Below are 288358 nucleotides of genomic sequence, written 5' to 3' on the forward strand. Positions count from 1 at the left end.
CACTTTTTCTTTCTACATGGTCTTCGGTCTCTTTCACGAATCTACTTTCTAGCTCTTTTCTTCAACCCTCCCTCTCCTATCGCCTGGTGTTACTCTCCCCCGTCCCCACCTTTCAAATCTACTCCTCAGCTTTTTCTCTCCAGTTCTGCCGAAGCATTTCAGCCCAAAACATCAGCTGTACTTCTTTCCATAGATGCTGTCTGGCCTGCTGAGTTGCTCCAGCATTCTGTGTGTGTTAACCAGAAACGGCTCCCTTTACTCCCACTATTTGCCTCCTGCCAAACATCGAATGCCCTATCTATGCTAGTCTCTTTCCTACTGTGTCACGCACTCTTAGTTTTTTAAGTAGCCTCGTGTGGCACCTTGTCAAACGTCTTCTAAAATCCCAAGTACACAACATCCACTGATTCTCCTTTGCATATCCTGCTTGTTATTTCAAAAAGATTTGTCAGGTGAGATTTTTCTTACGGAAACCATGTTGATTTTGTCTTATTTTATCATTTGCCTCCAAGTACCCTGAAACCATGTCCTTTACAATTGACTCCAACATCTTCCCAACCACTGAGGCCAGACTAAATGGCTTATAATTACTTTTCTTCTGCCTCTCTCCATTTTTGAAGAGTGGTGAGAGATTTGCAAATTTCCAGTTCTCCTGAACCATGACAGAATCAATTGATTCTGCAATAACATCAATACTGCTTCACAAAATCTCTTCAGCCACAACTTCAATAACTCTGGGGTGTAGCCCATCAATTTCCAGTGATTTATCTAACTTCAGACTTTTCAGTTTCCCAAGCACCTAGTACTGGCAACTTCACTCACTTCCACCCACTAACTCTCTCAAACTTCTGACATGCTTTTGGTGTCTTCCACAGTGAAAACTGATGCAAATTCTTATTCAGTTCATCCACCATTTTTTGTTCCCCGTTGCCACATCTCCAGCTTCATTTTCCAGCTGACCAATATTTATTCTCAGCTCTCTTTTTCTCTTTATATATCTGAAGACACTTATGGTATCCTTTTTGATATTATTGGCTAGCTTACCTTCCTATTCCATCTTTTCCTTTATGATTTTTAATTGCCCTCTGCTGCTTTTAAAAAGCTTCCCAATCCTCTAACTGCCCACTATTTTTTGCTTGGATATATGCCCACTATTTGGTTTTGATATTGACTTCCCTCGTCAGCCACGGTGATCATCCTGCCTTCAGAATACTACTTCTTTTGCCTGTATCTATCCTGCCCCTTCCATATTGCTCCTAGAAACTCCAGCCATTGCTGCTATACCATCATCCCTGTTAGTGTCCTGTTCCAATTAACTATAGTCATCTCCTTTCTCATGCCTCTGAAATTCCTCTTACCGCACTGTAATACTGACATAGCTGACTTTAGCTTCTTGTTCTCAAATTGCAGGGTGAATTCTAGAATACAGTATTATGATCACTGGACCTCTAAGGATTCCTATACCTTAAGCTCTCTAATCATTTCCAGTTCATTGCACAACACCCAATCCAGAATAGTCGATTCCCTCGTGGCCTCAACCATGAGCTGCTCTAAAAAGCCATCTTAAAGGCATTCTATAAATTCTGTCCCTTAGGACCAAGTACAGACCTAATTTTCCCAATCTACCAGTGTTTTGAAATCCCCCATGACTATTGTTATATTGCCCTTTTGACATGCATTTTCTATTTCCCATTTTAATTTGTAGTCCACATCTTTCTACTGTTTGGAGGTCTGTATATAACTCCCACTCGGATCTTTTTACACTTGTAGTTTCTTAGCTCTACCCACAATGATTCTACATATTCCAATCCTATGTCATCTCTTTTTAAGGATTTGATTTTACCAACAGAGGCTCCCCACCCCTCTTTCTTCCTGCCTGTCCTTTCAATATAACATGTATCCTTGGAATGTGAAGCTCCCACCTATAAACTTTATTTCAGCCGTGGCTCAGTGATGCCCACAACATCACACATACCAATCTCTAACTGCGCCACAAATTTATCTGCCTTATTCTGTATTCTGTGTGTATTGAGATATAAAACTTTCAGTACTGTATTGATCACCCTCATTGATGTAGTCCTCCTTTTACATTGCAACTCATCCTGTTGATGGAATTGTTTCCTATCATCAGCCTGTCCTAGCAAGCAGGCTCATAATACACTGCTTCTGTTTGTAAAGAACACATTCGCAGCCCTGTCACTCCAGTCACCGTCCCACTGCCAAATTAGTGTAAACCTTCCCCAACAACTCTAGCGGACCTGCCCGCAAGGATATTAGTACCTGTCAGGCTCAGGTGTAACCCTTCCCATTTGAACGGGTTGTATCTTCCACAGGAGAGATCGTGATGATCCAGAAATCTGAGCTGCTGCTCCCCGCACCAGTTCCTCAGCCATGTATTTATCTGTCAGACCATTCTATTCTCACCATCACTGGTGTATGGCACAGATGACAATCCAGAGATCCTAGAGGTTCTGCTTTTCAACTTTCTACCTACCTCCTTAAAATGTTCCTTCAGGACTTCCTCACCTTTCCTACCTAAACCACTGGGACCAATATGTACCAAGACTTCTGGCTGCTCAGCCCCCCGCTTTAGAATGCCTTGGACTGGATCGGAGACATCCCTGCCCTTGGCATCTGGTAGGCAACATGCCATCTGAGTGTCTCTAGCGCATCCAAAGAATAGAGTCATTGAGTCATACAGCAGAGAAACAGACCCTTAGGCCCATCTAGTCCATGCCAAAATTATTTAAACTGTCTCTGCCATTGAAATTAAAATCCATTTAAATAGAGCATAACATCTCTATTTCTCTAACGATGGAATCTCCCATCACTGCTGCAGTCCTCTTCTCTAATGGCGCTAGATTCAGTACCAATGACCCAGTCACTGGAGAACCCCCAGTAGGTTATGCCCCTCAACAGCATCCAGAATGGTATACTTATTATTGAGGGGTACTCTGCTTATTTCCTTTTTCTTCTCCAGACAGTCACCCAGTTACCTGCTTCCTGCATCCCCAGTAGCTCCTATTTATCACCTCTTGGGAATCCTGTATGAGCCAAATGTCAAAAAACTGTGGATCCAGTTCCTTATACTTGCTCTGAGGATCTGCGGCTCGGTGCCCCTGGTGCAGATGTGGTTATACACGAAGCTGTAAGTCTCCCAGAATTTCCACATCTCAAAAGGCAGTCCCTGGAGCCCATCTTACTGCACTATGTCCTTACAGACAAGGAATGAAGAAAGAAGAAGGAAAAGAAACTTGCCAGATATTTACCTCACCCTCGCTGAACTTGCCTCAGCCTGACGAGCCAAAGGCAAAGCTTTCCCACTCTAACACTAGGCCTCTTTAATAATGGCCACTTTGCTTGTCCTGAATTTTTTTATTTGCCCTTTCAAATGAATCCCTTTTACCGACAGGATGCAGTTCAAACTACAGAAACTGCTGTTTTTTTCATCTTCGATTGCAGTCCTCTATGAAGTCACCACTTCTTCTCAGGCTTCAGTTCACTGATTGGTTGCAGTCCAAGTGTAGTCAGGTCACTCGTCTGAGTGCTACTTGTACCATGTAACCCATGTATCTGGATCTTACATCAAGACACTCAAATAAACATTTTCCTAAACTGCTGCAGCAGGCTGAAGACCTGTGGCTGAAATTCATAGAAAATATGTCTCTACAGTCCAGGACAAATGTGACACATCTTGCTATAATTCTGCTTGCATTTGACGTTATCAGCTTCTGTGCCAACATCCTTCTGTTTTTCCCAAACTTCAAGATGAAGTACATCGAAAAGAATATTTCTCCTGCTGTATGGTATCTCAGAGGAGTCATTGACTCTAGAATGCTGGTGAGTATACCTTCCTCGTACTGGTGAAAACTGCAATAAGGAAATATATTTTCCTTATTCTTTGGAAAGACTTGATTATGTATCTACAATTTGCCTATTGCCACTATAGGTCTATGGTAGACACAATTTCAATGGCTCTTCACATGGCCTTAGACCACCTGGACCACACAAACACCTATATCAGGATCCTGTTCATGGACTATAGCTCAGCATTTAACACCATCATTCCCACAATCTTGATTGTTAAGTTACAGAAGCTGGGCCTCTGTACCTCCCTCTGAAATTGGATCCTCAACTTTCTAACTAGAAGAGCACAATCTGTGCGGATTGTTGATAATATCTCCTCCTCACTGACGATCAACACTGGCACACCTCAGAGCTGTGGGAGTGTAGCACCCACTGCTCTACTCTCTCTATACCCATGACTGTGTGACTAGGTATAACTGAAATACCATCTATAAATTTGCTGATGATACAACCAGTGTTGGTAGAATCTCAGTTGGAAGTGGGAGGGCGTACAGGAGTGAGATATACCAACTAGTGAAGTGGTGTCACAGCAACAAACTGGCACTCAACATCATTAAGCTGATTGTGGACTTCAGGAAAGGTGAGACGAAGGAACACATACCAATCCTCATAGAGGGATCAAAAGTGGAGAGAGTGAGCAGTTTCAAATTCTTGGGTGTCAAGATCTCTGAAGACCTAACCTAGTCCAAACACATCAGTGCAGATATAAAGAAGCCAAGACAGTGACTATACTTCTTCATTGGGAGTTTGAAGAGATTTGGTATGTCAACAAATACACTCAAAAACTTCTATAGATGTACCATGGAGAGCATTCTGACAGGCTGCATCACTGTCTGGTATGGTGGGGAGTGGGAGGGGCTACTGTACAGGACCAAAAGAAGGTGCAGAAAGTCATAAATTTAGTCAGTTCCATCTTGAGAACAAGCCTAGAAGCACCCAGGACATCTTCAAGGAGCGGTGTCTGAGAAAGGCAGAATCCATTATTAAGGGCCTCCAGCACCCAGGGCATGCCCATTTCTCACTGTTACCATCAGGTAAGAGGTACAGAAACCTGAAGCCACACACTCAGCGATTCAGGAACAGCTTCTTCCCCTCTAACATCCGATTCCTAAATGGACATTGAACCCATGAACACTACCTCACTTTTTTAATATACAGTATTTCTGTTTTTGCATGATTTTAATCTATTCAATATACATATACTGAAATTGATTTACTTATTTTTTATTCTATATTATGTATTGCATTGAACTGCCACTGCTGTTTTTCACAACACAAGCCAGTGATAATAAACCTGATCCCTTGTTGCTGGATCTGATTTTTCTGTCTGTTCATACACCTTAAAATGTAATTCATGTGTAAGAAGTTTCTGCCAAACTTAGGTACTGTGTCAAAGAACATGTCACTCAAAGATTTCACTTACGTCTTGGTTTGGGATATTACGTCTTGGTACTGACTGTTTAATTCTTAGATTAGACTGCTGAATTGTTATTTTCTTTTTGCAGTTTAACAAATAATTATCTGCTGGCATAGTAAGTACCTCTTATAGGCATATAACAGTTTAATAGGCCTCTGGTACAAGGTATAATTCTAGAAAACTCTGGAAACGTATTTCTGCATTTTTTCAAGAAGTGCTTTTTGATTGATTAATTTCTTCCTTATTGTTTAACTCTTATCTATGAATTTGAATGGAATCTTTTCTTAATTCTATGGGTATAAAATGGCTAAGCAAAAAGCAATAATCTTCTTAGCATCTTAGTCACTTTGTCTTAAAGCTTTCAAAATGTGTTGCTTCACAGTTCTTTTATTGAGTGTTGATAGAACAAAAGAAACAGGTTAATAAAACTTAATAAAACTTCTGTGAAGCAACAAATTTTGTGTCAAGTCCTGACTTCCGAATGAACTCGAAATAAATATATATGAATTCAATGCAGTACTCCTGTTTGAGTACTGTTGGGGGGGGACAGCTTACCCGGGGGAAGCGACAGTGGCCGTGCCTCTGGCACAGAGTCTGGCCCTGCAGCTCAGAAGGGTAGGGCAAGGAAGAGGAGGGCAGTTGTGATAGGGGACTCGATAGTAAGAGGGTCAGATATGCGATTCTGTGGACACAGTCCAGAGACCCGGATGGTAGTTTGCCTCCCTGGTGCCAGGGTCTGGGATATTTCTGATCGTGTCCAAGATATCCTGAAGTGGGAGGGTGAGGAGCCAGAGGTCGTGGTACATATAGGTACCAATGACATAGGTAGGAAAAGGGATGAGGTCCTGAAAGGAGAATATAGGGAGCTAGGAAGGGAGTTGAGAAAAAGGACCGCAAAGGTAGTAATCTCGGGATTACTGCCTGTGCCACACGACAGGGAGAGTAGGAATGCGATGAGGTGGAGGATAAATGCGTGGCTGAGGGATTGGAGCAGGGGGCAGGGATTCAAGTTTTTGGATCATTGGGACCTCTTTTGGCGCAGGGGTGACCTGTACAAAAAGGACGGGTTACACTTGAATCCTAGGGGGACCAATATCCTGGCAGGGAGATTAGCGGGGGCTACTGAGGTGACTTTAAACTAGAATGGTTGGGGGGTGGGAATCAAATTAAAGAGGCTAGGCGAGAGGAGGTTAGTTCACAACAGGGGGATGGGAACCAGTGCAGAGAGACAGAGGGGTGTAAAGTGAGGGTAGAAGCAAAAAGTACTAAGGAGAAAAGTAAAAGTGGCAGGCCGACAAATCCAGGGCAAGCATTAAAAAGGGCCACTTTTCAGCATAATTGTATAAGGGCTAAGAGAGTTGTAAAAGAGCGCCTGAAGGCTTTGTGTGTCAATGCAAGGAGCATTCGTAATAAGGTGGATGAATTGAAAGTGCAGATTGTTATTAATGATTATGATATAGTTGGGATCACAGAGACATGGCTCCAGGGTGACCAGGGATGGGAGCTCAACGTTCAGGGATATTCAATATTCAGGAGGGATAGACATGAAGGAAGGGGAGGTGGGGTGGCGTTGATGGTTAAAGAAGAGATTAACACAATAGAAAGGAAGGACATAAACCGGGAAGCTGTGGAATCGATATGGGTAGAGCTGCGTAACACTAAGGGGCAGAAGACGCTGGTGGGAGTTGTGTGCAGGCCACCTAACAGTAGTAGTGAGGTCGGAGATGGTATTAAACAGGAAATTAGAAATGTGTGCAATAAAGGAACTGCAGTTATAATGGGTGACTTCAATCTACATGTAGATTGGATGAACCAAATTGGTAAAAGTGCTGAGGAAGAGGATTTCTTGGAATGTATGCGGGATGGTTTTTTGAACCAACATGTCGAGGAACCAACTAGAGAGCAGGCTATTCTGGACTGGGTTCTGAGCAATGAGGAAGGGTTAATTAGCAATCTTGTCGTGAGAGGCCCCTTGGGTAAGAGTGACCATAATATGGTGGAATTCTTCATTAAGATGGAGAGTGACATAGTTAATTCAGAAACAAAGGTTCTGAACTTAAAGAGGGGTAACTTTGAAGGTATGAGACGTGAATTAGCTAAGATAGACTGGCAAATGACACTTAAAGGATTGACGGTGGATATGCAATGGCAAGCATTTAAAGGTTGCATGGATGAACTACAACAATTGTTCATCCCAGTTTGGCAAAAGAATAAATCAAGGAAGGTAGTGCACCCGTGGCTGACAAGAGAAATTAGGGATAGTATCAATTCCAAAGAAGCAGCATACAAATTAGCCAGAGAAAGTGGCTCACCTGAGGACTGGGAGAAATTCAGAGTTCAGCAGAGGAGGACAAAGGGCTTAATTAGGAAGGGGAAAAAAGATTGAGAGAAAACTGGCAGGGAACATAAAAACAGACTGTAAAAGCTTTTATAGATATGTAAAAAGGAAAAGACTGGTAAAGACAAATGTTAGGTCCCCTGCAGACAGAAACAGGTGAATTGATTATGGGGAGCAAGGACATGGCAGACCAATTGAATAATTACTTTGGTTCTGTCTTCACTAAGGAGGACATAAATAATATTCCAGAAATAGTAGGGGACAGAGGGTCCAGTGAGATGGAGGAACTGAGCAAAATACATGTTAGTAGGGAAGTGGTGTTAGGTAAATTGAAGGGATTGAAGGCAGATAAATCCCCAGGGCTAGATGGTCTGCATCCTAGAGTGCTTAAGGAAGTAGCCCAAGAAATAGTGGATTCATTAGTGATAATTTTTCAAAACTCGTTAGATTCTGGACTAGTTCCTGAGGATTGGAGGGTGGCTAATGTAACCCCACTTTTTAAAAAAGGAGGGAGAGAGAAACCGGGGAATTATAGACCGGTTAGCCTAACGTCGGTGGTGGGGAAACTGCTGGAGTCAGTTATCAAGGATGTGATAACAGCACATTTGGAAAGCGGTGAAATGATCGGACAAAGTCAGCATGGATTTGTGAAAGGAAAATCATGTCTGACGAATCTCATAGAATTTTTTTGAGGATGTAACTAGTAGAGTGGATAGGGGAGAACCAGTGGATGTGGTATATTTGGATTTTCAAAAGGCTTTTGACAAGGTCCCACACAGGAGATTAGTGTGCAAACTTAAAGCACACGGTATTGGGGGTAAGGTATTGGTGTGGGTGGAGAATTGGTTAGCAGACAGGAAGCAAAGAGTGGGAATAAACGGGACCTTTTCAGAATGGCAGGCGGTGACTAGTGGGGTACCGCAAGGCTCAGTGCTGGGACCCCAGTTGTTTACAATATATATTAATGACTTGGATGAGGGAATTAAATGCAGCATCTCCAAGTTTGCGGATGACACGAAGCTGGGTGGTGGTGTTGGCTGTGAGAAGTTCATTGATTCAATGTCCATTCAGAAATTGGATGGAATAGGGAAAGAAGCTGTCCCTGAGTCGTTAAGTGCGTGCATTCAGACTTCTGTAAAATACTTCCTGATAGTAAGAAGAATAGAGCAAGTCCTGGGTGGTGAGGGTCCTTAACGATAGATGTCGCCCTTCTGAGGCATCGCTCCTTGAAGATATCCTGGACACTAGAGGCTGGTACCCATGATGGAGCACTACAGAAAAAAAAATTTCGAAGTGACATTTGTGGCATCACATTCAAATACTTACAACTTGTTTTCAAAGGCTTTTATCAAACATAACATCAACTGTTTGGCTGGATCCCTTTAACCTGGTGTTGAAGTCATCTGCAAAAATACTTCAGTTTGGAGTTCAATTCTGACACCGTCTATTAGGAGTTTGTACATTGTCCCCATGGGTTTCCTCCCACAGTCCAAAGCCATACCAGTTCATGGTAAATTGGGCATTGTAAATTGTTCTGTAATTAGGCTGGGGTTAAAACGGGGGTTGCTGGGCAGTGTGGCAGGAAGGACTGTAAGGGTCTGTTCCCCACTGTATCTGAAAGTAAATAAATTACTTTGTTTCAATAATATACTAAATAAAATGTTTATTGCAAAGTAGTAAATATTCCCAACATAGAGTATTTTCTGCAACTATCACTGAATATCAAATGTCCACAACCAAAGGACAGAAAAATCAATATAATCAGAGGGGTCCTCCTCCAGCTGACCCCATCGTTCTCCACCCCAACAGTAACACTCTCACCAGGTCCATCAGAGTTTCAAAGCAGACCACCCAACATCACGTGTTCTCTCAGCCGTCGAGCTGGCACCAAACCAGTGTGAGGTGTCTCCTGTGAAAACCTCTCACTGCTCTCTGGTTGTAAAACATCATTTGCCAGTAAAATAATCAGCTTCACTTGGCAGTAAAACAAGCTTTATGGATCTTTTTGATTACAGCCAGGCTTTAAAGAATCGAGGGGCCACACTGCATGCCACATCTGCCATGCCTGTGGTAAGACTTTATTCCATGTCGGATGATGCTGAGGATGTTCTACCAGTCTGTGGTGGCCAGTGCTATCATGTTTGCTGTTGTGTGCTGGGGCAGCAGGCTGAGGGTAACAGACACCAACAGAATCAACAAACTCATTCGTAAGGCCAGTGATGCTGTGGGGATGGAACTGGACTCTCTGATGGTGGTGTCTGAAAAGAGGATGCTGTCCAAGTTGCATGCCATCTTGGACAATGTCTCCCATCCACTACATAATGTACTGGGTGGGCACAGGAGTACATTCAGCCAGAGACTCATTCCACCGAGATGCAACACAGAGCGTCATAGGAAGTCATTGCTACCAGTGGCCATCAAACTTTACAACTCCTCCCTTGGAGGGTCAGACACCCTGAGCTAATAGGCTGGTCCTGGACTTATTTCCTGGCATAATTTACATATCACTATTTAAATATTTATGGTTTTATTACTATTTAATTATTTATGGTGCAACTGTAACAAAAACCAATTTCCCCCGGGATCAATAAAGTATGACTATGACCAGATGAGAATGAGGGGAAATCTTATCGAGGCATACAAAACTATAAGCAGAGTGGATCTGTGGACATGAACGATACACCCAGATGGGATGTGGACTCCCAGGTGCCTGGGCCAGGGATGTCTTGTTTTGGCTCCCTGGCATACTACAGGAGGAGAGTGAGCAGCCTTGGTACATATTGCTACCAACAACGGAAGTAGGAAACGGGAGGAGGTGCTGAAGAGAGCTAGGTAGAAAGGTGAGAAACAGGACCTCCGGGGTAGTAATTTCTTGATTGCTGCCTGTGCCACATACCAAGTGAGGGTAAGAATAGGATGATGTGGCAGAAGAATACATGGCTGAAGAATTGGTGCAGGGAGCAAAGCTTCAGAATTCTGAATCATTGTGATCTCCTCTGGGGAAGGTTTGATCTGTACAAAAGGGATGCATTGCACCTGAACTCAAGGAAGAACCAGTATCCTTGCGAACTGGTTTGTTAGAGCTGATGGGGAAGGTTTAAACTAACTTGGCAGAGGAATGGGAACCAAAGTTTTGCGGTTGAAGATGCCATAAATCAGCCATGATGGAATGGTGGAGCAGACTTGATGGGCGGAATGGCGGAATTCTGCTCCTATGTCTGATGGTCTTGCCTTATATTTGCATTAATGAACAGCTGTACAGGTGTCCCTAATAAAATGGTCACTGGGTGCACATGTTGAAAGATTTGCTTTATTTCTCACAAATTAAAACCAATCTTATGTAATGTCAAACTTAGAATCAGGTGATGAGCAGCAAATTTGCAGGTAATTACATACTAAGACCACTAGAGGGCAGGAAAACACAATTAACCCACTGCCCATCACACAATTTCCCGCTGCTGGTCACCTTGATGTTGAAAGATCAGAAGATTCAATCAAACCTTATCAAGAATGACCATTCACACATTTTCTTAAACTCACCGGGACAGTAACCAACCCAGGAATTACAGGGACTTGAGGACCTGAGTTAAAGGGAACTGAGCGAAATACATGTTAGTAGGGAAGTGGTGTTAGGTAAATTGAAGGGATTGAAGGCAGATAAATCCCCAGGGCCAGATGGTCTGCATCCCAGGGTGCTTAAGGAAGTAGCCCAAGAAATAGTGGATGCATTAGTGATAATTTTTCAAAACTCATTAGATTCTGGACTAGTTCCTGAGGATTGGAGGGTGGCTAATGTAACTCCACTTTTTAAAAAAGGAGGGAGAGAGAAACCGGGGAATTATAGACCGGTTAGCCTAACGTCGGTGGTGGGGAAACTGCTGGAGTCAGCTATCAAGGATGTGATAACAGCACATTTGGAAAGCGGTGAAATCATTGGACAAAGTCAGCATGGATTTGTGAAAGGAAAATCATGTCTGACGAATCTCATAGTATTTTTTGAGGATGTAACTAGTAGAGTGGATAGGGGAGAACCAGTGGATGTGGTATATTTGGATTTTCAGAAGGCTTTTGACAAGGTCCCACACAGGAGATTAGTGTGCAAACTTAAAGCACACGGTATTGAGGGTAAGGTATTGGTGTGGGTGGAGAGTTGGTTAGCAGACAGGAAGCAAAGAGTGAGAATAAACGGGACCTTTTCAGAATGGCAGGCGGTGACTAGTGGGGTACCGCAAGGCTCAGTGCGGGGACCCCAGTTGTTTACAATATATATTAATGACTTGGATGAGGGAATTAAATGCAGCATCTCCAAGTTTGCAGATGACACGAAGCTGGGTGGCAGTGTTAGCTGTGAGGAGGATGCTAAGAGGATGCAGGGTGACTTGGATAGGTTGGGTGAGTGGGCAAATTCATGGCAGATGCAATTTAATGTGGATAAATGTGAAGTTATCCACTTTGGTGGCAAAAATAGGAAAACAGATTATTATCTGAATGGTGGCCGATTAGGAAAAGGGGAGGTGCAACATGACCTGGGTGTCATTATACACCAGTCATTGAAAGTGGGCATGCAGGTACAGCAGGTGGTGAAAAAGGCAAATGGTATGCTGGCATTTATAGTGAGAGGATTTGAGTACAGGAGCAGGGAGGTACTACTGCAGTTGTACAAGGCCTTGGTGAGACCACACCTGGAGTATTGTGTGCAGTTTTGGTCCCCTAATCTGAGGAAAGACATCCTTGCCATAGAGGGAGTACAGAGAAGGTTCACCAGATTGATTCCTGGGATGGCAGGACTTTCATATGAAGAAAGAATGGATGAACTGGGCTTGTACTCGTTAGAATTTAGAAGATTGAGGGGGGATCTGATTGAAACGTATAAGATCCTAAAGGGATTGGACAGGCTAGATGCAGGAAGATTGTTCCCGATGTTGGGGAAGTCCAGAACGAGGGGTCACAGTTTGAGGATAGAGGGGAAGCCTTTTAGGACAGAGATTAGGAAAAACTTCTTCACACAGAGAGTGGTGAATCTGTGGAATTCTCTGCCACAGGAAACAGTTGAGGCCAGTTCATTGGCTATATTTAAGAGGGAGTTAGATATGGCCCTTGTGGCTACGGGGGTCAGGGGGTATGGAGGGAAGGCTGGGGCGGGGTTCTGAGTTGGATGATCAGCCATGATCATAATAAATGGCGGTGCAGGCTCGAAGGGCCGAATGGCCTACTCCTGCACCTATTTTCTATGTTTCCTGTTGCAGGTTCCTTCGCACCATTCGTATAAATGTGAGTATAATCACTATACTTTTCCATCACATGACAGTTAAATGCATTTACCAAATCTGTTTTATATCTTTCTTTCCTTTTTACTTCTAACAAATGCCAGTCTATGTCAGGCCATACAAGCTTCCATGGAGCTACAACCGGATAAACTACTGAAGGACTTATCCTCAGATCAAATACTCCACATTCTTTCGCGATATCATTCCCTACCCAACTAAAGGTATCCCTCTGAAACCTCCCATTTTCCCAGCACTCCCGCAACACTCCTTTAGTAGGGTGAGAATCATTGTGCCCCTGCAAGTTAGCCCAGTAGTTTGCCATCAGTTGCATCCTTCTTAGTTCCAAAGGCATTATTTCCATTTCTACCTGTAGGGCTGACACTGGTGACGTTTTAAAAGCCCCACTGCACACTCTCAAGGCCTGAGCCTGAATCACATCCAGTTTCCTTATAAGAGACCTAGCTGCTGATCCATATACTATATTTCCATAATCCAATACAGATCTTACTAAAGCCACATACATTCTCTTCAAAGCTGAACAACTTGCTCCCCATTCCCGACCAGTCAAACATATCACATTTATTACTTTTTTACATTTCTCCTCAACTTTCCTGATATGGTCTGCCCATGTTAATCGTGAATCAAATATAACTCCCAGAAATTTAAATGATGCAACCCTTTCTAATTCAACCCCATACATCCTTAACTTCTTCCCTACCTCAACCCTCTTCCTGGTAAAAAATACAGATTGAGTTTTGTCTACTGAAAATCTACATCCCCAATCATAACCCCACTCCACCACTTCATCAATTGCTTCTTGTAGTTTCCTGATTATATGGTCCATGTTCCTGCCTCTTTTCCACAAGGCCCCATCATCCGCAAACAGTGACCTACCTATATCCACTGGTACCTTTGTGAAGACATCATTGATCATAATCATGAAAAGTAATGGGCTAATCACACTACCTTGAGGTGTGCCATTTTCCACTATGTACTGTTTTGATAATTCTGATCCAATCCAAACTTGAATTTTTCTACCAAACAAAAAATCTTTAATCCAATTAAAAACTCTCCCACCAACCCCCATCTTGTGCAGTTTAATTAATAATCCTTCCTTCCACATCATATCATAGGCTTTTTCAATGTCAAAGAACACTGCCACTACTGACTCTCTATTTGCCTGGGCCTTCCTTATTTCAGCCTCTAACATAATCACTGAGTCCATGGAATTCCTTCCCTTTCTAAAACCACTCTGATAACTTGCCAGCATTCCTCTTTTCTCAAGCTCATATGATAACCTTTCTGTTATCATCCTTTCCATTATCTTACATATACTTGATGTTAATGCAATTGGTCTGTAGCTAGTGGGTTTTGACAGATCCTTGCCAGGCTTCCTTATTGGAATTACTACTGCTTCTTTCCATGCACTTGGTAATCTTCCCTCCTCCCACACTGTTATAAAAATGCAGCAACTTCAAGAGCACTCCTTCTCCTAGATTTTTTAGCATCACAGAGCATATCAGATCTTTCCCTGGGGAGGTTGGTCTCGATCTCTTTATTGCTCTCACCATTTCTGCTAATGTAAATGGATCAATTATATCATCTGTTCCTTCCCTCCTGCTTAACACACCTGGGTGTTGGCTCATTATTCTTTCCCTTCTTCAGACAAATTTTCTGAACTGTGTATCAGTACAAATGACTTAGCCATGACCTCAGCCTTATCCCTACTGGAAACTGCAGTTTCCTCCTCAGATATCATTACTGGATATTCCCATTCCCTTCTATCTCCTCCCATCCTCTTAATCATTCCCCATGTCTCTCCCACAGGTGTTGTTCTTCCTACCTTGTCACAAAAACTCCTCCAACTTGCCCTTTTAGCTTGACGTATAGTTCTTCTCACCACTGCCTGTGCTTTCTTATATTGAACCAAATGCTGCATATTATGGGTTTTTTTTTAAACTAGCCTGAATGCTCAATTTCTGTTTTTTTACAGCCTGACAACATTCCTCTGTCCACCATGGTACCAGTTTTCTATTCATCCTATTTTTACTCCTAGGTATAGATCCTTCTGCTGCCATGATAATTGCTGAAGTCACCTGACTGTTTAATTCATCTACATTTCCAGAAATATCAATCTTTGTCAACCCTTCTTCACTCAACTTCTGGAACTTACCCCAATCAGCTTTTTCAAACACCCACTTTGGGGTTCCGCCACCTGGTCTTACTTCAACTCTTTCACCCACTGAACACAAAACTGGGCAGTGATCACTACCCACTGTTGAAGCAGTCCAAACTCCCCAGTTACTAATGCCAGCCAAGCTATTAGACACTAACGTAATATCTAACACTGACTCAGTTCCTGTTGTTATATCTATCCTTGTGCCGCTACTATCATTCATACACACCAAATCCCTTTCTTCCATCAAATCTTCAATTACCTTTCCATTTGGATCTGTAATCTGATCCCCCCATATTGTGCTATGAGCATTGAAATCTGCACACCACACTACTTTGTCTGTTTTGTCCTTGTATCTTTAATAGGCTGTCCAAATCCAACCTTTTACATGGATTGTAATAGATAATTATAACCACTCCCTCCCCTCTCTCCCACACTTCCACCACTATGTATTCCTGATCATCTCCTTTTTCCAGTACCCTATATGGTATACCTTGCTTGATTAACATAGCACAACCCCCTCCTCCCCCTAGATTTCTATCTTTCCTTATCATTGTATACCCATATACCACAAAGTCTAAAGTTGGTTTCAACCAAGTTTCCTGAATACACACTACATCCGGTTTTACAACCATTTCTTTAATAAAGTGCTTGAATTCCTCTGGTCCTAAGTCTCTATCCCTCTCCTTCTCCACTTTCTTTCCCTCAATCCCGCCTCTTATCTTGTCCGCCATTACCGGACCCACACGACCCCCTCCCAGCAATTTCTGTTCCTTCCCCACTCTCTTTCCCTCAACAGGTTCCAAAGCACACTCACACATCAAGCAAAACACAGCCAGCTTCCAGTCAAGCCAACTCCCAACTCCGGCACCGTTAGAGTGAAGCCAACTGGCCGTTTTTCCTCCGCATCAGCAATCCCCTCCCCCACCTTGCCTTTTATCTCAGCAATTGGGCCTCAATCACCTCATTTAGTTTCCAATCATTCCCAGGTTCCACTAACTATACACACCTGCTTCCCATCAGAAACTGCAGGATAAAGACCCTGTGATCACAACAGGGAGCTGCCAGTTCATTGGTCGACTCGTGCATGAGTAACCTCGTTCCATGGATCTTAGTACTATCAGTTCTAAGTCTAGCATCGTTCCTGAATTCTCTACTAAAACCAAGACTCCAGGTAAAGACTCTCTTGAACACCAATTCCACGCTCGCTATGACCGTAATGCCTGCCGACTCGGCCTCCACGTCCGTGTTCAGTACAAGGGTTCGTTCCACCGCCACATCCTTGAAACACTCTCATCAGGACTAGGATTCCCACAGCCCGCACTTCTCGTTTCTACCTCCTACCAACCTGCCGATAAGGGGGGGGGGGGGGGTGCTGTTGTAGTCTGGCGTACTGACCTCTACCCTGCTGGGGCACAGCGACAACTCACGGATACCTCCTCTTATTTACCCCTCGATCATGACTGCACTAAGAATCACCAGGCCATTGTCTCCCACACCATCACCGACTTTATCAGCTCGGGATCTCCCATCCACTGCTGCCAACCTTATAGTTCCCACACCTCGCACTTCCCGTTTCTACCTCCTACCCTAGTCCTGATGAAGGGTCTCGGCCCGAAACGTCGACTGTACCTCTTCCTATAGATGCTGCCTGGCCTGCTGCATTCACCAGCATTTTTTGTGTGTGTTGCTTGAATTTCCAGCATCTGCAGATTTCCTCGTGTTTGCGTTTTTAAATACAGACAACAATACACATTTACACATTCCTCTTACAAAAGAAATGAAATATTCCACTGTGTATGGCGGGAAAGGCAACATAAAGCGAATCCATTGAAGTGCGCACAATCAGCGCAATGACAGCAGAATGATAAGGTAATGTTTGTGTGTGTGTGAGTGCATATGTGTGTGATTGTGTGTGCTGTGCATGTGTACGGAGTGCGTTTACTGAGCGCTCTTCGACGCGCGCGCGCGCGCACACTCTTACATGCAACAGCTCCTTGCCCGCCCCCCCCATGGTAAAACTTCATCTTACAACGTGCAGTCTAAGTTGAAGTGCAGTAATAAAGCACTAGAGGGCGCCAGAAACCTTCAGAGAATTTATTTTATTACAAAGTGGAGCGAACATGAGAACTTTTTAAACAAAATAACTTTATTACGAATTCAGTACTACAATATATACAGACCAGTGACTAACACAATTACTACACTACTAATAGACAAACGACATTAAACTAAAATGCTTCCAACTCTGTCAATGATGGCACTAACCCCTCCGCGGAGCCCAACGTTCGCGGAACTCCTGGGAACAGGAGTCGGCATCTGGCCTGTAGACCCTGTTCCACAATTCAATGAGATGATGGCTGATCTGACAATGGACTCAGCTTCACTTACCTGTCTTTTCTGCTGCTTTGCAAAAAAAATCTAACCCTGCCTTAAATATATTTAATGAAGTAGCCTCTAGTGCTTCCCAGGGTAGAGAATTCCACAGATTCGCTGCTCTCTGGTCAAAGAGTTTCTCCTCATCACCATCCAAAATTTACTCTCCTGAAGCTTGAGACGACCACTCCGAGTTCTAGTCTGACCCACCAGTGGAAACAACTTCTCTGCCACTGAATACAGATCCCTTTCATGATTTTCATTTTTGCTTTAAAAGTTTTGTATTACCTTTATTTATCATATGTACATCAATAAATACACTGAAAGGAATTGTTTCTGTCAAAAATCAAATCAATTCAGCAATGTTTGTGCTGGGTAGCCCACAATATTACTATGCTTCAAGTGACAACATATCATACCCACTACGCACTAACCCTAACCTGTACACCTTTGGAATGTGGGTGGAAACTGGAGGAGAGCCACAGGATCATGGAGAGAAAGTACAAACTACTTACAGACAGCAGTGAGAATCGAACCCTGATCAGTGATTGCTGGAGCTGGGAGGCGTTGTACTAACTGCTATGCTCATTTAATGTTTCTGTATAGGTGCCCCTCATTCTTCTGAATTTCGGTGAGTGTAATCTCAGAGTCCATTGGGTCCACTAACTGGATGCCAGCTGACAAATAAAGTCTGTCCCTTGAACGGAAGATCCTACCAAAAGTGATGGATACGGCCCAGTCCATCACGGGTAAAGCCCTCCCCACCATTGAGCACATCTACGCAGAGCGGCGTCACAAGAAAGCAGCGTCCATCATCCAGGACCCCTGCTAGCCAGGCCATGCTCTTTTCTTGCTGCTGCCGTCAGGAGGAGGGTACAGGAGCCTCGGGACCAGGTTCAGGACTGGGCCACCATCTTGGAGTTAAGTAGTAGTGCAATTACTCGAGTATGACGTTCTCCCTTACTCGAAAATGCCTGTGAGTGACTTTGTTTGACGTGGCGATGCTAAGCACAGGCCGCAACCACGTGTTGCTAGACAGACCGGGGTCAGGGTCCAGTGGCATGGAGTGCAGGATGACTGGGGACCCTTCTGTGCTGCAGCCTTCCTCCGCCTTCACTGCCGCGGCGGTGTGTCGTCACCTCCCGCCAGCTCCGCCATTGAGGCTTTGGTCGGATCCCTCCACACCACGTCAAGATGACGATCCTCAGAGAAACAACTCAAGTGACAGCCCAGGCACATCCACCCTCAGGAGCCCCCCGGAACAATACGAGAGCCCCCACGTTAGTTCACGTCAGTGAGATTGTCAGCTGTCCACTTGAAGTTGCCCTGTACGTGGCAAGAGACGGAGATTAGACCAATCACAGTGAAATACTGCAGGATTTATAGGGAGTTTTAATGTGATATCAAATCCTAATTCGACAAGAATACATCATAGAACATAGAGCATAACACCACATCATGGAGTTAAGAAGTAAAACGATCACTATCAGCCCTCAATACTGTGCCTAGTCTAAGATCAATATAACTCTTTCCTCCCACACAACCCTCCGTTTTTTTCTCACAGTCATGTACCTATCTATGAGTTTCTTGTGTCCCTAATGTATCTGCCTGTAACGCCACCCCTAGCAGCACGTTCCATGCACCCACCACTCTAGCTAAAAAATCCTATCTCTGACGTCTCCCCTGTACTTTCCTACCATGACTTTAAAATTATATCCCCCTGTATTAGCCACTTCCACCCTGGAAAAAAGGTCACTGGCCCTCCGCTCGGTCTATGCCTCATTATCTTGTACGACAGCATCTATCAAGTCACCTCTCATTACCCTTCATCTCCAAAGGGAAAAGCCCTAGCCTGCTCCCTCTTCCCTCACAAGACATGCTCCCTAATCCAGGCAGCATTCCAGCAAATCTCTTCCGCACCCTCTCTAAAAGCTTTTGCAACCTTCCTGTAATGAGTCGACCGGAACTGAATATAGTACTCCAAGTGCGGTCTAACCAGAGTTTTATAGCGTTGCAACATTACCTCAAGGCTCTGGAACGCAGTCAGAAAAGTCGGGAATTTAAGAGGAATTGTAAGAGTGCACTTGGATCCCTCAGCAGGCAAAAAGTAAGTGGAATGCTGGTCTCTGTGTTACTCAGTATGCTGGGAGGACACAGACTTGTCTCCCATATACCAGGGAATCATTAACATTAGGGTTAGGGCTGCTGTGGAGTTTGCTGACGTCTAAGGACAATAGATTTGAAGAATAGGATCACAGCCGGACTTACACATACAGGTTTGGCAATGGGATACCAATTGAATATCATTGTGATTCAGAGGTGAGAATAAGACCCAACATTGCAGGATCTGGATGCTCACCTCTCAGATTGGACTTTGGCCTCGTGAGAGGATGTGAAAGGTGTGATATTACTCTGTCAGTAAAAGCAGAGGAGGTTTCTCAGAGTCCGGTATTCCTGGCAGATACTTCTCATTAAACCACCATCACTAAGCTTTGTGTTCTGGTTCATATCACTCCATTGTGTGTGGGGCTCCACAGGGTACCGGCTGTGGTGTAGTTACACCAGACATGACATACTGGTCTGTAACCCACACTGAAACAGGTGGTGCTCGCGATGTTAAGCCACATAAAGAATGGCTTTATTTGTCATGTGTACATCAAAGTATACATTGTTTTACATCGTCAAATCAGTAAGGATTGTGCTGGAGAAAGCCCACAAGTGTCGAGTGTGGATGTGGAGGGGATGCTTCCTTTACTGGGTGAGACGAGAACCAGAGGGCACAGCCTCAGAATAGAGAGATGCCCCTTTAGAACAGAGATGAAGAGGAATTTCTTTACCCAGAGAATGGTGAATCTGTGGAATTCATTACTACAAACGGCTACAGAGGCCAGTCATTGGGTATATTAAATGCAGATATTGATAGGTTCTTGATTAGTCAGAACAACAAAAGTTACAGGAGGAAGGCAGCAGAATAGACAATAGACAATAGGTGCAGGCGTAGGCCATTCGGCCCTTCGAATAGGGTTGAGAGGCATAATAAATCAGCCATGATGGAATGGAGGAACCGACTCGATGGGCCGACTGGTTTAACTGTGCTCCTGTGTCTTATGGTCTTACACTTCTTTGTCTTGTTCAATGTTTCCAGGTTGTGAAAGGGGTTATTTAGCTAGAGTTAATTTCTTACAGTTCAAACCAGCAACAGCAAAATATATTAGGCACAGACTATACTTCCAGTTAGCAACCTTTTTTTTATATATAACTACAAACAATTTCAAAGAGGAAAACATGCCCAGACTCACTTAAATCCCCACTGGTAGAATGGGAAAGTTGCTTCTGGCCCCTCCTGTAGCCCTGATTGGTTGGTTGAAATTTCAGACCAGAACTTCTCAGAGTTTTTGCTGGATGCAGCCTCACTTTCTTTGAACAGACCACTGAAAGATCTGTACTCCAGCAGTGAGCAGAAAGAAAGTGTTTTTTTCCCTGGAAATACATGAGCGGACGTTGAACTGTGGAAGCTCCTTGTTTATCTGAGTGATCTTACAAAGAGGCTGTGAGAAGAGAAAATCCAAGCTGTTTAATCGCTACTAACCTGGTCAAGTGGTTGAAGACGGGATGAGTTCTGTGTGCCTGCATGTCATGGGTTTCATTTGCAGCACGCTGGGTTGGATTAGCCTCCTGATCGCCACCGGCAGCAAAGAGTGGGTTCAAACTTGCTCGATGCAAGCAAGTGCTTGCCAACAATTCCAAAGCATTAAACTACGGGGACTGTGGACAGAGTGCTATCGATCAGCTGAAGCCTACCACTGCAAGACATTATCCGATATCCTCAGAATCCCAGGTAACGTTGACTCCTGAGTGTCTTGTTAACCCTCTGTTCCTTTCATTAGCACAGTCAGATATTTACATACGTATTCTGTCTTTATCCAACACTAAACTTCAACAGTCAACTATTTTTTACACTTTTTTTATATTTCTTGTGACTTACAGTAATTTTGTTACGTATTGCACAGTACTGCTGCCGCAAAGGAACAATACTCATGACAACCACTCAGCGGTCACTTTATTAGCTGCCTCCTATACCTAATAAAGAGGCCAGCAAGTGTATGTTTGTGCTTTTCTGCTGTGTAGCCCATCGACTTCAAGGTGCGATGTGTTGTGCGTTCAGAGATGCTCTTCTGCGTGCCACTGTTGTAATGTATGGTTATTTGAGTTACCGTCAGCTTGAACCAGTCTGGCCATTCTCCTCTGGCCTCTCTCATTAACAGGACACTTTTGCCCACAGAACCACTGCTCACTGGATATTTTCTTTTTGCTTTTCGCACCATTCTCTGTGAACATTCAAGACTATTGTGCATGAAAATCCCAGGAGATCAGCAGCTTCTGAGATACTCAAACCACCCCATCTGGCACCAACAATCATTCCATGGACAAAGTCACTTAGATCACATTTCTTCCCCATTCTGATCTTTGGTCTGAACAATAACTGAACCTCTTGACCATGCCTTCATGCTTTTGTGAATTGATTTGCTGCCACATGATTGGCTGATTAGATATTTGCATTAACGAGCAGGTGTAAAGGTGAATCTGATAGAGACCACAGGGCATAGGCTGTGAAATGTGTTGTTTTGCAGTAGCAGAGCAGTGCAATATATAAAAACATACCATAAGTTATATTAAAATATATAAAAAATAAACAATTTGTGCAAAAAAGAGAGCAAAATTTTGAGGTAGTGTACGTGGACTGTTCAGAAATCCGGCGGTGGGGTTTGGGGGTGAGGGAGGAAGAAGACGTTGCTAAAATTTTGAGTGTGCAGCTTCAGTGAGAGTCCCTCGCATTGCTGAGGCTGGGGATTGTGGCTTCCTGACCCACTGCAGAGATCTGTGCTCTGAACCAGATGACCCTTCCCGCTGAGTGAGTGTTACACCACAAGAGCTTCTGTTTTCCTACTGCCTGTCAGGCTGAGAATTTCCACGGTTTGAGTCAAAGCAGGTGAATTTTCCCCATGACCTGGGTCAATCCCGATCCCACAGTCAGGTCATTGACTGTCTCTCTCACTCCAGTTTGCGGGAGGTCCCCGGATACAACTGGCTACTGTACATTCCAGCAGTCAGTACACTGACAATGTACTCTATTGTTTGTAGGTAGTAAAAGTTGCTGCTTAAATCCGAATTCCTTGTTTCTCCTCTTATCTGCTGAGCTAGGATTCCTGCTTAATTCCGTCATATGTAGGATTTCCTAAGGTTATTATAGCCGGAGGTGGTAATGGGGATAAGCTCCCATTATCTATTAAAAGCTCCCAATCATGTACGTCTCAAATAGCCTCTGACAACCAAGTCCAGCTCCTGGCTTTCGCGTGTGGTTTAAATACTAAGCCTGGCAGAACCATTTCTACTGACAGGAGAAGGGGCAAAGGTGAGTTACTGGCACCTTAAAACCAGTTGCTTCAGCAAATGAGGCTCGTCAGGCATGGTTGGCAGCTCATCGAGGAGAAGGAAAACTCTGATCTCAAACCTATGCTGCCTTATGGTATTATTGAATGATGGGGAAGTCTTTGGGAGTAAACCCAGGGAAAAATCCAGAGCTGGAGTCCCTGAGGAAGTCTTGCATTGAGTTCAATGCCAATTGGCAACTCCTGCGATGCTGCTGGTGCCAAACTGTATCGGTCTCTGCAGTTCCCTTGAACTCATCAGCTGAATGGAGAGTGGGAACCTGCTACATGGGCACAGCTCGCTCTCTATATCATACTACCCTGGCACACAGACTATAAGGCTATAAGATAGGAGCAGAAGTAGGCCATTCAGCCCATCGAGTGTGCTCCACCGTTCAATCATGAGCTGATCCAATTCTTCCAGTCATCCCCACTGCCCTGTCTTCTCCCCATACCCTTTAATACCCTGTCTAATCAAGAACCTATCTATCTCCCGTTAACTGCACCCAATGACTTTGCCTCCACAGCCGCTCGTGGCAACAAATTCCGCAGATTTACCACCCTCTGACTAAAGTAATTTCTCTGCCTCTCTGTTCCAAATGGACGTCCTTCAATCCTGAAATTGTGCCCTCTTGTCCTAGAATCCCCTACCATGGGAAAAAACTTTGCCATATCTAATCTGTTCAGACCTTTTAACATTCAGAATGTCTCTATGAGATCCCCCCCTTCATCCCCCCTCATTCTCCATAGCTAGCACGCAACATCCATGATTGACCAATGGAAGTCTCATTTCACCTGGGGTTTCTGCCAATGCAGGCAAAAAGGTATCCCAAATGGAAAGAAGTAATAGTGTGATCACTTGAGTTGAGGGGGATGTTTCCCTAAGGGGTTGCCTGTTGCTGGGTCTGTGGTGGCTGTAGAGGCTGATCCGGGATCCACATATTCTGGTGCCATGTGGGCAGGTGTAAGTGGTGGATGTGGTTAGTGGTTGAGTTTTTTGGTTGCTTAATGTCTCTTTCCGCAGATGCCGTGTGTTCCGTGCAGCACAGCGGAGGATATTCTCACGTGGTACAGCTCCCTCTTGAACAGATTTCCTCCGACTGTATCCATTGAGTGCAATCTCTTCCCAGTTCTTAGCTGTAACCTTGAATGTCTTCAGGCTGATTTTGTTGTTATCTTTGAAACATTTCCTTTGCCCTCCAAGGGTTAGAAAATAGAACAGTACAACACAAAACAGGCCCTTCAGCCAACCTTTTAAACTACTCAGATCAATCCAACCTTCCATTTTTCTATCAGCCATGTGCTTATTTATGACTCTCTTAAGTATTCCTATCTATCTGCCTCTACCACCATTCCTGTCACGGCTTGCCACGCACTCTCCACTCTCTGACATCTCCCCCTATACTTTCCTCCAATCACCTTAAAATTATGCTCCCTCATGTTAGTCTCTGGCTGTCCACTCAATTTATGCCCCTTATCATCCTGTACACATCAATCTCAAACCTCCACTGCCTCTCATCAAGGCAGCATCCTGGTAAATCACCACTGCAACCTCTCTAAGGCTTCTATAATGAGATGACCAAAAATGAATACAATATTCCAAATGTAACCTGATCAGGGTTTTATAGAACTACAATATTACATAGAGGCAAAGAAAACCTACAGCACAATCCAGGCCCGTCAGCCCACAATGCTGTGCCAAACATGCACTTACCTTAGAAATTACCTCGGGCTACCCAAAGCCCTCTATTTTCCTAAGCTCCATGTATCTGTCCAGCAGTCTCTTTAAAGAACCTACTGTATCTGCCTCCACCAGCATCGCCAGCAGCCCATTCCATGCACTCACCACTCTCTGCATTTATATATAAAAAAACAACTTACCCTTGACATCTCCTCTGTACCTACTTCCAAGCACCTTAAAACTGTGCCCTCTCATGTTAGTCATTTCAGCCCTAGGAAAAAGCCTCTGACTATCCACATAAGCAATACCTCTCATCATCTTATACACCTCTTTCAGGTCACCTCTCATCCTCCATTGGTCCAAGGAGAAAAGGCCGAGTTCACTCAACCTATTCTCATAAGGCATGCTCCCCAATCCAGGCAACATCCTTGTAAATCTCCTCTGCACCCTTTCAATAGTTTTCACATCCTTCCTGTAGTGAGGCGACCAGAACTGAGCACAGTACTCCAAGTGGGGTCTGACCAGGGTCCTTGCAGCTCTTTAACTCAATCTCCCCCAACTAATGAAGACCAAAATGTCATATGCCTTCATAAACACCCTACCAACTTGCAATTGATGGTCAGAACCAGAATCAGGTTTAATATCATTGGCTTATGTTGTCAAATTTGTTGTTTTGAGCAGTACAGTTCAATAAACATACCCCCCCCCACCCCATGCTTTCCTTGGCTGTGTAATAGACTTAGGGAACACCCACTCCAGTCCTACCAAACCCGTGAGATTGAGTAATTGAATAAGTCGTGCAAAATGTGAGCAGAAAGACGGTGAGGTGGTGTACATGGGTTGGTTCATTGTCTGTTGGTGGAGGGGAAGGAAGCTTTTCCTAAATCACCGAGTGTGTGTCTTCAGGCTCCTGTACCTCCAACATGGTGCCATCAGTGAGAAGGGGGTGTGTCCGGGTGAAGTGGGTCCTTAATGACGGATGCCACCTTTTTGAGGCATCGCCTTTCGAAGAGGTCCGTGATGCAGAGGAGGCTAGTGACCCTGACAGAGCTGGCTGAGTTTACAGCTTTCCGCCGCTTTTCCCGAGGCTGTGTAGTGGCTGCTCCGTACCAGGCAGTGATCCAACCTGTTAGAATGCTCCCATGATGATGATGAGGCAAAAACGATGATCTACCTTTTGTATTTCTGCTTCTGGGCGCTAATATATTCATCAGGAATATATCTGACTTTTCTCAATAGCAAACACCTTAAACACTTGAACCCCTTTCATCCTTTCCCAGTTCATCTCTAATGAGTGAAAGACAAGTTTTTGAGTTTTGATCATATTGGCTCAGAAAGTTATGGGCCAGGTGATGGAAGGTGAGATTCAAATGTATGGACACCCCTAGGCTTGCATAGATATAGTGGGCGGAATAGCCTGTTTTCCTGTACTCTGTGAGTACAGGAAACCGCTCTGAGATTTCTGATCACTCATTTTAATCTAAATCACTTCATTAAGATTTTCTCTTCCCCCACCCACACCCCAATCGGCAGAAGATACAAAAGCCTGAAAACACATACTGTTTCCATCTTCATACCTGTTCATCTTCTATCCTACTGTTATGGGTCTATTGAACAGTCCCGTTGTATGATCAGATGGACTATTGACCTCACGATCGACATCGTTGTGACCCCTGCACCTTATTGTTTGCCTGCACTGTGCTTGCTCTAGAGCTTACACTTTATGCCACATTCTGATAATGCTTTGCAGTGTTCTACCTCAGTGCACTGTGTCATGATCTGATCTGCATGAGAAGTATGCAAGACAAGCTTTTCACTGCCTCTTAATACACATGACAATAAACACATTTTCAAGATTCTGGCTTCTTCTCTCTTCATTTTCAGCCTGAAACATCAACTGTTTAATCACTTCCATAGATGCTGCCTGACCTGCTGAGTTCCGCCAGCGTTTTGTCTGTGTTACTCTGGACTTTCAGCATCTGCAGAATCTGTTGTGCTCAGCAGATTCCTTTCTTTTAGACCAAAGGTTCCCAATGGAAAATGAACCCACATCCACTAATTCAGATGGCACACTCATAACGTCCTCTCAGGGAAGCAATCCTATTCCTCTTAAACTTTTCACCTTTCACCCATAACCCATGACCTTTGGTTATAGTCTCACCCAACCTCAGTGGGGAAAGCCTGCTTGGAGGTCCTCCGTTGGTCATCAGCTGCATCCTAGCTATCTACATGATAAGCAAGCTGGTACAATATTGAGAGCATGCTGTTGCCGAGGCAGCAGGCTCCCCCTCTCCGCACAGCTGATTAATCCAAATGAACGGCAAGGACCAGTACAACTTGGCACCGGCAGCATCACAGGAGTTAGCGTTGAACTCATTGCAGGGCTGCCTTAGGGACTCCAGCTCTGGATTATTCCTCGGGGTTTACTCCGGGAGCCTTCACCATGAGTGGCTCTAGCCACAAGGAAGCAGAGGTTTGAAATCAGAGTTTTCCTTCTCCTAGAAGAGCTGCCAGCCACGGCTGATGAGCCCCTTTTGTCCAAATCAACAGGTTTGAAGGCGCCAGTGACCCACCTTTTCCCCTTCTCCTGTCAGGAGAGTTCCGCTGGGCTTAGTAGCTAAGCCACACGTGAAGGCCTAGAGCAGGATTGGGTTGTCAGAGGCTATTTGAGACTCACGCCTTTGGGAGCATTTAACAGGCAGCGGGAGCTTGTCCCTACTACCACCCCCAGCTATATATAGTGGTAAATAAATTTAACAGGTCCTACAACCTTTGCTGTCTAATAGTTTTCCAGATGTAGACAAACATCAAACAGGTTCTCAAGCAGAGTAACACACATAAAATGCTGAAGAACTCAGAAAGTCAGGCAGCATCAATGGAGGGGAATGAACAGTCAACACTTCAGGACGAGGCACTTCATTAGGACTCAGGTTCTCATCAGGATCTCGAGCAGAACCAGGTGAACGACGGGAGATTTGATAGAGGTATACAAAATTATCAGGGGTATAAATGAAAGCAGGCTTTTTCCATTGAGGTTGGGTGAGACTGGAACTCAAAATCATGGGTTAAGGGTGAAAGTTGAAAAGTTTAAGGGAAACATGAGAGCACAGCCTCAGAATAGAGGGACATCCATTTAGAAAAGAGACGATGAGGAATTTCTTCAGACAGAGGGTGGTGAATCTGTGGAATTCATTGCGAAGTCATCGGGTAGATTTAAAGTGGAAGTTGATAGGTTTTTGATTAGTCAGAGCATCAAATGATGCAGAAAGAAAGCAGGAAAATGGGGTTGAGAGGGATAATAAATCAGCCATGATGGAATGGCAGAGCAGACTCAATGGGCTGAATAGCCTAATTCTGCTCTTATGTCTTATGGTCTTATGAGGGGGAACTTCATCATTCAAAGGGTGGTGGGATTCTGGAATGAGCTGCCAGTGCAAATGATGGATGTGGATTTGATTTCAACATTGAAGAGAAGTTTGGATATGTGCGTGGATGGGTGGAGGATGGGACTAGGCAGAATAACAGTTCAGCAGAGACTAAATGGACTGAATGGCCTGTGTCTATACTGTAGTTCTCTATGAATCTATGGCTATGACTTGCCTCCCAATATGGCCTAATGACCTTTGGATGTGCTAAACTTCCAAATACAGTAAACAGAGTGGTCAATTTGTGCACTAACTAGCCAGGAGATAAGGGCTGGATGATTTGTTTGAGTGAAGGATAAATATTGGCCAGTGTACAGAGAAAATTATCCCTGCTTTTCCTCAAAATTTTGCCTTGGGATATTTTGCATGAACTATTGCTCTGTTCATGGACTGTTTGTCCCACTCTCATCAGGGAGGAGACAACGTAGCATCCACGCCAGGACCACCAGACTCAGAGTTACTTTCCCCCAAGCAGTAAGGCTGATCAACACCTTCACCCACCAGACCACTCTTCTTCATCCCCAACCACCACTTCTTTATTATTTCCTGCCATTTGAATATTGAAAGCTCTGGATACAGCAGAGGTTCCCAAACTTCTTTATGCTATGGACCCTTGCTATTAACCTAGGGGTCCATAGACCCCAGGCTGCGAACCCTTGGGATAGAGTGAATGTTGGGAGTCTAGGACCAGAAGGCATAGCCTCAGATTGAGGGACATCCATTTGAAACAGAAATGAGGAGCAATTTCTTTAGCTAGAATTCATTTCCACAGATAGCTGTGGAGGCCAAGTCGCTGGGCATATTTAAAGCAAAGGTTGATAGGTTCTTCATTAGGCAGGGCATCAAATGTTACAGGGAGAAGTCAGGGGAATTAGGTAGAGAGGAATAATAAAACAGCCATGATGGAATGGTGGAGCTGAATCGAAGGGCCAAATGGCCTAATTCTGCTCCTACGACTTATGATCTTATGTACAGGAACTCCTGTGCCTGGCATCATTTTATGGGCTTACGATAAGTCTATGTATATAAACTACCTTATGGATTTATATTTATTGTGCTTTATTGTTATTGTGTTCTTTATATTATTGTGTTTTTTTTAATGCTGCATCGGATCCCGAGTAACAGTTATTTCATTCTCCCTTACACTTATGTACTGGAAATGACGTTAAACTATCTTGAGTCTGATTTCTTCCTGGCCTCACTTCAGCACTGACACTGTGATGGTCCCTCCGTCGAGTTGGTCTCTGTGTTGTGGGGATTGGAAGGCTCGGTGCAAGAGAGAATTACACCTGTTCTGCATCTCTCCCCTTCTCATCGGATTTCCAATAAAACTCACCAGTCAACACATGACACGCGATGTGACCCTTCACTACTTTTGCAAAGCTGAAAGTAAACTCATTATCAAAGTACATACATACCACCCAGAGATTCCTTTTCTTACGAGCATTCATAATATATGGGAAGAAACACGACAGTATCAATGAAAAAAGCGCACACAACAGATGGACCAACAAAATGTGCAACTACGAAAATAAAAAGAAAATGAAAATAATTATAATAATAAATAAATAAAACAGTAATGCACAAAAATTCTCAGCACCCTAGGTTTTTTATATGGTTTCAGAAGGCATAGGCTCAACAGTGCTCTGATCTCAACATCACTAAGGCTGTCTGGGATGACCCAGAAGCAAGTGAGACAGCCAAAGTCTACAGAAGATCTAGACAAATAGGAAGAACCAGCAAAAAAAAAGTAGCAGATGGAATACAATGTTGGGAAATGTATGATAATGGATTTTGGTAAAAGGAACAATCGTGCGGTCTATTATCTAAATAGGGAGAAGGTTCGAACATCAGAGGTGCAGAAGGACTTAGGAGTCCACGTGCAAGACTCCCAGAAGTTTAATTCACAGGTTAAGTCTGTGGTAAAGAAGGCAAATGCAATGTTAGCATTTATTTCAAGGGGAATAGAATATAAAAACAAGGAGATAATGCTGAGCCTTTATAAGACACTAGTCAGGCCGCACTTGGAGTATTGTCAACAGTTTTGGGCCCCATATCTCAGAAAGGATGTGTTATCATTGGAGAGAGTCCAGAGGAGGATCATGAGGATGATTCTGGTAATGAAGGAGTTAACAAATGAGCGTTTGGCAGCTCTGGGCCTGAATTCACTGTAATTTAAATTGTAGGGAGATCTCACTGAAACCTACCGAATGCTGAAAGGACTATATCGGGTGGATGTAGAGAGGATGTTTCCTCTAGCGGGGGTGTCCAGACCTAGGGGGCCTCAAAATTGAGGGGCCATCTTTTAGAACAGAGGTAAGGAGGATTTTTTTTTGGCCAGGGAGTAGTGAATCTGTGGAATGCTCTGCCATGAGTGCGGTGGAGGCCAAGTCAGTGGGTATATTTAAAGCAAAAGTTGATAGTTTCCTGATTGGTCAGGGTTTCAAAGAATATGGCGTGAAGTCAGGTGTGCGGGTTGAGTGGGATCCGGGATCAGCCATGATGGAATGGTGGAGCAGACTCAATAGGCAGAATGGTCTAATTCTGCTCCTATGTCTTATGGTCTAAGAACTGTTGCAAGTTCTCCAAGATGCTTCCACAACCGATCAGCTGATTTTCTGATAAAACTACACAACTGCAAAACCTGAGAACTGATGCAGTTTTAAAGACAAAGGGTGCTCACGCCAAATATTGGTTTGAGCAACACACACAAAATGCTGGTGAATGCAGCAGACCAGGCAGCATCTATAGGAAGAGGTGCAGTCGACGTTTCGGACCGAGACCCTTCGTCAGGACTAACTGAAAAAAGAGCTAGTAAGAGATTTGAAATATTGATTTGATGTAGTTTTTTTTACTGTTTACTGCTCTTTATAGTAAAATCTTTGATATTTAGAAACTTTTCATTTCATTATTTTTGAAAAAATCTTCACTTTACAGAGATTTTTACGTGCCTAAAATTTTTGCACTATACTGTCCATAGATATAGATAGATAAGTAGGCTGATAGATAGATAGGCAGATAGATAGACAGGTAGATAGATAGATAGACAGGTAGACAGACATAGAGAGACAGATACAATAGATAGATAAATAGATAGATAGACAGACAGACAGATAGACAGGTGGACAGATTTAACCAATTTCCCCCGGGATCAATAAAGTATGACTATGACTATGAGACAAAGAGAGACAGATACAGTAGATACATAAATAGACAGACAAACAAGCAATAAATATTGAGAGCATGTGTTGTCGCCTGAGTCCGTGGGTTGTGAAATCAGCACGGTGTTGTGGTGAGTGAAGTTATCCCCTCAAGTTCAAGAGCCTGATGGTTTCGGGGTAATAACTGTTCTTGAACCTCGGGGTGTGGGACTTGAGGCTCCTGTACCTCCTTCCTGATGGCAGCAGTGAGAAAGGAGCGCACCTAAAACCCCGAAGTTTATTGTTTCACGCAACAATGCGGCTGAAAGTCCTTTTCGATTCGTCACCGTTCTCAGTTGGTAATTGCAGGGCCTCTGTCTGTGCATCGGGGCAATGGGAGCGCTGTGCGTGTGAGCGCGGCGAGACTGGCGGTGTTTTCGCAGCTGTGAGCTGCCTAACCCGTGAAAGATCGGCAGCAGCTGTGGGCTGCGTTGTATAAACACAGGAAAGCCGACAACCTGGAGCAGCTGAAAGGTGCCAGGCACGGGGGAACAAAAGCAACCCCTTTTCCTATCGCTGCTTTGTTTCCTTGCAAGTAAACAACTAAATATTATAACACTACGTGGCCGATGTGAGGCAAAACTATACCTCTCCAACAGGAAACACATTCAAAAGAATATTTTACCCCTTTACGTCAACATCATTCAGCCAGACAAACAATTGTTGTTTCATTGTCCCTGGTCTCTGTATTCACAGGCGGTGGATCACATCTGTTCCTATCTGTCAGTATCACTCACGTAATTTTACAGCCCACTTTCTGTCACAACGTATCCAGAACCCTCTCGCTGTCTACTCCCTGGTGCATTCCCTCTCCCCTTCCTCCCGGCCCCTTCCCCCTCCCTCCATTCCTCCCCTCTCCCTTTATCATCTCTCCCTCCCCATCCCCTCTCCTTTCCTTCCCTCCCCCTTCCCTTCAACCTCTCCCCTCTCTTCCCCTCCGCGTCCCTTCATCCCTCTTCACCCCCTCTCCCTTCATCCATCTCTCTCTCCATCCCTGTACCTCCTTCCCCTCTCCCTAAATCCCCTCCTCCTCACTCTCTCTCTCCCTTCTCTCTGTATCTCACTTTCCCTTCCCCTTCCCCCTCGTTCGCTCTTTCTCCATTCCTCCCTACATCAGTCCCCTTCCCCCCTCTCCCTCCCTTTCTCTGCCTATCTCTGCCTGTCTTTTACCCCCTCTCTCCTTCTCCCTTCTCTCCTCTTTCCCTCCCTATCTCCCTTCCTCCCCTCCCTCTCTGACTTTCTCCATCTCTCTCAATGTCTTCCTCTCTCTCTCCTATCTAGCTCACTCTGCCTTCCGTCCATCCCTCTCTCTCCTCTCCTTCCCTTGACTGTGTTCTTCTCTCTTGTCTATGTCCCTCTCTCTCTTCGATTCATGGTGTAGTGTTACCATCAGACTGGCCCTGTGTTCATTCAGTAATCCTCACCATCCCGATTAAGACAAGCATTAATCAGGCTGTGATTAATCAGTGAGTGTGCGACTGATAGCCGAGTGTGAGTGTGTGACTGATGGAGTGTGAGTGTGTGACTGATGACCGAGTGTGAGTGTGTGACTGATGGCCAGCGTGAGTGTGTGACTGATGGCCAGTGTGGGTGTGTGACTGATGGCCGAGTGTGAGTGTGTGACTGATGGCTGAGTGTGTGACTGATGGAGTGTGTGAGTGTGACTGATGGAGTGTGAGTGTGTGATTGATGGCTGAGTGTGAGTGTGTGATTGATGGCTGAGTGTGAGTGTGTGACTGATGGCCTGTGTGAGTGTGTGACGGATGGCCGAGTGTGAGTGTGTGACGGATGGCCAGTGTGAGTGTGTGACTGATGGCCAGTGTGAGTGTGTGACTGATGGAGTGTGAGTGTGTGACTGATGGCGGAGTGTTAGTGTGTGACTGATAGCTGAGTGTGAGTGTGACTGATGGCCAGTGTGAGTGCATGACTGATGGCTGAGTGTGAGTGTGTGACTGATGGAGTGTCAGTGTGTGACTGATGGCCAGTGTGAGTGTGTGACTGATGGCCGAGTGTGAGTGTGTGACTGATGGCCGAGTGTGAGTGTGTGACTGATGGAGTGTGTGAGTGTGACTGATGGAGTGTGAGTGTGTGATTGATGGCTGAGTGTGAGTGTGTGATTGATGGCTGAGTGTGAGTGTGTGACTGATGGCCTGTGTGAGTGTGTGACGGATGGCCGAGTGTGAGTGTGTGACGGATGGCCGAGTGTGAGTGTGTGACTGATGGCGAGTGTGTGACTGATGGCCAGTGTGAGTGTGTGACTGATGGAGTGTGAGTGTGTGACTGATAGCTGAGTGTGAGTGTGACTGATGGCCAGTGTGAGTGTATGACTGATGGCTGAGTGTGAGTGTGTGACTGATGGAGTGTTAGTGTGTGACTGATAGCTGAGTGTGAGTGTGACTGATGGCCAGTGTGAGTGTATGACTGATGGAGTGTCAGTGTGTGACTGATGGCTGGGTGTGAGTGTGACTGATGGCCTGTGTGAGTGTGTGACTGATGGCTGAGTGTGAGTGTGTGACTGATGGAGTGTGAGTGTGTGACTGATGGAGTGTGAGTGTGTGACTGATGGAGTGTGAGTGTGTGACATGGCCGAGCATGAGTGTGTGACATGGCCGAGCATGAGTGTGTGACTGATGGAGTGTGAGTGTGTGATTGATGGCCGAGTGTGAGTGTGTGACTGATGGCCGAGTGTGAGTGTGTGACTGATGGAGTGTGAGCGTGTGACTGATGGCAGAGTGTGAGCGTGTGACTGATGGCGGAGTGTTAGTGTGTGACTGATGGCTGAGTGTGAGTGTGACTGATAGCTGAGTGTGACTGATGGCCAGTGTGAGTGTGTGACTGATGGCTGAGTGTGAGTGTGTGACTGATGGAGTGTCAGTGTGTGACTGATGGAGTGTGAGTGTGTGACTGATGGAGTGTGAGTGTGTGACTGATGGAGTGTGAGTGTGTGATTGATGGCCGAGTGTGAGTGTGTGACTGATGGCCGAGTGTGAGTGTGTGACTGATGGAGTGTCAGTGTGTGACTGATGGCCGAGCGTGAGTGTGTGACTGATGGCCGAGCGTGAGAGTGTGACTGATGGAGTGTCAGTGTGTGACTGATGGAGTGTGAGCGTGTGACTGATGGAGTGTCAGTGTGTGACTGATGGAGCGTCAGTGTGTGACTGATGGAGTGTGAGTGTGTGACTGATGGAGTGTGAGCGTGTGACTGATGGAGTGTCAGTGTGTGACTGATGGAGTGTCAGTGTGTGACTGATGGAGCGTGAGTGTGCGACTGATGGAGTGTGAGTGTGTGACTGATGGAGTGTGAGGGTGTGACTGATGGAGTGTCAGTGTGTGACTGATGGCTGAGTGTGAGTGTGTGACTGATGGCCGAGTGTGAGTGTGTGACTGATGGAGTGTCAGTGTGTGACTGATGGCCGAGCGTGAGAGTGTGACTGATGGAGTGTCAGTGTGTGACTGATGGAGTGTGAGCGTGTGACTGATGGAGTGTCAGTGTGTGACTGATGGAGTGTCAGTGTGTGACTGATGGAGCGTGAGTGTGTGACTGATGGAGTGTGAGTGTGTGACTGATGGAGTGTGAGGGTGTGACTGATGGAGTGTCAGTGTGTGACTGATGGCTGAGTGTGAGTGTGTGACTGATGGAGTGTGACTGATGGCCGAGAGTGAAGTGCCACACAGTGTCACAGTGAGAAGAGACACTGTCTCACAGCACTAGACATCCACACTATAGGCAGATTGTGATTAACCTGAGTGGGTGCAGAGAAGATTCACGACAATGTTGACACAAGGGACTGTGGATGCTGCAGTCTTGAGCAACACACAGCCTGCTGAGGAAGTCACGTTCAATTTTAATTGTCATCATCCATACATGAATGCCCATGAAAACAGACAAACGAAATAGCGTTACCTCGGGGCTGAGGTGTGAAACACAGTACCAACAGACAAGCATAAGATAGCAGCAAGCATAGGGTCACACACAAAATATATAACATAGTCCGAATCGGAGTGTCATGTCTGTGGATTGATGGTGCTTGGAGAGTGTTGGCGAGAGCAGTCCGCAGACAAACCCAGCCCAAATTGTCTTCCATCAGGTGAACACCGGAGCTCAGCACTGACGGGCCCCCAAACCAGCACAGACTCCGCACCACACCGCCTCAGGCATCGCCTCTCCCGAGAGACTGCAACAGGCAGCACCACCGCATGAAGGGCTGGTCCACACTACATCTGACGCCATGCAACTCCCCAGCTGTCAGTCTCATCAATGAACCGGACCTGTAGTATTCTCCATATCCAATATCGAACCGGGTCTTGCCATCACAAGAAAAATGAGTTGACCAGCATCCAGGTCATATTCTCTTCTCAATGCTGCCATCAGGAGGAAGGTAAAGGAGCCTCAGGACCAACACCACCAGATTCAGGACGAGTTACCACCACTCAACGATCCGGCTCTTGAACCAAAGGGGATAACTTCATATAAATAATGCAAATATAAATAACGAGAGCATGAAATAACACGATAAAGAATCCTTAATGTGAAACCATTGGTTATGGAACTCCAGAAATAGAATGAATGTAGTTATCCCCTTTTGTTCAAGAGCCTGATGGTCAAGTGGTCACAACTGTTCTTGAATCTGGTGGTGTGAGTCCTGAGGCAATTGTAACCTCTGCCTGACGACAGCAGTGAGAAGAGAGCAGGGCCTGGGTGGTGAGGATCTTTGATGATGGATGAACTTTTCAATGACAGTGTTTCACGTAGATGTGCTCAATGGCTGGGAGGATTATACCTGTGATGTAGTGGGCTGAGTCCACCACCTTTCGTAGGATTTTTCACTCAAAGGCATTGGTGTTCCCATACTAACCATACTGCAGCCAGTCAGCACACTTTTCACCACACATCTATAGAAGTTTGCCAAGGTTTTGGATGACACGCCAGATCTCCACAGACTCCTGAGGAAGTAGGGGTGCTGTTGTGCTTTCTTTTATAGGCCTTGTGAACCTGAATGAATTCTTTGAGGATGTAACAAAACACATTGATGAAGGTAGAGCAGTGGATGTAGTGTATATGGATTTGGTAAGGTATTTAATAAGGTTTCCCATGCGAGGCTCATTCAGGAAGTAATGAGGTACGGGATCCAAGGCGACCTTGCTTTGTGGATCCAGAATTGGCTTGTCTACAGGGGGCAAAGGGTGGCTGTAGATGGCTTATATCCTGCATGGAGGACGGTGACCATTGGTTTTCCGCAGGAATCTGATCTGGGACCCCTCCTCTTTGCGATTTTTATAAATAACCTGGATGAGGAAGTAGAAGGGTGGGTTAGTAAGTTTGCTGATGACACAAAAGTTGGGAGTGTTGTGGATAGCCTGGAGTGTTGTCAGAGGTAATATGGGACATCGATAGGATGCAGAGCCTGGGTGAGAAGAGGCAAATGGATTTCAACCCAGATCAGTGTGAAGTGGTTCCTTTCAGTCGGTCAAATTTGAATACAGAATATAAAATTAATAGTAAGACTCTTGGCAGTGTGGAGGATCAACAAGATCTTGGGGTCCATGTCCATAGGACACTCAAAGCTGCTGTGCAGGTTGCCAGTGTTGTTAAGAATGAATTCAAGAGCCATGAGGTAATGTTACAGCTATATAAGACCTTAGTTAGACCCCACTTGGAGTACTGTGTTCATGTCTGGTCACCTCACTACAGGAAGGATGTGGATACTCTTGAGAGAGTGCAGAGCAGATTCACAAGGATGTTGCCTGGATTGGAGTGCATGCCTTTTGAGAACAGGTTGAGTGGATTGGACCTTTTCTCCTTGGAGCGATGGAGGATGAGGCGACCTGATAGAGATGTATAAGATGATGAGAGGCATTGATCGTGTGGATAGCCAGAGGATTTTTCCCAGGGCTGAAGTGGCTAAGATGAGAGGGCATAGTCTTAAGGTGCTTAGAAGTAAATACAAGGAGGATGTCGGAGGTAAGTTTTTCATGCAGTGTGTGGTGAGTGTGTGGAATGCACTGCCCGCGAAGGTGGTAGAGGCAGATACAATAGGATTTTTTAAGAAACTTAAATACGTATATGGAGCTCAGGAAAATAGAGGGCTATATTTCTCTGGACAATGGTGCACCCACAAAACATATCCGTGTACAAATTACAGAGGAGGAGATGTTTGCTACCCTGATGCAAATCAGGGTGGATAAATCCTCAGGGCCTAACAAGGTGTACCCTCAGACTCTATGGGGTGCAAGTGCAGAAATTACCGAGGCCCCAACAGAGATATTTAAAACATCCTTAGGCCAGAAGAGGTGCCAGAGGATTGGAGGATAGCCTAAGTTGTTCCACTGTTTTAAAAAAGGCTCTAAACAGAAACCAGGAAATTATAGGCTGGTGATTCTGACATCAGTTGTAGGAAAGTTATTGGAAGGTATTCTAAGGGACTGGATATACAAGTATTTGATTGACTTGGACTGATTAAGGATAGTCATCATGGCTTCATGCATGGTAGGCCATGTCCAGCCAATCTTATAGAGTTTTTTGAGGAATTTGCTAAGGAAGTCGATGAAGGCAAGGCAGTGGATGTTGTCTACATAGATTTTAGTAAGGCATTTGAAAGGTCCCACATGGGAGGCTGGTCAAGAATGTTCAATCACCCAGCATTCAGGCTGAGGGAGTAAATTGGATTAGACATTGGCTTTGTGGAAGAAGCCACAGAGTGGTAGTAGATGGTTGCCTCTCTGACTGGAGGCCTATGACTAGTGGTGTGCCACAGGGATCAGTGCTGGGTCCTTTATTGCTTATCATCGTATCATTGATCTGGAAGATCATGGGTTAATTGGATCAGCAAATTTGTGGATGGCACCAAGATTGGGTGTGTAGTGGACATTGAGGAAGGTTATCATTGCTTGCAGAGGGATCTGGATCAGTTGGAAAAATAGGTTGAAAAATGGCAGATGGAATTTAACGTAGACAAGTGCAAGTTTTGCACTTTGGTAGGACCAACCAGGGTAGGTCTCACACAGTGAACGATAGGGCACTGAGGAGTGTGGTAGAACAAAGGGATCTGGGAATACAGGTACGTGCTGTAGGTGGTGTCACAGGTAGATAGGGTTGTAAAGAAAGCTTCTACACCTTGGCCTTCAGAAATCAATGTATTGACTGCAGAAGATGGGATGTTATATTGAAGTTGTATAAGATGTTGATGACGCCTAATTTGGAATATTGTGTGCAGTTTTGGTTACCTATCTACTGGAAAGATGTAAATAAAGTTGAAAGAAAACAGGGAAAATTTGCAAGTAAGTTGTCAGGTGTGGAAGACCTGAGTTATAACGAAAGGTTGAACAGATTAGGACTTTATTCCTTTGAATGTAGAAGATTTAAAAAAGATTTGATAAAGATATACAAAATTATAAGGGGCATGGATATGAAAGAAATACAGCCAGACTATTCACTAGGAGGCTTAATTATGAGACAAAAGCTCATATATTTTGGCTACATCATGAGAAGACAGGATTCCTTGGTTAAGTAAAAAACAGAAAGTAAAAGAAGGAGAGGACAACAGAGGCTACGATGGATAGATAGTATTACTCAGACAATGTGTATGTCCTTGGGGGATCTTAGAGAGGCAGTTTCCAACAAGAAGGCTTGGTGTACAGGGGTCCGTGAGGTCACAAAGAGTCGGACTCAACTTAACGACTGAACAATATAAATATGGTAAATGCAAGCAGCCTTTTTCCACTGAGGTTGGGTGGGACCACAACCAGAGGTCATGGGTTAAGGGTGAAAGGTGAGAGGTTGAAGGGGAAATTTCTCCACAGTTGGTCGTGAGAGTCAGCACAAGTGCGCACGCCAGCTCGATTCCAATGCTTAAGAGCAGTTTGGATAGGTACATGGATAGGAGGGATACGGAGGGCTCTGGTCCTGGTGAAAGTTGTTGTGAACAGGCAGTTTAAATGGTGTCAGCTTGGACTAGATGGGCCAATATGCATGTCTCTGTGCTACACTTCTCTATGACTATGACTCTATCACATACAACATGTAAAGCAAAATATTATACTATAAATAAGATAATAAAATATCATTCAAAATGTATGTAGTAAGGTACAGTACGGGTAAACAATAAACAGTAAACATCTCGCTGACCCAGTGACGAGACCTCGGTGGTGGCAGGGTATTCATTAGTCTCACAACCTGAGGGAAGAAGCTGTTCCCCAGTCTGGAAGTCTGAGTCCTGATTCTCCTGTACCTCCTTCCTGACGGTAGTGATTGTGGATGGGTGGTGTAAATCCTCAACACTGCTTTGAACCCTTCATCTGCAACACTCCAGTAAACGTCACAAATAGGGGGAGGAAGACCCCCAATGATCCTTGGTGATTTTTACTGTCCTCTGTAGGGTCTTGCGGTCTGATACCTTGCAATTTCCGTACCACACAATGATGCAATCAGGCAGGACACTCTCAACGGTGCTCCTGTAGAAAGTTGGTAGAAAAAGGGCACAGAGCCTTGCACACCTCAGTCTCCTCAGAAAGTGTAAACACTGCTGTGCCTTCATGACTAGTTAGGAGGTGTTGAGGGTCCGTTATCTGTAGACCAAGGAACTTTGATCTCTTCACTCTATCCAAGGCAGAGGTATCGATGTGCAATGGAGCGTGGTCAACCTGTGCCTTCCTGAAGTCCACAATCATCTCCTTTGTCCACATTGAGACTCGTGTTGTTGTTCTCACACCATTTGACCAAGCTCCCTGTATGCTTGCTCATCATTGTTACTGATGAAGCCAACCACTGTTGTATTATCACCGAATTTGATGATGCAGTTTGAGCCGGATCAGGCAGTGCAGTTGTGAGTCAGCAGTGGACTGAGCACACAGCCCTGGGGGTGGGGGTGGGGGATGGGGTGTGGGAGCACCAATGCTCAGCATGATGGAGCTTGAGATGTTGCTGCCAACTCAGACTGACTGGGGTCTTTCCATCATGAAGTCCAAGATCCAGTTTGAGAGAGGGGTGTTGAGTCCCAACGAGGACAGCTTACCACCAGAATCTCTGGGATGATCGTGGTAAACACTGACTGAAGTCGATGAACAACATCCTGGTGTACAGAACATCATTTTCGAGGTGGGATAGGATGGAGAGGCTATAACATCATCAGTGAATCAAGCTGATCTTTAAGCAAGCTGGAAAGGATCCTATGTTGGATTTTATATGATTCGATAAAAACCGCACGTAGCACTTTAGCAAGTTGTGAATCTGGGGAATTCATTACCACAGATGGATGTGGAGGCTGAGTCATTGGGTATATTTAAAAAAGAGGTTGATAGGTTCCGATTAGTGAGGGTGTCAAATGAAACTGGGAGAAGGCAAGAGAATTGGGTTGAAAAGAATAATAAACCAAACATGATGAAATTGTGGAGCAGACCTGATGGGCCAAATGGCCTAACTTTGCTCCTATATTTTATAGAGTCATAGAATCATTGAAAAATACAGCACAAAACAGGCCCTTTAGGCCACCCAGTCCAGGGCAGTTTCTTATTTCTCAGTTCCACTCATAACGCTTCTCTAGTCAAGATCTGCAGTCCGTCCTGACGGAACGGTGTGTGACAATTTCCCTGCCTACTAACGCCACCCCTCCTTCCTTAATCCCTCCTGCTCTGTCACACCTAAAACAACAGAACCCCTGAATACTAGGCTGCCAGCCCTGCCCCTCCTGTAACCAAGCCTCAATGACGGCTACAATGTCGTAATTCCAGGCTTTCCTACAATACCGTACTTCTTGCATTGAAATATATACAACTCAGGGCACTAGTCACACCATGCTCAACCTTTTGATTCCTAACTTTGTCTGAGGTCTTACCAAAAATCTGTCTCCACAAGCTCTCCACTAACTGTTCTGGCACTCTGGTTCCCATCGCCTGCAACTCTAGTTTAAACCCAACCATGCAGCATAGCAAATCTTCCTGCTAGAATATTAGCCCCTTCCTGCTAGAATATTAGCCCCTTCCAGTTCAGCTACAAACCGTCCCTTCTGTACAGATCCCACCTTCCCCAGAAGAGAGCCCAATGATACAAAAAATAGGCCGTCCCACCTACGCCAACTCCCTAGCCATGTGTTATCCTGTATAATCTTCCTACTTCTGGTCTCATTGGCACGTGGCACAGGTAACCTGGGGGTCCTGCCCTTTAGCTTTTCACCCAGCTCCCTGAGCTCCCTTTGCAGCACCTCGTCACTCATCCTACCCGTGTCATTGGAACCTGCATGGACAACGGCCTCTGCCTGTTCACCTTCCCACTTAAGAATGCTGAGAACTCAATCCGAGACATCCCGGACACTGGCACCTGGGAGGCAACATACAATCCGGGAATCTCATTCTCATCCACAGAGCCTCCCGTCTGTTCCCCTAACTAACGAATCCCCTATCACCACAATGTGCCTCTTCTCCCCCCTTTCCCCTGTGAGTCACAGACCCAGAGTCTGTGCCAGAGACCCGACGCTGTGACTTTTCTCTGTTTGGCCATCTCCGCCAACAGTATCCAAAGTGAAGTACCTGTTCTTGAGAGGAATGGTGACGGGATACTCTGCACTGGCTCTTTAACCCATTTCCCCTTCCCGACTTACACCTTGGGTGTAACCACCTTTCTATATGTCCAATCTGTCACCCCGTCAGCCTCCAGAATGATCCGGAGTTCATCCAGTTCCAGCTCCAACTCTTGAATGCAAGCTTTAGAAGCTGCAGCTGGATGCACTTCTCACAGGTGTATGGCTATATGGGGATCATGATCTCCTACTAAAATTCTGTTTTCTCTTCCCTGGTGCAGCCTACCTGCAGGCCAGCCGTGCCCTGATGATCACTGCCTCCATCCTGGGACTGCCCGCCATTCTCCTCATACTCGTGGCGTTACCGTGCATGCGTCTCGGAGCCGAAAACCATTCTTCCAAGCACAAGCGATCCATGATGGGTGCTTTTCTCCTCATTCTGCTGGGTAAGCGAGCTACTGTCTGACCCGCGTGACAGGGAACTCAAATCCCATGGACTCTGAATGAGTTAGATCCTACTGTACTCCCTATTGGACTGAAACACAGTTGAACTTGAAGGCAGAATACAGGGTTAAGGACAGGAATCTTAGCAGTGTGGAGGAGCAGAGGGATCTTGGGGTCGACGTCCATGGTTCCCTCGAAGTTGCCTCACAGTTTAGTCGGATTGTTAACAAGTGCATTGGTCTTCATTAGTCGGGGGATTGAGCTCAAGAGCCGCGAGGTATTCTTGCATCTCTGTGAAAACCAGGTTAGACCACAATGGAAGTATTGTGTTTAGATTGGGACACCTCATTAGAGGAAGGAGGTGGAAGGTAACATGCCCGAATGACTGGCGTCCTGTCGCACTCACCTCAATAATAAGCAAATGCTTTGAGAGGCTGGTCAAGGATTACATCTGCAGCTTGCCATCACCCAAACTGGACACCCTACAATTCACCTACTGACACAATCGATTGACAGATGATGTAATAGCCACTGCTCTACACACTGTCCTTACACATCTGGAGAAAGAGGATTCTTATGTGAGAATGCTGTTCTTGGATTAAAGTTCAGCATTCAGCACCATAGTTCCATCCAGACTCGACAAGAAGCTCAGAGACCTCGGCCTTGACCCTGCCTTGTGCAGCTGGATCCTGGACTTCTTGTCAGATGGCCAGCATGTTGTAAGAGTGGGCTCCCTCACCTCCAACCCTCTGACTCTCAATACAGGAGCCCCTCAGGGCTGCGTACTGAGTCCCCTCCTTTACTCTCTGTATACCTATGACTGTATTGCCACCCACAGCTCCAATCTGCTAATTAAATTTGTCGACGACACTACATTGATTGGCCAAATCTCAAACAATAACAAGGTGGCCTATAGGGAAGAAGTCATCTCTCTGACACAGTGGTGTCAAGAAAGCAACCTCTCCCTCAATGTCGCAAAAACAAAGGAACTGTTGGTTGTAGATTACAGGAGGAATGGAGACAGGCTAACCCCTATTGACATCGATGGATCTGGGGTTGAGAGGGTGAACAGCCTCAAGTTCCTCGGCATCCACATCACCGAGGACCTCACGTGCTTATGGGTCCACAAATCCTAAGAACTTTCTACAGGGTCACAATTGAGAGCATCCTGACTGGCTGCATCACTGCCTAGTAGAGGAACGGTATCTCCCTTAATCACAGGACTCTGCAGAGAGTGGTGCAGACAGCCCAATGCATCTGCAGTTGTGAACTTTCCATGATTCAGGACATTTACAAAGACAGGTGTGTAAAAAGGGCCCATAGGATTATTGGGGACCCAAGCCATTCCAACCACAATCTATTCCAGCTGCTACCATCCGGGAAGCGGTACCGCAGCATAAAAGCCAGGACCAACAGGCTCCGGGACAGCTTCTTTCACCAGGCCATCGGACTGATGAATTCATGCTGAGTTGAGTATAGTTAATATCACATTGACTGTTCTATTTATTATAAATTATTATAAATTACTATGATTGCACATTGCATATTTAGATGGAGACATAACGTAAAGATTTTTACTGCTCATGTATGTGAAGGATGTAAGAAATAGTCAATTCACTCATTCGTTCATACCAGAATTCTGCCAGTATTAGAGAGCATGTCTTATGAGCATACACTGAGCAAACAAGGACTTTTCTCTTCAGAACAAAAGCAGATGAGAGGTGACTTGATGGCAGTGTATATGATGTTTAGAGGCATGGATCTAGTGAATGGCCAATATTTTTACCCTGGGTGAGAGTGGCTAATTCAGGGATGTAGCAGGTGGCATAACACTTTTAGCATGCCAGCAAGCCTGGTTCACATTCTGCAAAGAGCTTGTACATTCTCCTTGCGATCATGTGGGTTTCCTCCGGGTTTCTCCCACATTCCAAAGAAATACAGTCTGTGTTAGTGAGTTGTTGGCATGCTACATTAGCGTGGAAGTTTGGTAATATTTTCAGAGTTCCCAGCATAATCCTCGTTGATTTGATTTGATGCAAACTGGGCTTTTCATGATGTTTCAATGTACATGTGACAAATGAAGCTAATCTTTAAATATTGTAATTTTATGGTGGCACTCTCTTTGAGACTGGTAACTGTACTTCCAAACCACACAAGGGTTTCTGCAGATACTGGAAATCCAGAATAACACACACACAAGATACTGGAGGAACTCAGTAGGACAAGCAACATCCATTAAGAGGAATAAACAGTTGACATTTTGGACCAAGATCCTTCATCAGGTCCTGATGAAGAGTTTCAGCCTGAAGCTTTGACTGTTTATTTGTTTCCATAGGAGCTGCCTAACCTGCTGAGCTCATCCAGCATTTTGTGTGTGTGTGTCTATGTATGTCAACCGTGCATCCTGTATCTCTATGGTAAAAAGAGCACTTCATTTCAATGGGATTTCATTGCAGTGGCACATCTGGACTAGGTTTTTCTTTGATAATTCTTCTAAAGTAAGAGTGAGGAGGGCACAGTGTAGAAACATTCACAATCATAAAGGGCAGAGATAAGGTGCACAGTAACAGTCTTTCCCCAGAAAGATGTGGGTAAACTGAAAAGTGTCCAGTACAGATTTATTAGGATGTTGCCAGGACTTGAGAATAGAATAGAACTTTATTGTTATTGCACAAGTGGACAAAATTGCGGTGCTGCTCCATAACCCCCAAAGGCCATTGGCAAGTGGGGTGTAGCATTATTCAGCTGCACAACAGCCCACGGGAAGAACCTGTTTTTCCATCTTACTGTCTTGGTTAAGATGTTCCTGTATCTCCTACCATATGGCAGGAGACTGAACGACAGTGTCCAGGATAGAATGGATCTTTAATGATGTTACGAGCACAAATGAAGCATTGGGAGTTGTAGATTGACTCCAGGTCCTGTAGTTGAGTCCCAGTGATGTGCTGAGCTGTCCTAATCACCTTCTGGAGTGCCTCATGATCTGTCTTGCTGCAGCTGGAGTATCACACTGTCATTCCATATGTCAGTATGCTCTCTATTGCGCATTGATAAAATCGGCTGGCAATTTTGGGGACAGACTAGCTGTCCTTAGAAAGTATAGTCACTGCCTTCCTTACTATTGAGGTTGGGCAAAGAGAACTCCTTGGTGATGTTCATCACCAAAATCTTGAAACTGGAGATCATCTCCACTACCTCACCATTTATAACTAATGGGGCTTGTTTGGTAGCTCTTGCCTTCCTGAAGTTAATGAGAGGGCCCAAGTCACAGGGAGAGCTTGGCCAGGCTTAGTCTTTAATCCTTACTGTAGGGGAATGAGGAGAAGCCTTGTAGATGTGCTTAACATTATGAGAAAGATGAATGGTAACAGTCATTTCCCCAGGGTAGGGAAGACCAAAAGTAAGGGCTTCAGTTTATAGTGAGAGGGGAAAGGTTTAATAAGGAGTTGAGGAGTAACATTTTCACAGAGGGTGGTGAGTATGTAGAACAAGCTGCCAGAGGAAGTGGTTGAGTCAGGTACAATAGTCTCATTTAGGAAACACTTGCATAGTTAGATAGCGGGGCTGGGCAGGAAATTGGGACCAGCTGGATGGGCATCATGGTTGGCATGGAATGGTTGGGCTGAATGGCCTGTATTTGTGCTGTCTTGCTCCACGACTCTGACCCTCTCACTCTGGGGTGGCACGGTAGCACATCGTTTTATAGTGCCCGCTGTCTGTGAGGGGTTTGTAAGTTCTCCCTGTGACCTTATGGGTTTCCTCCAAAAGCCCCGGTTTCCTTCCACGTTCCAAAGTTGTTTGGGTTGGTGGGTGTAATTGGCCATGCTGTATCTCCAAATTATTTTTAAAAAATAAGAATTTACATTAAAGACAGTGACAGTACTCCATTAATTTTATTTATTTGTTTACTTAGGGCAGGGGTTCCAACTTTCTTTATGCCATGGACCCCTCCCATTAACCAAGGGGTCTGTGGACCCGAGGTTGGGAACCCCTGATTTAGCGATATAGTACTGTGTAGGCCATTCTGACGCATCGAGCTGCACCACCCAGCAACCTGTGACAGCCCCAATCACAGGACAATTTACAATGACTGTGGGAGGAAACCAGAGCACCCCGGGAAAACCCATGCATTCCATGGCGAGGGTGTCCAAACTCCTTACAGATGACGGCAGGACCGAACTCTGAACTCCGACGCCCTGAGCCGTAATAGGGTCGCACTTAACTGCTGTGCTACTGTGGCCAACGTGGGCACGTTGGGCCAAAAGGACAGGTTACCACGCTGTATCTCTAAATTTTAAAAAAAATCAAAAGTTAAGGTAAAGACGGTAATAGTTGCCTTGTTAATTGCAAGAATTTCTTTTTTGTATCTTCCAGCGATCTGTTCAGCAGTAGCCACCATTTGGTTTCCAGTGGGAGTTCACGAAGCAGAGTACCTCTTCAACTTCGGCTATTCACTCTTCCTGGGCTGGATAGGCACAGGCCTCTGCCTTTTCGGAGGAGCGGTGATTGCCTGCTGCACCGGCCCTTCACCAGAGCTCCCAGAGAACCGATACTATTTTGCTTCACAGGGGTCTTCCTCCATGGTGAACCCAACACACGCCAAGAGTGCGCACGTCTAAGGAACAAGTGTGTGGACGAGAATATCTCGTGTCAATTAACTAGTGGCAAAGCACCAATCTGAAAACACACTATCTTCTGACAGAATGGAGGACGGCGATGGAAGTTATTCTTCATGTTGGACAGATAAATCAACCCTGGTTTATGATTTTATTGTTGATTTTTGCCAGAATACGTTGAGGAATAGTCACTGAGAAATAATGAGAAATATTGGTTCATTGTTATGCAAATGTCTAACTTCAGAAGCTGAAGCGAGTCTTTATCTGCTAAGGGGTGGGTGGGTTTCAAAGTTCTATGTAAATTTAGTGTCTAAGTTACATATATGTCACCATATACAACCCTGAGATTCACTTTCTTCCAGGCATTCACAGTAAGTAGAAATTAAAACAACAGAATCAATGAAAGAAACGCATGAAAAAATGGACAGTCGATGTGCAAAAGACAGCAAACTGTGCAAATACATAAAGAAAGAAAGATAATAATAATAAGTAAGTCTTATAAGTACAGAACATGAGTTTTAGAGTTCTTAAAAGTGAATCCATCAATTGTGGGAACAGTTCAGTGTTGGAGTGAGTGGAGTGAAGTTATCTCCTCTGGTTCAGGAGCCTGATGGTTGAGGGGTAATAACTGTTCCTGAACCTGGTGGTGTGGGACCTGAGGCTCCTGCACATTTCTTCCCAATGGCAGCAGTGAGAAGAGAGCATGGACTGGATGGTGGTGGATGTTGAGAGGGGTGGGGAAGAGTTCAGGTCATGGCATTGAGGCAGGAGATAGTTTCAGTTTACTTACTGATCTAAGCTGGACCTGTGGGTAAAGTAAGCCAGGGACTCAAACATAAGACATGACATTGGAGCAGAAATAGGCTATTCGGCCCATCTAGTATGTTCTGCCATTCCATCATGACTGATCCATCATTCCTCTTAAGCCTATGCTCCAGCCTTCTTCCAGTAACCTCTGACACCCTGATTCATCACAAACCTATCACGCTCTGCCTTAAATACACCCAATGACTTGGCCTCCAAAGTTGTCTGTGGCAATAAGTTCTTTAGATTCCAAGATATGTATTTTCATCTCTTTTATAAAGGGTTGTTCTTCTATACTGAGACTGTGCCCTCTGGTCCCATACTCCTCCATATTAGGAAACATCCTCTCCACATCTACTCTACTTGTACCCTCTGGTCCAGACTCCCCCACTGTAGGAAACATCCTCTCCACATCCACTCTATCTATACCTTTCAATATTCAATAGCTTTCAATGATACCCTCCCCCCGTCCTTCTAAACTCCAGCGAATACAGGCCTAGAGCCATCAAATGTTCCTCAGATGTTAACCTTTTCATTCCTGGGATATCCTGATGAACCTCCTCTAAACGTTCACCAATGGTAGCACATCTTTTCTTAGAAAAGGGACCCATAGGTTGAGTGAACTCGGCCTTTTCTTCTTGGAGCGACTGAGGATGAGAGGTGACCTGATAGGGGTGTATAAAATGATGAGAGGCATTGATCGTGTGGATAGCCAGAGGCTTTTTTGTCCCAGGGCTGAAATGGCTAACACAAGGGGGCATAGTTTTAAGGTGCTTGGAAACAGGTATCCAGAGGATGTCAGGGGCAAGTTTTTTTACACACAGTGGTGAGTGCATGGAATGCTGGTGATAGTGGTGGAGGCAGATACAATAGGGTCTTTTAAGAGCCTCTTAGATAAGTATGTGGAGCTTAGAAAAATAGAGGGCAATCTGGTAGGGAATTCTCGGCATTTTCTTAGAGCAGGTTACACGGTCGGTACAACATTGTGGGCCAAAGGGCCTGTAATGTGCTGTAGATTTCTATGTTCTATGTTCAAAACTGCTCACAATACCCCAAGTGCGGTCTGATCAATGCCTTATAAAGCCTCAGTATTACATCCTTGCTTGTATATTCTAATTCTCACAAAATAAATACTAACATTACATTTGCCTTCCTCACCACTTACTCAACCTGCAAGTTAACCTTTAGGAACTCCTGCAAGAGGACTCACAAGTATCTCTGCACATCTGATTTTTGAAATTTTTGAAATTTTGAAATAATCTACATTATTCCTTGTGCCAAAATGCATGACCATACACTTCCCTACACTATATACCATCTGCCACTTCTTTGCCATTCTCCCACTCTGTCTAAGTCCTTCTGCATACACCTTACTTCCTCACACTGCCTGCCCCTCCACATATGTTCCACAAAATTGGCCACAAAGCCATCAATTCTTTCCTCCAAAGGAATATAAAGGTGCCTCAGGACCAAACCCTGTCGCACACCAGTAGTCACTGGTTATAAAAGGCCTCCTTTATCCCCACTCATTGCCTCCTGCCAGTCAGCCAATTTCTTATCCTTGCTAGTGCCTTTCTGTAATACCATGGGCTTTTATTTTGTTATGCAGCCACATTGTCAAAGGCTTCTTGAAAATCAAAATAAACAGCATCCACTGACTATCCTTTATCTATCCTCTCTGTTATTTCCTCAAAAAATTCCAACAGATCTGTTAGCAATAATTCCCCTTTCAGAAAACATGCTAACTTTGGCTTACTTTGTCATTTGCCTCCTAGAACTCCAAAACCTCCTCCTTAATAATAGACTCCGACATCTTCCCAACCACTGAGATCAGGCTAACTGGCCTATAATTTTCTTCCTTCTGCGTCCCTCTCTTCTTAAAGAGTGTGTGATATTTTCAATTTTCCACTCAGGAACAATTCTAGAATCTATTGATTCTTGAAAAATCATTACTAATGCATCCACAATCTCTTCAGCCAACTCTTTCAGACCCTGGAGTGTACACCATCTGATCTGGGTGACTTATCAGCTTTAGACTTCTCAGCGCCCAAGCACCTTCTGCTTAATAAAAGCAACAACACTCACTTCTGCCCCCAAGATTCTTGAACAGTGTCTTCCACAGTGAAAACTGACGCAAAATGCTTAAGTTTGTCCATCATTTCTTCGTCCCTCATTAGTCCAGTGTCACTTTCCAGCAGTCGGTATCTACTCTCATCTCTATTTTACTCTTTATATATCTGAAAAAAACTTTACACTTAAATATCATTGGCTAGCTTCCCTAGATAGTTCACCTTTTTGGCAATGACTCCTTTCAATCCCCACTAATGTCAGCATTAATCTTCCAAACTAAATCAAATCCTCCGATAATCTCCTTCCAGCATCAGATCCCTGGAAGCCACATGCCTTATAACTCAATTTTGTGCCAGCTCTTTTGCAAATGGATTTAAATTATGATGGAATGTTATAACAGACTACACAAACAATGTGAGTAGGAGGAGACTGAAGCTAGAAAACTGTGCCCCCACCACTGCGGCATTTAATTTCAAAGATTATTAAACATTTCCTTTGATGTTAGGCCTAAGAAACAAAGTCAATTAGTGCTTTTATCCCAAGGGAAATCAAATTCATGGTTCGTGCAATGAACTGAGCAGTGTTAATTAAGACAACATTTGTGTGCCACAGTTGCTTAGCAGTTAGTGCTACGCTAATACAGCTACAGTAAATAGGTGGGCTGCTGCATGGAGCCACTCGTTGTCTGTATCTCTAAATAAAAATAAAATAAATTTTAAAAATATGCTTCAGGTTTCTGGACCTATGGTGTTGGTCGGCTCTGTAAATGTTAACCTTTCATGGTCAGTGTGCACATTGGTTAAATCTAGCTGGAACAGGTGACCAGTGTAGAGACAATCATCAGACTGGGTCAGGATGGCTGACTTCCTTCACAAAAGGATATTAACTTCAAAGTAAATTTATTATCAAAGAACATATATGTAACCGTACACAACCTTGAGATTCATTTTCTTGTGGGCATTCATATTAAATACAAAGAAACATATAGGATCGATAAAAGACCGCACCCAATAGGATGGTCAAACAACCAATGTGCAAATACAAAAAGAGCAAAAAAAATCAAGATAATAATAATAAACATAAAGCAATAAATAATGAGGGCGTGAGTTGTAGAGTCCATAGGTTGTGGAATTGGTGTAGCATTGGCGTGAGTGAAGTTCGATGAAGTTACCCCTTCTAGTTTGAGGGCCTGATGGTTGAGGGGTAATAACTGCTCCTGAACCTTGTCGTGCATGTCATGAGGCTCCTGTGCCTTCCTCCTGATGTCGGCAGCAAGGAGCGAGCATATCCGGGATGGTGGGGGTCTGCGATGATGGATGTTGCCTTCCTGTGTCTAAGTTCTGTGTAGATGTGCTCAGTGGTGTGGAGGAATCCACAGTTGTGGCGTGTGATATTTTACAATTTTGACAAACATCAAGTACCTCCATGGACATTATTTCTGATTCTAATTTTAGACACCGGCCTAATTTAGTGAACTGAATATTCTATAACAAGTGAATGGAGAGGGTCATCCAGCCCACCTAACTGTTCCAACATTCTCTTAGATTGTGGCTAGTTTTTCAACCTCATCTTTAATCTTCTGCTCTGAGCAGATATACGTTATTTTTCTTAGCATTCAGAAGTTTATTGATCTCTGTCTTCAATATATACCCAGTGTCCACTTTATTAGGAACTTCCTATACCTAAAAAAGTGACATTGCGTGGATGTTCGTGATCTTCTGTTGCTGCAGCCCATTCATTTCAAGGTTTGACATATTGATGTCCGAGACGCTGTTCTGCACACCACTGTTGTAACATCACCTTCCTCTGGCCTCTCTCATTAACAAGACATGTTCGCCCACAGATCACTGAAGTTTTTTTTTTGCTTTTTGCACTATTCTCTACAAACTCTAGAGGCTTTTGTGTATGAAAACCCCAGGAGGTGAGCAGTTCGGAGACACTCAAAGCACCTCCACTGATATCAACCATCATTTCACGGTCAAAGTCACTTAGATCACATTTCTTCCCCATTCTGATGTTTGATCTGAACAACAACTGAACCTCTTGACCATGTCTGCATGCTTTTGTGCATTAAGTTGCTGCCACATGATTGGCTGATTAGATATTGGCATAAGGAGCAAGTGTTCACGTTTACCTAATAAAGTGGCCACTAAGTGTATTCAGCCACTGAGGCTCTGTGGCCACCTTGGGTAGGGAATCCTGAGGGGGGGGGGGTGGTGGGAAGAATTTTTTCTCTCACCCACGGCCTGAATGGCCAGAACTATACTTAGAGGTATCAATCCCTAGTCATAGAAATCATAGAGTCATAGACCAATACAGCAGAGAAAATGCCTTTCAGCCCATCTAGTCCATGCTGAGCTGTTACTCTGCCTAGTCCTGTTGATCTGCACCTGTCCATACATCTCCTTACCCCTCCCATCCATGGACCTATCTACAGAAAAGATGTAAATAGAACTGAAATAATGCAGAGAAAATTTACAAAGATGTCACAGAGATTTGAGGACCTAAGTTATAGGGAAAGGTTGAATAGGTAGTTATTCTATTCCCAGGAGTGTAGGAGAATGAGAGGAGATTTGACAGAGGTGCACAAAATGATGAAGGGTATAGATAGGGTAAATGAAAGCAGGATATTTCCACTGGGGTTGGGTGAGAGTACAACTAGAGGTCATGGGTTAAGAGCGGATTGTGAATTATTTAAGGGGAAGATGAGGGGCATCTTCTTCACTCAGAGGGTGGAGAGGGTGTGGAACGAGCTGCCAGTGGAACTGGTGGACGTAGGTTCGATTTCAACACTTAAAAAAAGCTTGGATAGGTACATGGATGGGACGGATATGGAGGATACATCTATGCTCTAAGTCAGAAAAACAGTCTCAAGGAATTCCGCTTCATCTCTGTTCTAAATGGATGTCCTTCCACTCTGAGCCCTCCACTAAAGTAAACATCCTCTCCACATCCTCTCTATCTAGGCCTTTCAAAATTTGATAGGTTTCTGGGAAATCCCGCCTCATTCTTCTAAACTTCCTACTGTACAGCCCAGGGTCATCAAATGCTCCTCATACATTAATCTTTTCATTTTCCATAATCATTGAAATTCCACTCAAATGTTTCACCTTGTAGACAGGGTCAGAAAACTAGTCAATGGCAATGATAGTGTAGTGGTCAGCACAATCACTTTACAGTGCCAGTGATCAGTGTTCAGGGTTCAATACCTGCCAGTGTCCACAAGGAGTTTGTATGTTCTCCCTGTGACCATGTCAGTTTCCTCTATATAACTAACACACACACACACACACACACACACACACACACACACACAGAAAAGAAATTAAGTACTCAGTGCAAAAAGAAATTTGCCTCCACATCATCAAGGGCACCTTCAAAAAGTGATGAGTTAGAAAAGTGGCATCCTTCAAAAAGGACCCCCATCACCCAGGACATGCCCTCTTCTCATTGCCACCATCAGGGAGGAGGTACAGGAGCCTGAAGACCCACATTCAACGTTTCAGGAACAGCCTCTTCCCTGTGCCATCAGATTTCAGAACTGACAATGAATCCATATACACTGCCTCACTATGTTTTATCTGCTGCATCTACCTGCCACCTTTTATCTTTCATTCATGAACAGCTAGATCCCTTGGAAGTCCATTCATGTGCAGTCTTCAGTAGAGGTGAGCAGATTCAAGTTCCTGGGCGGCGGCATCTATCTTGGGCCCAACACATTGATGAAGAAGCATACCAGCACTTCTTCTTCATTTGGAATTTCACGAGATTTGGTATGTCGCCAAAGACTCTCACAAATTTTATAGATGTATAGCGGAGGGCATTCTGACTAGTTGTATCGTAGCCTGGTACTGAGGATCCTGGCACATGATTGCAAGAGATTGTAGAGGCTTGTAGATTCAGTCAGCTCCATCACATCCAAGCCTCCCCACCATCAAGGGCATCTTCGAAAGGCTGACAGTCATCATTAGGGACCCTCTGCATCAGGGACATGCCCTCTTCTCACTTCTGCTATCAGGGTGGCAGTACAGGAGCCTGAAGACCCTCACTCAACAATTCAATTACAGCTTCTTCCCCTCCACCTTCAGATTTCTGATCAGTCCATGAACCCATGAGCACGAGCTCAGTATTTCTCTTTTTCACTATCTATTTATTTTGTAACTTGTGGTAATTCTCCTGAACTGGTGTGGTTAAATTCATTCACTGCTACCCTGAACTGATTCTGCAACCTGCTGATTCTCTTTCAAGGTCTCTTTACAACTCACGTTGTCAGTATTCTAATTGTTTTGCTCGGTTTGCCTTCTTTTGGCATTAGTGTTTGACAATCTTTGTTTTTATATACTTTTTCCGTAAAATTCTATTCTACTTCCTTTTCCTGTAAATATCTTCCAAAAAATGGATCTCAAGGAAGTGTATGGGATTACTGTAGCATAGTGGTTAGCGCGATGCCTGGGGCTTTCTGGACTTCAGAGTTCAATTCCGGCACCATCTGTCAGAAAGTTGAGTGTTCTCCCCGGACCATGGTTTCCTCCAGGTGCTCTGGTTTCTACCGAAGACATACCAGGTAGCAGGTTAATTGGTCATTGTAATTTGTCCCATGATAAGGCTTGGTTAAAATAGGTGGGTTCCTGGGCAGCACAGCTCATCGGCCTGAAGGGCCAGTTCTGCACTGTATCGTTAAATCAATAAATAAATAAATGCACTTGAATAATAAATTTACTTTGAACTTTTTATGCCTTGCACTGTAATGTTGCCACAAAGCAAATTTCATGACATGCGTTTGTGATATTAAACCTGATTCTGATTCTGGCTTTGGGTCTCCATGGATCTGCAGTGGTGAAGAAACCAGGAAGCAAAAGTATTCCAGTTGTCACTGTGAGAGAAGTGGTGATCTCTCCATGCAGCTAACACACACCTCTCACCCGGATTGCACAGGGGCTCCCTCCCTGATGCATGTATGAGAATTCCCACTCCAGCCAATACCTCCCCCTGTATGAGAATTCCCACTCCAGCCAATACCTCTCCCTGTATGAGAATTCCCACTCCAGCCAATACTTCTCCATGTGCTTGACCCATTCTTGTACACACACATATGCAGACAACAGGCAGCACTGACTGTTCCACAAACATGGGTGACAGGCCATGTCTGGTGAGGGGGAAGGGAGGAGGGATTTTTGATTTGATGATAAACCTTTGCATATCACCATTCATTTCAAGAGGACTGGAATATAAAAGCGAAGATGTGATGGCGAAGTCCACAAGGCATTTGTCAGACCACGCAAAGTATTGTGAGCAGTTTTGGGCCGTTTATCTCAGAAAGGATGTGCTGGAGTTGGAGACAGTTCAGTAGAGATTCAGAATGAATCTGAGAAAAAAAGGGTTAGCATATGAGGAGCATCTGCTGGCTGTGGGCCTGTACTCACTGGAGCTTAGAAGAAAGAGGGCTGATCTCATCGAAATCTATCGAAGATTGAAAGGACTATACAGAGTGGACATGGAGAGGATGTTTCCTATAGTAGGTGAGTCTAGGACCAGAGGACACAGTCTCAGAATAGAAGGATGTCCATTTAGAACAGAGGTGAAGAGGAGTTTTTTTAGCCAGAGAGAGGTGAATCTGTGGAATTCATTGCCAAATATGTGGAGGCCAAATCAATGAATATATTTAAAGCAGAGGTTGATAGGTTATTGATTAGTCAGGGTGTCTAAGGTTACGAGGAAAAGGCAGGATTGAGAGGGACTATAAATCCGCTATGATCAAATGGTAGAACAGAATTGACGGGCCAAATAGCCTAATTCTGCTTCATTGTCTGATGGTCCTATGGCATAAGGTGGAATTCAGTTTTACTGTAAAGAAGTGTATTTTTCAGCACAGAGGGCACTTCACCTGTGTGTTCCCATCTCTTTCTCTCTCCTGAGCTGATCATTCTGAGAGGCCTGAAGGTCGAATCTGCGGGTCTGGGTCAGGGACTGGACATTGATGTCTGCATCTGAGAGTCCAGGGCCAAAGTTTGCAGACCTGGTGGCTTGGAGGCCCAGTGGCGGCCTGTTCTGCGATTGAATGTCAGAGAAGGTTTGTAGGATCACGTGTTTAACTATGGATCCTATTTCATTCATTCCTGGCTGAAAAAGATTTGACAAAGTAGTAAAATGGATAGTCAGCTATCTACACTGACACTAGTTATGTCTATCTGGTTGAGTGTTGCCTTAACAACCACCTCTCACTTACTGTCAGCAAAACCAAAAATTGTTGACTACAGGAGGATGATATCAGAGGGGAATGGAGGTGGAGATGGTCATTAACTTTAAATTTCTTGGCATTATCATATCAGAGGATCTGTCCTGGGACTAGCACATAAATGCCATTACTCAACAGCACCTCCTCTTTCTCAGAGGTTTGCATAGATTAGGCATGTTATCGAAAACTTTTATAAACATCTAGAGATGCCCAATAGAGAGTATCCTGACTGATTGTGTCACGACTTGTTATGGAAACACCAAAGCCCAGGAATGGAAAAGTCTACAAAAAGAGGTGGATATAGCCTAGTCTATTAGAGGCAAAGCCCTCCCCACCATTGAGCCCACATCTACAGGAGCCCTGGCATAAGAAAGTAGCATCCATCATCAAGGACCCCATTATTAAGGCCATACTCTCTTTGCACAACTACCATCAGGCAGGAGGTACAGGAGCTTTCAAAGCCACGCCACCAGGTTCAGAACAGTTATTACCCATCAACCATTAGGCTCCTGTACTGGTTCGGATAACTTCACTCACCTCAAAGCTGATCTGATTCCACTCACTTTCCAGGACTCTCAGTATTAATTATTTATTCCTTTTTCTTATTCGCTTGATTCATCTTCTTTTGCACATTGGTTATTTGTCAGTCCTTACTAATGTATAGTTTTTCATAAATTCTATTGCATTACTGTATTTTGCTGTAAATGCCTGCAAGAAAATGAATCAGGGCTGTATAAGCTATATGTTCTTTGATAATAAATTTGTTGAACTTTGAATGTCAGAGCAAGTTTATAAAATCACACAGTTGACTATGGATCCTACTTCGTATGTTCTTAACTGGAAATGATCTGTCAGAGTAGTAAAAATGGATTTTAATGATCTACACTGACATATTGTAATTGACACTGTCCACTGGAAAATCCAATATTTCTTTCACATAAAGCCCTGGTTCATGTCAGTCCATGCAACGATGAGGCCAGTCTTTGGCAGGAGGAGTAGCACCTCATATTCTATCTAGGTAGACCCCATTCTGATGGCATGACCATCAATTTCTCCCTCCGGCATTTTCTTTCTCTTTTATTTTTCTTTTCCCTTCCTGCTTTCCTCCTCTTTCATTCCCCACCTGGCCACTTACCTCTTCTCTTCGCCTGCCTATCACCTTCCCCGTTGCCCTTCCTTCTTCCCTTTCTCCCATGATCCACTCTCCTCTCCTATCAGATTCCTTCTTCAGTTCTTTATCTTTTCTACCTATCATCTCTGAGCTTCTAACTTTATCCTCCCTCCCTGACCCACCTGGTTTTACCTATCACCTTCCAGCTTGTTCTCCTTCCCCCTCCCCACCTCTTCCCCATTTATGAAGGATTTTGGCCCAAAATTTTGACTGTTTATTCATTTTCATAGATGCTGCCTCACCTGCTAAGTTCTTCCAACATTTTGTCTGTGTTATTGGAACTTCCAGCATCTGCTGTATCTGATGTATTTAAGCCCTGGTTAGATTATACCTGGGGTGATCTGAACAATTTAGTGCCCCACACCTTTGGAAAGATTTACTGGAGGGACGGCAGTGCAGATATACCGAATGTAAGCTGGGCTTTGATGGGCAAGTGATCCCTTCAGGATTTTATAGCCAGGGATGGTAGTGGGGACGAGCTCCCACTACCTATTAAATGCTCCCAATGGCTTGCACTTCAAACAGCCTCTGACAACCGAGTCCAGCTCCTGGCCTTCACATCTGGCTTAACTACTAAGCCTGGTAGAACAGTTTCTGCTGATAGGAGAAAGGACAAAGGCAAAACCAAAACCAGTCGCTTCAGGCAGATGGGGGCTCACCAGCTATGGCAGTTCACCTAGGAGAAGATAAACTCTTGTTTCAAACCTCCACTGCCTTGTGGCTATACCCACTCATGGGGAAGGACACAGGAGTAAACCCCAGGGGAGTATTCTGAGTTGAAGTCCCTAAGGCAGTCTTAATTCTGACCAGCAACTCCTGTGACACCGCTGGTGCCGAACTGTATCAGTCTTCGGCTCTACCATCCCTTTCAATTCATCAACTGTATGGAGAGGGAGAACCTGCGACCTGGGCAATGGTTTGCTCTCCTTATCATATTGCCCTGGCTTGTGTATGACAGTCAGAACACAACATCTGTGGCAAATGCGTGATAAATGAAGGGCCTCCACTGTTAAGTAATGACGTCTCTGGAAAGAAGACACTTGATCAAAATTTTCCAGGTATTTTTGGAAACTGAAGGGATGGATAATTTTCCTAGCAGGAGAAACTCACACTGTGAGACAGACTCTAAAAATCAGACAAAGTCTTTCTAGGACAGCAGTTTGGAAACACTCCCACAAGCAGTAATTGAAACCCTGCCTCTCAAAAGGCTGCAGAACCTTTGGGCCATATGAACTGTTCAATGGTGAATCTATAAAGTTGTTTTGCTGTAAGGGAATTAAAGGATAAAAAAACAAGTGTTGTGGACCCCTTGTTTTATGAAACAGCTTGATAAAACTCCAGTCAGACTGCATCTGGAGTATTGTGTACAGTTCTGGTCATCCCACTATAAAAAGGATGTTGAGGCTTTGGAGAAGTGAAGAGGTTTACCAGGATGCTGCCTGGATTATAGGACATGTGCTATAACAAGAGGTTGGACAAACTTGGCTCATTTGTTCTGAAGTGGTAGAAGAGGACAGAGGTTTATAAGATTATGGGGAGATATAGATAGAGTGGACTATCTTTTTTCCAGGGTTGAAATGTCTAATATCAGAGGGATGTATTTAAGGTCTGATAGGGTAATTTCAAAGGAAATGGGAAGGGTAAGTTTTTTTTTTAAAACACGGAGAGTAGTGGGTGCCTGGAATGCACTGCTTGGGGAGGTGGTAGAAGCAGATACATTGGAGATTTTTAAAGAGATATTTAGATGGCACATGAATGTGAGGAAAATGGAAGGATTTGGACATTGGGTAGGCAGAAGAGATCAGCTCAGTTGGTATTTGATTAGTAATTTAATTGTGGGCCAAAAGGCCTGTTCCTGTGTGGTACTGCTCTATGTTCTACGAGGGGTGATTGATAAGTTTGTGGCCTGAGATAGGAGGAGTCAATTTTAGAAAACCTAGCACATTTATTTTTCAACATAGTCCCCTCCTACATTTACACAATTAATCCAGCAGTTGTGGAGCATACAGATCCCTTCTTTGTAGAAGTCGGCGTCTTGGACCTTCAGAAAGTGGTCCAAGGCAGGGGTAATTGTTAAGTTCGTGGCCCAAGGTAGAAGGAGATGAGTTATTAACTTCAAACTTTCTGCATAATCACTCAAAGAGTTGAACTGCACATGCATGTAATGAGAGCTGTATAATTCATCTCCTTCTGCCCCAGGCCACAAACTTAACAATCACCCCTCGTACTGATTTCGAAGCTCTACTGATAGCATCACCGTATGGTATGGAGGGGCCACTGCACAAGTTCAGAAAAACTTACAGAAACTTCTAAACTCAGCCAGATCCAGCATGAGCACTAGCCTCCCAAGTATAGAGGACACGTTCAAAAGGCGATGCCTCAAAAATTCGGCATCCAGCATCAAGGACCCCTTTCACCCTCTTCTCGTAGCTAATATCACAGAGGAGGCGGAGGTGCCTGAAGACACTCACTGAATGTTTCAGGAATAGCTCTCTTCCCCTCTGCCATCCAAATTCCGAGTGGAAAATGAACCTACATCCACAACCTCACTATTTTTGCATCACTTATTTAATTTGTTGCAGAGCAACAAATTTCATGACGTATGCCAGGGAGAATAAACCTGATTCTGCGTCTGATGGTGAAATAAACTCAAAAAGTGAAGTGAACTGTTTTTGTTGCAAAGATTAATTTGCATCATATAACATATATATGTATATATAAGTATGCAATATATGTTACAGATATATAGATATGAAATATATTTAGCATATTGAATAGATGTATTCAATACATGTTGTAGATGTACAGTATATATTATATTATATGATGTCTATAATATATTTATACACAGACACGAGATAATGCAAGACCTTTTCAGTTGCAAATCTCCGTAACTCTCTGACACAGTTCCATGTGAAAATAATGAAAAGTCAATAAATGAATCACTCCATCAGATGTTTTTGCAATAAATGTCTTTTTTTTTCCTCTGCATGGCTTTGGTACAGCAATGGAACACGACACACCGATGCAGGTTCACAGTGTACATAACTGGTAATAAATATACAGCAATTCCACACCAGAAATTCAAAATATACAGAAAAATCAACCTAAATTCATTCCTCAAAACTAAAGTAAACCAAAAACAGATGGGTACACTTCAACTCAGACCAGAGAATCCAGACAGAGGGGCCAATTTACAGGGGTGGATGATGTATGGGTAAGCTCACGTTGGAAGCAATGTGAGATATTGAGTGAAGCGTGACATTAAAATGGAAAGGAACAGAAATAAGCCTTTGACCTTTGCTGACCACTCAGTGGGCTGGCAGTAAACGTTTATCCATCACTTTCTCTGAGAAGGCCTCTGTTTCCCTTTTGGATGTTCTGTTGAGAAGTGACAGCACATGTGTACAACAATATCACATTCAAGCTTGTTTCTGAGGTTTAATTTATGGAAATTATTCCTGTTTCTTTGAAGAAGAAACACTCAGTCATTGCTTCTTTCACATGACCCTTGGACTAGATCAAGAACATATGGTGATAGCTGTAGAAGCAGTTGATGTAGAGCTCCCACCATCGCTGCCATTCCAGGCTTTTAAGCACTGGGCATTAATACACAGGCAATAATAATGAAATTAATTCGGACATCAGCTAATCGCAGCCACCATTTATTTGTAACAACTCTTAAAGAATGAAAACTAAATTGATTTCATTTATCTGGGGCACTATGATGCTTAATTGGGCCAGGAGACTGTTGCCAAACAGTTTCTAACCAGTGTCAGTCGCATACACAACGTGGTCGTTAGACACTACACCGTGCTTAGAGCAAATAGTTTTTAAATAGCATAAGTTGTGTGTGTTGTCTTTGGAAAGCAGTGATTTTTGTTACTGATAATTGGTGAGAAGTAAGCAGCAAGACAATTCAGAACTGCTTTCCTCATCGCGGTTTCAAGCATTCAGGCTTGGAGATGCCAGAGATGGCAGGGAGTGAAAATTAAATGATTTCACTATTTCAATAATTTATGAAGAATTATAAGGTGTCGACAATCTTGAACATTACAGTGAAAATTAAGATTTGGAGGATGCAATCATCGGAAGTATTGTTTGAAGGCTGCCCACTATCTGCACTTGGTACCTGCACTGATTTTGCTCATTTACAGCCAATTAAAAAAAAATGCCCGCAAACACTGGATGAATTCCTCTATTGATAACTATTATAAACTAATATACAGTTTGATAGTACTGTAGTAGTATTGGTAGTTTTCTAATTCGTTCTGTATTTCATTTAAATAAATAATTTGTTTCTCAGCTACGTGGTAGTTTGTCTTTTTTATACCTTTTTAATTATTTCCAGGAAATTCCAACCAATTGAGGCAGCTGCTTGATGAGACAAAACGTACTAGTCCCAATGTGCCCTGCTTAACTGTAATCTACTGAATATGGAACCAAATGTAATACACAGCTGAGTACAGTGCAGGAAAGTGAGAATATTACAGAAAGAACACATTTTGCAATTTTTACCAAGTCTGACAAATGAAGGCATGCATTAGCACTAACAGGCTCCCTTGTTGACACAATTCATCTTCACTGAAGACACTCACTTAGCGATCCAAACCTCCAGCATCCGCTGTGCTAAAAGGTTCAAGCGAGACATTTGGCTGGGTTAAGCTCTACACTGCCGCTAGACTTTTAACTCAAATCAGGACGAGGGAGCATATGACTCCAAGCCCAGCTACACTGCTTTGGCTTCCTGAATCTTTTAGAATTGATTTAAAAGGTCTCTTACTTGTTTTAAGGCTCTTAATATTCTGGGACCAGAATCACTTTTGTTCTCAGGTCTTCTACCGCCGTTCTCTTAAATTTAAACAATCTCCCTCAGAAGATAGTTGGCAGATCTGCTTTTCTGAACTGTGATCCTAAACTGTGAACAGCCCACAAGACACACCACACTTCTGACATCAACATAGATGCCCATATCTTACGAACGCTAAATGTACATCTTTGGACTGTGGGAGGAAACCAGAGCACCTGGAGGAAGCCCATGTGGTCACGGGGAGAACGTACGAGCTCCTTTCAGACAATGGTGGGAATTGAACCTTGATCTTACAGCCGGTGCACTAATCTTCAATGAAGATTGCACGAACCACTGAGAGAAATAATACACTGCAAGGCTTTTGGTTCATCATTTAGCACCTTAGAAACCAGATCTCATGTGAACTGCCCGGGAACGCTACCCCATTATTCTTTGCTTTATGCACTATTTACTTTGTTATTCATTGTCATTTTTACAAACACAAGAGATTATGTCAGTGCTGGAAATGCACAGGAATGCATACAAAATGCTAGAGGAACTTGTCAAAGAATATCAAAAGCAATGAAAGAGAAAGTAACTGCCAGAATGGGATGTCTTCCACTGGGAACTGCACTCAGTCACCACTTTATTCGATATCTCCTGTACCTAATAAAGTGACCATGAGAACATTTCTGTATATTTGTGGTCCTCCGCTGCTATCACTCATCCATTTCACCCGGCACTTAACAACCCAGATGATTGATTACATCAATCTCCAATCAATAACAGGAATAGATCATAGAGCATTGCAGCGAAGTACAGGCCCAGGAACTCAGCAGGCCGGGCAGCATCGATGGAGAAGAGTACAGTCGACATTTAGAGCCGAAACCCTTCCACAGGACCAGAGGAAGAAAGATGAGGTCTGTGGTAGAGGGTGGGGGGGGGGAGGGAGAAACACAAGGTGATAGGTGAAACCTGGAGGGGCTGGGGAGGGATGAAGTAAAGAACTGGAAAGTTGAATGATGAAAGAGATACAGGGCTGGAGAAGGAGGAATCTGATAGGAGAGGACAGAAGGCCATGGAAGAAAGAAAAGGGGGAGGAGCAGCAGAGGCAGGCGATGGGCAGGCAAGGAGATAAAGTGAGAGAGGGAAAAGGGATGGGGAATAGCGAAGAATGAGGGGTGTGGGGGAGAGGCAGCAGCATTACTGGGGAAGTCTGTTCTCCTCCCCCTTTTTCTCACTTCCATGGCTTTCTGTCCTCCCCTATTTGATTCCCCCTTCTCCAGCCTTGTATCTTAATCACCAATCAATTTCCGAACTCTGTACTTCACCCCTCCCTCTCCCAGTTTCACCTATCACCTAGCGTTTCCCCTTGCCTTCCCCACACCGTCTAATCCTGACTCATCTCTTTATCTCCTGTCCTGCTGAAGGGTCTCGGCCCAAGACATCGACTGCGCTCGTTTCCATAGATTCTGCCTGGCCTGCTGATTTCCTCCAGTCTTGTGTGTGCTACTTGGATTTCCAGCATCTGCAGACTTTCTCTTGTTTGTGCGAGTACAGGCCCTTTGTTTTCCGATGAGGGTTCGATTGCACTATTTCAGAGAAGTTTAAATGAGTACATGAATGGGAGGGGTATTAGGGGGCTATGGTTCAGATGTGGGTTGATGGGACTAGGCAAATTAATTGCTCAGCATGGACTAGATGGGCCAAAGGGCCTATTTCTGTGCTGTACCTCCTGTACCTAATAATGAGGCAACTGAGTGTATGTTTGTGATCTTCTGCTGTTGTAGCCCATCCACTTCAAGGTTTGATATGTTGTGCATTTAGAGATGCTCTTCTGCACACCACAATTGCAATGTGTGGTTATTTGAGTTACTGTTGCTTTCCTGTCAGCTTCAGCCAGTTTGGCCATTCTCCTCTGACCTCTCTCTCTAACAAAACATTTTTGCCCACAGAGCTGCCACTCACTGGAGTTTTTTTTTGTTTGTTTTTCAGATGATTCTCTATAAACTCGAGACTGTTGTGTTTGAAAATCCCAGGAGATCAGCAGTTTCTGAGATACTCAAACAAGCCCATCTGACACCAACAATCACTCCATGATCAAGGTCACCTAGATCGCATTTTGTCCCCATTCTGGTGAAACTAAACCACTTGACTATGTCTGCAGGCTTTTACGCATTGAGTTACTGCCACATGATTGGCTGATTAGATATTTGCATTAATGAGGTGTACGGGTGTACCTAATAAAATGGCCATTCAGTGTATCTTGTGTTCAATCAACAGATGCAAGTACTAGCTTTCTGCTCATTTTTGCTGAGATATTATAAACAACTGCATCAGAAAACAATGGGGGAATGCCAAGGCTTCACTACGTGACAGAGACACTGACTCAGGCTTCATACAGCTCATACCGGAAGGCACAACGCCCTCAGATCACCTGGTATCTTACCAACCAGATGTCTGGTTACATCAGTCTCCAAGCAATAACATGAATCGGTCATAGCACTATGGCAACATTTTAAACTATAACCAATAACTTAAAAGAGCGCAGAGAAACTATACAAGGATATTGCCAGGACTTGACGACCTGAGTTATAGGGAAAGGTTGAATAAGTTAAGATTTTATTCCTTGGAACATAGGAGAATGAGAGGAGATTTGATAGAGGTATACAAATCTATAAGGGGTGTAGATGGGGTAAACATGAGTAGGCTTTTGCCACTGAGGTTGGGTGAGACTAGAACTAGAGGTCATGGGTTAAGGATGAAAGGTGAAATGTTTAGGAGGAACTTCTTCACTCAGAGGGTGGTGAGAGTGTGGAACAAGCTGCCAGCAGAAGTGGATTTGATGTCAACATTTAAGAGAAATGTGGATGGGAGAGGTATAGGGGCTATGATCCAGGTGTAAATTGTTGGGACTAGTCAGATTAATAGTTCAGCACAGACTAGATGGGCTGAAGGGCCTGCTTCAGCACTGCAGTACTCTATGACTATAACTACAACTACTCCAAGATCAATCTAACCTTTCCCTCCTGTACAACCCTCCACTTTACTGTCAGCCGTGCAAATGGACTTTCCACCCCAGAACTTCAAGAGCTTGTTTTTGGATCATTATCCACCTTCCTCGTTTATTCCAAATGCTAACTTGAGCCAGGATCTGGAATCTGTTTGCAGAGAATCATATCAGCCCTTCAGTCTGAGATTTGGCCCATCAAACACCTAACCAGTTTGTTTTTGAACATGCCTTCACCTTTAAAAACATTTCATTTCATAACGGATCAATCCCCCAAATAACATTAAAAGTACATTGTTAAGATGATAATAAACATCATTTCATGAGATCACACAACTTCTCATTCTGCTTCCCCTCACATCCAATGGATTGGACACTCACTGTACCTAATAAAGTGGCCACTGAGCGTATGTTTGTGATCTGCTGCTGTCACCCATCCACTTCAAGGTTCAACATGCTGTGGATTCAGAGATGCTTTTCTACAAACCACAGTTGTTACACATGGTTATTTCCATTACTCCATACTATCCTTTGGCCTTAACAGTCTCATACTTACAGATACTGTTTGCAACTTTCTAACAATTAATAACCATCTTCCTCAGGCACAAGTTAGTCAAATAACAAGTCCCCTGAGAGACACCTCCTTATATACCCTCTCAGGTGAGCAGGGCACGAGAGGGGCTTAATGCTCAATCCTGATTGGCTGGATCTGAATTGTCTATTCCTGATTGGTTAATTTGAATTAGCCTTATTCTGATTGGTCGATTTTTTTTAGGCCGAACCTTCTTTAGGAATGTGTGGTACCTGGCTGGAACCATCTCTACAATCTTCCAACCTACATTTCGGAGATGGAGCATGTGGGGGACCTAGCGCTAACCGTTATGTTCTATGACCTTAAGATCTATCCTTAAGACGAATGTTGCTCATGGATCAAACTGAGGGAGAGCTGGGGGGTAAATTGTTTGGAGGGTTAAAGGGCCAATTCAGCCCTGTCCCCTCACTAAGAAGGAAAGCCAGAGTGAAAGTTACCTCCGGAGATTTGCAGTGCAGACCTTCGAGAGAACTACGCTGAAAGGGTTGATCTCTGTCTCTCTGAAAGTGTAGTGTCTCCTCAGTAAAAGTCTCCAGCAGAGCAGTCCACCCTTGATACTATGAGAGGTCTGTTGTCCCAGAGATTTTTTAACTACGTAGAGACAGGCCCTTCATCCACTGTGTCTCTGCCGAGCATCCATTTACGCTAATCCGATCCTCCCATGCTCCTCTAATCGAACCGTTGTTCTCCATGTGCGATTAATTGGAGCAGTTCAAACAACAGTGTATCACGCAATGCTCTCAATCCTTAACATTTCACTTTCTGAGGAGCTCTTCACCTCGCACTTCCCCTCATTAAGGTGACCTGTACTCGCTGGAGTTTAGAAGAATGGCAGGTGGGATCTCATTGAAACCGATCGAATGTTGAAAGGCCTAAACAGAGTAGATGCAGTCAGTATCTTTCCTTTGGTGATAGAGTTTATGACCAAAAAGGCACAGCCTCAGAACAGGGGGGCGTCCACTTAGGACAGAGATGAGGAGGAATTTCTTTGCCTTGGCCTGCTGTGGAGGTCAGATTATTGGGTGCATTTAAGGTGAATGTTGACAGGTTCTTGATTAGTCAGGGCGTGAAGGGTTATGGGGAGAAAGCAGGAGAATGGGGATGAGAGGAAAATGGATCGGCCAGGATGGAATGACAGAACTGAATCAATAGGCCAAATGGCTTAATTCTGCTCCAGTGTCCCATGGTTTTATGGTCGAAACCCCATTTGTCTGGTTTTCACCCATTCACTCAGTCTTTCTATCCAATTGCAGAAACGCAGTGCCCTCATTAGAGGCTTCCACGTACCTCAACAGTATCAGCAAACTCCAGAGAACAAGGCTAATACCCAGAAAATGTAAGTACACATCCATTCTGAAAAATCAACTCAGATAAAATTTGGAATGCCAGACCACAAGGCATAGGAACATAGTTAGGCTATTTATCCTTCTCAACCCCATTCTCCTGCCTTCTTCTCGTAACCTTTGAGTAATCAGAACCTATCAACCTCTATTTTAAATATAGCCAATGACTTGGCCTCCACAACCATCTGTGGCAATGAATTCCACTGATTCACTACCCTCTGGCTAAAGACATTCCTCCTCATCTCTGTTCGAAGTGGATGTCCCTTTATTTGAAGCATCTGCCCTCTGGTCTTAGACTCCCACACTATAGGAAACATCCTCTCCATATCCACTCTGTCTAGGCCTTTCAATATTTGATAGGCTTCAATGAGATCCTCCATCTAAAGACCTTGTACAAGCCCAGAGCCATCAAACACTCATATATTAACCCTTTCGTTCCTGGGATCATTCTTGTGAACCTCCTCTGGACCCTCTCCAATGCCAGCTCATCCTGTCTTAGATAAGGGGCCCAAAACTGCTCTCAATACTCCAAGTGCAATCCAATCAATGCCTTAGAAAACCTCAGCATTACATCCTTGCTTTTATATTCTAGTCCTCTCAAAATGAATGCCAGTATTGAATTTGCCTTCCTTGCCACTGACTTAACCTGCAAGTTGATCCTTAGAGAATCATGCACAAGGACTCCCAAGTCCCTTTGCATTTGCCATATATCTTCGATGTCATAACTGTTCCCATCGTGAAATAAACAAATATCTTTGTAGTTCCATGAGAAAATCGAATGGTTCTGATTCATGTAAAGTATTCTCTCTAACCATTCCTCTTGTTCCCCTTTTTTCCCTTATCCCAATACCCCCATCACCTCTTGTCTTTCTCTTCCTCTGCTCTCTCCATCTCTATAGATACACGGTGACTTGTTGCCTCATGGCCTGTTATGGAAACACTCATGTCCACAGAAATCATGTCTTAAAAATAGACACATGGATCTTCAGCTGAGCGATTTATATGAAACACAGGAAATGAGATCATTGGACTTCCTGGCTATGTCTGTATCCTCACTCTAAAGGAAATCAAGTGTTGCTCAGGATGCAGAGGCCATGAATAACCCTTAAATACCAGAGAAGAGAAAAAAACACACCAGCTGGATATCACTCACTCAGAAATAAATTATAATTACGCAGACAAAGAAGGCATGACAGCAGCTATATTTCACTCAGAGTTTGAGCAGGTTTGCTATGTCATCAAAGACTAACAAATTTCTCCAGATGTTGCATCACTGTCTGCAACGGAGGGGCCACAGCTCAGGATCAGAAAAAAAGCAGCAGAATGTTGCAAACTCAGCCAGCTCCACCATGGGCACCAGCCTCCCCAAAAGGAGATCATCTTCAAAAATCGATGTCTTAAAAAGGCGGCATCTATCATTAAGGACTCCCATCAACCAGGACATGCCCTCTTCTCATTGCTACCATCAGGGAGGAGGTTCAGGAGCAGCCGCTTCCTCTCCACCAACAGATTTCTGGATGGACAATGAACCCGTGAACCTCAATATTCTTCTATTTTTTGCTCTCTTTAAAAATCTCTAGTGCATGACCTGCACCCATCGGCACTGAACGGGCTCCGTGGCTGTGACCCAAACCCATCGGCACTCGCCTTGGCACTGAACGGGCTCCGTGGCTGTGACCCAAATCCATCGGCACTCGCCTTGGCGCTGAACTGACTTTGTGGCTTTGGACTCACTTTTGGGGACTCTGCAGTCCCTCTTCTCTACGTTATTTGTTTACATTTTTATTGTTTACATGATCTGCTTTTTTCACATATTTGAAGGTCTTTGTATTGTGGTTTTTTTTAATGTGTTTCTTTCTATTGTGGCTCTCTGCAAAAAGACGAATCTCTAGATTGTATACAGTATGCACACTTTGATAATAACTGTACTTTAAACCATCCAATTCCCAAACATTTCTGATCAGAATGTCCATTACCTCCCACAGTAATCACAAATACAAACAATTCTGCAGATGCTGGAAACCAGAGTAACACACAGAAAATGCTGCAGGTCAGGCAGCATCTATGGAGAGAAATAAAAAGTTGATATTTTGGGCTGAGTCTTCAGGACTCATGAAAGACTGACGAAGATTTATGGCCAGAAACACCAACTCTTCATTCCTCTCTGTAGATGATGCCTGACCCGTTGAGTTCCTCCAGCACTGTGTGTGTGTTACTCTCATACTAATGCACTCCAGGTTCCTGAAGGTTGTCATAGCCAATAGCGTTAGTGGGGATAAGCTCCCACTGCCTATTAAATGCTCCCAATGGTGTGTGTCTCAAATAGCCTCTGACAACCAAGTCCAGCTCCTGTGTGGCTTAGCTACTAAGCCCAGCAGAACGGTTTCTGCTGACAGGAGAAGGGGTAAAGTCAAGTTACTAGCACCTTAAAACCAGTTGCTTCAGGCAGATAGGGCTCGTCAGCTGTGGTTGGCAGAAAAACTCTGATCTTAAACCTCTGCTGCCTTGCGGCTATGCCCACTTATGGGGATTAAACCCTGAAGGAGAAGTACGGAGCTGGAGTCCTGAAGGCAGTGCCATGTTGAATGGCACCTCCTGCGATGCCACTGGTGCCAAACTGTATGGGTCTCTGCCATTCCTTTGGAGTCATCAGCTGCGTGGAGAGTGTGAGCCTGCTGCTTGGGCAAACACTTGCTCTCCGTAGCGCACTGCCCCGTCATGGACAACTGGGTTGCAATATCAGTGGTGGACCCCGACCAACAGAGGGGTCTCAATGCTCTCCAATATTCCTCCTGAACTCTTTTGTAAATGTAGTCACCTTATCGTTTATTCATAATTACACCTTGCTATAAAGTGTCAGATCAAAAGCATTTACCTTGAGTTACTGAATATTTGGGTATTTGTTAAACGTATTGTAAATTTCTGCATGGGCTTTCACAAACACAAAGCATCCTGGCCTACGGAGGTCATTGGGTCTCACTTGTTTCTGTTTATTTGGAGATACAGCACGGTTACAGTCTCTTCTGACCCAATGAGCCAACATTGCCCTATGACCTGTACATCTGTGAAATGTGGGAGGCAACCAGAGCATCTGGAGGAACTCCCATGTCACGAGGAGAATGAAGAAACTCCTTACAGGCAGCAGCAGGGATTGAACCCACGTCACGGGTTCTGTAGAAGCGTTAGTTTAACCCTTGTCCTTCTTGCTCTACTCCCTATTTCAATGAAACCTACAGTGAGATACATCACTGGCGTTACTGACCGACACAGTCCGAGGATGTACCGGGGGCAGCCCACAAGTGTCACCACACCGCCGGCACCAACATAGCAAGTCCACAACTCACTAACGCTAACCCACAAGCTGGACAAAGTGGGAGGGAACCGCGGCAAATGGAAAAAACCCGTGGTCACGGGGAGAAAGTACAAACTCCTTGCAGACAGCAAAGGGAATTGAACCAGGATTACTGGCACTGTAAGAGAGAACTCATTGCAATCAGCCACACTTCTAGTCAGTGCATGTTCATGCCAAGTATTTATTCATGAAAATGGGGACCCCTTTAATATGCTAACAGAGTGAAGTTAGGGGCAGGTATCTCCAATGAACTGCATATTGCCTTTTTGAATGCCATACCACAGCATGATGAGAGATCACATCCATGATGCTAGCCCAAGGGTCTGGGGGGTTAGTACCTCCTATTCAGGGGAATAGTCAAGCTCGTCATTTGCAATCAGCACCTCTGAAGTCTTGCCATGCTTCCCTTTGCCTTTGGCTTTGCTGCCGTAGGTCCTGTGATTGCCCACAATGTCCGGCATCGCCTGCTGGGACTGGTAGCCCTTCGGCTCGGCCGCGGGCCATGCCTCCTGCCATTGGTTGTCCTCCTCCTCGGGGTACATGAAGCTGTCGTCCACATCGTAGCGCTGATACGTGCTCTGGCTCAGAGCCTCTTGCCGCGCACCGATCTCCAGGCTGCTGTTCCAGATCCCATATCCGAAATAAATGAGAAAACCTAGGGAAGGGAGAGTACAGTCATCAGCCAAAAGCGGATTGGGTATCTGCTACCTACATGTGGAATAAGACTGGTATGATACCCATTGTGAATAGGTTTGGCTGGCTTATGACGTGATGGTATTGGAGAGAGTCCGGAGAAGGTTCGTGAGAATGATTCCGGAAATGGAAGTGTTAACGCATGAAGAACGTTTGATGGCTCTGGGACTGTACTTAGTGGAGTGTTGAAGAATGAGGGGGGATCTCACTTCAACCTATTGAATATTCAAAGGCCTAGATGGAGTGCATGTGGAAAAAGTATTCCTAAAGTGGGTGAGTCTAGGACCAGAGGGCACAGCCTCAGATCATCCCTATAAAACAGAGTGGAGTAGGAATTTCTTTAGCAAGACAGTGGTGAATCTGTAGAATTCATTGCCATGGATGGCTCTGGAAGCCAAGTCTTTGAGTGTATTTAAAGTAAGCATTAGTAAAGGTTTCTAAGGTTATAGGGAGAAGCCAGGAGAATGGTGTATGAGAGGGATAATAAAGGAACCCTCAGGAGGCAATGATCATAATATGATGGAATTTATGCTGCAATTTGAGAGGGAGAAGCATAACTTACTTGCATCAGTATCTCAATGGAATTAAAAAGAATGACAGAGGCATGAGAGAGGAGCTTGCCCAGGTGGATTGGAGGGGTACACTGTTGGGGATGATGGCAGAGCAGGAGCGGCTGAGGTTTCTGGGAATAGTTTACAAGACACAGGATAGATATGTCCCACAGAGAAAGAAGCTCTCAAATCCGAGGGGTGATTTATAAGTTCATGGCCTAAGGTAGAAGGAGTCAATTTTAGAAAACCTAGCACATTTATTTTTCGACATAGTTCCCTCCTACATTTATACACTTAGTCCAGCGGTCGTGGAGCATACGGATCCCTTCTTTATAGAAGTGGTCCACAGATGGGGTATTGATAAGTTTGTGGCCGAAGGTAGAAGGAGATGAGTTATCAACTTCAAACTTTCTGCATTATCACTCAAAGAGTTGAACTGCATGTGCATGTAACAAGAATGTCTTGGACCTCCAGGTGGTCCACAGCAGGGGTAATTGATAAGTTCGTGGACTCAGGTAGAAGGAGATGAGTTATACAGCTCTCGTTACATGCATGTGCAGTTCAGCTCTTTGAATGAAAATGCAGAAAGTTTGAAGTTAATAACTCATCTCCTTCTACATTAGGCCACGAACTTATCAATCACCCCTGCTGTGGACCACTTCCTGGAGGTCCAAGACACCGACTTTTACAAAGAAGGGATCCGTATGCTCCACGACTGCTGGACTAAGTGTGTAAGTGTAGGAAAAATAAATGCGCTAGGTTTTCTAAAATTGACTCCTCCTACCCTAGGCCACCTTCTATCAATCACCCCTCATAGCAGGGATAGGCAACCTTGGCTGAGAAAGGAAGTTAGGGAATGCATAAAAGACAAGGGAAGGTAATATAAGGTCTCAAAAGTGAATAGAAAGTTGGATGATTGGGAAGCTTTTAAAATCTAACAAAAGGTGACTGAAAAAGCCATAAGGGAAAAGATGAAATATGAGGGCAGACTAGCCAATAGTATAAAGCAGGACACTGACATTTTATCAGTTATATAAAGAATAAAAGGGAGGTGAGAGTTGATATTGGACCACTAGAAATGATGCCATACATGAGGCTGCTTAACAAGATAAAATCCTATTGTGTTACAGGAAAGATACTGGCATGGATAGCGGAATGGCTGACAGGCACGAGGCAGCGAGTGGGAATAAAAGGGGTCTTTTCTGGTTGGCTGCCGGTGGCTAGTGGTGTTCCCCAGGGGTCAGTATTGGGACTGCTACTTTTCACAATGTTTGTCAGCGATTTGGATCATGGAATTGATGGCCTTGTGGTAAAGTCTGTAGATGATATGAAGATTGGTGGAGGGGTAGGTAGTGCTGAGGAAGCAATGCGAATGCAGCAGGACTTAGACAAATTGGAAGAATGAGCAAAAAAGTGGCAGATGGAATATAATGTTGGGAAATGTATGCCAACGCATTTTGGTGAGCAGAACAATAGTGCAGACTATATCTCATTGGTGAGAAGGTTCAAACATCAAAGGTGTAGAGAGACCAAGGAGTCCTCATGTAAGACTCCCAGAGATATACTTGACGGGTTGAGTCTGTGGTAAAGATGACAAATGCAATTTTGGCATTTATTTCAAAGGGAATAGAATATAAAAGCAAGGAGGTAATGCTGAGCCTTTGTAAGACACTACTCAGGCTGCTTGTAGAGTATTGTTAACAGTTTTGGGCCCCATATCTGAGAAAGGGTATGTTGTCATTGGGGAGGGTCCAGAGGAGGTTCACGACGATGATTCTGGGAATGAAGGGGTTAACATATGAAGAACATTTGGCAGCTTTGGGCCAGTACTCATGGGAATTTAAAAGAATTTGGTGGTGGGGGTTGGATCTCATTGAAACCTACCAAATGTTGAAAGGACTAGATAGGGTGGATGTGGAGAGGATGTTTCCTATGGTGGGGATATCCAGAACTAAATAGAACAGAGGTAAGGAGGAATTTTTTTAGCCAGAGAGTAGTAAATCTGTGGAATGCTCTGCCACAGACTGCGGTGGAGGCCAAGTCTGTACATATATTTAAGGTGGAATTTAATTGTTTCCTGATCGGTCAGGGCATCAAAGGATATAGCGGTAAGGCAGGTGTATGGGATTGTGAGGAATCCAAGATCAGCCACGATGGAATAGCGCAGCAGACTCAATGGGCTGCATGGCCTAATTCTGCTCCTCGTCTTATGGTCTAAATCAGCCATGATGGAATAGTGGAGCAGAATTGATATAATTCTGCTCCTATGTCATATGGTTTTATGGTCTTAAACATTTTTACTGAGACATGTTAGCAATGGTACACTCTGGGCAACCTACAGTGTGAGAGCAATGAACCAGATCTGTTGAGGTGAAAAACGTGTGCACCGAAAAGTGCCTGCAAAAAGAGAGAGGCCGCCATGGGCTTGATTACTGTTAAAGGCCTCAACAATTTACAGCATGATCGAACAGCAGCATGCGCACTTGCTATATTCTTGCAATTGATACAATACAATTGATACAATGGTTGGTAAATTGATGGAGAAGATATAACTATATAACATATAACCATATAACAATTATAGCACGGAAACAGGCCATCTCAGCCCTTCTAGTCCGTGCCGAACTCTTACTCTCACCTAGTCCCACCGACCTGCAATCAGCCCATAACCCTCCATTCCTTTCCTGTCCATATAGCTGTCCAATTTAACTTTAAATGACAACATTGAACCTGCCTCAACCACTTCTGCTGGAGGCTCGTTCCACACAGCTACCACTCTCTGAGTAAAGAAGTTCCCCCTCATGTTACCCCTAAACTTTTGCCCCTTAACTCTCAACTCATGTCCTCTTGTTTGAATCTCCCCCGATCTCAATGGAAAAAGCCTATCCACATCAACTCTATCTATCCCCCTCATAATTTTAAATACCTCTATCGAGTCCCCCCTCAACCTTCTAAGCTCCAAAGAATAAAGACCTAACTTGTTCAACCTTTCTCTGTAACTTAGGAGATGAAACCCAGGCAACATTTTAGTAAATCTCCTGTGTACTCTCTCAATTTTATTGACATCTTTCCTATAATTCAGTGACCAGAACTGTACACAATACTCCAAATTTGGCCTCATCAATGCCTTGTACAATTTTAACATTATGTCTCAACTCCTATACTCAATGCTCTGATTAATAAAGGCCAGCATACCAAAAGCTTTCTTCACCACCCTATCCACATGAGATTCCACCTTCAGGGAACTATGCACCATTATTCCTAGATCCCTCTGTTCTACTGCATTCTTCAGTGCCCTACCATTTACCATGTATGTCCTACTTTGATTAGTCCTACCAAAATGTAGCACCTCACATTTATCAGCATTCAACTCCATCTGCCATCTTTCAGCCCACTTTTCTAAGTGGTCTAAATCTCTCTGCAAGCTTTGAAAACCTACTTCATTATCCACAACTCCACCTATCTTAGTATCATCTGCATACTTACTCATCCAATTTACAACCCTATCATCCATATCATTAATGTATATGACAAATAACATTGGACCCAGTACAGATCCCTGAGGCACACCACTGGTCACCGGCCTCCAATCTGACACACAGTTATCCACCACTACTCTCTGGCATCTCCCATCCAGCCCCTGCTGAACCCATTTTACTACTTCGATATTAATGCCTAATGATTGAACCATCCTAACTAACCTTCTGTGTGGAACCTTGTCAAAGGCCTTACTGAAGTTCATATAGATAACATTCACCGCTTTACCCTCGTCAACTTTCCTAGTAACCTCATCAAAAAATTCAATAAGATTTGTCAAACATGACCTTCCACGCACAAATCCATGTTGACTGTTCCTAATCAGACCTGAGAGGTCTGAGGGGCAGGATTTATGAACATTTGGAGAGGTATAATATGATTAGTAATAGTTACCATGGCTTTGTCAAGGGCAGGTCGTGCCTTACGAGCCTGATTGAATTTTTTGAGGATGTGACTAAACACATTGATGAAGAGCAGTAGATGTAGTGTATAAGGATTTCAGCAAGGCATTTGATAAGGTACCCCATGCAAGGCTTATTGAGAAAGTAAGGAGGCATGGGATCCAAGGGGATGTTGCTTTGTGGATCCAGAACTGGCTTGTCCACAGAAGGCAAAGAGTGGTTGTAGATGGGTCATATTCTGTATGGAGGTCGGTGACCAGTGGTGTGTCTCAGGGATCTGTTCTGGGACCCTTACTCTTCATGATTTTTATAAATTATCTGGATGAGGAAGTGGAGGGATGGGTTAGTAAATTTGCTGATGACACAAAGGTTGGGGGTGTTGTGGATAGTGTGGAGGGCTGTCAGAGGTTACAGCGGGACATTGATAGGACGCAAAACTGGGCTGAGAAGTGGCAGATGGAGTTCAACCCAGATAAGTGTGAGGTGATTCAGTTTGGTCGATCAAATATGATGACGGAATATAGACTCTTGGCAGTGTGGAAGATCAGAGGGATCTTCAAGTCCGAGTCCATAGGACGCTCAAAACTGCTGCGCAGGTTGACTCTGTGGTTAAGAAGGCATACGGAGTATTGGCCTTCATCAATCGTGGGATTGAATTTAAGAGCCAAGAGGTAATGTTACAGCTATATAGGACCCTGGTCAGACCCACTTGGAGTACTGTGCTCAATTCTAGTTGCCTCACTACAAGAAGGACGTGGAAACCATAGAAAGGGTGCAGAGGAGATTTACAAGGATATTGCCTGGATTGGGGAGCATGCCTTATGAGAATAGGTTTAGTGAACTCGGCCTTTTCTCTTTGGATCGATGGAGGATGAGAGGTGACCTGATAGAGGTGTACAAGAGAATGAGAGGCATTGATCGTGTGATAGTCAGAGGCTTCTTCCCAGGGCTGAAATGGCTAGCACAAGAGGGCACAGTTTTAAGGTGCTTGGAAGTAGGTACAGAGGAGATGTCAGGGGTGAATTTTTTATGCAGAGAGTGGTGAGTGTGTGGAATGGGCTGCCGGCAACAGTGGTGGAGATGGATATGATAGGGTCTTTTAAGAGACTTTTGGATAGGTACATGGAGCTTAGAGAAATAGAGGGCTATGGGTAAACCTAGTAATTTCTAAGGTAGGGGTATGTTCGGCACAACTTTGTGGGCCGAAGGGCCTGTATTGTGCTGTAGGTTTTCTATGTTTCTAATAGACCGGGGAAGGGGGAGCACAAGTACTCAACAGTCTTGCAAGGAGGAGCAAGGCCATGGACATGAGCGAAGAACACTTTAAAGAGTTTTTGTACAGGCCTGATGGATGGAACAGCCTTCTTTCCTGTTAAAGCTATCAATGGGCCATTTAGGTAGGGACACTTGCAATGAATTGAGGGATGTATTGGTAGATGAATTCAAAGTAACTTGAGATCATGGTCGACACTCTTTGTTCGCTGAAGAGTCTGTACTGTGCTATATTCAGTGGCCACTTTATTAGGTACACCTTATACACCTGCTCACTTATGCAAATATCTAATCAGCCAATCATGTGACAGCAACTCAAGGTATAGAAGCATGCAGACATGGTCAAGACGTTCGTTTGTTGTTCAGAACAAATTTCAGAATAGGGAAGAAATGTGATCTAAGTGACTTTGACCTTAGAATGATTGTTGGTGCCTGACTGGCTGGTTTGAGTATCTCAGAAACTGCTGATCTCCTGGGATTTTCATACACTAACTGTTCATGGAGTTTACAGAGAATGGTGCAAAAAATCAAAAAGAAAGCATCCAGTTCTGTGGGTGAAAATACCTGGTTAATGAGAGAGGTCAGAGGAGAATGCCCAGACTGGTTCAAGCCGACAGAAGTTCAAATAATGACGTGTTTCAACAGTGGTGTGCAGAAGAGCATCTCTGAACACACAACCTATCATGAAAACTCTTGGGACTGATGGATTTAGCTCAAAGGTCTGCCATGATTTGTACACCAGAACATGCTTGAGGAGCTGAATATTCTCCCTTGTTTCTACATTCCTACATTAGTGCAGAGAAAATTTACAAAGATGTTGCCGGGACTTGAGGTCCTGAGGTACAGGAAAGGTTTGAACAGGTTTGGACTTCATTCCCCGGTGTGTAGGAGAATGAGGGAAGATTTGATCAAGGTATACAAAAGTATGGGGAGAATAGACAGGGTAAATGCAAGCAGACTTTTTCCACTGAGGTTGGGTGAGGCTAGAACTAGAGGTTGTGGGTTAAGGATGAAAGATGAAATGTTTAAGGGGAAAATGAGGGGAAAATCTTCACTCAGGGGGTGATGTGAGTGTGGAACGAGCTGCCAGTAGAAGTTGTGGATGCGGGTTCGAACACAATATTTAATAGAAATTTGGTTAGGTGCATGGATGGGAGGGGTATGGAGGGCTATGGTCCAGGTGCAGGTTATTGGAACTAGGCAGATAAATAGTTCAACATGGACTAGATGGGCCAAATGGCCTGTTATGGGCTGTCATGTTCTATATCTGGTTCAACCCCAGCTGTTTTCCATTGTTGTTGGATTTGTGACTGAGTCAGCAGTTCTGAGAAGGCATTGATATTGCCCTGACCTCTGCGGCTTGCTGTAACTACTCCCCAGTGAATTTATTATTATTGCACTTATTATAGAATCACACAGTTCAGTGTAATGCCATTCATGGTTGAGTAGTCTGTCTTCTCACTGCTCTACAGAGGCTTAAGCCCAGGGCAGTCATGAGCACGTGGGTGCTGTCTTTTGAATGTAATTGGAGCCCCCTTGAACAGGCAAGACAAAGAACATAGAACTGGGAACAGTATAACCTTTACAGTACAGGCCTTTTGGCCCACAATGTTACAACCGATGTTTTAACTTAGGTCAATCCAAGCCTTCCCTCCTACATACCCTCCATTTTTCTATCATCCATGTGCCTATCTAAGAGTCTCTTCAATGTCTCTAATTTATCTGCCTCTATCACCACCTCTGGATTTGTGCATCCACCACAGCTCATGTAAAAAGCTTACCTCTGATATCCCTCCTAAACTTCCCTCCAATTTCCTTACAATTATGTCCCCTCATATTAGCTATTCTTGCCCTGGGAGAAAGTCTCTGGCACACTTATCGTCTTGTACACCTCTATCAATTCACCTCTCATCCTTCATCGCTCCGAAGAGAAAAGTCTGAGCTCATTCAGCGTATCCTCACCAAGAGTTCCAGTTAATGGGGAGTATAGACCATTCAACCAAAAGGGCCACTCGGGCAAGGCGTTTCATTTTGCACTTACCTACAAAGCACCAAACGGCAAAGCGGATCCAAGTGATACTGGAGAGCTTCAGCATGAGGTACATATTTACCAACATGGCAAAGGCAGGCACAAATGGGACACAGGGCGCCATGTACGGCAGCTTCTTGGGGTTTTCGGGCTGCTGGAGGATGATGAATACCAGTGAGCAGATCAGCAGGACCATCAGGATGACCAGGAGGATAGCCCACCAGGTCTGCTCGTAAACGTACTCCTCCCCGAAGATGATGAAGGAACAGAAGACAAACGTCAGGACAAAAAGCAGTAGCACGCAGGTGGTGACAGTGCGGCCGGTGTTGGAGGTGGGACGGTCCATCTTGCCGGGCAGCCCAAGGCGAATCCTCATAGTGTAGTACCGAGGTCCAATCAGCTTCTTCAGTTTTATCAGGTAGATGTTCTCCGAAGTGTCTGCCTCAATGCCCGAGCTCATGTCCACAGTGCCATAATTGGGGTGATTCACACCATAGCTGGACTTGTCCGCCTTCCCGATCAGCATCTCGTTGTCCCCCAAGGACGGCAGGTTCTTGGCACCACATGTGTTCTTGTCAAGGCCCGTGTAGTCCTCGCCCTCGCTGACGGGGGAAGCAGCCTCCTTCTCACACTCGGCAAGGACTCCCTCCTTCTTCTTGGTGCCCTCCTCCGACAGGAACTTGACGAAGCCGTCGATGTCGCTCTCGGGCTGGTAACGAAGCAACAGGACGCACACCGACACCAGGGTGTAGGCCAACAGTGTCCCAATGGACATCATCTCAATGAGGTCCCGCAGGCTGACCAGCAGAGAGAGCAGCCCTGCCAGGAATCCCGAGACAATGCAGGCCACAACTGGCGTCTCTGTGTAGGCACTGACATGAGCTAAAAACCTGGAGAGGGACATCCAACAACAGCACACTTTCAGAATTACATAGAACAAGGTTGAATTTTTATATAAAAATAAATTAAAGGGTTAATATACGAGGAGTGTTTGATAGCTCTGTGCCTGTATTCACTGGAATTTAGAAGGATGAGGGGGATCTCAGTGAAACCTATTGAATATTGAAAGGCCTAGATCGAGTTTATGTGGAGAAGATTTTTCCTTTCATAGGGGTGTCTCGGACTAGAAGGTACAATCTTAGAACAAAGGAACATCCCTTTAGAACAGAGATGAGAAGGAATTTCTTTAGCCAGAGGGAGGTGAACCAGTGGAATTCATTGCCACAGACAACTGTGGAGGCCTAGACAGTGGATATATTTAAAGCAGAGGTTCATAGGTTCTCGTTTAGTCAGGATGTCAAAAGTTACGGGGAGAAGGCAGGAGAATGGGACTGAGATGGATAATAAATCAGTCATGATGAAATGGTGGAGCAGACTCGATGGACTGGACGCCTTAATTCTGCTCCTATGTCTTATGGTCTTATGGCAGTGAAACTCCTGTGGGGTAATCTTCAGAGCGAGGAGCCACGATACCCAAGGGCAGTGAGATTTTTGTGAGCGCTGCAGCCATGGGCAATTTGGAAAAAGATGAGAATATAAACATCAATCTTTTTGATGGGACCCAGTGCGTTACTCAATGTGTTAAGTAATGTATTATTACTTTCTTTAAAACCAATGGGACTGTTATAGGAGTGGAATGGTATACTTCTACAGTAATTAAGCGGCTTCCTTACCCAAGCTGGTCCCTCCCTCTCCAATAGCAGAAGAACCAAGGTTTAGGCTTATACTCGTTGGAATTTAGAAGATTGAGGGGGGATCTTATTGAAGGGATTGGACAGGCTAGATGCAGGAAGATTGCTCCCGATGTTGGGGAAGTCCAGAACGAGGGGTCACAGTTTGAGGATAAAGGGGAAGCCTTTTAGGACCGAGATTAGGAAAAAACTTCTTCACACAGAGAGTGGTGAATCTGTGGAATTCTCTGCCACAGGAAACAGTTGAGGCCAGTTCATTGGCTATATTTAAGAGGGAGTTAGATATGGCCCTTGTGGCTAAAGGGATCGGGGGTATGGAGGGAAGGCTGGTACAGGGTTCAGAGTTGGATGATCAGCCATGATCATAATAAATGGCGGTGCAGGCTTGAAGGGCCGAATGGCCTACTCCTGCACCTATTTTCTATGTTTCTATGTTAATCCTACACTGTGGTCCTCCCCACCACGTCCTTGCGGTAACTGCGCCTGGCTTCAGTGTGTCCCCTCAGTACGTACTCCTAGAACCGTGAATGTGCTAGTTGGCAGAATTCCTCCATGGATATCTTGACGTGCTGGCAGAAAAACAAGTTTCAGGCAGACAAAAGAGTGCCTTCCACCATGCTGATGATCTGCCGGCAGCACTCGATGCAAATGTGTGTGTGGGTGTGTGTCTCTGGGAACAGCCCGTCGATCAGAGAGTCCTCTGTCTCACAGCTGCTCGGGGTAAACCAGAACATCTTTCCGCACACCCTATTCACAAACTCATAGTTTGTGTCTTGTCCCAACTACAGTTATCCCACGAGCAGCCCGCAGATGGAGTGACGGTCCGACCATGAGGAAGGATCTGAATGGGAGGGTTCCTCTCCCTGCCAGCTAGGCAAGGTCATGGTGCCTGTGGTGAGGTCTGCTGAGGCATTCTGCCAGAGCTGATTGAAGTTTATCAGATTATGACAGACAGAGATAGAGTAGACAGACAGTATCTTTTTCCCAGGGTTGAGATGTCTAATACCAGAGGGCATGCATTTAAGGTGGTGGGGGGGGGGGAATTACAAAGGAGATTTTTACACAGGGGGTGGTTTGTACTTGGAATGTGGTGCCTGGGGTGGTGGTAGAGGCAGATACATTAGGAACATTTAAGAGATGTGTAGATAGGCATGTGAATGTGTGGAAAATGGAAGGCTATGAACATTGTGTAGACAGAAGGAATTCATTTGATTACTAATTTATTTGGTTTGGGCTGAAGGGCCTGTTCCTGTGCTGTAGTGTTTTATGTTCTATGTTCTTAGATAGTCGGGCAACTCAGTCTATGCAGCTGTTTCTGCACACCTCTATATCTCACACTATCAGCACGGTCTTCAATTCCTTCTGGAGATTCACCAACCTGAAGAGTAGGCCATCGTCTGCCATAGCGTAGATGACTCTTGGCATCGGGAAGAGCGATCCCAACAGACTGACGGTCAATCCCGCCACTGATCCAATGGCCACAATGTACTTGGCTGCATGAAACCCGTGAAGAACGAACATCTCCATCAGTGGCGACTCTGTGTCGATGGCATAGTAAGGCACCATCAGCGTCAGGATTACACTGACCTAGTGCAGGAAGGAGAGACCCAGACAACTGTCAATGAAATGGTATGATTACTCAGTTCAGACCACAAGGAATTAGAAAGTCTTTTGAACCCCACGACCATTGCTTCTAATTTGATTCCAACTCCTTCCATTATTGACAAAGATAGAGAAAATGGCATTAGTGAATCGTGGCGATGTGTTGCAGGCAGCTTACAAAAATTCTAAATATATTTTCAAAGACTCTTCATCTCATATTCTCAATACTTATATTTTACTTATTTATTATTACTAGTTTTTGTATTTACAGTTTGTTGTCTTTTGCACATTGATTGCTTGGCCATCCTTTTGGGGCAGTTTTTCATTGTGCTTTTTGTATTAAATGTGAATGCTCACAAAAAAATGAATCCCAGGTTTATATATGGTAACACATATATACTTTGATAATAAATTTACTATTTTAGCTTTAAACATTGAAAAATATAGTGAAAATGCATTGTTGGTGTTAAGGATACACTGGGTGCTGCCCACAAGTACTGCCAAACCTCCAACACCAGTATAGCATGCCCACCACTCATACATCTTTGGACTGTAGGAGGAGACTGGAGCACCTGAATGAAACCCATGTGGTCATGGGGAGAACATATACATTTCTTATGGACAATGGTGGGAATTGAACCCTCGTTGATGATTGCGAGAGTTCTAATGAAATTGCACTAGCCACTGCGCTACTGTGCCCCCCTCCCACTATGATAGTGTTGCATTCTGGGAAGATAAATGAGGGTAGGACTTGCACAGGTAGAGACCTGGGGGTGGGGGTGTTGCAGTACAGGGGACCTAGGTATTTACATGATTCATTTGTAGACAGGGTGGTGAAGATGGCTCCTTACAGATGACACCTGAACTGGACTCCAAACTCCGACTCCCTGAACTATAATAGCTCTTTACTAACCACTATGCAGCTGTGGCATCCTTAAGGGCATGAAGGCACGTTGGCCTTCATCAGTGTGACGGTTGGGGTGTTATGTTGCAATTGAACAAGACATTGACGAGAGCACATTCTGAATACTGAAGGTATCATCATCCAGCTGCCGGAGCAAGGACATTAGGCTGGAGAGATTGCAGAGGATGTTGCCGGAACTCAGAGGACTGAGCTGTGGAGAGGTTGGGACTTCTTCACCGGACAGTAGGAAACTCAAGGGTGATCTTATAGAAGTGTACAAGATTATAAGGGGCATAGATGGGATGAAGCTATTTATTTACTTTTAGTTTATTTTTATTTTGAGATATATTGCAGAACAAGCCTTTTGGCCCAACAAGCCACTGCGCACAGCAACCCACTAAATTAACCCTAGCCTAATCACAGGGCAATGACCAATCAACTTACTAACCATATGTTTTCAGTCTGTGTGAGGAAACGGGAGCATGGTCGTGGGGAGAAAGGGAAAACCCCTTTCAGACCGTGGCAGAATCGAACTCCGAGCTTCGATGCCCCAAGTGTTAGTAGTGTCGTACTAAATGCTATGCTACTGAGGTGCCCATATGTGCACAGTCTTTTCCCAAGGACTGAGGAGTCAAATATTAAAAAGGTGAGAGGGAAGGGGATTACCAGGAGCCTGAGGGGTAGTGTTTTCACACAGAGGGTGGTCCAGAGGAAGTAATGAAAGCAAATACATAAGCAGGATTTAAAAGACGGTTTAAGTACATGGGTAGGAAAGGTTTAGAGGGATATGAACCAAATATGAGCTTAGAACTTTAGTCGGCATGGACCAGTTGTACTGAAGGGCCCATTTCCGTGCTATGGCTCTACGAGTCGTTGTGGGGAAATGTCATGCCCAGAGAGTTAGACTGGCTGAGTATTGTTGGATCTGGCTGTTCAACTGTTATTTTCTTTGCAGTTTAACAATTAATTATCTGCTTATATTTGATATAATTACTTACACACAAGTAACTGCTTACTTTGTTTCCTAGTGGTCACAGTATGTATATATGGTTGTTTGATGTGCCTCTTAGTGGTTATTTTGGTTACACTAGTGTGATTCCAGAAGCTTCTCTTGGTGCTGCATTATTTGAAAAAGAGCATTCTTATTACCTGAGTGTTATCTACAAATTTGAATGGAATTTTCCTCATCGGTGTAGCATAAAAGAGCTGACCCACAAGGCCAGCATCATCTTAGTCATCTTAGTTCTGTTGTTTCTCCTGTTGTGGATGAGTGTGTCTCCATAAGATCATTCAAAGTCTACTCCAACCAGAAGTCCTGGATGAGCCAATCTGCTGAGGGCCAGATCAGAGGCTTTGAAGTCTGATCAATTAAGATACAAGAAGTCCAGGTATGATCTCTTAATAGCCATCTCACAGAAGTGGCAATTCCAACTAAACTTGAATCAATGAAGGATGCTTGATAGCCAGGACAGGGCTTGAATACCATCACCTCCTACAAAGAGTAGCCAAGCCACATAGGTGACAACAGGGCTCTGCTCCCAGATGAGCTCAACGCCTTCTATGCTCACTTTGAAGGTCAAAGCACGGAGGAATCATTACAAGCTCCCACAGCCCCCAGTGACCTAAGGTTTCAGTTTCTGAGTCTCACGTTGGAGCATCATTCAGGAAAGTGAAGCCACGGAAAGCACTCGGCTCAGATGTGGTTCCTGGCTAAGTACTAAAGACCTCTGCTGACAGACTGGCTGGAGTGTTCGTCAACATCTTTAACCTCTCACTTTGCACCTGTTTCAAGCGGGTTTCAATTATACCCGTATCTAAGAAAAATGTGGTAACCTGTCTCAACGACTGGCATCCAATGTGATGAGGCAACACACACAAAATGCTGGTGGAACGCAGCAGGCCAGGCAGCATCTATAGGAATCCACTGTGATGAAGTGCTTTGAGAGGGTGGAGATGAAACACATCAACTCCCACCTGAGGAGCAACTTGGATCCACTCCAATTTGCCTACCGTCACAACAGATCCACTAAAACGCCATTTCATTGGCTGTTCACTCAACCCTAGAAAATCTGGACAGCAAAGCTGCATACATCAGGATGCTCTTTATCGACTACAGCTCAACATTCAATACCATCATCCCCTCAAAGCTGATCAAAAAGCTTCAAAACCTTGGCCTCAATAACTACTTGTGCAATAGGACCCTCGATTTCCTCAGTTGCAAACCCCAGTCAGTTTGGATTGGCAACATCTCTTGCACGATCTCCATTACACAGGTACACCACAAGACTGCTCTACTCATCTTACACTTACAGTGTGTGTGGCTAAGCACAGCTGCAACGCCATACTTAAGTTTGCTGACGACACCACTGTCACAGGCCATGACGAATCAGCATATAGAAGGGAGATTGAGTCACAGAACACTACAGCACAGAAACAGGCCCTTCATCCCATCTGGTCCGTGCTGAACTATTTAGCTGCCTAGTCCCATGAACCTGTAGCCAGTCTTCCATCTACACTCCCCGTACTTTTAATACAAAAAGTTGAAGTTGAAGTTTATTTGTCATTCAACCATACAAAACAGCGTTTCTGTGGGATCAAGAAGTAAAACACAGCACCAGCAGTCACACACAGCACGAGGCACATATAAGATAGCAGTAAACATACAATCACACAAAAAATATATAATGCAGTCCAAGTCCGACTCCATGGATCTTACTTATTTATTTAGTGACACAGCACGGGCCAACCCTTGGAGCCACGTCACATCAGCAACCCCGACAACCCGATTAATCCTAACCTAATCACGAGACAATTTACAAAGACCAATCAACCTACACGGTACGTCTTTGGACTGTGAGATGGAAACCAGAGGACCCAGAGAAAACCCATACATTCCACAGTGTGGACGTACAGAAGCTCGTTACAGAACAGCAACAGAATTGAAATCCAAACTCCCCGACGCAAACCTCCCCCCTCCAGCTGTAATAGTGTCGCTCTAACCTCTACTGTTGCAGCAGTTGAAAACAACTCAGCTTGTCTTCTGCCAAGCGAACAAGTAGAAAGAATGACAGTTCAGCACAGACTAGATGGGCCAAAGGGTCTGTTTCTGTGCTGTAGGGTTCTATGGCTCAATGACTGAATTATAGGGCTTCTATCAGTTGGTTTAATGGTTTGCCTGCAAGCCTATATGCAGATATTTCTGTTATCACTATGTGCACATCGCACTTTACCATCTGCCAGTGGGAGAGTCCCTGGGCAACAGTCCAGGGAACTGTAGACTGCAGCGTGATTGAGGAAATAAGTGTAATGGAACTTTCAGCTGTAAAAGGCTGGCGGGCTCTTGACCAGAAAGCGAGAACCTACTCTCTACCAATGCTCAGATTTCCCCTCCATTCAGAGAAGATGAAAAACTTAGAACATTACAACACAATACAGGCCTTTCAGCTCACATTGCTGTGCCTACCCTTGAACCTACTCTGAGATCAATGTAACCCCTCCTTTCTAGATCCTCTTCTTCTTAAACCCGTCACCTTGACGGCTTGTTGGCCAGAGTCTTCTGTCCTGGATCAGTCTTTCAAGTCATCCCAGGTGTAGCCCATCTTCGAAGATCCTACATGTTCCAGGGATGAGGTCTTTGGAGCTTCTCTTGCCATTTCTGTAGCTGTGAGATTTTACAGGATGGGATTCCTAGCCCCAAGCCCAACCGTCCTCCTCTCGCAGCTGGGCTTGGGACCGTCTATGTGAGAGTTCCCCGGTACATAACCATTTTTCCATCATCCATCTGCCTATCTAGGAGTCTCCTAAAAGTTTCTAATGTATCTGTCTCTACTACTACACCATGCACCCAGCACTCCCTGTGTAAAATTCTACCTCTACCAAACCCCCCTCAGCTTTCCCTAATCACCTTAAAGATTAACCCCTTGTATTAGCCATCTCTGCCCTGGAAAAACGTTTCTGGCTTCCACTTTATGTATCAGCACCGTGTATCATCTTGTACACCTCTATCAAATCACCTTTCATCCTCCCTCACTCCAAACAGAATAGCCTGAGCTTGTTCAATCTTCTATTGAATGGAATCTATTCTCATAAAACATGCTCTTTAATCCTGGTAAATCTTCTTTGCACCCTCTTTTAAGCTTCCACAGCTTTCCCATAATTTGGTGACCAGAACTGAAGGAAATACTCCTAGTGTGGTCTAATCTGAGTTTTATAAAGTTGCAACGTTACCTCATGGCTCTTAACTCAATCCCCTGACTAATGAAGGCCAACAAACCACACATCTTCTTTACCACCCTATCACGTGCATGGCAACTTCAGTCATGGACTGACTTGAACATCAGGGACAAGAGTGACCTCAGGAAAGAGGACCTGACTTACCTCTTAAATAGAAAGCCCAGACTGGAAGAAGGAACAAAGTGATGTGGAGTAATAGGCCCTAAAGGCACAACTTGAGTTAATGGACCATTAAACAGACTGAACATAGCATTTGGTTCTGGAGGGACGGATTTGAAATGCTGCATTAAACGTAGGTTCAATGGACACTTTACTGGCTACCTCTTGTACCTAATAGAATGACTTCTCTCATTATCAAGGCATTTTTGTCCACAGAACTACTGCTCACTGGATGTTTTTTTTTCATTTTTCGTACGAATCTCCGTAAACTCTGAAGACTGTTGTATGTGAAAATCCCAGATCAACAGTTTCAGAGGTACTCAACCCACCTCATCTGGCATCAAAAATTGTTCCACAATTAAAGTCATTCAGATCACATTTCATCCCCACTCTGATGTTTGGTCTGAACAATAACTGAACCTCTTGACCATGCCTGCATGCTTTTATGCAATGAATTGCTGCCACATGATTGGCTGATTAGATAGGTGCATTAATAAGCAAGTGTACAGGAATACCTAACAAAATGGTCACTGGAGTTCACAGTAAAATGTGTCATTTGTTCCAACAGCCAAGACATCCAAGGATGCTGGGGGCTGCCCCCAAGTTTCTCCACATATTTTGGTGCCTACGTAGAATGGCCAGCATGCTTGACAGAACATTGATGCCTCAATGATTGCTCATGATAGCTTGGCTAATAGTTAGAATACAAGACGTGAATTCCCAAGAATCCTGGACTCCTCTCACGAGAATTTCGTGAGAGTCCAAGCATCAGAGTTTAGGCAAGGACAGAGCGAGGCACGGCTGGGGCCATAACTGAATGGTCAACACAATATGTGAGTGCCAGGTCTGGAAGGGAAGTCAGAAAAAAAAATTCAAATTCAAAGCGAACGTTGAGAGCCACACAAGCAATTATTTTAGAATCATCGAGTTATGGAAAATTACAGTAGAGAAACAGGCTCTTCAATCTATCCAGTCTGTGCCACACCATTTAAACTGACTACTCCCATTGACCTGCACTCCATACCCCTACTCAATCTTCATGCACCTAGTCAAACTTCACTTAAACATCAAAGTCAAGTTCACATGCATCACTTGTACTGGCATTTCATTCCACACTCTCACGACCCTCTGAATGAAGATGTTTCCCCTCATGGTCCCTTAAACTGTTCCCTTTTCACCCTTAACCCATGACCTCGAACTGTATTCCCACCTAACTTCAGTGGAAAAAGCCCGTTTGCATTTACCCTATCTTACCCATCACAATTTTGTATATGTCTAACAAATCTCCCCTCACTCTTCTATGTTCCAAGGAATAAAGTCCTAACCTATTCAATCTTTTCTTATAATTCAGGTCCTCCAGTCCTGGGAACATCCTTGTCAATTTTCTCTTTACTCTTTCAAACTTTATTTACATCTGTCCTGTAAGTAGGCGACCAAAACTGCACACAATGCTCCAAATTAGGCCTCACCAACATCTTATACAACTTCAACACAACATCCCACCTGTACTTTATTTATTTAGAGATAAGGCATGGAACAGGCCTTTCTGTCCCAAATCACCTACTTAACCCGAGCCTAAACACAGAACAATTTACAATAGCCAATTAACCTACTAACCCGTACGTCTCTGAACGTGGGAGGAAAAAGCTGCAGAAAATTGTGAACTCACCCAGCTCCATCACGGTCACTAGATTACCCTGCATCGAGAATGTCTTCAAAAGGCGATGCCTGAAAAAGGTGATCATTAAGGACCCCTATCACCCAGGACATGCCCTCTTCTCATTGCTACCATCAAGGAGGAGGTACAAGAGCCTGAAGATATGTACTCAATGTTTTAGGAAGAGCTTCTTCGCCTCTGTCATTGGATTTCTGAATGGTCAATGAACCCAGGAACACTGCCTCACTGTATTTTTCCTCTCTTTTTATGCTACTTAATTTAATTTATATATTGTAATCCATAGTTTTTAATTATCAGGTATTGCAATGTACAGCTGCCGCAAAACAGCAAATTTCACGACATATGCAAGTGATATTGAAGCTGATTCGGATTCTACAGGAGGAAAGCAGAGCACCCATGTGAAACCCACGCACACACAGGAAGAACGTACGATCTTTCTTACAGAGGATGTGAGAATTCTTACAGAATTTCTTACAGAGGATGCCAGTGGATTATCAGCCCCCAGTTGCCCACCACTGAGAACATCTACCATAAACGCTGCCTGGGCAGTGCGAAAAGCATTATCAGGGATGCATCTCACCCTAACCATGGACTTTTTACTCTCCTCCCATCCGGTAGGCGCTACAGGAGCCTCCGCTCCCGCACCAGCAGGCACAGGAAGAGCTTCTTCCCTGAGGCTGTGACCCTGCTGAACCTCACATCACAGCGCTAAGCAGTATTGCACCCACATTGTACTGTCTCAGTACTTTTATATTTGTGTGCTGTAGCACTTTTTTTATTTGCAGTTACTTTGTAAATAAGACTATTCTTTGCACTTCTGGTCAGATGCTAAATGCATTTCATTGGCTTTGTATCTGTACTTGGCACAATGACAATAAAGTTGAATCTAATCTAATCTAATCTAATTGAACTCCAAACTCCAATGCCCCAAGCTGTTGCATTAACCGCTACGTTACTGTTGGGAGTAATTGTCACTGGAACATAATTCATTTGGGAAGGAAGCACAGTATGATGTGAATAAAAAAGCTTGCACCTATTACTCTGACGTTAGCTATTATTAGCTTTCTCACCTACAAAGGTAAACTACAACCAACACATTTGTCGCGTAATAGACAGCAGTGGCGGGAATCTGAGAATCTGCAAAATCCACATCTCAGTCTAAAAAGCTGTGAACATTTTATTCAGAATCTTAAAGTTTTAAAGATGGTTAGTAAGCGCTACATTACACTTAGACGTTAATTATATGCCTAGCAGTCTTTCATTAGAATTAGAACCTTTAAAAGGCAATAGCAGCATCCGTCATTAAGGAGCCCCATCACCCAGGACATGCCCTCTTCTCATTGCTGCCATCATGGAGAAGCTACAGGAGCCTGAAGACACACACTCAACGTTTAAGGAACAGCTTCTTCCTCTCCACCATCAGATTTCTGAATGGACAGTCAACCCAGGAACACTGTCTCACTTTTCTCTCATTTTGCACCACTTATTTAATTTAACTTTATATATAATTCTTATTGTAATTTACAGTTTCTAATATTTTGTATTGCACTGTACTGCTTCTTCAAAACAACTAATTTCACAACGTCTGCCAGCAATCCTAAATCTGGTCAGTTGTTGCAGCAACATTATATTGCAATGCATAAAAAATTATGAATTATAATAAGAAATATATGTAGATATATAGAATATATAAAATAATTTCAATAAATAGTACATAAAAAGAGAGCAGGAAAATAGTGCAGTAGTGTAGGTAAGTTCATTGTCCATTCAGAAACCTGATGATGGAGCGAAAGAAGCTGTTCCCAGAACATTTTTCACTTAAACTTCAAACAATGCGGCACCAAGTGCGAGTGATCTAGTGAAGCAATTGAAATGGATAATGACATTACGTGGGAGAATACAGACCCACTGAATAGGATATATCAAAATGAGGGGTAATGCCTCAGCCGTCTAGTGCCTAGTTCAAGCTATGCCAACACATATTAGATCACGCCGTCTGGGCCACGCTCTCTCCTCACTGCAGCCATCAGGAAGGAGGTACAGGAGCCTCATGTCCAATGCCACTAAGTTCAGGAACAGTTATTATACTTTATACTTTATTGTCACCAAACAATTGATACTAGAACGTACAATCATCACAGCGATATTTGATTCTGCACTTTCTGCTCCCTGGATTACAAATCGATAGTAAATATTAAAAAATTTAAATTATAAATCATAAATAGAAAATAGGAAAATGGGAAGTAGGGTAGTGCAAAAAAACCGAGAGGCAGGTCCGGCTGGTGGGCCTTCTTGGTTGGACCAAGTCAGGTCATTTATGATATTGACCCCAAGGAACTTAAAGCTTTTGACCTGTTCCACTTGTGCACCACCGATGTAAATTGGGTCGTGCGGTCCACTACTCCTTCTGAAGTCAACCATCAGGCTCTACCATCAGGCTCCTGAACCAGTGTGCCTAACTTCACTCACCTCCACACTGAACTGATTTCACAAACTATGTATGCACTTTCAGGGGCTCAACAACTCATTCTCAATATTTCTCATTTCTTGAATATTATCACTCGCCTTTTATTTTTTTGCATTTTCACAATCTATCATCTATTGCACACTGGTTCTTTGCCCACCTTTGTGTGCAGTTTCTCGTCGGCTCTATTGTGTTTCTAAGCATTTACTGTGAACGCCTGCAAGAAAATGAATCTCAAAGTTCAAAGTTCAAATTAAATTTATTATCAAAATGCATATAAGTCACCATGTACAACTTGCGATTCATTTTCTTGCAGGCATTTACAGGAAAAACAAGAAAAACAACAAAATTTATGAAGAACTATACATAGACAAAGATTAACAAACAACCAATCTGCAAAAGAAGACAGACTGAGCAAAGAATAATCATACAGAGGATAAGAGTTCCAGAGTCCAATCCAAGCCTAAAGGTTGTGAAATCATTTCAGAGTCGAGGTGAGTGAAGTTATCCATGCCAGTTCACAGGCCTGGAGGTTGAAGAGTATAACTGTCCCTGAACCTGAAGATCTGGGACCTAAGGCTCCTGTATCAACTTTCTGATGGTAACAGTGAGAAGAGAGCATGGCCTAGATGGTGGGGATCCTTGATGATGGATATTTGTGGCAGCACTCCTTGTAAATGTGCTAAAAGGTGGGGTGGGGAAGGGGAAGCCTTTCCCTTTAATGGACTGGGCTGTATCCATCACCATGGATACCATGGTGATCCACCATCTGAAGTAATTCCTTTGGTGAATGGAACCTGAGATGTGGGGTTCTTCTGGGTGCTCCAGTTTCCCCATATCTGAAAGATGCACTGATTGGGGTTACTATGTTGTGGACATGCTATGTTGGTCCCACAAGTGTGGTGACACATGTGGAATGCCACAAGGTCATCCTTGGACTGTGTTGGCTGTTTACACAAACGACACATTTCACCGTATGTTTCGACCCCATAGAGCCGTAGAGAAGTACAGCACCGAAACAGGCCCTTCACCCATCAACCCCATGCTGAAACCATTTAAGCTGCCTACTCGTATTGACCTGGCCTGGGACCATAGCCCTCCATACCGCTGCTATCCACGTACCTCTCCAAACCTCCAAAATGTTGAAATTGAGCTCGCATGCATCACTTGTACTGGCAGCTCATTCCACACTTTCACAACCCTCTGAGTGAAGAAGATTCCCCTCATGTTCTTTTTAAACTTCTCACCTTTCACCCTTAAGCCATGTCTTCTGGTTGAAGTCCCACCCAACCTCAATGGAAAAAAAACCTGTGTGCCTTTTACCTAACCTATTTCCCTCATAATGTTGATAAACCTCTATCAAATCTCCTCTCAATCTTCTGCATTCTAAAGAATACGGTTCTAACCTATTCAATCATTCCTTATAATACAGGACCTCCAGGTTGGTCCTATCGAAGTGCAAAACCTCACACTTGCCTGCATTAAATTCTCAGTGGCTGAGAAAGTGTTGGAGTCTATTATTAAGAATGAGGTTTTGGGGTTCTTGGAGACTATTGATAAAATAAGTCAAAGTCAGCATGGTTTTTGTAAGGGGAAAACTTGCCTCACAAATCTGTTAGAGTTCTTTGAGGAAGTAACAAGCAGGGTGGACAAAGGAGAGGTAGTGGATGTCATTTACTTGGATTTTCAGAAGGCATTTGATAAGGTGCCACACATGAGGCTGCTTAGCAAGATAAAATCCTATATCATTACAGAAAGATATTGGCAAGGATAGAGGAATGGATGTAAGGCAGGAGGCAGAGAGTGGGAATAAAAGGGACCTTTTCTGGATGGGTGCCAGTGACTAGTGGTGTTCCTCAGGGGTCAGTATTGGGACCATTACTTTTCACATTTTTTGTCACTGATTTGTATAATGGAATTGATGGCTTTGAGGCAAAGTTGTTGATGATACAAAGATAGGTGGAGGGGTAGGTAGTGCTGAGGAAGCAATGCGAGTGCAGCAGGACTCAGACAAATTGGAAGGATGGAATATTGGCAGATGGAATATAGTGTTGGGAAATGTACGATAATGCATTTTGTTAAACGGAACAATAGTGTGGACTATTGTCTAAATGAGGAGAAGGTTCGAACATCAGAGGCGCAGAGGAGCTTTGGAGTCCTTGTACAGGACTCCCAGAAGGTTAATTTATAGGTTGAGTCTGTGGTAAAGAAGCCAAATGCAATGTTGCCATTCTATTTCAAGGGGAATAGAATATAAAAGCAAAGAGATAATGCTGAAGCTTTATAAGAAACTAGTCAGGCTACACTCAGAGTATTGTCAACTGTTTTGGGCCCCATATATCTAAGAAAGGATGTGTTGTCATTGGAAAGGGTTCTTGAGAAGGTTCACGGGGATGCTTCTGGGAAAGAAGGGGTTAACGTATGAGGAGCATTTGTCAGCTTTGAGCCTGTACTCACCGGAATTTAGAAGACTGCGGGGGGATCTAATTGAAACCTACCGAATGTTGAGTGGACTAGATAGGATGGATGTGGAGAGGATGTTTCCTAAGGTGGGGTATCCAGAACTCAAGGGTACAGCCTCAAAATTGAGGGGCAACCTTTTAGAACAGAGGTAAGGAGGAAGTTTTCTAGCCAGAAAGTAGTGAATCTGTGGAATGTTTTGCCACAGACTGCAGTGGAGGCCAAGCCCTTGGGTATATATTTAAGGCTGAAGTTGATAGTTCTCCTGATTGGTCAGGGCATCAAAGGATATGGCGAGAAGGCAGGTTATGGGGTTGAGTGGGATCCAGGATCGGCCTTGATGGAATGGCAGAGCAGACTCGATGGGCTGAATGGCCTAATTCTGATCCTATAGTTCTCCAGACCCAGCAACATCCTTGTAAATTTTCTCTACACTCTTTCAACCTTGTTTACATCTTTCCTATATGAAGGTATCCAAAACTGCACACTATACTCCAAATTAGGCCTCACCAATGTCTTATACAACTTCAACATGCCATCCCATCTTCAGTACTCAATACATTGATTTATAAAGGCCATTGATGCCACTTTCAATAAATTATATACCTGTATTCCCAGATCCCTTTGTTCTACCACACTCCTCAGTGTCCTGTGTAAGACCTACCAAATGCAAACCTCGCATTTGTCTACCAATTTCCCCTGGGGTCAATAAAGTATGACTATGACTATGACTATGACATTAAGTTCCATCTGCCATTTTTCAGCCTATTTTTACAGCTGGTGCAAGCTATGATAGTCCTTTTCACTGTTCTCTATATCATCAATCTTGGTGTCATCTGCAAATTTGCTGATCCAGTTAACCACATTATCATCTAGATCATTGATATAGATGGCATACAACAACAGACCCTGCATTGATCCCTGCAGCACACCACTAGTCACAGGCCCCCAGTCAGAGAGGCAATCCTTCACTGTGATTCTCCGATTTCTTCAACAAAGCTGTTGTCTAATCCAATTTACTACCTCATCCTGAATGCCGAGCAACTGAACCTGCCTAACCAGCTTCCTGTGCGGAATCTTGTAAAACGCCCTACTAAAGTCCCTGTAGACAACATCCGCTGTCTTAACTTCATCTACTTTCCTGGTAACTTCCTCAAAAATCTCTATAAATCTATATAAAAATTTCTACACATGACCTACCATGCATGAAGCCATGATGATATCCTTCGTCATTCCATGTCCATCCACAAACTTATATATCTGGTCCCTTAGAATACCTTCCAATAACATTCCCACAACTGATGCCAGACTCACTGACCTATAATTTGCTGGTTGCTGTTTAGAGCCTTGTTTAAACAGCAGAACAACACTGGCTATCCTCCAGTCTTCTGGGAGCTGTCCAGTGATCTCTGCTACGGCCCTGGCAATTTCTACACTTAACCTCCCATAGGGTCCAAGGGAACACGTTGTCAGGCCCTGGGGATTTATGCACCCTGATTTGCCTCGGGGTAGCAAACACCTCCTCCTCTGCAGTCTGCAGAGGATCCATGAAGTTGATGTAACTTTACCTCCTTACTATGGACTCTGTACCCTCCTCCCGAGTAAATTCAAATGGAAAAAATGCATGTAAGCTCTCCCCAATCTGTTTTGGCTCCACACATGGATTACCATTCTGGTCTTCCAGAGGACCAATTTTGTTCCTTGCAATCCTTTTGATCTTAATATACTGAGCCTGTAGAATCCCTGAGGATTCTCCTTCACCTTGTCTGCTACAGCAACTTCATGCCTTCTTTTGGCTTTCCTGATTCTTTTATTAAATATTCTCTTGCATTTCTTGTACTGCATAAGCACCTCATTTGTTCTTACTTGCCTATACAGAGTGTATGTGGCAAAGTTGTTTCCCATGATGGGGGTCTAGTACGAGAGGGCATGACTTAAGGATTGAAGGGCGCCCATTCAGAACAGAGATGCGAAGAAATTTTTTTAGCCAGAGGCTGGTGAATCTATGGAATTTGTTGCCACGGGGGCAGTGGAGGCCAAGTCATTGGGTGTATTTAAGGCAGAGATTGATAGGTATCTGAGTAGCCAGAGCATCAAATGTTATGGTGAGAAGGCGGGGGAGTGGAACTAAATGGGAGAATGGATCAGCTCATGATAAAATGGTGCAGCAGACTCGATGGGCCGAATGGCCGACTTCTGCTCCTTTGTCTTATGGTCTTATGGTCTTATACCTGCTATTCACTTCCTTTTCCCTCTTAACAGGGCCTCAATCTCTCTTGAACAAAATCCCTAAACTTGTTAGCTTTACCCTTTATTCTGACAGGAACATGCAAGCTTTGTACTCTCAAAATTACACTTTCGAAGCCCTGCCATTTACCAAGTACACCTTTGCCAGAAAACAGCCTGTCCCATACCACACTTACCATTTCATTTCTAATACCATCAAAGTTGGCCTCACTCCAATCTAGAATCTCAACTCATTGACTAGTTCTAATTTTTTGTGTATTTATTTTGAAACTAATAGCATCGTGGTCACTAGGTGCAAAGTGTTCCCTACACAAGGTTCCCAGCACTTGTTACCTTTTTTTCTGACCGCCACATACAAGCTTTGTACTCTCAAAATTTCATTTTTGACGACCTCCCACTTTCCAAGTATACCTTTGCCATAAAACAACCTTTCCCATTCTGATACCATCAAAATTAGCACTTCTCCAATTTAGAATCTCAATCTGCAGACAAGACCTATCCCTCTGCATATTTACTTTGAAGCTAATGGCATTGTGGTCACTGGATGCAAAGTGTTTCCCTACACAAACTTTTGTCACCTGCCCTGTCTTTCCCTAACAGCAGATCCAGTATTGCACACGCCTCATTGGGACTTCTACGCACTGATTAAGGAAACTTTTCTGAACACATCTGACAAACTCTATCCCATCTATTTTAGGAACCCATTACTGTATCCATCCTTCCCCAGTATTTCAGGCTAAGGGACTATACTGTGTGATAAGCCATGGGGAGCTGCTGCACCTCACCCTGGTCTCCATGACACTGGGTGCAGAGGTCAGTCCCCTGCCCACTTATAGGTTGATATCCTCGCCTGGTATGCAGTGAATTGTCAGTGGTGATTGGACGAGGGAGCTTCGGGAGATGCTCATGTTCCTCCTCAATGTCCTTTTACAGGAAGCCAGTGGGAGGTGGTGTACAGCGGATCGTCCAACGAGTACGTCTGCGAGGAACTGAAGCCCGGCACCTTATATCGGTTCAGAGCCTGTTGTATCAGCACCGGAGGTCACAGCCAGGTACAGCAGCCAACATTTTATAGCCCCTGCTTCAAGGACAAAAAACCCAGGGCACACCAGAAAGAATAAATAGGCCAGGCACCAAGCCGAACTCTGCAAAAAGGCTTTAGGATGTGGATTAGGAATTTCCCAGCTACAGGGTAGTAAATCTGTGGAATTCATTGCCACGGATGGCCAAGGAGGCCTAGTCATTAGGTATATTTAAAGTGGAGCTTGATAGGTTCTTGATAGGGAGAATGTCAAAGGTCATAAGGAGAAAGCAGGAGAATGAAGATAGACTCAGATTAGCTTTATTTATCACATGCACATTGAAGCATACTATTAAATGCACTATTGACACCAAGTCAAATTAGCAGGGATTTTGCTGGGGGCAGCCCACACGTTTCGCCACACTTCTGGCACCAACACAACTCACTAACCCTGACCCGTACATCTTTGGAATATGGGAGGAAACCAGAGCACCTGGAGGAAACCAGATGGTCACAGTGAGAATGTACAATCTCCTTATAGACTGCGGGTGGAATTGAATCCTGATCTTACACGTGAAGCTATAATAGCATTACGTTCCCTGCTGCTCCACCGTTCCGGCCCAATGAGATTGAGAGGGAAGATTAGTCAACTTTGATTGAAAGGTTGAGCAGACTCAGTTGGCTGAATCGCCCAACTCTACTCCCTTGTCTTATGGTCATGGAAACTTGACATGGAATCGCCCAACTCTACTACAGTGGGGAATGAGGGATATGAAATTATATTTTTAATCATTTTCCATGACCATAAGACCTTTCTTATTTCTCATTTCCACACATAACGCCTCACTAGTCGAGTTATCCAGTCTGTCCTGATGGACCATGCTGTGACATTTTCCCTGACTAGTAATGCCGTCCGTCCTCCTTTAATTGGTCTGTCATGCCTAAAACAACGGATCCCAGAATACTGAACTGCCAGTTCTGTCCTTCCTGCAACCAAGTCTCACTAATGGCTACAACGTCATAATTCCAGCTGTTGATCCATGCCCTGAGCTCATCCGCCATTCCTACGATACTGTATTTCTTGCTTTGAAATGCATGTAGCCCAGGACACCAGTTGCACCATTCTCAAGCTTTTGATTCCTAAGTTTCCCTGAGGTCTTACCAATATCTGTCTCCACAACCTCTCCAGTGACTGTTCTGGCACTCTGGTTCCCATCCCCCTGGAACTTTAGTTTAAACCCCACCATGCGGCATTAACAAAACTTCCCACTAGGATATTAGTCCCCCTCCAGTTCAGGTACAAACTGTCCCTTCTGTACAGGTTCCACCTTCCCTGGAAGAGAGCCCAATGACCCAAAAATCTTATGCCTTCCCTCCTACTCCTTAGCCATATACTGAACTGTAATTTCTAGAATTACTAGCACATGGCATGGGTAGCAATCCTGAGATCACAACTCTTCAGGTCCTGCACTTTAACTTGGCACTTAACTCCCTGAACTCCCAATGCAGAACCTCATCACTCACCCTACCCATATCATTGGTACCTACATGGACCACGATCTCTGGCTGATCACCCTCCCACAGAAGAATGCTGAGGACTCAATCTGAGATGCCCTAGGCCCTGGCTTCCAGGAGGCAATATACTGTCCAAGAACCTCATTTTTGCCCACAGAACCTCCTGTCCATTCTCCTAACTAATGAATCCTCTATAACTACAGTGTTCCTCTTCTCCCCCACTTCCCTTCTGAGTCACAGACCCAGAGTCAGTGCCAGAGACCCAACCACTGTGACTTTCCTTGACTAGGCCATCTCCCCCAACAGTATCCAAAGTGATATACCTGTTTTTGAGAGGAATGGTGACAGGGGTGCTCTGCACTGGCTCTTTAATCCCCTTCCCATTCCTGACTGTCACCCAGTGTCCGGTGTCCTGCACCTCAGGTATAACTACCTCTCTATACATCCTATCTTTCACCCCTTCAGCCTCTCGAATGATCCAGAGTTCATCCAGTTCCAGCTCCAGCTCCCTAATGGGAATTGTTAGAAGCCACAGCTGGATGCACTTTTCACAGTTGTAGTCAGGGACACTGGATATCTCCTTGCCTTCCCACATCCTGCAAGTGGAGCATTCAACTACCCTGACTGGCAGCTCTACTGTCCTAACTGAGCAGATATAAAGAAGGGGGGTTTAAAAAAAACTTAACTGAGAGCTTTTCTTTTCTTTGCTTTCTCTGACTGAAACCTCGAAGAGCTGAAGCCTCAACATCATCACTATAACTCTGTCCACTCAGACGATACCTGCTGCGGTGAAGGCTGCTGTGCTTGTCCCTGCCTTCCTTTAACTTGCTCTTGCTAATCAAGCCCGAATATGGATTGGTCGCTGGTCAGAGCTCAGTTACGCTGCCGCGATCCGCCACTGCCTTTTTCTACTTGGGCAGTGCACCTGAGTGAAATCCTCTCTTCGCAAACTTCTGATGTCCGGATTGCTCGATGGTCAAAGCTGTCACAGGTTTCAATGTAAAAAGGCATCCGTTAGTCTTGCGAGACCATGGATCTGCGACTGGAAAGTTTTCACTCTCCAGGGCACCGACCTGGGCAAGGTTGTATGGAAGACCAGCAGTTGCCCATGCTGCAAATCTCCCCTCTCCATGACACCAATGTTGTCCAAGGGAAGGGCAAGGACCGATACAGCTTAGCACTGGTGTCGTCGCAGAGCAATGTGTGATTAAGTGTCTTGCTCAAGGACACAATGCGCTGCCTCGGCTGGGGCTCGAACTCATGACCTTCAGATCGCTAGTCGAATGCCTTAACCACTTGGCCACGAATACAACATATAATACTGAACTTCATAAATATTTAACCTTCTGGAAGAGAATCAAAGTTCCTCCGCGTCCATCACTTATATTTGCAAAATCATTGTCCTTCTGAGAGTAGAGCTGAACGACAACATATTTCAATAAGAGATATATTCCTTCCCATAACTTATAGTATACTTTGTGTATTACGCTGTACTGCTGCCACAAAACAACAAATTTCATCAAGTGCATTCAGGAGGTCCCAATAAAAAAGGTCACTGAGTGTACTTCTGTATGTTTGTGATCATCTGCTGCTGCACCCCATCCATTTCAAGGTCCATACACCATTGAATGTGTGGTTATTAGAATTACTGTGGCCTTCAATATTCAATATTCAGGAGGGATAGACAGGTGGATAGGGTAGGTAAGAAAGCTTATGGGGTGTCAGCTTTCATAAGTCGAGGGATAGAGTTTAAGAGTCGCGATGTAATGATGCAGCTCTATAAAACTCTGGTTATGCCACACTTGGAGTACTGTGTCCAGTTCTGTTCGTCTTACTATAGGAAGGATGTGGAAGCATTGGAAAGGGTACAGAGGAGACTTACCAGGATGCTGCCTGGTTTAGAGAGTATGCATTATGATCAGAGATTAAGGGAGCTAGGGCTTTACTCTTTGGAGAGAAGGAGGATGAGAGGAGACATGATAGAGGTGTACAAGATAATAAGAGGAATAGATAGAGTGGATAGCCAGCGCCTCTTCCCCAGGGCACCACTGCTCAATACAAGAGGACATAGCTTTAAGGTAAGGGGTGGAAAGTTCAAAGGGGATATTAGAGGAAGGTTTTTTACTCAGAGAGTGGTTGGTGCGTGGAATGCACTGCCTGAGTCAGTGGTGGAGGCAGATATACTAGTGAAGTTTAAGAGACTACTAGACAGGTATATGGAGGAATTTAAGGTGGGGGCTTATATGGGAGGCAGGGTTTGAGGGTCGGCACAACATTGTGGGCCGAAGGGTCTGTACTGTGCTGTACTATTCTATGTTCTATGTTCTATGAAAGAAAAGGAGGTGGGGTAGTGTTGCTGGTTAGAGAGGAGATTAACACAATAGAGAGGAAGGACATCAGCTGGGAGGATGTGGAATCGATATGGGTAGAGCTGCATAACACTAAGGGGCAGAAAACGCTGGTGGGAGATGTGTACAGGCCACCTAACAATACTAGTGAGGTTGGGGACGGCATTAAACAGTAAATTAGAAACACGTGCAATAAAGGAACAGCAGTTATAATGGGTGACTTCAATCTACATATAGATTGCGTGAACCAAATTGGTAAGGGTGCTGAGGAAGAGGATTTCTTGGAATGTATGCGGGATGGTTTTCTGAACCAAAATGTCGAGGAACCAATTAGATTGCAGGTCATTCTAGACTGGGTATTGAGCAATGAGGAAGGGTTAGTTAGCAATCTTGTCGTGCAAGGCCCCTTGGGTAAGAGTGACCATAATATGGTGGAATTCTTCAATAAGATGGAGAGTGACATAGTTAATTCAGAAACAAAGGTTCTGAACTTAAAGGGTAACTTTGAAGGTATGAGACGTGAATTAGCTAAGATAGACTAGCAAATGATACTTAAAGGGTTGATGGTGGATATGCAATGGCAAGCATTTAAAGATCACATGGATGAACTACAACAACTGTTCATCCCAGTTTGGCAAAAGAATAAATCAGGGAAGGTAGTGCACCCGTGGCTGACAAGAGAAATTAGAGATAGTATCAATTCCAAAGAAGAAACATACAAATTAGCCAGAAAAAGCGGCACACCTGAGGACTGGGAGAAATTCAGAGTCCAGCAGAGGAGGATAGAGGGCTTAATTAGGAAAGGGAAAAAAGATTATGAGAGAAAACTGGCAGGGAACATAAAAACAGACTGTAAAAGCTTTTATAGATATGTGAAAAGAAAAAGATTGATTAAGACAAATGTAGGTCCTTTACAGTCAGAAACAGGTGAATTGATCATGGGGAACAAGGACATGGCAGACTAACTGAATAATTACTTTGGTTCTGTCTTCACTAAGGAGGACATAAATAACCTTCCGGAAATAGTAGGGGACAGAGGGTCCAGTGAGATGGAGGAACTGAGGGAAATACATGTTAGTAGGGAAGTGGTGTTAGGTAAATTGAAGGGATTAAAGGCAGATAAATCCCCAGGACCAGATGGTCTGCATCCCAGAGTGCTTAAGGAAGTAGCCCAAGAAATAGTGGATGCATTAGTGATAATTTTTCAAAACTCGTTAGATTCTGGACTAGTTCCTAAGGATTGGAGGGTGGCTAATGTAACCCCACTTTTTAAAAAAGGAGGGAGAAAGAAACCAGGGAATTATAGACCGGTTAGCCTGACTTCGGTGGTGGGGAAAATGCTAGAGTCAGTTATCAAAGATATGATAACAGCACATTTGGAAAGCAGTGAAATAATTGGACAAAGTCAGCATGGATTTGTGAAAGGAAAATCATGTCTGACAAATCTTATAGAATTTTTTGAGGATGTAACTAGTAGAGTGGATAGGGGAGAACCAGTGGATGTGGTATATTTGGATTTTCAAAAGGCTTTTGACAAGGTCCCACACAGGAGATTAGTGTGCAAACTTAAAGCACACGGTATTGGGGGTAAGGTATTGATGTGGATAGAAAATTGTTTGGCAGACAGGAAGCAAAGAGTGGGAATAAACGGGACTTTTTCAGAATGGGAGGCAGTGACTAGTGGGGTACTGTAAGGCTCAGTGCTGGGACCCCAGTTGTTTACAATATATATTAATGACTTAGAGGAGGGAATTAAATGCAGCATCTCCAAGTTTGCAGATGACACGAAGCTGGGCGGCAGTGTTAGCTGTGAGGAGGATGCTAAGAGGATGCAGGGTGACTTCGATAGGTTAGGTGAGTGGGCAAATTCATGGCAGATGCAATTTAGTGTGGATAAATGTGAGGTTATCCACTTTGGTGGCAAGAACAGGAAAACAGATTATTATCTGAATGGTGGCCGATTAGGAAAAGGGGAGGTGCAACGAGACCTGGGTGTCATTATACACCAGTCATTGAAAGTGGGCATGCAGGTACAGCAGGCAGTGAAAAAGGCGAATGGTATGCTGGCATTCATAGCAAGAGGATTCAAGTACAGGAGCAGGGAGGTACTACTGCAGTTGTACAAGGCCTTGGTGAGACCACACCTGGAGTATTGTGTGCAGTTTTGGTCCCCTAATCTGAGGAAAGACATTCTTGCCACAGAGAGAGTACAAAGAAGGTTCACCAGATTGATTCCTGGCATGGCAGAACTTTCATATGAAGAAAGACTGGATGAACTGGGCTTGTACTCGCTGGAATTTAGAAGATTGAGGGGGGGATCTTATTGAAAAGTATAAAATTCTAAAGGGATTGGACAGGCTTGTCGCAGGAAGATTGTTCCCGATGTTGGGGAAGTCCAGAATGAGGGGTCACTGTTTAAGGATAAAGGGGAAGCCTTTTAGGACCGAGATGAGGAAAAACTTCTTCACACAGAGAGTGGTGAATCTGTGGAATTCTCTGCCACAGGAAACAGTTGAGGCCAGTTCATTGGCTATATTTAAGAGGGAGTTAGATATGGCCCTTGTGGCTAAAGGGATCAGGGGGTATGGAGAAAAAGCAGGTACAGGGTTCTGAGTTGGATGATCAGCCATGATCATACTGAATGGCGGTGCAGATGCGAAGGGCCAAATGGCCTACTCCTGCACCTGTTTTCTATGTTTCTATGTTTCCTGTCAGCTTGAACCAGTCTTGCTATTCTCCTCTGACCTCTCTCGTTAACAAGGCATTTTCACCCATAGGACTCTTAATGATAGTGGAGCCAAGAGATATGGGGAGAAGGCAGGAACGGGGTACTGATTGTGGATGATCAGCCATGATCACAGTGAATGGCGGTGCTGGCTTGAAGGGCCGAATGGCCTACTCCTGCACCTATTGTCTATTGTCTATTGACTGCAACTCACTGGATGTTTTTGTTTTCTGTACCATTCTTTGTAATCTCTAGAAAATGTAGTGTGTGAAATTCCCAGGAGATCAGCAGTTTCTGAGATACTTTTATCACCCCATCTTTCCCTGGTCAAGATCATTTATAAGGCCATAAGACCATAGATCACATCTTCCTACATTCTGATGTTTGGTCTGAACAACTGAACCTCTTGACCATGTCTGCATGCTTTTATGCACTGAGTTGCTGCCACATGATTGGCTGATTAGATATTTGTATTAGCAAGCAGGTGTTAAGGTGGCCACTGAGTGTGTGTCAGTGATATTAAAGCTGATTCTAGTTCTGATATCAATTACATAGATCATTTCTCTAGCTTCCATTTAAATCACCTCAGGAGAAGGAAGATTCCATGGAGAAGGAAGATTCTCTCAGGTTCCAAAGAGATTTATCTTTGACTGCCGTACACTCCTAAGTTCTATCCACTCTGATAAACGGCAGAGCCTTCTCTGCACATTCACTGCAAACTTCCTCACAAACCCAAAGGTCTCCATCTGGTGCCTGGTATGTTGGCCTTCATTAGTCTGGTGATTGAATTCAAAATGTTACACATGTGTGAAAGCAAAGGGCGGGTGATACTCTGGGTCAAGACTCTTTCATTTTGTTGTCTTGATCTGAGACCACAAGTCCCAACAAAGGGTTGCGAGGACTGTTGAGAGGATTGGGAGGGTTTGTCTTCCACCCATTAAAGATATTTATCAGGAGCACTGTATACGCAGGGCCCTAATCATTGTCAGTGGTCCCTCCCATCCGTCCAATAAGCTCTTTGAACCTCTACCATCAGGCAGGAGATACCATAGCAACGGCAAGAACTGCTAGGATGGGAAACAGCTTCTACCCCAGGCCGTGAGACTACTGAACTCTCTGCCACCACCCGGGTCTCATCACATATGTGGAGCCAGTACTGTTATACTGTTTACTTGTTGACCTGTGATATAAATGCACCTTATTATTTGTTAATTAATTTGTGGTAATATTACTTAATGTGTTATGTGTGTGAGTTCTATGTAATGTTTTGCACCTTGATCGCGGAAGAATGTTGTTTCATTTAGCTGTATACACATGTACCTGTGAACAACTATTAACTTCAGCTACAGACGTCTATTGTCCATTTCCATCCACAGATGTTGCCTGACAAGCTGATTCCAGCATATCATAAATACAAGAGATTCTGCAAATACTGAAAATACAGACCTGCTGAGCTCCTTTAGCATTCTGTGTGTATTATACCGGAGTTTATCCAGCAGCTCAGTTTTTGCCCCTTAACTACAAGCTATGGGTGGTTGGTGGGGGTACATCTCTACCAAAGGAAGTGTAAGGTGCTCCTTCCGTCCACTAGCCTGTAGGTCACCCTTGGGCAAGGTGTCGCACCTGTTAAGCCCCCTGAACAGGGTCACATGAAACCATGGGAGCAGGTGGTGGATGGTCGTATGAGCAGCTGGTGCATATCACAAGTCCTGGATATGTGACCACCGACGCCAGGCAGACAATCTCTGAATGGTATTGATAATGGCTGGGGTCACCTGTCTTGTAAAGACACTGCCCAGAAAAAGGCAATGGCAAACTGCCTCTGTGGAAAAGTTTGCCAAGAACAGTAATAACCATGGAAAGACCCTGATTGTATATGATATATGGCACGGCACATAAAAAACTAATGAACTACAAGCTGATTCCAGCATTATAAATCCCAATATCGAACAGTAAGATATGCAAAGTGACAACAGAGCACTGGAAAGGAAATGTTGCTGCTCCATAAAATCCTGGTTGGACTACACTTGCAAAGTTGTTGCCTCAATGTAGGAAGGATATGGAAGCTTTAGAGTGGAGACAGAGGAGATTTCAGGATGCTGAATGGGTTATTTTGTTTACTTATACAGTGTGGCACTGGTGCTCCCGGCCCTTTGAGCCATACCATCCCAGCAACCCCCTACAACCATGATTAACCCTAAACTGATCGCAGGATAATTTTTAAACTGCTCAGTACATCTTTGGATTGTGGGAGGAAGCCAGAAAACCCATACATTATTCCACATGGAAGGTGGATGGAGATTCTTTACAGATGTGCCAGAATTGAACTCTGAACTCCAGCACTCCAAGCTGTCGCAGTGTCGCTCGAACTGGTACGCTACTGTGGGCAGGTCTTATGAGATTAAAGATTGTGCCTTAAGGGGATAGGTTCAGTAAGCTGCAGTATTTCTCTTTGGAATGAAAGATGATTAAAGGTGGCTTAATCGAGGTGTACAATATTCAAGATTCAAAGATTCAAAAAACTTTATTGTCATTCTAACCATACATCAGCTCTGCAGGGCAGAATGAGACAGCATTTCTCAGGGGCAGTGCAATCATAATATAACAAATGCCACACCAAATAATAAACATAACAATAAATAGTAAAACACAATAGCCACATGTCAGTTAAAATCAAGTTATAAGTGTCCAGTGCAAGTTAAAAGTCTCCAAAGCAGAGTCAGGTGGAGCAGCTATTTAGCAGTCTGACTGCCTTGGGGTTTTAGTTTTGATGCTCCTGTAACGTTTGCGTGATGGCAGAAGAACAAACAGTTCATGGAGAGGGTGTGAGGGGTCTTTAATGATGTACCGTGTCTTCTGGAGGCATCGACTCTGAAAGAGGTCTTGGACAGAAGGTAGGGAGACCCCAATAACCTTCTCTGCTCCCCTAACCACCCTCTGCAAGGCTTTTTTGTCGACAGCACTGCAGCTGGAGTACCAGGTTGTGATGCAAAAGGTGATAAGAGACGTAGATGGAGTGGACAGGCAGAGACTTTTTCCCAGAGTGGAAAAGCCTATTACAAGGAGTTATAATGTTGAGCTGATGGGAGTAAAGCATAGGGGGTGATGTCAGAGGTAGGTTTATCAACGCAGAGAGTGGCGAGTGAGTGGAGCACCTGGCTAGGGGTGGTGGTCGAGGTAGATGTCATCGGAGCATTTAAGAAGCGCTTAGGTAGGCACACGGATGATAGGGAAATGGATGGTTAAGTGTGAAGGAAGGATTAGATTGATCTCAGAGTAGGTTAAAAGGTCAACATAACATCGTGGGCTGAAGGGCCTGTACGATGCTGTAATGGTCTATGTTCTATGTTCTGTGTTCTTAAGGTTGGTCAAAGTACTGAGTGTCTCAGAGGAGAGGGAAGAGAAGTTTATAGAAGTGGCTCTAACCTGAGAAAAAGAACGTAGGTCGCCAATTAGCAATGGAAGATTTCACTTACAGACACATACGCAGTCAGGCAGATCACAAGGGAGGCAGTAATGGCATAGGGAATGGAAGTGTTCGGATTCTTTGCTTCCTCTCCTGTCGTGGCGATGATATCAAACCCAATGAATGCGTAGAAGCAGGTGGCCGCACCCTGGAAAACCTGTATCAGCAGATTGCAAATTTAATGTTAAAGGGGGTTGAAGCACCTTCAATTACTCCAAAAGACTGAAGTTGGGTAAAATACTGAAAGGCTTTTATTCGCTGTACAATACGACCTCCACAGTGAGTGTCTGCCCCCGGACTGAGGGGGAGGGGCAAGACGAACACCTTTATACAGGACTCTGTGGGAGGAGCCACAGGGGCAGTCAGCAGAGGGGTGTGTCCAGACAGGTAACCGAGTTACAACATATATACATGGTTTACCACAGGAGTAGAAGTTTCTACAGCTGTACCGTGGAGAGCATTTTAACTGTTTGCATCACTGCCTGGAACGGAGGGGCCACTGCACAGGTTTGGAAAAAGCTACTCAGCCAGCTCCATCATGGGCACCAGCCTCCCCAGCATCCCGGACACCTTCGAAAGGTGATGACTCAAAAAGGTGGCCTCCATCATTAAGGACCTCTGTCACCCAGAACATGCCCTCTTCTCTTTGTTGCTATCAAGGACGAGGTACAGGAGCCGGAAGACACACTCTCAATGTTCCACGTACAGCTTTTTCCCCTCCACCATCAGATTTCTGAATGGACAATAAACTCATGAACAATAACTCAATATTTTTTTTTCTTTTATTTACTCTCTTTTTGCACGACTAATTTAAGTTATTTTTTAATAAAACAACAAATTTCACAACATACTGTATGCAAGTGATATTAAATCTGATTCTGATCTTGAAGTTCTACAGCTGTTATCTGAGTACATGTTCAGGTCAAGGGGAAGAGTTCAGGTTATCATGAGCTGAATTAAGACCCCTTCATTGTTTCTTCTACGAGTTGGAAGTAATACTGCAGCTACATAAAACTTTTGTCAGGCATCACTGGTCACCCGATTATAGGAAGGATGTGGAGGCTGTGAAAAAGGTGTAGAAGAGGTTCACTAGGATGCTGCCTGGATTAGAAGCCATGAGCCATAAGGACAGTTTGAGCAAACTTGGGTTGTTTGCTCTGGCTCGGTGGAGGGGAGATCTGATAGAGATTTGTCAAATTATCAGAGGCATAGACAAAGTGGACAGTCAGGATCTCTTCCCCAGTGTAAAATATTCCCCTGTTGTGTATTTAATATTTCAGTAGCAGTTGTAAACATTTTTGTTTGTTTAAATAATTCATTCTGAGTTATATGTCAAAGTAAGTGAATTGCATACTTCATGATGGCACCACGTCATATGTACATGTGCATCGCCTAAAGTGAAAAATGAAGTTATGCTTGCATTTTGGGCTCCCTCTCAATTAGTTTTATGTTTTGGAGTTACAAATCGTAACAATGGTGTTGAGGTACTTTTAAAACAAACCCGAAACAACTGTTGATGAGGTATTTTTAAAACAAGCCTGTTGACATGCAGCAAGACATTCGGTTTTTTAGAAAGCACAGTGAGTTACTGTCAGGTTTTAAAAAGTGCAGCACATGTCCTTCGGAAGGGAAGACACAAATTTTTAAAAAAGACAGAAAATGGAAGAACTCTTGGGTTCATAAACACTGAGCACCAGGTGTTAATAATCATTAAAAAGGAACAAAAATGTCTATTTGATCGCGCAACAGATAACTAGATTTTGTATTATGAATGGATAGAGTAGTATTTTAAAGCAAATTGAATAGACAATATGAAACAAGTTCCAGTTTTACTGAGTGCATTGCATGTAAAAACATACAGTTTGGCCTGCTCAGCCTTTTGTCCTTGGAGCGACAGAGGATGAGAGGTGACCTTATAGAGGTGTATAAGATGATGAGAGGCATTGATCGTGTTGATAGTCAGAGGTTTTTTCCCAGGGCTGAAATGGCTAACACAAGTAGGTACAGAGGTGATGTCAGGGGTAAGTTTTTTACTCAGAGAGTGGTGAGTGCGTGGAATGGGCTGCTGGCAATGGTGGTGGAGGTAGATACGATAGGATCTTTTAAGAGACTTCTGGATAGGTACGTGGAGCTTAGAAAAATAGAGGGCTATGGGGAAGTCTAGTAATTTCTAATGTAGGAACGTGTTCAGCACAACTTTGTGGGCTGAAGGCCTGTATTGTGCTGTAGGTTTTCTATGTTTTTTCTATGTTTTGCTTAGGAGTTTGACTATTTCAATTAAACCAGCCAAAATGAGCTTTGCTGATATTGTGATTGTAATGCAGGAATGTTTAGAACTGAAACCATTGTTTATTGCAGAACATTTTTGGTTTCATAGCAGAATCAAAAGGAAGGGGCGTCCATTTCAGTGTATGTGACTTAATTGAAGGGATTGTCAGAGCAATCTTGAAAACCTGCCGGTGATAATAAACCTGATTTTCATTCTGATTCTGATTCATTGTCAGGTCAATGATAGGCTTAATGATGCGCTGCCAGATTGTTTAGTTTGTGGAATGTTACAAGAAAGCATCCAAAAATGGCTCCTAACTGAAGCACAACTCACATTTAAAAGAGTAATTGAAATAGTTTTATCTGTGGAAACAGCAGAGACGCAATTGAGTCACAGTTCGGAATGAAAGTGTGTGTGAACAGCACTACAACATCTAAACAGAAACTTGCTGGCTGAGCAAATTGTGTTACTGTTGTGGCAGAGGCTCACATTCACCAGACCAGTGCAGGTTTAAAGGTTTAACTTGCGGAAAATGTATAAACAGTAGGACACACACGAAGAGCATGTTGGCCCTTAATAACTAGATGACACAGAGATGAGAAAAAAATAGAAAGTCAAGTCACAATTTCAAAAAGAGCACTAAACTACACGCTGTTAATGAAAAATCTGATAATGATGAGAGTGATGCAGGACTGAGTAGTCCTGGGATTTGCAATGTGAAAACTAACAATAAACTAGCAATGTGGCTTAAGTGAATAGCAAATTAAATAAAATGGAATTGGGCACTTGTTCGGCTGTTTCAGTCATTCCACAAAAAGAGTTTGAATGGTATTTCAAAGATACTAAACTGAAGCCTGCAGATATCCAATTAAGAACATATACTCGAGAAAAGGTAACTCCGTGCAACAGCAAAATCCAACAACTCACATTTGGCTTGTACATGGTAAAAACAGAAAGACTAGCACAACTCTCTCTCTGGCTATCCATCCAATAGGATGATGATGGTTCCTTTCAGTCAGTTAGTAGGGTGGGATACCCCACTCCTCAGAAAGGAACAGCGTGTGCATGAGTGGATTTTAGGTGAGTAGGGGGTTGCACAGGTCCAGACCCACCCTCTCAACATCCCCTCCTGGATCCAGCGGCATGGTGGGGTCCAAGATGGCTGGGGGAAGTTCTGTTGCAGTGAATGGCCAGACCAAGCTTCGATGCAAGGGGTCCCCTTTCCGCGCTTCACGTGTTTATTTGTGTTTTCTAGATGACCGTTGACCCTACGAGAGGGTTCATCCGCCCTTTGACAGGTCTTGTTTTTCATCCTGCAGGGTGTCTAGCCACCCTCCTCACCAGGCAAGCCCAGTGGGGGAGCCGGTTTAGTCGCCGACCACTCGACCATGCGACAGGTAGTACTGGGTTACATGGTACCAGTAGCACTCAGACCAGTGACCTGACAGTTGCACCAGCACAACTACAACTCAACTGGAGATCTGATTACCATTTGCATGCCATATCCCCTGAGAAACAGAGTCAACTGAAAGTGAATACAGAAAGGTGCTGGATGATGTCACAACTGTCTGCATGCTGCACACTATGAACCGTTGCCCAAAGATGGCAAACTGATGCTGTCACTAACTTCTGTGCCACTGGTTAGGAAGGATATTGGACTAAGGAAGGATCATGTTGCCCAGAGGAAGCATGAAATTAATGAAAGCACTGACGTTTCCATTTTCATAGGAAACGTGGCTGGGAAAGCTTCTCATCTGTTAATCGGGCAGTTTCTTGAGAAACGTGGCTTGGTTTCAAGGAGGTTCAGGAAAGTTCGTGCATTCACCTTTTATGAGTACCAAGAACAATGAATCTGCTCTGTGTGCGTTAAGGTTACTGCATGAATTTCAAGTGGGAGACAAAAAGCTACTGGTAAAAGTAGATGTAAAGACAATGCCCTTCTTGATGAATGGAAGGCCAAAGAGAAAGGAGTAAATGGAGATATGAAAAACAAAGGATTCATCTGATGATGTTGTGGATAAAGAAACCAAGGGGACAGATCAGATGGTAAAGTAGAGGGATATTCCAGTGAACTAAATGGATTTTCCCAAGATCAAGATGCACAAACTAGAAGAAAGAGCAAGGAGAAGAAAGGTGTCTAGAGCAATCAGAACCTCTTCCTACAGACTCAGAGTAAACTCCGAGGAGGAAGCCCCAGAGCCTAAGATTGCTTTCACAGCCACAAGTCTCAGCTGCCAAGCAAAGTGACCTCCCTTGTCAGGAATGATGTTATCCCACAAAAGTAAGAAATTCTCCACAGTCAAGTAAATTTTTAGGCCTGAATGGGACAATTTAAAAACTTACTATGCTGTGGATGTCTATATAAGAGTTGCGTTATATAGTATACCGTGTATATAGTTCAGAATGTATTCTATATTGAAGTTTATAGCTGAGCAGGGAGGAGTGTTGTGTATTAATATTTCAGTTACATTTGAGTAATATTGTTAATATATTCTTCAATTAAGTGTTCATTTAAATAATTCATTATTGGTTATCTGTAAAAATAAGTGAATTGCACGCGTCATGATGTTACCTTACGATACGTACACACTCCTCGTTTAAAGTAAAAAACTAACTTACATTCACATTTCGGACTCCTGTCTTTTCCTTAATTAGTTAAATGTTTTGGAGTTACAAAACATAACAGCAACCTTCTCATAATTCTGGGATTTCCTCTCTGGGGTTTCTCGCAATACCGTAAGGACCATTCCGCTGCTGGCAACAAGATGATAATCTGGGGAGTTATTGGGATTTCTCAAATCTGGTCAGTAGTGTAACACTCAGTTCAAGGTGCTGGATGATAAAGAAGAGATGAAGTTCTCTGGAATCCATTCAAGTTAATGAGTTGTGTTAAACAAATGCATTTATTAAACACCGCCAGACTACAGTGGCGTGCAGTTTACAGACTACAGACTACAGCTGACCGGCAGGAAGCAAAGAGTAGGAATAAAGGGATTCTTTTCTGATTGGCTGCTGGTGATGAGTGGTGTTTCACAGAGGGTTTCTTTTCACATTATATGATGGAATTGATGGCTTTGTGGCCAGGTTTGTGCATGATACAAAGATAGGTGGAGGGACAGGTAGTTTTGAGGAAGCAAGAAGTCTGCTGAAGGACTTACACAGATTGTTCAATAGGTCAAGGAAGCAGCAGATGGAATATAGTGTTGACAAATGTATGGTCATGCATTTTCACAGAAGGAATCAATGTGTAGAATATTTTCTAAACACGGAAAAAAATTCAGGAATCAGAGGTGGCAGGGGACCTGGCAGTCCTTGAGCAGGATTCCCGAGAGGTTAACTTGCTGATTGAGTCAGTGGTAAGGAAAGCAGCCATGCAATGTTAGCATTCATTTTGAGAGGATTACAATATAAAAGCAACGATGTGCTGTTGGAGCTTTAGAAGGCAGTAGTCAGATCGCATTGCGAGCAGTTTTGTCTCCTATCTAAAAAAGGACATGCTGGCATTGGAGAGGGTCCAGAGGAGGTTCAAGAGACTACTCTAGGATTGAAAGGGTTAATATATGCAGAACATCTGATGGCTCTGGGCTCAAGTTCAGAAGAAAGAGGGAAAATCTCATTGAAACTTATTGAATATTGAAAGGCCTAGGCGGAGTGGACGTGAAGAGGATGTTTCCTATAGTGGTGTAGCCTAGAACCAGCAGGCAGAGCTTCAGGTACAAAGACATCTTGTTACAACAGATATAAAAAGAATTTCTTCAGCCAGACTGTGGTGAGTCCGTGGAATTCATTGACACAGACGGCCGTATAGGTCAAGTCATGAGCATATTTAAAGCGGATGTTGATGGGTTCTTGATTAATCCAGGCATCAAAGGTTACAGGTGGAAGCCAAGAGAATGGGGAAAGCCACAATGGCTGTGCCTGTGGCACTGAGTCTGGGCCTGTGGCTCAGAAGGGTAGGAAACTGAAGAGGACTGCAGCATTAAGACAGATAGGCAATTCTGTGAAGGCAAAAAAGAAACTCATATGGTAGTTTGCCACCCAGGTGCCAGGGACCACGATGTTTCTGAACACATCCACAATATCTTGAAAAGGGTGGGTGAGCAGACAGAAGTCGTGGTACATATTGGTACCAACAACATAGGTAGGAAAAGGAAGGAGGTCCTGAAAACAGAACACAGCGAGTTAGGAAGGAAGCTGAGAAACTGGACCTCAAGGGTAGTAATCTCGGGGTTGCTGTCTGTACCACGTGACAGTGAGGATAGGAATAGAATGAGGTGGCAGATAAATGTGTGGCTGAAGAATTGGAGCAGGGGGAAGGGATACAGATTTCTGGATCATTGGGACCTCTTCTGGGGCAGGTGTGACCTGTACAAGAAGGAAGGCTTGCACGTGAATCCGAATGGGACCAATATCCTTGCAGGTACCTTTGCTAGAACTGTTGGGAGTGGTTTAAACTAATATGGCAGGAGCACGGGAACCAGTATGACAGAACTGAGGATGAGCTAGCTAGTTTGCAAGTAGACGACGGGTGTAATATGAATGTAAGGACGGACAGGTCAATGACTGGGTACAAATGCAGACAGTGCAAAGAGTTCACTTGTACCATAGAGGCAAAATTCAAAAGAGCACAGAATGCAGGACTGAAGGTGCTGTATTGAAATGCATATAGTATTCAGAATAAGGTGGATGAACTCGTGTTGCTATTTGAGCGTAGTCAGTATGACGTTGTGGACAACACAGTCATGGCTGAAAGAAGTCATAGATGGGAGACTAATATCAAAGGATATACGTTGTGTTAAAAGGACAGGCAGGAAGGCATAGGCAGTGGTGTGGCCGTTGGCAAGAGATGGAATCATATCTTTAGAAACACAGTATCAGAGAATGCCAAATCTTTGTGGGTGCAGTTAAGAAACTGCAAGGGTGAAAATCAATTAAGGGAATCATATATAACCCTCCAAATAGTAGCCAAGATGTGGGGTTGAGATTGCAAAAGGAACTGGAAAGGGTACGTAATATGGGTAATGTCACAATTGTAATGGGGGACTTCAATATGCAAAGAGATTGGGAAAATCAGGTTGGTGTCAGATTGCAAGAGAGGGAATTCGTTGAATGCCTACAAGATGGCTTGTAGAGCAGCTTGTGCTTGAGCCTACATGGGGAAAGGCTAACTTAGATTGGGAGTTGTGTAATAATGCAGATTTTATTAGAGAGTTTAAGCTAAAAAGAAACCTTTAGGAGTCAGTGATCATAATATGATAGAATTCATATGGCAATTTGAAAGGGAGAAGCATAAGTCAGATGTATCAGTATTGCAATGGAATAAAGGGAACTACAAAGGCATGAGGGAGGAGCGTGCCCAGGTGGACTGGTGGGGATGACAGCAGAGCAGAGGTATCTGGGAATACTTCACAAAATGCAGGATAGATATGTCCCACAAAGAAAGAAGTTCTCAAATGGCAGGGCTAGGCAATCGTGGCTGACAAGGGAAGTTAAGGACTGCATAAAAGCTAATGTAGCAAAAGTGAGTGGGAATTTGGATGATTGGGAAGTTTTTAAACTCCAACAAAAGGCAACTAAAAAAACCATATGAAGGGAAAAGATGAAATATGAGGGCAAACTAGTCGATAATATAAAGCAGGATACTAAAAGCTTTTTCAGTTATATAAAGAGTAAAAGGGAGGTGAGAAGTGATATTGGACCACTGGAAAATGACGCTGGTGAGGTAGTAATGGGGACAAAGAAATGGCAGATGAACTTAAAGGGTACTTTGCATCTGTTTTCATTGTGGAAGACACTAGCTGTGTGCCAGAGGTCCATGAGTGTCAGGGAGCAGGAGTGAGTGCCATTGCTATTACAAAGGAAAAAGTGCTAAGTAAACTCAAAGGTCTTAAGGTGGATAAGTCACCTGGGCCAGATGAATTACATCCCAGGGTGCTGAGAGAGGATGTTGAAGAGATAACAGATGCATTGGTCATGATCTTTCAAGAATCACTTGATTCTGACATGGTCCTGGAGGACTGGAAGATTACAAATGTCACTCCACTGTTAAAAAGGGAGGAAGGCAAAAGAATGGAAACTATAAGACAGTTAGCCTAACCTCAGCAGGAGAGAAATGCTGGAGTCTATTATTGAGGATGAGGTTTCAGGGCACTAGGAGACTAATGACAAAATAAACCAAAGTCAGCATGGTTTCTCTGAAGGGAAATCTTGCCTGACAAATCTGTTGGAGTTCTTCAAGGAAGTAACAAGCAGGGTGGACAAAGGAGAGGCAGTAGATGTCACTTACTAGGATTTTCAGAAGGCATTTGATAAGGCGCCCCACATGTGGCTGCTTAACAAGATAAAATCCTATGTTGTTACAGGAAAGATACTGGGATGGACAGAGGAATGGCTGACAGGCAGGAGGCAGTGAGTGGGAATAAAGGGGGCCTTTTTAGTGACTAGTGGTGCTCCTCAGGGGTCAATATTGGGACTGCTACTTTTCACATTGTTTGTCAATGATTTAGATAATGGAATTGATATTTTTGTGGTAAAGTTTGAAGATGATATGAAGATAGGTGGAGGGGTAGGTAGTGCTGAGGAAGCCATGTGATTGTAGAAAGGCTTACACATATTGGAAGAATGGGCAAAAAAGTGGAATACAATGTTGGGAAATGTATGATAATACATTTTAGTGAAAGGAACAAAAGTGCAGAATATTATCTAATTTGAGAGAAAATTCAAACATCAGAGGTGCAGAGGGACTTGGGCATCCTTGTGCAAGGGTCCAAGAAGGTTAATTTACCAGTTGAGTCTGTGGTAAAGAAGGCAAATGCAATGTTGGCATTCATTTCAAGGGGAATAGAATATAAAAGCAAGGAGATAATGCTGAGCCTTTATAAGACACTAGTCAGGCCGCACTTGGAATGTTGTCAACAGTTTTAGGCCCCATATCTGGGAAAGGATGTGTTATCATTGGAGAGAGTCCAGAGGAGGTTCACTAGGATGATTCCGTAAATGAATAGGTTAACATATGAGTAGTGTTTGGCAGCTTTGGGCCTGTACTCATTGGAATGTGGGGGATCTCTTTGAAACCTACCGAATGTTGACAGGACTAGATAGGTGGATGTTGAGAGGATGTTTCCTATGGTGGGGGTATCCAGAACTAGAGGGCACAGCCTCAAAATTGAGGGGTGACCCTTTAGAGCAGAGGTAAGGAGAAATTTTTTTAGCCAGAGTGTAGTGGATCTGTGGAATGCTCTGCCACAGACTGGGGTGGCAGCAAAGATTGCAGGTATTTTTAAAGTGAAAACTGATTGTTCTCTTATCGGTCAGAGCATCAAAGGGAAGGCAGGAATATGGGGTTGAGTGGGATATGGAATCAGCCGTGATGAAATGCCGGAGCAGACTCGATGGGCTGAATGGCCAAATTCTGCTCCTATGTCCAATGGTCCAATGGAGTGATTGAACAAAGCTGGTACTGATGATCTGCCAGAAAACAATTTCAGAAAAATCTCCACACTGATACAAATTAGATGACGCAGTAGGAAATGCAGAAGTCAAGTAATTTCTTCTCTATTGTATTCTGTTCAGTTAGCTGAAGAAATTTAACATCCATTCCTACCTGCCAATAATAATAATCAGAATAATAATAATCCTTCACTGCCTCAGCAGCTGGAATATTTTTGAAAGACTCTGTCAGAGTGAGTGCAGCCCCCAGCAGCCATGCATTGAGTCTCAGTCCATGCCAAAACATCTCAAATTTGAGTTGTTTTCTCTGCAGAGGTGGAGGCTGAGGGTAGATCTAATAGAGGTTTATAGGATTATGTGAGCAATAGATAGAATAGACAGATGGTATCTTCAGAATCAGAATCAGAATCAGGTTTATTATCATTGATGACGTGAAATTGGTTAACTTAGCAGCAGCAGTTTAATGCAATACAACATAGAGAAAAAAATAAAATAATAATAGTAATTATAATAAATAAGTAAACCTTGTTCAGTATACTTTATACAGTATACATATACTGAATAGATTAAAATCGTGCAAAAAGCAGAAACACTATACTTTAAAAAAACAGTGAGGTAGTTTCCAAAGGTTCAATGTCCATTTAGGAATCGGATGGCAGAGGGGAAGAAGCTGTTCCTGAATCGCTGAGTGTGTGCCTTCAGGCTTCTGTACCTCCTACCTGATGGTAACAGTGAGGAAAGGGCATGCTCTGGGTGCTGGAGGTTCTTAATAATGGACGCTGCCTTTCTGAGACACTGCTCCCTGAAAATGTCCTGGGTACTTTGTAGACTAGTACCTAAGATGGAGCTGACTAAATTTACAACCTTTTGCAGTTTCTTTCAGTCCTGTGCAATAGCCACACCCCCACCCCCACCCCCGTACCAGGCAGTGATGGAACCTGTCGGATTGCTCTCCACGGTACATCTATAGAAGTTTTTGAGTGTATTTGTTGACATACCAAATCTCTTCAAACTCCTAACAAAGTATAGCCGCTATCTTGCCTTCTATATAACTGCATCAATATTTTTCCCAGTGTTGAAATGTTTGATACCAGAAGGCATGCATTTAAGGTCTGAGGGGGCAATTTCAAAGGAGATGTGAGGGGCAAGTTGTTTTACACAGAGAGTGGTGGGTATCTGGGATGTGCTGCCTGGGGTGGTGACAGATACATTGGGACTTTTAGACAGGCACATGAATATGAGGGAAATGCATCCTTCTGGTATTGACAGGTACAAGTAAAATTTTAAGTCATAAGAGTGTGTGTGTTCTGGGCCATTATTTTAGTTATTTTCATTATCTCTTTTGTTTTATTATTCGGCAACCACTGTTACTTCAACAGTACATGCTTTCTGGCTTTGTATGTACTGTCTGAAGGGAGTGTGCACTAAAGAGAATCTGAATCTGAAGAGACGAATCACACAGCGCCCTCTTCATTACATTCCAATGCATTCTGCCAGTACAAATGTTTTGAGGTTGTTACTTACCCCAGACCACCCAAAGGGGAGAAACTTTCCTCCATCCCAGTTGGCGCTGTTGACGAAGAACAACCCTGCGAACATGATGAAGACCCAAGCTGCAAGGTTGATGATGTTCAAGACGTTGTTGAAGCCCACTGAGTTCTTCACCCCCAGGGAGATGATGACCGTCACAATGACAGCGATAATCATTGCAAGGATATCGGGATAGGACTCCTCTCCTTTCCCTGTACAAACACAGGAAACAGTACAAATCACTTGAGAACAATGAGTGGCCATTAGGACTGGACTTTGCCCACAAGCTTAACCTGTCAAACACTAGATCCTCACTAAAATTAGGCACTACGGTCAGAAGATGGCACAGAGGCAAAGTTGTTCTGTTTGGAAACTATGTTTCAAATCTGCTCCGCTCTATTATAAGGGTCCAGTATTCAAATATTATGTTTTTTAAAATTTATTTAGAGATAAATTCCAGTACAGGCACTCCCTGCCCAATGAGCCACACTGCCAAGCAAACTATCTATTTAACCTTAGTCTAATCACAGAACAATTTACAATGACCAATTAACCTACTATTGTTTAACCCCATTCTTTAAAAACCCGGAGCTACAGAAATGCCAACAGAACCTCCAGAGACCTCATCCTGGGAGAGGAAGGATCTTTACCAAGAAGATCGGTGACACCTGAAGAAAACTTGAAAGACTGGCCCAGGACAGAGGACTCGGGTGAGCTGCTATGCCCCTGTAGAGGCACCCTAATGAAAAAGAAGAATTTGTCATTCTGATACAGAACTAATCCAGGGTCTCTTCTGCGCTTCCTTGGGACTACCTCAAAGATATAACTTACTATGGCCTTACCAATATGACAACACCCTCAGTAACAGTAGCCTCTCCAGGTCCAGACAAAGGTCTAATTACTTGGCCCTTGCATCTTTCGTACAGTTGCAAGACACTGCTAAGTATTGCGAACATCAGGTATTGCAGGTCTGCCCCACTGGCGAATTGATCAATGGCGATGGAGATGGACTTGTTGCGCATCATGTTGCCAGTGGTCTCAGCTACCCAGGAAGGAAGGCATCAGAGGTGGTGCACAGTCCAACAAACAGTGCAAGTGATTGTTTTGAATGTTTTTCCTGTGTTTGCAAGAGCCTGTCCACTTCACCATTGAACTTGAACTATGGACTACGAACATCGGCCACTTTGTTTCCCTGGTTATGACCACAATTGCGCTGTTCCTCCCTGGCAATCAGGAGTTTATGAAGATCTGGGGTCATGGTGTATTACACACACATACAACAGCAGGGTGGTGGAGATAAGGTTCCTTAAAGCTGTCATAGCAGAGTGGGGGAAGATGGGGATAAGCTCCCACTATCTATTAAACGCTCCCAATGCATGCGCCTCAAATAACCTCTGACAACCAAGTCCAGCTCCTGGCCTTCACATGTGGTTTAGCTACTAAGCCCAGTGGAACCGTTTCACTGACAGCAGAAGGGGCAAAGGTGGGTTAATGGTGCCTTAAAAACAGTCACTTTGGGCAAATGGGGTTCATCAGCCGTGTGTGGGAGCTCACCTGGAAAACTCTGATCTCTTGAGGCTATACCCACTCATGCGGAAGTCTTCGGAAGTAAACCCTGATGAACAATCCCTAAGGTAGTCCTGCGTTGAGTGCAACGTTGATTGGCAACTCCTGCAACAACACCAGTGTATAGGTCTCTGTTGTTCCTTTGGATCCATCAGCTGTGTCGAGAGGGGGGACCCGCTGCATTGGCAATAGCTTGCTGTCAATATCATACTTCCCTGGCTTGCAAATCACATAGATGGCTAGGGCGGAACATTCAAGGTCGGTCCTGACCAATGCAGGGTCCTTAATTATTATACAACAATGCAGGGCTCACTGGAGAACTGTGGGGATGGCAGTGGTGTTGGTGAAGGACCTGTAAGAATCTGGCAGGCTTCAGAGGGAATGACCCATAAAAAACAAACGTGCTTTGTGGATGAACTCTGAATAGAAGCCATTGCTATTCGACATCAGCTGATCAACCCAGTCAGCGTGGGGTGGCAGGTAGCATAGTGGTTAGTGTAGTGGTAGCAATCCGACATCACCATCTGTAAGAAGCGTGGACGTTCTTGTTATGACCATGTTGGTTTCCTCCGGGTGTTGTGGATTCTTCCCACATCCTAACGACAATGGGTTAGGATTAGTGAGTTGTGGGAATGCTGTGCTAGCACTGGAATCACACGAACTGCCCCAAGCACATCTCAGAGTGTGTTGGTTACTGATACAAACTATGAATTTCACTGTATGTTTCCATGTACACGTGACAAATAGATGCAATATTTTTTATCTTTATTGAATGGTGGAGCCATTTCAATGGGCCAGAAGGCCTACTCCTGTTCCCAGCATATATTTGTTTTGGTTATGACACAAATTATGCATTTCATCGTATGTTTTGATGCACATGCGACAAATAAAACTAATTTTTCATTAACTGTACTACCTTGTGATTATTTTGCAAGCATTTACAGGATACATTTCTCTGTATGTTTCATATTTCGAAGTTCTTATGGCAAGTAAAGTAACCTTTAATCTGCAATGTGTACGGTGACCTACCGAGTCCATTCAAGGTGCCCACGTCGTCAACTATCCAGTGACTGATGGTGTGGTTGGCCAGTGAATCAAACATACTGCTCAGGGCACTGGCGCCAGCTGCCGTGCCAATCAGATACTCCAGGATTAGGTTCCAGCCGATGAAGAAGGCCACAAACTCCCCCACTGTCACGTAACTGTACGTGTAGGCCGAGCCAGTGGTCTTCGGCACCCGGACACCAAACTCGGCGTAGCACACACCTGCAACGAGAAGACACAGGTGTCTGTAAACACGGGACGGGACTGTTAGCTGGAAAAAAAGATTAATTGTCTGAGGCTTTATAAGAAATTGGTTAAACTGCACTTGGAGTATAGTAAGTAGTTTTGGAAACCTCCAAAAAAGGTGTGCTGGCATTGGAGAGGGTTCAAACAAGGTTCAGGAGAATGATTCTGGGAATGAAAGGGTTCATACCTCCTGCCCAAGATCCACAAACCTGCCTGTCCTGGCAGACCCATTGTCTCAGCTTGCTCCTGCCCCACCGAACTCGTTTCTGCATACCTCGACACGGTTTTATCACCCCTTGTTCAATCCCTTCCTACCTATGTTCATGACACTTCTCACACTCTTAAACTTTTCGGTGATTTTAAGTTCCCTGGCCCCCACCGCTTTATTTTCACCATTTTTTAAAAAGACTTTCAAATCTCTTACTAGCTCTTCTTTCAGTTAGTCCTGAGGAAGGGTCTCGGCCCGAAACATCGACTGTACCTCTTCCTAGAGATGCTGCCTGGCCTGCTGCGTTCACCAGCAATTTTGTTGTATGTTGCTCGGGCTCATGCATGAGGAGTGTTTGATGGCTCTGGGCCTGTATTTGCTGGAGTTTAGAAGAATGAGGGGGGGGATCTCTTTGAAACCTATCGGATGTTGAAAGGCCTAAATAGAGTGGCCATGGAGAGGGTGTCTCCCATAGTGGGGGAGTCTAGAACCAGAGAGCACAGCCTCAGAATAGAGGGATATCCATTTAGAACAAAGATGAGGAGGAATTTTTTCAGTTAGAGGGTGGTGAATTTGTGAAATTCATTGCCACAGATGGCTGAGGAGGCCAAGTCATTGTGTACCCTTAAAGTTGAGGTTGATAGGTTCTTGACTAGTCAGGGCGTCAAAAGTTATGGAGAGAAGAAAGGAGAATGGGATTGAATCAGCCATGCTGAGCTAATTCTGCTCCTATGTCTTATGGTCTTATAGGAGCAACCAGAACTGTCAGTCTGAGCAAATGGATATGCGGTGGCCATTCGTACCTCTAATAAAGAAAGCCAGAGTTGATAGTCATGGTTTCAGAGAGCACTGAAACAGGCCCTTCAGCCCATCTTACCCGTGTTGACCCCATTTGATGCATAGCCCTCAACCTCTCCAATCCATGTCCTGATGAAGGGTTTTGGCCCGAAGTATTGATTGTTTATTCATTTGCATAGATGTTGCCTGACCTGCTGAGTTCTTCCAGCATTTTGTGTGTGTTGCTCTGGATTTCCAGCATCTGCAGAACCCCTTGTGTTCACATACCTACTGCAACGAGACGGCTTTTATACACTGCTAATGTGCCTGCTTCAACTGCAGTCCCTTCCAAATACACAGCACCCTTCGTCTGAAGAAGCGGACCCTGATGCCCCTGTTCAGTCCTTCACCTCTGATACTAAAGCAATGCCCACTTGTATTTAGCAGTCCCTCTTCAGGGAAAAGCATTGTACCTTCACCCTGTCTATGCCTCCAATTATCTCTCCATACCTCTAACAGGTCGCCCCTCAATCTTCCACATTCAAGGCTGTAAATTCCTAGTCTACAACTTGCAACTCTGGCCCTCAAGACTAGGCAACATTCTGGTAAATCATTTCTGCACTCTTAGTATCAAAATCAGAATCAGGTTTATTATCACTGACGTATGTCTTGAAATTTATTATTTTGCAGCAATTCTAATTTGATAACATTTTCTATAGTGGGCAAGCAAAAATGAACACAATATCCTAAGTGAAGCCGCACTGATGCTCATGCCCTCAGTGGCCACTTTATGAGGTACACCTGTACACCTGTACACCTGTACACCAAATATCTGAACAGCCAATCATGTGGCAGCAACCCAATGCATAAAAGCATGCTGACATGGTCAAGAGGTTCGGTTGTTGTTCAGGTCAAATATCAGAATGGGGAAAAAATGTGATCTAAGTAACTTTGACTGTGGATTGATTGTTGGTGTCAGACAATGCCGATCCCTTATCTCAGAAACTGCTGATCTCCTGGGACTTTCACACACAACGGTCTCCAGAGTTAACAGAGAATGGTGCAAAAAACAAAAAACACCTGTGAGCAGCAGTTCTGTAGGTGAAAACCTCTTGTTAATGAGAGAATGGCCAGACTGGCTCAAGCTGACAGGAAGGTGACAATAACTCAGATAACCACACATTACAACAGTGGTGTGCAGAAGAGCATCTCTGAACGCACAACACATCGAGCCTTGATGTGGATGGGATACAGCAGTAGGAGACCATGAACATACACTCAGTGGCCACCTTACTAGGTACAGGAGCTAAGTAATAAACTGGCCTTTGTGTGTGGAGAAATGGAAGCAACTTAAATAACAAGGGCAAAAGGTGATTCAGAAATTCATTGTCAGCTAGCTTGTCATCAGGCATCTAGGTAACACACATTACATTCCCATTACCCACAATGCATTGGGGTATTTATGATGTCCTTATCTTTCTGCTCAGCAGGAAAGGATCTTACCCTCACAGTCAGGAGGATCATGGCTTCAAAATTTAAGATTGTTTGGTGTCATTTCTAGCAAGACACCTCCCCACCAAAGGAGGTCGAAGGCACTCCTTACCACCGCTAGCCTCTGGGTCACCCTTGGGCAAGATGTAGCACCTGCTTAGCACCACACCCCCATCAGGATCAGGTGAAGCTACAGGAACAGATGGTAGATGGTCGTACGAGCAGCTGGTGCATTGCACAAGTTCTGGTTATGTGACTACTGGTGCCAGGCAGACAATCTCTAGAGACTGTGGACAATGGCTGGGGCCACTCATCATGCAAAGACACTGCCCAGAAGTTGGCAATGGCAAACCACTTCTGCAGAAAAATTTGCCAAGAACAATCATGTTCATGGAAAGACCATGATCAGTGACATTATAGGACACGGCACTTAACAAATGAAAGAATGTCATTTCTCGTACACAAGTGTAAAGGAGAACAAAATAATTGTTAATCTAGTTCCAATGCATTACCTATTAAATTGGCCACCCAGCAGTAATTTTATAGTACACTCCAATAAATTGGGATAAATCAGGACCAGTACATTTTGGCCCAATTAGCCAAACTTTCATGGAAATACTTAAAAAGGTATTAAAAAAAGATAAGAACTACTTTTTAATACACACAAAATACTGGAGGAACTCAGGCCATGCAGCACCTATGGAAAAGAGTAAAGAGTTGAAGTTTCAGGCCAAGAGCCTTTATGAGTCCTGATGAATACAGTGAATACTGGCCCAGAGCCATCAAACACTCTTCATATGACAAACCTTTCAATCCTGGAATCATTTACGTAAACCTTCTTTCAACTTTCTCCAGTTTCAGCACATCATTTTCAAGGTAAGGGGCCTAAAACTGCTCACAATACTTCAAGTGAGACCTCATCAGTGCTCTATTAAATCTCAACATTATATCCTGGCTTTTATATTCTAGTCCTCTTGGAGTTAATGTTAACATCACATTTGGCTTTCTCACCTTAGACTCAACCTGCAAATTAACCTTCAGGGAATCATTCACAAGGACTCCCAAGTCCCTTTACACCTCAGATTTTTGTATTTTCTCTCCATTTAGCAAATAGTCAACCCTTTAATTACTTCTATCAGAATGCATGACCATACACTTCCCGACACTGTATTCCACCTGCCGTTTCTCTTAACCTATTATGTGCCTCCTTCTGTAGCCTCTCTACTTCCTCAAACCTACCTGCCCCTCCACCTATCTTCATATCGTCTACAATTTTGCAACAAAACCATGAATTCCATCATTCAAATCATTGACGTATAACAGTAAAAGAATCGGTCCCAATACAATCCCATGTGGAACACCACTAGTCACCAGCAGCCAGCTGGAAAAGACTCCCTTTATTCCCACTCTTTGCCTCCTGCCAATCAGCCACTGCTTCATCCACGCTCGAATCTTTCCTGTAATACCATGGGCTCGTAGTTTGTTAAGCAGCTTCATGTGTGACACCTTGTCAAAGGCCTTCTGAAAATCCAAGAACACAGCATCAACCAATTCTCTATTGTCTATCCTGCTTGTTATTTCTTCAAAGAATTCCAACAGATTTGTAAGGCAAGATATTCCCTTAAGAAAACTATGCTGAAAACGGCCTGCATTATTATTATTCGAAACAAAGGGCCCCGGCCCGAAACGTCGACTGTACCTCTTCCTAGAGATGCTGCCTGGCCTGTTGCGTTCACCAGCAACTTTGATGTGTGTTGCTAGATTATTATGTGCCTTCAAGTACCCTGAAACCACATCCTTAACAATCCATTCCAACATCTTCCCAGCCACTGTGGTCAGACCAACTAGCCCATAATTTCCCTTTTTCTGCCTCCCTCCCTTCTTGAAGAGTACATAATTTAAATCATCTATTTAAGTGAAATACACAATAAATTTGAACAGTACCAATAGTACTACAACCATAAAATTGTGCATTAGTTCCTAATAGATACTGATAGAGGAGGTCACCCAGTGTACGATGCCACATTCTGTTGATTGACAGTGAATGAACAAATTCAGTGCAGACACCTAGCACAGATAATGGACTGCCTTGATACAATTTTCGATGACTGCTTCCTCCAATTCTCCATTTTCATCATAATGTTCAAGATTGTTGTCGATACCTTTGGATTCTTAGTAGTTCCTAACTTGTTGAAATCATCTCCTGGCCATTTTTGGTATCTCCAATCATGAATGCTTAGAAACATAGAAACAGAGAAGATAGGTGCAGGAGTAGGCCATTCAGCCCTTCGAGCCTGCACCGCCGTTCAGTACGATCATGGCTGATCATCCAACTCAGAACCCTGCCCCAGCCTTCCCTCCATACCCCCTGATCCCTTTAACCACAAGGGCCATATCTAACTCCCTCTTAAATATAGCTAATGAACGGGCCTCAACTGTTTCCTGTGGCAGAGAATTCCACAGATTCACCACTCTCTGTGTGAAGAAGTTTTTCCTCATCTCAGTCCTAAAAGGCTTCCCCTTTATCCTCAAACTGTGGCCCCTCGTTCTGGACTTCCCCAACATCGGGAACAATCTTGAAATTGCAATAAGCAAAACAGTTCTGAATTGTCTTGCCACTTATTTCTCACCAACCATCAGTGACAAAAATCAGTACTTTTTGAACACTGACACTATTTCAAAAGGATTCGCTCTAATAATTGAGTAGTGTCTGACAGCGACACAAGTGCATGCATCTGACGCTAGTTAGAAACTGTTCAGCAACAGTCTCCTGCCCCAGTTAAGTGGTGGAGTTTCCCAAATAAATGAAGGGAATTCCTGATATTTTCTTGTTTAGTTCTTGCGCAAGAGTTGTTCCAGATAAGCGGTACCCTGTTTAACCGATGGCCCAATTAACCGGAATCCATTGTACATCGATTGGAATGACGTGTGGGCTTAAAATCTTTACCTAAGAATAAGCAGAAAGTTGATTAATATTGATGGGAAAATTAGACAGAACCTTTTCCCAGCAGAAAAAAACAATTGAAAGCATTCTGAGGTATTGTGTAATTCTCAATGAATGAACATCCCTTGGAGAAAGATAAACTTCTCTGAAAGAATGAGTCATACCCTGGTTAAATAGAAAGGCTGTCACAGATTACAGGAAATTGGTGTTGCCAGTGAGTGAATACTGCTGGGATTGGAGAGCATAGGACACGGAACAATACAGCACAGGAATAGGTCCTTTGGCTCATAACGGTGTGCTGAACCAATTAACCAATGAAATAGTAACACTGATAATAAATTATTAAGCAAAAAATATCGAGAAAATGAGCTGAAGAGTACTTGATAATGAGTCCATAGTTTGTGGAACAGTTCAATCCTGAGGTGAATGAGGCTAAGTGAATTTATCCCGCCTGGTTGCAGAGTTGAGATTGAGGGGTAATAATTGTTCCTGATCCTGGTGGTGTGGGTCCTGTCTAAAAGTCTCTAATGTATCTGCCTCTATCACCACTCCAGGCAGCACATTCCAGCACCCACCACTCTCTGTGTTACAAAAAACTCTGTCCCTCATATCTGCGTGGAAATTAGCCCCTTTCACCTTAAATGCATGCCCTCTAGTATGTTGGCGCATGGTTAAAGCGATCATCTAGTGATTTGAAGGTCGCTAGTTCGAGCCTTGGCTGAGGCAGAGTGTGTGTCCTTGAGCAAGGCACTTAATCACACATTGCTCTGCGACAACACTGGTGCCAAGCTGTATGGGTCCTAATGCCCTTCCCTTGGACAACATTGGTGTCGTGGAGAGGGGAGACTTGAAGCATGGGCAACTGCCGGCCTTCCATACAACCTTGCCCAGGTCTGCACGCTGAAACCTTCCAAGAATCAAATCCATGGTCTCATGGGACTAACGGATATACGTAGTATTAGAGATTTCAACCCTGGGAAAAAGAGCGCTGAAGAAGGGTCCAGGCCAGAAACATTGACTGTCCAAACATTTTCATTGATGCTGACTGACCTGCTGAGTTCCTCCATGATTTTGTGTGTATTGCTGAGGAAAAGATACTGGCTGCCTACTCTATCTATGCCTCTCAAATCTTATAACCCTCTATCAAATCGTCCCTCAGCCTCCACCACTCCAGAGAAAGCAACACAAGTTTGTTCATGCAAAATGCTGGTGAACGCAGCAGGCCAGGCTGCATCTATAGGAAGAGGTACAGTTGACGTTTTGGGCCGAGATCCTTCGTCAGGACTAACTGGAAGAAGAGATAGTAACAGATTTGAAAGTGGGAGGGGGAGGGGGAGATCCAAAATGATAGGAGAAGACAGGAGGGGGAGGGATGGAGCCAAGAGCTGGACAGGTGATTGGCAAAAGGGATATGAGAGGATCATGGGACAGGAAGCCCAGGGAGAAAGAAAGGGGGAGGGGAGCCCAGAGGATGGGCAAGGGGTATAGTGAGAGGGACAGAGGGAGAAAAAGGAGAGAGAAAAGAAAGGGAAAAAATAACACATACATACATACATAAATAAATAAATAAAGGATGGGGTACAAAGGGGAGGTGGGGCATTAGCGGAAGTTAGAGAAGTCAATGTTCATGCCATCAGGTTGGAGGTTACCCAGACGGAATATAAGGTGTTGTTCCTCCAACTTGAGTGTGGCTTCATCTTTACAGTAGAGGAGGCCATGGATAGACATATCAGAATGGGAATGGGACGTGGAATTAAAATGTGTGGCCACTGGGAGATCCTGTTTTCTCTGGCAGACAGAGCGTAAGTGTTCAGCGAAATGGTCTCACAGTCTGTGTTGGGTCTCGCCAATATATAGAAGGCCACATCGGGAGCACCGGACGCAGTATATCACCCCAACCGACTCACAGGTGAAGTGTCGCCTCACCTGGAAGGATTGTCTGGTGGAAGGAATGGTGGTGAGGGAGGAAGTGTAAGGGCATGTGTAGCACTTGTTCTGTTTACAAGGATAAGTGCCCGTGTTGGGAGCGATCCCTGCGGAAAGCAGAGAGAGTGGGGGAGGGAAAGATGTGCTTGGTGGTGGGATCCCGTTGGAGGTGGCAGAAGTTACGGAGAATTATGTATTGGACCCGGAGGCTGCTGGGGTGGTAGGTGAGGACAAGGGAAGCCCTATCCCTAGTGGGGTGGCGGGAGGATGGGATGAGAGCAGATGTGCGTGAAATGGGAGAGATGCGTTTGAGAGCAGAGTTGATGGTGGAAGAAGGGAGGCCCCTTTCTTTAAAAAAGGAAGACATCTCCTTCATCCTGGAATGAAAAGCCTCATCCTGAGAGCAGATGCGGTGGAGATGGAGGAATTGTGAGAAGGGGATGGCATTTTTACAAGAGACAAGGTGGGAAGAGGAATAGTCCAGGTAACTGTGAATAGATAATATTCAATAATAGATAAGCTGTCTCCAGAGATAGAGACAGAAAGATCAAGAAAGGGGAGGGAGGTGTCAGAAATGGACCAGGTAAACTTGAGGGCAGGGTGAAAGTTGAAGGCAAAGTTAATGAAGTCAACAAGCTCAGCATGCGTGCTGGAAGCAGCACCAATGCAGTCGTCGATGTAGCGAAGGAAAAGTGGGGGACGGATACCAGTACAGGCTTGGAACATGGACCGTTCCACAAAGCCAACAAAAAGGAATAAATAGCTGGGACCCATACAGGTGCCCATGGGTACACCTTTAGTTTGGAGGAAGTGGGAGGAGCCAAAGGAGAAATTATTAAGAGTAAGGACTAATCCTCCTAGATGGAGGAGAGTGGTGGTAAAGGGAAACTGGTTAGGTCTCGAATCCAAAAAGAAGCAAAAAGCTTTGAGACCTTCCTGGTGGGGGATGAAGGTATACAATATAGGGACTGGACATCCATGGTGAAAATAAAGCAGTGGGGGCCAGGGACTTAAAATCATTGAAAAAATTCAGACCAAAAAAAAGAAAAAATTCAGAGCATGAGAAGTGTCAGGAACATAGGTAGGAAGGGATTAAACAAAGGGGGATAAGACAGTGTCAAGGTATGCAGAGATGAGTTCGGTGGGGCAGGAGCAAGCTGAGACACTGGGTCTACGTGGACAGGCAGGTTTGTGGATCTTGGGTAGGAGGTAGAAACGGGAAGTGTGTGGTGTGGGAACTATGAGGTCGGTGACAGTGGATGGGAGATCCCCAGAGCTGATAATGTTGGTGATGGTGTGGGGGATAATGGCCTGGTGCTCCTTAGTGGGGTCATGATCGAGGGGTAGGTAAGAGGAAATATCAGCGAGTTGTCGCTGTGCCTCAGCAAGGTAGAGGTCAGTACGCCAGACTACAACTGCACCCCCCTTATTTGCGGGTTTTATAGTAAGGTTGGGATTAGTGCAGAGGGAGTGGAGAACAGAGCGTTCAGAAGGAATGAGGTTGGAATTGGAACAAGGTGCGGTGAAGTCGAGACAGTTGATGTCCCGTCAGCAGTTAGCAATAAAGAGATCCAGAGCAGGCAGAAGATCAGAGCAGGGTGTCCATGAAGAGGAAGAGGGTTGAAGACGGGAGGAGGGTTGAAGACGGGAGAAGGGGTCATTGGTAGGGGTGGGAGAGTCCTTGCCGAAGAAGTAGGCTCGAAGACAGAGCCGGCAGAAGAAGAGTTCAGCATCATGGCGCATGTGAAACTCGCTGAGGTGTGGGCGAAGGAGGACAAAGGTAAGGACCGTTCTGAGGACAGAGCGCTCTGCCTCAGAGAGTTGAAGGTCAGAGGGATGGTAAAGACATGGCACAAACCACACCATCACCAACCTTATCAGCTCTGGGGATCTCTCATCCACTGTCACCAACCTCATAGTTCCCACACCTCGCACTTCCTGTTTCTACCTCCTACCCAAGATCCACAAACTTGCCTGTCCAGTTAAACCCATTGTCTCAGCTTGCTCCTGCCCCACCGAACTCATTTCTGCATACCTCGACACAGTTTTTACCCCCCTTGTTCAATCCCTTCCCACCTATGTTCATGACACTTCTCACACTCTGAATTTTTTCAATGATTTTAAGTTCCCTGACCCCAACTGCCTTATTTTCACCGTGGATGTCCAGTCCCTATATACCATCCCCTACCGAGAAGGTCTCAAAGCCCTCTGCTGCTTTTTGGATTCCAGACCTAATCAGTTCCCCTCCACCACCACTCTGCTCCAACTAGCGGAATTAGTCCTTACTCTTAATAACTTTTCCTTTGGCTCCTTCCACTTCCTTCAAACTAAAGGTGTAGCTATCGGCACCCGTGTAGGTCCCAGCTATGCCTGCCTTTTTATTGGCTTTGTGGAACAATCCATGTTCCAAGCCTATACTGGTATCTGTCCCCCACTTTTCCTTCGCTACATCGACGACTGCATTGGCGCTGCTTCCTGCACGCATGCTGTGTTTGTTGACTTCATTAACTTTGCCTCCGACTTTCACCCTGCCCTCAAACTTACCTGGTCCATTTTTGACACCTCCCTCCCCTTTCTTGATCTTTCTGTCTCTATCTCTGGAGACAGCTTATCTACTGATGTCTACTATAAGCCTACTGACTCTCACAGCTATCTGGACTATTCCTCTTCCCACCCTGTCTCTTGTAAAAATGCCATCCCCTTCTCACAATTCCTCCATCTCCGCTGCATCTGCTCTCAGGATGAGGCTTTTCATTCCAGGATGAAGGAGATGTCTTCCTTTTTTAAAGAAAGGGGCTTCCCTTCCTCCACCATCAACTCTGCTCTCAAACGCATCCCTCCCATTTCATGCACATCTGCTCTCACCCCATCCTCCCGCCACCCCACTAGGGATAGGGTTCCCCTTGTCCTCACCTACCACCCCACCAGCCTCTGGGTCCAACATATAATTCTCCGTAACTTCCGCCACCTCCAACGGGATCCCACCACCAAGCACATCTTTCCCTCCCACTTTCTTTCTGCTTTCCGCAGGGATCGCTCCCTACGCGACTCCTTTGTCCACTCGCCCCACCCCTTCCCACCGATCTCCCTCCCGGCACTTATCCTTGTAAGCGGAACAACTGTTACACATGCCCTTACACTTCCTCCCTCACCACCATTCAGGGCCCCAGATAGTCCTTCCAGGTGAGGTGATACTTCACCTGTGAGTTGGCTGGGGTGATATACTGCATCCGGTGCTCCTGATGTGGCCTTCTATATATTGGCGAGACCCGACGCAGACTGGGAGATCGCTTTGCTGAACACCTACACTCTGTCCTCCAGAGAAAGCAGGATCTCCCAGTGGCCACACATTTTAATTCCACATCCCATTCCCATTCTGACATGTCTATCTACAGCCTCCTCTACTGTAAAGATGAAGCCACACTCAGGTTGGAGGAACAACACCTTATATTCTGTCTGGGTAGCCTCCAACCTGATGGCATGAACATTGACTTCTCTAACTTCCGTTAATGCCCCTCCTCTCTTTCTTACTCCATCCCTTATTTATTTATTTATTATTTTTTCCCCTTTTTTCTCTCTCTCTTTTTTCTCTCTCTGTCCATCCCACAATCACTCCTTGCCTGGTCTCCATCTTCCTCGGGTGCTCCCCCACCTTTCTTTCTCCCTCGGCCTCCCGTCCCATGATCCTCTCCCTTCTCCAGCCTCATATCCCCTTTGCCAATCACCCATCCAGCTCTTGGCTCCATCCCTCCCCCTCCTGTCTTCTCCTATCATTTTGGATCTCCCCCTCCCCTTCCCACTTTCAAATCTCTTACTAGCTCTTCTTTCAGTTAGTCCTTCAGTTAGTCCTGACGAAGGATCTCGGCCCGAGACGTGGACTGTACCTCTTCCTATAGATGCTGTCTGGCCTGGTGCATTCCACCAGCATTTTGTGTGTGTTGCTTGAATTTCCAGTATCTGCAGATTTCCTCTTTTTCAAGTTTGTTCATCGCCTCATTATAGCACATGCTCTCTCTAATCTGGGTAGCATCCTGGTGAACCTATTCTGTACCTTGTCCAGAACTTTGACATTCTTCCTATTTTGGGGCGGGCAGAAGTGTATACAATTTTTCAGATGCGGCTTAACTAGTGTTTTATAAACACAAATTAATCTGCAGATTCTGGGGTCAAAGCAACACTCACAACACGCTGGAGGAACCCAGCAGGTTGGGCAGCATCCGTGGAAACGATCAGTCAATGTTTCGGGCCGGAACCCTTCGAGGTATGCCTACCCTGAAGAAGTTTAAATCTTCCCTTCGACGCGAGTTCAGTGAGACCCGCTCTCACTGCTCCCCCTCTGTGATCTCCTCCTCTCTCCGATTCTTCGACCAGATCCTGACTCAGACCCACTACCACAGCCACGTCTCCTTCCTTTGAGTCCAGACGAAGGGTTCCGGCCCGAAACGTTGACTGATCGTTTCCACGGATGCTGCCCGACCTGCTGAGTTCCTCCAGTGTGTTGTTGGTGTCTTATAAAGTTGCAACAAGATGTTTTAGAAACCAGCAGAAGGTGATAGTTTATTATGAGGCAATATGACAGAATCCATAGGAATTGAGGTTGGTTTTTTAACATCACATGTACTGAAATACAGTGAAAAAGCTTGTCCTGTAGAGTGTTAATCCAGATCAGATCATTACACAGTGCATTGAGGTAGAACAAGGTGAAGCAGTAACAATGCAGAATAAAGTGTTACAATTAGAGAGAAAGTGCAGTGCAGGCAGACAATAGTTCAAGATCCTAATGCAATAGATTGTAAGGTCAAGAGTCCAACCTATTGTACCAGGGAAGCAATGAATAGTCTTATGAGAGCGGGCAGAAGTTTTCTGGTGGTAGGTGCTTTCAGGCTATTCAGTGCTTTGAAATTGCTTTATATCCAGTAATGGTTTTGGTAATATTATTTATTCTTTTTTATTTAGAGATGCAGTGCAGAGAAGGCCCTTCTGGCTCTTTGATCTGTGTCACCCAGCAATCCCAAATTTCACCCTAGCCTAATCATGGGACAATTTACAATGACCAACTAACCTACCAATCAGAATGTCTTTGGACTTGGGAGGAAACCCATGGGTGATCATACAGACTCCTTGCAGCCGATGTTGGATTTGAACTCCCAGCTCTGATGCCCCGGGCTGTAATAGCGTCGCGCTGACTGCTACACTACCATGGCATATTAGAAAAGATTCATCAGGAGGTGCTTAGATTAGAGGGTACGAGCGATACAGAAAGGTGGGACAAACTTGAGTTGTTTTCTCTAGGCTAAGGAGAGACCTAGAGGAGGTTTTTAAAATTATGGCAAGTATAGATAGGCCTAGACTGTCGGAATAGTTTCCCCAGGGTATAAATCTCAGATTTTACAGGATATGCTGTTAGAGGGGTGATGTATAAAAGTGTTATGAGGTGAAAGATTTCTTTATGCAGGGAGTGGTAGCTGTGTGGAATGGGTTACCATGGATGGTGGGTGCTTTAAGAGGTTTTAGACAGACACATGAATATGAAATGGACAGAGGGGTACACAGAACGAGGACATTCAGTATAAATCGGCATCAAGGATGGCGCAACATTCTGCGCAATTGGCCTGTCCTGTGCTGTGCTATTAAGTGTTCTATGTTCAACATTAAGTTGATGCAGGGCCTACTTCTCCCATGTCCCCCTACGTGATGAATGAAAGCAGTACAAACCTATCCACGTGGAAATGATTAAATGCTCTTCTGCACACCACTGTTGTTGCGTGTGGTTATTTGAGTTACTGTCAGCTTGAACCAGTCTGGCCTTTCTCCTCTGACCTCCCTCTGACAAGGCTGTTTTCACACACAGAACTGCCACTCGCTGGATTCTTTTTGTTTGTTTTTTTTTATGCACCATTCTCTGTAAACTCTATAGAGTATTGTGTGTGAAAATCTCAGGAGATCAGCATTTTCTGAGATTCTTGAACCACCCTGTCTGGCACGAACAATCATTCCACAGTCAAAGCCACTTAGATCACATTTCTTCCCCATTCAAATGCTTGACCCGAACAAGAACTGAACCTCTTGACCATGCCAACGTGCTTTTATACACTTTGTTGCTGCTACATGATTGGTAGATTAGATATTTGCATTAATGAGCAGGTGTAGCTAATAAAGTAACCACTGATTGTAGTAATGCTTTATTAATACCTAATTTTGTTCATTTGTATTTAGACATACAACGCAGTAACAAGCCCTCCTGACCCAATGAGGAACAATGTCCAATTACATCCATGTGACTAATAAACCTACAACCCATCCGTCTTTGGAATATGGGAGGAAACCAGAGCACCCAGAGGAAACCCACACGGTCACAGGAAGAACAAAGAAACTTTTTGCAGGCAGCAGTGGGAATTGAACCCAGGGTCACTGGCGCTGAAAAGCATTATGTTAACGACTGTGCCAACGTGCCATCCGAATCATACATGTCAAAACCAACTCAACGAACAGCTGGAGGAACTCAGTGGGTCAGGCAGCATCTGCGGAGGGAAATGGACAATTCCCTCTCCCTCCACAGATGTCAGCTGACCCACTGAGGTCCTCCATCAATTTGTTAACTTTTGTTCTATATTCCAGCACCTTGTGTCATGCCAATGATCTGGATGATGAAATTGATGTCCTTGTGACCAAGTCTGCAGATGATACGTAGTTAGGTGAATGGACAGGTCGTCTTGAGGAAGAAGGGAGTATGCAGAAGGATTTAGACAAATTGGGAGGATGAGCAAAGAAGTAGCAGATGGAATACAGTGTAAGATTAGGAATTTATTTCCATGAACATAACAGATTGAGGGATGATCTGACAGAGGTCATGGACAGGGTGAAAACACACGGTCTTTTTCCCAGGTAGAGGGTGTAGGTTTAAGATCAGAGGTGAGAGATTTAAAAGGAACATCAGGAACTTCTTCACACAAAGGATGGTGTGTATTTGGAATGAGATGCTGGAAATAGTGGTTGACATGGACACATTAGTCCTATGTAAAATCCATCTAGATAGACGTGAATACAAGAGATTCCGCAGATACTGGAAATACAGATAACACACACAAAATGCTGGAGGAACTCAGCAGGTCGGACAGAAAGGAATAAAGAGCCAACATTTCAGGCCAAAACCCTTCATTGACCCTTCAAGTTATCTGTCTGGATTCTACACCTGTGCTTTTAGCAGCTAGGAAACTCATCTTTTCCCCATCTGTTTATCAAATAGTGGAATGATTACCCATGACTACAATGATTGATTACCACCTACACTGACCACGATTACACGGTAGATTAACTACATTCCCTGTGCTCTCCTTCCATCTAGTCTCATTGAAATCTTTTGGATATTGAAAGGTTTAGCTAGAGTGGATATGGAGAGTATGTTTCCTATAGTGGGGGTGTGTAGGACCAGAGAACACAGCCTAAGAATAGAGGGACGACCATTTAGAACAGACAAGGAGAATTTCTTTAGCCAGAGGGTGGTGAATCTGTGGAATTCATTGCCACGGATGGCTGTGGAGGCCAAGTCACTGGGTATATTTAAGGCAGAGGTTGATAAGTTCTCAATTAATCAGAGCATAAAAGGTTATAGGGAGAAAGCAAGAAAATGGGGTTGAGAGGGATAATGAATCATCCATGATGGAATGGAGCAGCAGACCTGATGGTCTGAGTGACCTAATTCTGCTTCTATGTTTTATGGCTTCATGGACAAGAGTACAACGTCAATTAGCTGGGGCCTTCTGAACTCAGCTGATCACAGCTGAACTTCCATGCTCTTGGATATTGAGAAGGAGAGGGCAATCACCAGCCTTCTAACTGTTAAATGTATAACAGCAGCAACTGCATCTTTGAGTGAGAAAGGCCAATGACCAGGAGTCTGTACGAGCAGGAGACACGAGGGCTGGTCATTCAGTAGGCCCGGCGTTCAGAGTCCCATCATTGGCTAGTCCAGAACCAATACTGAAGACTGGAGCATGAAAGTCGATCGAAAGTCAAAGTTGAAGCCCGACAACTGAAGCCTGGACCCAGTAGTCCCGGAGCCCTGCCCTGAGTTGGAGGCCTGTCTGTGTGTGTGGGTGGATGGGAGTGAGGAAGGGAGCTTGTTATGCTGTCAGTGTTTTGTTCTTGTTGTGTTCCATTTTGTTGTTCTGCCGAGCATTATGGGTGTTGTATATTGGTGCTGACACTTGTGGGCTGCCCCCAGTACATCTTCTGGTGCGTTGGTTGACACATTTCCCTGTATGTTTCCATGTACATGTGATTTCATGTTTGGAGACAGAGCACGGAGCAGGCCCTTCTGGCCCACTGAGCCATACTGCCCAGGAATCCACCTATTTGACCTGGAAGAAACACACTCATTACAGGAAGTACGTACAAACTCAGTTACAGATGACACTGGAACTGAACTCCAAATTCCAACACTCCAAGCTTTAATAGTGTTGCGCTAACCTCTACCCTGCCGTAGTACCCCAAAAAATTAATAAATAAATCTGAATTTGAGTGAAGAGAGCCACAATCTTGAACTCCAAGTACTGTTCATGCAGAACTTGTACGTTCCCCCTGTGATTGGGTGGTCCTCTCTCCAACCCAGGCGATGCAGCTTCCTCCCGCGGGTGTTCAGGCTGGTGGGTTTAACGGTGGCTAAGTTGTCCCCTTTGTGGGTTGAGTGATAGAATCCTCGGGGCAGCTCACAGGGATAAGGTCACAGGGCAAATTAGTGTAGACAAAAGGGCATGAAGCATTGTTGAGGATCTCTACCACCCATCCCACAATCTCTTTGACCCACTGCTGAGAAGGAGGAGGTACAGGAGCATCAAGACCAGGACTGCCAGACTGGGTAACAGTTTCTTCCCTCAGGCTGTGAGGCTAATGAATATGCTACAAGGTCTCGTAGTAGGACAGCAAGCTGTTTACTGTTAACCTGTGCTGCTGTTTTCTACATGCATTTTAGATGATATGTGATAAACTTATTAGTGGTAATATTTCATTTTATGTGCTGTACGATATATGTTGTGTTGGTGCAATGAGGGCCGGAGGAAGGTTGTTTCGTTTGGTTGTGTACGTGTACAGTCAGATGACAATAAACTTGAACTTAAATTTGAACAGGATTACTATTCCAGAGGATGTTCACGAGAACAATCCTGGGAATGAAAGACATAAAGTCTGAGGAGTGTTTGATGGACTTGGGTCTTCCCTCATAGAACAGGTCAGCACAGTACAGGGCCTTCAGCCCAAGATGTTATGATGCCCATTTGTCCGATTCTAAGATCAATCAACCCCTCCTTCCCACATGGCCCTCAATTCTATTATCCATGTGCTTAGTAGAGAATCTCTTAAATGTCCCAAATCTCTGCCTCCTTGCTGGATTTCAGGAGAGTGGGGGGGGGGGGGGGGCGGATCTCATTGAAACCTACCAAATATTGAAAGGCCTACACAGAGAAGATGTGGAGAAGATGTTTTCTATAGTGAGAGAGCCAAGGGCCAGAGGTTAAAGACTCAAAGTGGACACAACACAAACAGACAACACTCACAACATGCTGGAGGAACTCAGCAGGTCGGGCAGCATCCGTGGAAAAGATCGGTCGACGTTTCGGGCCGGAACCCTTTGTCAGGACTGTAGGGGGAAGGGGCAAAGGCCCTATAAAGAAGGTGGGGGGGAGGGTGGGAAGGAGAAGGCTGGTAGGTTCCAGGTGAAAAACCAGTAAGGGGAAAGATAAAGGAGTGGGGGAAGGGAGGCAGGGAGGTGATAGGCAGGAAAGGTGAAGAAGGAATAGGGGAAAACACAATGGGTAGTAGAAGGAGGCGGAACCATGAGGGAGGTGGTAGGCAGCTGGGGGAGGGGGCAGAGTAACATAGGGATAGGGGAAGGGAGGGTGAGGGAATTACCGGAAGTTGGAGAATTCTATGTTCATACCAAGGGGCTGGAGACTACCTAGACGGTATATGAGGTGTTGCTCCTCCAACCTGAGTTTAGCCTCATCATGGCAGTAGAGGAGGCCATGTATGGATATATCTGAATGGGAGTGGGAAGCAGAGTTGAAGTGGGTGGCTACTGGGAGATCCTGTCTGTTTTGGCGGACGGAGCGGAGGTGCTCGGAGTGGAGATTGATAGGTTCTTGATTAGTCGGGTCATCAAAGGTTATGGGAAGAAAGCAGCAGAATGCATTTGAGAGGGCTAGTAAGTCAGCCATGTTAGAATGGTGGAGCAGACTCAGTGGACCAAATGGCCTAATTCTGCACCTATGTTTTAAGTCTATGCTGTGGTTTTCCAACAGAGACTTCTTCGGCTGAAATTGCCTCCTTCTTCTTTGTATAGAAATACAAAAGATACACACACACCACAGATAAACAAGGTGTATGTGTGTAATCCTTCAATGTTGGAAGTTCAAAGTAAATTTATTATCAAAGTACATTTATGTCACCATATACCACCCTGAGATTCATACTCTTGCAAGCACACTCAATAAATACAAAGAAACACAATAGAATCAATGAAAAACTACATCCAAAGACTGACACATCTTACACATCTGGAGGAGAAGGACATTTACGTGAGAATGCTGTTCTTGGACTACAGTTCAGCATTCAACACGATAATTCTATCCAGGTTCAACAGGAAGCTCAGAGTCCTTGGCCTTCACCTTGGCTTGTGTAGATGGATCCTGGGCTTCCTATCAGATCGCTGGCAGGTGGTAAGAGTGAGCTCCTCACCTCTACCCCTTTGACTCTCAACACAGGAGCCCCTCAGGGCTGTGTACTAAGTCCCCTCCTTTACTCCCTGTATATCCATGACTGTGTCGCCACCCACAGCTCTAACCTGCTAATTAAATTTGCTGACGACACTACACTGATTGGCCTAATCTCAAACAATAACGAGGGAGCCTACAGGGAAGAAGTCATCTCTCTGACACAGCAGTCTCAAGAAAACAACCTCTCCCTCAATGTCATAAAAACAAAGGAGCTGGTTGTGGATTACAGGAGGAATGGAGACAGGCTAACCCCTATTGACATCAATGGATCTGGGGTTGAGAGGGTAAACAGCTTCAAGTTCCTTAGCATCCACATCACCGAGAATCTCACATGGTCTGTACACACAAGCCGTATGGTGAAAAAGGCACAACAGCACCTCTTTCATCTCAGACAGTTGAGGAAGTTTGGTATGGGCCTCCAGATCCTAAGAACTTTCTACAGGGTCACAAATGAGAGCATCCTGACTGGCTGCATCACTGCCTGGTATAGGACCGTAACTCCCTTAATCGCAGGATTCTGCATTGAGTGGTGCAGATGGCCCAGCACATCTGTAATTGTGAACTTCCCATGATTCAGGACATTTACAAAGACGGGTGTGAAAAAAGGGCCTGAAGGATCATTCATGACCTGTCACCCCAACCACAATCTATTCCAGCTGCTACCACCTGGGAAACGGTACCACAGCATAAAAGCCAGGACCAATAGGCTCCAGGACAGCTTCTTCCACCAGGCCATCAGACCGATGAACTCACACTGATTTGAGTGTATTTCTATATTGTGTGCATCACAAGCTGGTATAGAAGTTGTCCTGTCCAAGACCGAAAGAAGCTGCAGAAGATCGTGAACACGGCACAGCACATCACACAATCAATCTTCCGTCCTTGGACTCACTTTACACCGCACGCTGTTGGAGCAGTGCTGCCAGGATAATCAAGGACACGACCTACCCAGCCAACACACCTTTCGTCCCTCTTCCCTCCGGGAGAAGGCTCAGGAGCTTGAAGACTTGTACGGCCAGATTTGGGAACAGCTTCTTTCCAACTGTGATAAGACTGCTCAACGGATCCTGACCCGGATCTGGGCCGTACCCTCCAAATACCCGGACCTGCCTCTTGGTTTTTTTGCACTACCTTACTTTCCATTTTTCTATTTTCTATTTATGATTTATAATTTAAATTTTTAATATTTACTAATTTTTACTATTTTTAATATTTAATATTTGTAATCCAGGGAGTGGGAAGTGCAGAATCGAATATCGCTGTGATGATTGTACGTTCTAGTATCAATTGTTTGGTGACAATAAAGTATAAAGTATAAAGTATAAGTATAAAGTATGGTCCCCTACTGAGGACTGACTCACTGACCCTGGTCATTCATTACACTCCGTAGTGAGCTCCTGTCCCTTCAAGGGTGTTAGAATTGCTTCCTGTGTAAATGTTCCTGACACTGGATGGTACAACCTTAATGCAAAAAGTGTTCAGTTACAACAATGGTCTTTACATCACTGACGTATCATGGGTAAAGTCCCCCCACCCACCATGGAGCACGACCACAGGAGAGCAGCATCCATCATCAGGGACCCCCACAATCCCGGCCATGCTCCCTTCTCACTGCTGCCATCAGGAAGGAGGTACTGAAACCTTAGGATCCATGGCACCTGGTTCAGGAACAGTCATTACCCCTCATCTATCAGGCTCTTGAGCAAAGAGGATAAATTCACTCAAAGCAACACTTAACTGTTTCCTCGACCCATGGACTCATTTTCAAGAACGCTTCATCTCATGTTCTCAATATTTATTGTTCATTTAATTATTTCTGTTTATTTTTTCTCAGCTCAAGCTGGTAAAACCTGAGGTACAGGCATAGTCAAGCATACTCATTTCTCAATTACTATTAATATGATTTATTATTATTACTTACTTTTATATTTTCAAAGTGTGTTGTTTTTTGCACATTGATTGTCTATCCATCCTGTCAGGTGTGATCTTCCATTGATTCTATTGTGTTTGTTTTTACACTGAATGCCCACAGGAAAATGAATCTCGGGATTGTATATGGTGACACAGATGTAGTTTGATAGTAAAATTTACAATGAGCTTTGAACTTTACAAGGAATAGAGAGCCCAGAGTTGTGAAAACCTTGACAACAAGCAATATTTGTCAAAGAGTGTAAAACATATCTCAGTGTAAATCAAAGTGTGAATAATTCTACAAATGAAAGCTGTGGGCTTTGTCTGTCTCCTGTGATTTTACTTGGTACAGAGAAACATGTGCTGATGGCGTTAATCTCTGGAGACTGCTGCCTCTGATGTTCAGAGAGATGAACTGCCTTTCTGAAAGCTATTTCAAGCATTCACATTTAATCTCAAAGGTTTTGTCATCGTGAAACTGTGTCATTGACAGCTATGGGTGTGTGGAATTATATCAACAGATTCTGTGGTCCTCAGGCTGTTAGTGTTGACTCTACAGTCAGTGGCAGAGTGATTATGTCACTGAATCAATCGTCTGCATCTGAAATCTACCAAAGCAATTTTGAAGAGTTGAATTCATCTAAGAAGTTAAAACCTGCTTTGTGAATGGCTTTAATGACACACTTGCTCCACTCCCATCAGGGAGGGGGCTTCGTAGCATCTACACGAAGACCACCAGACTCAAAAACAGTCACTTTCCCCGAGCAGTAAGGCTGATCAACACCTCCACCCACTAACTCACCCCTCCACACCCCCAACCACAACTACTTTATCATTTCCTGTCAGTCACCTTTTGTACAGACACTCCTGTGTCTAGTGTCACTTTATAGACAATCAATCTATGTAAATAAGCTATCTTATGTATATATATATATATATATATATATACACACACACGCACACACACACACGCACACACACAAACATATATATATTAGTGTTTTTATTATTATTGTGTTCTTTATCTTAGAAACATAGAAAAGCTACAGCACAATACAGGCTCTTCAGCCCACAATGCTGTGCTGAACTTGTACTTACTTTAAAAATTACCTGCGGTTAAACATAGCCCTCTATTTTTTCTGAGCTCCATTTACCTATCCAGGAGTTTCTTAAAAGATCCTATCGTATCTGCCTCCACCACTGCCGCCGGCAGCCTATTCCACGTACTTACCACTCTTTGCGTAAAAAACTTACCCCTGACATCTCCCCTGTACCTACTCCCCAGCACCTTAAAACTATGTCCTCTTGTGTTAGCCATTTCAGCCCTGGAAAAAGCCTCTGACTATCCACACGATCAAAGCCTCCCATCATCTTATACACCTCTATCAGGTCACCTCTCATCCTCCGTTGCTCCAAGGAGAAATGGCTGCATTCACTCAACCTATTCTCGTAAGGCATGCTCCCCAATCCAGGCAACATCCTTGTAAATCTTCTCTGCACCCTTTCTATGGTTTCCACATCCTTCTTGTAGTGAGGTGACCAGAGCTGAGCACAGTACTCCAAGTGGGGTCTGACCAGGGTCTTATGCAGCTTATGGCTTCTAAAATCAATCCCACGGTTGATGACGGCCAATGCACTGTATGCCTTCTTAACCACAGAGTCACACTTGAGTGTCCTATGGACTTGGACCCCAAGATCCCTCTGATCCTCCACAGTGCCAAGAGTCTTACCATTACAGGTGCCCCCTGCTTTTTGAACGTTTGCTTTACGAAACCTCGCTGTTACGAAAGACCTACGCTACTTACCTGTTTTCGCTAACAGAAGGTGTTTTCACTGTTACAAAAAAAGGCAGCGCGCGCCCCAAACAGCCAAGCTCCTCCCCCGGAACTGCATTCTAGCCGGCATTGCTCAAACACATGCCTGTAAGCAGCTGTTAGCAAGATGAGTTCGAAGGTATCAGAACAGTAGCGTTTTGATCGTGGTGAACGAAGTAAGAACAAAGTGAGTTTGGCTTGTGGAAGTTGACCAAGATGATGTTGAAGAGATTTTGGCATCCCATGAGCAAGAACTGATAGATGAAGAGCTGATGCAATTGGAAGAGGAAAGGATAACAATCGAAACTGAATGCAGTAGTGAACAGACCGAAAGTGAAGTCGTCCAGGAACTGAACATGAAGCAACTGCATGAGATTTTCGCTGCAATGATTGCAGAGAAGTACGACTTTAATTTTGAAAGGGTACATCAGTTTAGGGCATATTTGCAAGATGGTTTGAGTGCTTACAAAGAACTGTATGATAGAAAAATGCACGAGGCTCAGCAGTCAAGCATACTGTCGTTTTTCAAACCTTCCACATCAGCCACAGCAGACGACGAACCTCAACCTTCGACATCAAGGCAGGCAGACATAGAAGAAGATGACCTGCCTGCCCTGATGGAAACAGACGACGATGAGATGACACCCCAGTGTCCCACCACCCCAACCCCCGGGCCGCGGACCGATACATTGTCATGGAGAATGCAGCGGTAGCTGGGACGCACCCAGCACATCTTTAAGAAAAAAGCCGAAATAGACAGGCTAATTAATTAGGTGCCACCCAGCACGTAAATGTCAGCCCAGATCAGAGGCGATTGCTGATTAATTAGCTTGTTTATTTCGGCTTTTTTCTTAAAGATGTGCTGGGTGCGTCCCAGCTACTGCTGCACCCCTGCATGCTTCGCAGATCGGTATCAGTCGGCAGCCGGGTGGGGGCCACTGCACCACCCCAACCTCCGACGACTCAGCCTAACACACCATCATCAGCGTGCTCAGTGCTGACTTCCTGATTCCGGTAAGTGATACTACACTATACATACATTATTTCTACTTTATATAGGTTGTGTATTTTTATGCATTATTTGGTGTGATTTGGCAGCTTCATAGATTAAAGGTTACTGGAGAGAGTGTTTCTGCCAAGAGCGCTTGCGTGAGATTTTCGCTACGGAGAACAGTGCAGGCAATGATTGTAGAAAAGCATTTCTACTTTATATAGGCTGTGTATTTATCATATCATTCCTGCTTTTACTATATGTTACTGTTATTTTAGGCTTTATATGTTATTTGGCATGATTTGGTAGGTTATTTTTTGGGTCTGCAAACGCTCACAAATTTTTCCCATATAAATAAATGGTAATTGCTTCTTCACTTTACGACATTCCGGCTTACGAACTGTTTCATAGGAGTGGTCTACCTTCGGGTGGCGGGGGAAACCTGTAATACTATATTCTGCCATCATATTTGACCTACCAGAATGAACCACCTCACACTTATCTGGGTTGAACTCCATCTGCCACTTCTCAGCCCAGTTTTGCATCCTATCAATGTCCTGTTGTAACCTCTGACAGCCTTCCACACTATCCACAGCACCCCCAACCTTTGCGTCATCAGCAAATTTACTAACCCATCCCTCCTCTTCCTCATCCAGGTCATTTATAAATAGTAGGCAGAGAAGGGGTCACAGAACAGATTCCTGAGGCACAGCACAGGTCACCAACCTCCATGCAGAATATGACCCATCTACAAACACACTTTACCTTCTGTGGGCAAGCCAGTTCTGGATCCACAAAGTGATACCACCTTTGGATCCCATTCCTCCTTACTTTCTCAGTAAGCCTTGCATGGGGGTACCTTATCAAATGCCTTGATAAAATCCATATACACTACATCTACTGCTTTACCTTCATCAATGTGTTTGGTCAGATCCTCAGAAAATTCAATCAGGCTCATAAGGCACGACCTGCCTTTGACAAAGCCATGCTGACTATTCCTAATCATATTATGCCTCTCCAAGTGTTCATAAATCTTGCCTCTCAGGATCTTTCCATCAACTTACCAACCACTGAAATAAGACTCACTGGTCTAAAATTTCCTGGGCTATCTCTACTCCCTTTCCTGAATAAGGGAAAAACATCTGCAACCCTCCAAGTCCACCTTAAGTCATCCCTACAATTGCCAAGATCCTTTTCCATATAAAGCAAAGTACTCATTAAGTACATCTGCTATTTCCTCCAGCTCCATACACACTTTCCCACTGTCACACTTGATAGGTCCTATTCTTTCACATCTTGTCCTCTTGCTCTTCATATAATTGTAGAATGCCTTGGGGTTTTCCTTAATCCTGTCCACCAAGGCCTTCTCATGGCCCCTTCTGGCTCTCTTATTTCTTTCTTGAGCTCCTTCCTGCTAGCCTGATAATCTTCTAGCTCTCTGTCATTACCTAGCTTTTTGAACCTTTCGTAAGCTCTTCTCTTCTTCTTGACTAGATTTACAACAGCCTTTGTACACACTGGTTCTTGTACTCTACCACCCTTTCCCTGTCCCATTGGAACGTACCTATGTAGAACGCCATGCAAATATCCCCCGAACATTTGTCAGTTTTCTGCTGTACATTTCCCTGAGAAGATTCAAGATTCAAGATTCAAAAAACTTTATTGTCATTCTAACCATACATCGGCTCTGCAGGGCAGAATGAGACAGCGTTTCCCAGGAGCAGTGCAATCATAACATAACAAACGCAACACTAAATAATAAACATAACAATAAATAGTAAAACACGACAGCCACGTGTCCGTTAAAATCAGTTATAAGTGTCCAGTGCAAGTTAAAAGTGCCCAAAGCAGAGTCAGGTGGAGCAGCTATTTAGCAGTCTGACTGCCTGTGGGAGGAAGCTGTTTAGTAGCCTTGTGGTTTTAGTTTTGATGCTCCTGTAACGTTTGCCTGATGGCAGAAGAACAAACAGTTCATGGAGAGGGTGTGAGGGGTCTTTAATGATGTACCGTGTCTTCTGGAGGCATCGACTCTGAAAGAGGTCTTGGACAGGAGGTAGGGAGACCCCAATAAACTTCTCTGCTCCCCTAACCACCCTATGCAAGGCTTTTTTGTCGACAGCACTGCAGCTGGAGTACCAGGTTGTGATGCTAAAGGTCAGCACACTATCAACCACGCCTCTGTAGAATGTAGTTAAGATGTTAGTGGGGAGTGATGCTTGTTTAAGCTTCCTCAGAAAGTGCGATCTCTGCTGGGCCCGTTTCACAATCCCAGTGGTGTTCCTCGACCAGGTGAGATTGTCCGAGATCTGCACCCCAAGGAACTTGATGTTTTCCACTCTCTCCACTGTGGAGCTGCTGATGCTGAGGGGTGTGTGCTCTGGCTGAGACTGTCTGAAATCGATGATCATCTCTTGGTTTTGGTGACATTAAGCATCAAGTTGTTATCCCTGCACCAGCTCTCTAGGTGTTTGACCTCCTCCCTGTACATAGTTTCATCATTTTTGCTGATGAGTCCCACCACTGTGGAATCATCTGCAAATTTAATATCAGGTTCTCCTTGAATCTGGCTGCACATTCATGTGTTAGCAGTGTAAACAGCAATGGGGATCCAGTGCTCAGTGTGATGGAGTCAGAGATGTTCCTGCCAACACGGACTGACTGCGGTCTCTCTGTCAAGAAATCCAGAATCCAGCGACACATGGCAGTGTTAAGGCCAAGCAGCGATAGTTTCTCCACTAGTCTCTGCGGCATGATGGTATTGAATGCTGAACTGAAATCAATGTACAGGATCCTGGCATAAGTGTCTTTGTTGTCCAAGTGAGAGAGAACTGTGTGCAGTGTGGAGGATATTGCATCCTCCGTAGAGCGATCTGGACGATAAGCAAACTGCAGAGGATCCAGCGATGAGGGGAGGCTGGCCGTGATATGAGGCTTGACAAGCCATTCAAAACATTTCATCACTATGGGGGTCAGGGCAATGGGACGGTAATCATTCAGACAGGCTACAACTGATTTCTTTGCTACAGGGATGATTGTGGAGGTTTTGAAGCATCTGGGGACAATAGCTTGACTAAGGGAGATGTTGAAAATGTCTGTCAGGACATCTGCAAATACATCAGCACATTCCTTGAGCCCACATCCAGGGATGTTGTCCGGACCTCCCGTCTTTCGTGGGTTGACCCTGGCAAGGGTCCTCCATCATCTGTTCCCAATTTATACTTCCAAATTTCTGCCTGATAGCTTCATATTTCCCCTTACTCCAATTAAACGCTTTCCTAACTTGTCTGTTCCTATCCCTCTCCAATGCTGTGGTAAAGGAGGTAGAATTGTGATCACTATCTCCAAAATGCTCTCCCACTAAGAGACCTGACACCTGACCAGGTTCATATCCCAATACCAGATCAAGTACAGCCTCTCCTCTTGTAGGCTTATCTACATATTGTGTCAGGAAACCTTCCGAAACACACTTAACAAACTCCACCCCATCTAAACCTCTTGCTCTAGGGAGATGCCAATCGATATTTGGGAAATTAAAATCTCCTACCACAACAACCCTGTTTTTATTACTCCTTTCCAGAATCTGTCTCCCTGTCTGTTCCTCGATGTACCTGTCGCTATTGGGTGGTCTATAAAAAACACCCAGTAGAGTTATTGACCCCTTCCTCTTCCTAACTTCCACCCACAGAGACTCAGTATACAATCCCTCCATGACTTCCTGTGACATTATCCGTGACATTATCTCTGATCAACACCTCCACCTCTTTTGCCTTCCTCCCTGTCCTTTCTGAAACATCTAAAACTTGGTACTCGAAGTAACCATTCCTGTCCCTGAGCCATCCAAGTATCTGTAATGGCCACAACTTCATAGATCCAAGTACTGATCCACGCTCTAAGCTGATCCGCTTTCTTCATAATACTCCTTGCATTAAAATAGACACATCTCATAGCATCAGTCTGAGCGTATCCCTTCTCTATCACCTGCCTATACTCCCTCTCGCACTGTCTCCAAGCTTTCTCCATATGTGAGCCAACCACCCCTTCCTCCATCTTTTTAGTTCGGTTCCCACCCCACAGCAATTCTAGTTTAAACTCTCCCCAGTAGCCTTAGCAGACCTCCCCGCCATGATATTGGTCCCTCGGGAATCAAGTGCAACACATGCTTTTTGTACAGGTCACGCCTGCCCCAGAAGAGATCCCAATGATCCAGAAATCTGAACCCCTGCCCCCTGCTCCAGGCCCTCAGCCACGCATTTATCCTCCACCTCACTCTATTCCTATACTCATGGTCATGTGGCACAGGCAGTAATCCTGAGATTACTACCTTTGAGGTCCTGCTTCTCAACTTCCTTCCTAACTCCCTGCAGTCTGCTTTTAGGAACTCCTCCCTTTTCCTGCCTATGTCGTTGGTACCAATATGTACCACGACCTCTGGGTGTTCTCCTTCCCACTTCAGGATATCTTGGATGCATCAGAAACATCCTGGACCCTGGCAGCTGGGAGGCAAACTACAATCCGAGTTTCTTTTCTGCGTCCACAGAATCGCCTGTCTGACCCCCTAACTATCGAGTCCCCTATCACTGCTGCCATCCTCTTCCTTTCCCTACCCTTCTGAGCCACAGGGCCAAACTCTGTGCCAGAGGCACGGCCACTGTTGCTTCCCCCAGGTAGGCTGTCCCCCACAACAGTACTCAAACAGGAGTAATTATTGTGAAGGGGAAAATTCACAAGGGTGCTCTCTAGCCTCTGACTCCAGTCCTTCCCTCTCCTGACTGTTACTCACTTATCTGTCTCCCTAGGCCCCAATGTGACCACCTGCCTATAGCTCCTCTCTATCAGCTCCTCACTCCATCTGACCAGGTGAAGGTCATCGAGCTACATCTCCAGTTCCCTAACACGGTTCCTTAGGAGCTGCAGCTCAACTCACCTGGCACAGATGTAGCCGTCTGGGAGGCTGAGAGTCTTTTCTCCTTGGAGTGACGCAGGATGAGAGGTGACCTGATAGAGGTGTGTAACATGATGAGAGGCATTGATCATGTGGACAGTCAGAGGCTTTTTCCCAGGGCTGAAATGGCTAGCACGAGAGGGCACGGTTTTAAGGTGCATGGAAGTAGGTACAGAGGAGATGTCAGGGGTAAGTTTTTTTACGCAGAGTGGTAAGCGCGTGGAATGGTCTGCTGGCGACGGTGGTGGAGGTGGAAACAATAGGGTCTTTTAAGAGACTCCTGAACAGGTACATGGAACTCAGAACCCTAAGTAATTTCTAAGGTAAGGACATGCTCGGCACAGCTTTGTGGGCCAAAAGGCCTGTATTATGCAACACACATAAAAGTTGCTGGTGAACGCAGCAGGCCAGGCAGCATCTCATTTCGGGCCGAGACCCTTCGTCAGGACATCAGGACCCAAGGACATGCCCTCTTCTTCGTGCTACCATCAGGAAGGAGGTACAGGAACCTGACGACACCCACTCACTGTTTCCGGAACGGGTTTCTTCCCCTCCACGTTCAGATTTCTGAATGGACAATGAACCCTGCCTCAATGTACACTGCCTCATTTTTCTTTCCTTTCTTTTTGCACTCATTAGTCAATTTATTTTTATATATAAATTCTAGCTGTAACTTACAATTTCTACTATTATGTATTGAACTGCACTGCTTCTTGAAAACAACAAATTTCACAATGTATCCCAGTGACACTCAACCAGATTCTGATCCAGATAGGCATGCTCTATCTCTAAATAAAAGTGACAGGATAGGTTAGTGAGGGAAGGAAAAGGGAGCGTGAGTAAAGCTCATTCAGAAAGGAATGAGGCATGAGATCCAAGAGATCTTGCTTTGTGGATCCTGAATTGACCTGTCCACAGATGGCAAAGGGTGGTTGTAGATGGTTTGCATTCTACATGGAGGTCGGTGACCAGTGGTGATCCACAGGGATCTGGTCTGGACCCCTCCTCTTTGTGATTTTTATAAATGACCTGGATGAGGAAGTAGAAGAGTGGGTTAGTAAAGCTGATGACACAAAGTTTGGGGGTGTTGTGGATAGTGTGGAGGGCTGTCAGAGGTTACAGCGGGACATCGATAGGATGCAGAACTGGGCTGAGAAGTGGCAGATGGAGTTCAACCCAGATAAGTGTGAGGTGATTGATTTTGTTAGGTCAAATTTGAAGACAGAATATAATATTAATGGCAAGACTCTTGGCAGTGTGGAGGATCAATGAGATCTTGGGGTCCGAGTCCATAGGACACTCAAAGCCACTGCAGGTTGACAGTGTTGTTAAGAAGGCGTATGGTGTGTTGGCCTTCGTAAATCATAGGACTGGGTTCAAGAGCCGTGAGGTAATGTTACAGCTAGATAAGACCTTAGTTAGACCTCACTTGGAGTACTGTGTTCATTTCTGGTCACCTCACTACAGAAAGCATGTGGATACTACAGAGAGGGTGCAGAGGAGATTTATGAGGATGGTAACTGCATTAGGGAGCATGCCTTGTGAGAACAGGTTGAATGAACTTCGCCTCTTCTCCTTGGCGAGATGAAGGATGAGAGGTGACCTGATAGAGGTGTATAAGATGATGAGAGGCATTGATCATGTGGATAGCCAGAGGCTTTTCCCCAGGGTTGAAATGGCTAACACAAGCGGACATGGTTTTAAGGTGTTTGGAAGGGGGATGTCAGAGGTAAGTTTTTCACAGAGTGGTGGGTGTGTGGAATGCAATGCTGGTGATGGTGGTGGAGGTGGACATAATTGGGTCTTTTAAGACTCTCATAGATAGGTACACAGAGCTTAAGAAAATAGAGGGCTATGCATTAGGGAAATTCTAGGCATTTTCTGGAGTAGGTCAGCACAATGTTGTGGGCCGAAGGGCCTGTAATGTGCTGCAGATTTCTATGTTCTGTGTTCTCTGAGCTGAGAAGGACTCGATGGGCACAATGGTCACATTCTAATGTAGTAGGGATACATGGAAACTTCAGTACCACATCCTTGCATTCTCACAATGTCCCTTGGTAACTTTTGGGTCCCTTCTTTCCCTGTGTCATCTTTCATTGATTCTGTCGTATTTCTTTCTATCTACTGTGAATGCCCAAAGAAAAATCTCAGTGACCGACATTGATGATAAACTTACTTAGAATTTTGACTGAGTGCCTGCATGCTTTGATAATAGATTAATTTGAACTTTGAACCTTGCTTCCCATCCTGTCTTAGGTCCCAGTTTATCTCACCATCTCCCGGTCTCTCTCCAGTCCTGGAAGTGAGCTGTTCCGCAGCCTTCCACTCTGGACCTTGTTTCCCCACAACACAACATCATGAATTATTTTCAGGAGGAAGACAAGACACAGTGATGCTGGAACTCGTAGGCAAACACAGCCCCTGCTTCCACCTTCCTTCCTCTCCTGTGTCTTGTGATTAATTCGTTTCTCGGTCAAGCATTCATTTCGATGTTAAACTGCCTCCTTGACAGGTGGATATCTGTTAATCTCTCACATTTAATTATTAAATCCACATTCCATTCTAAGTTAATGGGAATTAACGAGACCACGAGGAGAGTAAAAACATAGAACGTAGAGCAAAGAACATACAGCACAGGAACAGGCCCTTCGGCCTATACCGAGCCAATTAAATTAGTAATCAAATGGCCAACTAAACTAATCTCTTCTACCTAACACAATGTCCATAACCATTTTCCTCACATTCATGAGCCTATCTAACCGTCTCTTGAAAGTCTCTAATGTATCTGCCTCTACCACCACCCCAGGCAGCACATTCCAGACACCCACCCCTCTCTGTGTAAAAAACTTGCTCCTCGCACCTCCTTTGAAATTATCCCTTCTCGCCTTACACACATGCTGTCTGGTATCAGACGTGTCAATCCCGTGCAAAAGATACTGTCTGTCTACTCTACCTATACCTCTCACAATCTTATAAATCTCTATCAGATTTTCCCCGCAGCCTCCGCCATAACAGAGAAAACAACCCATTCATCCAACCTCTTGAGAAACCACATGCCCTCTAATCCAGGCAGCATCCTGGTAAACCTCTTCTGTACCCTCTCCAAAGCCTTGACATCCTTCCTATAGTGGGGCGACATCATCTCGAAAAATAGGGATTCATGTAGGATTGCTGTAAATGGGTTAGCACAACTTGATGGAATGAATAGCCTGTTACTGAGCTGTTTCCCTCTATGATCCTATCACTCTCAGACACCACTGCTCTGACTTTCTGTTTGTGTGTGTGTGTGTGGGGAGGCAGTGGGGTACTGGAGGCACTGGCTTAAATTTCCGGTAAGCACTCGGACTTAGATAAGGACACAGCCCCTCAGCACTACAGTGTCTTATAAAGAATTCTACAGAACATACAGATTAGGAACAGGCTGTTCGGCCCACCTGCTCCATGCAACTATTTCGCTTCACATCAATCTTCATCATCCTCATTACCATCCGTCTCCATCCCTCTATCTCTCTGCTTTTTTCAAGTTTCCCTTCAATCCCATCTCTCCAGTTTGTCCTCATACCTCTCAATGAGTGGGAATTCCACTTCCCACCCTCCACCCACACAGTCTCACGAAAGGAATTTGTCCTTAATTCCTGATCCATGGGAATACAGTGTAGAGAAGTGTGGCATTAAGCACAATTGGAGAGAATTCAGAAATCTAGTGCAAAGGGACTTGGGAATCCCCATGCAGGATCCCCTAAAGGTTAGTTTACAGGTTGAGTCAGTGGTGAGGAAGGCAAAAGCAATGTTAGCATTCATTTTGAAAGGACTAGAATACAAAAGCAAAGGTGTACTGCAGAGGCTTGATAAAGCATTGCACAGACCACACAGGGTATCATGAGCAGTCTTGGATCCCTTATCTAAGAGAAAATGCGCTGGCATTGGAGAGGGTCCAGAGGAGGTTCATGAGAATGGTTCTGGGAATGAATGGGTTAACATGAGGTGCATTTGATGGCCTTGAGCCTGTACTCACTGGAATTTAGAGGAATTGGGGAGGAGTTCTCACTGAAACCTATCAAATATTGAAACATCTAGATAGAGTGGATGTGGAGAGGATGTTTCCTATAGTGGGGGAAACTGGGACCAGAGGGCACATCCTCGGAATAGAAGGATGCCCCTTTTGAATATTTTTTTTTCAGCCCGAGGGTGGCAAATCTGTGGAATTTGCTCCCACAAGTTTGAGGGCATCGTATGCCAGATACAGTAATTGGATATAATTAAGGTAGAGGTTGATAGATTCTCGAATTGGTTAGGGGGTTAAGGGTTATGGGGAGAAGACAGGAGAATGAGGTTAAAAACAAAATCAGCCATGCCTTAATGGCAGGGGTGACTTGGTGCGCTAAATGGGCTAATTCTGCTCCTATATTATTTCATCACATTGACCTCCAAAATAATTTCATGTACCCCTATTTAGGTACAAAGTTATGAGGGGTATAGATGGGGTAAATGAAAGCAGGTTTTTTCCACTGAGGTTGGGTGAGACTAGAACTAGGGATTATGGGTTCAGGGCGAAAAGTGAAATGTTTAAGGTTAGGGTGAAAGGTGAAATGTTTAAGGGGAACATGAGGGGGAACTTCACTCAGAGGGTGGTGAGGGTGTGGAACAAGCTGGGGGTGGAAGTGGTGGTGGTGAGTTCGGTTGCAACACTTAAGACAAGTTTGGAGAGTCGGTGGATAGGAGGGGTTATGAAGGGCTATGGTCCTAGTGCAGGTTGATGGGAGTAGGCAGATTAATCATTGTGCATGGTCTAGATGGGCTGAAGTCCCTGTTTCTGTGCCGTAGTGCTCCATGACTCTGTGACTGGTGAAAAGCTAACCCATTTAGACCATTAATTGTGTAATAATGATCCTTTCTCACCTGCGACGAGGCTACTCGTTGTGATGAACAAGTGGATAAGTCCACCCCCCAAATATCCTTCCAAACAACATAAATTCATACGGATTCATATAAATTAAACAAAAGTTTAACAGATCTATCCTGAGATAATGGTTATAAATCTGAAACAGAAATTGTGTCACAGAATATTCTGGGAAAAGGAAATCATTTGCTTCCTTCAAGCCAAAAACAAAAGTGATAGTTTAGCACTTTAAAAGTGAGCAGCAAGAAGTATTCTGTCAGAAACGCTTTAGAAAGGCATAGGAGCAGAATATGACCTCTCGGCCCATCGAGTTCACTCCGCCATTTATCATGGCTGATTTATTATCCCTCTCAACCCCATTCTCCTGTCTTCTCCCCATAACCTTTGACACCCTGACTAATCAAGAACCTATCAACATCTGCTTTAAATATACTCATTGATTTGGCCTGAAAAGCTGTCTGTGTCAGTGAATTTCACAGGTTTACACTGACTGGCTGTAGAAAATAACGAGGAGTATTTGATTAATGTGTTGGGATTATTTTTCCAAATGGTGTAAGATCTGGTCTCCCTGTTATAGGAAGGATGTGGAGACTTTGGGGAGACTGCACCAGAAGGTTACCAGGATGCTGCCTGGATTAGAGGACAAGAGGTTAGACAAACCTGGGTTGTTTTCTCAGAAGCAGCGGAGGCTGAGTGGAGTTCTGATAGAGGTTCATAAGATTTGACTGGTATAGATTGAGCAGACAGGCAGTATTTTTCCCCCAGAGTTGGAAAGTCTAATACCAGAGGGCACGCGTTTAAGGTGAGAGCGGGTAATTTCAAAGGAGATGTGAAGGGCAAGTATTTTTAGTCAGAGAGTGGTGCTGAGGTGTTAGTGGGGCAGATATGATAGAGAGATTTAAGAGAATCTTTGAAAGGCAAATAGATGTAGGGAGAATGGAGGGATACTGACACTGTTTAATTAGCTCAGCACAACATTGTGGACCAAAAGGCCTGTTCCTGAGCTGTACTGTTCTATGTTCTGTGTTCTTAGATTGTTGAAAGAACAGGACAGTGGCATAGTGGCTAACATAATGCTTTACAATGCCAGTGATCGGGTTTCAACTCCTGCTATTGTCTGTAAGGACCATCTGTGTGCATTCTCCCTATGGCCGCAGCATTCCCCTGCTTGCCTCCCACATTCCAGAGGCATACAGGTTGGGGTCAGCAGGTTGTGTGCAGGCTATATTGGCACCAGAAACATGGGGAACACTTGTGGGCTGCCCACCACATCCCCCGACTGTGTTGGTTAATAATGCAAATGACACATTTCATACACGTTTCAATGTTCAGATGTGCATGTGACAAATGAAGCTAATCTTTAAAATCTTTCACCTTTAAATGCAGAAAGTTACTCCAATAGAAACTGCAAAAACAAAACTTGAAATGTTACCTCCTGAAACCTGGCTGAAATACCAAATACACTCACAATTTCCTACAGGTGTATGGTGGACAGCGTTCTCACTGGTTGCATCACCCTCTGGTACGGAGGGGCCAGTGTGCAGGATTAGAGAAAGTGAAAGAGGTCTGTAAACTCAGCCAGCTCCTTCATGGGCACCAGCCTCCTCACCATCGAGGACATCCTCAAAAGGCAGCATCCTTCATTAATGGCCCCCATCACCCAGGACAGGCCCTCTTCTCATTGCTACCATCAGGGAGGAGCTACAGGAGCCTGAAGACAGACTCTGAACATTTTAGGAACAGCTTCTTCATCTCTGCTATCAGATTTCTGAATGGACAATGAATCCACAAACACTACCTTACCATTTTTTTTCTCTTTTTGCACTACTTTTTTAATTTAACTTTTGCATATATACTTATTGTAATTTTTAATTTTATATATATATATTGCAAAGTACTGCTGCTGCTGAACAACAAATTTCACAACGTGTGTCAGTGAGAAGAGTAACACACACATCTGCTTGAGGAAATCAGCAAGGCCGGCAGACTCCATGGAAAGGAATAAACAGTTGACATTTCTGGATTCTAATTCTAAATCTTTATCAGAAGTGGGGAAAATGAAGGAAGTTGAACTTATGAAATGTATGTTTGATACAACTTAACTGCTGACATACTGAGGTATTCCGGTTAGTACCACCACCTCACGGCTCCAGTGTCTCAGGTTCAGGCCTGACCAAGTTCATGCTTATTGGTACGAGCAAATGTACGCAGGGTATAAATGTCATTAAACCTGGCTTTTTTCGGCAGCAGCTCAGTACATTACAGACATGACTAACATAAGACACACTGTAGGAGATAAATTAGGCTATTTGGCCCATCGATTCTGTTCCGCCATTCATTCATGGCTGACTTATCATCCCTCTCAACTCCATTCTCTTGCCTTCTCCCTATAAACGTTGACACCCTGACTAATCAAGAACTGATCAACCTCTGCTTTAAATATATCTAATGACTTGGCCTCCATGACTGTCTGTGACAGTGAATTCCACAGATTCACCACCCCTTGGCTAAAGAAATTCCTCCTCGTCGCTATTCTAAATGAACATCCCACAATCTAGGCTGCTCCTCTGGTCCTAGACCCCCCTACTATAGAAACATAAATTAGATGTTTGGATGCTGTCTGTGTGGAATCTTCCTGGTCTCTCTCTGACTGCACTGGTTTTCCCCGGCAATACGGTTTCCTCCCACATCCGAAAGTTTGGTGGATTAATTGCCTGGAAAATGCCCCTATTCTGTGGGTAAGGAGTGCATTCTATGGGAGAGTTGATGGGAAGTTGAATCTGAAACAAACGTTACAGAAAAATTAGTGGGGGAGAGAGGGAATGTGTGCAGACGTGGATTCGACGGGTGATGGCCAATTTATATTTGACAGTGGCTATCTTTCATTAGGAGTTTGCACAGACTCAGTATGTCACCAAAGGTGGAGTGGTCAGAGTTAGAGTGGAGATTTTGTGGTTTCAGCGAGGAGGGGCTTCAGTTAGAGAAGGCACAAAAAGCTGTAGGTAAAAGTTTTCCCCCTTCTTTACATTTGCTCAGTGAGAGCAATAGAGCTGCCAGGCAGGACAGTGGAATTCACCTCTTGAGGGATGTGGGAAGGCGGGGAGGCATCCAGTGTCTCTGACCACTACAACTGTGAGAAGAGTATCCAGCTGCAGCTTCTGACTCTCAAATTTCTACATATGTATCACGGAAAGTATCCTAACTAGTTGCATCACCGTCTAGTGCAGGGGGGACACTGCACAGGATTGGAAAAAAGCTGCAGAGGGTTGTAAACTCAGCCAGCTCCATCACGGGCATCAGCCTCCCCAGCATCCAGAACATCTTCAAAAGGCGATGCCTCAAAAAGTCAACGTCCATCACTAAGGACCCTCATCACCCAACACATGCCCTCTGCTCATTGCTACCATCATGGAGAAGGTACAGGAGCCTGAAGACACAACACTTAACAATTCAAAACAGCTTCTGCACCACTGCCGTCAGATTTCTGAATGGACCATGAAGCCAGGAACACCACCTCACCTTTTTTGCTGTCTTTTTTCACTACTTTTTAATATATATTTTTATATATAATTCTTCTAGTAATTTATGTTCTTTTAATTATCATGTATAACAAAGTACTGCTGCTGCAAAACAACAAATTTGATCATCTATGCCAATGATATTAGACCTGATTCTGATTCTGATTCCAAAGTTCCCCGGAGGTTTGGCAAGATAGAAATTTCAATATCACATTCTCGCACTCTCACAATATTCCAGATGATTCTGCATCTCTTCCCACCCTGCTTGTGAGTAGTTTTTTATTGATTCTATTATATATCTTTGTATCTACTGTAAATGCCCTCAAGAGCTTTGAGTGGTGACAGATGGGAAGCTTGAGCGAGCGTAATCCACTCAGGTTCACTGATCGAGTGTTAACGGCTGCAACATCCAACAGTTTTTTGGAGCTTTGAGCAGCGGTCAGTCAGTGGGGATTGATGAGCGAGAACAAATTAAAGTAAGGCAGGGGAAAGCGATGCAGCCATCGATGGAGTGGTCAGAGATGGAGGGAGATTGTGAGGCTTTAGCTCTTCGAGGCATGCACAAAAAGCTGTAATAGAGGTGACATTTGCTCAGTTAGAACAGTAGGGATGCCAGGCTGGGTAGTCGATTACTCCTCTAGCAGGGTGTGGGAAGACAAGGAGACTGCCAGTTTCCCTGACAACTACACCTGAAATAACTGTATACAGCAGCAAACTCTAACAATCCGCGTTAAGAAGTTGGAGCTGGGACTGGATGAACTCTGGATCATTCAGGAGGCTGAACGGGTGATAGATTGAACATACAGGGAGGTAGTTACACCCAAAGTGCAGGACACAGGAAACTGGGTGACAGTCATGAAGGGGAAATGGGTTAAATAGTCATAGTCATAGTCATACTTTATTGATCCCGGGGGAAATTGGTTTTCGTTACAGTTGCACCATAAATAATTAAATAGTAATAAAACCATAAATAGTTAAATAGTAATATGTAAATTATGCCAGGAAATAAGTCCAGGACCAGCCTATTGGCTCAGGGTGTCTGACCCTCCAAGGGAGGAGTTGTAAAGTTTGATGGCCACAGGCAGGAATGACTTCCTATGACATTCTGTGTTGCATCTTGGTGGAATGAGTCTCTGGCTGAATGTACTCCTGTGCCCAACCAGTACATTATGTAGTGGATGGGAGACATTGTCCAAAATGGAATGCAACTTGGACAGCATCCTCTTTTCAGACACCACCGTCAGAGAGTCCAGTTCCATCCCCACAACATCACTGGCCTTACGGATGAGTTTGTTGAAACAGCCAGTGCAGAGTGCCCCTGTGGCCATTCCCCTCAACAACAGTTATATTACTTTTGGTAGGGGGTGACCAAGCAGAGTCACATAAGTCAGGTCTCTTGCACTAAGTCTGGTTCTGTGACTCAGAAGAGAAGTGGGGAGAAAAGAAGAGCTGTGGTGATGGAGGATTTTGTTTGTTAGGAGAACAGAAAGGAGGTTCTGTGGGTGAAAATGAGATTCCTTGATGTTATCACACAAAATGCTAGAGGAAGTCAGCAGGCCAGGCAGCTTCTATAGGAAAAAGTATCATCAACGTTTTGGCCCAACGTGTTGCTTAGATTTCCAGCATCTGCAGATTTTCTCTTGTTTGTTCCTTGATAGCATGTTGCCTCCTGGTGCCAAGGAACGGGACATTACTGATTGAGTCCTCAGCATTCTTAAGTGGGAGGGTCAACCTACATGGTCCATGTAGATTCCAATGACGTAGGTAGGACGAGTGACATGATTCTGCAAAGTGAGTTCAGGGAGTTAGGTGCCAAGCTAAGGGCCAGCACCTCCAGGATTGTGATCTCAGGATTGCTATCCATGCCACGTGCTAGTGAGGCCAGAAATAAGAAGATTACACAGTTAATCACAAGGCTAAGGTGTTGGTGTAGGAGGGTAAAAGATATTTGGTCATTAGGCTCTCTTCACAGAAGATACGGTTTGCACCTGAACTGGAAGGCTCTAATATCCATAAGACCATAAGACATAGGAGCAGAATTAGGCCATTTGGCCCATCGAGTCTGCTCCGCCATTCAATCATGGCTGATCCCTTTTCCCTTTGCCCCTCTGCTCAACCCCACTCCCCAATCTTCTCCCCGTAACTTTAATGCCGTGTCCAATCAAGAATCTATCAAGCTCTGCCTTAAATATACCCAACAACACTGGACAGCTAAAGGAATAACAGCTATTTTAGATTAGATTATATGCAATATAATGAAGAAAGGAACACTGTTCAGTTTTGAAATGCTCAAAGAGAAATACTTACTAGAAAAACAAGACTTTTACCAGTATTTACAGATGCGACGGTATATTAGTAGGACCGTTAAAAATGTAACCAAGGCAAGTACATGTCTGATAGAGCTATTTAGAAAGGCATATAATTCAGACAACGGTAGTAAATAAATTCAAGCATGTATAAGGGTTTGTCAAATCTTAAAACACATTCGACTTCATACATTAAAGCAAAATAGGAGAAGGAAGGAGGGATGATAATATCTGAGGAAGACTGGACAGTAATATGGAGGTATCAATGGAAGTGTACCAGTTCACAGAAATGGAGGGAGTTCAGGTGGAAAAACTTGATAAGATATTTTATTACACCCTCACAGAAATTCCATTATGATAGTAACCCCCCTGCTTACTGGAGAAATTGTGGAAATCAAAATGCAAACCATTATCATATTTTCTGGGAACACCCCGTTTTCAAAGACTATTGGAGTGGGATACATAATGCCCTACAAGACATCTTTAAATGTGAAATACCCTCAGAGAGTAAGACCATATATTTTGAGTATATACCTCAAGAATGGTTGAAAAGAGATAAATATTTAATGAATATACTGCTGGTGGCTGGTAAAAAGACCATTACCAGGAAATGGTTATCACAGGAGAGCCCAACTTTAAATGTATGGATGGAAATTACAATGGACATTTACAAAATGGAGAAGATAGCAGCATCTGTTAATCATAAGTTGGAACAATTTTATTCATACTGGAAAAAATGGTTTAATTACATAACACCTCATAGGCCTGATTTTATTCTCACAAGTCAATGAATATGTTGTAAAAAAAAAGATCACTCCCACTTTGTACATAGTTTACTTCTTTCGATTGTTCTTTCTTTCCTCTCCTTTCTGTAAGTGTATACCTCAGATAAATATTTTGTGGAGATTTATGACAAATATGATTATACGATATATATGTACAGTATCTGAATTACATCTTATGGAAATGTTTGTTTGATGATAAAATTCAATAAAAAATAAATTACAAAAAAAAGTAAATATACCCAACAACCTGGCCTCCACAGCTGCCTGTGGTAATAAATTCCACAAATTCACCACGCTTTGGCTAAAGAAATTTCTCTGCACCTCTATTTTGAGGCTGTGCATTCTTGTCCTAGACTCCCCCACCATGGGAAGCATCCTTTCCACATCTACTGTCTAGGCCTTTCAACATTTGAAAGGTTTCAATAAGATCCCACCTCATCCTTCTAAATTCCGGCGAGTACAGACCCAGAGCCATCAAACGTTCCACATATGATAACACTTTCATTCCTGGAATCATCCTTGTGAACCTCCTCCGAACCCTCTCCAATGCCAGCACATCTTTTCTTAGACAAGGAGCCCAAAACTTTTCACGATACTGAAGGTGAGGCCTCACCAATGCCTTATAAAGCTTCAGCACCACATCCCTGCTCTTTTATTCTAGACCTCTTGAAATCAATGCTAAGATTCCACTTGCCTTCCTCATCCCCGACTCTACTTGCAAGTTAACTTTTAGGGTGTTCTGCACAAGGACCCCCAAATCCCTTTGCATCTCAGATTTTTGAATTTTCTCCCTATTTAGAAAATATTTTGCACATTTATTTACACTACCAAAGTGCATGACCATGCATTTTCCAACATTGTGTTTCATTTGCCACTCTCTTGCCAATTGTGCTACTCTAAGTCCTTCTGCAGTCACCTGTTTCCTCAACACTACCTACCCTTCCACCAATCTTCATATCATCTGCAAACTTGCCAACAAAGCCATCTATTCCATCATCTAAATCATTGATATCCAGCATAAAAAGCAGCAGTCTCAATACCAGCCCCTGCTTCTACTGTATACTTTATTGTCGCCAAACAATTGATACTAGAACGTACAATCATCACAGTGATATTTGATTCTGCACTTCACACTCCCTGGATTACAAATATTAAATACTACAGATATTAAAAATAGTTTAAATTAGTAAATATTAAAAATGTAAATTATAAATCATAAATAGAAAATAGAAAAATGGAAAGTAAGGTAGTGCAAAAAAACCGAGAGGCAGGTCCGGATATTTGGAGGGTACGGCCCAGATCCGGGTCAGGATCCGTTCAGCAGTCTTATCACAGTTGGAAAGAAGCTGTTCCCAAATCTGGCTGTACGAGTCTTCAAGCTCCTGAACCTTCTCCAGGAGGGAAGAGGGACGAAAAGTCTGTTGGCTGGGTAGGTCATGTCCTTAATTATCCTGGCAGCACTGCTCCGACAGCGTGTGGTGTAAAGTGAGTCCAAGGACGGAAGATTGGTTTGTGTGATGTGCTGCACCGTGTTCACGATCTTCTGCAGCTTCTTTCGGTCTTGGACAGGACAACTTCCATACCAGGTTGTGATGCACCCTAGAAGAATGCTTTCTACGGTGCATCTATAGAAATTAGTGAGAGTTTTAGGGGATAGGCCAAATTTCTTTAGTTTTCTCAGGAAGTAAAGGTGCTGGTGGGCCTTCTTGGCAGTGAACTCTACTTGGTTGGACCAAGTCAGGTCATTTGTGATAATGACCCCGAGGAACTTAAAACTTTTGACCTGTTCCACTTGCGCACCACCGATGTAAATTGGGTCGTGTGGTCCGCTACTCCTTCTGAAGTCAACAACCAATTCCTTCGTCTTGCTGACGTTGAGGGATAGGTTATTGTCTTTGCACCATGCCATCAGGTTCTTAATTTCCTCTCTGTACTCAAACTCATCATTACCCAAGATATGGCCTACAATTGTTGTGTCATCAGCAAACTTATATATTGAGTTTGATGGAAACTTGGCTACACAATCATGGGTGTACAGTGAGTATAGCAGGGGGCTGAGTACACAGCCTTGTGGGGCACCGGTGCTCAGAGTGATTGTAGAGGAGAGCTTGTCCCGTATTTTTACAGCCTGGGTCCTGTCTGTGAGGAAGTTGAAGATCCAGCTGCAGATCTGAGTGCTAAGGCCCAGGTTCTGGAGCTTAGGAATCAGTTTATTTGGAACGATGGTATTAAAGGCAGAGCTGTAGTCAATGAAAAGGAGCCTTATGTATGCGTCTTTATTCTCCAGGTGCTCTAAGGAGGAATGTAGGGCCAGAGAGATGGCATCTGCCGTTGACCTGTTGCTCCGGTAGGCGAATTGCAAAGCATCGAGGTTGACCAGTAGGCTGTGGTTGATGTGTGCCAAAAGCAATCTCTCGAAGCATTTCATAGCAATTGATGTCAGAGCCACAGGTCGATAGTCATTCAGGCATGCCACCTTGCTCTTCTTCGGCACTGGGATTTTTGTTGCCTTCTTAAAACATGAGGGGATCTTAGACTGAAGCAAGGAGCAGTTGAAGATGTCAGCAAACACTCCAGCTAGCTCACTAGCACAGACCCAGGGAACCCGTCCTGGGATGCCACTAGTGCTGAACACCGCTAGTCACTGACAGGCAACCAGAAAAGGATCCCTTTACTCCCACTCGCTGCCGTCTACTAATCAGCCAACGCTCTAACCATGTTAGTAACCTTCCTGTAATACTATGGGCTCTTAACTTGGTAAGCAGCCTCATGTGTGGCACCTTATCAAACGCCTTCTGAAAGTCCCAATATACAACATCCACTACATCCCCTTTATCTATCCTACATGTAATTTCCTCAAAGAATTCCAACAGGTTCGTCATGCAAGATTTTCCCTTAAGAAACCATGCTGATTTTCTCCTATCTTGTCCTGTGTCCATAACCTCATTCCTAACAAATGACTCCAACATTTTCCCAACCACTGAGATCAGGCTAAGTGGTCTAAAATTTCCTTCCCGCTGCCTTCCTCCTTTCTTAAATATTGGAGTGACATTTGCATTTTTCTGGTCCTCTGGCATCATGCCAGAGTCCAATGATTTTTGAAAGATCATTTCTAATGCCACCACAATCTCTACCACTACCTCTTTTAGAACCTTAGGGTGCAGTTCATGTGGCCCAGGTGACTTATGTACCCTTAGGTCTTTCAGCTTTTTGAGCACCTTCTCCCTTGTAATAGTAACTGCACTCACTTCTCTTCCCTCACACCCTTCAGCATCTGCTAGTGTCTTCCACAGTGAAGACTGATACAAAATACTCATTTAATTCATCTGTTATCACCTTGGTCTCTGTTATTATTTCTCCAGCCTCATTTTTTAGTGGTCCTATATCAACTTGCATCTCTCTTTTATTTTTTACATAGTCGAAAAAGCTTTTACTATCCACTTTGATATTGTTTGCTAGCTTGCTTTCATATTTCATCTTTTCCCTCCTAATGATTTTTTTAGTTGCTCTCTGTAGGGTTTTAAAAGCTTCCCAATCCTCTGTCTTCCCACTAATTTTTGCTTTGTTGTATGCCCTCTCTTTTGCTTTTACATTAGATTTGATTTCCCTTATCAGCCACAGTTGTACCGTTTTACCATTTGAGTATTTCTTTGTTTTTGAAGTACATCTACCTAGTGGGAAGGTTTGCTAATGGTGCACAGTGGAGTTTAAATGCCTAACAGGGAGATGGGAACCAGTGTGCCATGTCAGTTAGTGGAGAGGTTGTGGAGACAGATGTTGGTAGGATCTCAGACAATGTCAGTAATAAAAAAGGTTGAGCATGGTGCGACTGTTCTTCTGAGCTGTGTATACTTCAACGGAAGAAGTATCGTAGGAAAGGCCGATGAGCTCGGGGAATGGATCAACACCTGGCATTACGACCTTGCAGCCATTACTGAGACTTGGTTGCAAGGGGAACCGGACTGGCAGCTCAGTATTCCAGGGTTCCATTATTTTAGACGTGACAGAGCAGCAGGGATTAAAGGAGGAGGGGTGGCCTTACCAGTCAGGGAAATGTTACGTCAGTCCTTACACATGGCAGGACAGACTGGAGAACCTGTCTCGTGAGGCATTATGGGTGGAACTGAGAATTAAGAAGTGTATGACCACATTAATTGGGCTATATTACAGACCACCCAACAGTCCTTGAGATTTAGGGTAACAAATTTTTAGAGAGATCGTAGTCCCTTGCTGAAACGTAAAATTGCTATAGTAGGCGATTTTAACTTTCTGCATATTGACTGGCACTCCCGTACTGTAAAGGCACTAGATGAAATAGAGCTCGTCAAATGTGTTCAGGAAAATATCCTTTATCAGCACATAGAAGTCCCAATGAGACGGCACGTGATACTGGATCTATTATTAGGGAATGAGACAGCACAGATGACAGAAGTTTGTGTCTTAGCATCAAGTGATCACAATGCTACTAGCTTCAAAGTAAATATTCAAAAATATATGTATGGTCTGTAAGTTGACATTTTAAGTTGGAAAAAGGCAAATTTTGATGGTCTCAAAAATGGTCTGAGAAGTGTACATTGGGACAGACTTGTTTCTGGCAAAGGTGTACTTAGAATGCAGGAGACTCTCAAAAGTGAAACTTTGAGAGTACAAAGCTTGTATGTGCCTGTCAGACTGAAGGGTAAGGATAACAAGAGTAGGGAACCTTGGTGTTCAAGAGATATTGCGGCCCTGGTTAAGGAAAACAAGGAGGTACATAGCAGGTATAGGCAAGTAGGAACAAATGAGGTGCTTATGGAATACAAGAAATGCAAGAGAACACTTAAGAAAGAAATCAGGAGGGCTAAAAAAAGGCACGAAGTTGCCCTTGCAGAAAAGGTGAAGAGGGATTATACAGATATATTAAGAGCAAAAGGATTGCAATGGAAAAATTGGTCCTCTGGAATATCAGAATGGCAATCAATTTGTGGAGCTAAAACAGATGGGGGAGATCTTAAATTTTTTTTTACATCTGTGTTTATTCAGGAGATGGACACAGAGTCTGTCGAGGTGAGGCAAAGTGCCATCAACTTCACGGACCCTGTACGGATTACAGAGGAAGAGGTGTTTGCAAATAAGGGTGGATAAATCCCCAGGGCTTCACATGTTCCCTCAGACCCTACGGGAGGCAAGTGCAGAAATTGCCAGGGCCCAAGCAGAGATATTTAAAACATCCTTAGCAACAGGAGAGGTACCAGGGGGTTGAAGCATAGTCAATATTGTTCCACTGTTTCAGAAAGCCTCTAATCATAAACCAGGAAATTATAAACTAGTGAATCTGACATCAGTTCTGGAAAAGGTATTGAAAGGTATTCTAAGGAACTGCACATAGAAACATAGAAACATAGAAACATAGAAAACCTACAGCACAATACAGGCCCTTCAGCCCACAAAGCTGTGCCAAACATGTCCCTATCTTACAACTACCAAGGATTACCCATAGCCCTCTATTTTTCTAAGCTCCATATACCCATCCAGGAGTCCTTTAAAAGACCCTATCATTTCTGCCTCCACCACCGTCACCGGCAGCCCATTCCACGCACTCACCACTCTCTGCATAAAAAATTCACCCCTGACATCTCCTCTGTACCTACTTCCAAGCACCTTAAAACTGTGCCCTCTTGTGCTAGCCATTTCAGCCCTGGGAAGAAGCCTCTGACTATCACACGATCAATGCCTCTCATTCTCTTGTACACCTCTATCAGGTCACCTCTCATCCTCCATCGATCCAAAGAGAAAAGGCCAAGTTCACTAAACCTATTCTCATAAGGCATGCTCCCCAATCCAGGCAATATCCTTGTAAATCTCCTCTGCACCCTTTCTATGGTTTCCACGTCCTTCTTGTAGTGAGGCAACTAGAATTGAGCACAGTACTCCAAGTGGGTCTGACCAGGGTCCTATATAGCTGTAACATTACCTCTTGGCTCTTAAATTCAATCCCACGATTGATGAAGGCCAATACTCCGTATGCCTTCTTAACCACAGAGTCAACCTGCGCAGCAGTTTTGAGCGTCCTATGGACTCGGACTTGAAGATCCCTCTGATCTTCCACACTGCCAAGAGTCTATATTCCGTCATCATATTTGATCGACCAAACTGAATCACCTCACACTTATCTGGGTTGAACTCCATCTGCCACTTCTCAGCCCAGTTTTGCGTCCTATCAATGTCCCGCTGTAACCTCTGACAGCCCTCCACACTATCCACAACACCCCCAACCTTCGTGTCATCAGTAAATTTACTAACCCATCCCTCCACTTCCTCATCCAGGTCAGTTATAAAAATCACAAAGAGTAGAGGTCCCAGAACAGATCCCTGAGGCACACCACTGGCCACCGACCTCCATGTCCCCTCTACAACCAATCTTTGCCTTCTGTTGGCAAGCCAGTTCTGGATCCACAAAGCAATGTCCGCTTGGATCCCATGCCTCCTTACTTTCTCAATAAGGCTTACATAGGGGTACCTTATCAAATGCCTTGCTGAAATTCATATACACTACATCTCCTACTGTACCTTCATCAACGTTTTTAGTCACATCCTCCAAAAAATTCAATTAGGCTCGTAAGGCATGACCTGCCTTTGACAAAGCTATGCTGACTATTCCTAATCATATTATACCTCTCCAAATGTTCATAAATCCTGTCTCTCAGGATCTTTTCCATCAACTTACCAACCACTGAAGTAAGACTCACTGGTCTATAATTTCCTGGACTATCTCTACTCCCTTTCTTGAATAAGGAAACAACATCCGCAACCCTCCAATCCTCGGGAACCTCTCCAGTCTCCACTGATGATGCAAAGATCATTGCCAAAGGATCAGCAATCTCCTCCCTCACCTCCCACAGTGGTTTGTGCTATATCTTGTCCGGTCCTGGTGACTTATCCAACTTGATGCTTTCCAAAAGCTCCAGCACATCCTCTTTCTTAATGTCTAAATGCTCAAGCATTTCAGTCCGCTGTAAGTCATCCCCACAACTGCCAAGGTTCTTTTCCGTAGTGAATACTGAAGCAAAGTATTCATTAAGTATCTCTGCTATTTCCTTTGGTTCCATACACACTTTTCCACTGTCACACTTGATTGGTCCTATTCTCTCACGTCTTATCCCCTTGCTCTTCACACACTTGTAGGGTTTTCCTTAATCCTGCTCGCCAAGGCCTTCTCATGGCTCCTTCTGGCTCTCCTAATTTCTTTCTTAAGCTACTTCCTGCTAGCCTTATAATTTTCTAGATCTCTATCATTAGCTAGTTTTTTAAATATATAAGCATTTGAGTAGATAGGGACTGATTAAGAATAGACAGCATGGTTTTGTGCATGGTAGGTCATGTCTAACCAATCTTATATATTTTTCGAGGAAGTTACCAAGAAAATGGATGAAGTCAAGGCTATGTATGTTGTCTACATGGACTTTAGTGACTTTTTGACAAGGTCCCACATGAGAGGTTGGTTAAGAAGGATCAATGGCTTGGCATTCAAGATGAGGTAGTAAATTGGAATAGATATTGGCTTTGTGGGAGAAACCAGAGAGTGGTAGTACATGGTTGTCTCTGTCACTGCATCATTGTGACTGGTCATGTGCCAGAAGGATCAGTTCTGGGTACGTTGTTGTTTGTCATCTATATCAATGATCTGGATGATAATGTGGGTAACTGGATCAGCATATTTGCGGATGACACCAAGATTGGGGGTGTAGTGGACAGTGAAGAAGGCTATCATGGCTTGCAGAGGGATCTGGATCACCTGAAAAATGGGCTGAAAAATGGCAGATGGAATGGCAAGTCCGAGATTTTGCATTTTGCATTTTGGTAGAACCAGCCAGGGTAGGTCTTACACAGTGAACTGAGGATTGTGGTAAAACAAAGGGATCTGGGAATAAACGTACGTATTGTAATTTGTTGCATGTGGTGTCACAGGTAGATAGAGTCGTAGAGAAAGTTTTTGGCACATTGGCCTTCATAAATCAATTATTGAGTACAAAAGATAGGATGTTATGTTAAAGTTGTATAAGATGTTGTCAAGGCCTAACTTGGAACATTGTGTTCAGTTTGGTCACCTACCTTCAGGAAAGATGTAAACAAGGTTGAAAGAGTGCAGGGAAAATTTACGAGCCTATTGCTGTGTCTAGAAGACCTGAGTTGTAAGGAAAGATTGAATAGTTTAGGACTGTATTCTTTCCAATGTAGAAGATTGAGGTGAGATGTGATAGAGGTATACAAAGTTATGAGGTGTATAGATAGGGTAAATGCAAGCAAGCTTTTTCCACTGAGGTTAGGTTGGACTACAACCAGAGGTCATTGGTTAAGGGTGAAAGGTGAAAAGTTCAAGGGGAAAAATGAGGGGAAAGGTCTTCACTTAGAGAGTCATGAGAGTGTGTAATGAGTTGCCAGCACAAGTGGGGCATGGGAGCACAATTGCAATGTTTAAGCGAAGTTTGGATCGGTACATGGATAGTAGGGATATGGAGAGCAATGGTCCTAGTGCAGCTCAATAGGAGTAGGCAGATTAAATGGTTTCAGCATGGATTAGATGGGCCAAAGAGCCTGTTTCTATGCTGTACTTTTCCATGACTCTATACTTAAATGAATCTCGGGGTAGTTTCTGGTGACAAATACTCAGCGGTCACTTTATTAATAAAGTGGTCACTGAGTGTATGTTCATGGTCTTCTGCTGCTGTAGCCCATCCACTTCAAGGTTCCACATGTTGTGCATTCAGAAATGACCTTCTACACAACTATTGTAGCTCATAGTTGTTTGAAATATTGTCACCTTCCTGTCAGCTTGAAATCATCTGGCCATTCTCTTCGCACCACTCTCATTAACAAAGTGTTTTTGTCCATAGAACTGCTGTTTGCTGGATACTTTTAGTTTCTCACACCATTCTCTGTAAACTCTAGAGACTGTTGTGCATGACCATCTCAGGAGGTCAGCAGTTTCTGAGATACTCAAACCACCCCATCTGACACCAACAATCATTACATGGTCAAAGCCACTTAGGCCACATTTCTTCACCATTCAGATGTTCAGTCTGAACAACAACTGAACCTCTTGACCATGTCTGCATGGTTTTATGTATTGACAAGCTGCCACATGATTGGCTGATTAGATATTTACATTAACGTGTAGGTGTACAGATGTACCTAATAAAGTGGCCACTGAGTGTACTTTGATAATAAATTAACTTTGAACTTTGTACATTGCCTCCCATCCTGTCCTAGGTCCTGATTTATCTCATCCTCTCCTGGGCTCCCTTCAGTCTCAGAACTGACCTGTTCCGTGGCCTCCCACTGCAATTCCCTTTCCTCCGTAAGGCAACATCATGAATTAATTTCAAGAGGAAGACAAAATACTTTGATGCTGGAACTCTGAGCAAACACGGTTCCTGCTCCCATCTTCCTTCCTCTCCCGCATCTTGTGATGAATTTGTTTCTCCATCAAGCATTTATTTCTTCATTAGGAAACTGCACTGTGATAAACAGGACGGCTCTACAACAGGTAGCACTGCCCAACACATCACCAGCACCAGCTTACCCACCATCAGGGGCATACATATAGAAACCTGCCAGAAAAGGACCAGTAATATCATGAAGGACCCCACCCACCCCGCTCATGGACTGTCTGTCCCTCTCCCATCAGGGAGGAGGCAACCTAGCATCCGTGCCAGGACCTCCCCCAACCACCACTACTTTATCGTTTCCTGCCAGTTACCGTATGTACAGACAATCCCATGCTTAAAGTCACTTTATGGTCATGCAATCAATCTATGTATATAAGCCACCTTATGTATTTATATTCATTGTGTTTTTATTATTGTGTTCTTTATATTATTGTTTTTTTGTTGCTCCATCAGATCCAGAGTAACAATTATTTCATTCTCCTTTACACTTGTGTACTGGAAATGAAATTAAACTATCTTGAATATTTGAATATTTGAAGCTGCTTTCTTGACAGGTGAAGCTGGGGAACATTTGGTATCCGTTCATCTCTCACATTTAGTCACTAAATCCACATTCTGTTGTACATTGATGGGAGTTAATGAGACCGTGGAGGAGAATAAAAGGCAGTATTCGGGGAGGATTGGTGTAAGTGGGTTAGCACAGACTGTCTTGTTGTCATATCTCCCCATGACGCTACCACTTTCCTCCACCACTGTTGTGTGTGCGTATGTGGAACTGGAGGGCACTGGTTTAAGTCACCAGTAAGGACTCATATTTAAATAAGGACAAAGTCCCTCATCGCCGCAGTGTCTTATCAAGAATCCCACAGAACATACAGTTTACAAATAGGCCCTTCAGCCCCTCTGCTCCATGCAATGGTTTCTGTCCCACATTCACCTCTAGACACTTGCAAAAGGCAGTGTTCTGCCTGCGTACGCGTTGGCAGGGATACTGGGGACGTGCCACCGTGTGGGAGTGAATTAGAGAGCTCTTTTCAAGCAACTGGCAGAACGACAGAGGGCTGAATAATCCCGTGCCGTCTGTTGCTGAACAGAGGAGCCACCTGCCCAGACTAATCGTGACAGATTGTTGGTGTCATTTGCAAGCCTCAGAATGGGGAAGCCAGACTTATCTCACACTGAAAGTTAAGATAGCAGAGTCCATTTGGCGTTTGAAATCCCTCTTGGTCACCCTTGTGATCATAGACAGCTGGGGGTCCAAACCATTGAGTATATTTAAAGCAGAGTTTGATTGGTTGTTGATAAGTCAAGTATCAGGGGTTACGGAGAGAAGGCAGCAGAATGGGGTGGAGAGGGATAATAAATCAACCATAATAGAATGGCAGAGGAAGCTTGATGGTCTGAATTATTTAACTCGCTCCTACGAGTTCACGGCGCTAGCCAGGCGTCAGAAAACATTTCGGGAGTGCAATGTTGTGTGTTTCACTGGAACGGGGCTGCACGAGGACATACCTGATCAAAACTTCTCCATGGACGGCTTCCAGAACGTTCGGGCTGACCGGAAGTGCACTGAGAGCGGTAAGCGTAAAGGAGTTGGGTGCTTACTGTTCTGGTTAACAACGGATGGTGCAATCCGGGTCATATTACAATCGAGGAACGTGTTTGTAGACCGGATATTGAACTTTTTACTGTTGGACTTCGGCCATATTCCACCGAGATACAACACTGGGCGGCACGGGAGGTCGTTCCTGTCGGTGGCCATCGAACTTGCAGCTCCTCCCCTGGAGTGTCAGACACCATGAGCCAATAGACTGGACCTATTTTCCATCTGGCATAGTTTGCTTTTTGTTGTTTGATTGCTTGTGGTTTTTGTATTGCTATGTTTATGCTCTATTCTTGGTTGGTGCGGCTGTAATGAAACCCAATTTCCCTCAGGGTCAATAAAGTATATCTATCTATCTATAAAACCATCAGGTATAGGAGCAGAATTAAATAATTCAGACCATCAAGTTTCCCCTGCCATTCTATTATGGTTGATCTATTATCCCTCTCGACCCCATTCTGCTGCCTTCTCCCCGTAACTTCTGATACCTCGACTAATCAACAACCAATCAAACTCTGCTTTAAATATACTCAATGGTCTGGACCCCCAGCTGTCTGTGACAACAAATTATACAGATTCACCACCCTCTGGCTAAAGAAATTCTTTCTCACTTCTGTTCTAAATGAACATCCCTCTAATCTGAGGCTGTTTCGTCTGGTCCTAGACTCTGCCACTGTAAGAAACATCCTCTCCACTTTATCTAGGCCTTTTGAAATTCAGTAGGTTCAATGAGATCCAGCCTCATTCTTCTAAACTCCAGTGAGTACAGGCCCAGAGCCATCAAACACTCCGCATACGTTAACCCTTCATTCCTGGGATCATTCTCATGAATCTCCTCTGGAACCCTCGAATGCCAGCACATTCCTTCATATATGCACAACCTTGCTGCATCACCTCATGGTACAGAAACTGTACTGCAGCAGACAATAGATAGTCAAAATTGCCCACTGCATCACTGGCATCAGCCTACCTGCTATCGACGACATTCATATATACAGAAAGATGCCAGTAAAGGGCCAGTAACATCATGAAGGATCCCACCCACCCTGCTCATGGACTGTCTGTCCCACTCCCATCAGGGAGAAGGCTATGTAGCATCCACACCAGGACCACCAGACTCAAAAACAGTTACTTTCCCCAAGCAGCAAGGCTGATCAACACCTCCGCCCACTAACCCACCGCTCCACACCCCCAACCACCACTACTTTATCATTTCCTGTCAGTCACCTTATATTCAGCGGAGGTTTGAGATCAGGGTTTTCCTTCTCCTAAGTTTAAGGTGCAAGTAACCTATCTTTGCCCCTCCTCCTGCTAGTATGCAAGTGTGGTAAACGATATATATATGTTGTAACCGGGTTACCTGTCTGGACACGCCCCTCTGCTGACTGCCCCTGCAGCTGCTCCCACAGACCCCTGAGTAAAGGCGACTGGGCCTTGGCTGCTCCTCTCAGTCCAGGGGCAGACACTCAGCATGATGGAGGTCACATTTTACTGCAAATAAAAGCCTTTCAGTATTTACCCTACTTCCAGCCTTTGGAAGTTATTGATGGTGCATCAGCAAGCCTTCCCCATGAGGGGGTATAGCCATAAAACTGCGAAGGTTTGAGTTACAATAACCAAATAAAACACAACAACAAGCCCCTTTCCTGTTACTTCCACTGTGCCTGCACACACACCCAGACAGCTAAACTGCAGCCTCTGTCACTATTAACCCTCCTCCATCTGCCCCTCATCCCGTCACCAGGATCCACCCATCACCTCCCAGCCTCGGTCACTATTCCCACTCTCCCCTCCTCCATCTGCCCATCACCCTCCTCACCTGGATCCACCCATCACCTCCCAGCCTCTGTCACTATTCCCACTCTCCCCTCCTCCATCTGCCCATCACCCTCCTCACCTGGATCCACCCATCACCTCCCAGCCTCTGTCACTATTCCCACTCTCCCCTCTTCCATATGCCCATCACCCTCCTCACCTGGATCCACCCATCACCTGCCAGCCTCTGTCACTATTCCCACTCTCCCCTCCTCCATCTGCCCATCACCCTCCTCACCTGGATCCACCCATCACCTCCCAGCCTCTGTCACTATTCCCACTCTCCCCTCCTCCATCTGTCCATCACCCTCCTCACCTGGATCCGCCCATCATTTGCCAGTTCTTATTCCACCCCATCTCTCCATAAGATATAGGAGCAGATTTATGCCATTCAGCCCATCGAGTCTGATTCTCCATTCCATCATGGCTGATTTATTATCCGTCACAACCTCATTCTTCTGCCTTCTCCCTGTAAACTTTGACACCCACTTCTTTACACTGGCTGTTTCTTCTCTACCTCTCAGTCCACATGAAGGGTCTCGATCTGGTACATTGACCACCCTGGTTATTAGCCAGATCCTATGCCTGACCCACTGAGTTCCTCCCCAGTCTGCTTCTTACCAGTGATGGTTGGCAAGTGGAGTGGGGTTGTGAGGTGGAAAGAGGAGGAGAGGAAGAGGAAGCTTAGAAGGAAAGATTAGATTGATGGTGGACCCGGAGAAAAAGTTAGCACAACACCGTGGGACAAGGGGCCTCTACCTTTCTGTACTGTAGTCTGGAGTTTGGGGTCTCTTCACTGGCAAGTCCTAGGCTCAATACGGAAGTCTGGAAGTCAAGAGCTGATTGTCGGAGGCCTATCCTGTGATTGGAGAGTGAAATGTGGACGTGTTTGTGGACGTATGAGCGTGTATGTGGGTGTGTGTGCGTGTGTGTGTGTGCGCATGTATGTGTGTGTGCATGTCAATCGACCCATAGACCTCCATTTTTATCCATTTGCTTAGTGATGTTATTCATCATTCTATTTTATGCTCACCACTGCCCAGTGCTTCATTCATTCATTACAAGCTGTGTCATATACATGGGCGATCGTGGTCTTTCAAAGGTCATGATTGATCTTGGTCATCTTTTCTACGGAAGTGTTTCATCATTGCCTTCTTCTGGGCAGTGTCTTTACAAGATGGGTGACCCCAGAGATTGTCCACATGGCACAAGTGGTCATGTAACAGGTAGTTGTGGTCTGCATCAGCTGCACATTCGACCATCCACTTCCTGCTCCCAGGGCTGTGGTAGCACACTGTAACATTCAAAATATACAGCAGACTGACTGTGCTGAATCTCAGACTAGTACAGTAGAGATTGGGACAGAGGGATTTGGGGACTGTGGGGAGAGAGTGGGACAGGGATTAGTGTGGGACTGATACAGGACTGTGGGGAGAGAGTGGGACAGTGGGATTAGTTTGGGGACTGATACAGGACTGTGGGGAGAGCGTGGGACGGTGGGATTAGTTTAGGAACTGAAACAGAACATGGTGTAGTGGGATTAATTTGGGATGATACTCTGCTGTATGTTTGAAGCGACTGCATGAGTTATAAACAAATTCTGCAGAGATATTGCTCTCTCCTGCTCTGTTGACTGCATAGATTCTTTGTGAGCACTCAAAACAAGCCACCAGATGACGTCAAAAATCGAATTAGGAACCACTGCAATAAGATGTGATTGTGAAATCTTGTCACGCACTTCGTTCATAAATTAAGTCACAGGTGCTTGTCTCATCAATCCTGTGGGGCTGTTGTATTCCCCAATGTTATCGGTAATCAGCAGGTTTATTCTGATTAACCTAATCCATTGCTTCAGGCCCTTCTTCCTCCATTACAATTGCTTGCTCTTTCTAAGAATTCACTACGCTGCAACGCGGAAGAATAGAAGAAACAAACTGGATATCAATCATGTCTGTGCAGACATCAATGTGTGTGCAATGGAGGGAAGTGGGCAAGGCTTCACAAACAGGAGACCTGTACAGTAGCATAGGAGTTAGAATGTGGAGGAAGAAGGCCTTTACAGAGCCAGCGGTCGGAAGATCTGGGTTCAACTCCCGCCACAGTCTGTAAGAGGTTTGTACGCTCTCTCTGAGACATGTGATTTTTCACCCACATTACAAAGATATACAGGTTAGCGTTAGTAAGTTGCAGGCGTGATATGTTAGCACCGGAAGCATCGAGATGTGACTGTCTCACTGCTTCTGGTGTGTGTGTGTGTGTATGTGTGTGTGTGTAGGAGGGAGAAAAGGGGCTTGTGTTGATGGCATTATTTTGTGTTGTTGCTGTTATTGTTTGTGTTGTTCTGCTGAGCATTGTGGGTATGGTATAGAAACATAGAAACATAGAAACATAGAAAATAGGTGCAGGAGTAGGCCATTCGGCCCTTCGAGCCTGCACCGCCATTTATTATGATCATGGCTGATCATCCAACTCAGAACCCCGCCCCAACCTTCCCTCCATACCCCCTGACCCCCGTAGCCACAAGGGCCATATCTAACTCCCTCTTAAATATAGCCAATGAACTGGCCTCAACTGTTTCCTGTGGCAGAGAATTCCACAGATTCACCACTCTCTGTGTGAAGAAGTTTTTCCTAATCTCGGTCCTAAAAGGCTTCCCCTCTATGTTGGCCTTGGTATGTATGGTGACATTGCAGGCTGCCCCCAGCACAGCCTTAGGTTGCGTTGGTTGTTAACACAAACGACAGATTTCACTACATGCTTCAATGTACTCATGATGAAGAAAAGAATCTGAATCCTTGGCCATGTCCCTTTCAGATACTGTCTGCCAAATCACAAGGTAGTGTGAATGAAGCAGTTCTCTTCTCCCACACTGGCCCCATGCCCTCACCTTCAATGCACCTTCTCTGGCCATTAGAAAAATTCTCTCCTTAGTTACCCGCCAGAGCGCAGGAGAACTAAATGGTGAAGTGGTTTGAAGTTTAACGTGCTGCATCATTGCAGGGTATGGAAACTGCACCTCGGAACGTTCTACAACTGGTAGGCAAAACTGCCCAACGCATCACCAACACCAACCCACCCAGCATCAAGGACATACACACTGAAAGGTCCTGGAAAAGGGCCAGTAACATCAGGAAGGATCCCACCCACCCTACCCATGGACTGCTTGTCCCACTCCCATCAGGGAGGAGGTTATGTAGCATCCACACCAGGACCACCAGACTCAAAACCCGTTACTTTCCCCAAGCAGCAAGGCTGATCAACACCTCCACCCACTAACCCACCCCTCCACACCCCCAACCACCACTACTTTATCATTTCCTGTCAGTCACCTTATGTACAGACACTCCTGTGCCCAGTGTCACTTTATGGAAAAACAATCAATCTGTGTATATAAGCTATCTTGTGTATTTATATTTAATGTGTTTCATTACTATTGTGTTCTTTGTCTTACTGTGTCTTTTTGTGCTGCACCGGATCTGGAGTAACAATTATTTGTTCTCTTTTACATTTGTGTACAGGAAATGACATTAAACGATCTTGAATCTTGAAATCATAAACACAAAAGATTCCGCAAATAGCGGAAATGCAGAGCGACACAGACAGAACGCTGCAGGAACTCAGCAGGCCAGGCAGCGTCCGTGGAAAAGAGTAAACAGTCAATGCTTCAGGGCGAGACACCTCATCGAGAGATTGTATTTCATCAAGTACTTTCTCAATGAATGTTGTGTGTTAATGGTGCTGGAGACCAGGGTACAGCAGCTCGCTCGGCTTCTTTCTAACAAGGCAATGCAACTTCCATCCTCTCTCACTGGGCAGTGCCAGGGTCACTCAGAGAGGCAGACGTCCATGCAGTCAATCACCACCATCTGTCACCGGTGAATTACTGGCCCCCTGAGGCAGATCGGCAGGGGCTGTGTGACAAACGGATGGGATTGGCCCATTTTAATCAGCCCTCCACTCTGAGGGGGAGGGAGGCCTGAGGGAAGGGAAGGGAGGAATGACCCACGTCTGTGTCCCAGGAAGGAGTGTGCTGTAATAGGAAAAAGAGGATGCTTTTGCAAGATGGAAGGAACAGAATGTCAGAGAGTCTCTGACCCTCACCTCATCAATCACACAGAGAGGCAGGAGGTGACATGATGTAGGTCAAAGTTCAGAGACAGTCAGCCATGGTTAGAACTGTGTGTGTGTGTGTGTGTGTGTGTGTGTGTGTGTGTGTGTGTCTGTCTGTGTGTGCGTGTGTGCATGTGCATTTCTGTGCATGTGTGCCTGCATGTATGTAAGACTGTAACACATAGGAGCAGAATTAATGGCACATTCAGCCATTCCATCAAGGCTGATTCATTTTCCCTCTCAGTCCCAATCTCCTTCCTTCTCTCCAGTGATCGGGAGATCGAGTTTCAATTCCTGCTACTGTCTGCGAGGAGTTTGTATGTTCTCCCCGTGACCATGTGGGTTTCCTCCGGGTGCTCTGGTTTCCTCCCACATTCTAACGATGTAGGGTTAGCGAGTTGTGGGTATGCTATGTTGGCGCTGAAAGCTTGGCTGTCCTCAGCACATCCTCGGAGTGTGTTCGTCGTCGGCGTTAACTATGCATTTCACTGTATGTTTCATAAACACGACAGATTCTGCAGATGCTAGAATTCCAGAGCAACACACACAAAATGCTGAAGGAACTCTGCAGGTCCCAATGAAGAGTCTCAGCCTGAAACATCACCTGTACTCTTTTCCATAGATGCTGCCTGACCTGCTGAGTTCCTCCAGCATTTTGTGTGTGAGCTCTGCATGATTCAATGTACATATCACAAATACAGTTAATGTTTTGTTCAATGGACTGCATTAGATAGAGCATTAGAAATCTCTGATGCTGGGTGAATAATTTGTTTTAAATCAGTGACTAATGAACAATTGTTCATCAGTGTGAAGAGCAAGGCAGCTATGTACATTCTGGTTGCATGCCCTCATTGCTAGGACCATTTCAATGGGCTGAATGGCCTTCTTTGTCTCATGTTCTCTGCACCTGTTTCCTCTAGACCTTTAGATACCAGAATTACTAACCATAAAACCATACTGTGTGTTTCACAGTAGCATAGCAGTTACCATGTACAATTACAGCTCAGGCTGTTGGTGATCGGATTTCAATTCTGAAGTCCCCATGGAATGCATAGGTTTCCTCCAGTTTCCCTGGTTTTCTCTGAGAGCCCTAAAACGTACCATTTGGGCTAATTGGTCATTGTAAATTTTCACAGGATTAGGCAAAGGGTTGAATCAGGGGTTGGTGGGCTCCACAGCTCGAAGAGCTGGAAGTGTCTGTTCCACATTGTATCTCAGTAAATGAAAGTCCCCTTCCCCTAACTCTAGTTCTTCTGCCATTTGCCTTGGCCCCATCCTTTGGAGATGGACAATCAGTTAACTACAATTGAAAAGCCCTAGATCGCTCAGTGTATCCTCATAAGACATGTTCCCCAATCAGTTTCCATTGGTAATACTCTTTGATGTCAAATGTTCTAAGGTGCTAACAGGGTTAATGGTAGGTTTCTTAGCCATGCGGAGGACCAGAAGGATCTTGGGGTCCATGTCACAGACCCCTCGAAGTTGCCGTGCAAGTTGATAGGGTGGTTAGAGGCAGCTGATCATAAGACCATAAAAGATAGGAGCAGAATTAGGCCATTCAGCCCATCGAGTCTGTTCTGCCATTCCATCATGGCTAATTTATTATCCTTCTCAACCACATTCTCCTGCCTTCTCCCCATAACCTCTGACTCCTTTACTAATCAAGAACCTATCAACATCCGCTTTAAATGATTTGCTCTCCGCAGCCATCCATAGCAATAAATTCCACAAATTCACGACCCTCTGGCTAAAGAAATTCCTCCTCATCTCTGTTCTAAATGGGCATCTGCCTATTCTGGTCCTAGACTCAGCCACTATAGGAAACATCCTTTCCACATCTACTCTATCTAGGCTGTTTAATATTCAATAGGTTTCAGTAAGATTCTCCCCCCGCCCCAATTTCTTCTAAGCTCCGGTGAGCACAGCACCATATGGTTTATTGGTCTTTAAAAGTTGGGGGATTGAGTTCAGCTCTGTAAAATCCTGATTAGATCATACTCGGAATATTGTGTTCATTTCTGGTCGCCTTATTATGGAAAGGATGCGGATGCTTTGGAGAGGGTGCAAAGCAGGTTAACCAGGATGCTACCTGGATTAGAGAGCATGTCTTCTCAAGGCAGGCTGAGCGAGCTAGGGCTTTTCTCTTTGGAGAGCAGGAAGCTGAGAGGTGACTTGATAGAGGTGTGCAAAATGATGAGGTATAGTTCAACTGGACAGCCAGGGTGGAAATAGCCAATAGGACGGTGTATAATTTTAAGGAAATATAGGGGCGATATCAGAGGTAGACTGTTTTTACACAGTGAGTGGTGGGTGTGTGGAACGCACTGCCAGGTGTAGTGGCAGAAGCAGATACATTTAAGAGACTCTCCGAAAGGCACATGGATGAAAGAAAAAATGGAGGCCTATTTGGAAAGGAAGGGTTAGATTGATCTTAAGAGTGGGTTAAGAGTTCAGTACAACATCATGAGCTGTAGGGCCTGTACTGTACTATTCTATGTTTTACGTTCTATGTTCCATGTTCTTGACAAGGTTCTAGACAGAGAAAGCACTGGCACAAATCAAAGCAGAAAACCGCAATTAAAGCTTGATTTTGGAAGCATTTCACGGGAAGAGGTCAAGGTGGAGAGAAGGGAGGGGTCACCAGAACGAGTGAAAGATAGGGACCAGGGATACGTTTTCCTAACCTTATCCCTCCCTCATGCAGATGCAGAGGGACCCATTCCCCATGTTACTAAACCCAGGAGGGGGCTGACAAATTGACCCATCCACCAACACTGTCACTATGGCCACTTTATCTTCTTAATGAAGTGAGTCACTGCTGCTGGAGAAAGCTGATCTTAATGTTACAGATCAGTCGAAAAGCATGATGCATAAAGGAACCCAGTCAGGGCACAGAACAGATGAGTCACATCAATAATTCAAGTCAGTAGGCTGGATGCATTACACTAATTAGACAGGGAGGCCTTTGATAGATAGCCGTTTTGTAGTGCGCACTAAGATTAAAGGGCAGAGCTTTAGTTAATTCCTTTGTATGTGCAGAAAGATCTCTCATGGTCCCAGAACACATCCTACAGAATCAGGAAAGCTCACAAGCGTCTCAACTTTCTGAGGAGAGCCAGGATATGCATATCTATACTCACATCTTTCTACAGATTTGCAGAAAAGGATGGTGACTCTGTAAAAACAAAGGTGTAATGCTGGGGCTGTCAAAGGCACTTGGAGTTTTGTGAGCAGTTCTGGCCTCCTGAGAAATGAAATTGGAGGATCACCAAAGCGATTCTGAGATAGAAAAGCTTATCGTATGTGGAGCATTTGATGGCTCTGGGCCTGTACTCACTGCAATTCAGAAGAATGAGGGGGGATCTCATTGAAACCTATTGAATGTTGAAAGGCCTTGAGAGAGTGGATGTGGAGAAGGTATTTCCTATGGTGGGAGAATCTAAGTCAAGAGGACACAGCCCAAAAGTAGAGGTACATCCATTTAGAAAGGACATGAGGAGGAATTTCTTTAGCCAGAGTGGTGAATCTGTGGAATTCTTGCCAGAGGCAGATGTGGAAGCCAATACATTGCATATAGTTAAGGCAGAGATTGATAGATTCTTGATTAGTCAGGACTTGAAGAGTTACAGGGTGAAGGCAGAAGAATGGGGCTGAGAGGAGAATGGATCAGCTATGATCAAATGGCAGAGCAGACTTGATGGGCCAAGTGGGCGAAATCTGCTCATATATCTTATGTTCTTATGGTCTAGAGAGCAAGCTAACAAGCTGCATCACTGCATTGCATGCAGTGGACAGGAAGGATCTACAATGGGTTGCCAAAACCACCCAGTGCATCACCTGCACTACCAACCCACAGTGAAGGGCTATATACAGAACGATGCCGGAAAAGGGTTATTGACATCCTGATAGATCCCACCCACTCTGCTCATGGACTGTTTATCCCATCTCCATCAGGAAGAAGGCTACATAACATCCACACCAAGACCACCAGACTCAAAAATGGACATGCATGAATTTAGGGGTTATTCTATCAGTCTAGTAGTTGGTAGTCCCTGTTACAAGACAAGTGTTGATGTTCTTTATCATCAAGGATTCCATATGCCAGAACCATCTGTCTCCAACAAGAATTTTTACAAGAAACACAACCGCAGTTCCAGGAGGCAGATCATCTTCTCATGGTCAATGACGTAGTTGGTCAACTCTGTACTTGCCAGTGACATCCAGGTCTTGATTAAAAAAGAAGGCATTTGAAAATGACAATGAAAATTTAAAATCAAGTCATCTCTGGGCATAGAATCAACGTAACCAGGATCAGAGTTGTGGGTGGATGAGCTTGTGTGAGCTTGGACAAGGTTTAACATAAGTTTGCAGGAAAGAGTGAGGATGTTGGTAAGACCATCAGAACCAGGAACAGGAGAAGACAAGGAATCCTCTCAAGCCCATTCAGTCCGACCATGATGAACTGAATTCTGACAGTTTTGCCTTCTGTGGGCTGTCCACTGGAAGTCAGAGGCCCATTATCTGCAAGTCTGCAAGTCCAAAGGAGGCTGGGGTGCCAGAGGCCTGACTGGGGTTGGAGAGCTGTTGTATATGGGAGGGCGGGAGGAGGAACGGGACTTGTTCTGCTGTTGTTGTTTTGTTGCTTGCTGTGTTCTGCATTGTTCTGTCAGGCATTGTGGGCATGATATGTAGGCACTGGAATGTGTGATGACATTTGTGGACTGCCCCCATCACATCCTTGATTATTTATGTATTTATTAATTAATTTATAAATACGGCGCACAACAGGCTCTTCTGGCCCAATGAGCCATGCCATCCAGCAACCCACCCATTTAACCCTAGCCTAATCACAGAACAATTTACAATGACCAACTCACCTACGAAGAAACATTGAAACATAGAAAACCTACAGCACAATACAGGCCCTTCGGCCCAAAAAGCTGTGCCGAACTTGTCCTTAGCTTAGAACTACCTAGGGTTACCCATAACTCTCTATTTTTCTAAGCTCCATGTACATATCCAGGAGTCTCTTAAAAGACCCTATCGTATCCATCTCCACCACCGCTGCCGGCAGCCCATTCCACGCACTCACCACTCTCTGCATAAAAAACTTACCCCTGACATTTCCTCTGTACCTACTTCCAAGCACCTTAAAACTGTGCCCTCTCGTGCTAGCCATTTCAGCCCTGGGTAAAAGCCTCTGACTATCCACACGATCGATGCCTCTCATCATCTTGTACACCTCTATCAGGTCACCTCTCATCCTCCATCGCTCCAAGGAGAAAAACCAGAGTTCACTCCACCTATTCTCATAAGGCCTGCTCCCCAATCCAGGCAACATCCTTGTAAATCTCCTCTGCACCCTTTCTATGGTTTCCTAACCGGTAAGTCTTTGGACTGTGGGAGGAAACCGGAGAACCCAGGGGAAACCCATGTGGTCACAGGGAGAAGGTGGAAACACCTTACAGACAGAACCAGAATTGAATTCCAAACTATAGACTGCCTGACACCTTACAGACAGAACCAGAATTGAACTCTGAACTCTAAAGTGCCTGACACCGTACAGACAGAACCAGAATTGAACTCTGAACTCTAGACTGCCTGACACCGTACAGACAGAACCAGAATTGAATTCTGAACTCTAAAGTGCCTGACACCGTACAGACAGAACCAGAATTGAACTCTGAACCTGTGGTGGAGGGGCTTGTCCTGTTGATTCTGGGGCAGCTCGCTCACCTTTGGTCTCCACTAGACACCCACCTCCGGCGTGTGGCTCCAGGTAGCTGTTTGCATGTGACAGTGGCTACACCCGGTACACTGCTTTGACAGGCAGGCTAAACCAGGTGAGAGTAGACGGCAGGCTTCATACCCCAGTGAGACAGGGACACGCCTGTCCTAGCGTGTGAAGTCAGCTCCAGCGGACCGGGCAGATGAGATCTACAGTGAGATCCAGCAGCCACAAAAGCAAGGGGGAGTGACGGGTATGACGAGGCAACCAAGGAGCACCCAGTTTTGACAACTGGACTAAGACTTCTGAGTTTGAGAGAGTGGAACTGTCCCAGTGCAATGGCTTTTCCATTTTATAAACTCTCCCACACAGTTTTCCTGTCATCATCGGACACAGCGGGCAACCATCTCTGTACCTCTATGGAATTATCTGTCTGGATGGCATGTAAAACAAAGATTTTCACCGTACCTCGGTACATGTAACAATAAAAAAACCAATCTAATCAAACGATAGAAGGGCTCGATGTGAGGAATGGCCTCCATCTGCCCAAGTAACTGCTTTTTGCTGAGACCAGTAAATTCAGTACACCTAAGGAACTGAGCCCACACCAGCCCTGGTCAATGGGACTTGGTAGCAGACGGTCCACAGCATGGACAAGCCGTGAATATTCTGTTCCCGTATGTTGATCCATGGTCTTCTCTTCCGCCACGATGAGCACACTCTCAGGTTGCAGGAGCAATACCTCATTTTCCACCTCGGTAGCCTCGAATCTGATGGCATGAACATTGATTACTCCTTCCGGTATTTATTTCCTCTCCTCTTTCCCTCTTCTTCAATTTCTCACTCTGGCCTCCTACATCTTCTTCTCGCCTGCCCATCACCTCCCCCTGTTGCCCGTCCTCCTTCCACTTCTCCCATGGTCCACTCTCCTGTCCTATCAGATTCCTTCTTCTCCAGCCTTTTGCATTTTCAATGATCACCTCCCTGTTTCTTACTTCATTCTCCGTCCCCCACCCACCTGGCTTCACCTGTCACCTTCTAGCCCTCCTTCCCCCCCCCCCCCAACCTTCTTACTCTGGCTTCTTGCAACACACATCAAAGTTGCTGGTGAACGCAGCAGGCCAGGCAGCATCTCTAGGAAGAGGTACAGTCGATGTTTTGGGCCGAGACCCTTCATCAGGACTCAAAAAAACGTCGACTGCACCTCTTCCTAGAGATGCTGCCTGGCCTGCTGCGTTCACCAGCAACTTTGATGTGTGTTGCTTGAATTTCCAGCATCTGCAGAATTCCTCGTGTTTACTCTGGTTTCTTCCCCTGTTCTCTCCAGTCCTGCTGCAGGGTCTCAGCTCGAAACGTCCTCTACTGATTCACTTCAGTTAGGGCACAATCTGGACCTAGGGTATATAGAAAATCAATTTTCAGACATGACTGTGGATTGCAGATTGAATTTAAAACGCAACCCTGAACAGTAGATTTCCTGGAGCTGCGGTCTAAAGTTGATCACAAACCAGACAATGCTGATTAACATTCATTTTGGGTGTCTGGAGTGTAGGTGCAAAGAAGGAGATGTGAAAACTATATGTCATTTCAAGGAAGCAGTGTAGATATATTGTCCTGCTGTTATCTTTGATCTTTAGCATATAAAAATATCATGTAATATTGTGATGGGAGGCCCCTTCCTTCAAGGGTGTCTCCTATTATGCCTGCTGCTTGTTTTTGTTGAATAAAGCACATCTGTATCCACTAGCTCAAGTGTCTCTCTAGTGATTTTGTTCACGTTACAAGTTCCACAGATGCTGCCTGACCTGCTGAGTTCCTCCAGCATTTTGTGTGTGTTGCAGTGAACATTTATTCCTGCTTCCACTCACCTGACAAGATGGACGCCACTGCAGCGATGATGAACGAGACGATCACTCCGGGCCCTGCCATCTCCTTCGCCACCAGTCCTGATACGACGTACATGCCGGTCCCTACGCAGCTTCCCACTCCGAGGGACACCAGATCCACCGTGGTGAGCACCTGGGCCAGCCTGGAGTGACCCGCCCCATGCTGGCTGGAGTCCTCGAGCATGGATTCCACGGGCTTGGTGCGGAGGATGCGTGAGTGCAGCGCCACCCAGGTAGCGCCCCAATGAACTCGCCGGGGGTCCAGGTACGAGAGGAAACCACTCATTGTGGCAAGATGTTGGGGAAGATCTCACCACTACAGCTGGGTCTTAATGGGACAGGAAGGTCTCGTGAAGAACAGAATCCAAATGAGAGAGCATCCAGCCGTTCACAAGAGGGTGGGCCAACCCAGGAGGAACATTGTACTGGTGAACACCAGCCAACGGAGATTCCTTAAACCTGTCAAAAGAAGTGAGAGAGAGAATTGTTCAGAAAGTGTTCAACAAGAGGTTCTGCAGATGCTGGAAATCAAAAGCAGCACACACACACACACACACACACACTCACACACACACACACACACACACACACACACACACACACACACACACACACAGACGTACACACACAAACACAATTCTAGAGTGACTCAACAGGAAAGAGAGCATCTAGTCATAGTCATAGTCATACTTATACTTTATTGATCCCGGGGGAAATTGGTTTTCGTTACAGTTGCACCATAAATAATTAAATAGTAATAAAACCATACATAGTTAAATAGCAATATGTAAATTATGCCAGTAAATTATGAAATAAGTCCAGGACCAGCCTATTGGCTCAGGGTGTCTGACCATCCAAGGGAGGAGTTGTAAAGTTTGATGGCCACAGGCAGGAATGACTTCCTATGACGCTCTGTGTTGCATCTCGGTGGAATGAGTCTCTGGCTGAATGTACTCCTGTGCCCAACCAGGAAATTACGTAGTAGATGGGAGACATTGACCAAGATAGCATGCAACTTGGACAGCATCCTCTTTTCAGACACCACCTTCAGAGAGTCCAGTTCCAACCCCACAACATCACTGGCCTTATGAATGAGTTTGTTTCCCCTATGGAGGAGAATAAACAGTCAACAAACAAAAGATGCTGGAGGAACTCACCAGGCCACAGCAGCATCTATGAAAGATAATAAATAGTTGACACACCAGGCCAAGACCTTTCATCCAGACTGGAAAGGAAGTGGGCAGAAGCCAGATTGAGAAGGTGGGGGAAGGTAAAGAATTACAAGTTGGCAGGAATAGGTGAGACTAAGTGAGAGGGAAGGTGGGTGGTGTGGAAAGGGAAATAATGTAAGAAGCTGGGAGGTGATATGAAAGAGGTAAAGGCTGAAGAAGAAGGAGTCTGACTGGAGAGGACAGTAGACAATACGGCAACCTTATATGTATGAAGTAGAAACCTCATTTGGCTATTCCCTTCCACAGATGCTGGCTGATATGATGGGTTCCTCCAGCATTTGGTGTGTGTTGTTTAATACAAAGTTCATAGATAGATCAGAAATAGCAAAAGCAGTTTTCTTATCAAGCAGTCCGATGTTACATACACATAGTGGCCTCTTTATCAGGTACACCTTTACACCTGCTCATTAATGCAAATATGTAATCAGCCAATCAAGTGGCAGCAACTCAATGCATAAAAGAATGCAGACATGGTCAAGAGGTTCAGTTGTTGTTCAGACCAAACATCAGAATGGGGAAGAAATGGGCCCTTAGTGATGAATGCCACCTTCTACACTGATCTACACCTCGGCATACTCTCCTCGTCATTCAACTTGTCCAATTCATTGAATTAAAAAATGACTCAGCAAAGAGAACGATGTTCAGCCATCTGCTTTCCAAGCTGTCACCATCTCCACTTATTTTACAACAACCTGCAAACTTTTCCCCAAGCATTCCTCCGCGTGTTTATTTACTTATTTATTAAGTGACTCAGCACGGTAACTGGATCTTCTACTGCAATCAGCCTACGCTGCCCAATTACACCCGTGTGACCGATTAATCTGCTCACTTTTGGTTTTCAGCTGTGGGAGAAACTGGAGCACCCAGAGCAAACACTTGCTGTCAGAGAGAACATACAACTCTTTACGGATAATGGCGGGAATTGAACCCCTGTTGCTCATGCTGTATTAGCGTTACACTAACTGCTACACTACCGTGCCACCCTAAACGTGAAGCTCCTGGTAAATCCACTTCAGGCAACTTGTTGCCAAGCGCAGCACTGCGCTGAGTGAAATCGTTCTCCTCCTTCCTCCGGCACCAATCAGCTTCAGTTTGCATTCCTCTAACAATCAACCGTCCTGCCACTCAAAACTGTCCTGCTGTGCTTTATTTAACCCAACCTTTTCATTATTGCAAACAGCCAAAGGTTCAACATGCAAAGCAAATTCATTATCAAAGCATTTATATGTCACCACATACTACCTTGAGATTAATTTTCTTGTGGCCATTGAGTGAAGATACAAGGAAATACAATAGGATCAATGATCATAACATGAGGAACATGAGAAACATAGGAACATAAGAAATAGGAGCAGGAGTCGGCCATCTGACCCGTCAAGCCTGCTCCTCCATTCAATAAGGTGATGGCTGATTTGGCCATGCAAAACTACTCACAAAACTACATCCTTGTTAAAACCCTCCTTTCCTTCTTTCCACAGGAGTTCAAGTTCAGTTTATCGTCATTTGATTGTACACCTGTATACCACCAAATGAAACGATGTTCCTCCAGACCAAGGTGCACATCACAGTACATATAACTCACACACATAACACCTCAAGTAATATTACCATAAATAAATGATGATTCAGTGCAAATAATAAGGAGTGAAGATTGTCTGCCTTGGAAACTTTCCAGTAAATCTGGTGAAGTGATTCAGCTGAAATGTTGTTTGTTTATTCCTCTCCTAGGCTGCCTGACTTGCTGAGTTTCTCCAGCATTTTATGTGTGTTCCAACGGTTTTAGCTTGCTCTTCCACCTCCAAATATACTGTATACTCATTGACTGCTTTATTAATTACCTCCTACACTTAATAAAGTGGCCACCAAGTGTATGTGTGTGCTGCTGTAGCCCATCCAACTCAAAGTTCGATGTGTTGTGCATTCAGAGATGCTTTTCTGCCCACCACCGTTGTAACGCATGGTTATTTGAATTACTGTCACCTTCCTGTCATCTTGGAGGTGTCTAGTACGAGAGGGCATGACTTAAGGATTGAAGGACACCCATTCAGAACAGAGATGTGAAGAAATTTTTTTAGCCAGAGGGTGGTGAATCTATGGAATTTGTTGCCACGGGCAGCAGTGGAGGCCAAGTCATTGGGTGTATTTAAGGCAGAGATTGATGGGTATCTGAGTAGCCAGGGCACCAAAGGTTATGGTGAGAAGGTGGGAGAGTGGGACTAAATGGGAGAATGGATCAGCTCATGATAAAATGATAGAGCAGACTCGATGGGCTGAATGGTCGACTTCTGCTCCTTTGTCTTATGGTCTTATGGTCTTGAACCAGTCTATCCATTCTCCTCTGATCTCTCTCATTAACAAGGCATTTTCACCCACAGAACTGCCACACACTGGATGATTTTTGTTTTTCACACCACTCTCTGTAAACTCTAGAGACAGTTATATTTTAAAATCCCAGGAGATCAGTAATTTCTGAGATATTCCAATCATCTTATCTGGTACCAACAATAACTTCACAGTCAAAATCACTTACATCACATTTCTTCCCCATTCTGATGATTGGTCTGAAAAACAATTGAACTTATTGACTATGTCTGCATGCTTTTATGCAACTGAATTGCAGGCATATGATTGGGATGATAGGATATTTGCATTAATGAGCTGGTGGTACAGGTATACCTAATAAAGTGGCCACTGGGTGTACACATACAGACACTCCCAGCTCTCTGTTCTTGTAGCATTTGTAAAACAGATCATTCAGTTTGTCTTGCTGATCCTAATTCTTCCTGTTGGCTGGAGGCAAACAAGGATTTGGGGGTTAAATGTGATGTTTGGTCAAATGGAGTGAAGATTGACTAGACTCCTAATAATGATAACTTTCTAACAGAATAATTAATTGTAGCCAATTTTGACATTAGCCAGAATCAGAATCAGGCTTAGATTCACTGGCACTTTGTAAAATTTGTTGTTTTGTAGCAGAAGTACATTGCAATGCATTCAGCACCTATAAAAAGTATTAATTCCCCTTGGAAATTTTCATGTTTTATTGCTTTACAACATTGAATCACAGTGGAATTAATCTGGATTTTTGACACTGATCAACAGAAAAGACTTTCGTGTCAAAGTGAAAGCAAATTTCTACAAATTGCTCTAAATTTTTACACAAAAAAATGATTGCATAATTACTCATCCCCTTCAAGTCAGTATTTAGAAGGTGCACCTTTGGCAGCAATTACAGCCTTGAGTCTGTGTGGATAGGTCTCTATCAGCTTTGCACACCTGGACACTGCAATTTTTCCCCATTCTTCTTTACAAAACTGCTCAAGCTCTGTCAGATCGCATGGGGTTTGTGAGTGAACAGTCCTTTTCAAGTCCAGCCACAAATTCCCGATTGGATTGAGGTCTGGACTCTGACTGGTCACACCAGGACTTAACTTTGTTGTTTTTAAGCCACTCACGTGTAGCTTTGGCTTTATACTTGTCTTGCTGGAAAACAAATCTTCTCCCAAGTTGCAGCTCTCTTGCAAACTACATAAGGTTGTCCTCCAGGATTTCCCTGTGTTTTGCTGCATTCATTTTACCCTCTACCTTCACAAGCCTTCCAGGGCCTGCTGCAGTGAAGCATCCCCACAGCATGATGCAGCCTCCACCATGCTTCATGGTAGGGATGATGTGTTTTTGATGATGTGTCGTGTTTAGCTTATGCCAAACATAGCACTTAGTCTGATGAAGAAAAAGCTCGATTTTGATTTCATCAGACCATAGAACCTTCTTCCATCTGACTTCAGAGTCTCCCACATGCCTTCTGGCAAACTCTAACCAAGATTTGATGTGAGTTTTTTTCAACAGTGGCTTTCTCTTTGCCACTTTCCCATAAAGCTGCAACCAGTGAAGCACACGAGCAACAATTGTTGTATGCACTGTCTCTCCCATCTCAGCCACTGAAGCTTGTAACTCCTCCAGAGTTATCATAGGTCTATTGGTGGCCTCCCTCACTAGTCCCCTTCTTGAACTCGACCCTATCACTCAGTTTTTGAGAACGGCCTGCTCTAGGCAGATTTACAGCTGTGCCATATTCTTCCCATTTCTTGTTGATTGATGGGCTATTCAGTACCTTGGTAACGTTCTTGTGCAACTCTCCCTCACTTAAATCCAAATCACGTGCTAGTCTCAACAGCGTCATAATGGTGTCGAGGTCCTCATCAACGTCATGATGGACGAACAACAACGTTCTTGTATCCATCTCTTGACTTGTGCTTTTCAATAACCTTTTGGAGGATTTGATTGGAGTGTAATTCTGTCTTAATGGTGCAGTTTTTGCCAGGATACTGATTCACCAGCAGTTGGACCTTCCAGATACAGGAGCATTTTTACTACAATCTTTTGAAACAACTTTACTGCACACAGGTCTCCAAAACATAACTCCATTTAACTAATTATACAACTTCTGAAACCAATTGGCTGCACCAGTGATGACTTGGTGTGTCATATTAAAGGGGTGAATACTTATGCAATCAATTATTTTGTTTAATATTTGTAATTAATTTAGAATACTTCATAGAGTTCTATCTATGACACAAAATCTTTTTCTGTTGATCAGTAGCATAAAAAGTCAAATTAAATCTACGGTGATTCAATGTTGTAAAACAATAAAACATGAAAACTTCTGGGGGGGGGGAGTACTTTTTATAGCTACTGTAATTTAAAAATCTGTAAATTACAGTAAAAATGATATATATATTATCAAAGTGCATATATGTCACCATATATTAGTTTTCTTTCAGGCATGCTCAATAAATCCATAATAGATTGATAAACATAATAGAATCAATTGAAGACTCAATTAACATGGGCATTCATTGAGTTTGCAAATGGCAACAAATTACGCAAATACAAAAATAGAGAAATAATAATAAATAAATAAACAATAAGTATTGAAAACATGAGATGACGAGTCCTTGAAAGTGAGTCCCATAGGATGAGGGGGAGGGAAATTGAGTGAAGTGATCTCCTCTGGTTCAAGAGCCTGATGTTCATGGAAGTATCATGAACAAAGCAGATGAGCTTAGAGCGTGGATCAATATCTGGAGCGATGATGCTGTGGCCGTAACAGATTCTTGGATGGCTCAGGGGCAGGAATGGCTACTTAGAGTGCCAGGCTTCAGCTGTTTCAGAAAGGACAGGGAGGGAGACAAAAGAGGTGGGGGGTGTGGCACTGTTGATCAAAGATAGTGTCAGAAAAAGAGGGAGTCATGGAGGGGTTGTTACTGAGTCCCTGTGGGTGGAAGTTAGGAACAGGAAAGGGTTAATAACTCTACTGGATGTGTTTTTTATAGACGACCCAATAGTAGCAGGAGCAGATAGGGAGACAGATTCTGGAAAGGTGCAATAATAACAGGGTTGTCATGGTGGGAGATTCTAATTTCCCCAATATTGATTAGCATCTCCCTAGAGTGAAGGGTTTAGATGGGGTGGAGTTTGTTAGATGTGTTCAGGAAGCTCTCCTGACACAATATGTACAAACGTAGGTAATCCTACAAGAGGAGAAGCTGTATTTGATCTGGTATTGGAAAATGAACCTGGTCAGGTGTCAGGTCTCTCAGTGGGAGAGCATTTTGGAGTCAGTGATCACAATTCTATCTCCTTTACCATAACATTGGAGAGGAATAAGAACAGACAAGTTAGGAAAAGTTTAATTGGAGTAAGGGAAATATGACGCAATCAGGCAGAAACTTGGAAGCATAAATTGGGAACAGATGTTCTCAGGGAAATGTATGGCAGAAATGTGGCAAGCAGGCAGGGGATATTTGCATGGAGTTCCGAATAGGTACGTTCCAATAAGACAGGGAAAGGGTGGTAAAGTAGAGGAACCGTGGTGTACAACGGCTGTAATAAATCTAGTCAAGAAGAAAAGAAAAGCTTACAAAAGGTTCAAAAAACTAGGTAATGATAGAGATCTAGAAGATTATAAGGCTAGCAGGAAGGAGCTTAAGAATTGAAATTAGGAGAGCCAGAAGGGGCCATGAGAAGGCCTTGGCAGACAGGATTAAGGAAAACCCCAAGGCATTCTACAAGTATGTGAAGACCAAGTGGATAAGGCATGAGAGAATAGAACCAATCAAGTGTGACAGTGGGAATGTATATATGGAACCAGAGGAAATAGCGGAGGTACTTAACGAATACTTTGCTTCAGTATTCACTACAGAAAAGGACCATGGTGATTGTAGGGATGACTTAGAGTGGACTGAAAAGCTTCAGCATACAGACGTTAAGAAAGAGGATGTGCTGGAGCTTTCGGAAAGCATCCAATTGGATTTGTCACCAGGATCGGACGCGATATACCCCAGGCTACCGTGGGAGGCGAGGGAGGAGTTTGCTGAGCCTCTGGCAAAGATCTTTGCATCATCAATGGGAATGGGAGAGGTTCCAGAGGATTGGAGGGTTGCAGATGTTGTTCCATTATCCATTATTACAGAAAAGGAGTAGAGATAGCCCAGGAAATTATAAACCAGTGAGTCTTACTTCAGTGGTTGGTAAATTGATGGAGAAGATCCTGAGAGGCAGGATTTATGAACATTTGGAGAGCAATAATATGATGAAGAATAGTCAGCATGGCTTTGTCAAAGGCAGGTCGTGCCTTGAATTTTTTGTGGATAGTGTGGAGGGCTGTCAGAGGTTACAGCGGGACATCGATAACATGCAAAACTGGGCTGGAAAGAGGCAAATGAAGTTCAACCCAGATAAGTGTGAGGTTGTTCACTGTAGTTGGTCAAATATGCTGGCAGAATATAGTATTAATGGCAAGACTCTTGGCAGTGTGGAGGATCAGAGGGATCTTGGGATCTGAGTCCATAGGACACTCAAAGCTGCTGCGCAGGTTGGCTCTGTGGTTAAGAAGGCATACGGTGCATTGGCCTTCAGCAACCATGGGATTGATTTTAAGAGCCAAGAGGTAATGCTACTCTGGTCAGACCCCACTTGGAGTACTGTGCTCAGTTCTGAACAGGAAGGATGTGGAAACTATAGAAAGGGTGCAGAGGAGATTTACAAGGATGTTGCCTGGATTGGGGAGCATGCCTTATGAGAATAGGTTGAGTGAACTCGGCCTTTTCTCCTTGGAGCAACAGAGGATGAGAGGTGACCTGATAGAGGTGTATAAGATGATGAGAAACTGATCGTGTGGATAGTCATTGGCTTTTTCCCAGGGCTGAAAGGGCTAATATGAGAGGGGACAGTTTTAAGGTGCTTGGAAGTAGGTACAGAGGGCAGCTCAGGGGTAAGTTTTTTATGCAGGGAGAGGTGAGTGCGTGGAGTGCGCTGTCAGTGATAGTGGTGGAGGCGGATGCAATAGGGTCTTTTAAGAGACTCCTGCAAAGATACATGGAGCTTAGAAAAATAGCGGGCTATGGGTAACCCTAGACAATTTCTAAAGTAAGTACATGTTCGGCACAGCATTGTGGACCGAAGGGCCAGTATTGTGCTGTAGGTTTTCTATGTTCTATATTCTATGATTGTGGGATAGCAACCATTCCTGAACCAGGTGTTTTGAGTCCTGAGGCTCTTGTACCTTCTTTCTGATAGAAGCAGCAAGAAGAGCACACGACCTGGGTGGTGGGGATCGCTGATGACGGGTGCTGCTTTCCTGCGACAATGTTTCATGTAGATGTGCTCAATGGAGCGATGGGGGGAGCTTTACCTGTAACGGACTGGACTATCTCCACTACCTATTGTAAGATTTTCCATTCAAGACCTTTGGCATTTCCATACCAGGCCATGTTGCAGTCAATCAATATATTCCCCATTACACATCCACAGAAGTTTGTCAAAGTTTTAGATGTCATGCTGAATCTCTGCAAACTTCTAAGGAAGTAGAGGCACGGCCATACTTTCTTCATAATTGCACTTACATGCTGGACCAGGACAAGTCCTCCAAAATAATAACACTGTGTAATTTAATGTTGCTGATCCTCTCCAGCTCTGATTCTCCAATGGGGACTGGCTCATGAACCTCTGTTTTCGTTCTGAAATAAATTATCAGCTCTTTGATCTTGCTGACATTGAGTGAGAGGTTGTGTTCTGACACCCACTCAGCCAGATTTTCATTCTCCCTCTTGTATGCTGATTCACCACCAGCTTTGATTTGGCCTACGACAGCAGTATCATCAGCAAACTTAAGTATGGCATTGGAGCTGTGCTTAGCCATACAGTCATAAGTATAAAGCGAGTAGAGCAGGGGGCAAAATACACAGTTTTGTGCACCTGTGCCAATGGAAATTGTGGAGGAGATGTTGCTGCCAATCCAAACTGACTAGGGTCTGCAAGGGAGGAGATTAGTGGGCAAAATTAGGGCACATGGTGTTGGGGGCAGAGTACTGACATGGATTGAAAATTGGCTGGCTGACAGAAAACAAAGAGTAGTGATTAACAGGTCCTTTTCGGATTGGCAGGCGGTGACCAGTGGGGTACCGCAGGGTTCAGTGCTGGGACCGCAGCTGTTTACAATATATATTAATGATTTAGATGAGGGAATTAAAAGTAACATTAGCAAATTTGCCGATGACACAGAGCTGGGAGGCAGTGTGAAATGTGAGGAGGATGTTATGAGAATGCAGGGTGACTTGGACAGGCTGGGTGAGTGGGCAGATGCATGGCAGATGCAGTTTAATGTGGATAAATGTGAGGTTATCCACTTTGGTGGTAAGAACAAGAAGGCAGATTATTATCTAAATAGAGTCAAGTTAGGAAAAGGGGAAGTACAACGAGATCTAGGTGTTCTTGTACATCAGTCACTGAAAGCAAGCATGCAAGTACAGCAGGCAGTGAAGAAAGCTAATGGCATGCTGGCCTTCATAACAAGGGGAATTGTGTATAAGAGCAAAGAGGTCCTTCTGCAGCTGTACAGGGCCCTGGTGATACCACACCTGGAGTACTATGTGCAGTTTTGATCTCCAAATTTGAGGAAGGACATTCTTGCTATTGAGGGAGAGCAGCGTAGGTTCACAAGGTTAATTCCCGGGATGGCGGGACTGTCATATGTCAAAAGATTGGAGCGACTGGGCTTGTATACTCTGGAATTTAGAAGGCTGAGAGAGGATCTTATTGAAACATATAAGATTATTAAGGGATTGGACACGCTGCAGGCAGGAAGCATGTTCCTGTTGATGGGTGAGTCCAGAACCAGACGCCACAGTTTAAGAATTAGGGGTAAGCCATTTAGAACAGAGTTGAGGATAACCTTTTTCACCCAGAGAGTGATGGATATATGGAATGCACTGCCCCAGAAGGCTGTGGAGGCCAAGTCTCTGGATGCATTCAAAAAAGAGATGGATAGAGCTCTTAAAGATAGCGGAATCAAAGGTTATGAGGATAAGGTAGGAACTGGATACTGATAGTGGATGATCAGCCATGATCACAGTGAATGGCGGTGCTGGCTTGAAGGGCCAAATAGCCTACTCCTGCACCTATTGTCTATTGTCTATTGTCTAAATTGAAGATCAAATTGCAAAACAAGGTATTGAGGTCAAGGTCTTGAAGCGTATTGAATAGTTTCGATGTGATGATGGTACTGAATGTTGAGCTGCAGTTGATAAAGAGCATATATGAACTTTTTGAAAAAGTAGCCTCTCCCTCTCCCTCTCCCTCTCTCCCTCTTCCCCACTCCCCCAACCTCTCCATTCCACCACAGGAAGAATGGAGACGGGCTAACCCCTATGGGCATCAGTGGATCTGGGGGACGACAGGGTGAACTTTAAGTTCTTCAGCATAAATATCACTGAGGACCTCACGTGGTCTGTACATACAGTCTGTGAGGTGAAAAAGTCACAACAGTTTCAGGCGGTTGAAGAAGTTTGGTAGGCCCGCTAAATCCTAACAACTTTCTATTGGGGCTCAGGGCACAGGGCAGCCGATGGAAACTGACTCGTAGAAGGTTTGGGAATGTTTAGGAGGAAAGAGAAGAATTATCAGAAAGAGGAAATGTCTAGGATGTTCTTCTTTGTCACTGCAGCAACTAAGCAGAAGTCATACCTGTTCGGTGTTATAATTTATTTTCATCTGATTACAAAAGAAAACAGCTGAAGACACACGCTCGAAATTTCAGGTACAGCTTATTCTCCTCCACCATCAGATTTTGGAATGGACAATGAACATGACCTCACTTTTTTCTTGGCTTTCTTTTTGCAGTACTTACTTAATTTAATTTTTGTATAGCATTTAACATCAGAGAATGTGCCACTATACAAATATATAACCTGAAATTCTTACTCCCCACAGACATCCTTGAAACAGAAGAAAAACCTCAAAGGATGAATGACAGAAAAAACATAGGAAGCCCAAAGCCGCTGTCCCCTCCCACACCCACAGCATCAACTCTCCCCCCACATATTATTGCAGCATAAAGCATCAGCATTCCCACCACCCACCATGCAAGCATCAACAAAGCCCCCAAAAGAGAACCCATGTCTTATATATATAAAAAAACGGAACAGCCATGATGGTATGGCAGAGCAGACTCAATGGGCCAAATGGCCTAATTCTGCTCCTGTGTCTCATAGAAACATAGAAAATAGGTGCAGGAGTAGGCCATTCGGCCCTTCGAGCCTGCACCGCCATTTATTATGATCATGGCTGATCATCCAACTCAGAACCCCACCCCAGCCTTCCCTCCATACCCCCTGACCCCCGTAGCCACAAGGGCCATATCTAACTCCCTCTTAAATATAGACAATGAACTGGCCTCAACTGTTTCCTGTGGCAGAGAATTCCACAGATTCACCACTCTCTGTGTGAAGAAGTTTTTCCTAATCTCGGTCCTAAAAGGCTTCCCCTCTATCCTCAAACTGTGACCCCTCGTTCTGGACTTCCCCAACATCGGGAACAATCTTCCTGCATCTAGCCTGTCCAATCCCTTTAGGATTTTATACGTTTCAATCAGATCCCCCCTCAATCTTCTAAATTCCAATGAGTACAAGCCCAGTTCATCCAGTCTTTCTTCATATGAAAGTCCTGCCATCCCAGGAATCAATCTGGTGAACCTTCTCTGTACTCCCTCTATGGCAAGGATGTCTTTCCTCAGATTAGGGGACCAAAACTGCACACAATACTCCAGGTGTGGTCTCACCAAGGCCTTGTACAACTGCAGTAGTACCTCCCTGCTCCTGTACTCGAATCCTCTCGCTATAAATGCCAGCATACCATTCGCCTTTTTCACCGCCTGCTGTACCTGCATGCCCACTTTCAATGACTGGTGTATAATGACACCCAGGTCTCGTTGCACCTCCCCTTTTCCTAATCGGCCACCATTCAGGTAATAATCTGTTTTCCTATTTTTGCCACCAAAGTGGATAACTTCACATTTATCCACATTAAATTGCATCTGCCATGAATTTGCCCACTCACCCAACCTATCCAAGTCACCCTGCATCCTCTTAGCATCCTCCTCACAGCTAACACTGCCACCCAGCTTCGTGTCATCCGCAAACTTGGAGATGCTGCATTTAATTCCCTCATCCAAGTCATTAATATATATTGTAAACAACTGGGGTCCCAGCACTGAGCCTTGCGGTACCCCACTAGTCACCGCCTGCCATTCTGAAAAGGTCCCGTTTATTCCCACTCTTTGCTTCCTGTCTGCTAACCAACTCTCCACCCACACCAATACCTTACCCCCAATACCGTGTGCTTTAAGTTTGCACACTAATCTCCCGTGTGGGACCTTGTCAAAAGCCTTCTGAAAATCCAAATATACCACATCCACTGGTTCTCCCCTATCCACTCTACTAGTTACATCCTCAAAAAATTCTATGAGATTCATCAGACATGATTTTCCTTTCACAAACCCATGCTGACTTTGTCCGATCATTTCACCACTTTCCAAATGTGCTGTTATCACATCCTTGATAACTGACTCCAGCAGTTTCCCCACCACCGACGTTAGGCTAACCGGTCTATAATTCCCCGGTTTCTCTCTCCCTCCTTTTTTAAAAAGTGGAGTTACATTAGCCACCCTCCAATCCTCAGGAACTAGTCCAGAATCTAACGAGTTTTGAAAAATTATCACTGATGCATTCACTATTTCTTGGGCTACTTCCTTAAGCACTCTGGAATGCAGACCATCTGGCCCTGGGGATTTATCTGCCTTTAATCCCTTCAATTTACCTAACACCACTTCCCTACTAACATGTATTTCGCTCAGTTCCTCCATCTCACTGGACCCTCTGTCCCCTACTATTTCTGGAAGATTATTTATGTCCTCCTTAGTGAAGACAGAACCAAAGTAATTATTCAATTGGTCTGCCATGTCCTTGCTCCCCATAATCAATTCACCTGTTTCTGTCTGACCTGTTTGGTCTTATTGTCTTCTTATTGCAATTTATAGTTCTTTTTTATTACGTATTGCAATGTACTGCTGCAACAAATTTCATGACATTGATATTAAGACACAGAAACAGAATTAGGCCATTCAGCCCATCGAGTCTGCTCTACCATTCCATCAAGGCTGATTTATGATCCCTCTCATTCCCATTCTCCTGCCTTCTCCCTGTAACCTTTGATGTCCTGATTAATCAAGAACCAATCAACCTCCACTTTAAATAGAGCTAGTGACTTGGCCTCCACAGCCGTCTGTGGCAATGAATTCCAGATTCAGCACCCTCTGGCTAAAGAAATTCCTCCTCATCCCTGTTCTAAATGGATATCCCTCTATTCTAAGGTTGCATCCTTTGGTCCTAGACTCTCCCACTATAGGAAGTATTCTCTCCAGATCCCCTCTATCTTGGCCCTTAAGCCTGATTCTGATTCTGAACTTTGTGGAGGGTAAGCTGAATGATGAAACTTCACAGATTCTGACCTACATAACGGAGAGCTAACATGGAAAACATTAGGTCAGCAACAAGCTCAGCCTGCAATGATTGTCTCACCCAGAGACACATGATACACATGGTAATCGAGTCTCAGCAAACCACGGTCGCTGATTGCACTGAGAACGCCAAGCTGGATAATGATTAAAATCATGCTTCATCAATATTGCAATAGTTCTCCACAGATGAGAAGAACAGACAGCGAAAGAGAATCAGCGATGGTAAGATGAAGCTAGAGCCATATAACAATTAGTATGAGACAGAGAGGTAGGGGGTGGAGAGGGAGAGGCACAGAGAGAAAGAGAGAGAGAGAAATTGACACGTAAAGAGAAGAAAATACAGAGAGAGACAAGAAGGGAGAGGAGAGGGAGGAAGAGACAGAAAAGGACAAAGAGAGAGATAAAGGAAGGACGCAGAAAGTGTGTGTGTGTGAGAGAGAGAGAGAGAGACAGAGAGACAGAGAGAGAGAAAGGGAGGTAAAAGACGTCAATTCAGAACTGGTCTGTTTTACATTGACCCAAGAGCCATTCATCATTAAGACCATAGGGCCATAAGAGCAGAATTAGGGCATTCAGCCCATTACACTTGCTATACCATCCAGTCATGGCTGATTTATTATTCCTCTCAACCCCATTCTCCTGCCTTCTCCCCATAACCTTTCACACCCTGACTAATCAAGAATCTATCAACCTCCACTTTAAATATACCCAATGGCTTGGCCTCCACCCTCCGGCTAAAGAAATTCCTCATCATCTCTGTTCTTACGGGACGCCCTTCTATTCTGAGGCTGTGCTCTCTGGTCCTGGACTCCCCCATTATAGGAAACATCCTCTCCCTGTCCACCCTATCTAAGCCTTTCAATAGGTTTCGAAGAGATCCCTCCTCATTCTTCTAAAGTCTTGCAAGTACGGTTGTCGTTTAAAGTTAAATTGGATAGATATATGGACAGGAAAGGAATGGAGGGTTATGGATCAAGTGCAGGTCGGTGGGACTAGGTGAGAGTAGGAGTTCGGCACAGACTAGAAGGGCTGAGATGGCCTGTTTCCGTGCGGTAATTGTTATAAGGTTATATGGTTACAGGCCCAGAACTATTAACCACTCCTCATACATTAACCCTTTCATTCTCGGCCTCTGAACCCTCTCCAATGTCAGGACATCCTTTCTAAGATAATGGGCCCAGAATATCACAGTTTAGGACGCAAAATTCCCAGAAAACTACTGAAACAAAAGTCCATTTTTCCCATTCTAATCCACCCATCCAGGAAGAATTCAGTTTTTATTTATATGTCAGCAAAATATCCAGTTAATATGTTTCCTCACTCAATCACTGGCAATGGTGAAATCCCATGACAGCAGCCCCATTACAGCTCTATTACAATGTTACACCTTGTTTTTCTGAAGATAAAAGATAAAATATGGCTTTATTTGTCACACGTACATTGAAATGTGTTGTTTGCATTAAATCAGAACAGAAAGGTTTGTGCTGGACAAGCCACAAGTATCACCCTGTTTCTGGTGCCAACATAGCAAGTTCACATCTCACTAATACTGGTCCATACGTCTTTCGGAAACCGGAGCACCTGGAGGAAACCCACACGTTTACGGTGACAGCCTGACAGATAGTGATGGAATCGAACCCTGAGCTTACAGATGGGCTGCCATATCCAAACCAGAATCGGGTTTAATATCACTGGCATATGTTGTAAAATTTGTTGTTTTGCGACAGCAGTACTTGGCAATGCAATAATAATGAAAATTATAAATTACATTAAATACTCAGTATATAGAGATTAAATTAGAGCAAAAAGAGGGGAAAATCGCGAAGTAGTGTTCACGGGTTCTCTGTCCATTCCTAAATCTGATGGTGGATGGGTAGAAGCTGTTCCTGAAATGTTGAGTGCGTGTCTTCAGGCTCCTGTACCTCCTCCCTGATGGCAGCAATGGGAAGAGGGCACGTCCTGGTGATGAGGGCCCTCATTGATGGATGCTGCCTTTTCGAAGCATTGAATTTTAAAGGAGTCCTTGATGCTAGGGAAGCTGGTGCTCATAATGGAGCTGGATGAGTTCACAACTTTCTGCAGCTTTTTTTCCAATCCCGTGCATTGGAGCCTACATTCCAGACAGTGATGCAACCATTTAGAATGCTCTCCACAGTCCATCTATAGAAATTTGTGAGAGTCTTTGGTGACATACCAATCTCCTCAAACTCCTCATGAAATGAAGCTGGAGTTACGCCTTCTTTGTAATTACATTAGCATGTTTGGTCCAAGATAAATAAATACGCAGGGATGCTGACACCCAGGAACTTGAAATCAAAGCAGTATGTTACCATGCCAATTCTAATCTAAGTTAATACCCTGAGTTTCCTTTTCTCTACTCTCTGTCACTTCTCCACACCTGTAACGTTCCTCTCGGATCTCTCATTTTGAGACTCAGGAACACATTTCAGTTTTTCCTTCAGCATGACAGTGGCTAGATTTCATTAGGATTTTTAGGAGACTTGGCATGTCACCAAAGACTCTCACAAATTTCTACAGATGGAGAGCATTCTGACTGGTTGTATCACCATCTGGTGTGGAGGGGCCAACGCACAGGATTGTAAAAAGCTGCAGAAAGTTGTAAACTCAGCCAGCTCCATCATGGGCACCAGCCTCCCCGTCATCGAAGGTGCCATCAAAAGGCGATGCCTCAAAAAAGTGGCATCCGTCATTAATGACCCCCATCACCCGGACACACCTCTCCTCATTACTTCCATCAAGGAGGAGGTACAGGGGCCAGAAAACGCACACTCAACATTTCAGAAACAGCTTCTTCCCTTCCACCATCAGATTTCTGAACGCACACTGAACTCATATATACTACCTCATTCATACTTTCTCTCTTTTTGCAGTTCTTACTCAATGTTATCTTTCTATATATTTCTCATTGCAATTTATAGTATTTTGTTATTATGATTTGGGTGTACTGCTGCCACAGAACAACAAATTTCATGACTTATGCCAGTGATATTAAACCTGATTCCAACTCTGAGATCCCAGCATCTGTAGTCATTTACGTCACCGACTTCATTCTAGAATACAGGAGGGCAGGGTGCTGGTGAAGGTGGGGAGACTTCATCCTGTTTTTTGCTCTAGAATCAGAACAAAATCTTAAAATTCAGACAGCAACACACACAAAATGCTGGAGGAACTCAGCAGGTCAGACAGCATCTAAACATTCAAATTCTTTAGCTGGAGGGTGGAGGCCAAGCCATTGGGTATATTTAAAGTGGAGGTTGATAGACTCTTGATTAGTCAGGGTGTGAAAGGTTATGGGGAGAAGGCAGGAGAACAGGGTTGAGAGGGATAATAAATCAGCCATGGTGGGGGAGAATAAACAGGCAATGCTTGAGACCAAGACATTCATGACCCCTGATGAATGGTCTTAGCTGACTCTCCAATGAGCTGACGATTCCTCTCCGATGCTGCCAGACCAGTATGTTGTGTGCGCTGCTCTGGATTTCCAGCATCTGCAGAATTTCCTGTGTTTATAAAACACAGGGAGATAGTCATAGTCATAGTCATAGTCATACTTTATTGATCCCAGGGGGAAATTGGTTTTCGTTACAGTTGCACCATAAATAATAAATAGTAATAGAACCATAAATAGTTAAATAGTAATATGTAAATTATGCCAGTAAATTATGAAATAAGTCCAGGACCAGCCTATTGGCTCAGGGTGTCTGACCCTCCAAGGGAGGAGTTGTAAAGTTTGATGGCCACAGGCAGGAATGACTTCCTATGACGCTCTGTGTTGCATCTCGGTGGAATGAGTCTCTGGCTGAATGTACTCCTGTGCCCACCCAGTACATTATGTAGTGGATGGGAGACATGACCAAGATGGCATGCAGCTTGGACAGCATCCTCTTTTCAGACACCACCATCAGAGAGTCCAGTTCCATCCCCACAGCATCACTGGCCTTATGAATCAGTTTGTTGATTCTGTTGGTGTCTGCTACCCTCAGCCTGCTGCCCCAGCACACAACAGCAAACATGATAGCACTGGCCACCACAGACTCGTAGAACATCCTCAGCATTGTCCGGCAGATGTTAAAGGACCTCAGTCTCCTCAGGAAATAGAGACAGCTCTGACCCTTCTTGTAGACAGCCTCAGTGTTCTTAGACCAGTCCAGTTTATTGTCAATTCATATCCCCAGGTATTTGTAATCCTCCACCATGTCCACACTGACCCCCTGGATGGAAACAGGGGTCACCGGTACCTTAGCTCTCCTCAGGTCTACCACCACCTCCTTAGTCTTTTTCACATTAAGCTGCAGATAATTCTGTTCACACCATGTGACAAAGTTTCCTACCGTAGCCCTGTACTCAGCCTCATCTCCCTTTCTCCCTTTCTGATGCATCCAACTATGACAGAGTCATCAGAAAACTTCTGAAGATGACAAGATCCATTTAAGGCAGAGGTAAGAAATTTTTTCACCCTGAAGGTTGTGAATCTTAGGAATTCACTATGTGCATTCAAGTCAGAGATTTTCTTTAATATTAAGCATATCAAGTTTTTATGAGTTTAGAACAAGAAAACAGAACTGAAGTCGAGCATGGTAGTGCCTCTACTTCCTTAAAGTTTGTGAAGATTCTGCATGACAACTCAAACTTTAACAAACTTCAATAGATGCGTGATGGAGAGTATATTGACTGGCTGCATCACAGCCTGGTATTGAAACACCAGTGCTCTTGAATAGGAAATCCTACAAACAGTAGTTGCTATGTCCCAGTCCATCATAGATAAAGCCCTCTTCACTACTGAGCACATCGGCACGAATGTTATCACAGGGAAGCAGCATCATTCAACAGGGACCCTCACCATCCAGGTCATGCTCTTTTCTTATGACTGCCATCAGGAAAAGGGTACAGGAGCATCAGAACTCACACCACCAGGTCCAGGGACTATTTGGATTACACAATCCACACCAGGGGTGCGTAAAAAGAGTAACTTTTTAATCAGGGCAGTGACTGAGATTTCAAAGGCAGAGTTTTGCAGCAGATTTTCTGAGTTGGTGAGTGATCAAGCAGCAAGAAGGATTAATTAGAAAGGGCTAGTAAAAATAGACAGGTGCAAATGGCCATTGTTGCGGAGTGCACCAGTATTTAGAGTGACTTTGGCTCCTCAGGCTTGAAGCTCTTCAATCTCTTCAAAGAGCTTCGGGCTCTTCAATTTATCTCACGGTAGATTGTCTTGTAACTTACTCTCTCTCTATCTCTCTCCTTGTTTGTTTATTCCTCATCAATTAGTGTTTATTATAGTGAGAATAGCTGCAGGGGCTGTGTTTTGTACTGTGTGTGGGATGTGGGAAGTCTAAGAGACCTCGTCTCCTAGATAAACACATCTGCACCAGCTGCAGCTGCTGAGAGAACGTATTAAAGAACTGGAGCCACAGCTTGATGACTTTCAACTCATACGGGAGAATGAGGAGGTGATAGACAGGAACTGCAGGGAGATAGTCAACCCTCGATTGCAGGAGACAGGTAACTGGGTGACCGTCAGGAGAAGGAGGGGGAATGTAGCCAGTGCAGAGTACCCCTGTGCCTGTTCCTCTCAATATTAAGTATACAGCTTTAGATACTATGGAGGGGTTGACCTACTGGGGGACAGCCACAATGAACAAGTCTCTGGCACTGAGTCTGGTGCGTGTGGCTTAGAAGAGCAGAGGAGTGACCAGCACTGCAGTGTTAATAGTAGTTTCTTTAATCAGAGGAACAGAGACGAGGTTCTATCGGCGCAATACAAACACCCAGACGTTACGTTGCCTCCCTGGTGCCAGGATCAGGGATGTCTCGGATCGTGTCCATGGCATTCTCAAGGGTGAGGGTGAGCAGCCAGATGCCTTGGTACATATTGGCACCAATGACATAGGTAGACAAGGTGAGGAGGTCCTGAGGAGAGATTTTAGGGAGCTAAGCAGTAAGCTGAGAAACGGGAGCTCTAGGGTAGTAATCAGCCTGTGACACGTGAGGGTAGGAATAGGATGATCTGGCAGGTGAAAGCATCTCAGAGGAACTGGTGCAGGGGGCAGGGGTTCCAACTTATCGATCATTGGGATCTCTTCTGGGGAAGGTATGACCTGTACAAAAGGGACGGGTCCGAGCGGGTCCAATGCCCTTGTGGACAGGCTGGCTAGAGTTGTTCGGGTGTGCTTAAGCTAATTTGGCAGGGGGATGGGAACAGGAGTAATAATGTTGAAAATGAGGTAGCTGGCTTGCAAACAGAGGCAATGTGTAGTGAGACTCCTAGCAAGGAGAGGTTCATAACAGGGCAAAATTGCAGTCAACAGGATAAGCTGCAACATAACATTAAATGTTGAAAACAGATCAGCATCGACCTCCTGCACTGGAAGTTAGTTCCACACTCCCACCCTCTGAGTCAGGGGTTTCCAAACTGGGGTCCTCAGACCTCTCTCTTAATGGTAAGTCTCCATGGCAGAAAAAAGGTGGAGAAATACCATTAAAGAGTGAAGTTGCTCCCCCTCAGGTTCCTCTTAAACATTTTACTTTCATCCTCACCTAACCTTGAAATAGCCTTGCCAACATTTACCGATCAACCAAATTTCCAGAAGAGAAAACACTCTGTTATCAGTAACACACTGGAGGAACTCAGCAGCTATGGAAAGGAATAAAGACTCAATGTTTCAGGCTGAGGTCCTGACGAATGAAATGTCGACTGACTATTCTTCTCCGTAGATGCTGCCTGACCTGCTGAGTTCCTCCAGCTGTTTGTGCGTGTGGCCGATAACACAGTCTCTCGTGACTATGTTATTGGTGTCTGTAACATCTTGCTGTGTGAAAATCGATTGCCAGCCAATGAGGAAAGCTTGCCTGGTCGATCCAATGGGATGGTGGTATGGAATAGGGTGGAGGAGCTGTGGTGGTAATCTCATTGATGACAATCTGGGATCCACATAATGGGATGCTAGGGTGGATTTCTTTAATAGAGAATGCCTGTGTGTGATTTAGTGGGGAGGGTGATGTCCAGGCAGCCACTACATGGTCCCTGACAGATCAGTGTCAGGGTCCAGTGACACAGAGTGTCAGATGACTGGCGACCCTTCTCTGCTGCAGCCTTCCTCCGCCTTCACTGCTGTGGTGATGTGCCATCATTTTCAGCCAGCTCCACTATTGAGGTCTTAGTTGGAGTGCTGTCTGGAACAGTTTTTGTCCTGTGATTAGGTTAGGGTTAAATTGGGGTTGTCAGGCTTACTGGGGCAATATGACTCAAAGGGCCAGAAGGGCCTACTCCTTACGGTATTACTAAATAAATATTTGTGAATGTGTGTGTCTTTGAATTGCATCTCCTGAGTACAAACTATGTGCATTTTCTATGTGAGTGTGTGTGTGTGTTAAAGGATTCACATCACTCCCTGCTCTTGGGATGGCTCTGTTGTGGCTCAGAATTCTGTAGTGTTCACTGAGGGATTGCAATCCCATTTGTAACAGACTGCATATTACTCATGGGCTCTCTGTACCAAGTCAGTAGTCAGGGTGTGGGAGCTCCCATTGTGTCCACATGCATCAGTTAGAATGAACAACAGGTTCTCAATACCAACAGCATCAAAGCAAAGTCTTTTGATGTATTTAAATTGTTTCAGGCCTTAGAAATTCCCAGTCTATTGTGGGAAATGAATAGTCTAGATTTTGGGCCAAGATAAGGGGTCTCAGCCTAATACATCAACTGTCCACTTCTATTCATGGTTGCTGCCTGACCTGCTGAGCTCCTTCAGTGTCTTGTGTGTATTGCTCCTCATTTCCGGGGTGGCATTGAGGCATAGCGGTTAGTGTAACACTATCACATCTAAGTTCTGCCTCGACTGTAAGGAGTTAGTATGTTCTCTCCATCACCACATGGATTTCCTCTGGGTGCTCCAGTTTCCTCCCGCAGTCCAAAGGGCCAAGGGTGAAAGTTGAAATGTTTAAGGGGAACATGAGGGAGATCTTCTTCACTGAGAAGGTGGTGAGAGTGTGGCACAGGCTGCCAGTAGAAGTGGCGGATCAGGATGCGACTTCAACATTTAAGAGAAATTTGGATAGCTACGTGTCTGGGTTATGGTCTCAGTGCAAGTCAATAGAACTAGGAGGAATAATGGTTCAGCACAGTCGATGGGCTGAAGGGCCTGTTTCCTTACTGTCATGTTCCATGACTCTATGATCTAAGGATTGGTAAGTTAATTGATCACAGGGATGTAATTGGGTGGTGCTGGCTCTGTGGTCCCGAAGGGCCTGTTGTCATGGTGAACCTCTAAATAAAATAAATCAAAATTACTTATTTCCGAACAGGAGCCTCAGCCCTAGCACCCGCCCTTCCCTGCTGCTGAGGGGTAGAGTGTGGAGTTCACTGTGGGTGGAAGCTTGAGGAAATCACAGCAGGTGAGGTAACTCGACACAACGTACGGAAAATAAAAAACAAGAAAGAGAATGTCTGATTAAAGAGAAGACTGGGAAAAAAACGACAGGTCAGGCAGCGCCTGTGGAAACAGAGGCCGACACTTCATTGGACCCTGAAGCATTAACTCTTGTATCTCTCTCCACACATAACGTGTACATAGAACATAGAACGGGTTCCAAACCTTTTTTATGCCATGGAACAGTACCATTAAGCAAGGGGTCCGTGGACTCGAGGTTGGGAACCCCTGACATAGAACATTACAGCACAGTGTGTGTCCTTCGGTTCAAGATGTTGTGCCAACCTCTTAAACTTCTCCAAGATCAATCCAACCCTTCACTCCTGCATAACCATTTGTTGTCATCCATATGCCTCTCTAGGGTGTTTCTTAATGCCTCTAATGTATCTGCCTCAACCACCACCCTTGGCAGACATTCCATAAGACCATAAAACATAGGAGCAGGATTAGGCCATTCGGCACAGCAAGTCTCTTCCGTCATTTCATCATGGCTGATTTCTTATTTTTTTCAACCCCATTCTCTTGCCATCTCCCTGTAACCCTTCATGCCCTGACTAATCAAGAACCTATCAACCTCTGACTTCAATACACCCAATGACCTAGCACCCACAGCCACCTGCAGCAAAGAATTCCACAGATTCGCAACCCTTTGGCTAAAGAAATTCCTTCTCATCTCCATTCTAAATAGACATCCATCTATTCTGAGGCTGTGCTCTCTGGTCCTAGTCTCTCCCACTCTGGAAAACAACCTCTCCACATCCACTCTATCTCGGTCTTTCAACATCCAATAGGTTTCAATGAGATTCTCCCCTCATTCTTCTGAATTCCAGCAAGTCCAGGCCCAGAGCAAACTATCGTTGCTCGTATGATAACCCTTTCATTCCTGGAATCATTCTTGTGAATCTCCTCTGAATCCTCTTCAAAGTTAGCAGATCCTTTCTTAGATAAGGGTCACAATACTCCAAGTGAGGTCTCACCAATGCCTTATAAAGTGTCAGCATTACAACAACTTTGCTTGTTTGCTTGTTCATGCACCAACCACTCTAAGTGTAAAACAAAACCTCTCTCGTGCCCTTTATACATTCCCCCAATTACCTTAAAATTATGTCCTCTCCTATTAGCCATTTATGCCATGGGAAAAAGTGTCTGGCTGTCCACTCAATCTATGTCTCTTATCAAGTCACCTCTCATCCTCCTTTGTTTCAAAGAGAAAAGGCCTAGCTAGCTCAACCTATCCTCGTAAGACATGCTCTGTAGTCCAGACAGCATCCTGGTAAACCTCCTCTACACCATCTCTAAAGCTTCCACATTTTTCCTATAACGAGACAACCAGAAATGAACACAATACTCCCAACTGTGGTCAAACCAGTTTGATAGAGCTATAACATGACCTTGCGACTCTTGAACTCAGCCGCTGGGCTAATGAAGGCCAACATACCATATGTCTTCTTAACCACCCTGTGAACTTGCATGGCAACTTTGAGGGGTCTGGGCTTGCACTTGAAGATCCCTCTGTTCCTCTACACTGCCAAGAATCCTGCCATTAGCCCTGCATTTTCCCTTCAAATTCAACCTTCCGAAGTGAATCAGTTCACAGTTCTCTGGTGTCCACACTTTTGTGTGTGTCCTTCGTTTACTGTTTTTAATCCACAGTTCCATCATCAGTGCTTTTTTCTTAATTTTCCTTCACGTCTGAGCAGGAAGGATTGAAATCGGCACCAATCCATAGGTTCTGTGGGACTGTAAGAATTAATTAACTGGGTAGAATCTCCAGAAACAACATCAGCACTCGTCTATTAATAACTAGCATGCCTGACATCACTCCCTGGCTGCAAAGCCCTCAAAACCTACTTTCAACTCGCAGCTTCAGCGCTCTCTTGCATTTGCATCCCACCCATACAATAAGACCAAATAACCATTAGACACAGGAGCAGAATTAGTCCATTTAGCCCATCAAATCTGCTCCACCATTCCATCATAGCTAACTTATTCTCCCTCCCAACCCCATTAACAGCAGCAGAGAGCAGTTGCAAGCAGTTTGCTACATAGAGCATTACAGCACAGTTCAGGCCCTCCAGCCCACAACGTGGTGCCGACCTACTCTGAGATCAATCAAACTCTTCCCTCACACACAGGCCTCCATTCTCATCCATGTGCTAAGCAACCTTATTCATCATTCTCCTTCATGCTCATCCTATGACGTGGGAGATCATGGTCCTTCCATGACCACGACTGTTCTTGGCAAATTTTTCTACAGAAATGTTTCGCCATTGCCTTCTTCTGGGGCAGTATCTTTACAAGGTGGGTGACCCCAGCCATTGTCAATAATCTCCAGAAGATGTCTGTCTGGCGTCAGTGGTCACATACGACCATCTACCTCCTGCACCTATGGCTTCATGTGACCTTCACTGGAGCTAAGCAGGGGCTACACTTTGCCCAAGTGTGACCTCCAGGCTAACGGAGGGAAGGGGTGCCCTGCACCTCGTTTGGCAGAGATGCATCTCCACCCTGCCACCCAATCAATAGGTTTCAATAAGATCCTCCCTCATTTTTCTAAACTCCAACAAGTACAGGCCCTGTGCCACTAAACGCTCCTTATATGTGTAAGGGGGTTCTTCTTTTATATTACTGTGTATGCCAATCAAAATGGTTTCTCTGTGATGTTAAGTGCTGAGACAGTGATTCTTTTTCTACCAGCCAGCAGCTTGTTTGGGTTATCACTAATGATAAGGAGGATATGAACCAATGGGTGTCCATGTTATTCTTTTTTGGGGTGATATTCTGTCTCATATGGCTGGGAAACGATGTGTTTGACGGGCTTTTGGAGGAGAGACCGGGAGTAAGATGGACGTGCTGGGAGTGCTCTGGTCGATCACCTTGGGTGGACCCGAGCGGCGAGTCGAGGGGGTCGGAGTGGATCGCAGGGTGAAGAGAGAAGACCCCGGGTATTTGAGCTCCAACTGTGTGCATGAAGAAATCGAACTTTGGTAAGTCTGGTGCCTTTTTCTTTTTTCTTTTCTATTGTATCTCTATTAATCTCATAGTCCCGGTAAGATTTACAAAGTGTAATGCGTAAAGTGTACATTGTGTACTGTCTGGTGTTTGATGTTTGAGGTCGTACCAGGTGGCATTGCACAGCAACCAACGCAACCGGGAGACACGGTTGGGTGGCGGACGGAGTTTCCCCTAGATAAACACGAGCCGATATAGCTGAACGTTACAAGTGTTAACCCTTTCATTCCTGGGATCATCCTTGTGAACCTCCTCTGGGCCCTCTCCAATGCCAGCACAACTTTTCTGAGATAGTTTGTGAAAACTCCAGGTGTGGTCTGACCAATGCCTTATAAAGCCTCAGCATTATGTCCTCATCCTTATGGGTCATGGTGAACTGTTTTGGGAGACCTGTGCAAATCTTACATCACACCACAACAAAAAATCAGGAACAGAGCCTCAAGTTCCTCCTGGGTAGTTGACAACCCAACAGCAAGAACTTTGAATTCTCAAATTTCAGGTAATCTGCTTCGCCCTTGTTCCTTTCCTCTCTCCTCTTTATTTACCCCTCCCCCTACCAGTTCTTTGTACACCCACCCAAGCTGCTCCCAGCTCCCACCCCAACCATCACCCCGTACCCTTTCCCTCCTCCACCCACTCTACCTGCCGTCTCCACCTTCCTCACTTGGTTCCATGCGACACCTTCCTCTCCCATCAGCTTCCACCATCTGCAGCCCTTTGTCACTTCCATCCATCACCTCCCAGCCTCGTTCATTATTCCCACTCTCCCCTCTTCCATCTGCCTATCGTCACTCCTCACCCGGATCCACCCATCACCTCCCAGCCTCTGTCACTATTCCCACTCTCCCCTCCTCCATCTGCCCATCACCCTCCTCACCTGGATCCACCCATCACCTCCCAGCCTCTGTCACTATTCCCACTCTCCTCTCCTCCATCTGCCCATCACCCTCCTCACCCGGATCTACCCATCACCTCCCAACCTCTGTCACTATTCCCACTCTCCTCTCCTCCATCTGTCCATCACCCTCCTCACCCGGATCTACCCATCACCTCCCAACCTCTGTCACTATTCCCACTCTCCTCTCCTCCATCTGTCCATCACCCTCCTCACCCGGATCTACCCATCACCTGCAGGTATTACATCACCCTTCCCTCACCTCTTCTACTGACCACCACTTCTATCCTTCAGCCCAGCTGTAAGGTGTCAACCTTAAACCTTAACTGTTCATTTAACTCCACAGATGCTGCCTGACCCGCTGAGTTCTACCAGCAGTTCATTTTTTTGTACCACTTTACAGGTTAGATAGCACAAAATGCTAGAGGAACTCAGCAGGTCTGCAAACGACTATGGAATAGAACTAACAGTCAAATCAAATCAGCGAAAAGGGGGTAGCCTGCAAGTGTCACCACGTTTCTGGTGCCAACAGAACATGCCCACAGCTCAGTACATGGGAGGAAACCAGAGCACCCAGAGGAAACCCACGCGGTCATGGGGAGAATGTACAAACTCCTTACAGACAGCAGCTGTATAGAGTTGTGCTAACTGCTACACGACCGTGCCAATGACACTTCAGGCGAAGCCCATGACTGCCCCACGCTGAACGTGAAAGTAGGCCACTGACCACTGAGACAAATTTAGTCTTCTTCAAATGAAGTCACTAAATTGATTGCCCCATTGCTATTTGAGGAGCAATGCGCTCTTCAAACTGGCCACTGTTCTTCCTAAATTCTGCAGATGCTGGAAATCCAGAGTAACACATACAGAATGCTGGAGGAACACAGCAGGTCAGGCAGCATCTACGGAAACGTATGAATAGTCAATGTTTCAGGCCGAGACCCTTTATCAGGACTCAAATAGTTAGAAAGTGAGACCTCATGTACACAGACAGCTGTGACCTCGCCCAGCAACCACTATGAATACACACAATCAGTACCCAGAGAGGTCCCTGGATAATGCTCAGACAGCAAAAGAGAGAAACCAAAATAGGTCAATCAGAACTACTGCTTCCTGACGACACTGATCTAATTTTAACTGCACATATGTCCACAAACATCAATAAATAATGTGTATTACACCATCCAAGTGATAATACCATAAGGCCTTAAGACGAATGAGCAGAATTAGGTCACTCAGCCCATCGACTCTGTTCCGACATTCAATCACGGCTGATTTCATCATAGGGACCCTAGCAGAGATATTTAAATCATCCTTAGTGACAGGTGAGGTACCAGAGGAATGGAGGAAAGCCTAATTGTTCTGCTGTTTAAGAAATGCTCTAAAAAGAAACCAGGAAATTACAGGCCGGTGAGTCTGATATCAGTGATGGGAAAGTTATTGCAAGAATATTGTCAGGGATTGGATATACTAGTACTTGGATAGCCATGGTCTCATCAAGGCTTTGTGTGTGGTAGGTCATGTCTGGCCCATCTTACGGAGTTTTTCAAGGAAGTTACCAGCAAAGTGGTTGAAGGCAAGGCAGTGATTGTTGTCCACATGGACTTTAGTGAGGCATTTGACAAGGTCCCGCATGGGAGGTTGATCAAGAAGTTTCAGTCACTCGGCATTCGGGATGAGGATGTAAATTGGACTAGACATTGACTTTGTGGGAGAAGCCAGAGAGTGTAGTAAATGGTTGCCTCTCTGACTGGAGGCCAGTGACGATTGGAGTGCCATAGGGATTGGACATTTGTTGTTTGTCATCTATATCAATGATCTGGATGATAATGTGGTTAACTGGATCAGCAAATTTGCAGATGACACGAAGGTTGGGGGTGTAGTGAACAGTGAGGAAGATTATCATGGCTTGCAGAGGGATCTGCATCAGCTGGAAAAATTAGCTGAAAAGGGAATTTAATGCAGACAAGTGTGAAGAGTTTCATTTTGATAGGTCTTACACAGTGAATGGTAGGGCTCTGAGGAGTGTGGTAGAAGAAAGGGATCTGGGAATACAGGTCCATAATACAGGTAGATAGGACTGTAAAGAAAGATTTGGCACAGTGGCCTTCATAAATCAAAGGTTGAGTGAACTTGGCCTTTTCTCCGTGGAGCGACGGAGGATGAGAGGTGACCTGATAGAGGTGTACAAGATAATGAGAGGCATTGATTGTGTGGATAGTCAGAGGCTTTTCCCAGGGCTGAAATGGCTAACACGAGAGGGCACAGTTTTATGGTGCTTGGAAGTAGGTACAGAGGGGATGTCAGAGGTAAGTTTTTTACACATAGAGTGGTGAGTGCGTGGAATGGGCTGCCAGCAACGGTGCTTGGAGGCGGACATAATAGGGACTTTTAAGAACTCCTGGATAGGTACAGGGAGCTTAGAAAAATAGAGGGCTATGGGTAACCCCAGGTAATTTCTAAAGTAAGTACATGTTCAGCACAGCATTATGGGCTGAAGGGTCTGTATTATGTTGTAGGTTTTCAATGCTTCTGTGTTTTCTATGTTTCTAATTGAATACAGGAGATGGGATGTTACCTTGAAGCTGTATATGATATTTTTGAGATCTAATTTGGAGTATTTTGTGCAGTTTTGGTCACCTACCTACAGGAAAGATGTAAATAAGGTTGAAAGAGTGCAAAGAAAATTTGCAAGGATGTTGTCAAGTCTAGAGAACCTGGGCTATAGGGGAAGATTGAATTGGTTAGGAATTTATTCCTTTGAAAGTAGAAGATTGAGAGGAGATTTGATAGAGGTGTACAAAATTACAAGGGGTATAGATAGGGTAAATAGGGTGTCAATAGAGTAAAATGCAAGCAGGCTTTTTCCACTGAGGTTGGGTGGGACTATAACCAGAGGTCATGGGTTAAAGATGAAAGGTAAAATATTTAAGAGGAACAATGGAGGATATTTCTTCACTCAGAAGGTTCTGAGAGTGTGTAACAAGCTACTAGCACAAGAGGTGTTTGCAAGTTCAACTTCAAATTTTAAGAGAAGTTTGGATGGATATATGGATGGCAGGGGTATGGTCCCAGTGCAGATTGATGGGAGTAGGCAGTTTAAATGGTTTGGCACAGACTAGATGGGCCAAAGGGCTTGTTTCTGTGCTGTACTTTTCTATGACTCTTGCTATTAGTCTTCTCAACCCCATTCTCCTGCCTTCTCCCCATAATCTTTGACACCCTGACTAATCAGGAACATCTCAATCTCTGCTTTAAGTACACCCAATGACTTGGCCACCACAGCCATTTGTGGCAGTGAATTTCACAGATTCACCACTCCCTGGTGTCCCTCTTCCCTCCCTTTCTACCAAGGTCCACTCTCCTCTTCTATCGGATTCATTCTTCTTTAGTCCTTTACCTTTTCTGCCTGTCTCCTCCCAGCTTCTTACTTCGTTCCCTCTCCCCCACCCACCCAATTTCCCCCTCACCTGGTCTCATCTGTCACTGTGTACTCATCCCCTCCCCTACCTTCTGTCCCTCCCTTTCCAGTCCTGATGACGGGTCCCAGCCCAAAAGAGCAACTCTTTATTCCTTTCCGCAGATGCTGCCTGACCTGTTGAGTTCCTCCAACATTCTGTGGGTGTTACAGAGGAATTTCACTGTTGCCTGTCTGTGGTACATTGTCTAACATTTAAACACCCAATGTGCAGAGGAAGAAAACAAAAACAGATCGCGCAAACAGTAAAAGTAAGCAAATAGCACTCAGAATGAAAATGAGTCCTCAGACACGAAGCCCAGAGCAGGCCACAGCCTCAGACCCAGTTCAGCACAGAGCTGAATAAGTGTCATGGAGCCCACAGACACAAAGCCTGGAGCAGCTGGAGTAGTCCACAGCTTCAATTCAGCACAGAGCCAAGCAAACATTGCAGATTAGCAAGCAGAGCCGACTTGACCCTTGCCTCTTGTCCCGACATCCTGCCATTTCAATCCATCTGGCCCATCATTTAAATCATCCAATCAGGTTGTTCCTTGGTCTAGGACGTGGGCTCTGTCACTTCATTATGGTCCGAGCCCGGACACCGCCTCCACGTTTTGCCTGTACCCGACCTTTCCAGATCAATCAACCCTCGGGACTTTCCTCGCTCTCGATTCAGGCCTCAATTCAGCATCACTCCCTTTCGCCCCGACCTTGCTTTGCCTACACATGCCACGAACCTGCCTCAGCCTTGGAGTAAATTTGCCTCACCCCTGCTCATTTTGGCCCGTGACTGAACCTCGCCATCGTTCACTTTGACCCTCACATCTGCTTCGCCTTTGTTTGCTGTGAACATTTACAATAAATTTTACCAGAATAAATGTTGTTGATAAAGTATTTACTCTAATTCTTTGTTTTGTTTGTGGCCAGTAATTAGTCACTAGGGTTCACCAACACCATCTTAATCCTTTAGTATCACCGACATACATTGTGAAATCTGTCGCTTTGCTGTGGCAGTACAGTGCAATACAGATTAATAAAAATTATAAATTACAGTAAGAAATATATATAAAAAAAGGAAATTTAATTATGGAAGTAGTGCAAAAGAGAGCAAAGAATGTTCATGGGTTCATTGTCCATTCAGAAATCTGACGGCGGAGGGGAAGAAGCTGTTCCCAAAACATTGAGTGTGTGGCTTCAGGCTCCTGTACCTCCTCCTGGATGGTCGCAATGAGAAGAGGGCATGCCCTGGGTGATGGGAAGGTTTTAATGATGGAGGCTGCCTTCTTGAGGCATCACCTTTTGGAGAAGTCCCCGCGATGGAGCCGACTGAGTTTGCAACTCTCTGCAGCTTTTTCTAATCCTGTGCAGTGGCCCCTCCATTCCAGGCAGTGAGGTAACCAGTTAGAATGCTCTCCACAGTCCATCTGTAGAAATTTGCAAGTCTTTGGTGATATACTCCTATTGAAGTATATAACCAGTAATGCCTTCTTTGTATTTAGAACATAGAAACCTAGAAAACCTACAGCACAATACAGGCCCTTCAGCCCACAAAGCTGTGTGGAACTTGTTCTTACTTTAGAACTACATGTACAGTATCCAAAATACATCTTATAGAAATGTTTGTTTGATGATGAAATTCAATAAAAAAATAAATTACAAAAAAAAAGAACTACCTGGGCTTACCCATAGCCCCTATTTTTCTAAGCTCCATGTACCTGTCCAGGAGTCTCTTAAAGGACCCTATCGTTTCCACCTCCACCGCCACTGCCAGCAGCCCATTCCACGCACTCACCACTCTCTGCATAAAAAACTTACCCCTGACATCTCCTCTGTACCTACTTCAAGTACTTTAAAACTATGCCCCCTTAAGCTAGCCATTTCAGCCCTGGGGAAAAAGCCTCTGACTATCCATACGATCAGTGCCTCTCATCATCCTGTACACCTCTATCAGGTTACCTCTCATCCTCCACCGCTCAAAGGAGAAAAGGCTGAGTTCACTCAACCTATTCTCAGAGTTCTTGTCCTAATGCTATGTCGGTAGGGGGTCAAAGAGATTGTTGTACGATGGGACAGATCACTGACAATGCTCAGGTCCCTGTGTATGCTGCTTCCTGATAAATATCTGCAATGAGTGGAAGAGAGACCCCAATGATCCTCTCTGCAGTCCTCGCAATCTCTTGTATGGACTTATCATCAGCTGCCTTGCTATTCCCGTACCAGGTGGTGATGCAGCAGGTGAGGACACTCTCGAAATTGGCTGGAATGGATAGGGGGAGCTTCATTTCCCTCAATCTCCTCAGCAAGTGGAGACACTGCTGTGTTTTTTTTTCCCAAAGAAATGGTGTTGAGGGACCAAGTGAGATCTTCCATTATTGGCATTCCCAGAAATTTGGTGTTCCTAACCCTCTCCACAGAGAATCTGCGTATGTGCAGTGAGTCGTGGCCAGCCTGCATCTTCATAAAGTTAAACTATCCTCTCTTTAGTCTTGTCCAAGTTGTTGAGTGACGAGCTGTGTCAGAGAAGCAAGACCAAGGCTATGGCCCCAAACGTAATCCAAGTCTCCACAGAGTTCAGAATCACATTATATCGAAACATAAAAGTGTTTGTTATTAAATGTGAATTTATTGCATTTACTTTAAAAATTAAGATTGGGGTTTCATAGAAAAAATGGACATAGCAAGCTCGGGGTGTCGTAGTTTGGAGTTCAATTCCAGCATCCTCTGTAAGAAAATTTGTACGATCTCCCTGTGTGTGCATGAGTTTCCTTCTGGTGCTCCAGTTTCCTCCCACAGTGCAAAGGTGTAAGGGTTAACGGGTTAATTGGTCATTGTAAACTGTCCTGTGATGAGGTTAGGGTTAAATAGGTGGGTTACCTGGCAGTGCGGCCAAAAGGGCCTGTTCCACACAGTATCTCCAAATAAAAATATCTGACCCACGATGTTGTGCCAACCGTTTAACCTACTCCAAGATCAATCTAACCCCTCAATCCTGCATAGACCTCTATTTTTATATCATCCATGTACCTATCTAACAATCTCTTCAAAGTCTGTAATCTATCTGCCTCTACCACCACCCCTGTTAGCGTGTTCCACACACTCACCACTCTCGGTGTAAAAAACCTACCTCTGACATCCCCCCATTCTTAAAATTATGTCCTGTCCCCTCGTATCAGCTATTGCCGCCCTGGGAAAAAATATATTGTGTCTGGCATCAGATTTATAATGGGTTTATCATCACACACTTGACAAGAAATAGAGATGTTCAGGGAGGCACATGAATGTGAGGATAATGGAAGGATATGAACACTGGGACGGCAGAAGAGATTCGTTCAGATGGCCATTTGATTACTAATATAATCAGTTCAGCACAGCATTATGGGCCGAAAGGCCTGTACCATTTGATGTTCTGTGTTCTGGAAGCCAAGTTGGATGACAGTTGTACAGGTGACAGTATCCCCATCAAAAGGAAGGGGTTCACACTGCAACATAAATGACGTGGAAAGAAGGAGACTGCGGTGCTTTGCATCCTGAAGCCTGATAGGAAAACCTCAGTGGAGGGGTGAAGGATTGGAGGCTGCACTGGGGCAGAACTGGAGCAAGAGGTTGCAGTGATAGGGGGAATTATGGATACAGAGGAGACTGAAAACAGGGAACATTTTAACTTAAAGTAACTTTTCAGAATCAGAATCAAAATTAAGCTTAACGTCACTGACATATGTCACAAAATCTGTGGTTTGCAGCAGCAGTACATTGCAATACATAATAATAAAAAACCATAAATTACAATAATATATATATATATAATGTTACATTAAATAAGTAAAAAGAAAACAAATAAATATTGAGGACGTGTTCATGGAAACATTCAGAAATCTGAAGGCGAAAGAGAAGAAGCCACTCCTGAAACGTTGAGCTCACGTCTGCAGGCTCCTGTAACTCTTCCCTGATGGCAGCAATGAGAAGAGGGCATGTCCTGGGTGGTGGAGGTCCTTAATGATGGATTTAGTGCCGATCAGTGGTGATGTATGTACCCTCTGCACTATGGGTAAGGACACAAAGAGCAGAGCTCAGGAACTCAGGATGAAAATATAGTATTGAGCAGGATGTGTGGACAGGGAAGCTGGCAGTGATACAGGAATGAAAATCGACATTCCAGGTGAGAAACACACAAGAATAAGAAATGAAATAAATAACACACCAAGATGAAGTCAAGATGACTAGAATATAAAAACAATGATGTAATGCTGAGGCTTTATGAGACATAACATTGCCTCTACGTGCTTAGAAGTTTGCATAGATTTGGCATATCACCTAAAATTTTAACAAACTTCTTTAGATGAACATTAGAGAGTATCCTGACTGACTGCGTCATGGCCTGGTATGGAAACCCCAATGCCCAGGAATGGGAAAGTCTACAAAGGGTGGTGGATACGGTCTAGCCCATCACGGGTAAAGCCCTCACCACCATTGAGCACAGCTACATGGAGCACTGTTGCAGGAAAGCAGCCTCCATCATCAGGGACCCCCACCATCCAGGCCACACTCTCTTCTCATTGATGCCATCAGGCAGAAGGTACAGGAGCCTTAGGAGCCACACCACCAGGCTCAGGAACAGTTACTACCCCTCAACCATCAGGTCCCACACCACCAGGTTCAGGAACAGTTATCATCAGTTATCATCATCAGGCTCTAGATCCAGAGGGGATAACTTCACTTGACTCAACTCTGAACTGATTCCACAATCGATGAACTCACTTTCAACAACTCATGTTCTCAGTATTATTTATTTATTTACAGTGTTTGTTTTTTAATTTACATTGTTTGCCTTCTTTTGCACATTGATTATTGCATCCTTGTTTGAGATACAGCACAGTAACAGGTCCTTCCAGCCACCCAATTACAGCCGACTGAAACATTAACTGACTGATTCGTATGCCTTTGCAATCTGGGAGGAAACTCAGGGAAACCCATGTGGTCACAGGGAGAACATACAGACGGCAGTGGGAATTGAACCGGGGTCACTGATGCTGACCACTGTGCTACGGTGCCACCTCACAGATCCTATTGTACAGTATTTCTTTGTTTATTCTGCACGTCCAGAGGAAAATGATCCTCGGGGTAGCATATGGTGACATACATATGTGGCATGCTGATAATAAATGTATTTTGAACCTTGAACCTGGAAAGGAAATGTTTACAGTGGTTTCCAACACAATGGAGTGAGCAGACTCTGGGTATTATAACAACCATTGTGACATCGTCACTCACCAGTCTCACGAAGCCAAGCACTGATCTGCAGTACTGGCAGAGAGGATGAGGGACAAGCCATTCGACCTCTTCAGTGAATTCTCTTCCACCTGATTTTATTTATTTATTTAGAGATCCAGCACAGGAACAGGCCCCACCGGCCCAGCAATCCTAGCCCCCGGCAACCTACCTATTTAAACTGCCAAATCACAGGGCAATCTACAATGACCAATTAACCTACTAATCCGTACATCCTTGGACTGCAGGAGGAGACAGGAGCACCTGGAGAAAACCCATTCATTCACCAGGAGGACATGGTAATGCCTTGCAGACGGCATTGGAATACAACTCCAAACTCCGAAGCCCGACATGTAATAGCATCATACTAACCACTATGCCACTGTAGCACCCTCATTTAAGTGTAACCTATCTTAACTCCACCAACTACTTCTGTTCCATGACCCCTAATGCCATTGCTTCAGACTTCTGACAAAGCAAGGGGCAGGGGAAAGGGGTATAACTGTCATCAATTAGCAATGATCGGAGGATGGCTTTGTTCAGCACCTTCACTCTGTCCACCACTGAAAGTGGGATCTGGTATTTCAATTCGACATCCCGTTCCCATTCCAATATGTTGGCCCAAGGCCCCCTTTACTGTCATGATGAGGTCACTCTCAGGTTGGAGGAGCAATTCCTCATTTTCCATCCAGGTAGCTTCCAACCTGATGACGTGAACATCAGTTTCTCTGACTTCCAGTGGTTTCTCCCTCTCCCCCTTCCTCTTTGTCCATTCCAAATTGTGCCTTCCCTCTTACTCCTTCTCTTCTCCTGAACTATCCATCACCTCCCATTGGACCTGCAAAGGAAATATTTACAGTGCTTTCAAACTCTTTCTCCCATGGCCTACTGTCCTCTCTGATCAGATTCCTTCATTTTCAGCCCTTTACCTTTTCTGCTAATCACTTCCCAGCCTCTTACTTCATCGCTCCCTTCCCCTTCCCCTCACCTTCTGCCTCCTTCCTTTCCAGTCCTGATAAAGGATCTTGGCCCAAAGCGTCACCTGTTTATTATCCTCCCAGGATGCTGCCTGACCTGCGGAGATCCTCTCGCACTTTGTTCATGTGTTCCTCAGGACCTCCAGCATTGGTGGAATCTCTTGTGTTTATGGTTGACTGTCTGCATGCTACAGATAACCATTCAGTGGACAATTTGCTCCAACACTACTCTGTCAATAATTCACAACAGCAAATATTCTTTAGTTTGTCATGAGTATAACTTCAACTCATCCAAAAAAATATGCTCTCTGCTATAACACAATCATTAATGAAGTGAAGGTGGAAACAATCCCAGAAAGAGAGATTAACTCACCAAATGCTTGGTTTGAGATCCACTAAAAATTCTTCGCAACTTTGACCTGGACATGAACACAAGACATGAATATCAAAGCAAAGGTGAAAACTAGGATGAAGACATCAAGGAACATCTGATTATTGACGAAGGAGCACTGTCAGCATCCATCATCAAGGACTCTCACCGTCCAGGATGTGCTGTCTTCTCACTGCTGCCATCAGGAAGGAGGTACAGGAGCCTCAGAACCCACACCACCAGGTTCAGAAACAATTACTACCTCTCAACCATCAGGCTCTTGAACCAGAGGGGATAACTTCACCCGCCCCACCATTGAACTGTTCCTACAGCCTATGGACTCAATTTCAAGGACTCTTCATCTCAAGTCTCAGAGTTTTATTCCTTATGTATTTTATTATTAATATTCTTTTTGTTTCTTTTTAGATTTGCAATTTGTTGCCCTTTGCACATTAGTTGCTTATCCAGCTTGTGTGCAGTTTACCATTGATCCAATCGTGCTTCTTTGTATTTACTGTGAATGCCTGTGAGAAAATAAATCTGAAGGTTGTATATGGTGACATACATGTTCTTTGATCATAAATTTACTTGAACTTTGAACGTTAAACATCTTTTGCAAAACAGCTCCCAGTAGGATCCAATGGGGAGATCATCAAGGGATTGAGGGGAAACTAGCAAGGTACACTCAGAATTGGCTTGATGATAGGAAGCCGAGGGTGAATAGTTGAAGGTTGAATCTCCTTCTGGAGGTCACTGACACATGAAGTGCCCAGGGGTCAGTGTTAGTACCTCTGTTATTCATTACTTATGTTAATGAAGTAAATGTATTTAGAAGGTATGATTAGCAAGTTAAGTCATGACACTAAAACTAGGAGTCTGTTCATTACAGATCACAATGAGCTGTTAAGAAATTATAGACCATAAGAGCATGAAAGGCAGGAGCAGAATTGGGCCATTAGGCCCATCAAGTCTGCTCTGCAATTCCATCTGATTTACTATCCCTCCCACCGCCATTTTCCTGCTTTCTCCCCGTAACCATAAACATATTTACTAATCAAGAACCTGTCAACCTCCTCTTTAAATATACCCAAAATGACTTGACCTCCAGAGTCATCTGTGACAATGAATTCCACTGATTTGCCACTCTCTGGCTAAAGACAGCTCCTCCTCATCTCTGTTCCAAAGGGATGTCCTAGACTCACCCACTATAGGAAGCATCCTCTCCATGTGCACACTTCTGAGGTCTTTCAGTAATGAGATTTCCTCTCATTCTTCCAAACTACAATGAGTATAGGCTTAGTCACTATGGGAGATGGTCTGAGGAATGGCAAATGAATTTCAGCCTAGAGATGCATTTTAATACATCCAAAAGAATAAGTTATTGATTAGTCAGGGCATCAAAGGTTACGTAGAGAAGGCGGGAGAATGGGGTTGAGAGGGACAGTAAATCAGTCATGATGGACTGGCAGAGCAGACTTAATGAGCCGAAAAGCCTAATTCTGCTCTTATGCTTTATGGTCTTTGGTGTAAAATAAAACAGTTACAAGAATAAACTGGAATGCCCTTTCATTTTTGCATTCACAGTTAAGGCGTAACATAGTGTTCTATTCCAGCAACACTGTTACCACTCAACACATACAAGATGCTGGAGAAAATCAGTAGATCAGGCAGCAAATATGGAGGAGACTAAACAGTCATGTTTTGGGGCAAGACACTTCATCAGGACAGGAAAGCAAAGGGTGAGATGCCAGAGGGGAAAGGGTAAAAGCTAGAAGGTGATAGGTGAGATCAGGTGGGTGTGGTGGGGGAGAGTCAGTAAGGAGCTGGGAGGTGATAGGTGAGACCAGGTGGATGTGGTGGGGGAGAGTCAGTAAGGAGCTGGGAGGTGATAGGTGAGACCAGGTGGGTGTGGTGGGGGAGAGTTGGTAAGGAGCTGGGAGGTGATAGGTGAGACCAGGTGGGTGTGGTGGGGGAGAGTCAGTAAGGAGCTGGGAGGTGATAGGTGAGATCAGGTGGGTGTGGTGGGGGAGAGTCAGTAAGGAGCTGGGAGGTGATAGGTGAGACCAGGTGGGTGTGGTGGGGGAGAGTTGGTAAGGAGCTGGGAGGTGATAGGTGACACCAGATGGGTGTGGTGGAGGAGAGTTGGTAAGGAGCTGGGAGGTGATAGGTAAGACCAGGTGGGTGTGGTGGAGGAGAGTCAGTAAGGAGCTGGAAGGTGATAGGTGAGACCAGGTGGGTGTGGTGGAGGAGAGTCAGTAAGGAGCTGGGAGGTGATAGGTGAGATCAGGTGGGTGTGGTGGGGGAGAGTTGGTAAGGAGCTGGGAGGTGATAGGTGAGACCAGGTGGGTGTGGTGGAGGAGAGTCAGTAAGGAGCTGGGAGGTGATAGGTGAGATCAGGTGGGTGTGGTGGAGGAGAGTCAGTAAGGAGCTGGGAGGTGATAGGTGAGATCAGGTGGGTGTGGTGGGGGAGAGTTGGTAAGGAGCTGGGAGGTGATAGGTGAGACCAGGTGGGTGTGGTGGCGGGGGGAGAGTCAGTAAGGAACTGGGAGGTGATAGGTGGGAAAGGTTAAGGGCTGAAGAAGAAGGAATCTGACAGGGGAGGAGAGCTTTTCATAGCTACAGCCTGCCCTGCTGAGTTCCTCCAGCGTGGTGTGTGTGGGATTCCATCATCTGCAGAATCTCTTGTGCTTACTGGTGTCTCTGATGTGGTTCCATGGAGTGGTACATGACCTCAATAATGGGCAGCATGGTAGCGCATGGTAGTACAACTCTATAGACTACAGGCGACCCAGTTCAATTCCCACCACTGTCTGTAAGGAGTTTGTACGCTCACCCTGTGACCATGTGAGTTTCCTCCGGGTGCTCCAGTTTCCTCCCACAGTCAGTAGGTTAGTTGGTCATTGTAACTTGTCCTGTGAGTAGGTTAGGATTAAATCATGGAGTTGCTGGGCAACAAAAGGCGGAAAGGCCTATTCCGTGCAGTATCTCCATAAAGTAAAATAGAATAATTGAAATGCTTCCTTGCCCAACCCAGCCCCTCCCTGTTGAGAAAGAGAAGAACCCGAGACAGATACACCGAACGACAGGGCACTGATGAGTGTTAAGAAACAAGAGGACCTGGAAATGGAAATCTGTTGAAAGTGTCTGTGCAGATATACAGGGTGGTGAAGAAAGTGCTTAGCTTAGAAACATAGAAAAATAGAAAATCTACAGCACAATACAGGCCCTTCTGCCCACAAAGTTGTGCCAAATATGTCCCTACCTTAGAAATTACTAGGCTTACACATAGCCCTCTATTTCACTAAGCTCCATGTGCCTATCCAACATTCTCTTAAAAGATCCTATCGTATCCGCCTCCACCACCGTTGCTGGCAGCCCATTACACACACCCACCACTCTCTACACAAAAAAACTTACACCTGACATCTCCTCTGTACCTACTCCAAAGCACCTTAAACCTGTGTCCTCTTGTGGCAGCCATTTCAGCCCTGGGAAAAAGCCTCTGACTATCTACACGATCAATGCCTCTCATCATCTTATACACCTCTATCAGGTCACCTCTCATCCTCCATCGCTCCAAGGAGAAAAGGCCGAGTTCACTCGACCTGTTTTCATAAGGCATGCTCCCCAATCCAGGCAACATCTTTGTAAATCTCCTCTGCACCCTTTCTATGGTTTCCACGTCCTTCCTATAGTGAGGTGACCAGAACTGAGCACAGTACTCCAAGTGGGGTCTGACCAGGGTCCTATATAGCTGCAACATTACCTCTCAGCTCCCAAATTCAATTCCACGATTAATGAAGGCAATATGCACAGCTGCTTTGAGTGTCCTATTGTCTCAGACCCCAAGATCCCTTTGATCCTCCACACTGCCAAGAGTCTTACCATTAATACTATATTCTGCCATCATATTTGACCTACCAAAATGAACCACCTCACACTTATCTGGGTTGGACTCCATCTGCCATCTCAGCCCAGTTTTGCATCCTATCAATGTCCCGCTGTAAACTCTGACAGCCCTCCACACTATCCACAACACCCCCAACCTTTGTGTCATCAGCAATCTTACTAACCCATCCCTCGACTTCCTCATCCAGGTTATTTATAAAAATCACGAAGAGTAAGGATGCCAGAACAGATCCCTGAGGCACTCCACCGGTGATCGACCTCCATACAGAATATGACCCATCTACAACCACTCTTTGCCCTCCTTGACAAACCTATGCTGACTATTCCTAATCATATTATACCTTTCCAAATCTTCATAAATCCTGCCTCTCAGGATCTTCTCCATCAACTTACCAACCGCTGAAGTAAGACTCACTGGTCTATAATTTCCTGGGTTACCTCTACTCCCTTTCTTGAATAAAGAAACACCCGCAACCCTCCAATCCTCCAGAATCTCTCTTGTCCCCATCGATGATGCAAAGATCATCGTCAGAGGCTCGGCAATCTCCTCCCTCACCTCCCACAGTAGCCTGGGGTACATCTCATCCGATCCTGGCGACTTATCTAACTTGATGCTTTCCAAAAGCTCCAGCACACCCTCTTTCTTAATATCTACATGCTCAAGCTTTTCAGTCTGCTGCAAGTTATCACTACAATCACCAAGATCCTTTTCCATTGTGAATACTGAAGTAAAGTATTCATTAATTTCCTCTGCTATTTCCTCCGGTTCCATACGCACTTTCCCACTGTCACACTTGATAGGTCCTATTCTTTCATGCCTTATCCTCTTGCTCTTCACATACTTGTAGAATGCCTTGGGGTTTTCCTTAATCCTGCCCACCAAGACCTTCTCATGGCCCCTTCTGGCTCTCCCAATTTCCTTCTTAAGCTCCTTCCTGTTCTTAAGCTCCTTCCTGCCTTGTAATCTGCTAGATCTCTAACATTACGTAGCTCTCTGAACCTTTTGTAAGTTTTTTTCCTTCTTGACTAGATTTATTACAGTCTTCGTACACCACGGTTCCTGTACCCTACCCTAACTTCCCTGTCTCATTGGAACGTACCTGTGCAGAACTCCACACAAATATCCCCTGAACAGTTGTCACATTTCTTCCATACTTTTCCCTGAGAACATCTGTTCCCAATTTAAGCTTCCAATTTCCTGCCTGACAGCCCCCTAATTCCCCTTACTCCAATTAAACGCTTTTCTAACTTGTCTGTTCCTATCTCTCTCCAAAGCTATTGTAAAGGAGATAGAATTATGATCACTATCTCCAAGATGCTCTCCCACAGAGAGATCTGACACCTGACCAGGTTCATTTCCCAATACCAAATCAAGTACAGCCTCTCCTCTTGTAGGCTTATCTACATATTGTGTCAAGAAACCTTCCTGAACACACTTAACAAACTCCAACCCATCTAAACCCCTTGCTCTAGGGAGATGCCAATCGATATTTGGGAAATTAAAATCTCCCACCACGACAACTCTGTTACCATTACACCTTTCCAGGATATGTTTCCCTACCTGCTCCTCGATATCCCTGTTACAATTGGGCAGCATAGAAAAACACCCAGTAAAGTTATTGACCCCTTCCTGTTCCTAACCTCCACCCACAGAGACTCCATAGACAATCCCTCCATGGCATCCACCTTTTCTGCAGCAGTGACACTATCTCTGATCAACAGTGCCACGCCCCCACCTCTTTTGCCTCCCTCCCTGCCCTTTCTGAAACATCTAAAACCTGGCACTTGAAGTAACCATTTCTGTCCCTGAGCCATCCAAGTCTCTGTAATGGCCACCACATCATAGCTCCAAGTACTGATTCATGCTCTAAGCTCATCTGCTTTGTTCACAATACTCCTTGCATTAAAATGGACACATCTCAAACCGTCGGTCTGAGTGTATCTCTTCTCTATCACCTGCCTATCCTCCCTCACACACTGTCTCCAAGCTTTCTCTATTTGTGAGCCAAGCGTCTCTTCTCCAGTCTCTTCAGTTCAGTTCCCACCCCGCAACAATTCTAGTTTAAACTCTCCCCAGTAGCCTTAGCGAACCTCCCCGCCGGGATAGTGGTCTCCCTCAGATTTAAGTGCAACCCGTCCTGTTTGTACAGGTCACACCTGCCCCAAAAGAGGTCCCAATGATCCAGAAATCTGAATCCCTGTCCCCTGCTCCAATCCCTCAGCCACGCATTTATCCTCCACCTCACTCCATTCCTATACTCACTGTCACATAGCACAGGCAGTAATCCCAAGATTACTACCTTTGAGGTCCTGCTTCTGAACTTCCTTCCTAATTCCCTGTAGTCTTTTTTTAGGACTTCTTCCCTTTTCCTACCTATGTCATTGGTACCACTATGTACATGACCTCTGGCTGTTCTCCCTCCCACTGCAGGATATCTTGGACGCAATCTGAAACATCCCGGACCCTGGCACCTGGGAGGCAAACTACCATCCGAGTTTCTTTCCTGTGTCCACAGAATTGCCTGTCTGACCCCTGACTATAGAGTCCCTTATCGCTACTGCCTTTCCCTACCCTTCTGAGCCACAGGCCCGGACTCTGTGCCAGAGGCACGGCCACTGTTGCTTTCCCCAGGTAGGCCATCCCCCCCTACAGTACTCAAACAGGAGTACTTATTGTCAAGGGGGACAGCCACAGGGGTACTCTCTCATACCTGACTCTCCCCCTTCCCTCTCTTGACTGTGACCCACTTGTCTATCTCCCTTGGCCCTGGTGTGACCACCTGCCTATCACCTCCTCGCTCTCCCTGATCAGGTGAAGGTGATCGAACTGCATCTCCAGTTCCCTCACACGGTCGCTCAGGAGCTGTAGCTCAACACACTGGGTGGAGGTACGGCCGTCCGGGAGGCTGGAAGACTCCAGGACCTCCCACATCTGACACCGAGCACGGAAAACCAGCCTCACACACATGCTTCCTTTCCGCAATTAACACAGGCAAACCTACCGCCTAAGCCTCGTTACCGCCTAAGCCCATTGAGCCAAAGCTCTACCACTCTGCTACCTCTCACTCCACTGCCCGCTCCGAACGCTGCCCACTGGATATGGTGGTCTTCTTTTGAAACTATTCCTGTTCTACTGGCTGACGTCACGCAGTCCTGCCTCTCTTTTACTCCCAAGTAGTAAAATGCCTTCACTCCGAAAATCCTTAGCTGTTCCACTCGCAGCTTTCTTGCTCCTTGCTGGCCCTCATCAGTCAGTGCACAGAGTTTAAGAGCAGGGACATTATGTTGCAGTTAGACAAGTTGTTGATAAGGCATTTGGAGCATTGCATACTCTTTTGGTCTCCCTGCTGTATCAAACACATTATGAAGTCAGGGAGGATGTAGAAGAGAATTATCAGGGTTCTGCCTGATTGGAAATTGAGACCCTCTGTTGGTCAGGGACCACCACGGATATTGTGTCCTAGCTGTCTATGTGATACTCAAGCCAGGCAGTAGGATATGGAGAACAAGCTATTGCCCATGCAGCAGGCTCCCCCTGTCCATACAGCAGATGAATCCAAAGGAATGGCAGAGACTAATACAAATTGGCACCAGCAGCATTGCAGGAATTGCCAGTCAGTGTTGAACTCAACATTGGACTGCCTTAGGACCTCCATCTCTGGACTTATCCCTGGAATTAACTCCCAAAACCTTCCCCATCAGTGGGTTTAGCCATAAGGTAGCAGGGGTTCAGATCAACGTTTTCCTTCTCTGAGATGAGCTGCCAACTACGCCTGTTGAGCCTCTTCTGCCCGGAGTAACTGCTTTTATGGCACCAGTAACTGACCTTTGCCCCTTTTCCAGTCAGTAGAAACAGAGCTGCTAGGCTTAGAAGCTAAACCACACATGAAGGCCAGGAACTGAACTTGGCTGTCAGAGGTTATTTCAGATGCATGTCTTTGACGGCATTTAATAGATAGTGGGAGCTTATTCCCACTACCACACCTGGCTATAACAACCTTCAAGAACCTGCCTGGACTAGGCCTAAGTTATAGGGAGAGCTTGACCATATTGGATCCTTGTTCCCTCAAGAGCAGAAGAATGATGAGTAACTTCACAGAAGGACAAGTATGGATAAGGTGGTCACAGTTTTTCCCCCAAGGTTGGTGAATCCAAATCTAGGGTCTGCAGATTAAAGATAAGAGGGGAATGGTTTGAAAAAAGAAGTGAGAGGTAAGCTCTTTACACAGAGGGTAGTGAGGACCTGGAATGAGTTACCAGAGGAAGTGGTCGCAGTGTGTACAATGGGAACATTCAAGAGGCATTTGGATAGGTACATGGAGGGAAGGGACTTGGAGGGTTATGGGCCAAATGTGGGAAATTGTGATTCCCTGGGAAGATGCTGTGGTCAGAATGGACAAGTTGGGCCAAGGGCTTGTCTCCATACTGTATTGTTCTGTGACTCTAATGGCTACAATCAGATGTAGCATGAAGGAAGATCATTGTAACTATTGGAGACTATTCATCTCAGTCATGAGACGTCTCTGCAGGGGTCAAACCGTTTTGAGCCATTTCATCCATTACTTTCCCTGCATTACGTCAGGAATACATCCTAATTGCAATTCTCCCATCGTCCAATATCAAAGTTGAAAGTAAATTTATTATCAAAGTACATATATGTCACTATATACAACTCTGAGATTTGTTTTCTTGCAGGCATAAACGGTAAATCCAAGAAACACAATAGAATCAATGAAAGACCACACACAACAGGGTGGACAAACGACCATTGTGCAAAAGGCAACAAACTGCAAATTCAAAGAAGAAGTAAAACAAAGGAAACAATAATACTAAATAAATAAGCAAATTATTGAGAACATGAGATGAAAAGCCCCTTAAAGTGAGTCCATAGGTTGTGGAAACTGTTCAGTGTTGAGGTGAGCAAAGTTGAGTTGGTTCAAGAACCTGATGATTGAGGGGTAGTAACTGTTCCTGAACCTGGTGGTGTGGGACCTGTTGGTTGAGGGGTAATAACTGTTCCTGAACCTGGTGGTGTGGGACCTGTTGGTTGAGGGGTAATAACTGTTCCTGAACCTGGTGGTGTGGGACCTGATGGTTGAGGGGTAATAACTGTTCCTGAACCTGGTGGTGTGGGACCTGATGGTTGAGGGGTAATAACTGTTCCTGAACCTGGTGGTGTGGGACCTGATGGTTGAGGGGTAATAACTGTTCCTGAGCCTGGTGGTGTGGGACCTGATGGTTGAGGGGTAATAACTGTTCCTGAACCTGGTGGTGTGGGACCTGATGGTTGAGGGGTAATAACTGTTCCTGAACCTGGTGGTGTGGGACCTGTTGGTTGAGGGGTAATAACTGTTCCTGAACCTGGTGGTGTGGGACCTGATGATTGAGGGGTAATAACTGTTCCTGAACCTGGTGGTGTGGGACCTGATGGTTGAGGGGTAATAACTGTTCCTGAACCTGGTGGTGTGGGACCTGATGGTTGAGGGGTAATAACTGTTCCTGAACCTGGTGGTGTGGGACCTGATGGTTGAGGGGTAATAACTGTTCCTGAGCCTGGTGGTGTGGGACCTGATGGTTGAGGGGTAATAACTGTTCCTGAACCTGGTGGTGTGGGACCTGATGATTGAGGGGTAATAACTGTTCCTGAACCTGGTGATGTGGGACCTGATGGTTGAGGGGTAATAACTGTTCCTGAACCTGGTGGTGTGGGACCTGATGATTGAGGGGTAATAACTGTTCCTGAACCTGGTGGTGTGGGACCTGATGGTTGAAGGGTAATAACTGTTCCTGAACCTGGTGGTGTGGGACCTGATGGTTGAAGGGTAATAACTGTTCCTGAACCTGGTGGTGTGGGACCTGAGGGTCTTGTACCTTCTTCCTGAGGTCAGCAGTGAGGAGAAGGCATGACCTGGGTGATGGGGTGGGGGTGGGGGTCCTTGATCATGGATGCTGCTTTCCTGTGATGACGCTCTGTGTAGATATGTTCAATGGCTTTATCCATGATGGACTGGGCTAACAGATCAGGTAAAGTTGAATTGACACATATATGAGTGTCAGTATTGACCATATGCTAATCGTCTTTAACAAAAGACTCCAGCAATGTGACCAACATCTTGAAATCTCTATACACCAGAAGAAAATATACTAGCAGAATGAAACATGCAACAGTACAGCACAAGAAAAAGCTCTTCAACCTACAATGTTGTGCCAGACCTATTAAATTAGTAATCAATCTAGTAGTCATCTAATCTAATCTCTTCTCCCTATACAATGCCCATATCCTTCCATTTTCCTCACATTCATCTGCCCAAACATCTCTTAAAAGTCCCTAATGTATCTGCCTCTACTACCACCACCCCAGGCAGCACATTCCAGGCACCCTCCACTCTCTGTGTAAGAAACAATTTGCCACTCACATTTCCTTTAAAATTACTCCCTCTCACCTTAAATGCATGGCCTCTGGTATTAGATATTTCAACCCTGAGGAGAAAGATAATGTCTGACTACTTTATCTAAGCCTCACGTAATCTTATAAACCTCTATCAGATCTCCCCTCAGGTCCACCACTCCAGAGAAAAAAACCCAAGTTTGTCCAACCTCTCATAATAGCACATGCCCTCTATTCCAGGCAGCATCCTGGTAAACCTCTTCTGTACCCTCTCCAAAGGCTCAAAATCCTTCCTATAATAGGGCAACCAGAACTGTTTGCAATACTCCAGAAGTGACCTAACCAGAGTTTCATAAAGCTGCAACATAACCTCCTGATGTTTGAACTCAGTGCCTCAACTACTAAAGGCAAACATGCCATATGCCTTCTTAACCACCCTATCAACCTGCATAGCAGTTTCCATGGAGTTATGAACTTGGACCCCAAGATCCCTCTGCTCATCAACACTGTTAATGGTCTTGCGGTTAACAGTGTACTGCCTCTTTACATTTGACCTACCATAGGTGTCATCATAAAGGACAGACAGAATCAGGTTTAATATCACTGGCACATGTCATTGAATTGTTGCTTTGTAGCAGCAGTACATTGCAATGCCTAATAAAAATATTAATTACAGTATACGTATGTATTAAAAAATAAATTAAATAAGTAGTGCAAAAAAGGGAGAAAAAAGTAGTGAGGTAGTGTTTGTGGTTCATTGTCCGTTCAAAAATCTGATGGCAAAGGGAAAGCGGATGTTCCTGAAATGTTGAGTGTGTCTTCAGGCTCCTGTAACTCCTCCATGATGGCAGCAATAAAAAGGGGGCAGGCACATCCTGGGTGATGAGGGTCCTTAATGATGGATGCTGTCTTCATGAGGCATTGCCTTTTGAAGATGTTCTCAGTGCTGGAGAAGCTAGTGCCCATGATGAAGCTGGTTGAGTTTACAACCTTCCGCATCTTTTTCTGGTCCTATGCAGTGGACCTTCCATATCAGACAATGGCACAACTAGTTAGAATGAGCTCCACAATACATCAGGGATGAGATAAAGTTAGTTTTAAGACCTTTTAGAGATCTGAAATCCCAGCTGCAATATTCTTCATGTTGTTGGTTGCGATGGGTTACTCCCATGACATTTTATACATTTAACTGTTGAAAGATAAGCTCCCAAACAGATAAATGATGAGAAGGAGAAAACTGACTGCTTTGTCTAATCTGGCCAATTGGAAAGTGTGCTGAAGATCATGATTATGACCTGTGTACCATCTCCACAACCCAAACCATGCCCACAACCACAATAGCATAGCAGTTAGCACAACACTATTACAGCTCGAGCCATCGAAGTTGGGAGCTCAATTCTGGCATCCTCTCTAAGGAGCCTCTATACATCTTCCCCATGGAATGCATGGGTTTTCTCCAAAAGTCCAGAGAGATACCAGTTAGTAGGTTAACTGCTCATTGCAACTGTCCTGTGATTAGCTAAATTGGGGTGGCTGTGTGGTGCTGCTTGAAGGTCTGGAATGGCCCATTCCATACTGTATACCTCAATAAACCCCACCTCATTATGTGCATACACTCCTATGAGAGGCAATGTAAACAGAAGAAAAGAGATTCCGTTCACCTGCTGCCCTTACTGTCTGGCCTTTCTCCTCTGACCTCTCTCCTTAATAAGACACTTTTGCCCAAAGAACTGCCACTCATTGGATGTTTATTTTTGTCTTTTGCACATTTTCTGTAAACTCTAGAGATTGTTGTGCATAAAAATTCCAGAAGATCAGAAGTTTCTGAGATATTGAAACCACCCCATCTGGCATCAACAATGATTCCACATTCAAAGTCACTTAGATCACATTTCTTTCCCATTCTGATGTATGGACTAAACAACGACCAAACCTCTTGACAATGTCTGCATGCTTTAATGTATTGACTTGCTACCACATGAATGGATGATTAGATATTTGCATTAACAAGCCGGTGTGCAGGTGTACCTAATAAAGTGGCCACTGCGTATATATATAAAGGAGGATATTTCTGAGATGACTGTTGAAGATAAATCAGAAAGGATCTGAAGACAGCAGTTTAATAATGTAACATATTCAGGGATCCTTGCAGATCTGAGCACTGTAAGAACAGCATTTGTGAAGCTTGCAGGAGGTGTTTAAATCAAAGAGGTACCAGCAGTGTGTGGGCAATCCGAATCTGTTCAGTACGCAAGAATATAAAAGCAAGGGTGTAATGCTTTATAAAGCACTGGCCAGACTGCACTTTTAATATGGCGAGCAGCTTTGAGCCCCTTATCAAAGAAGGGATGTGCTGGCATTAGATAGTGTCCAGAAGGGGTTCATGAAAAATGATTATGGGAATGAATGTGTTAATGTATGGGACCGTTTGTTGGCTCTGGACCTGTACTCATTGGAGTTTAGAAGAATGGGTGGGGGGGGGAACTTATTGAAACCTATTGAAATATTGGAAGGACTAGATAGAGTGGATGTGGAGAGGATGTTTCCTCTAGTAAGGGAGTCTAGGATCAGGGAGCACAGTCTCAGAATAGAAGGATGTGCCACTACAGAAGGGATTTCTTTAGCCAGATGATGTTGAATCCGTGGAGACTATCATCAGGAATATTTAAAGCATGGGTTGATGAGTTCTTGATTATTCAGGATATCAAAGGTTATGTGGAGAAACAGGAGAATGGAGTTGAGAGGGTTAATAAATCAGTCATAATGGGATGGCAGAGCAGATTCAATGTGCTGAATGGCCTAATTCTGCTCCAATGTCTTATGGTCTTCTTTACAGGGAAATCAGAAGGGAATATATCAGTGTACACTTCCGATGTCCTCTTTACTTCCTGCTAGTGAAATCCTTGCTCAGTTCACAGGCTGATATATTAAACCGAAACATCTAAGAGATGTTGAAATATAGTGAGTGATAAACACAAGAGAAGCTGTAGATGTTGGAAATCCAGAGCAACACACACAAATAAGTTCTTAAGTTCAGTCAATGCATTACACAGATTTGACTTCTGCCACTCAACATATGCAAAATGCTGAAAGAGCTCAGCAGGTCAGGCAGCATCTATGGAGGGAAATAAGCAGTCAACATTTCAGATTGAGACCCTTTGTCAGGCCTCGTGATGAAGGGGGCAGGGGAAGAAGCCAGGTGAAGAAGCTGGGGGAGGAAAGGACGATACTGATATAGAGAAGGGAAGCAACATTCAAATTTCAAAGTAAATTCATTATCTCAGTGCACATATGTCACCATAATTTTCTTTCAATCATTCACAGTAAAAACAAGAAACACAACAGAATCAATAAAAGACTACAACAAGGAGGACAAATAACAACCAATGTACAAAAGACAACAAACTGTGTACATATAAAAAGCGAAAAGAAATAACAATATTAAATAAATAAGCAATAAATATCGAGAAAATCAGTTGTAGAGACGTTGAAAGTGAGTCCTTAGGTTATGGGAACAGTTCAGTGTTGGGGAGAGTGAAATTGAGTGAAATTGTCTCCACTGTTTCAAGAGCCTGATGACTCAGAGGTAATAAATGTTACTGAACCTGGTGGTGTGAGTCCTGAGGTTCCTGTACCTCCTTCCTGATGGCAACAGTGAGAAGAGAGCGTGGTCTGGATAGCCGGGGTCCCTGAATGACATGGCGAGTGAGCTTTAACTGTCCAATGTAACCATAGTCACGAACTTACACAAATATTTTTGCATTATAAGGGCTCATTAACAGAGCCCATAAACGAAAATAATTAACTAATAATTGCCTACCTGGAAGGTATTCTGTGTGTATCTACGTTTTACATGTCATATGTCACATACGGACTCGCAAAGATATCAGTGTAAAGTTCGTGGCTATGGTTACATTCGACAGTTACTGGGTAGGTTTTGAGAGTGTTAATTAGCTCAGCCCAGGGTTCAGTGAACATACTTCATACTTCAGGAAATTGGATAGATCAATCTTCAAACATCGTTACAATAAGGAAACCAGCCCGCGGTTCAGTTGATAGAGCAATCCAGCGCTGATGAAAAGAAACATCCTTCAGAGAGAGTCGCTGTGCTGTATCGCGGAGGATGACACAAAACATCAACATCTCCAGCCACTAACCCACCCCTACTTTGTCAGTCACCTTGTGTACAGACACTCCCGTGCCTATCGTCACTTTGTGGGCATAAAATCAATCTATGTATATAAACTATATTGTGTATTTATATATTTTTGTATTCTTGTGTTCTTTTAATGCTGCATCGGCTGAGAGGTTACAACTATTTCGTTCTGTTTTACACTTGGATACTGAAAAGGCATTGAATACTCTTGAATCTATAGTGAACGGATCCAGCGCTGTCGCCAACAATACTGAACGCTCTCGCTTCAGCACCAGGGACAGCGCTTGGCCCTCGCTGACAAGTAGGGAGCTGCTGCCTCCGGAGCAGTTTGGAACTTGTTCCCCGCTGATGCCCAGGGTCCCCTAACACTAAATGTATTCGAAGCAAGTCACTAAATATCCACCGGTGTTTAAATTCTAAGTATCCGCATAAAAATTAAAATCACACCAAAAAAAAAGCAGAAAACAATGAATACGCGTGGACCTGACTCTCAAATCTCACATCTGCAGCCTGACCTGCGGAGTTTTTCCACATCTTATATTTTCTTTTATATTTCCCAGTTTCTGCAGCTTCTGTTTGTGATCCTCGCAGGACCAGAGAAAACCCCGGGTGCCACGTCCGTGAAATATTGACATGCCTCTGTCCGCTACACGGACCAGAGCAAACACACACAGACAAAATGCTGGAGGAACTCAGCAGGTCAGGTAGCATCCATGGAGAAGAATAAACAATCGTCGTTTCGGGCCGAGACCTTTCTTCGGACAAAATCGTGGTTTCAACTGCCGATTGACTGAATCTATGAATGGCTTTGGCTCGTCCTTAATGAAACCCCCTTCCAATCCTTCCCAGTGTCTGTAGAAACCCCACAACATTCTGCTGAAAGCTGTAACGTGGCAAAAGAGCCCATGACGACACGGTCTTGTTGCAGACTCATTCATTTCTTGCAGTGTAAAATCTACCAGGAGACTCCAATCCGTAAACAGCGTGTTTCTATAAATCCACTCCCCACCCGCATCCAATGTCTAATAGATATTTTAGTATCTTACTGCAGCACTTAATCGTTTCATAAACAAAGTTTCGCATTACCTATCCGCAGATGCGACAAAAAAAATACTGCGAAATGGCGATGATTTGCAGAATCCGTGGACACTCACCTTTCACACAGAAATTATTTCAGGAGAAGTCTCCCTTTCTGTAGACAGGTCGCTGGGATGCAGAGTTTGAGAGAGGCGATCTGATCTCGCCATTGCATCGAGTCTTCAGACTGGAGGGTTCACGTGATCGCGCAAATTCATTATTTAATTCTCGCATCCAACAGCAATCCTGCGTCAAAGGGCAGCCGGCATATCTAGGTGAGAGAACAAAAAAAAAACACGGTATCGTCTCCCGAGACTCTCCTATAGCACAGCACGGAGCGAGAACGGGGCCGCGGCCTCTTCGATCCAAAACCCTGACAAACGTGTCAACGGTACCCACCGACAGGGAGCCAGATACAACAGCAACCTATCTTCCTCCTGAGGGATCCTGAAGCCGGCAGTTGCTGCACCTCACAGGGAAATAAGGATGATATCACCTCCCTTACCCACCCACCTTCATCCCTCACCTGGTCTCACCTATCATTTGCCAGTTTGTACACCCCCCCCCCTTCCCCCGCCATCTTATTCTGGCTCCTTTCCCCCATTCTTTTCAGTTCCGATGAGGGTCCCGGCCCGAAATGTCGACTGTTTGATCCCCTCCATAGATGCTGCCTGAACTGCTGAGTTCCTCCAGCGTTTTGTGTGTGTTGCCCTGCCTGTGTCTTTCTGATGTTTGGTTGTCCCTAGGAGTGTTTGCGTGTCTGTGTGTGTGTGCGTGTGTGTGTCTGTCTGTCTGTCTGTGTTTGTGTGTGTGTGTCTGTGTGTGTGGTGTGTGTGTGTGTGTGTGTCTGTGTCTGTGTGTGTGTGAGTGTGTTTGTGTGTGTGTGTCTGTGTGTGTGGGTGTGTGTGTGTGTCTGTGTCTGTGTGTGTGTGTTTGTGTATACAATGCCTTGTAGAAGTAGTCATCTCCCAACCCTTTGTTCATATAAATGAGTGTGAGTTATGAATATAAATGAGTTCATATAAATCAGGGATTTTGATCAATTTAACTGAGAATTTTTATTTGTGAATCAGATGCTCCTTTTTTCACATTTGGGCAAAACAAGAAGAAATGTAAAACAAGAAAAACTAAAAATTCAAAAGCTGAAATGTCAGCAATTCAAAAATAACCGTTTCCCTTTGCTCAGAACTTAGTTGAACCATCTCTGGCAGTTATCAACAGGTACATTTAATGTCAGAGAAATGTATACAATATACATCCTGAAATTCTTATTACAGCCAGTAGTCTTTTACAGTCTCTATTAATTTTCCACAATTTGATGGAGCAAGATTTGCCCAATCCTCCTTGCAAAATCTCTCAATCTGTGCTAGGTTAGTTGAGGAGCAGTGGTGGACAGCAATCTTGAGGTCTTGCCAAAGATTTTTGATTGGGTTAATGTCAGGACTCTGACTGAGCCATTCGAGAAAATCAATTTTCTTCATCTGAAGCCATTCCATGGTTGCTCTGGCACTAGCAGGTTTTTATCCAGGATCTCAAATGCATTTAGCAGCATTCATCTTCCCATCAACCCTGACCAGATTTCCTACACTCTGTCCACCAGAGAAAACAGGATCTCCCAGTGGCCACACATTTTAATTCCACATCCCATTCCCAGTCTGATATGTCTATCCACGGCCTCCTCTACTGTAAAGATGAAGCCACACTCAGGTTGGAGGAACAACACCTTATATTCCGTCTGGGTAGCCTCCAACCTGACGGCATGAACATTGACTTCTCTAACTTCCGCTAATGCCCCACCTCCCCCTCGTACCCCGTCCGTTATTTATATACACATATTCTTTCTCTCGCTCTCCTTTTTCTTCCTCTGTCCCTCTGACTATACCCCTTGCCCATCCTCTGGGTTTTCTCCCTCCTCCTTTCTCCCTGGGCCTCCTGTCCCATGATCCTCTCATATCCCTTTTGCCAATTATCTGTCCAGCTCTTGGCTCCATCCCTCCCCCTCCTGTCTTCTCCTATCATTTTTGATCTCCCCCTCTCCCTCCCACTTTCAAATCGCTTACTAACTCTTCCTTCAGTTAGTCCTGACAAAGGGTCTCGGCCCAAAATGTCGACTGTACCTCTTCCTACAGATGCTGCCTGGCCTGCTGCGTTCACCAGCAACTTTGATGTGTGTTGCTTGAATTTCCAGCATCTGCAGAATTCCTCATGTCCAGATTTCCAGTCCCTGCTGCTGAAAAGCATCCTCACAGCACGATGCTACCTCCCCCATTCTTTACAGTAGGGGTGGTTTTACCTGGCTGATGTGCGGTATTAGATTTATACCGTATGTACTGCTTAGTTTTGAGGCCAAATACTTCCACTTTAGTTTTATCTGACCACAAGAGCTTCCATACAATTACAGTAAGTGACACTTTGCAAAGTGTTTACATTCGAGTATATTTTTTAATCCAGGGCTTCTTCTTGCCACTGTTCCATAATTACCCTTTTTGCGCAAGGCCTCAGAGATTGTGAAGCCATTAACTTCATCTCCAGTTGCAGCCATAGACATCAACGGCTCACTCAGAGTGACTGTTGGCACCACAGTAGTCTCTCTGAAAATTGCCATTCTCCATTGACGAGATTTAGAGGGACGGCCAGATCTGGGCCGTATGGCTGTGGTTTCTTTTTTTTGCACTTTTTCACAGTGGACTACACTGAGCTCTGAGGTACGTTCAGTGCCTTTGAGATGGTCGTTCCCTATTTTGGGCTTTTCTATTATCATTTCCTTGACTTGTCGTAAATGCTCTTTTGTCTTCATTTTGGTTTGGTCTGTTGAAAACTACATACTGAAGGACCTTATAAAGAAAATAATTATTAACAATATTCTTATGAATTCATTGAGAACCAGTGATTGTCCAATCTTCTACATCAAAAAATTGGGTGAGTTGGTAAGGTTGGTGAGTTGCATCTGAGGAAAGTTGGCATAGTAATTACAAACGGGATTAATACTCTTTCAAGCTGACAATTTTGATTTATATTTTTTAGTAAATTGCAGGTTTTGGATGTTTTCTTTTGATTTGACATGATGCACAATCTTTTGTAGATTAGCTCAAAAATTCTACTTCAATATATTTTAAATTTAGAAAATGTCTCATATTATGACAGATCAATGTGAAAATAGTTGTGGGGCCTGAACACCTTTTCAAGGCACTGTGTGTGTGTGTATGTGTGTGTGTGTCTGTCTGTCTGTCTGTCTGTCTGTGTCTGTGCTTGCGTGTGTGTTTGTTGGTGTGCACTCAGGTCAGTCCGTGCACGCAACTGTGTGCCATTTCTTTGAATTGAATTGACTTTATTACTTACATCTTTCATATACATGAGGAGTAATTAGATTATGAAGACATGCAGTCGCCTTTTATTGTCATTTAGTAATGCATGCATTAAGAAATGATACAATATTTTCTCTGGTGTGATATCACAAAACACAGGACAGACCAAGACTGAAAAAACTAACGAAACTACGTAATTATAACATATAGTTACAACAGTGCAATAATACCATAACTTGATGAAGAAGTCCATGAGCACAGTAAAAGTTCAAAGTCTCTCAAATGTCCCACATCTCACGCAGATGGGAGAAGGAAGAAAAACTCTCCCTGCCATACCCGACCACAGTCCGACTCTGAGACATCTGAAAACTTCGAGCCTCTGATCAGCTCTCCGACACCGATTACTGAGCTCCATCTCCGTCCGAATGGTTCGACCTTAATCTCGGTCACCAACAGCAGGCAAAGCCGGGGATTTTGAGGCCTTCCCTCTGGAAGATTCCCAACCGCGCAGTAACAACAGCAGCGAACTGGAGTTTCAGAAATTTCTCCAGATGTTCCTCTGTGCTTTCACGTCCATTCTCCATCAAATCAGAATTGTCCATGGCCCCTATTTAATGGATACAATATCATTTTTCGCCGGAGGGCTGCGCACGCGCGGTGTGCTGCTGCCTCTCCTCCCGTAATTCTTTACATTCTTTACAGTAAAAATCTTTGCATTACATTACATCTCTGTCTAAATGTGCAATGTGCAATTTATAGTAAATTATAATAATCAGTATGTACAACAGGATAGTCAATATAACATAGAAATACGCTTGTGTCAGCATGAATTAATCAGTCTGATGGCCTGGTGAAAGAAGCTGCCCTGGAGCCTGTTGGTCCTGGCTTTTATGTTGCGGTACCATTTCCCAGGTGGCAACAGCTGGAACAGTTTGTGGTTGGGGTCACTCGGGTCCCCAATGTTCCTTCGGGCCCTTTTTTACACACCTGTCTTTGTAAATGTCCTGAATAGTGGGAAGTTTGCAACTACAGATGCGCTGGGCTGTCCGCACCACTCTCGGCAGTCCCACGCCAGGCAGTGATGCAGCCAGTCAGGATGCTCTCAGTTGTGCCCCTATAGAAGGTTCTTAGGCTCATATGAAACTTCCTCATTCCAAACTTCTTCTGTCTACATTCAGTCACCCTGCGCCTGGGGTCCAATTTCTCCCTTATTCTCAGCCCAGAGACAAGGACTTCCAACAGAGTAGCAGACTGGGCATGGTGGTCTCCTGTGATCACAATGTCTGCAATTGTCTAAGAACAGAGAAAAATGGGAGCAAGACATTGTCATTCAGATCATTGAAACTGGTCTACCACCGAAACTGATTTGGCAGGGGTGTGGGAACAAGAGTGAAGAGTCCCAAGATAGGATGGATGGTTAAAAAAAAGTGAAGATAGCGTGAAGCCGGACTGTCAGGAAGGGCAGTCAGATGATAGGACAAAATTGCAGCCAGCAGGGTGAGTATCAGTGCATTAGGGATACAAAATCAAAAAGGGTAGCAAAGACAGTACTCAAAATATTATATCTCAATGCACGGAGTATAAGAAATAAGGTGGATGATCTTGTTGCACTATTACAGATTGTTGGTTATGATGTTGTAACCATCACTGAATCATGGCTGAAGGATGGTTGTAGTTGGGAGCTGAATGTCCAAGGTTACACATTGTATCAGAGGGATAGGAAGGTCAGCAGAGGGGGTAGTGTGGCTCTGCTGGTAAAGAATAGCATCAAGTGGGTAGAAAGTTGTGACACAGGATCAAAAGATTTCGAATCCTCGTGGGTCGAGTTAAGAAACTGCAAGTGTAAAAAGACCCTAATGGGAGTTATATACAGTTGTCCGAACAGTAGCTGGGATGTGGACCACAGATTACAATGGGAAATAGAAAAGGCATGTCAAAAGGCTGATATTATGATAGTCATCAGAGATTTCAACATGCAAATTCATTGCGAAAATCAAGTTGGAAATGGATCTCAAGAGACTGAGTTTGCTGAATGATTACGAGTTGGCTTTTTAGGGAAGTTTGTCATTGGGCGTACGAGGGTATCAATTATACTAGATTGTATGTTATGTAATGAACTGGAGATGATTAGGGAGCTTAAGGTAAAAGAACCTTTAAGAGGCAGTAATCACAATATGATTGAGTTCAACTTGAAATTTGATAGGGAGAAAGTAAAGTCTGACATGCAGTATTTCAGTGGAGTAAAGGAAATTATGAGGGAGGATTTGGCCGAAGTAAATTGGAAGGAGCTGCTGGCAGGGATGACAGCAGAGCAGCAATGGTGAGAGTTTCTGGGAAAATGAGGAAGGTGCAGGATAGATGTATTCCAAAAACAAAGAAATACTCAAATAGCAAAATAGTACAACCATGGCTGACAGCATTGACAAACCTAATGCAAAAGCAAAAGAGAGGGCATAGAACAAAGCAAAAAATTAATGGGAAGTCAGAGAATTAGGAATCAACTAAAAGAATCATTAGGAGGGAAAAGATGAAATATAAAAACAAGCTAGCAAACAATATCAAAGTGGATAGTACAAACTTTTTCAAGTACGTAAAAAATAAATGAGAGATGAGAGTGGAAATAGGACTGCTAGAAAATGAGGCTGGAGAAATAATAATGGGTGCCACGGAGATGGCAGATGAACTAAATGAGTATGTTACATCAGTCTTCACTGTGCAAGACACTAGTAGTGTGCCAGATGTTGAAGGTTGTGAAGGAAGAGCAGTTATTATAAAGGAGAAGGTGCTCAAAATGCTGCAAGACCTAAGGGTACATAAGTCACCCAGACCAGATGAACTGCACCCTAGGGTTCTAAAAGAGGTAGTGGTAGAGATTGTGGAGGCGATAGAAATGATCTTTCAAAAATCATTGAACCTTGGCATGGTGCCAGAGGACTGGAAAATTGTAAATGTCACTCCACTGTTTAAGAAAGGAGGAAGGTAGCAAAAGGAAATTATAGACCAGTTAGTCTGACCTCAGTGGCTGGGAAGATCGTGGAGACAATTGTTAAGGATTAGACTATGGAGTACTTCGAGTCACGGGACAAGATAGTACAAAGTCAGCATGGTTTCCTTAAGGGGAAATCTTGTCTGACAAACCTGCTGGAATTCTTTGAGGAGATTACTATTCAGACTATTTTTTTAAATAGGGAGAAAATCTGATATGCAAACCTCCAGTTTAAATATACACAATGACTTGATCTCCACAGCCCTCAAGGATTGGGAACAGATGTAGTCACAAAAAGATGGACAATCTCCACAATGAAACATACAGATTCTATAATGATACACTGGGAGTCAGAACGTGCAGACTCCACACTGATACACCGGGAGTCAGAACGTGCAAACTCCACACCGATACACCAGGAGTCAGAACGTGCAGACTCCACACCGATACACCAGGAGTCAGAACGTGCAGACTCCACACCGATACACCAGGAGTCAGAACGTGCAAACTCCACACCGATACACCAGGAGTCAGAACGTGCAAACTCCACACCGATACACCAGGAGTCAGAACGTGCAGACTCCACACTGATACACTGGGAGTCAGAACGTGCAGACTCCACACCGATACACCGGCAGTCAGAACGTGCAGACTCCACACCGATACACCAGGAGTCAGAACGTGCAAACTCCACACCGATACACCAGGGGTCAGAACGTGCAGACTCCACACCGATACACCCGGGGGGTCAGAACGTGCAGACTCCACACTGATACACCGGGGTCAGAATGTGCAAACTCCACACCGATACACCAGGAGTCAAAACGTGCAAACTCCACATCGATACACCAGGGGGTCAGAATGTGCAAACTCCACACCGATACACCAGGGGGTCAGAACGTGCAAACTGCACACCAATACATCAGGGGGGTCAGAACGTGCAAACTCCACATCGATACACCAGGGAGTCAGAACGTGCAAATTGCACACGGATACACCAGGGGTCAGAACATGCAAACTCCACACCGATACACCGGGAATCAGAATGTGCAAACTCCACACCGATACACTGGGGATCAGAACGTGCAAACTCCACACCGATACACCAGGGGGTCAGAACGTGCAAACTGCACACCAATACATCAGGGGGGTCAGAACGTGCAAACTCCACATCGATACACCAGGGAGTCAGAACGTGCAAATTGCACACGGATACACCAGGGGTCAGAACATGCAAACTCCACACCGATACACCGGGAATCAGAATGTGCAAACTCCACACCGATACACTGGAGATCAGAACGTGCAAACTCCACACTGATACACCGGGGGTCAGAACGTGCAAACTCCACACTGATATACTTGTGCTGGAATTGAAGCTTGTCACTGGAGGTGTAAGGTGGCAGATCGCTGAACTCTGCCCAGCCCTTGTCTGTCGATATCCTCACAAGTTTCACATTACTGAAAGCTCTAAACATTTACATCCACCAGATCTTCCTTTCCTCCTTACAGCCACCAAAATTAGCAACACTGATCAAACATGTACAGTCATTGATTGAATGATTATACCCCACTACTGGAATCAAGATGCCAGCAGCACCAATGACATTCCCCCTTCTCATTCCTTCCATCAGGGAGGAGGTACAGGAGTCTGATGACCCACACTCAATGTTCCAGGAACACCTTCTTCCCCTCCGCCATCAGATTTCTGAATGGGCAATGAACCAGGAACACAGGAACACAATTTTGCACTCTTTTAGCACTATTTATTTACCTATCTGTCTACATGTTTCTCTGTCCACTGCATCTGTCTATCAATCTAACTATAGCTCTGTCTATCAACTATCTATCTATCAATCTGTCTATCAATCTAACTATCTCTCCATCTATCATCTATCTGTCTGTCTACCTATGACCTGTTTATCAATTCCAGTTCATTGTACAACACCCAGTCCAGAATATCTGATCCCCTAGTGGGCTCAGCCATGAGCTGCTCTAAAATCCCATCTCACAGGCACCCTAGAGAGTGCCCCTCCTGTAATCAAGCACCAACCTGATTTTCCCAATCTACTTGCATATTGAAATCCTTCATGACGATTATAAATTACTCCATGCATCTTTCTACCTCCCATTGCAATTTGCAGGCCACATCCTTACTACTATTTGGGGGTCTGTATACAACTCCCATCAGGGCCTTTATACCCTTGCACTCTATTCACAGTGATTCAAGATTCAAGATTCAAAAAACTTTATTGTCATTCTAACCGTATATCAGCGCTGCAGGGCAGAATGAGACAGCGTTTCCCAGGAGCAGTGCAATCATAACATAACAAACGCAACACTAAATAATAAACATAACAATAAATAGTAAAACACAACAGCCACATGTCAGTTAAAATCAGTTATAAGTGTCCAGTGCAAGTTAAAAGTGTCCAAAGCAGAGTCAGGTAAGGCAGCTATTTAGCAGTCTGACTGTGGGAGGAAGCTGTTTAGTAGCCTGTGGTTTTAGTTTTGATGCTCCTGTAACGTTTGCCTGATGGCAGAAGAACAAACAGTTCATGGAGAGGGTGTGAGGGGTCTTTAATGATGTACCGTGTCTTCTGGAGGCATCGACTCTGAAAGAGGTCTTGGACAGAAGGTAGGGAGACCCCAATAACCGATTCAACACCTTCTGACCTTCTGTCACCTCTTTCTAGGGATTTGATTTGATTTTTTACTAAGAGAGCCATGCCACGCCATCTGCCTACCTGCCTGTCCTTTCGATACAATATGTATCCTTGGATATTAAGCTCCCAGCTATTATCTTCTTTCAGCTGCGTTTCAGTGATGCTCACAATGCCATATGTAACTGCACTATAAGTTCATCTACCTTATTTTGTATATTGCATGCATTCAAATATAGCACCTTCAGTCCTATAATCATTGTGTCCTCCTTTTACATTGCAACTCATCCTGTCGACTGCAGTTTTGTCCTGTCATCACCCTCTCTTTGCCAGCAGTCTCACTACACACTGCCTCTGTTTGTAAACCAACTCCCTCATCCTCAGCAATATCACTCCAGTTCCCATCCCCCTGCCAAATTAGCTTAAACCCATCCAAACAACTCTAGAGAACCTGCCCACAAGGATATTGGTTCCCTCAGATTCAGGTGGAACCCGTCCTTTTTGTGCAAGTTGTACCTTCCCCAGAAAAGATCCCAATGATCCATAAATCTGAAACCCTGCCCCCTGCTCCCATTCCTCAGCCATGCATTCACCCACCAAATCATTCTGTTCTTGCCCTCACTGGTGCACGGCATGGGGAGAAGGCAGGAAATTTGGGTTGAGAGGGAAAATAAATCAGCCATGATTGAATGGTGGAACAGACTTGATGGGCTGAATGGCCTGATTCTGCTGCTGCACCTTATGGTCTGATTTTATTTCTCTATCCTGTCATGAACTGCAGGATTTGCTGCCTTCAACTGGATCTAGAAATGAATTCTAAAAGATAAAATCTTATGTTGCATCATGGGAGCCCTCGTGCAGGATCCCTAACAGTTAACTTGCAGGATGAGTTGTACGTGCCAAAGAAGACAAATGCAATTTTAGCATTCATTTCAAATGGAATATATGAGTGAGGATGTAATGCTGAGTGCTTATAAGGCATTGTTCAGTCCACATTTGGAGTCCTGAGAGCAGTTTTGGACCCCTTATCCAGGAAAAGATGTACTAGCTTTGGAGAGAGTCCAGAGGAGGCATATGATATGACTCCAGGAACAAAGGGGTTAATGTACGAGGAGCATTTGATGGCTCTGGGCCTGTACTCACTGGAGTTTAAAAGAATGAAGGGGAATCTCATTGAAACCTGTTGATTATTGATAGGCTGAGATAGAGTGGATGTGGAGAAGATGTTTCCTATAGTCATAGTCATAGTCATAGTCATACTTTATTGATCTCGGGGGAAATTGGTTTTCATTACAGTTGCACCATAAATAATTAAATAGTAATAAAACCATAAATAGTTAAATAGTAATATGTAAATTATGCCAGTGAATTATGAAATAAGTCCAGGACCAGCCTATTGGCTCAAGGTGTCTGACCCTCCAAGGGAGGCTTTGTGTTGCATCTCGGTGGAATGAGTCTCTGGCTGAATGTACTCCTGTGCCCACCCAGTACATTATGTAGTAGATGGGAGACATTGTCCAAGATGGCATGCAACTTGGACAGCATCCTCTTTTCAGAAACCACCGTCAGAGAGTCCAGTTCCATCCCCACAACATCACTGGCCTTACGAATGAGTTTGTTGATTCTGTTGGTGTCTGCTACCCTCAGCCTGCTGCCCCACACAACAGCAAACATGATAGCACTGGCCACCACAGACTCGTAGAACATCCTCAGCATCGTCCGGCAGATGTTAAAGGATCTCAGTCTCCTCAGGAAATAGAGACGGCTCTGACCCTTCTTGTAGACAGCCTCAGTGTTCTTTGACCAGTCCAGTTTATTGTCAATTCGTATCCCCAGGTATTTGTAATCCTCCACCATGTCCACACTGACCCCTTGGATGGAAGCAGGGATCATCAGTACCTTAGCTCTCCTCAGGTTTACCATCAGCCCCTTAGTCTTTTTCACATTAAGCTGCAGATAATTCTGTTCACACCATGTGACAAAGTTTCCTACCGTAGCCCTGTACTCAGTCCCATCTGTAGTGGGTGAATCTAGGACCAGAGGACCGATCCTCAGAATAGAGGGGGCAGCCCTTTAGTACAGAGATGGGGAGGAACTTGTTTAGCCAGAGGTGGGGAATCTGTGGAGGCCAAGTCATTGAGTATGTTTAAAGCAGAGGTTGATAGGTCTTCAAGTCAGGGCATCAAAGTTCGCAGGCAGAAAGCAGGTGAACAGGATTCAATTTAACCATGACAGAATGGCGGCATAGGCTCACTGGGTTGGATGGCCTGACTTTCCTCCTACGTCTCATTGTCTGATTCTCCTTCTCTGTCCAGTCATGAAGAGCAGCATTTGCTGCCATTGAATCCGTAGGAATGGATCTAGAAATCATCAGGTCCAGAGAGTCTAGATCCCGGGTTTTATTTGCATGATTTTTTTGTCCTGTAGATGTTCTGTATTAATAATAATTACTTTAATACTCAAACGCTGGCTAGAGCCCATACAGTGTTACAATCATAAAGCAAGCATTCTTTCTACTAAAATAACATAAACAGATTTGTGAGAAGTCTTCACAGAGCATAAGACAATAAGATTAGGCCGAGCAACCATCGAGTCTTCTCCGCCATTCCATTATGGCTGATTTATTTTCCCTCTCAACCCCGTCTTCCTGCCTTCTCCCTGTAAACTTTGACACCCTGACTAATCAGGAATCTATCAACTTCCGCTTTAAATATACCCAAAGACTTGGCCACCACAGCGTCTGTGGCAATGAATTCAACTGATTCACCAGCCCCAGCTAAAGAAATTCCTCCTCATCTCTGTTTGGAATGGCTGTCCCTCTATTCTGAAGCTGTGTCCTCTGGCCCTTGACACCCACTATAGGAAACAGTCTCCCCAAATCCATTCGATGCAGGCTTTTCAATATTCCATAGGTTTCAATGAGATCCCCCCTCAGTCTTCTAAACTCCAGTAAGTACAGACCTAAGCTCCTGATACAGAACCCTTTCATTCCTTGCATCATTCTCATGAATCTCCTCTGGAACCTTTCCAACAGCAGCACATCTTTCCTTGAAATATGAGGCCCAAAACTGCTCACAGTTCTCCAAGTGCGGTCTGACCAATGCCTTATAAAGCCTCATTATCATCCTCCAAAAATGTATGCTTTTGCTAGGCAAGAATGTTTACATTTTCAAAATGTTTAAAGCAAACTCTGGAACTAATTGCTCCCCCATGGGTCTGAACAGTGATTGGTCCTTTCAAGAGTACAAGTAGTGCTCTGTAAAAAACGCTTACTATTTCAGACAGACTATGACATTAAAAATTGTGGAGACTTGGCAGAAGGAAGGATCTAACATTTCAACCAGCTGTAATCTAATTGAGTGTCTGAACAGTCTCCTTCGTGCTATGAGCCTGAGTGCAGTGTACGGCTACAAGACAGAAACCATGCATGGATGGTTGAGTTGTGGATTGAATGGAAGGTGGGCAGAGATCAGGCTTTGCAGGTTTATTATGGTCACATATAGTGAGATCAATGAAAAGCTTGTCTTGTATACTGTTCATACAGATCAAATTACACAGTGCATTGAGGTAAAACAATAACAATGCCGAATAATGTGTAAAAACTACAAAGAAAATGTAGTGCAGGTAAAGGGTAAAGTGCAATATGATAATGAGGTAGATCGTGAGGTCAAGAGCCCATCTTATTGTCCAAGAGGTCTGTTCAAGAGTCTGAAAAGAGTGGGATAAGAAGTTGTCCTTGAGCCTGGTGGTATGTGCTTTCAGTCTTTTGTGTCTTCTGCCCAATGGAAGAATATCCGGCTGGGGGCTGAGTTCCTCGATTATTTTGGCTGCTTTACTGAGGCAGTGAAAAATATGGACCGAACCTGTAGAGGGGAGTCTGGATTCTGTGATGTGTTGAGCTGCGTCCACACCTCCCTGTAGTTTCTCGGAGTCAAAGCAGAGCAGTTACCATACCAAGCTGTGATGCTTTCTGTGAAAGATCGATAAAAATCGGTAAGAGTCAACAGAGGCTTGCTGAATTTCTTTGTCCTTCTGAGGAGACAGAGGTTCTTGGCTGTGACATCAACATGATAGGACCACCTTTTGGTGACGTACACACCCAGAAACTTGACAATCTCAATCACAAAACCATTGATGTAGACAGGAACCTTTGCACTGCCTCCTTTCTGGAGTCAATGGGCAGGTCTTCCGTTTTGTTGACACTGAGGGAAAGGTCATTACCATGACACCATCTCACTAGGGTATCTCCTTTAGTACATTGACTCATTGTTATTTGAATGAGGCACATCACGGAAACCAGCCTCCCATCTATGGATTCTGTCTATAGTTCAGGTGCCTCAGTAGAGTAGCCAACATAATCATAGACCCCACCCAAAATATTCTCTCTTCTTCCCTCTCCCATCGAGCAGAAGACACAAAAACCTGAAATCACATACCACCAGGCTCGATGACAGCTTCTACCCCACTGTTGTAAGACTATTGAAAGGTTCTCTAGTATGATAAGATGGGATCTTGACCTCGCAATCTACCTTGTTACGAATTTCATTGTTTATCTACACTGGACTTTCTCTGTAACTGCAACGCTTCACTGTGCATTTTGTTACTGTTATGGGGTGTATGGGATGTCCAGGGAGGGGTAGCATCTCTGGTGAAGGGGCTTGTCATGTCAATTCTAGGCCAGTCCACTATCTATAATCCCTGTCGGGCACTCAGCTCTCACCTGTAGCTGCCTGCATGCAGGTGCGGCCACACTCCAGTACATCGCTTCAACAGGAGGGCACCAGGTGAGTGTTGCCCATCGAGTCTCATACCGCAGTGAGGTAGGGACATACCTGAGCTGACGTGTGAACTCAGCTCTGGCAGACTGGGCACATCAATAAATAGATCCAACGTCCAGGAAGCTGGCTCTGCGGACAGCGAAGGGCATGACAAGGCATCATGGTCATCCACTGCAACCAAGGGAGCCCTCAGTTTGTGATGACTACTCGTACCACTAGACCTGGATTTCTGAGGTCGAGGGAGTGGAACTGCCCAGGTGCAACAGCGTTTCTGCTTTAAAACACTCCTGCACTGGTGTCCCGTCATCGTCCGACAAGGCAGACGAAACCAATACCATCCTGACAAAGAGTCTTGGCCCGAAACATTGACTGTATTTTTTTCCAAAGATGCTGCCTGGCCTGCTGAGTTCCTCCAGCATTTTGTGTGTGCTGTAACTGATATATATTATTGTTTTACCTTTTATTGCCTCAATGTACTGTGTAATGATCTGATCTGTAGTACGCAAGACAAGCTTTTCACTGTATCTCAGTACATCTGACAATCATAAACCGATACTAATATACCAGTTCTAAAGGAGTGGCTCTTCTCTTCGTGTAGTGCTGAGAGGGTGGTTTAATAATGCTTTGTTGAGAAGGCAGTCTCAGCCACTTTGCAACTCAAGGGTCACCCCATTATAGGAAGGATGCTGAGGTTTTGGAAAGAGTGCAGAAGAGGTTTACCACCATGCTGCCTGGATTAGAGGGCCTGAGTTATAAGGAAAGGTTGAAAAGGTTCGGACTTTATTTCCTGGAGCACAAGAGAATGAGGGGAGATTTGGCAGAGGTTTACAAAATTATGAGTGGTATAGACAGGGTAAATGCCAGCAGGCTTTTTCCCTTGAGTTCAGGTAAGACGAGAACAAGAGATCTTGGGTTAAAGATGAAAGGTGAAATGATTATGGGGGCAACTTCTTCACTCATGGTGTTGGGAGTGTGGAATGAACTGTCAGCGGAACTGGTGGATGTGGTTTGATTTCAACATTTAAGAGAAATTAAGAGATAGGGACATGGATGGGAGGACTATGGATGGTTATGGTCCGAGTGCAGATCGATGGGATTAGGCAGAGACCAACCTCATAGTTCCCGCACCCTGTACCTCCCATTTCTACGTCCTACCCAAGATCCACAAACCTTCTTGTCCAGGTAGACCCATCGTTTCAGATTGTTCCTGCCCTGCTGAACTCATATCAACTTACCTCGACTCTGTTTTATCCCCCGCCAGTTCAGTCCCTTCCCACCTACATCCGTGACACCTCACACATTCTTGATCTTTTCAACGATTTCAGGTTCCCAGGCCCTCATCATCTTATTTTTACTATGGATGTCCAGTCCCTTTCCACCTCCATCCTCCACCAGGAATGCCCCAAATCTCTCCGTTTCTTTCTGGCCACCAAACCCAACCAGTTCCCTTACACTATCACTCTCCTCCGCCTAGCGAAACGTCCTCCCTCACAATCATTTCTCCTTTGGCTCCTCCCACTACCTTCAAACAAAAGGTGTAGCCGTGGGCTCTCGCATGGGTCCCAGCTATGCCTGCTCGTTTGCCTGCTACGTGGAACAGTCTATGTTGCTACACCTTTCCTACGCTACATCGACGACTGCATTGGTGCTGCTCGTGTGTGTAGCAACCGACATACATTATTGTTTTACCTTGTATCGCTTCCCGTACCCATGTGGAGCTTGTTAACTTCATCAACTTTGCCTCCAACTTCCACCCTGTCCTCAAATTTACCTGGTCCATTTCTGACACCTCCCTGCACTTTCTCGATCTCTCTGTCCCTATCTCTGGAGATAGCCTTTCCACTGATGTCCATTATAATCTAACGGACTCTCACAGCTACCTAGACTAAACCTCTTCCTACCCTGTTACTTGTAAAAACGCCATCCCCTTCCCTCAATTCCTGCGTTTCCACTGCATCTGCTCTCAGGATGAGGCTTTTCATTACAGAAAGAAGGAGATGTCCTCCTTTTTCAAAGAAAGGGGCTTCCCTTCCTTCACCATCAACGCTGCCCTCAACTGCACCTCTTCCATTTCACCGATGACTGCCCTCACCCCGTCCTCCCGCCACCCTTCCAGGGACAGGGTTCCTCTTGCCCTCACCTACCACCCACCAGCGTCCGCGTCCAGCACATAATTTTCCGAAACTTCTGCCATCTCCAGTGGGATCCCACCACCAAACAGATCTTTCCCTCCCCGCCCCCAATTTCTGCTTTCCACAGGGATCGCTCCCTATGCGACTCCTCCCTGTCCATTCGTCCTTCCCAACTGATCTCCTCCCCGCCCCCGGCACTTACCCTTGCAAGCAGAACAAGTGCAACACATGCCCCTACACCTCCTCCCTCACTACCAGCCAGGGCCGTAAACAGTCCTTCCAGGTGAGGCGACACTTCACCTGTGAGTCTGGTGGGGTCATTTACTGTGTCCGGTGTTCCTGGTGTGGCCCCCTGTATATCGGTGAAATCTGACATAGATTGGGAAACTGCTTCGCCGAGCACCTATGCTCCGTCTGCCAAAAAAAGCGGGATCTCCCAGTGGCCACCCATTTAATTCCACTTCCCATTCTCATTCCGATATGTCTATCCATGGTCTCCTCCTCTGTCGCGATGAGGCCACACTTAGGTTGGAGGATCAACACCTTATATTCCGTTTGAGTAGCCTCCAACCTAGTGACATGAATATCGACTTCTCTAACTTTCAGTAACACCCAACCCCCCCAATCCCCCTCTCCTTCACCATTCCCCATCCCCTTTTCCCTCCCTCACCTTATCTCCTTGCCTGCCCATCTCTGGTGCTCCCCCCCCCCACTTTTCTTTCTCCCATGGCCTTCTGTCCTCTTCAATCAAACTCCCCCTTCTCCAACTCAGTGTCTCTTTCACCAATCAGCTTCCCAGATCTTTGCCTCCCCCCTCCCCCTCCCGGTTTCACCTATCACCTTGTGTTTCTCTCTCCCCTCCCCCCAGCTTTTAAATTTACTCCTCATCTTTATTTTTCCGGTCCTGCCGAAGGGTCTCGGCCCGAAACGTTGACTGTACCCTTTTCCATAGACGCTGCCTAGCCTGCTGAGTTCCTCCAGCACTTTGTGCGTGTTGCATGGATTTCCAGCATCTGCAGATTTTCTCTTGTTTGTGAGGCAGATTACTGGTTGGGCATGGACTAGATGGGCTGAAGGGCCTGTTTTATGCTAGTGTCCTACGACTCACTTAATCTATATGGTTGGATCATTTGTATCGGTAATGTTGGCTGTCTGTTCTGTATTACTTTCAGGACACCAGGGAACCTCTTCTCTGCTCCTTTTTGAAAGTGCCTGTCAGACCTTTGGAACCAGAATTTGAATTTGTTTATAATTCAGATGTGGGCTATGGTGCAGTGAAATCTTGTACACTGTTCGTGCAGATCAGTTCAGGGAATGGAGAGCTCTTTTGTAGGTGCAGGTCGATGGGACTAACATTTCAACATGGACTAGATGGGCTGAAGGGCCTGTTTCTGAACCACACTGTTCTATGACTCTAGAGGGTATGAACTTCAGGGAAATTAGACAAATTTGTGTTGGTCTACCGGTTTAATATTGACAATATTCTTGTGGACCGGCCGACCTGGGGGGGGGGTGGTGTTAATCACGACCAGAATATAGGTGATAAGTGAATTTTCAGTCACCTATAAGTGACTAATACACTCAATTTCGTTCCTAAAAGTGTTTATCTAACAAATTTAATATTAAACACACAGCCACGAGAAAATCTGCAGATGCTGGAAATTCAAGCAACACACACAAAAAATGCTGGTGGAACGTAGCAGGTTTGCTGCATTAAACACACAACGTATATTTTCCTCGTATGAACATATAAAATCGTTGAAACACACCAATATCGCTGAATCAGTGGGAGCCCTGGGCTTGTTTTCCTGCAACAAGGCGGTCCCATCGAGGGGTGATGGGAGACAGTGATACTCGAAGGGGGTTCCTGATGTCCAGACTAGTCCGCAATTTAGTTTTCGTTGCATTCATTGCAGAAAATCCTGCTTTGCAGAGATATGATGTTGGAAATGGAAGCAATGTTTTCAGTGCTTTCGTGGCTATCTCAGGATATTGAGCCTTGACTTTGATCCAGAGTGCCGGCAGAGATGTTATGTCAAGCAGACTTTTCAGCCCGCCGTCATTTGCAAGCTCGAGGAGTTGATCTTCTTCCTGCGCTGACATGGATGATTCACCGGGGACATTCACAAATGGGTCGCGGACCCATTCCTTTGCATGTCTTGGGTCATTTGCGGTTGGGAAGTAACGCTCGAATTCTGTCGACAGTGAAGTTAGGTGATCGCGCACCAGCTGTGAGAAGGACGGTGCAGCCTCAGTCTCTCCCAAAGTCCCAGCTAATGCTGGGAACATGTCTGATATGCCCCTGTGCACTCGCTGTCCCCACAGTTCCAGTTTGGCTGTGAAAGCAGACACTTTATCTGCCAACTTTGAAGACAGTTGTCATTCTCCCCTGAGGTGACAAATTGAGTTCATTGCGTAGGTTGAAGATGTCACACAGATAAGCGAGTTTTGCTATCCACTCCTCGTCACTGAAGTGCGCTGCCAGTTGTGACTTTTTTCCTGAAAGAAACCTCCGTAGCTGCTCTCTTAACTCAAAAACCCTGGCCAGGGCTCTCCCCCTTGATAGCCACCTGCCTTCAGTGTGTAAGAGAGGCGTTTGTGCTCTGCATCCATTTCCTCGCAAAGCTGCTCAAACAGATGTTTCTTAGCCTTAGCAATACGGCTAGCCACTGAGTACGATACTCTCAGAGCAGCAGCATTTGTGGAGGTGGTGACTCTCAGCACTTGCTTCTGTCCCGCTTGCTCACATTTTTTCTGCTCAAAAAACTCAGCGGGTTTGTCTTTAAGTGCAGGGTGCTTGGACTCAAGTTGCCAAAGCAGTTTTGAGGGCTTCATTGCCTCATTAGACAGCTTGTCTCCACTTAATCACACACAGGGGGCTTGGAGCGTGCGAGTCACCGGTCGCAATAAAGCCATATTTTATGTACGACTCATTGTATTTTCTGTTGAAGGAAGCTTTCTTCTTTTTTGTGTCTCGTCCTCAGCTGTCTCTGCGTTAACGTCATCGTTAGGTCTTTTATGTCCCCTACCACCACTTCTAAAGAAACTCTCAAGCGATGTTTGTTTTTTACTCATCATACCGCCAAATCATATCGTTTCCTTGCGGCTCAGTAGCACACGCTTTGCGGCCCGGTACTGGTCCGCGGCCTGGTGGTTGAGAACCACTGCAGCAGACAGTCAGAATCTTTTTCCCATGGTAGAAATGTCAAATAAGAAAGAGCGTGCTTCTAAGGTTAGGGAGGGGATGTGACGTATACATGGGCGAGTGTTCGGTGTCTGGAATGGGTTGCTGGGGGTAGGAATGGAAGCAAGTGGTTTGCAGTCACACGAATGTGAGGTTTTTGATGGGATATGGATGATCACAGGAGAACATCTCGTATCAATTGGCATCAAGCTCAGCACAACATTGTGGGCTGGATGACCTGTGCAGAGACGTACTGTTGTATGTTCCTGAACCTACTTCCATCATCCTGCCTCTGCTGACACCCTCAGTCGTACCATTGGTATTGACTAGACTTGACTATCTGAACAGAATACCGGCTGTCTCCACATTCTACTATCTCTTCACAAGGTTGTGAAACGTTCCACTGCATGTCCCTTGCACACTCACCCTCGCTGACTCATACCAGCTCTTCAATCAGCAAGACTAAATGGTTCAGGCACCTGTTTTCAAATCTATGAATTTACCTTGTGCTTTCTCTCTGCAGCCACCTCAACCCTACAACGTGTTGTAATGTTATAGAGAAAGTACAGCACAGAAACAGGCCCTTTGAACCACCTAGTCTGCGCAAGACCATTTAAAATGCCGGCTCTCACCTGCACCAACACCACAGCCATCCATACCCCTACTATCCATTTCCAGTTGAAGTCGAAGTTTACATACACCTTAGCCAAATACATTTAAACTCAGTTTTTCACAATTCCTGACATTTAATCCTAGAAAATTTGTGGGCAGAACTGAAAAAGCATGTGCGAGCAAGGAGGCCTACAAACCTGACTCAGTTACACCAGTTCTGTCCGGAGGAGTGGAACAAAATTCCAGCAATTTACTGTGAGAAGATTGTGGAAGGCTACCCAAAATGTTTGACCCGAGTTAAACAATTTAAAGGCAATGTCACCAATACTATCAAAGTGTATGTAAACTTCTGACCCATGGGAAAGTGATGAAAGAAATAAAAGCTGAAGTAATTCATTCTCTCTACTATTATTCTGACATTTCACATTCTTAAAATAAAGTAGTGATCCTAACTGACCTAAGACTGGGAATGTTTTCTAGGATTGAATGTCAGGAATTGTGAAAAACTGAGTTTAAGTGTATTTGGCTAAGGTGTATGTAAACTTCTGACTTCAACTGTACCTATCCAAACTTGTAACCTGCAAGGTGCCTCTGTACATTGACTAGTTCAATAGTGTAATTTGCTGTAATGAGGCTCGGTCAGAACCATTATTTTCCGGATATGCTGCTAAGCCAACCCACTGTCTGCGGTGTTTGGTAGAAGGGATAACGGTGTAGACTATCAGCCATAATGAAATGGCAGCGCAGACTTGATTAACCAAGTGACCTTTTTTTGCCCCTATTTCTTATGGCTTTATGGTCTTAAGCTGGTAGTTCCTAGGTCATGATTGTGTGGGATCTCTTTGGAGACAATGAATTCACCCTGCAGTTAAAGAAGGGGAAGATAAAATCAGATGTATGTTGTAGAGGGAATTACAGAGGCACGAGAGAGAAGCTAGCCAAAGTTAACTAGCAAGGATGATGGCAGGACGGCAATGGCAGGAGTTTATGGGAGAAGTTCAGAAGACGTAAGATAGATACATCCCGAAGCCGAAGAAGAATTCTAAAGGCAGGATAAGGCAACTGTGGCCAACAGGCGAAGTCAAAGTCAGCTAAAAAAAACAAAAGAGAGGGCATAAACAGAAATATAGGAAAAAATTATCGGGAAGCTTTCAAAAACCAACAGAAGGCAACTAAAAAAAGAAATAATATTTAAGGTACAAAGAGTACCATTGGGTTCTGCCAGGTATCTGTGGGAATCGAAATGCATCCAGACTAGCAGCAGATTTTCTGATGACGTAGAGGAAGCCACAAATACAATATATAGACATTCACTTTTATCAACATTCTTCATTCCAGAAATGACAACAGAGGGTCCTTCAGGTCCCACGAATGCAATTGAGCTGTAGGAGAAAATGACCAACAAGATGTCACGATAACTGATATTTTGGAGCACTCATAGCTTTGTGGGTGGCTGGAATGTGTCCAAGAGCACTTAAGTAAATGAAGGATGAAATAACTGGTACCATGACAAAGATGCTCACAGGATACTTGCTGTAGTTTCATTCTCTAGTGAGTCATTACTCACTGCACCTTCCTCAGTGCTCACTCAGAAAAGGTGCGAGACTGATTGAGACTGTGTTGGTGAACAAGCCATTAAATTATTGACAAGTTCTTCCATGTCCCTGTCTTTGGACTTCTGTCTGTGAATCACCAATCATTGACACAACAGAGACAGTTTAGCCTGCTGTGTCCTTGCTGACTTCTAGTGGGTGCCACAGTTGCATAGAGGCTAGTGAGATATTATTAAAGCGTGGGCCATCAGAGGTCGGAGTTCAATTCAGTGTCAGCTGTAAAGAATTTGTACATTCTTCCTGTGACCTTGTGGATTTCCTCCACAGTCCAAAGACATACTGGTTAGTAGGTTAACTGGTCATTGTAAATTGGTTCCTTAAGGTTGTCATAGCTGGGTGTAAGGGAGTATGGATAATGGTGATAAGCTCCCACTACCTATTAAATGCTCCCAATGGTGTGCATCCCAAATAGTTTTTAACAACAAAGTCCAGCTCTGGGTCTTTATGTATGGCTTAGCTACTAAGCTTGGAGGAAATGTTTCTACCAACAGGAGAAGGGGAAAAGATAGGTTACAGGCGCCTTAACACCTGTGGATTCAGGCAAATGGAGTTCAGCATTTAGGAGAAGGGAAACTCTGATCTCCAATCTCCGCTTCCTTGCAACTATACCCTGTCACAGGGGAAGTTTTGGGAGTAAACCTGAGGCAGTCGCACGTTAAGTTCAGTGCTGACCGGCAACTCCTGCAAAACCACTGGTGCATATTACATAGACAGCTGGGATGCGACCTCCATGGCCAGTTCTCAACAATGGAAGGCCAACATTGTAAATTGCCCAGTGATTAGATAGATACAGATAGGCATCCATTAGTCTCATGAGACCATGGATTTGCACCTTGGAAGGTTTCCAGGGCGCAGGGCAGGGCAAGGTTGTATGGAAACCGGCAGTTGTCCATGCTGCAAGTCTCCCCATAGCCACTGATGTTGTCCAAGGGAAGGGCATTAGGACCCATACAGCTTGGCACCGGTGTCGTCATAGAGCAATGTGTGGTTAAGTGCCTTGCTCAAGGATACAACACGCTGCCTCAGCCAAGGCACGAACTAGCGACCTTCAGATCACTAGACGAATGCCTTAACCACTTGGCCACGCGCCTTCACAGTGATTAGGCTCAGGTTAAGTAGCTGGGTTGCTGGGCAGTGTAACTCATTGTGCTGAGGGTGCCTGTTCCACACTCTATCTCTAATTAATAAATAAAAATAGTGCAATCATCATCCTGCCACTCCCTAGTAACAGACACAAAGCGCAGGAGAAATTCAGCAGGTCAGGCAGCATCTCTGGAAGTGAATAAACTCGATGCTTTGGGCTGAGACCCTTCATCAGGACCAAGAACGTCTCGGCCTGAAATATTGACTCTAATTTTATTTATTGAGATAGGCCCTTCCAGCCCTTCCGCCTGCACCACCCAAACACCCTCAGTTTCATCCTAGCCTAATCACAGGACGAGGTACAATGACCAGTTAATCTACTAACTGGTATGTGGGAAGAAACCGGAGCACCCGGAGGAAGCCCACGCAGTCACGGGGAGAGCGTGCAAACTCCTTACAGGCAGGGGTGGGAATTGAACCCAGATCGCCTGTACTGTAAAGCAGTGTGCTAACCATGCCGCACCACATGGCCCGCCATAGATGTTGTCTGAGCTGCTGAGTACCTCCGGCTATTTGCGTGTGTTGCTCTGGATTTCCAGCATCTGCAGAATCACTTGTGCTTATGATTATTCCAGACTCCCTGCTCGCTCTCTCTAGAGACAATCCGGTACAAGGCCATAATGAGGCAGACTGTGTGGTCATGTTTCACTAATACCTCATTCTGCTGTTAATCCAAATTTCTCCATCAAATATTCATCCCGTTTCCTTTAGAATAATGATTTCATCAACTGACAGTCTGAACATTCTCTTCAAAAATTTCTCCTGAGTTAAGCAACCTTCCTACATGTAACCTCACCTCCCCTACAGCCCCCTGTCCAATCTCTCCCACATCCTCTCCACCTCTACCAAGCAAGTTTACCTTGTTACTAACGCATTGTTTACTGGAAGTTTTGCCCCTTTTCTGGACTCAGGCCATAAGTGAATTTGGACACCTCTGCCTCTTAGAGGAAAAGTCCAGGCCATGCTGTCTTTTCACTGTTGTTATCAGGAAGAATATACAGGAGCCTCAGGACCCACACCACCAGGTTCAGGAACAGTTATTACCCCTCAACCATCAGGTCCCACACCACCAGGTTCAGGAACAACTATTACCCCTCAACCATTAGACCCCTGCACCAGAGGGGATAACTTCACTCAACTTCACTCACCCCATCACTGAACCACTGACTCACTCTCAAGGAATCTTCATCTCATGTCAACAGCATTTATTGTTCATTTATTTATTATTATTATTATTATTATTATTATTTCTTTATTTTTTTTGTATGTTCACAGTTTGCTGTCTTTTGCACATTGGTTGTTTGTCCATCTTATGAGAGGTTTTTCATTGATTCTATTCTGTTCCTTTGTATTTACTGTGAATCTCTGCCTTGTACTATATGGTGACATAAATGTACTTTGATAATAAATTTACTTTGAACTCTTCGAACTTTCAGCACTCTTTGAGTCATAATTCTGTATAATTACAATTCCAGAAATTCTGTTCTATGCCCTTTCCAAGGATTTGACGTTCTTCCGTTAGTGTGGGTCCTACGCAGTGACCAGAGATTAACTAGAAGTGATGTGATTTCCTTCACTGTTGATTGTCTTTAAACACCTGTTTTTACCTTCATGGAGACAAGAAACCACCGACTGTGTCACAACTGGGAAGCTATTAGACATGTTATTTCATTAGAGACAGAAAAAAACACACCGATGCATTTCAGGAAGCAGCAAGTGTTTCAGTGGCCTTGTGTACTTAGACATAAGATACAGGAGTAGGATTGAGCCATTTGGCCCATCGGTGTTGGAATCTCGAGGCATGCAGGAGGAACTCAGCAGGTGGAGCAGCATCTGTGGGAGGGAAATCACTTGACGTTTCAGGTCAGGATCTCACATCAGGACACAATTCTGCTCCTTTGTCTTATGGCCAACCATTTTAATTCCTATTCCAACATGTTGGTCCATGGCCTCTGCTTGTACCACAATGAGGCCATCATCAGGGTGGAGGAGCCACACCTCATATTCCATCTACAAACGTATGTAGCCTCCAACCTGATAGACCAGAAGACCATAAGACAAAGGAGCAGAAGTCAGCCATTCGGCCCATCGAGTCTGCTCCGCCATTTTATCATGAGCTGATCCATTCTCCCACTTAGTCCCACTCCCCCGCCTTCTCACCATAACCTTTGATGCCCTGGCTACTCAGATACCTATCAATCTCTGCCTTAAATACACCCAATGACTTGGCCTCCACTGCCGCCCGTGGCAACAAATTCCATAGATTCACCACCCTCTGACTAAAAAAATTTCTTCACATCTCTGTTCTGAATGGGCATCCTTCAATCCTTAAGTCATGCCCTCTCGTACTAGACTCCCCCATCATGGGAAACAACTTTGTCACATCCACTCTGTCCATGCCTTTCAACATTCAAAATGTTTCTATGAGGTCTCCCCTCATTCTTCTAAACTCCAAGGAATACAGACCAAGAGCGGACAAACGTTCCTCATATGTTAACCCCCTATTCCCGGAATCATTCTAGTGAATCTTCTCTGTACCCTCTCCAACATCAGCACATCCTTTCTTAAATAAGGAGACCAAAACTGCCCACAGTACTCCAAGTGAGGTCTCACCAGCGCCTTATAGAGCCTCAACATCACATCCCTGCTCCTATACTCTATTCCTCTAGAAATGAATGCCAACGTTGCATTCGCCTTCTTCACCACCGACTCAACCTGGAGGTTAACTTTAAGGGTGTCCTGTACGAGGACTCGCAAGTCCCGTTGACTCCGAAGATCTGATAGCATGAACATCAATTTCTCCTTTCGGTAATTTTTTCCTCTCGCCTTCCTTCCTACTCTCCTCCTCATTATGGCCTCCTACCTCTTCTCCTCACCTCCCCCTGGTGCCCCATTTCCTTCCCTTTTTCCCATGGTCAACTCTCCTCTCCTATCAGATTCCTTCTAGTCTAGCCCTTTGCCTTTTCCGCCATTTGCTCCCAGCTTCTCACTTCATCCACCCTCCCCCACTCACCTGGCTTCACCTGTCACCTTCTAGCTTGTCTTTCTTCCCTTCCCCCTCCCAACTTCTAATTCTGGCATCTTTTTTCCAGTCCTGATGAAGGGTCATGGTCCATACTGTCAACATTTTATTCATTTCCATGGCTGCTGCCTGACCTGCTCAGTTCCTCCGGCATTTTGCTCTGGATTTCCAGCATCTGCAGAATGTCTATGTCTCATGTGCCTAGATCCCTTCCCCCACAGATGCTGATCGACCCACTGAGGATCCTGAAGATGAGTGTTCCACCTTAAATGCCCACAAGAGCATAGGACCTAGCAAGAGAATTAGGCCATTCAGCCCATTGAGTCTGCTTCACCATTTCATCATGGCTGATTGATTAGATTAGATTACGAGGACACTCAGTCCTCATTTATTGTCATTTAGAAATGCATGCATTAAAAAATGATACAATGTTCCTCCGGTATAATATCACAGAAACATAAGACAGACCAAGACTAAAACTGACATAAGCCACATAATTATAACATATAGTTACAACAGTGCAAAGCAATATCGTAATTTGATAAGAGTAGACCATGGGCACGGTAAAAAAAAGCCTCAAAGTCCCGATAGCCCCATCATCTCACGCAGACGGTAGAAGGGAGAAACTCTCCCTGCCATGAGCTTCCAGTGCCGCAAACTTGCCGATGCAGCACCCGACCACAGTCCGACTCTGAGTCCGTCTGAAAACTTTGAGCCTCCGACACCGAGCACCAAGCGCCATCTCTGCCGAGCGCTTCGAGCCCGGCCCCGGCCGCCAAGCCGAGGATTCGGGGCCTTCCCCTCCGGAGATTTCGGATCACACAGTAGCGGCTGTGTAATCTACACAGTAGATTATCTCTCTCAACTCCATTCTCCTGCCTTGTTCCTGTAGCACTTGACGCCCTTATCAATCAAGCACGTATCAACCAATTTTCGCAGCAACTGCATGGTTGTACAGACATACAGCAACTGAAACGCTCCTGTGCACACGGCCTTTGTTGCTGCACAGATGGAATTTTCTTTTATATAATGTCAGTATTAATATTTAAAGTGCCACACAGTTTTCAGACCGTGTAAAAATTTCCTGCTTCGAACAATGACCTGTCCGTACAGCTGTAAAAAAATATTAGAGGGATCATTAATCAATCTTCGGAGGGGTGGATCGAATTAAGATGGTGCTAAACAGTGACTTCTTTGCTTGCACCTTTGGAAACAGCTCAATTTCTATCTTTGACATCCTGATATCTCTTTTTCTCTTTTCAAGATTCTTTTGAAGACCCTGACCTGGAGTTACACTCTGACTTCAGTTCTTTGCGGGAATGGGGCCCGCTCTCAGGGCCTTACACTTTTTGATATCCCGAGGACGCGGCCTGGAAGACTCGCGCACCTTCAGGGTGCCGGATTTTTGTGGCTCTGGAAACGGGATTGATTCAAGGCCAGTGCCCCTGACTGAAGCATCGCAGGAGAACACGGAACATCAGGAGCAGCGGGTTAACAGCCACAGGCTGTGTGTCCAGAGAGCTGGGCCTTTCTGGGGTCTGGACGCAGAGCTTGAAAGAAGTGCGCAACAGACTTTAAACATTGTAAATCAGCAAGTTCTTTGTTATGTTTCCCCTCTCGCTGTGAAATGGGGACACCTCTTTTTCTCTTATTAGAGAGAGAGAGCCTGTGACTTGTCGAATTACCAAGTGAACGAGTAGTCTTTGGGGTACTGCAAGTCTATGACTTTATTGATGCTTTGCTGCACGTTTGAGTGCTCTGGGGAGGGTGCTGATGCTTTTTCACTGGTGGGAGTGGGAGGGTTGTTGCCTTACTGCTGCTCGTGCGTGGGGGGGGGGAGCTGGTGGAGATGGGTGGGGGAGACCCTTATGGTTCACTCATTCTTTGGGGCACTCCTGTTTTCAATGTTTGTAAAGAAAAAGAATTTCAGGGTGTATATTGTATATATTTCTCTGACATTAAATATACTTATTGAAACCTATTAACCTATTGAAATATACTCAGTTCATCCTGGACCCACCCAGCACATTGATACAGTTATGAAGGAGGAACACAAGTGGTTCTACCTCATTATGAGTTTGATGGGATTTGAGCTGTTTCAACGATGCTCGCAAATTTCACCAGATGTAACGCAAGCAGGCTCTTTTCCACTGAGGTTGGGTTGGACTATAACCAAAGGTCATGGGTAAAGGGTGAAAAGTGAAAAGTTTAAGGGTATCATGAAGGGAAACTTCTTTACTCAGAGTGTGGAATGAGCTGCCAGTGGAACTGGCGCATGCCAACTCGATTTCAACATCTAAGAGAAGTTTGGATAGGTACATGGATGGTAGGGGTATGGAGGGCTAGGACCCATGGGAGTAGGCGGTTTAATTGCCTTCAGCATTGACTGGGTGGGCTGTATCTGTGCTATGACTCTGTGTACCGTGACAGCATTCTGACTGGTTGCATCACCCTCTGGCATGGAGGCTCCAATGCAGAGGATTGGAAAAGGCTGCAGAGAGTTTTCGATTCCGTCATCTCCATTATGAGCACAGACTGCCCATCATCAAGGGGTGAAGGATGTGGCATTCGTCACTGAGGATCTGAGAATGGCCTCCTCTTGTCAGAGAACAGGTACAGAAGCCCCACACTCGGTGAATCAGGAGCAGCTTCTTCCCCTCGGCCATCAGATTTCTGGACTGTCCATGAACCCAAGTTATTCTATGTTTTGGATTACTTATCCATCTTGATGACACAGTAGCATAGTGGTTAGCACTTTACAACGAGGATCAGGGTTCAATTCCCACCACTGTCTGTAAGGAGCTTGTATGTTCTCCCCTTGACCACATGGGCTTCCTCTGGGTGCCCTGGTCTGCCCACATTTCCAAAAAGATGTATGGTTTAGGGTTAGGGAGTTGTGGGCATGCGATGTTAGCACCGGGAGTGTGGCAAAACTTGTGGGCAGTTCCCCCAGCACATCCTCACTGATTTGTTTTGACAATAAGGGAGGATTTAATTGAAACCAATCGAATATTGAACAGTGTCAGAGGCTCACAGCCTGGGTTCCATGGATCCCGTGCTGAACGGGATTGGTCCCTGGCATTAGAGATGCTGAGAACAATGTTCCTCTAATTTGTAATTACCAGTGTGCGCAGAAATCTTCCGCTGTGCAATTTTTTGCTCAGTGACAACAACAACATGTTGCCCACTGAATCATTCTTCAATAGAAACAGTTATGCATAAGCCAGTTCTAAAATCTGCAGACAAAGTCAACATTGTCAACACCATCGGCACCAGAAACCGGAAAAGGGAATGTGATTGTGTACGATCGTGAAATATACTTACCACGCCGATGAGGTAGAGGGTGACAACCTTTTGTGCGCAGTTTAAGTTCCCTTCTGTGCTAATAGCAAAAAATGTGAGTGTGCGCACATGCACACAGCTTAGAGGGAACATGCTTGGCCCAGAGAGAATGGGCTTGATGAGGGTGTTTCCTGTACAGGGAGAGTCGAGGACCAGAGGGCACAGCTTCAGAATAGAGAGACATCCCTTTAGAACAGTGATGAGGAGGAATTTCTTTTGAGGCTCGTGAATCTCTGGAACTCATTCCACAGACAGCTGTGGAAGCCAAGTCATTGGGTATATTTAAAGCGGATATTGATAGTTTCTCGATTAGTCAGGACATCAAAGGTTACGGGGAGAAGGTAGGAGAGTCGGGTTGTTGAGGGAGTACATAAATAAGCCATACTGGAAAGGTGGATGAGACTTGATGGGCTGAATGGCCTAATTCTGCTCCATTTTCTTACGGTCTGATCGTCTCACCTGAGGGTTTCCTCAGAGTGGCAGAAGAGAAGGTCGTGGATGGACATGTCAGAATGGGAATGGGGATAGGAAGTAAAACGGTTGGCCACCAGGGAATGCTACTTTTTGTGGATGGAGAGATGGCACTCGACAAAGCAGGTCCCCAATCAGCGTCACTGATATCGAGGAGAACCGGATTCAATCAACCATCCGAACTGATTCACAGCTCAAGTGTTGCCTCACCTGGAAGGATGCCTGGGGCCCTAAATTCACGTGAGGAAGGAGGGACTGGGCAGGTGTTGCACTTCAAGCAACACACACAAAATGCTGGTGGAATGCAGCAGGCCAGGCAGCATCTCTAGGAAGAGGTACAGTCGACGTTTCGGGCCGAGACCCTTCATCCGGACTAACTGAAAGAAGAGCTAGTAAGAGATTTGAAAGTGGGAGGGGGAGGGGGAGATCCAAAATGATAGGAGAGACAGGAGGGGCAGGGATGGAGCCAAGAGCTGGGCAGGTGATTGGCAAAAGGGATACGAGAGGATCATGGGATGGGAGGCCTAGGGAGAAGGAAAGGAGGAGGGGAGCACCAGAGGAAGATGGAGAGCAGGCAAGGAGTGATTGTGAGAGGGACAGAGAGAGAAAAAAAGGAGGGGGAATAATAAATAAATCAATCAATCAATAACAGATGGGGTACGAGGGGGAGGAAGGGCATTAGCAGAAGTTAGAGAAGTCCATGTTCATGCCATCAGGTTGGAGGCTACCCAGACGGAATACAAGGTGTTGTTCCTCCAATCTGAGTGTGGCTTCATCTTTACAGTAGAGGAGGCCATGGATAGACATGTCAGAAGGGGAATGGGATGTGGAATTAAAATGTGTGGCCACTGGGAGATCCTGCTTTCTCTGGCGGACAGAGCATAGATGTTCAGCGAAACGGTCTCCCAGTCTGCGTCGGGTCTCGCCAATATATAGAAGGCCCCATCGGGAGCACCGGACGCAGTATATCACCCCAGCCGACTCACAGGTGAAGTGTTGCCTCACCTGGAAGGACTGTTTGGGGCCCTGAATGGTGATAAGGGAGGAAGTGTAAGGGCATGTGTAGCACTTGTTCCGCTTACAAGGATAAGTGCCAGGAGGGAGATCAGTGGGGAGGGATGGGGGGGACGAATGGACAAGGGATTTGCGTAGGGAGCGATCCCTGCGGAAAGCAGAAAGGGGGGGGAGGGAAAGATGTGCTTGGTGGTGGGATCCCGTTGGAGGTGGCGGAAGTTATGGAGAATTATATGTTGGACCCAGAGGCTGGTGGGGTGGTAGGTGAGAACAAGGGGAACCCTATCCCTAGTGGGGTGGCGGGAGAATGGAGGGAGAGCAGAAGTGCATGAAATGAGAGAGATGCGTTTGAGAGCAGAGATGATGGTGGGGGAAGGGAAGTTCCTTTCTTTAAAAAAGGAAGACATCTCCTTCATCCTGGAATGAAAAGCCTCATCCTGAGAGCAGATGCGGCGAAGACAGAGAAATTGCGAGAAGGGGATGGCATTTTTGCAAGAGACAGGGTGGGAAGAGGAATAGTCCAGATAGCTGTGAGAGTCAGTAGGCTTATAGTGGACATCAGTAGATAAGCTGTCTCCAAAGACAGAGACAGAAAGATCAAGAAAGGGGAGGGAGGTGTCGGAAATGGACCAGGTAAACTTGAGGGCAGGGTGAAAGTTGGAGGCAAAGTTCATGAAGTCAACAAGCTCAGCATGCGTGCAGGAAGCAGCGCCAATGCAGTCGTTGATGTAGCGAAGGAAAAGTGGGGGACAGATACCAGTATAGCCTTGGAACATGGATTGTTCCACAAAGCCAACAAAAAGGCAGGCATAGCTGGGACCCACATGGGTGCCCATGGCTACACCTTTAGTTTGGAGGAAGTGGAAGGAGCCAAAGGAAAAATTATTAAGAGTAAGGACTAATTCCACTAGACGGAGCAGAGGGGCACTGGTTAGGTCTGGAGTCCAAAAAGAAGTGGAGAGCTTTGAGACCTTCCTGGTGGGGGATGGAGATATATAGGGACTGGACATCCATGGTGAAAATAAGGCGATGGGGGCCAGGGAACTTAAACTCATTGAAAAAGTTCAGAGTGTGAGAAATGTCACCAACATAGGTAGGAAGGGATTGAACAAGGCGGGATAAAACCGTGTTAAGGTATGCAGAAACGAGTTCAGTACGGCAGGAGCAAACATAGAAACATAGAAAATAGGTGCAGGAGTAGGCCATTTGGCCCTTTGAGCCTGCACTGCCATTCAGTATGATCATGGCTGATCATCCAACTCAGAACCCTGTACCATCCTTGGCCCCATACCCCCAATCCCTTTAGCCACAAGGGCAAGCTGAGACAATAGGTCTAACTGGACAGGCAAGTTTGTGGATCTTGGGTAGGGGGTAGAAACGGGAAGTGTGGGGTGTGGGAACTATAAGGTTGGCAGCAGTGGATGGGAGATCGCCAGAGCTGATAAGGTTGGTGATGATGTGGGAGACAATGGCCTGGTGCTCCTTAGCGGGGTCATGATCGAGGGGTAAATAAGAGGAGGTATCCACGAGTTGTCGCTGTGCCTCGGCAAGGTAGAGGTCAGTACGCCAGACCACAACAGCACCCCCTTATCAGCGGGTTTAATAGTAAGGTTGGGATTGGTGTGGAGGGAGTGGAGAGCAGAGCGTTCGGAAGGAGTGAGGTTGGAATTGGAACAAGGTGTGGTGAAGTCGAGACGGTTGATGTCCATCACTTGCAGGTTTTTATGTCTTTGTATTGTACTGCTGCAACAAAACAGCTTCATGTGATATACACTTGTGATAATAAACCCTTGCCTGATCACCGACACTGATTCTCAGCTTCACAGATACACCAGTCTACCCTGTCCGGAACACAGCGTGTAAGGGAGAGATTCTGTCCAACGGCCTATCCGGAAGGCAGCGTCTAAGGGGGAGATTCTGTCCAACGGCCTGTCCGGAAGGCAGCGTGTAAGGGGGAGATTCTGTCCAACGGCCTGTCCAGAAGGCAGCGTGTAAGGGGGAGATTCCGTCCAACGGTCTGTCCGGAAGGCAGTGTGTAAGGGGCAGATTCTGTCCAACGGCCTGTCCGGAAGGCAGCGTGTAAGGGGGAGAGTCCGTCCAACGGTCTGTCCGGAAGGCAGCGTGTAAGGGAGAGATTCTGTCCAATGGCCTGACTGAAAGCCAGTGTGTAAGGGACAGATTCAGTCCAACAGCCTGTCTGGAAGGCAGCGTGTAAGGGGGAGATTCTGTCCAACGGCCTGACTGAAAGCCAGTGTGTAAGGGACAGATTCAGTCCAACAGCCTGTCTGGAAGGCAGCGTGTAAGGGAGAGTTTCTGTCCAACGGCCTGTCCGGAACACAGCGTGTAAGGGAGAGATTCTGTCCAACGGCCTGTCCGGAAGGCAGCGTGTAAGGGAGAGATTCTGTCCAACGGCCTGTCCGGAACACAGCGTGTAAGGGGGAGATTCTGTCCAACGGCCTGTCCGGAACACAGCATGTAAGGGGGAGATTCTGTCCAACGGCCTGTCCGGAAGGCAGCGTGTAAGGGGGAGATTCTGTCCAACGGCCTGTCCGGAAGGCAGTGTGTATCTTTGACAGCAACACTGCCCCACCCCGCCCCACTGCCTCTTCTCAAGTTTCCCTCATTTCATAAGTATTCGTGCTAACACAGATGGCCTCACAACCGGCCACTAACACTGGCAATTAGCATCACTTCCTTACACAAAGCCGCATTGTCCTCTGGTGTTTGCATGTTTGCTTTTAATCTCACACAGTTGTCGAACACAGACAATGGACTGAGGGAGTGAGCCAGATGGCAGATTTTGCTGGCTGCTCTGTGCACATACAGGTGGGGAACAGGAACTGTGCATGTGTGTGTGTGTGTGTGTGTGTGTGTGTGTGTGTGTGTGTGTGTGTGTGTTTCTGTGTGTGTGTGTATATATATATATATATATATATATAACCAATTTCCCCTGGGATCAATAAAGTATGACTATGACTATCTGTGTGCGGCTGTCTGTGTTTGTGTGTATTTGTATGTGCGTCTGTGTGTGTGCGTGTGACTGTGTGTGTGTGTGTGTGTGTGTGTGTCTGTCTGTGTGTGTGTGTGTCTGTCTGTGTGTGTGAGTGTGTGTCTCTGTCTGTGTCTGTTTTTGTGTCTGTGTCTGTATGTCTGTATGTGTGTGTGTGAGTGTGTGTGTGTGTGTGTGTGTGTCTGTTTTTGTGTCTGTGTCTGTGTGTCTGTATGTGTGTGTGTGAGTGTGTGTGTGTGTGTGTGTGTGTGTGTGTGTCTGTTTTTGTGTCTGTGTCTGTGTGTCTGTATGTGTGTGTGTGAGTGTGTGTGTGTGTGTGTGTGTGTGTGTGTGTGTGTGTGTGTGTGTGTGTGTCTGTTTTTGTGTCTGTGTCTGTGTGTCTGTATGTGTGTGTGTGAGTGTGTGTGTGAGTGTGTATGTGTGTGTGTGTGTGTGTGTGTTCACCGTCAGGCTCCAGGTACTCGGGTGGGTCTTTGCTGTTGGACACACACCAGGGTTTTGGACACTGATTACCGGATCCAGGTATCAGCATCTCATCCCAAAGAGCAAACAGTTATCAGATTCCACACTTCCATCACACCTTCCACATCCTCAGAACATCCCAAAAACTTTACAACCAATGTTGTTACATTTTAACCCTGCTTTTATATTTATTTACAACACAGAACAGGCTCTACCTGCACCAGCCAGCAACCCACCCTTGTCTAGTCACAGAATGATTTACCGAATAACCAGTATGCCTTTGGACTGTGTGGGTGGACAGAAGAACACCCAAAGAAACCTACGTGTTCTACTACAGGGAAAACGTATAAACTCCTTACAGAATTAAACTCTGAACTCCAAAGCCCCAAGCTGTAATAGCATCACACTATGTGCTGGAGGAACTCAGCAGGTCAGGCAGCAGCTATGGAATGAATAAATAGTCGACGTTTCAGGCCGATACCCTTCTTCAGGACTGACAAGAAAGAGGGAAGACACTAGAATATAAAGGTGGTGGGGATCGGTGGGGGGAAGGAGGCTAGCTGGAAGGTGATAGGTGAAGCCAGCTGGGTGGGAGAGGTAAAGGGCAGGAGAAGAATAAATCTGATAGGAGAGGAGAGAGAACTTTTGGAGAAGGGGAAGGAAGAGGGGACCCAGGGGGAAAATAGTCCATAATGTATTTGTGTCTACAACCAACCATGGCAGCATGTTACTGCTTCCACCACTTGCACAGTCGCAGACTCAGTCCTGCCCAGTCTCAGTATTTATTTATTAAGAGATGCATCATGGAACAGGCCCTTCCAGCCCAACCAGCGGCACTGCACAACAACCCACTGATTTAACAGCTTGTCACACCAAGAGCGTTTGACGGCTCTTCACCTGTACTCACTGCAGTTCAGAAGAATGAGGGCTGACATAATTGAAACTAACGAATATTGAAAGGCCTTCGTAGAGTTGATGTAGGGAGAATGTTTCCAATGGTCAAGGACCAGAGGACACAGCCTCAGAACACAGGGGCATTCTTCCAGAGTGGAGATGAGGAGGAATTTCTTTAGCCAGAAAGTGGTGAATCTGTGGAATTCGTTGGCACAAGCGGGTGTGGAGGCCAAATTATTGAATATATTTAAAGCAGAGGTTGATAGTTTCTTAATATGTCTACGCCCACCTGGACAAGCCAGTGAGCACTGTGAGGGTCATGTTTTTTGACTTCTCCAGTGCATTCAACACCATCCACCCTGCTCTGCTGGGGGAGAAGCTGACAGCGATGCAGGTGGATGCTTCCCTGGTGTCATGGATTCTTGATTACCTGACTGGCAGACCACAGTGTCCGACAGAGTGATCAGCAGCACACTGGGGCTCCACAGGGGACTGTCTTGTCTCCCTTTCTCTTCACCATTTACACCTCGGACTTCAACTACTGCACAGAGTCTTGTCATCTTCAGAAGTTTTCTGATGACTCTGCCATAGTTGGATGCATCAGCAAGGGAGATGAGGCTGAGTACAGGGCTACGATAGGAAACTTTGTCACATGGTGTGAGCAGAATTATCTGGAGCTTAATGTGATAAAGACTAAGGAGCTGGTGGTAGACCTGAGGAGAGCTAAGGTACCGGTGACCCCTGTTTCCATCCAGGGGGTCAGTGTGGACATGGTGGAGGATTACAAATACCTGGGGATACGAATTGACAATAAACTGGACTGGTCAAAGGACACTGAGGCTGTCTACAAGAAGGGTCAGAGCCGTCTCTATTTCCTGAGGAGACTGAGGTCCTTTAACATCTGCCAGACAATGCTGAGGATGTTCTACGCGTCTGTGGTGGCCAGTGCTATCATGTTTGCTTTTGTGTGCTGGGGCAGCAGGCTGAGGGTAGCAGACACCAACAGAATCAACAAACTTATTCGTAAGGCCAGTGATGTTGTGGGATGGAACTGGACTCTCTGACAGTGGTGTCTGAAAAGAGGATGCTGTCTACGTTGCATGCCATCTTGGCCAATGTCTCCCATCCACTACATAATGGGCACAGGAGTACATTCAGCCAGAGACTCATTCCTCCAAGATGCAGCACAGAGTGTCATAGGAGGTCATTCCTGCCAGTGGCCCTCAAACTTTACAACTCCTCCCTTGGAGGGTCAGACACCCTAAGCCGATAGGCTGATCCTGGACTTACTTCCTGGCATAATTTTACATATTACTATTTAACTATTTATGGTTCTATTACTATTTATTATTTATGGTGCAACTATAATGAAAACCAATTTCCCCCTGGGATCAATAAAGTATGACTATGACTATGACTAATAGGTTAGGGCATGAACGGGTACGGGAGACGGCAGGAGATTGGGACTGAAGTGATGAAATGGTGGAGCAGACTTGATGGGCCAAATGGTCTACTTATGCTACTATATCTTATGGCTGTAACCTCGCCTAATCACAGGACAAGTTACAACAACCTACTAACAGGTACATCTTTGGACAGTGAGAGGAAACTGGAGCACCCAGAGGAAACCCACACAGTTTACGGGGAAATCGTACAATCTCCTTGCAGAGGGTGCTAGGGTTGAACTCTGAACTCTGGGACGCCGCAAACCGTAACAGCGTCACGTTAAACGTCATGGTACCATAGGAAGCAGGACAAATTTCAGCAGCAACCTCAATCATGAAATCAGCAAATTTTTAATTCTTGTTAAGCCATTTTTAACAGAATTTTTAATTCTTGTTAAGCACAGAACGCTCGGGAAAATTCAAGTGAGCACAGAGTATTTGGAATGGAAGCAGCGAGTTCCTCCAGACGTCAGGAGAGGAGCAGCAGAGCAGAAACACACCTGGTCTGTAATCAAATCAGTCAGCCAGCTCCTGGCTGGATTGCTCACATCCAAGCTGGAAAACAAACACAGGAAATCAATGCAGGCTGAGAATTACACATAATCACATCTGCCTTCGGGAAGCACAAAGGCTGAGGCTTTATAAGGCATTGATCAGACTGCACTTGGAGCATGTGAGCAGTTCTGTGTCTCTTATCTTGGAAATGACGTACTGACGATTGGAGAGCATCCAGAGGAGGTTTAAGAAAATTATTCAGAGAATGAAAGGGTTAACATACGAGGAGTGTTTCATGGCTCTGGGCTTGTACTCGCTGGAGTTAAGAATGAGGGGGGATCTCATTGAAACCTATCGCATATTGAAAGGCTGAGATAGAGTGGATGTGGAGAGGATGTTTCCTATAGTGGGGGAGTCTAGGACCAGAGGCACAGCCTCAAAATAGAGGGGTATCCTTCAAAAGAGCTGAGGAGTCATTTCTAGAGTCAGGGCATAGTGAATCTGTGGAATTCACTCTAGAGGTCAAACCATTGGATATATTTAAAATGGAAGTTGATAGGTTCTTAATTAGTGAGAGTTTCAAATATTACAGGAAGAAAACGGGAGAATGGGACTGAGAGGGGTAATAGAATCGGAATCAGACTTGGGAATAGAATCAGATTTATTATGACTGGCATACACTCTGTGGACACTGTATTGGGAAACTCCGTACCTAATAAAGTGGCCTCCTGCTGCTGTAACCCAGCCACTTCAAGGATCGACAAGTTGTACATTCAGAGATGCTCTTCTGCACACCACTGTTGTAACGTGTGGTTATTTGAGTTACTGTCGCCTTCCTGTCAGCCTGAACCAGTCTGGCCATTCTCCTCTGACCTCTCATTAACAAGGCATTTTCACCCACAGATCAGATGCTCACTGTATGTCTTTTTTTTGTTTTTCACACCATTCTCTGAAAACTCTGGGGACTTTTGTGCGTGAAAATCACAGGAGATCAGCAGCTCCTGAGACACTCAAAACACCCTGTCTGGCATCAACCATCATTCCATGTTCAAAGTCGCAGCGATCACATTTCTTCCCCATTCTGATGTTTGGTCTGAACAACTCTTGCCCATGTAATTTCTTTAGGTAGAGGGTGATAAATCTGTGGACCTCATTGCCACAGATGGCGGTGGAGACCAAGTCATTGGGTATATTTAAAGCGGAGGTTGACAGGTTCATGATTAGTCAGGGTGTCAAAGGTTACAGGGAGAAGGCAGAGAATGGGGTTGAGAGGGATAATAAATCAATCATGATAGAATGGTGGAACAGACTTGATGGGCTGAATGGCCCATTTCTGTACCTATGTCTGATTTTTTTGGTTTTACATGCTCTACTGTCATAGGTTCCCTGTCCTCTTTTCCATAGAAACAGTTCCTCCCTCAGAATGCTTCAGAGATGCAACTAGATATGTACCTCTATTATTTATTCATTATTGATTACTTAATTTTTTATTACTTGGCTATTTATTAATGTATTATTTATGGACAGTGGCCACTTTCCTGAGCCCAGCAGAATCAATTTGCTGAGCTCCTTACTGTAAGAAAATCGATTGGTTTTTCTTCAGCTGGACTACCTGCTGTAGGAGATCACCTTGCTCCACCAGCGACCCCCCCCAAACTCCCCCATTGCCCAACTTCTCAATCACCCCAGACCCACAGCCCTCCTACCATTTCCAACCCCCAGTCTCCTCACCCCTTGGCCAACCTACTCCTGCACCACATCGCTGCAGCTCTCCTGTGTCAAGCCACCCCTCCATGACAGTGGCATCACTGGTAGACAGACAGGGCCATAAAGGGTGCTTTTGGCACACTGCCCTCATAACTCAGAGTACTGAGTAACTGGAGCTGCCATGTTAAACTGAACTTGTATAAGACGTTGGAGAGGCCTGCTTTGCAGTATTGTGTGCGGTTTTAGTCACCTACTTACAGGAAAGTTATCAGTAAGATTGAAAGAGTGCCGGCAAGGGAGTTGGCAGGACTTGTGGATCTGAGTTATGGGGAAGGTTGAATAGGTTAAGACTTTATTCCTGGAGTGCAGAAGAATGAGGGGAGATTTGATCGATGCAAAATTATGAGGGGTAAATGAAAGCAGGCTTCTTCCACAGAGGTTGTTGAGACTACCCCCTCAATGACTTCCCTCACCTCTCTGACTCCAGAGGAAAGATATCAGAAAAATCTAGAACATAGACCAGTACAGCACAGGAACAGCCCACAATGTTCTGCCAAATCAATTAAATTAGTCATCAAACGGCCAAGTAAACTAATCTCTTTTTCCTACACAATGTTCATGTCCTTCCATTTTCCTCACATTCTTGAGCCTATCTAAATGTCCCTTAAAAGTCTCTAACGTATCTGCCTCGAACACAACCCCGGGAGTGCATTCCAAGGACCACCTCTCTGTGCAAAAACCTTGCCCCCCACATCACCTTCGAACTTAACCCATCTCGGCTTAAATGCATGCCCTGACCACCCTGTACTCTTTCAATCTTATTAATGTCTTTCAATATCAATAAGATTGATAGAGCACACAGGAAATTTACGAAGATGTTGCCGGGACTTGAGGACCTGAGCTATAGGAAAGGTTGAATAGATTAGCACTTTATTCCCTGGAGCGCAGGAAAATGCAGAGAGATTGATAGAGGTGCATGGAATTATGAGAGTTGTAGATAGGGTAAACGCAAGCAAGTTTTTTTCCCCTGAGGTTGGGCGAGACTCGAACTAGAGGTCAGAGGTTAAAAGTGAAAGATAACATCATATGCTTTCTCGCTTGATGGTATGAATTGGATATTTCAGTGCAACGTACAACTTGTATTATGCCACCTTGCTGCTTTGCTCTTCTTTGGGTGATCATTGAATTTGGTATTTTATTACTGTCACAGTGAAAAACACACATCTGAGTCCCAGGTCACTGGACTTGGGTAAAGATACCCTTTGGAACACTAAACTGCACCAGCTCCCTTTCCAGATCCTCTCGTTTTCCTCCGTAACTATCCTAATCCTTGATTTGTTAATAAAAAGGGTTCTTGGATCCAGCTCAAGATAGGCAAAAAGAAACGAACTTTAATTATCTATTTAAAGTTCAAAAGTCCAAATTTCAAAGAAAATTTATTCCCAAAATATCATGGTATACAACCCTGAGTTTCATTTTCTTCTGAGCTTTCACAGTAAAGATAAGAAACATAATCCATTCAATGAAATATCTCACCAACAATACAGACAAACAACCAATGTGCAAAAAGACAACAAACTTCAAATACAAAAGAAGTGATAAAAGAAGAAATAATAAAGAAATAATAACGTATAAGATCCTAAAGGGATTGGACAGGCTAGATGCAGGAAGATTGTTCCCGATGTTGGGGAAGTCCAGAACGAGGGGTCACAGTTTGAGGATAGAGGGGAAGCCTTTTAGGACCGAAATTAGGAAAAACTTCTTCACACAGAGAGTGGTGAATCTGTGGAATTCTCTGCCACAGGAAACAGTTGAGGCCAGTTCATTGGCTATATTTAAGAGGGAGTTAGATATGGCCCTTGTGGCTACGGGGGTCAGGGGGTATGGAGGGAAGGCTGGGGCGGTGTTCTGAGTTGGATGATCAGCCATGATCATTATAAATGGCGGTGCAGGCTCGAAGGGCCGAATGGCCTACTCCTGCACCTATTTTCTATGTTTCTATGTTTCTATGTAATATTAACTATGAAATAAATATTGAGAACATGAGATGAAGAGCCCTTGAAAGTGAGTCCATAGGTTGTGGGAACATTTCAATGATGGGGCAAGTGAAGTTGAGTGAAGTTCAAAGTTCAAAGTAAATTTATTGTAGAAGTACATATATGTTACATATACAATCCTGAGATCTATTTTCTTGTAGCCATGCTCAATAAATCCTTAATAGAATAATAACCATAACAGAATCAATGAAAGACCGCACCAACTGGGCATTATACTGTAATAAATAAATAGATAAATAGATAGATAGAGAGCATGTCCTGGGGGGTGGGGATCCCTGATGATGGATGCTGCTTTCCTGCAACAGTGCTCCATGTAGATGTGCTCAAGGGTGGGGAGGGCTTTACCTGTGATGGACTGGGCTGTATTCACCACTCTTTGTAGACTTTTCCATTCAGGGACATTGGTGGCTCCACACTACATTTCCATAAACTTATGGAACTTATGGTTTTTCCATAAACTTCATTTATTAAGACAGAACAGAGCAAAATCCTTATCTCGGTGTGTATGGGTCCCTCTCACTGCAGCACACCTCCTGTTCTGGTGATCATGACCACCCTGTCTGTGAGGCTCTGAAAAGCCACTCCAAGCCCCTCGACAACTCTACTTTTATACCCTCTCCACTGATATGGAACACTGCAGTAATTGGATCAATGCATAGCACCATCTCAAAAAACTTCAAATCAGAACCAAGCATCACTTGTCCCCACTAGACACGAATCACATCGCCGTGTGCAACTAACTTTCATGTTGCCCATGGTTCTTCCCATAGTGTTGCACTCTCATGGAGTGTTGCCATGGTAATAACCAAACCTCAGTTACATTCAAGGCCACAGAGGTGGTGAATGGTGGTACAGAAACTGCACTGCGGCGGACGGGAAGGGTAGTCAAAACTTCCCAGCACATCACCAGCAGCGGTGTTTGTCGCACTCCCATCAGGGAGGAGGCTACGTATCAGCCATGCCAAGAACACCAGACTCAAAAGCAGTAAGACTGATCAACACCCCCACCAAGTAACCAGCCCCTCCACACCCTCAACCACCACTACTTTATTATTTCTTGTCAGTCACTTTATGTAGAGACACTCCTGTGCTTCACATCACTTTAAATGAAAGCTTAAGGTAGAGGAACCCTTAAGAGTCAGTAATCATGATACAGTATGATAGAATCGAGATGGAGAAGTTAATTGTGGATGTTTCAGTATTACAGTGGAGTAAAGGAATTACATAGGCATGAGAGAGGAGTTGGCCAATGTTGATTGGGATGGGACACTAGCAGGGATGATACCAGAACAGCAATGGCTGGAGTTTCTGGGGGAAATTCAGAAGGCACAGGAAAGATACATTCCATAAATGAGGAAGTATTCCAAAGGCAGCATGGGGCAACTATGGATGATAAGAGAAGTCAAAATAAAGGCAAAACAGAGGACATATAATACAGCAAAAATTAGTGGGAAGTTAGCGGATTGGGAAGCTTTTAAAAAAAACAAGGGCAACTAGAAAGCCATAAAGGGATAAAGATAAAATATGAATGGAATACCAATAGTATGAAAGAGGATACAAAAAGTTTTTTTCAGATGTACAAAGAGTGAAAAGGAGAGGAGAGTGGTTTTCAGACCACTGGAAAATAACACTAGAGGGGTAGCAACAGAGGACAAAGAACTGGCAAATGAACCTAATAAGTATTTTGCTTCAGTCTTCGCTGTGGAAGACACTAACTGTTAGTGTTCACATAACCAGGACTGGTGATACGCATCAGCTGCTCATACAACCATCCACTGCCTACTCCTGCAGCTTCACCTGACCCTGATCAGGGGACCAAGCAGGTGCTACACTTCGACCAAGGGTGACCTTTGGATTAGCGGAGGGAAGGAGCACCTTACACCTCCTTTGGTAAAGATGTATCTCCACCTCGCCACCCTGCCACCCCACTCCACTCTTTAGGAAGGGAGGGAGGCAGGAGAAGGGAAATTATAGGCAAGTTAGTTGACTTCAGTGGTTGGAAAACTGAGTCAATTATTAAGGATGAGGTGTCAGGGTACTTGGAGGCACAAAGGCTGAAGTCAGCATAGTTTTCTAAAGGGGAAATCTTATCTGACTAATCTGATGGAATTCTTTGAGGGACCTTGAGACTTTTTTTTACTGTGCCCATGGTCTGTTCTTCATCAAATTATGATATTGCTTTGCACTGCTGTAACTATATGTTATAATTATGTGGTTCTGTTAATGTTAGTCTTTGGTCTGTCCTGTTTTCTGTGATATCACTCCGGAGAAACATTGTATCATTTCTTAATGCATGTATGCATTTCTAAATGACAATAAAAGAGGACTGAGTGTTCTCATAATCTAAAAAATAACAAGCAGGATAGCAAAGGAGAGCCAGTGAATGCTGTTTATTTGGATTGTCACAAATTCCATGACGGGAATAAAGAAACCAGAAGAAATAGAAACCACTTTGGAGTCTCGTATTGCTGTAAACTAATAATATTTATTAGTAACTATGCAATACAGTGATATAAATGTAAATAAATCACACAGGTTAGCAATGATTATATATAAAAGTAAGTGTGGAAATATATGTATGAAAAACCAAGCTTCTTTAAGTCTAGGGGTAAAAAGATACAGTCTTACGATGCTGAGTAAAGTTCAGTTCAGTTCAGTTCGTGGTATTTAGTTGAGTAGTGATGGAGCGAGAGAGAGGGAGAGAGAGAGAGAGTGAGAGAGAGAGAGAGAGAGAGTGAGAGAGAGAGAGAGAGAGAGTGAGTTGAGTCTTCAGGTGAGCTGTTGCCGTCGATCTTCTCGTTGCCCTCTGAAATCCTTTACAAGTCACCGACTGTGACTTTAACCGGGGGACCGGTCTTCTGTGGTGGAGCTATCACCCAGGCGAGGGTGGACACATCGACAACTCCCCACCAGTCAACCCCTTCTTCACAGGTGGAATAGCAATTTGGAATCGACCTACCTGATCAATCCTCCAAAACCCACTTTCTCTGCAGGCACAACAATGCTCATTCAGTGTCCAGATCATGTGTCTGAGGTCTGTATCATCTGACGTCCCATTTATTTCACCAGGCTGAGCATTACCTGTCATTCAAAGAGTCTCTCCCTCCTTTGTCTGTAAAGGAATGCGAGCAGGCAACAAGTCCTTGAAAGTAACATCAACAATCTGCCTTTGGTCACCATAGCAACCTTCGAGCTGCTCGGTGCTGTCTCCAACTCCAAACTCAGTAAAAATCCAAAGTTACTTTCAATGCCTTAAAGTGACAGTCCAACTGTTAATCTTCGTCTCTCTCTCTCTTTTCAAAAGCAACATATCGGTAGTAAATAACTCTGCCTCTCTCTTCTTTCCAACAAAACATCAATGATGAATGTCTCTCTCCAAACAGTTAATAGGGGCACTCCTGGATCCCCTCACAGGATTTTCAGATGACCTTTGACAAGGTGCCGAATATAAGACTGCTTAACAAAATACAAGGCCTGTAATATAGAAAAGTTACTAACATGGACAGAAGATTAGCTGACTGGAAAGAGGCAAAAGTGAGAATAAAGGGGGTGTTTTCTGATTGGCTGATGGTGACTAGAGGTGTGCCACGTGGGTCAGGGTTGGGACCACTTCCTTTCATATTGCGTGTCAATGGTATGGATGAAGGAATTCATTGCTTTGTGCCCAGATATGCAGACGATACATAGATAGGTGGAGAACACGTAGTGTTGATGAAGCAGGTTGTCTGCAGAAATACTTGGGCAGATTAGGAGAATGGACAAAGAAGTGGCAGATGGAATATAATGTAGAGAAGTGCATCGTTATGCACTTTGGCTCAAGGAATATAGATGTGGATTAATTTCTAAATGGAGAGAAAACTGAAACATCAGAGGTGTAGAGGGTCTTGGCAGTCACGTGGTCCAGATGGACTACACCCCAGGGGTCTGATGGACGTAGCTGAACTTGCAGTTCGAATCAGCAGTCAGGAAGGTAAATGCAATAGTAGTATTCATTTCGAGAGGAATAGAACAGAAAAGCAAGGATGAAATGCTGAGGCTTTATAAGGCAATGGTCAAACCACACTTGGAGTACTGTGAGCAGTCCAAGAAAAGATGTGCTGACATTGGAGAGGGTCCAGAGGAGGTTCACGAGAATGATTCCAAAAATGAAAGTGTCAATATATGAGAAGGGTTTGATGGCTCTGGGCCTGTGCTCGCTGGAGTTTAGCAGAATGAGGTAGGGGTCTCACTGAAACCTATCGGATATTGAAAGGCCTACACAGAGTGGATGTGGAGAGGTTGATAGGTTCTTGATTAATCAGGTCAACAAAAGTAACAGGAAGAAGGTAGGAGGGTGGGGCTGAGAGGAATAATAAATCAGTTATGGTGGAAGGGTGCAGCAGACTCGACGGCGAATGTCCTAATTCTTCTCTGGTGTCTAATGGTCTTTATGGACATTAAAACAATCTATGTAAAAAGCTATCTTATATATTTATATTTATTGTCTCCCAGTCTGTGTCGGGTCTCTTCAGCAAAAAAGTCCGGTGGTGCGGTGCTCCCGATGTGGCCTTCTATATATTGGCGAGACACGACGCAGACTGGGAGATAGTTTTGCTGAACATCTACGCTCTGTCCACCAGAGAAAGCAGGATCTCCCAGTGGCCACACATTTTAATTCCACATCCCATTCCCATTCTGACATGTCCATCCACAGCCTCCTCTACTGTAAAGATGAAGCCACACTCAGGTTGGAGGAACAACACCTTATATTCCGTCTGGGTAGCCTCCAACCTGATGGCAAGAACATCGACTTCTCTAACTTCCGCTAATGCCCCACCTTCCCCTCGTACCCCATCCGTTATTTATTTATATACACACATTCTTTCTCTCACTCTCCTTTTTCTCCCTCTGTCCCTCTGACTATACCTCTTGCCCATCCTCTGGTTCCCCTCCCCCCACTTTTCTTTCTCCCCGGACCTCCTGTCCCATGATCGTCTCATATCCCTTTTGCCTATCACCTGTCCAGCTCTTGGTTCCATCCCTCCCCCTCCTGTCTTCCCCTATCATTTTGGATCTCCCCTCCCCCCCCCACTTTCAAATCTCTTACTAGCTCTTCCTTCAGATAGTCCTGATGAAAGGTCTCGGCCCAAAACGTCGACTGTACCTCTTCCTAGGAATATTGAAAAGCCTAATTAGAGTGGATGTGGAGAGGATATTTCCTATAGTGGGAGAGTCTTGGACCAGAGGACAAAATTTCAGAATAGAGGAGCGTCCATCTAGAACAGAGATGACAAGGAGTTTCTTCAGCCAGAAGGTGGTGAATCTGTGGAATGCATTACCTCGGATGGTTGTGGAGGCTAAGTCATATTTAAAGCAATATAGAGCTAGAGCTATAGAGGTTCAGTACTGCCCCTCCCACAGTATTTATTTATTTAGAGATACAGCATAGAATGGCCCTCTGGGTCTACAAGCTCTGTCACACAGCAACCGCCCTTTTCAATCCCAGCATGGCCAGTTAGCCCACTGAGCGGTACACTTCAGGACTGCTGGGGGAAGTCAAAGCAGACAGAGGAACCCCACGTGTACACAGGAACGACGTGCAGACTTCTGACTTCTGACAATGGAGCTTGATACATTCTTGATTAATTAGGGTGCCTAAGGTAATGGGGAAAATGGGCTTGAGAGAGTAAGTAAATCAGACATAATGGAACAGCGGTGCAGTCTCGATGGGCTGAGTGGACTCATTCTGCTCCTGTTGTATGGTCTTATACAGCGAAATGCGTCGCTTTCTTCAACGACCGACACAATCCAACGATGTTCTGGGGGCAGCCCGCAATTGCCGCCAGCCTTCCGGAGCCCACAACTCACTGACCCTGGCTGTACGCCTTTTTGGATGGTGGAAGAAAACCAGGGCGTCCGTAAGAAAGCCCCACGGTCACACAGAGAACGTACAGGTAGCAGTGAGCATTGAACCCTGATCTTTCAGCCAACGTTGTAAGTCATTACGCTCATGGAGTTCGGAGTTGAGTTCCAGCGTCCTCTGTCAGAAGTCTGCACGTCGTTCCTGTGTGCACGTGGCGTTCCTCTGTCTGCTCTGACTTCCCCCCGCAGTCCTGAAGTGTACCGCTCAGTGGGCTAACTGGCCATTGTAAATTGTCCTGCGATTCGGCTGGGATTGAAAAGGGCGGTTGCTGTGTGACAGAGCTTGTAGACCCAGAAGGCCATTCTATGCTGTATCTCTAAATAAGTAAATACTGTGGGAGGGGCAGTACTGAATCTGGGACTACGGAAGTGGTGGGTGCATGGTAACGTGCTGCCAGGGGTTCTTGTATTCACAAGTACATTAGGGACATTTAAAAGGCAGTTAGCACCGACACTATTACAGCCCGGGGCGTCAGAGCTTGGAATTCAATCCCACCGCCCTCTGTAAAAAGTTTGTGCATTCGGCCCGTGAATATGTGGGTTTCCTCCGAGTTCTCTGGTTTCCTCCCACAGTCCAAAGACCTACCGGTTAGTAGGTTCATTGGTTATTGTAAGTTTTCCCTTGATTAGGCTGGGGTTAAACAGGTGAGTTGTTGGGCTGTGCGACCTGTTCTTCGTTGTATCACAAAATTTAAAAAGTAAGATAAATAACCGCTATGCTTCTGTGTTGCTCCTTGACAAATAAAACGTAAGGGCCACATCGATGTAGACAAGGACTCTCCTAGCGCCCTTACCATCACAAACAATTGAATTGTTGCAATTAAAGGCTGTGGGATCCAGCTCTGTACTAAAGCAGCAGCCATCCATGATGACAATAAATTGTTTTAATACACATTCGAAGGCCACTTTATTAGCTGCCTCTTGTATACAGATCCCTCTCAGCTGCATGGGTGTGTGGCCGCGAAGTAGCTGAAATGCTCCCGCGCATGTAGCCTTTGTTGTTGTGCAGCTGGAATTTTATTTCATGCCTCGTTAATATAATTATCAAGTTATGCTACTATAATTTTGAAATCTATGTTAATATAATTGTGAAATACCCTGTAATTAATTATGTGTTGATGAATATTATACATAAATGAATAATAAACATATAGCAACTTTTAACTGGCAACATTTTAGGGCTTCTCATTTACATTGTCTATGTTTCAAATTACAACACTGTTAAAAATTGTAACAATGAATACAGAATGGAAGTCATAGCTCATTGTTAATGAACCACTGGCTCAATGAATACCAATGCTATCAAATGGGAAAAAGTTTACGAAACGTGAAAGATTTTCTTTGTTGGACTGTATTTCATTATACCCTTCACTTAATAAATAAAATCAAATGTATGTGATTTTTCAATTTTCATTTTAAATATTGATAGCAGGTACATTACAAAAACATTTAAAGTGCTAAACAGATTTCAGGCCATGTAAAAATTTCCCGCTCAGAAAAATGGTTGGTGCACACAGCTGTGAAAAACATTTGACGGAGCGGTACTCCTGTGTCTAATTAAGTGGCTTCTGAGTGTATGTTCGTGGTCTTCTGCTGTTGTAGCCTATCCTCTTCAAGGTTTGACGTGTTGTGTGTTCAGAGATGCCCTTCTGTACATGACTGCTGTAACATGTGGCTTTCTGAATTACCATTGCCTTCCTGTCAGCCTGAAACCAGTCTAGATATTCTCCTCTGACCTCTCTCATTAACAAGGCATTTCCACCCACAGAACTGCCACTCACTGATGGTTTTTGCTTCTCGCACCATTCTTTGTAAACTCTAGAGACTGCTGTGCATGAAAAATCAGTAGTTCTGAGGTAGTCAAACCACCAACAATCATTCCACGGTCAAAGTCAGTTAAATCATGTTTCCTCCCCAATCTGATGTTTGGTCGGAACAACAACTGAACCTCTTGCTCTTCCTGTAAGGTTTAATTGCATTTGAGTTGCAGACCAACGTAAGGTGCATTACGTCCATCTACAGAGCTAAGGTGTGGAGCAAAGAGACAGGAAGTATATCTGCTAGAAGTTAAATATGTATTTATATACATTACAAAGGCAGTGATTTCCTAAACTCTGTCTGATAGATAGATAGATAGACATACTTTATTGATCCTGAGGGAAATTGGGTTTTGTTACAGTTGCACCAACCAAGAATAGAGTATAAATATAGCAATATAAAACCATAAATAATTAAATAATAATATGTAAATTATGCCAGACAGAAATAATGCCAGGACCAGCCTATTGGCTCAGGGTGTCTGACCCTCCAAGGGAGGAGTTGTAAAGAATGACTTCCTATGACGCTCAGTGTTGCATCTCGCAGGAATGAGTCTCTGGCTGAATGTACTCCTGTGCCCACCCAGTACATTGTGTAGTGGATGGGAGACATTGTCCAAGATGACATGCAACTTGGACAGCATCCTCTTTTCAGACACCACCGTCAGAGAGTCCAGTTCCATCCCTACAACATCACTGGCCTTACAAATGAGTTTGTTGATTCTGTTGGTGTCTGATACCCTCAGCCTGCTGCCCCAGCACACAACAGCAAACATGATAGCACTGGCCACCACGGACTCGTAGAACATCCTCAGCATCGTCTGGCAGATGTTAAAGGACCTCAGTCTCCTCAGGAAATAGAGACGGCTCTGACCCTTCTTGTAGACAGCCTCAGTGTTTTTTGACCAGCCCAGTTTATTATCAGTTCATATCCCCAGGTATCTGCAATCCTCCACCATGTCCACACTGACCCCTTGGATGGAAACAAGGGTCACCGGTGCCCTAGCCCTCCTCAGGTCTACCACCAGCTCCTTAGTCTTTTTCACATTAAGCTGCAGATAATTCTGCTCATACCATGTGACAAAGTTTCCTACCGTAGCCCTGTACTCAGCCTCATCTCCCCTGCTGATGCATCCAACTATGGCAGAGTCATCAGAAAACTTCTGCTGTCTGTCACAAAGATCTCAATTTAAAATTAGATACTTCCTTTGCACCTCATAGGATTTGCATCAGAAACAGAATAAAGTTTAACATATGTCGTGAAATTTGTTGTTCAAACAACGTACAGTATACTGCGCTGGTTTTGACAAGTGTTCTCCCGACAAATTGCCATATCATGCATATTAATTTTGAACAAGGAATTATTCCTTAGTATGTTCAATATGTAAAATTATAAGTATATCGCCTTCCCTCCTTTTCTACCCATCTCAACTGAGTTCCCATCATCCTCTGAATTTTATATAAATGCCAAACTTTCTTTTCCTTATCCGAATGTTGTTGCCACAGAGACTGAATCGACTTTTTAATTATGGTTTTTATCTCCCCCATTATGTAACATTTATATCCTTAATTTTAAGTCATTGCTTGGCAACAAAATCTGTCATCTGAGTTCCTTCAACCCCAACCTGGGCAGCGACACATGGGAAATGTATACACAGGCCTAACTGAACCTCTTGACCATGTCGGCATGCTCTTATGTATGGAGTTTCTGCCATGTGGCTGCCCGATGAGATACTTACTTTAACAGGCCACTGTCCCTCGTAAAGTGACCATTATGTGTAGTCTTTCCCGATATCATCTGTAGCACTCCCTCAGCACTGCCTCGAGGATGTTATACTGGCCCTTGTCCTCTACCCTCCAGTGATGGACCATCTTATATAGACTTTGTCTGGAGGTGTGTTTATCGTCCACAGCGACACATATAATAGGGTCTATCAACCTTTGGTTTGCTAGAAAGCTCAAACACTTACATACCCTCTGATCCTTTCAAATAGATTAAGAATACTGAATAAATGCTGCAAAAAAGATGCTAACCACTACCAAAATCTGACTGAGAAATACAATCAAAAGCAGGATTTCCTGGTGGCCAACCATTTTAGTTCCTATCCCCACTCCCATTCCAATGTGTTGGTCCATGGCTTTTTCTTGTGTCATGAAGAGGCCACTGTCACATTTAAGGAGCAACACCTCATATTCTGCTCTCCTCTCTTGGGAGATTCCTTTTTCTCCGCCCCTTTGCCTTTTCTGCCAATTCACCTCCCAGCTTCTTCCTTTATCCCCACTCCGCCCATCCTTTTGTCAGCTTCTAGCTTGTCCTCCTCCCCTTCCCTAACCTTCTCATTCTGCCTTCTTCCCCCTTCCCTTCCAGTCCTGATGAAGGGTCTCAGCCTGAATTGTCAACTGTTTGCTCACTCCATAGATGTTGCCTGACCTTCTGATTTCCTCCAGACGTTGTGTGTGTGCTGCTCTGGATTTCCAGCATCGATAGAATCTTCCAGCTGGGTAGCCTCCAACCTGATGGTACTAACATCGATTTCTCCTCCTCCCCTCTTCTATTCCCCACTCTGGCCTCTTACCTCTTCCCACCTCCACTTGGTGCCCCAGCTTTCCCTTTCTCCAATGGTCCACTCTCCTCTCCTATCAGATTCTTTCTTCTCCAGGTCTTCACCTTTCCCACCTACCTGGCTTCACCTATCACCTTCTAGCTTGTTCTCCTCCCTCCCCCCCACCTTGTTATTCTGGCTTCTTCCTGCTTTGTTTCCAATTCTGATGAGGGGTCTTGGCCTGAAACATCGACTGTTTATTCATTTCAACAGATGCTGCCTGACCTGCTGAGTTCCTCCAGCATTTTGTGTGTGTTGCTCTGGATTTCCAGCATCTGCAGAATCCCTTGTGTTTATGATCTGCAGAATCTCTTGTGCTTAAGAACACTGAGAAACCCGTCAACCTGTTATCTTGCTCAACATCCTGTTTCCAAGTTCAATTGCATCATGAAAAGACAGACTAAAATGTTCCTCCTTTATAAAGCAATAAGGTTTAGTCTGTGCTGAACCTCGGCAAAGTTCTCTCACTGAGTCATCTAGTGAATCATCGTTGTTCACTTATATGAATAATTTTCGGGGTTTGAAGATAATGTCAATGTTACAGCCTTTGGCAGCTCTTCTGTCTCCAGCTTTAGTGAAAGTGATATCTTGGC

General features: G+C 44.6%; 2 protein-coding genes across 3 annotated transcripts; one reads left to right on the forward strand and one right to left on the reverse strand.

Annotated features, from left to right (window-relative positions):
- Positions 1-19454: 19454 nt before the first annotated feature.
- On the forward strand, positions 19455-56513 carry LOC140196139 (claudin-11-like). Of its 2 annotated transcripts, none has more exons than XM_072254872.1 (3): positions 19455-19548; positions 41969-42133; positions 46506-56513. In XM_072254872.1, exons 2-3 carry the CDS (start codon positions 41995-41997, stop codon positions 46748-46750), a joined length of 384 nt encoding a protein of 127 aa, XP_072110973.1. In that variant the 5' UTR covers positions 19455-19548; positions 41969-41994; the 3' UTR covers positions 46751-56513. The 2 variants fall into 2 exon arrangements, with proteins under 2 accessions (XP_072110973.1, XP_072110971.1); XM_072254870.1 differs by lacking the exon at positions 19455-19548 and adding an exon at positions 20030-21279.
- Positions 56514-70444: 13931 nt separating this feature from the next.
- On the reverse strand, positions 70445-185361 carry slc7a14a (solute carrier family 7 member 14a). Its single transcript, XM_072254462.1, has 7 exons — positions 185048-185361; positions 120953-121189; positions 118352-118569; positions 107120-107266; positions 81666-81874; positions 78609-79486; positions 70445-70768 (listed from the first exon to the last, which is right to left on the reverse strand). Exons 1-7 carry the CDS (start codon positions 185349-185351, stop codon positions 70455-70457), a joined length of 2307 nt encoding a protein of 768 aa, XP_072110563.1. The 5' UTR covers positions 185352-185361; the 3' UTR covers positions 70445-70454.
- Positions 185362-288358: the final 102997 nt, after the last annotated feature.

This window comes from Mobula birostris, chromosome 4 (assembly GCF_030028105.1).
Source record: "Mobula birostris isolate sMobBir1 chromosome 4, sMobBir1.hap1, whole genome shotgun sequence".
Taxonomy (NCBI): Eukaryota; Metazoa; Chordata; class Chondrichthyes; order Myliobatiformes; family Myliobatidae; genus Mobula; species Mobula birostris.

Coding starts and splice junctions, on each gene's coding strand:
- LOC140196139 (XM_072254870.1), top strand. CDS start 21,054: ATGAGTTCTGTGTGCCTGCATGTCATGGGTTTCATTTGCAGCACGCTG. Junction 21,280..41,968: donor CGATATCCTCAGAATCCCAG/GTAACGTTGACT, acceptor TCCCTGGTGCAG/CCTACCTGCAGGCCAGCCGT. Junction 42,134..46,505: donor TTTTCTCCTCATTCTGCTGG/GTAAGCGAGCTA, acceptor TGTATCTTCCAG/CGATCTGTTCAGCAGTAGCC.
- slc7a14a (XM_072254462.1), bottom strand. CDS start 185,351: ATGAGTGGTTTCCTCTCGTACCTGGACCCCCGGCGAGTTCATTGGGGC. Junction 79,487..81,665: donor GACGATGGCCTACTCTTCAG/GTTGGTGAATCT, acceptor GTCCCTCTCCAG/GTTTTTAGCTCATGTCAGTG. Junction 70,769..78,608: donor TGCCGTTTGGTGCTTTGTAG/GTAAGTGCAAAA, acceptor TCCCTTCCCTAG/GTTTTCTCATTTATTTCGGA.